This window comes from Rutilus rutilus (assembly GCF_951802725.1).
Source record: "Rutilus rutilus genome assembly, chromosome: 19".
NCBI lineage: Eukaryota > Metazoa > Chordata > Actinopteri > Cypriniformes > Leuciscidae > Rutilus > Rutilus rutilus.
This window is the reverse complement of record NC_140232.1, coordinates 28,100,237-28,366,317: the sequence shown is the minus strand read 5'-3', so window position 1 is coordinate 28,366,317 and position 266,081 is coordinate 28,100,237. Positions and strand designations below refer to the sequence as shown.

At 37.8% G+C, this 266,081-nt stretch overlaps 13 protein-coding genes and 2 long non-coding RNA genes across 27 annotated transcripts in view; 5 read left to right on the top strand and 10 right to left on the bottom strand.

Annotated features, from left to right (window-relative positions):
• The window catches only part of LOC311278303 (uncharacterized protein), an 18,036-nt gene extending 15,609 nt beyond the window's left edge, over positions 1-2,427 (bottom strand). For 2 of the 3 annotated variants that reach the window (XR_014625407.1, XR_014625408.1), the window contains exon 1: positions 2,278-2,419. The gene's annotated coding sequence lies outside the window, so the exon portion shown is untranslated. Of the gene's footprint in view, positions 1-2,277 lie in introns of all 3 variants that reach the window. The other variant, XM_084389049.1, reaches the window with a different exon arrangement.
• A 472-nt stretch (positions 2,428-2,899) lies between these two features.
• On the bottom strand, positions 2,900-19,608 carry LOC311278200 (occludin). The gene is made up of 8 exons (XM_084388856.1): positions 19,274-19,608; positions 15,502-16,269; positions 13,744-13,905; positions 8,256-8,407; positions 5,928-6,146; positions 4,375-4,546; positions 4,250-4,291; positions 2,900-4,134 (listed from the first exon to the last, which is right to left on the bottom strand). Exons 2-8 carry the CDS (start codon positions 16,243-16,245, stop codon positions 4,036-4,038), a joined length of 1,590 nt encoding a protein of 529 aa, XP_084244982.1. The 5' UTR covers positions 16,246-16,269; positions 19,274-19,608; the 3' UTR covers positions 2,900-4,035.
• A 4,816-nt stretch (positions 19,609-24,424) lies between these two features.
• Positions 24,425-62,651, bottom strand: kcnn1b (potassium intermediate/small conductance calcium-activated channel, subfamily N, member 1b; the record flags this gene model as incomplete). 2 transcript variants are annotated; one of them, XM_084390479.1, is made up of 9 exons in its annotated part: positions 24,425-25,638; positions 27,176-27,245; positions 35,193-35,320; positions 35,694-35,804; positions 36,795-36,936; positions 41,855-42,273; positions 43,026-43,121; positions 49,533-49,985; positions 61,893-62,651. In XM_084390479.1, 9 exons carry the CDS (start codon positions 62,649-62,651, stop codon positions 25,339-25,341), a joined length of 2,478 nt encoding a protein of 825 aa, XP_084246605.1. In that variant the 3' UTR covers positions 24,425-25,338. The 2 variants fall into 2 exon arrangements, with proteins under 2 accessions (XP_084246605.1, XP_084246606.1); XM_084390480.1 differs by lacking the exon at positions 61,893-62,651 and having other exon boundaries at positions 36,795-36,993; positions 49,533-49,979.
• Positions 62,652-76,334: 13,683 nt separating this feature from the next.
• Positions 76,335-85,465, bottom strand: ccdc124 (coiled-coil domain containing 124). The gene is made up of 5 exons (XM_084388767.1): positions 85,346-85,465; positions 84,002-84,173; positions 79,278-79,461; positions 78,258-78,363; positions 76,335-76,568 (listed from the first exon to the last, which is right to left on the bottom strand). Exons 2-5 carry the CDS (start codon positions 84,158-84,160, stop codon positions 76,367-76,369), a joined length of 651 nt encoding a protein of 216 aa, XP_084244893.1. The 5' UTR covers positions 84,161-84,173; positions 85,346-85,465; the 3' UTR covers positions 76,335-76,366.
• On the top strand, positions 84,761-92,736 carry slc5a5 (solute carrier family 5 member 5). 2 transcript variants are annotated; one of them, XM_084388765.1, is made up of 16 exons: positions 84,761-84,788; positions 86,901-87,321; positions 87,700-87,765; positions 88,013-88,064; positions 88,196-88,263; positions 88,582-88,736; positions 88,805-88,945; positions 89,124-89,253; positions 89,357-89,445; positions 89,521-89,633; positions 90,165-90,235; positions 90,335-90,421; positions 90,518-90,720; positions 90,854-90,948; positions 91,585-91,670; positions 91,772-92,736. In XM_084388765.1, exons 2-16 carry the CDS (start codon positions 86,968-86,970, stop codon positions 91,874-91,876), a joined length of 1,815 nt encoding a protein of 604 aa, XP_084244891.1. In that variant the 5' UTR covers positions 84,761-84,788; positions 86,901-86,967; the 3' UTR covers positions 91,877-92,736. The 2 variants fall into 2 exon arrangements, with proteins under 2 accessions (XP_084244891.1, XP_084244892.1); XM_084388766.1 differs by lacking the exon at positions 84,761-84,788 and adding an exon at positions 86,547-86,733.
• A 390-nt stretch (positions 92,737-93,126) lies between these two features.
• On the top strand, positions 93,127-126,277 carry jak3 (Janus kinase 3 (a protein tyrosine kinase, leukocyte)). 2 transcript variants are annotated; one of them, XM_084388764.1, is made up of 24 exons: positions 93,127-93,254; positions 97,647-97,856; positions 98,174-98,291; positions 101,852-101,969; positions 102,171-102,316; positions 102,454-102,754; positions 103,933-104,055; positions 104,267-104,424; positions 104,517-104,628; positions 105,515-105,695; positions 105,950-106,074; positions 106,735-106,866; positions 116,789-116,876; positions 117,102-117,226; positions 118,160-118,298; positions 118,941-119,089; positions 119,291-119,441; positions 120,950-121,083; positions 121,531-121,720; positions 121,808-121,932; positions 122,040-122,212; positions 123,670-123,787; positions 123,984-124,097; positions 125,275-126,277. In XM_084388764.1, the coding sequence occupies exons 2-24, from the start codon at positions 97,670-97,672 to the stop codon at positions 125,392-125,394; spliced, it is 3,327 nt and encodes a 1,108-aa protein (XP_084244890.1). In that variant the 5' UTR covers positions 93,127-93,254; positions 97,647-97,669; the 3' UTR covers positions 125,395-126,277. The 2 variants fall into 2 exon arrangements, with proteins under 2 accessions (XP_084244890.1, XP_084244889.1); XM_084388763.1 differs by having other exon boundaries at positions 104,517-104,691.
• A 3,880-nt stretch (positions 126,278-130,157) lies between these two features.
• On the bottom strand, positions 130,158-144,057 carry LOC311278840 (N-acetyllactosaminide beta-1,3-N-acetylglucosaminyltransferase 3-like). Of its 4 annotated transcripts, none has more exons than XM_084389929.1 (3): positions 143,653-144,057; positions 133,545-133,607; positions 130,158-133,454 (listed from the first exon to the last, which is right to left on the bottom strand). In XM_084389929.1, exon 3 carries the CDS (start codon positions 133,444-133,446, stop codon positions 132,292-132,294), a length of 1,155 nt encoding a protein of 384 aa, XP_084246055.1. In that variant the 5' UTR covers positions 133,447-133,454; positions 133,545-133,607; positions 143,653-144,057; the 3' UTR covers positions 130,158-132,291. The 4 variants fall into 4 exon arrangements, with proteins under 4 accessions (XP_084246055.1, XP_084246056.1, XP_084246054.1 ...); XM_084389930.1 differs by lacking the exon at positions 143,653-144,057 and adding an exon at positions 141,871-141,995; XM_084389928.1 differs by lacking the exon at positions 143,653-144,057 and adding an exon at positions 138,548-138,569 and having other exon boundaries at positions 132,120-133,454.
• An 18,764-nt stretch (positions 144,058-162,821) lies between these two features.
• On the bottom strand, positions 162,822-167,530 carry LOC311278839 (N-acetyllactosaminide beta-1,3-N-acetylglucosaminyltransferase 3-like). The gene is made up of 3 exons (XM_084389926.1): positions 166,883-167,530; positions 164,161-164,223; positions 162,822-164,068 (listed from the first exon to the last, which is right to left on the bottom strand). Exon 3 carries the CDS (start codon positions 164,058-164,060, stop codon positions 162,906-162,908), a length of 1,155 nt encoding a protein of 384 aa, XP_084246052.1. The 5' UTR covers positions 164,061-164,068; positions 164,161-164,223; positions 166,883-167,530; the 3' UTR covers positions 162,822-162,905.
• Positions 167,531-178,054: 10,524 nt separating this feature from the next.
• Positions 178,055-183,701, bottom strand: LOC311278872 (N-acetyllactosaminide beta-1,3-N-acetylglucosaminyltransferase 3-like). Its single transcript, XM_084389959.1, has 2 exons — positions 183,564-183,701; positions 178,055-179,366 (listed from the first exon to the last, which is right to left on the bottom strand). The coding sequence occupies exon 2, from the start codon at positions 179,356-179,358 to the stop codon at positions 178,204-178,206; it is 1,155 nt and encodes a 384-aa protein (XP_084246085.1). The 5' UTR covers positions 179,359-179,366; positions 183,564-183,701; the 3' UTR covers positions 178,055-178,203.
• Positions 183,702-197,686: 13,985 nt separating this feature from the next.
• On the top strand, positions 197,687-200,378 carry LOC311278198. Of its 3 annotated transcripts, XR_014625394.1 has the most exons (5): positions 197,687-197,853; positions 198,877-198,950; positions 199,017-199,144; positions 199,271-199,373; positions 200,196-200,378. It is a non-coding gene; the product is annotated as an uncharacterized lncRNA (long non-coding RNA). The 3 variants fall into 3 exon arrangements; XR_014625395.1 differs by lacking the exon at positions 197,687-197,853 and having other exon boundaries at positions 197,888-198,950; positions 200,196-200,377; XR_014625396.1 differs by lacking the exons at positions 197,687-197,853; positions 199,017-199,144 and having other exon boundaries at positions 197,894-198,950; positions 200,196-200,376.
• Positions 200,379-206,687: 6,309 nt separating this feature from the next.
• Positions 206,688-211,525, bottom strand: LOC311279015 (N-acetyllactosaminide beta-1,3-N-acetylglucosaminyltransferase 3-like). The gene is made up of 2 exons (XM_084390244.1): positions 211,385-211,525; positions 206,688-208,344 (listed from the first exon to the last, which is right to left on the bottom strand). The coding sequence occupies exon 2, from the start codon at positions 208,334-208,336 to the stop codon at positions 207,182-207,184; it is 1,155 nt and encodes a 384-aa protein (XP_084246370.1). The 5' UTR covers positions 208,337-208,344; positions 211,385-211,525; the 3' UTR covers positions 206,688-207,181.
• LOC311279016 lies at positions 211,422-217,720 on the top strand. Of its 2 annotated transcripts, none has more exons than XR_014625507.1 (3): positions 211,422-211,560; positions 212,865-213,057; positions 217,585-217,720. It is a non-coding gene; the product is annotated as an uncharacterized lncRNA (long non-coding RNA). The 2 variants fall into 2 exon arrangements; XR_014625508.1 differs by lacking the exon at positions 217,585-217,720 and adding an exon at positions 213,292-214,062.
• LOC311279013 (low-density lipoprotein receptor-related protein 8-like) lies at positions 215,525-232,556 on the bottom strand. The gene is made up of 13 exons (XM_084390239.1): positions 232,437-232,556; positions 230,158-230,508; positions 229,460-229,579; positions 228,945-229,070; positions 227,537-227,708; positions 227,227-227,442; positions 224,273-224,391; positions 222,590-222,729; positions 222,227-222,371; positions 220,419-220,529; positions 219,603-219,677; positions 217,565-217,719; positions 215,525-216,309 (listed from the first exon to the last, which is right to left on the bottom strand). Exons 1-13 carry the CDS (start codon positions 232,498-232,500, stop codon positions 216,283-216,285), a joined length of 1,821 nt encoding a protein of 606 aa, XP_084246365.1. The 5' UTR covers positions 232,501-232,556; the 3' UTR covers positions 215,525-216,282.
• Positions 232,557-233,958: 1,402 nt separating this feature from the next.
• lonrf1 (LON peptidase N-terminal domain and ring finger 1) lies at positions 233,959-244,762 on the top strand. Its single transcript, XM_084390236.1, has 12 exons — positions 233,959-234,733; positions 236,023-236,138; positions 237,101-237,223; positions 238,479-238,670; positions 238,774-238,999; positions 239,394-239,502; positions 240,296-240,410; positions 240,918-241,039; positions 241,443-241,601; positions 241,696-241,858; positions 242,033-242,185; positions 243,217-244,762. Exons 1-12 carry the CDS (start codon positions 234,109-234,111, stop codon positions 243,373-243,375), a joined length of 2,262 nt encoding a protein of 753 aa, XP_084246362.1. The 5' UTR covers positions 233,959-234,108; the 3' UTR covers positions 243,376-244,762.
• Positions 244,763-244,785: 23 nt separating this feature from the next.
• Positions 244,786-260,257, bottom strand: cabp4 (calcium binding protein 4). 2 transcript variants are annotated; one of them, XM_084390238.1, is made up of 8 exons: positions 260,118-260,257; positions 253,826-253,861; positions 253,553-253,748; positions 249,842-249,872; positions 247,524-247,667; positions 246,798-246,907; positions 246,492-246,639; positions 244,786-245,295 (listed from the first exon to the last, which is right to left on the bottom strand). In XM_084390238.1, exons 2-8 carry the CDS (start codon positions 253,858-253,860, stop codon positions 245,267-245,269), a joined length of 693 nt encoding a protein of 230 aa, XP_084246364.1. In that variant the 5' UTR covers position 253,861; positions 260,118-260,257; the 3' UTR covers positions 244,786-245,266. The 2 variants fall into 2 exon arrangements, with proteins under 2 accessions (XP_084246364.1, XP_084246363.1); XM_084390237.1 differs by lacking the exon at positions 260,118-260,257 and adding an exon at positions 257,359-257,388.
• Positions 260,258-266,081: the final 5,824 nt, after the last annotated feature.

The window sequence follows — 266,081 nt, the reverse complement described above, 5'->3', positions numbered from 1 at the left end:
AAATATTTCTTCATTGTATTGTGTCATAATATTTCTTTGTTTTAAAGTTGGCATGAAACAGAATTTGTGATAGTCTTTTCTTCCCTATTGTGACGTATATCAGCGTGAAACGACTTCTCAAACAATTGATTGGATGGTTGGATGTTTGTGGTTTGCTATTGGTTGCTCTCATGTGAGTGACAGGTTGATCCCGCCCTCATGCCACTAACCACGTCCGAGAAGAGAAGAGACGTCGCTGCAGGAGGGGAGGGGAAGGTATTTTAATTAAAGATTATGAGGCACATGAATAAATAAATAAATAAATTATGATTTACACAGATAAATCATTTAGAATAAATTATGGAAGCTTGTTCCCGCCACTAAATAAAACATTAAAAAGGTAAATGCGATTTTTATCTCACAATTGTGAGTTTAAATAACATTTTTTTTTTATTATTATTTATTGCTTCCATAATAAATAGTGCAATGTTCCATAAAAAAAAGAAAACGAAAAAAGAATTTTGATTTTATGGTGACTTTAAAATGTACCACTTACTGTTTATTTCCTGGTTTAAAATGTCAATGTTCAGACTTCTGGACATCACTGTAACATGCATTTTTCAGATTAACTGTATTTTAATTTTTTTGACAATAAGAATGAAGGAAGAATAAAACAGGTTTCCTATAAATTAAGAAGTTTGTACATTTACAAGATACACTGAGAAAAAAGCATGGACACTATTATGTTTCACGAATACAGTAACGTTTGTTGTTTTGGCACATTAAAGCAATGTCACACAGGAGAAACCACTTCAGCATACTCACATTTTTTTTATGATTAACTACCTGTCGAATTGACATGATAAATGGAGTTTAAAGTCTGTATATTTACATGGTGCACCGAGAAGCACTTACATCCTTAGGGAGCCAGTAACAACAACTCGGCCAGACTCTGATTCAATTTAATTAATGATCAGCTATACTCTGAACAATCATGTTCCTCTGGTGTGCAGTATGCACTTGTTTTATTTAGGCTCTAATTAACTTGCTTTCATTCATTTATGATAAATTATAACTGCTGACTAAGGCGAATGAACATGATTAATAAAGAAGCTGAACATTTACAGTACACGGTGCCCTAAAAAAATGCACTACATCAATCAGGGAACGTTCTCTGGAATTCACGCTCTGCTTCCGTAAACTGTAAACCCCGCCTACTTTGATTTGATTGGCCATCTCAATCATTTTGTCATTGACGAGCGCTGTTAGACTGCTGAAGCAGACCAGACTAAAAATTAACTTCTGAAACCTATTTGTCATTCTAACAACATACAGGGTGGTCCAATTTGGCCATTTCTAATTATTTAATTATTACAACAACAACTCAGAACACTCAAGAAACCACGTAGCAACACCCTAGTAACCACCTATAACACTCAAGAAACTGCCTGGCAACATTCTAACAACCACTTATGCACTTGTTTTTATCCTGGCAAAGAGTTGGCAGTGTCACACCACGTGTCAGGTCGGGAATAGCCAGATTAGAGGTCTTGACAGATTCGGACACACAAACCACGTGAACGAACACAAGGAGCCACACCACTGATCCTTTAAGCGAATTAAACCAGGAACCCTGCGTGTAATGTGAGTGTGAGAGTGTGGTGTTGGATGAAGGTTAAAAAGCTGCTGAAGGCAGACACTTTCATTGTCATTAAAAGGGAAATATCACTTATTTGCATTTTATTAATACAAATAAGTGTTCTTTTATATAATAATTATTATAATAATGTAGGTTACATTTTCTTTTAAGGTGTCGTAGTTACACTGTACTTACTTACTATTAATTAACTACGTGCACTTACTATAGAGTTAAGGTTAGGGTTAGTTACTTGTAATTATGCATGATTTACTGTTACTGCAATAAGTAGCCTACATGTAACTGTCACCTTACAATAACGTGTTACCATAATTTATTATAATTTTGTATTATTATAACCATTTTGGCATCTCATTCATCAACACGACCATGTATTTTTTTTCTAATCAGAGCATTTAGAAAACTAAATAATATAAAAACTAATTCTTTTCTTATGTTTACGCAGAATGTAGGTAGGCTAATCCTTAAAAAAAAAAAGAAAAAAAAAGCATAAAATAAATGAAGACGTCATAATTCTCTTCAAACTCAGAGAAGCGCAATGCAGATGCAGTCATAATTTTACGCAGGTTCTCGCATATAAAAATGCATTAAGAAGCACCGCTGCTAATGACAGAAGTTTTACTGAGATGAAAGTCACGTACCTTTCTGTGTAACCTTTCGAAATATCCTCAGAAAGTTTTTCTACACAAGCTCATTTCATGTTTGAGCATCCCGAATGGCCTCGCCTCAGCAGTCAGGATTGGAGTGTGTCGTGTCTCGTGGTGACCAATTGGCGCTCGCGTCTTTTTGGTACTTTAGCAAAAGCCTTTTGTCGCGGAGTGTTCATCGATCGTGTATTTCCGTAAAGTTTCCGAACGAACCCGAAGGACTCCTCGTATATTTTCGTAACATTACCGAACTAGGGCCTTGCTATTTAAAAGACATCCAGCAGAGGGCGCGGTTGTCTAGCATTTCTTATCCCATTTGCTCTTACACATTCGACGCATGTCCTAAATTGAAAAATGTACTTTATTTAATAAATACATACATAATCTTATGTGTGACATTGATATTCAATTAATCTTACACTTTTTAAATTACGTAAATAATTATTATATATTATAGTACCTTAAAAATGTAACCTCTACTACATTTCTACTTTGCTATTTATGTTATTTATTGCATATTTTCATATTGTTCTGCATTAATAAATGAAAACAAAACTTTACACTGTAAATAACCTGGCTGTAGCTTTAGTTATACTTTCAAAAACAGATCAAACTTAAAATTCAACATTTTATTGAAAATAGAAAGGACAACAAATATGTAGATAAACATAAATGCTGTTATGCACATGAGAAAAACAAAAAAAGCATTATCTCATTAACAGCTGAAAATGAATGCCCTATAAAGGTCACTTTTAAATCTTTTCAGTTTTCATACAAAAGGGTAAAAAAACAACATCGGAACAAAACTTATTTGATGTCTATAACAACATAAAATAAATGGAACTTCAATATTTGATCTTGCATAGATAGTTGATTAGTTAGAAATAAGCAGTTATTAATCGTTTCAAAAATAGTGTGAAAATCACAATAGCCCCAAATGAATCAAATGCATCATAAACATCTAAAGCTACATGAACAGAATTCTTGCATATTTGTACAAATTTGCATAGTGTACCACTGGCACTGTTTTTACTATCACTACTGAATTAAAAATTCCAGTTTCGCTTTGTGATTTAAAATTCCAAATATTATCTTCTTTCACAGAGGCAGTCAGTTGTTTAAAAAAAAAAAAAAGGAAAAGAGAATATTTTTAATGGTGTGCAAGTTTAAATATCTGCCACACCTCGGAAACGAGAACTTTCATGGTTTCTGACTTGAAAACAAGCAGTGACCCACAGTTACACATTGACAATTACAAGCATTCACAATAAAGCACACTTAACTCACCTACAGTCATACACAAGGAAACCGACTGCATTGATGTCAATGCAGGTGCAAATTACTCAGTCGGAAAGGATTGTCCAAAGTACATTTCTTTTGCAACAAACTCATGCACCGCTGTAATCAGCTGACCTTGAGGTTAGAACTCGCAACCACACCCAAATCACACACAAACAACAGAATGACAATATCTGAATGCTTTATGGCATTTTACAGGCTATATGAAATCAAGCAGATGTTTCCAGTGAAAGAACATGTTCCAGGAAATGGAAAGACTTTGAAAGGTCCTCGTTTCCAAGGCAACCATCTTTAGGACTCAGGTTAATCATAAGCACCGGGTGAAGCCAATGTTACAGCAGTTTAGGATTCGGGCAGCTTTGGTCACACAGTCATTTAAAGGCTTCGTCATGGCCGCCCATGATTAGTTAAATGCAAGAGGAGGAAAAAGGAGAGCATTGGTACTGTAGCTTATTACTGACCGCGGTCGTAGATCTTAACTATTCGTTTGATATGGAAAAGCTTGTGGCGCAGTTTGCGACATTGGTGCTTCTTGTTTTGATAATCTGGCATCTAAGCAGAGAGAATAAGGGAAAGAGCTCATATTAACATCAAAAAGCAGAGCATCTATTACTATGAATGCAAGTCACATGTTTAGTCATTCTTTAATTTTATGATCAAGACTCACCCGTTTTAGGTCTTTCAGACGATTATATTCCTCTGCTACAGCCTATAACGCGAGATAAAAAGGAAAGTCATGTATTTGAACAACAGGGAGTTGAACTTTTAATCTAAAATGTTTCAGTCACTCACTTCGTACTTGGACGTTCCCTCATCAAGTGTGTCCAGCTCTCTGCTGAGCTTGTTTAGCTGATCGCTGACGTCATCCATTTCGGCACACAGTTCCTTATAGGTCCTGAGGTCCGAGTCAAACTCTTTCTTATACTCGTGTCGCTGGGCATCAGACGTGATCTCTGGATACAGACTGATTGGGAATGAAACAGAAGGCAGTTAACATGGAAGTACACAGGAACATGGATGTTGTGATGTTACTTGCTGCCACTTATGGAGCATGTATATTCAGCTTTAATGCAAAAATGATAAAGGGGGTCAGTAGTTATTTAATGAACATTTGTCCAAAGAAATGGATAAACAAATACACTTTTTTTTTTTTAACAACAATCCCTTTGGAGCGACCTAGAGTTAAGCATTTTGATCAAGGCAACAATGATGGTATTTAATGGATTAACTGCTGTGGAGTTTGAGCTGACAGCCTTTTATTTGCCACAACGCAGAAAAACACCCACCATTAACAGAGTAAAGGCACACACATTTACCCTTGCTCAGAGAAATTGTGCCATTTTGCTAATGTATCACCATTCGCCAAAATTTCACTAATGTAAAATACTACCATTCACCAAAATTTGGCTAATGTGGAATACGACCATTCACTGAAATGTTGCTTTTGTACAATTCTACTATTTGACAAGATTTTGCTAAAGTGAAATATCAACGTTCAAAGAAATAATACCATTCGCTGAAATTTCGCTTTTGTAAAATTCCACCAATCACAGACATTTTGCCAATGTAAAATCTCACCATTTGCCAAATTCGCTACTCTGAAATTCTGCTTTCGCCAAAATTTCCCTTTTATAAAATCCCACTATTTGCCGTAATTTAGCTAATGCGACATATTTCGCAGAAATTTAGCTAAAGTGAAATACCACCATTGGCAGAAATGTTGCAAATATGAAATATCAGTATTTGCTGAAATTGCGCAAATTTACTCTCTGAGTAATGTGGCCACCTAAACTTTCAACTCAATATTCTTCATTTGTGAAAAAAAAAGAAAAAAAGAAGCAAGCTATTGAGAAAATATGGCTAAAATTAGCCATAATGCAGTGAATACAAAAGTATTTTATATTGGGTAACACTTATTTATTAACATGAACTAACAATGAAAATAGTTTCTACTTCTACATTTAGTAATCTTAGTTCTTGTTAATCTCAACATTCACCAATACATTTTTTTAAGATTAAAAGTTGCATCTGTTAACATCAGTGAACTAAAATGAACATTAAACTTACATTAACAAATGTCAATAAATGCTGTTCAATGTAAAATGCTAAGAGATTTTCCTTTCATAGTCCAACATGGTCTGTTTTTTTTTTTTTAACTCATCAGAGCAAACCAAACAACACATGTAAACATGCACAAGTTTGCAACAGCCTTTGACCCTAAAACCCTAAATTAGTCTATTATGTTAGCATGTGGACACGCGTGGCAGAGTTGATTCTCTCCTAAAAACTTCATTGCGGTGTCCAGGGAATGCATTACTAAAACTGAGCCTACAACAACTCCTCACCGTGCCCATAGATCCTCATCAAAATCGTTGGCCGTCTCTCCTCCCGTCGTGTACTCAGTCTCGTACTGGGACTCGTCCAGCTCAGGGTTCCTCCTGCGTCTCTTGCCCCTGGAGGCGGGCGGTTTGCGGATGGTGTCGGTCTGGTCGGAGGGGCTGGAGCTCACTTCTCCTGACGGGGATGTAGAGTGAGATGGGTGGCTGAAAGAGCGCTCAGGGTAACTGTGGGAGGAAAAAAACAACGTTACTACTGTATCCGAACAGAGAATCAAGGCAAGAATCAAAATATTCTTCAGAATACTGTATGACAATCTGAAAAAAGGGGGTTTAAAACTGTGTAGTTATGAGGAAATAATTGAACTGAATGAGGAAAAACATATCAGAAACAAGATTAATGAGAAAGATTCATAAACAAAATATAGGCTATACACATATTTAGGCTATTATACCCTGTTTTTAAATTGAGCATTAACAGAAACCTGTTGGCAATATTGTAGTAAAATATTATTTGCTCAATTTATAAGTATTTAAAATATTGAGGAATTCTTTAAATGGCCTCATAAATTGGTGTTCGTGAGGACATTTTAGAAAATATGGCCCTCACAAGTATAGCCAAACCAGGATTTAGCGAAAAAGCTTTTATTATTGTACCTCAATGTGATTTTTTTTTGCTTGTTTTCCAATAAATGTTGACTATTTAAAGAGCCAATCATCTTTTACAGAGACATTGTCTGTTTGTTAAATCTTAACAGGGACTGTCTATAGAAAAAGGATATGAATTCATTCATTTATATTGAATCAATACCATCAAAGCTCATAGAGCCACGCAGAGAAAGACAGAGGCACACATGGAGGGAGAGACTTAATTTAAAAACAAATTATAATGAAAGAACATCTGATTAAAAAAATGCAGCTAGTTTGATCTCAGGCCAAGACACGTCAAATCTGGTGTAATCTAACCTGACTTCATGAAACTAATGGCCCAGACCATTAGCCAGACTAATGGAGCAGATAACTAATTTAAAAGCACAATAGCACTGCTGACCTAACTTCATCTAGCAAAGGTCACAAAAAAAGTCAAAAAAAAAAAATACCACAGCACAGGCTAGTTTTAATCGGTAGTAACTGTACACTATCGTTCCAAAGTTTGGGCTCTTGAGCAGCAAATCAGCATATTAGAATGATTTCTGAAGGATCACGTGACACTGAAGACTGGAGTAATGATGCTGAAAATTCAGCTAAATTCTAATAACATTATCTTATCTAATAAATTGAGCCCCGGTGACCATGAGACTTGTTTAAAAAAAAATATATATTTTTTTTTAAAACCCACACATTTGATCAGTAGTGTATGAAAAACTGGGATGCAATTTCAAATGACTTTAACCTTTAAACAGGCAAGAGTGGAAAATGATCAGCAAATATATCATTTCATGTCACTTTTTCATATCATCTGGACTTTTTGAAATGTTTGACATAGTTTGGATTTTATGAGATGTATCTCCCAGGATATCTTGCCCTATTAGGGTATAAAAAAGTAAAAATCTATGATTTATTTGATGCAAAAAAATATGTAATATGCTAAATATACTGCATGTATGACATGTCTAAGAATCCTAAAATTACGGTATACACATTTCTTGTATGTTTAGTATATAATGTAATTGATGACGCAACATATAATTTTCGAAGTAATCCTGAAGACATCATCTACCATGTCCGAGAGAAAAGAAGATAGAAAAGAGGAGAGCAGTCAAGAGGAAAGACAGCTTGTAGGATAAGTGTGCCGAGTAAAGTGTGAGTGCCAAGCAGCATGCAGGTGTTGCCTTGAGAACCAGACCAAAAAAAGTTATGTGCACCCCTGGCAATAATACAATTACCTGTACAGGGGGCCGAGTTTATCATGAGACACCACTCATTGTCAATACTGTGGATAATTCACAATTAATATTAGCAGTTGTTTTGCATTTTTTGCTTAAGAAAGATTAATATATGCCTATTTTCTACAAAGTCAGAATGTCCAGAACTATGGGCGAGCGTGTTGGCTTAAGGTCAAATTGATAAAACGAGAAATGATATGAAGCAATTCATGTGAGCCACATGCTCCAAACAAACTATAAAAATTATAACAGGACTGGATGAAAGATTCTTTCTCATGCCTCCTCCAAGAGAATAAATAGTATGTATCCTGTGGTACACATTGCCTGTTTAAGGGTTAAGCAATAAAGTTAGCGGCACAATTTCCTTAGCAAGGTCATGCAATATTGCCTGTTTACATGGAGCTCAGCATTAAATTCTCCAGCTAGGCCAGGGCCGGCCCGGATCACTCACCCGATAATATTGTGGGTCTCAGAGCTAAAGACGCTGCCAGTCTTTAGGGGGATGGAGCCGACACTGGGGGCAGAAACCAGAACAGGAGCCATCTTCTCTGAAAACACAATGGACGCCTCCTGCACGCTCTGTCCATCCTGTACACGGTTGACCTGAAAAAGGAACAAACTTCCTGTTTAGTACAAAGTCTACAAACTTAGATACATTTATGAACAGAGAGTCTGACGTGCGTAAAACCAGGAAGCGACATTTTTTTCAGATAATGACAGGGAAAAGGTCAGTGTTTTTCAACATTAAGATTGTTAAGATTAACATGACTATTTCTACATAAAAGGTCATTTAGCAGATGCTCTTATCCAAAGTGGCTAAATAAAATAAATAAAGATCAGTTTTAGGAGATGAATTCAGAAGTATTCAGTGTCACATGATCCTTCAGAAATCATTCTAATATGCTGATTTCGTATTATTATCAATGTTGAAAACAGGTGTGCTGCTTAATATTTTTGTGGAAAACGATGCATTTTTTTTTTTTTGATTCTTTGATGTATAAAGTTCAAAAGAAAAGCATTTGAAATAGAAATCTTTTGTAACAATGTCTTTACTGTCACTTTTGATCAATTTAATGCGTCTTTTCTGTTAAAAATCTGTATGGAAAAGTTACTTAAAATAAATAAATAAAGATCAGTTTTATTTGTATAAGCGTATGCCTACCTATAATGATGTTATGTATATTGCTATAGTGTAAAACTCAATTATTAAATCATAAATCTGTCTTGAATGCAGTTTTTTAAAACTGATTCCTGTGCAAAACATTATACAAACACAGAAACCATTTTGGTCGGATCCATTGTTTAGACTTTATTTTCCTTCTGCTAACGTACAGGAAAGTCCGCAGCGAATAAGAAGCAAAAGTGCTTCCTGTTTAAGTTTGATTTCAGAGGATGTTCTCGACATGTGCGTTTTGTGACAAACACACAATGCCAATAGGTATGACTTCTGGTACAATATGAGTGTCAAAAAAAAGTCCTTATTTATAATATTTGCTTCTAAAATACAAAGGCGTAAAAAGGAGTGAATATAAGGAAAAACTTTTCAGAGCAGTACACTGCTATAACAATGAAAGCAGGTGTATGTGTCGGAGGGATTGTTTGTCTTGTTCTGGAGAGGTTGTATGTGAATGTATGTTTGTGTGTGTTCGGAGGGAGGACACAGCAGGAAAGAGGGTGGAGGAGCGTTTCCTTGCAGCTGGGGAGAATGGGAAAAGCCACTGTATAGAAGAGCCCAAGTCATCCAGGAATTCCAACAATGCTTTCCCTGCATGAGCTGCTGCAACCACTGATCCGTGATCACGCTACATAAGCAGGGAAAGAATGCTTGAGAAAAAAAGAGGGTCGTTTCATGCTCGTGACCTCCTTTCGCACCAGAAAAAAAGTGAAGGAGAGATAGAAAGGCAAGGAGAGAAAGGTATTCAAAGGGAGTGTGTGGAACGCTGTCAGATCTGATAGATCTACTGAAAGCACCAGGGCAGAGAGAGAGGGAGACCAGTCTCATGATGGTAGTAATTATGTTTCCAATGGACTTGGAACGGAGCCTCTGCTAGCAGGTACAGGTTCATTAACAACCTGCAGACTGGACGAAAGATTTATTGCTTAGAAGTTGCTCATTTATAGCTCAGGAGGATTTTCAGTTATAGCGCGTAGCAACTTTGTCTTAGACATTTCTCCTAAAATTCAAACAATAATAAGAAAAATAGAAACAAATGAGGCCATTTTAGCCTGCGTTAAGAGTATAGAGCTTTAGAATTATGGATGGTTTTGGAAATGTAATGAGAAAAGTTTAAATTCATACTGAGATCTCAGACTTTTTATTGCAGACTTTGGTATCTTGGTAAATCTGAGCAGTGAGCACAGTGTGATCTCTTCTGAAATGCTAAAGGAGGCACATTTTTCTAGGGTCTCGAGAGACAATCTGAGGAGCCATTAGCTCTCCATTTAATCTGTCAAGGAAAAACAATTAAAGATGCCACATTACGCCCTTTTGGGGTCTCCTAGAAAAGGTTTTCATGCTTAAAGGGATACTCCACTTTTTTTTGGAAATAGACTCATTTTACAACTCCCCCAGAGTTAAACAGTTGAGTTTTACCGTTTTCGAATCCATTCAGCCGATCTCCGGGTCTGGCAGTACCACTTTTAGCATAGCTTAGCATAGATCATTGAATCGGACAGGACCATTAGCATCTCTCTCAAAAAAATTACCAAAGAGTTTCGATATTTTTCCTATTTAAAACTTGACTCTTCTGTGTACTAAGACCGGCGGAAAATGTAAAGTTGCGATTTTCTAGGCTGATATGGCTAGGAACTATACTCTCATTCTTGCGTAATAATCAGGAAACGTTGCTGCCGTACCATGAGTGCAGTAGGCGTAATGATATGACGCAGCACCTGAAAATAGGTCTAATAGGTTAGACACACTTAGTCCCGGTCACGTTGGAAGTTACAGAGCTGGGGACTATTTTCAGGCGCTGCGTCATATCATTACGCCTGCTGCACTCATGGTACGGCAGCAACGTTTCTTGATTATTACGCAGGAATGAGAGTATAGTTCCTAGCCATATCAGCCTAGAAAATCGCAACTTTTCATTTTCCGTCGGTCTTAGTACACGATGTAACTACAGAAGAGTCAAGTTTTAAATAGGAAAAATATCTAAACTCTTTGGTCATTTTTTTGAGAGAGATGCTAATGGTCTTGTCCGATTCAATGATCTATGCTAAGCTATGCTATAAGTGGTACTGCCAGACCCGGAGTTCGGCTGAATGGATTCGAAAACTGCAAAACTCAACTGTTTAACTCTGGGGGAGTTGTAAAATGAGCCTATTTCCAAAAAAAGTGAGTATCCCTTTAAATGTTATATTTGACGTTGCTTCATCTGGGCTGTGTTTGTCAAAAGCATCATGAGCCAAGTTGATCGAAGGGTGACAAAGATTCTACTATCTACTTAGGGTATGTTTACACAACAACGATGTACTAAAAGCGAAGAGTTTTTTTTTTTTCGTTTTCAGCAAAGGATGACAAGGTTGTCAAAACAATCCCTTTTCACACAAATCAGCGAAAACGACTAAATCCCCTGTATTATTCATGCCAGGCCAGTAGTTGGCGATGTCACTTTGTAAAGAAACACTACACACCTATAGACTGAACACGTGATGCGCATGACGTCACCGCTTTCATACATTTGCGTTTTACACGAAGACAATAACGATCGGAATCGTTATCAAAAACTTGCACTTTGAATGTCGTTTTCAAAATTGTGCATTTTCAGGCCCCCAAAACGCTGTTGTTGTGAACGCCCATAATGCATTAAAAGTTTTCCGTTTTTAGTTGAAAACAGTGTTGTGTAAATGTACCCTTAAGCTTACAATGCTTTTGGGTAATGCATCCCTGTTTATTTCCTGTCTCTATGAAAACCTGACTTTCGGAAAGCACATTGTGCTCTGATTGGTCGGCTGGACCAGTGTGTTGTGATTGGTCAACCGCTTCGAATGTTTTTCTGAAATGTTCCGCCCCTTGGCCCTTGCCATAACTGTGAGTTTCGGCACACCACTATCGCAACTCAACCTGTGCATGCCTTAGATGGGAATTATTTAATTGAGGAATATTGTGATGTGTACGTTCCCGGAAGAAAACTCAAGACTGCAATCGAGGTGTTTCAGGGAGTTCAGACACAGTGCTTACTGATGTAGAGAATAACTCCCTTAGGAGTGACATTGTGCTTTGTAACGTTGCAGACATTCTTCAAACAGCAACATTATACACTAAAGAAAGATGAAAATGTAAGAAAGCATAATAGGTCCTTTTTAAGATCTCATTTGTTATTTTTCTTCGCTATGATGATATTTAATTTGATAACAATTAAATTAAAGTAAAATAACCTTATTTAATAACCTTTATTGCTTGAATTGCTCCTCTTTTTCAAGAGTCACAATGAGTAATGCAATGCTAACGTGTGATGCACACATAACAAAACATGACTCATGTTATTTTACACAACACAAAATGTACTGTATCACTGAAACACTGTTCTGTAACACAAATAAAATCGTAGATACAAAGCAAACATACGTTACTATTGTCACGTGTCAATTCATGTTTGGGAGTTTCAGTTTGTGTTTTGACTGGTTCCTGTTTTCCTTTGTCCTTTTCCCACCTTTGTTTCTACGGTTACTTTCATTATGAGTTAATTTGTCCCAGCTGTGTATGATTAGTTATCTCGTTTCTGCTTGCTATTTAATATGCACCCCTTCTTTCAGTCTTTGTCCGATCTCCGTTGCGTGTATGTGTGTTTCCCCTGCCTGTCAGCTTGCTCCAGATCACTATTATTAAAGTTTGAGTTTGTATCTATAATCAGAGTCTTCAGTCTGTTACTGAGGAAACCACAGTGTGACAACTATATTCTGGCTAGTATGATATATTTTGCTATTTTTAAAATAATCAGCATTAGATGATAACAAGTCTCGCATAGCTGAATAACAGTTTTGTTAGTTACAGGACTTACAATGTAAACGAGTATTCATCCAATTTCAGAAATCTTTGACAGAAAAAAATGGCAAAAATATGTACATGAATAAATCTGTTTTTGTTAAGTTTTAGCTACTTTACATCTATGATTTTTTATCCATTTTAAATATTACAAATATGTTTGCAATCTAGATAGATTGCATTTACCCAAAATGTATTTTAAGATTGTAAATGTATGTTCCTGCTACTCCTTGAAGTATATTTTGGAATGTATTTTGGAATTTCAAGGTTTAAACGAAATATATTTTTAATTTGAAACGGCCACACTCTTTAAATATCTCAAACAATATTGGCCATTAAAAATACTTCTAATAAATATGTGTATACTTCAACATTTCATTTATTCAATGAATTGCAAACAAATATGCTAATTCAAGTATGCTTCCAAACCGTCTGGGTATTACAACTTTTTAACAGTTCACAGTCCCAAGAAGTTAAAAGCTACTCGACTCTTTCAGTTTGGTTAATGATCAATCACAGCGAAACTAGGCTGGCCGTTAACAAACAGACCGTATCAGCGATTCATTCAACCTCGTGACTGAATTATCACCAGTGTCGCACAGGCCACTGAAACTATTAAAGGTGTTTTGAAGCCTTTAAACCACTCCCATACCTAAACAAAAGGTCTTGATTGACTATCACAAACAATTTAGCAGAATTAAACCGCTTGTCCTATGTATGGTCACAGGGATGCTGGAGCCTTTAACTTGCATATTGAAATGTATTGGATACTGTTTGCTTTAAGTTTAGAGACTAGCAATAAGCCTGACACTAGCCTTTCATTTTCATCAGCTTAGGCAAGACACTTCATGCCACTTTGATCTGGGTGTGCCATTTAATTAGTGACCATGTGATTCTTCGTTCATGCAGCACGTCTCAGCCTAGAAGACTAAGTGGTAATATGGAAACTCACCCAATCCTCCACATCTCTGCCCTCGGTTCCTCCCATCAGTGGTCGGTCCCAGTAGATGTTTGGCTTCCCGTAGTGCCAGATTTTACTTCTGGTTCTATAGGAGAAGAAGGCTGCCACAGCCAGTGCCACCACAACCATGAACCCACAAACCATTGCAACTGCCTGAGAAAGATGAAATTGTATCGTTAAGTCCAATGCATACAGAAATGTTTTTTATCATACTAAGCTAAAATAATGGTAACACTTTACAATAATGTTTCATTTGTTAACATAAGTCAATGCATTAACTAACATGAACTAACCATGAGCAATACATTTGTTACTGAATTTGTTCATCTTTGTTAACGTTAGTTAATAAAAATACAGTTGATCATTGTTTGTTCATGTTAGTTCACAGTGCATTAGCTAATGTTAAAATACAACTTTTGATTTTAATAATGTTATTAGTAAATGTTGAAATTAACTTTAACAAAGATTAATACATTCTGTAGAAGTGCTGTTCATTATTAGTTCATGTTAACTAATGTTAACTAATGAAACCTTATTGTAAAGTGTTATCATAATAATTTAGTATACTACAAGTATTATCTTTATAATCATCTCCCTCTTATAATTAAATATTCTATATTAAAATAATAGTTCTGGGTTATTAACAACTACATATTATACACAATTATTGAATAAATTGAATATCGCTGAATAAATTAGTTTCTTAGCTTGCAAAAATGAACAGAAATAGTGTTTACAGTAATGCACTCACAATAGAAGCCCAATTAATATTTTTAAAGCATTTGGATTTTCCATTAAAATGTACATTTTATTTATTTGAGGTATCAAAATAGTTGTTTTGAGGAAAGACTACTTTTATTTATGGTTATATACTTGCAAAATACACTGAAAAAATTTGCTTAAATTAAACAACAAAATGAATTGAATCTATTTACTCTATATAAATCTATTTATTTATTTAATTAATTCTATCTATTCCATTTTGTATCATTAAAGGATAGTTCACAAAAAAAAAAAAAAAATGTCATCAATTACTCACCAATGTCATTCCAAATCCATTATACTTTCATTTCGCAAACAATTAAGCAAGTTTGATCTTCCATTTACCATATTTGATGTGCTCTATGTATGTGCGTTGATCAATGTTTATATGTGAATAAAAGCCTAAATTAACTTCTCATCATATAAAGTGATCGTATCTCTTGGATTAACTTGGATTAAAGTGCTCGAAATATGGATTTCTTTCGTCAGAGACAGATTTGTTCACATGGACTTTCAAATCTGGCAGGTTTCATTAAAAATATCTTCATTTCTGTTTTGAAGATGAACGAAAGGCTTATGGGTTTGGAACGACATGAGGGTGAGTGAATGATAACAGATATACTATTTAACATCACTAAATCAACCTAAATAGACTGAGAAAAAAAAAAAAAACGTAGATGCACTTTTCACAAATTGCAAGGAAATTTCACAATTAATTACAAAGAATCGGCAAGTAGCATTGAAGTAGAAAGACTGAAACTTCGAAGTGTGAAAAAGATTTTTTTTTTTAGTGTACTACAGATTGCACTTCAAAATGCAATGTTAGGGTTTGATCAGGCTTCCATTGTAGGTGTACATGCACTTCCTGTCAGATTTTACACAATAAGAGACAAGTTATGGTCTTTTGTAATCCTTTGAATGTAGACTATAAAGAAAACACAACTTAAATAAAGACATTTCCAAACATCCTGTAACTGTAAATGGTACCTCCTGAGGGTCCACGTAGCAGTAGTGGTACAAGTACTGGTTATAGACAGGAAAGCCGGCCCCCATTCCTGTCACACTGCTTCCGTAGAGGTTCTGACACATCATAATCATGGGGTTGTAGTACGAGCTGGTGGAGCTTTGGGCCATTGGGTTCACTCCTACAATGTACACAATGTTTATAATGCCCTGAATCACTGCCATTATGGAACTGACAATAAGAACCACCAGATAGAACTTCCTGCTGCGGAACGTGTTCGTTTTGGAGAAGCTGGCTGCAAAGAATCCCAAAGCGATGATGAAGTTTATGGCAGCGACGGCGATCATGCTGGTCTTTGCCGAGTAAGGGGTCGGGTAAGAATTGTAGCTTCCGTAACCATATCCACCACTTCCATATCCACCACTTCCATATCCGTAGCTTCCGTATCCGTACCCACCTCCATATCCAGAATATCCAGATCCGTAACCTAATCCGTACTGCATGTCCCAAACCAGAGTCGAGGCCACGCAGGCGAAGATTCCTAGACAGAGGATTATAACCGTCCCTATCATAATCTTTACAATTCCCGGAGGAGAGAACCACTTGTAGAAATGCTGTGGTACCTCCTCGCCAATATAGTAGGATCCTGGGGGTGGAGGGTAGGGATCAAATTCACTCCGTGGGTCATGGAAGCTACCCGGTGGTCCAAAGCCATTGGAAGGAGGAGTGTACATCGGGGGACTATCGTAGGGTTGTTTCTCAAACATCTCTCAATGATGACCAATGACTTGCTAAAAGAAGCAATTGAATGTGTCAATATGAATAGCATCACTCAGGTATTGCAAGCAAACAGATTTTCAGATTTTCTGTTTGCTTGCAGAAATCATTGATTAAATTAATATTAGGTTATTCATTTACTGTTTAAGACAATAAAGAAGACAAAAAAACACCATAAAAGGCCCAATTCAAACAATACACTATATTCCAGTCTAAGGCATACAATAGCTTTGTGTAAAGAACAGATTGAAATTTAAGTAATTATTAACTGAAAAGAATCCATGGAAACTCCTTAAAAATGTAATAGAAAAAAAAAAAAAAAAAAAAAAAAAAAAATTATTATATCTGACAACTTTATAAATTATATGAAGTTACATTACACAAGAATGTATTAAAGTTTGGGGCCAGTATAATTTAAAAAATTTTTTTTTTTTTTTTTTTTTAATGCTCACCAAGGCTGCATTTATTTGACCAATAATACAGTAAAAATTGCAATATTATTAAATGTTATTACAATTTAAAATAACTGTTTTATATTTAAATATATATTAAAATGTAATTTATTCCTGTGATGCAAAGCTGAATTTTCAGCATCATTACTTCAGGGTCACATGATCCTTCAGAAATCATTCTGATATGCTGATTTGCTCAAGAAACATTTCTTGTTAAAACATTTGTGCTGTTCAGAAGTTCAAAAGAACAATTTATTTGACAAATGTTTTATAACATTGATCAAATTAATGCTGAATATAATTCTTATTATTTTTTGACAGAAATGACAGACATGGTCACTCTGGACAGTAATTATCCTATTGTGTACTCTGGAAAAAATGACAAATAACCGCATACAGGTTTGAAACAAAACGAGCGTGAGTAAACAATGACAGAATTATCATTTATAGGTGACCTGTCCCTTTAAATGTCTTTGGTCAGCACGTCGTCAGTGACATCAATTAATGGACAGGCCAAAATGACGTTACCCAAAACCACAAGCCGTGAAATCACTGTGCTGAAATAACTGTGCTGTTTATCAGTGTGAGGTAACAACAGAGAGTAGAGTGGAGACATCGGCACCAGGGATCAGAGTCTGTCCACACAAAGCCACTGTTTACAGGCCCGACCGTGGGAGATCAACTCAATCTCAACCATTGTCCAGCACTGACTTTGAAATGCACAGATTTCAATTCCTGCCAAATATCCCGTTTGTTTCATTTCAGATCATATGGTCTAGGGATGAGGTCACAAACGGGGCAAAACTAGACAAAACAGGACTTACAATATGTCTAATTCGGAGGTTATATTAGGCTACATTATGGTCAAATGTTAGTTGTAGTTTCATGTTACCATAGATAGATACATGTTTCTAATTAAATACAGCGCAATCTACTGTGAGATATTTTGCGTTCGAAAAAATACTCTTACTCAAATACTCAAGGTTTAATATAACAACAAATTCTTGCTATAGCCTACCTTTTGTTTTATTTGTAGATGTGATATGAAAGTCCTTGTATTGTTTTCTAAATGTATAATGCCTTATGTTATAAATTGTAATGTCATGATTTTACTGACTTCAATATAATATATTTATAATTTATTTAAATGGTTAGTTCACCCAAAATTGAAAGTTCTGTTGTTAATTACTCACCCTCATGTCGTTCCAAACCCGTAAGACTTTCGTTCATCTTCATCTTCGAAACACAAATGAAGATCTTTTTAATGAAATCTGAGGGATTTCTGTCCCTCCATTGACAGCTACGCAACTGACACGTTATAAAGTTCATAAAGAGGTTGTTAAACCATATGAATTGAGTGGTTTAGTCCACAATTTCTCAAGAGACTCGATCACTTTATAACATGAGCAGATTTTATATTTTTTTTAGAACATTTTGAAGCTTTGAAGTGTCAGTTGTGTAGCTGTCAATGAAGGGACAGAAATCTCTCAGATTTCATCAAAAAGATCTTCATTTGTGTTTCGAAGATGAACGAAAGTCTTACGGGTTTGGAACAACATGAGGGTGAGCAATTAATAACAGAACTTTCATTTTTGGGTAAACTACTCCTTTAAAAGTCTTCTGTCTTAGTATCTACTGTAGTGTGGAAAACAACAGAAGAATGCAAACAACACTTTCAGAACTTGGCAAAGGCCTAGATAAGCCATTTTGTTTGCCTGGTTACTATGTGTTCACCTACTACCCAGCCTCCCCCAACTTCTCTCCTTTGTTATAGCAAAAAGTCAAGGCTGCACTCTGTCTGCGCATGGTTACCATGGTAATAAAGGCCTGAGGTAAAAAAAGAGAGGTTTGGAAAGAAAAACACAAGAGCTTCAGTGTCTGAGAGGGGGTGCCTACGCAGGCACATACAGTTGTAAGGATCAGGTGTCCTCAAGAGAATCCTTTCTTATTTACCATCCCGGCACAGGTTTGATTTAATGATTCATTAATGGATCTTTTGAATGACCAACAACAGGTGAGAGGGTCAAAAAAAAAGTTTTTTTTTTTTAGGCTGAAACTGCGGTCTTAGCCTACATAAAAACTATAACAGTGCCATGGTAAAGTGATTGTATATATAACATAGTAAGTACATGGTAGTACAAGTTTTTTTTTTAAATACTACCACATGACATGGCCAAAAAACATGGTATTACTGTAGAATGATACTATGGTATAAAAGTGAAAAAACAACATGATACATGGGTAAAAAAAAGTATGGTATTACCATAATTTAATGCTCAAACGTAATAGTACCATAGTAACGTTATTTTTGAAGCAGATAATGATGTATGAACTCCAGACACACAAAAAGTGAGCAAAAATCACAAAACCTCTTATTGCTTCTCGTCGTGAAACTGCTGCATGTCTATAACACCCTACAATTAGTTTCATTTAATTGAGACAACAACAGTTTTATAATTGTATAAGAAGCTTTTATAAATAGCTAAATATTTATATTATATTTTAAAATCTAAACCATAAAGATAATTTATAAAATCTAAAATAAACAAAGAAAAACATTGTTTACCTTTTTGAATCTGTCTTCTGATGAAAATATATTTGTATTATTATCCCAGATTATTCTTCTTCGTCTTCAAATTCAGTTCTTAGCTGCTGTTGACGTCTATAATATAAAAAAAGGTTCAGCAGGTGAAAGGCAAGGTGTTGGTCGAGAGTTCTCCTCTCTCTCTCTCTCTCGGTTAAATCTCTCTGGTCCACCTGCGCCCGCATGCAGTGAAGCACATCTTTATTTGTCTCTCTGTGTCAGAGGTCTGATTGTTTGGACTCACCAGTCCTGAGCCCCCTGAAAAAGATGTGGGTGGAAATGCATGAACGGCTGTGAAAATAAACTTCCTTGAGAACAAGAAGTTTACTCGATATAATCTAGGGACGTGACAGTTAGCCAGTCCAGGTTTAATCCCATTGGACAAAAACCGCGAGGGCGGGTCATTCCTGTCATGAAGTATTTCAACATTTCCTCCTTATGGATTAAAACAACAACGACAACAACAATAAAAACACCCAGTTTATTTTTTAATTTCGAAATTATCTTAGTTTTATATTATCACAATTAAGTGAACAAAGTTTTTTTCTTCTTAGATAATTTCAATGTTCGAGCAGGTGTTGTATTTTCCCCCCACGTAGAAAAACTAACGCGAAAATTATAATTTTTTAAACAAATATTCCATTAGTTTGTTTCTTTCTTTCTTTTTATTTATTTTTGTATGTTTGTTCCACTACCTTCCGAGAAGTGATATCATTTGTTGAGCGAAAGCAAGTGCAAAACATCACAAAGAAAAAAAAAAAAACATCAATAAGTAGGCCTATGATTTAATAAAAGAATCATGTACACATTATGTCACGTCTGATAAAATTATAGAAACTGGTATGATATTATCAACAATTCAAAAGTTAACTATAAAAATGTACTTCAAACTGACAGTCCAATGGCTAAGATAATTCACTGCTGTTTATTTCCATCCCGTTCGACGCCATTCTGTTAATTTTCTTTGACATTATGTAAATAATCAGGTTATATATAAGTTAACTATTAAAGCTCCAAGTGTTGGTGGTTGATGTTGAGAAGTATGTTTACATGAGCGTATAGTTTAGTTTTCAAGTAGCCAACATTTTTAAAGAGCAACATTTCCTTGCACAGAGCACTTTAATAGCGCCCTCTTGCGCAGAATCGAAGGATGGCATGAGAATAAAGCGAGGTGAGAAGAAGTGAACATGGAGTAGGCCTATTCTAAATACTTGTGCAAACAACCTATGAAATAAAGTGCAACATATTATAATGTCTTATTGGTTGAGGTTATTTACATTATTTATTACAATGAATGACTAATATAGCCTATAGGCTAATAAAATATGACAAACACTATATAGGTACCCTGTTCAATAATCTGTTGCACATTATTGTAAGGCTACATGTCAAAATGTAAAGGCTGTACATATGCAAATGTATATTTAAAAATAAACTAACAACTGCAAACAATGTTAAGGAATTTAAGCCTGGTAAACTTACATTTGATACAAAACAATTGTTATATTTGTCCAGACTTGTGATATAATTTTAAAACAAATAGATAGGTTTGTATTACGCAAAATGATTCTCCATGGCATGGCCATCTGTGAACAAAAGAACATTTGACTCTTAGTTTAGGCCTTATTTTCATAGTTATTTAGTTCAATTTCAGAATGACATCAGTTCTCTTTAACCTGCACTTATTACTTTCACATCTGTAAAAGAATAAAAGCCAGGCAATCATATAATAACATTCATGCACCAGATTCTGTTCTCATATAACTGTTAAAATGATTTTAAATTACATTAAGGGATCCCGATAGCCTCTTTTATTGTTGTGACTCATCGAGAGAGTAGAACGAGCATGACCAAAAATAGCTTGTTTTACCCTTTATGAACAAAAAAGCAAACTTACCACTCCACTATTAAAAAAAAAAATGATGTAAATAATTGATAAATCCGTTACTTCACATTATTTCTGTGCCCTTGGCTGTACTGAGAGTGTCCCCTTTTAAACAAACCTGCATGAAAACTGTGCCAGGTTTATTTGTTTTGCTTCTGAAATATTAATAAATACTCACTGAGCGAAGCTTTCCCTGGGAAGAGTATTGAGTATAGAGACACGCTTGGGGAAAACACAGAAAGTGCTTCTTTTTTTAAATATTAATGCAGATGGCATTTCCCCAAACCAGAGCACTTGGGGTAAAACAACTTTGTCACAGAAGAATTCTAGTGTAAAACAGCTTTTTGGCTGTGAAAGTTTCATGCAAGTTTCGTTTTTACAGAAAGTGGAGGATGAACCACAAACAACATTCCCATGTTATATCATCTCACTTATTTATCAGCTTGAAGGTCTAACTAACCTGTAATGTGATGTTTACAAGTTTCCCTATAGTTTTCTCCAAATCATCCAGACATTACTGGAACTCATGTGGAAAGGAAATAATTACATTTTTGGACATAATCCCCTCACAGATAAAAAAGATTGCCTCTTTATGAAAATGCTTTCAAATTCTTATGGTGTTTGGCTGCCTATAGAAACAAGGGGTCATCTTACCTTGTGGCTCATTTTACCCCAGTTTTCCCTATGTTGTTGAGAGAGAGAGAGAAAAAAAAGAGTTAATATGAATGAGAGGAAAAATGCAGGGAAAAATAATTTTCCAAATTCTTCACAACTTTCGGTGTCTGAGCAATTATTATTATTTTTATATCAAAAGGCAATGATTTCTGAGGAAAGTAAACCTATTTTGCAGTTCATTTTTAAATGTAGGCTATACTCATAGTGATATGCCACTAGGGCACAGTCTGTATGATTGTACAACCATTTGAGAAAGTGATCTTCATTCTGAGTAGCTATTCATTTGCATTTAACTGTATTTTGATCTCATGTTTATGCGTGCCGTGTGTGTCACTGAAGCGCTTTGTAGCGCTGAAGTCAATTACTAAAACAAGACATAATACAAGAAAGAATATTAATGAGGGCGAGATGAGACAGGTTTGTCCAGATCACAGCACCCACTCCTTTGTACCAACTGAATATATCAACTTTCACAACTGCATATTATGTAAGAGATCATGTATTTTGCCGGCCAATACCACAAAATCACTGTATCTTGCGATAATCGGTGTTCGACCCCATGTAAATGGCTATGTCTCTTATTACACGGCAACTGGCATAATAAATAAATGTGTGGGCATAAAGTAGCCTACTGTTTAGGCTATAGGCCTAGGTCACATTAAAGCCTATATATGACATTAAAGCTTCCCCTGTGAAAAAAAACACCACTACAGTGTATTAAACAACGAACACTGCCATAGCATTACAGTAATTACACTTAAGTGCTCTGATGACATTTTTACAACAATTTAGGAAATACAAGCTGTCAGCCAATTGGCTTGATCGACCAATCAGAATCAAGTCAGAGCCAGAATTGCAATTTGAAAAATTAAAAATTAAAAAAAAAAAAACCCATTAAAATAGATAATAAAACATACCGTCACAATATTAAAAGAAGGTTGCAATCCTTGCCTTCAAATAGACTAATCAAACTTAATTTTGAGCCAAGTCAGAGTTAGGAAAAGATGGATGAAGAATGAGAGGAAAAAAAAAAGCACTTGAGTGCCTCGTTCAGAGTGACCTAAAATGCTGTCCATTTTCTTCAGCACAAAAGTTCTTTATGGTTAAATGGGAGTAGTAGGAATGGCTATTTATAGGTTGTGTCCCACATCCTGCGTCATTACTGCTGCTTACGCTGTTGTCCTAAAATGGACCAAAGGGTTAATGTAAAGACAACATGTCCAACGAAGACAAAGTAGATAAAAACGCACTGACTAGGTAGTGGATTTGTTCATTTATTTCTTTATGTTGGAGCCCAGCATTAAGTAAATCCGCTACAGCTTGGTCAACAAGGCCAAAGACACACAGTAAAGGCAGTTTGCTGTTTTTCAAACCCGTAATGACAATCACATCTTGACATTTTCGTTCTAAACCTAGAACTGGGGACCGAATCGGTAAATTCATGTAAGTGGTAATGATATCCAAGTGTCGGATTCATCTCCCGTTGTCCGTTTCTACATTTTGTTTAGGTACATTTTTGAAGTCTTTGGACACGGTCAAGGAATGCATGTTATCAACTATGTTGCCACTCTGCGGAAACATTTTGTATATCCTCTACAAGCTATAAAAATCTAGGTAAATAATAAAAAAGGAATCTCTGTTAAAAAATGAGAAAGGAAAAGAAAGGAAAAATGAAGAGAAAACCATCCTGTCTTCATCATCATTTGCATTGAAACATGCAAGGGGGGTTCCGGGTGTACAGTTTTCCCTTCACATCACATCCCCAGGCTGTCTTGAAGATTGCTTGAGCTAAAAGAGCTAGAAGGACCCTTGGAAGCTCAGCCTGAATCTTGTTTAGTGCCGACTGGACATCTATTATTATGTGGCAGGCTCCTGTAAAACACAAAAGAGTCTGTCACAGCTGTTGCTGGAAAAAGGGCTCTGAATCCCTATAGCACTGTATTGTTTATTACTATAAAGAGAGCACTTGAATGGCAACAATAGAAAGTGTTTGGTGAGTGTCATGAAAACATTTATCCAATGAATTAGACTGGTTTGAAGTGTTTAGTATGCAAAATATGCATTTGAATATAATTTGTAATCTTCATCACTAATATTCGGTTACATTTTAATATCTAGTAATGATTAATCAACCTGATCACTGGTCTTCCAAAGGCCCTTCCTCACCTCCTGTGAGCTCGACAATTCTATGAGATTCTAGTCAACGGAATAGAATACCAGCTTAGTACTTACTGAATACTCCGCAGAATATACTGTATTATTTTTTTTAAAGTTCCATTGAATTTGCATTATTCGGAGTAGCATCCAGTTATCATTTTGGATCCTCTGGTATTTCTCACTTCGACTTCCCTTCACACTTGTGATTCTCGGAAGTCAAATCAGACCGTTTTTTTTATTAAATGAATGTACTATGTTTTGTTTAAATAATATTAATTCTTTAATATTTTGTATTTTGAAGGAATGGACTATATTCACCTTAATTATTCATATTTATTTTTATATAAAATAATATTAGAAAGAATATTTTATATTATTTTCAGTTAATAGTGTATATATATATATATATATATATATATATGCCCCCCAAAATATGCTCTGTATTTTCAGTTTTTATATTTCCAATTAATTTCCTATGGCTCATTTTTTGACTGCGACGATCACAAGTGTGACTATTTTTTTTTAAGACCATTTAGCCTTTTTTAGCCATGCCCACATTTTATGTATTAATCTAGTAAGTGCAACAAAATTGACCAAGTTTCATACCATTCCGTTGAAAAATTTAGAAAAAATTAAAAACGTAAAATGATTCGGTCTAAAGTGCCCGAACACCACCAGAGGGTTCATTAAATCTTTAGTACAAATGTCTTATTTTGGAGTTCTAGAAATACATGTTTACGCTGAAAATAGAAGGTCATTGTAGTCTGGGATACGGTATCAATGCAGTGCACTCTGGCAAATGTAGTAGGGTATTTTATGCACACAGAAAATTTGCATACTGTACACTGTATATAAATATATACTGCAGCAACAGTAAGTAGTATGCTAGTATGCTAATGTGAACGTAGCCTACATCTTCAAAAACCGCCATGGACAGGAAGTCTCTCCAGTGACTTCCTCTCTCTCACATTTTTCCTTCCTTCTCAGTCCTCTTTATTTTCAAGGGTTTAGTTCCATTTAATGCTCTGTTTCCAAACTATATCTCTCTCTATATAAATCCATTCCACCCCCTGCAGTCTGAATCCAGTCCATACTATACAAGGGCTTTACAAAAAAGCTAACTTTAAACAGCCATACAATGGCTAAACATAAACCATATCTCTACCATGATGTGTTATTCATTACATTTTATTCCAGAGTGTTGAAGTTGTCATTCTTGTTAACGTTTTAGTACTAAAAGTATATTTAGCAGTGTTAGTTGATGACAGAGGTGTGTAGGAGTGTGTGTGTAGGTTTAGAGTATGGTTTTGAGTGTGTGTGTGGGAGCGTGCTAGCCGCTATCCGAGGACGTGTGTGGTGCGGTGGAAGGTGATCTCCGTCGGTGCACGGATGACGCCCAGGAGCGTTCGGAGGTCTGCGAGGAGGGTCTGGTGAAGGTGAATCCGCGCTGGGTCAGCCCGTCCAGCAGGTGTTGCTGTTGCTGCTGTATGGCTTGTGAGAGCAGGCCAGGCAGAGCCTGCAGACTGGTGTTTATGGAGTCCAGTTTTGCCTCTAGATTACCGATCCGCTTTTCCAGCTCCTCGCTGCGCTCTTGCAGCTCTGAGACCAGGTCGTACATCACATTCTGCGTCTGAGGAAGTGATAATCACAATAAGTACACATAAAAAGACATGAATAAATAAGGCCCACCCATACAAATGATGTCCACTGGCATGGAAAAAACCTGCACATAGTATAAGCAAATTTCCTGACAAAAAAAAGGAAACATTCAGACTTTAAAAACTAAATATTTAAAAATATTTAAAACATAACATGACATAAAATGCAGTTCTTTTTCCAACACTCATAATAAATCAGAATATTAGAATGATTTCTAAAGGATCATGTGATAGACTGGAGTAATGATCCTGAAAATTCAGCTTTGCATCACAGAAATAAATGATAATTTAAAGTATAATAAATTGAAAACCAATTATTTTAAATTGTAATAATATATCACAATATTACATATTTTTTTCTGTATTTTTGATCAAATAAATGCAGGCTTGATGAGCAGAAGAAACTTCTTTCAAAAACATTAAAAATAGTAATGTTTCCAAACTTTTGGCCTGTACTGTATATATATATATATATATATATATATATAAAAAATCTAAACATAACTGTTTCAGTCTAAAGTGATAAAAGACCACAAGAAGATTAATTACATTTGTTGAGAAAAAATGTCTAGGAGTTTGATCTAGAAATAGATGGTAAAAAGTCCCCGTGAACCGGAAGATGCAATTAACATTTCTCCAGTGTTGTGGTGCATTTCCAAGTAAAACGGAATATTGAATAAAGGGCAGGTTTTACTTTAGTGCACCTCCTCTCTATCCCTCGCTCATGGAAAACTGACGTCTACGGGAGTAGTTAAGGATATTCAACCCCAAGCTGTCAAACTGACGTCATCAGAGAAGGAACGCCATTCCAGAGCGGAAGCAAATGTTCAGGTTTTGATTAAAGATTACCACGACAAACTATTTTGTTTTCTGTGTATTAACTTGCGCGGATTAATTGTTCACCACAAGACTAGTAATGTGCGCTAACAAAGTAAATAGGGTAAATTTTTATTTCATGACGACTTTCAGGCAATTTTCATGACAAAAATATTGAGGACGAGTGCATTGCATTGTGGGATACGGTATTCAACACAGTGCGCTCTGGCAAATATAGGGTATTTTATGCATTCAGAATTTATTTTTAAACACAAAATTAAGACAATTACACAAAACCATTATGTAAACTTAAACATTTTTATATTATATTTTTTATAAAAACAGTTTATATTGGTTTAGACACCAATGTTGAATATATATATTTTCAGTATTCTTTGATGAATAGAAAGTTTGATGAATAGAAAGTAGAAAGAACAGCATTTATTTCAAATGAATCTTTTCTGAATAAAAGTTAATTTCTTTTGAAAAAATCTTACTGACTACACACTTTTGCATGGTAGTGTAGATAATATAGCCTGTCTTGCTGAAATTATAATCTACTAAAACATACAAAATCTAATAGTCTAATACACACACAGCCACACAATCCTTACAGTACAAGACCATGCTAAACAACTAGTATGCAATTACTGTAAATCTACTAATAAGATGAACAAGCAATACAGTACACACCTTTGCTAAGTCCACCAGCGTGTTTGCTTGGTCATTCAGCTTCCTTTGCTCCATCTTCACACTTCGCAGTCTGGGAAAAAAAGAAGCCAGGGAGCAGGTGGACAGACAGAGAAAACAAGATGGGCCGCAAGGAAAGAAGACACACAGATATACAAGGGAGGCAGGAGTTTATAGAGGAAGGAGTGCAAAAGGAAGTGCAGGAGGTTATGATGGGGTGTCAATGAAAAGAGCAGGGAAAAGAGGAAGAAACAGAGTTTGATAATTAGGCTGAAATCTAGAAGGTCTAAAGTGTCGCATTATGAATGTTTCCCCTGTTACATGATATGCCCACATGCAAACATTTACATTCCAGTTTTGTCCAGTCAGACATGCAAACTTATTCAGCCACAGGAGGTAAAATGAAAAAGAAAGGATTGAAAAGAACAACAATTGAGGCATCGTCCAAAACTCCATAAGCATATGGATATGGATTCTGTAGTACTACCTCAAAGTCAAGAAACTGTGCTGCAGAACTTTTTAGATGGTGATCTGATGCAGATAGAAACTTTCAGCAAAGTGGAATGGACAGTAATGAAATGCAGTTAGACAATTATGAATTAATAAAGGCATGAAATACATTTAGAATGTTTTAAAACCATGAAGTTGCTTTAAAGTCAACTGTTCTTTCAACAAGAGATTTTTGTTTGAGATTGACACTAAATTTGTGTGTATATACAGACCCTTTCCAAAAAATTAGAATATCATGGAAAAGTTTATTTATTTCCATAATTCCATTCAAAACGTTAAACTTCCATAGATTATAGATTCAGGGCCCACAACTTAAACGATTTCAAGTATTTAGTTGTTTATTTTGTACATAATTTGGGCTTCCAGCTCATAAAACCCACGAAAACTGGATTTAATTTTTTTTGAATATTACATGAAATCACACAGTAATTACACAGTGATACCATGGTCATTGAACCAGGTTTTGGTTCTTTTGGCAGTGTGGGCAGGTACAAATCCTGCTGGAAAATGAAGGAAGCATGAAGTGCTCTGAAAATGTCCTGGTAGACGGCTGCGTTGACTCTGGATTTAATAAAGCACAGTGGACCAAAGTCCTCTTTTCTGATGAGAGCAAATTTTGCATCTCATTTGGAAACCAAGGTCCCAGAGTCTGGAGGAAGAATGGAGAGGCACACAATCCAAGATGCTTGAAGTCCAGTGTGAAGTTTCCACAGTCTGTGTTGGTTTGGGGAGCCATGTCATCGGCTGGTGTTGGTCCACTGTGCTGTCCACCAAGGTTATTTTCGTAAACGAAAACTGAAACTAAGACTAAAACTATTGGTCAAAAAACATTTTCGTAAACTGAAATAAAATTAGAAATTTATAATAAATGAAAAACTAAAACTAAACGAAACTAACAACAGTTACTGAAAAACTAACTGAAATAAAATAATAATTAGCAAAAATAAATAATCGTTTTCGTATTTAATAAGCTCTTTACTTTGGTGGAAAGTCTGACCTGTGGCTGTTTAGGGAAATGCCTGTAATGGCGCTTCACACACGTGAAGTTGCTGAGGCGATTAACCGCTGTCCTGTGACGCGCTCAATGAAGGACCAGCGAACACATCACTGGTCTTAAGCGGCTGTTCATAAAGGATGCGTCCGTGGCAGTGGAATGGGAAATAATAACTCAAGGTAATGAGACGCAAGTTGAACTTCTTTTAACTTGAGCAAAGCGTTTTTAGAATGTCCTTTCATTTGCGTGCGAGACGCGGGTGCAACAGCAAAACAAGTCCGTCAAGCACAAAAATACCTTTAATGTTGTGATGTCATGCTTTCATGAAGGTTGACAGGCTGAAAGGTGCTGTTATCTTTGTTTTTACAAAAGATTTTCAGCTAATAATATTGTTATCCATGTGGAGACATGTCCACTCACACACACTCTCTCTCTCTCTCTCTCTCTCTCTCTCTCTCACTATCTTTGTTGGGATTCTCCATAGATGTAATGGTTGTTATATTGTACAAACTGTATATTCTGTCTCCTTACACTAAACCAACCCCTAAACATACCCATCACACACACACACACACACACACACACACACTAACCCGACCCATCACACACACACACACACACACACACACACACACACACACACTAACCCGACCTCTAAACCGACCAATCACACACACACACACACACACACACACACACGCGCACACACACACACTAACCTGACCCATCACACACACACACACACACACACACACACACTAACCCGACCCCTAAACTGACCCATCACACACACACACACACACACACACACTAACCCGACCCATCACACACACACACACACACACACACACACACACACACACACACACACACACTAACCCGACCCCTAAACCGACCTATCACACACACACACACACACACACACACACACACACACACACACACACACTAACCCGACCCCTAAACCGACCCATCACACACACACACACACACACACACACACTAACCCGACCCATCACACACACACACACACACACACACTAAACCGACCCATCACACACACGCGCACACACACACACACACACACACTAACCCGACCCATCACACACACACACACACTAACCCGACCCCTAAACCGACCCATCACACACACACACACACACACACACACACACTAACCCGACCCCTAAACCGACCTAACACACACACACACACTAACCCGACCCCTAAACCGACCCATCACACACACACACACACACACACACACACTAACCCGACCCATCACACACACACACACACACACACACTAAACCGACCCATCACACACACGCGCACACACACACACACACACACACTAACCCGACCCATCACACACACACACACTAACCCGACCCCTAAACCGACCCATCACACACACACACACACACACACTAACCCGACCCATCACACATACACACACGCGCACACACTAACCCGACCCATCACACACACACACACACACACACACACACACACACACTAACCCGACCCCTAAACCGACCCATCACACACACACACACACTAACCCGACCCATCACACACACGCACACACTAACCCGACCTCTAAACCGACCCATCACACACACACACACGCACACACACACACACTAAACCGACCCATCACACACACGCGCACACACACACACTAACCCGACCCATCACACACACACACACACACACACACACACACACACACACACACACACACACACACACACTAACCCGACCCCTAAACCGACCCATCACACACACACACACACTAACCCGACCCCTAAACCGACCCATCACACACACACACACACACTAACCCGACCCATCACACACACACACACACGCACACACACACTAACCCGACCTCTAAACCGACCCATCACACACACACACATGCACACACACTAAACCAACCCATCACACACACGCGCACACACACACACTAACCCGACCCATCACACACACACACTAACCCGACCCCTAAACCGACCCATCACACACACACACACACACTAACCCGACCCCTAAACTGACCCATCACACACACACACACACACACACACACACACACACACACACACACACACACACACACACACTAACCCGACCCATCACACACATTTTCAAAAAAACTCATTCTGTGTGATTTAATTTAGGCTCACAGTGACACAAGTCCCCATGAGTGTTTGTGCATTCAGGTGTAAGTCCCCACCACGTTAGAAAAACATGTACACACTCACACACTGCATAGATACTTCATTATTTAATCACACTGGCTTCACAGCAGGTTGTCAGATTAATTTAGCTGTTTTTTTGTTGTATGTACCAGTGTCACTCTGAAAAAAGCGTCACTCTGCGTCTCGCTTTGGAAGTGTTCTGTTTGCTCTGCTAAACTATAATTACTAAAACTAAAACTGAAACTAAATAAAATAAAAACTAAATAGAAATGTGTTTGCAAAATAAAAACTAAACTTAAACTAACAAAACCATTAATGAAACTAACTGAAACTAAACTTAAATTTAAAGCAAAATTGAAAACGATATTAAAATAAAAACTAATTTAAAAAAGCAAAACTATAATAACCTTGCTGTCCACTCAACGCAGCCGTCTACGGTCTACCAGGACATTTTCAGAGCACTTCATGCTTCCTTCAGCAGACAAGCTTTATGGAGATGCTGACTTCATTTTCCAGCAGGATTTGCACCTGCCCACACTGCCAAAAGAACCAAAACCTGGTTCAATGACCATGGTATCACTGTGTAATTACTGTGTTTTCGTGGGTTTTATGAGCTGGAAGCCCAAATTATGTACAAATAAACAACTAAATACTTGAAATCGTTTAAGTTGTGGGCCCTGAATCTATAATCTATGGAAGTTTAACGTTTTGAATGGAATTATGGAAATAAATAAACTTTTCCATGATATTCAAATTTTTTGGAAAGGGTCTGTATATATATATAAAATCACAAGTAACTCACATACTTGTGGGCAGAATTCACATTTAAGTTATGGCTGTGTGTAATTTATATTGTCAAACCTGAAATTCAAGTAGGGTAATGTTAACCAGACTTGTGATCGTAAATCATAAACCATACACTATAATTTGAGAGCTGGTAGGCAGGCCTACAACTTGACGTCAAGACTGAACAGCTCTACTGTAACAAGAACGGTGTAAAATGTGTGAAAACACACCTCGAACACCACCTTTGTAAAGTCAGCACTGAGACTGCAGACAATAAAACTCAATGAGATGTAGCTGAAAACATTCATTATATCATGTCAGAATGGAGCCAGTGTAACATGTGCAAACAGATGAACTGAATGTGCTGGACACATGGTCTGTGGTCCATGGTAATGGCAGATGCGCTAGTAGTGATGAATTAGCATTAACCTAATTTCAGTGCCAATGAATTCAGAAAGCTGACACCAGAAACTCTCTAGCTGGGCTTTCCTCTAGGAAAGCATGGACAAAACCCGGAAGGGACAGGGAAGACGGCGAGGAGAGTTTTGTAAGAGTAGAATGAGGAACTTTTTGTCAGATCTTAAGAAAATGTCTTGAGAAAAATGCTTGTCAACGATACTCGCATGCAGAATATAAACATAACATGATGGCTTCTTCAAAAATACCATAAATGTCTTCTACAGAGTTAAAGCCACCTAAACCAATCCCCAACCATCCATTTAATTCAAACTCTCCCTCCCAACGAAAAATAAAAAAACAAGTGTGAAAAACTCAAGTGTGCAAGCTTTATGGAAAATAAAAGGTGGACACTTTGTACTTTTCCACATGTGCTTGTACTGTTTTAAAGATGAACTCTCAATTTTGGGAGGGCCAAAATTGGTCTGTATTTTTTCTGTACCCAGACCTCCATAGTTCCCTGCACTCCAGATGAAATCGTTACCTTCTCCGCAGTTCGAGAAACACAGGCCGATTTGAGTTTACGAAGCATTTCATGTGCAGATATTTATAGAATTTTATGATTGTATGCATTAGGCAAGGGAATGTTTATGTGGTCTCGTAAAAGTAAAGGCCAAATACATTATAAATGAATTGTTGTGCTCAGCAGTCGCGCTTTCACTTTGACTGCGTGCCAAACAAAAGCAGGACTGGCGATTCACATCAGAGAACCTATAACACGGCCAGAAAATGTTACTGCACTTAAAGGATTAGTTCAGCCAAAAAATTTAATTCTGTTCATCATTTAATCAACCTTATGTTGTTCCAAACTTGTATGGCTTTCTTAGACAAATTTCGCATAATGCACCGGTCACTCTTTTTTTGTGTGAATACGATGCATAAGGACCAGATCATTCATTCATAATTCATTCACAAATCAGTATGACATACACATTTGGAACAACACGAGGGTGAGTAAATAATGACAGAATTCAGATTTTTTGGGTGAACGGTCCCTTTTAAAAGTGATTCAACCAAGTGAAAGGAAACGAGTACCAAATGCTGACTTGTGTCTAAACGTCTCATGCAGTCTCTCGACATTCACATTTGGCATTTCTCTAAACGCATCTCGATAACAATTATTTGCAATAGATTTGTGTTTGCAAGAAAACACTGCAGACCACCAGACTAGCAGATTGTACATGGTGGTACGACTAAAAGGATCAAAGTGCAGTGTTCTTTGGAAATCTGGTACAGGCTAGATGAATGAATTTCGGACATTGTGGCATCTGGTAAATTTGAAGCTGAGAAGATGCGAAGAACCTTTCCTTTCAAGTACCTTAACAGGTTGGTAAACCGTTCAAATCTCATTTGGCTAAACATCCTTAATGGATATCAAGTCTAAACAAAAATGATGCCCAGCTTCAAATGTTTTTGAATGTTCAAATGTTCATCATGTTGGTTGATATTGCTGAATAAGACTTGTAAAAATGAAAAGAGGTTCCAATGGTAAGGAAAGAGAGAAGACATGACTTACTTCTGAGCTCTGCAGTGATTTAAGGCAAAACAAATGGAACACAGAATACATTTTTTAAAAACCTCAAGTTGCACACCACACCAAAAGTAAAAAAAAAAAAAAAAAAAAAAAGTCATTTGATTTGCATCGCCAGACCATTTAGCAACATTTTTGTCTCCCTTCAATTTTTCATGGTATTTCCATAAATAGTGAAAAATGCTTCATTGCTTTTGCATGAGCTGAAGGTAAACACTATTCTGTCCAGCACATATTCTGGGTGAGCTGAGAGCGAGTCATGTATCCAGGTTACTGTCTACAACACCAGTGATATTTCATTATGCTCTACACCAGTTTCAGACTAAAATCGAATATTCTGTTGGACATTCTTTTATATAAGAAGTTAAAGATTAATATAAACAAATTAAATTAAAGCAATGGCAAGTAGCCTTCAAATATATCTCAATTACTGTTGCTTCAAGTTCTTCCAAGGAATTATTCCAGTAAACAGTCAGTTATAAAGAACAAAGCAATAATTAATAGCAGCGAGTGAGTTTTGTTTTTTCTTGCCAGTATTATTGTTTGATTAATAACATCATAATAGACAGAGGCAGCTGGAAGTTCCAATGCACTGGTCCGATATTGAGACAAATCTTTTTTGACAACCCAACTGTTTTTACATTAACATCTCGCCAAGACAAAGGTGCATTTGGTCATTTATGCACACAATTATGTAGCTTGTCCAATAAACTAACCCTAATCCTCACTTCTTTTATTTTCAACATCATCTTGGTACTGAAGTACTGTAAAAAGACTAGTCTAAGCCATTCTCAAGATTTCAGCCCATGATCTGACAGGTAAAACTCACAAAAAATTAGGGATGTGCCTGAAGGCACGGAAAATGAATAACGCATTCTACGGAGATCCTAAAGGGACATGGTTAGGCTTACTGTGGTCGTCGGTTACACTACAGTACATCAGAGATGACTGACAGGGCGATGGAGGAGGATTTAGTGCGCATCAGATCCAGACAGAGCGTCATTGACAAATATCTTATCTTGTAAAATATGCGGTCAGTACCGATGCTCCCAATACACATTGGAAATTGGGAAAGTGAAAGTAAAAAGCGAGCATTCAAAAGCCTGCATATTGATAGCGGCTTCCTGATACCCCAAAATTATATACAATATTATTACCCAACTATATAATTGTGAGAGAACGCAAAATCTCCTTCAATCTCATATATTTTTTGTCCCTTTAGGGGCTCCGTAGTACACATAATTTCCTTTCTGAACATGATATTCAGCTTCGGGCACATCCCTACAAAAAAATGCTGTAAATAATTATAATACATTAGGAAGGAAATATGAGGTTCAGTCTATTCAGTCTAAAAGATTCAATTCAGTTTCCATTTTTGTTATGTGAATAGATACCCTAAATTGGAAAGAGTAAACTTGAACTAAATCCAGTTTTAAATTACCATAAATTTTAGATTAATCTTTCATCTCACATAAAAAAAAAAAGGTGGACAGCAAACGTAGCAATACAAAGATTAAATGTTGCGTATATACGTACTGGTGAATGGCCTGTAAAAACTTGCGCTGATGTTTTCGGACCTTGGCATGGTCAACCTTCTTCACAAGCTTTGTGTGTTTGTAGATTAGCCATGTTTCCCTGAGTACATTAGCAGCCGTGTTTTTCACCTGTCAGCAAATGAAGTCCAGTTAAGAAGATGATATTAAATATTCATTTTAAAACATCAGTACAGCTAGACAGAAAGAGGTACAGGTACAGTATGTTTGGGCACTTACAGCAACATTACAAATTTAAAGTGAATACTCCTGAAATACAGTGTTAAGTGCTAGTTGTAGACACTGCATGTTCTGGTGAATTAGAGATATGGGTGAGATATTCTTGGCAGTTTTTGTCTAGAAAATTATATCATCAAGTGAATGTTGGCTAGTTTCCACAGCTTATGCACCGTCAACATTTGGCATTAAGTGCTTTTTGCAGTGAGTTTGACTGCTCCATTTAACACTTTATGTCAGTTAATTCTGTATATTAAAACATGCTCACTCTTTTGCAGAGTTGAGTGTCCATCATAAAGTTATGGACATGCTTTTCAGCCTTGGTGAGCTCTAGCTTCCGGGCCACGACAGCCACCACTAGGGCAGTGCAGCCGGCCCCCTGAAAAAAACACACAGACCACAACAAAATTCTTAGGCCCTGTCTACACAAGATGTGTTTGGTCGATCGGATCACAAGTAGACGAGGGAGACACATCCTTGTTTACACCTGGAGTTTTAATATGTCTCTTTTGTCCACTTTCAACCACTTTCTTCGAGGGGAGGGTCTATGGACGGTAAATGTATGGTTTAATTCAGATCTTATGATTTAATGTACAAAGTAAGCTTATGCAATTTACATATGAACGAGCACGGAGATGACGAAGAAACAGGGAGCAGCAGCTTTAGTTTCTGCTCTGATAGCCGCAAGACCACGCTGAACGCGGTGAGTGCGTGTTAGAAATCAGAAATGGTGCTTGGTATGTTTTTCATCTTTTTTTCTCTCATAATGTTTATGCATTAGGTCAGTAGGCGGACAGTAGCCGGTCTTTTTTGGCTGTTTGAAAGCATTCGAACACATGAGCAATTGAGCATCTACACTACGAAAGCAATCTGGTCGAATCTATTTTCAACGACCTCTGGAAGTGGTCGAAAGTTGACAAGCTCAAAACGTTTTAGACCCCGTTTACACCTGTATTTAGCGTCGTCCACTTGTGATCCGATCGACCAAAACGCATCTTAATACCAGGTGTAAACAGGGCCATAGAGAGATAATTCAGAAAGCTTTTTATATATACAGTTCCTCTATGAAATGGCTTCACAGCTTGACTACGTTATGGCTGAGTGGATATTAATTACTGTAAAAAAATATGCAGATAAACCCACAAGGATGTAAATGTCTCAAAAACAGAATTTAATGCAAGACTTGAGATGCATTTTTTTATAAACAATTCCTCCACAAAATGGCTTTATGGCCTAATGACGTTATGGCTGAGTGGACACTAATAACTGTAAAATATATGCAGATAAACTCACAAGGACATAAATGTCTCAAAAATAGAATTTAAATGTAAGACTTGAATATAATTAGTAGGGTAAAAGAGTGACGCACCATGATTCCAGTAAGGAGACACACTCCCTTCCCACAGTACGTGTTAGGCACCGTGTCACCATAACCAATAGACAGGAAGGTTATGGAGATTAACCACATGGCTCCCAAGAAGTTACTGGTGACTTCCAGTTTATCATGGTATCTGATGAGATAAAATAACAAGAAAAGAAAAAAAGCTGGGATTAATTCAAAAGAGTGACTAATTAATACCTCATAGAATCAATCTCAAATGAGAAAAAGTTAAAGGTGACCCCACTATGAGTTTATAAAAAAAAAAAATCGAATTCATTAAAAATATAGAAATTTTAAATACATTTAAATTGATACAAATTATTAAATAAAATACTAGCTACATTTATGCTGACAAACAAAATAACCTTGAAAAAAAATTGTGTTTTATTTAAAATTGAAATAAATAAAAATGTAAAAACATTGAAATAAATGAATAAATACAATTGTAGCTACATTTATGTTGACAAACAAAAAGAACCAAAAAATAATAATAATTCTCATAGCTCATTCCAGGTTTTCGGACCCCTACTTGATACGCTGTGCTGCTGCAATCATATTTTCATAGATTTGTCCTGTACTAAATTATATATTTACAAAAGCTATTTACAAATATTCCCCTGAAATTTGAACAGCACTGCACATGGACACTGTTGCACGGCTCAAGCATAAAGAATGACCTGTCCGAATCAGCGGCCAGGTACACTTCACATTAGGGGTCTTTGAGAAGCCCAATTACATTTGAAGGGTAATCTTAAAAATGACCTAAAGTGGAATATCAATAAGTATTGAATGCAGCAGCATATATCAATATTCAGGCCAGACCGCACTGGATAAAAGGCGGACAGCTCAAATATAAATCAAGGTGCCTTTGTGTACATATTTTCAAAGCAGTGGTGTCCATATTATGCTCGTATGAACGAGAGGGCAGCCAGGGTCCATTAGATGGCTTGCTCTTCTTCCCCCAGTGTTCTAGCTCGGTCTTGTGTGGAGAATGCGTCTGTGTAAAACTATTGTGGAAGTCACAGTCCATTACACAAGCATAAAGAGGGTATATGGAAAAACATGCTGGCAGTGTAACCAAATCCAAAGCTGCCATGAACTCAGATAATGCACTGCTCTGACAGTATGGAGCACATAAGAGCATTCAGGCAGTTGATTTCAACAAAGGCACTTAAGCATTATCTCAAATCAGAGAACACTTGTTCCGAGAGCTTCATTTGTACACATCAAAGAATCTTAAACATAGATTCAACCCTTACAGAATTTTACCACGGTAACCACAATTCCCGCCACTTACTAAAGTAACTGCTACTGGAATAATAAAACTGTGTTCATTTGATATTCGCCGCCGCCATTATCATCAAAAGTAAACAGAAACGTTCCAAAAGCTTCTTATAGTGTTTGTACAGCTAGTTACAGTAACTATAGTATTTTGGTGATACTGTGGTTAGTTACCATGGTAATTTTCTGTTAAGGGAACCTATGTTGATTCTTTCAGATAAAAACATTCATAACAAAACAGTCTCCTCAGTTCAAGAAACACTCGCCCCAAACACCCTTAGACAAACATAAAGGATAAAATAATTAAAAAGTGATGAGGATGATGATGTCAAAGTTTCAAAACGAGGACTTCCTTGGCCTCAAATCCATCTTCCAACAGCATGAACAGTCCATGTGCTGACTACGGGGTAACTCTACATTTATGTTCAAATGAATCAATCAGTGATTTTCCAGCTTCTATGTCCATGAATTTAACTGAGGACTCATTAGCTTGAGTGCTATTAAATGAGGCCTGTCGACTAGCCTGCCGACAAATGATTTAAAGCGAGGAGGTAACTGAGGCCATTTAGAGGCGAAGCGAAGGGAAATACAGTCTCTCAGAGGGTTCCAAAGGTGCTGATAAAGCACCTCTCCATTCCTCTGACAGATACATCCACTGTAACTCTAACACAGGACATGACAATACTGAAAAATAACAAGCTAGCATGACAACTGACTAGCACATTAGCTTAGTTGGTGTCCTCAGCACTTTTTCTCAACCTCAGTGGAAAAAATTATTTTCTAAATCTGTATTTTTGTCTTGCTTTCCAGTAACGATATGTAGGCATGCTTAAAACAAGATAAATTTATCTGAGAAGCAAAACTGTATAATGAGAGACCAGTATCATGATTTTTTTTTTTCATTGTTTTAAGTATAAACACCACACATTTTTTTCAGATTTATTCTCAAAACAAGAAAAAAAATCAATGAGGTAGGGGAAAAAATCTACTTCATTGGAGATATGAGTGTTTCACAACTATGGGCGCTTTTCATTGTTGTAAATGGTGAGACTTTTGACTGCACTTTTATTTTGTTAACCTTGTTCCAGATCAAGTTTTTTAGACATAAAATACGCACAACCATCATAAATATAGTATTTTAAAATATATAATAACATTTTTATACACTTTAATACTTTTATTTATGTTAAAAAATACACCAGTCCTTAGTTGCATCATGACCAACTGATTACTATGTAAAAAAACACACAACCATGCTGTAATATTGAGTGGGGAAAAAAGTGTGAGAAGTGAAAGTGTGAAAAAAAATACTTAAAGGAGAGATTCTGAAGAGTTTAGGTAAAAAATAAATAAATAAATTAGTTGGATCATTTAAACAATTATTTTCAGTCATAAAATATGAAAAACCATCATAAACCATTTAAATCTATAATAATCAAACAAACATTTTAACATTTCAGATTTTTAATTGACAACACAACCATATTGTAATTATGTGTGGAAAACATTTTTTTGAAAATGTATTTGTACTTAGGATGCACAAAACTTATCCACAGAATGCTATTAAATAATAAGACTTTGTGGAAATGGTGGAAAAAAAATTCTCCTGGCTGTGATGCATTTATGTGAGCTGTTAGACACTGTTAGTGAATAGTGTGTCTATATTCTAGAAGTGAAAAGTGCCCATAGTTGAAGAAAACCCATATATACTCAATGGACTATTGTTGTGGTGCAGTGCAGTGAAGAAATATCAGATGATGTAGCACATATAGTCTAATGGGTAAGAAGTGGGCGCAGAACCTGGCTAAAGGGCTCAGGATGACCTGATTAGCATAGCTGTGCTGCTCTCTCTATGTTTATGGGTCATGGCAACATACTGGATCTTTACTCTCCCCCACGGTCTAGGTCAAGATGGTATCTTGGTAAGAATAGCACTTTAGAGCACCAGAAAAGGTCAAATATCTGACAGCGCTTTAGGAAAAGAACAGGCTGCCATGAACATGATGACCACCATGTTGACACATGGTGTCAGCTGCGTGAAAATCCCAAAATCCAAAGAATGACTCAAAAATGTAATTACCTAACAGACCCCTCTACAACAAAGGCTATAAGATGCCCGACCATTTATAGGAAAAAACAAATGAATCTGAATTTGGAAAAGAAAAGAATTTGGGATTTCCAGGATGCCAGCAAATTGCCGTTTTGCCAGTATAGCTCATCAAGAGAGATGAGCAGAAGCTAAGAGCCAAGTAATAGTTTTTCCTTGCAGATCACAGACTCACTTTGGACCCCTATCCAGCAGCAGCCATGTGGGAGAAACATAGAACAAAACACGCGTGAACAATGAAACACGCACACATTCGCTTGCCACTGACATCACATCACATTTTATAAAGGCAACAACATAGGGTCTTGACCAACTGCATTTGATGGGGGAAAAAAACAACAACACATAAATAGTTTAAGAAATCATTCACTCAAAAATAAAAATTCTGTCATTATTTACTCGCCTTCATGTTATTTCAAACCCATAACTGACTTTCTTTTGAGGAAGCATATCCTAGTGAACGGGGACTTAAAAAGGGTTTTCTTTAAAGGGATAGTTCACCCCAAAATGAAAATTCCCCCATCATTTACTCACCCTCATGTTGTTCCAAAACCATAAGACTATCTTTAAAACACAGATGAAGATCATTTTGATGAAATCTGAGAGCTTTCTCTCCCTTCATTGACAGCTACGCAACTGACATCTTGACGCTTCAAAAAGTTCATAAAGAGATCGTAAAACGTATCCATATGAATTGAGTGATTTAGTCCAAATTGAGACACGATCACTTTATATGACGAACAGATTTAATTTAGACTTTTATTCACATAATATTCATCAACGCACACATCAGTTATGGTTCGCTTGACGTGCGAAAACCAATGAGGTTCATTCGTGTGTTATGCAGCACATTTGAGCTTCTGTTTTCATTTGCTGATCAGTGTTTTGATGTGAATAAAAGCCTATATTCAATCTGTTCATCATATAAAGCGATCGAGTCTCTTCAGAAAATTTGGACTATGGATTAGCCTAGTTTTATCTCTTTATGAACTTTTTGAAGCATCAAAGTGGTAGTTGCGTAGCTGTCAATCGAGGAACAGAAATCGCTCAGATTCCATTAAAAATATCTTCATTTGTGTTCCGAAGATGAACGAAAGTCTTACGGGTTTAGACCGACATGAGGGTGAGTTTTTTTGTGTGTGTGAACTAACCCTTTAAAATGACAAACAAACCAACATAAAATACCATTCAAGTAATCAATATGACTTATGTGCCAAATTTCAATACTTCTGAAGCCATTTGATAGCTTTGAGTGAAGAAAAGACTGAAATGTAAGACGTTATTCCCCTACTTCAACTAAACTCTGAAATGGACAACAAAAGCCGTACGGACAACAAAAACAGTATATTAGCATCGTTGGCTCTAAGTTATAATTTCGATCTGTTCATCGCACAAATTATTTTATGACTCCAAAAGACAAGGAGTCAAATAGACAACTTTTATGGTGCTTGTTTTGTCATTTTGATGCTTGACAGCCCCAGTCCCCATTCACTTATGTTATATGGAAATCAGAAAAAAGAGCAGCCAGGATTTTTATTTTATTAAATTGACAAAAGAAAATTATACAGGTTTGGAACAACATGAGGGCTGCGTGAGGGAATATTCCTTTAATACTCCAGGTACAAACAGTGTTTCTTAAGAAATCAAAGGTTTATCTCACCTCTCACAGACATGAACTGTCCAGGCAGCAATGATCCATGATGATATGCTGAAAACCAGCAGGACTGTGCCTGGGCAGATAGTCATCAAAGTCTTCATGACAAAGCGTGTGTTAAAGTTGATCTTATTGAGGGCTCCGATACTGCGTGACGAGGCGTCCGTAAAGAGCTTACTGTGCAGGAGCATGACTCGGCCAATCAGATACAGCCGCAAGAACATGGGGATGGAGAGGATGATGTCCACGTCTGCATCCGCCACAGACGGTAGGTAGGAGTAGGCCAGGCGGGCGGTCCATGTGAAGACGTACTGACCTGGAATAGGGTGGATGGCACACACCAGCAGCTCCAAAACGATAAAGAAGATACGCTCGTACGTCATGGCTATCCGCCAGTCATCTGCTCCATTGTCCACCATGAAGAGCTAGACGTTAGACAGGGAAATGTTTTTAAGGAATGAACAGATTCTCTGAACAGGACTAAGATCTTCATTGCAAAAAATATTACATTTTTGCCTTATTTTCCATTAAAATATGCCAACATTTTTAAAACAAGACAGATTTACCTGAGAGTATTGTCTGTGTGTGTGTTCGTTCAGTAATTAACAAATGTTTAGATATTATTTAATAGATTAAAATTATATTGTATAAATGTACCATAATCTATTTTAGTCTAACATAATAATACATAAATGAAATAAAAACATTATTTGTGGAATTAGTATTTGTATAGTTTATTTATGACCAATAGTTTATTTATGACTATGATATGGATTTTTCTTCTCTTTTGTTTCAATCAGGAATAAAGGTTTTCAATTGTTCATCCATTCTGTAATTTGACCATCATCTGATGTTCCAAGTCATTAAATAATGCCCACAAACCAACTGATTGGCAGGCCTGTATTGAATTACATCTCCTATTAGCCATAAGCCCCACTTGTAATACCATCATTAATCAAAATCAGTGTCTTCTGTATAAAGACCTTTTAATGGATAGGTAAAATGGCACAGACACTGAATGCAGATATCATGAATTACAAAAGCCAGGGCAAGTTTTCATTCTGCTGCTACTATAAGTCATTAGGAATTGGCATAAGTGTTTCCTCTGCAATCTTTTAGGCTCCTGTTTCAGTCTCTACTCTAGTTTATGGCTTCCAAGGCTGAGTCGGCTACTTACCTGAATCTCTCGTGCGTGGTACATAATGATCAGACAGAGCAGAATTACAGTGGAGAGGCTAATAAGGCATTTCAGTGCAAATGAATATGAGGATTCCTGCAGAGAAAGTGGAAAAAAAACAACATTAGTTAAAAAATTTTATGTTCACATTGCTGATCTTTGCGTGTGTGTGTGTGTGTGCGTGTGTGTGTGTGTGTGTGTGTGTGTGTGTGTGTGAGAGAGAGAGAGAGAGAGAGTGTATGCTAGAAATGCCAATAATGACAGTTTGATTCCCAGGGAACACGCATACTGAGAAAACGTATGCCTTTAAATGCACTTTATGTTTTACTTTAATGTTGCCCACAAGAGCAACTGTATTCACGAGGGATAGACAAACACAATTTCTTGACAGCAACAGTATAGTGTGCACAAGTCTTGAACATGTGCTATATGCAGAATTAGCATTTTTGAGTAATAGAATCCTTTGAGAATTAAATTTTTAGAATACCACTACTTACAATAATTGAAGAGTACATTAAGTACTTCTGTTGTTCAAACAGAAATTACACACAGTCCCACTTTAAAAGTAAATGTCAAACAGTTTTTCCCCCAATGTTGCTAAGAAGTTGTCACATAAAGACTACAACAGTTTTGCTGATTTGTCCAGCAAGTAAACTCAGATGCTTGTGGAAGCTGTAGTTTATGTATACAATACAACTTATGCTTTGAAAGTATTTTTACTCATAAATCGAAAACTGCTATTCTAAGAAATTCCCCAATGGAACCAATATGGCAAATTAGCATTCGAGGTTCAGCCCATAAATTCACATCATAACTGAATATTTTAATATACATAAACCAGAGAACAGAATAGGTTGGAGGACCAGCTTAGAATGCAGACTGGTTTTAGATGTTCTTTCAGCCTGGTTGGGAGATTTTAGTATATAATACTGTTCAAAGGTTTGGGGTCTGTAATATTTTTTAAAATGTTTTTAAAAATAAAATCTTCCAAACAGGCTGAAAACATTATAAACCAGCCTGCATTCTAAGCTAGTCTTCCAACCTGGTCTGTTGTCTGGTTATAGACTGATTTAGGTAGTTTTAAGTTGGTCAATCTAGGAGCTTCAGGCCAAGTAGACCATCTAAAACCAGCTTGTTGATTTTTTTTTCCCAGCAGAGAAATATAGGCTAGCATGTGTTCATATAATTCCAACAGATGTAGCCAACACTGATTTTACTGCACAAAGCACACCCATTAGTTCAATATTGAGTTTTTTTTTCCCCACACAATCGTGACTAGAAAGGAACATACCAACAATCATCTCTTTCTGTCCCTCAATCTAAGCTCTTGTTCTTTCTCTCTGGGTGACAATCCTCATTATGAGATCAGTGCAATTGGAGCTCATTAAACCTTTCTGACTCTGCTGATACACTGGAACATGCTGTGCTGGCTAAGGGGAAGGTAAAAAAAAAAGAAAAAAGAAAGCTCCCCCCAGGGATTGTCTAACTAACTACAGAGACAGCCATTCACTTAGGGCTAAATAATCTGCAAACAGATTTACCATAGCACCATATGAGAATGACACACCTTGTAGGTGACTATTTTAATGGTCCGGCTTGGAAACGAGCTAAAGAGAGACTATGAACCAACCCAAAATCCTTTGGATTGACAAGATGGCCTACTGTGCTTAAAGAGTTAGTTTACCAAAAATACTATAAAAAAAAAAACTATAATCACTGGTTTACAGTAAACGCGAGTTGAGTTCCAGCAGAAGAATGACCTCTGATAGTTAGCCTATAGTTTATAGTTTATAAAGTTAAAGCCTTCACCATACCTAGAGATTGGCATGGAGTACTTTCCATAAGATCATCTCTCAATGCAAATCAAACCAGCTATTAGGTTAACTGAAATAAAACCATGCCAATCTCTAGGTATGGTGAAGGCTATGTGATGATGTGGGGCTATTTTAATTCCAAAGGCCAAGGGAACTTTATCAGGATGCATAGTATCCTGGATCCATGAAGTAACTGGCCTTTAAAAAAAAAAAATCTGCCTGCCTCTATGGGAATTTAACATAGGGGTGTCCAGACTTATGCACCCTGTATTTTAAGGAAGAACATTTATTTATTTACGATACATTATTCATTAACAAAGAAAATTGGTGTCCTTAAAGGTTGGATTTTTCCTAATTTGTTTAATTAAGGCATTAAGTTCAATTTCCAAAAGATGATTTTTTATTCCTCTTTTTAGTCAACTTTAGCATGGGTGTCTAAACTTATGCATAGCACTGTATATGGATATTTTTCTTACAAAAACGCATCACTTCACTTCAGAAGGCCTTTGTTAACCCCCTGGAGCTGTGTGGAGTACTTTTATGATGGATGGATGAATGGATGGATGAATGGATGGATGGATGGATGGATGGATGGATGGATGAGCTTTTTGGAGCTTCAACAACTCAGGCTCTATTCACTCCCATTATAAAGCTCGGAAGAGGCAGGATATATTTTAATATAACTCAGATTTTGTTTGACTGAAAGAAGAAAGTCATATACACCTAGGATGGCTTGAGGGTGAGTAAATTATGGGATAATTTTCATTTTTGGGTGAACTAACCCTTTAAATGTCTTCAATGATAATATACAATCATCTCCTTTTCTTTCAAAAATAGCATTTTTGAATTTCTGAGGAGAAAAGATCTCTTGCTCTTACTATAGCTGAGCCCATTAAGCTCCCTTAAATAATTAAGTAAGGATATAATTAAGGCCAATTAGCTCATTCAGGCCCTTTTGTATATAAGCTAAACCTTGGAGTGAAAGTGTGCAAATGCTTAAATGAACAATTACACGATGTAATGGTCAAGAATACTCTTTGTTATAAAGATTTCATTGATTGATTGATGCTCTTTGATGCCTCTAACCATTAAACAAGTGCACACAAAGTAGCAGATGTCAACGATGAATGCATCCTTTAGTGTTTTTAAATGATCATAAATAGATTGAATTACATGATATGAATCAAAGTAGTAAGGATGAAATAAGTTGTATAAAGCTGATCTTGCAGAGATCAACATGCAATAATATATCACTGCCCTCCTAAAAAAGTCCATCTTACACAAGCATGAATTTTAATGGTGGTTCAGGTTTACGCTGTTGAGCGCTGGTCTAACTTGTGGATTAGCCATTCTCTTTACAAGAAAAAAATGCTGATTAACCAGAATGGTTTTACTGGTGAAGCAGGTTGAACAGGAAAGTCATGCTAATCAAGTTACTGTATTTAAGATGTTTTCAAACCAACATCCACATCCAAAGGCATGCAAACTGCCAATAGCCTGCAGCTACATATAGCCTCAGCACCCTCAAATATTATTTCTGCACTTGGAACACACACACCAAAAAAAATTTATACAAATGTATTTGAATTAAGTAACAAAATATCAAGTGTAGTTTATTTGAAAGAAATACACATTGAACATTTTTAAGCAAATAATTTCATAAAAGATATTTGTTAGGTTTCATACACTGTTATCATAGTGTTATTTATAGTATTTATTAATATTTTGAATTAGCTCTCTCTCTCTCTTTCTCTCTCTCTATATATATTTTATTTTATTTCAGTTTTAGTTCTAGTAATTTTAGTACCCCCCACTTATTTGTGTCAATTAGTTGCCAAGGCAACATTTCACATTTTTTTAAGTTAACTTTTTCATCTAATATTTATTTTAGCTTTATTTCAATTACTGAAGCCAGCATACTAGTTTACTAGTTATTATTACATGGCTCTGTGGAATACTTGATTCTGATTGGTCAATCACGCCACCCAGCGATATGTTCCCCAGGTAACAACCGCTCAAAACAGATAACGCAGGCTCATCCGGGTTACTGAAGTCAGCAGCGCTATACCAGAGAATGTCTAATAAGGCGAGAAGTTTCACTCTCAGTACACTTCCGGCTTCTGAACTGGTTGCAGTTCCACTCTGATTCCATATGAGGGCGCTCACAGGACGAGTGCAGAATGAATGGAGGTCTATGGCGCTATACCAACCAAAATCCCCACTTTTCTCAGGATATAATTTTTTGTCTAGTAATTTGAATGTTGTATTTGAAAGGAGATGCAAAGAAATTACACATTGCTGGGTGTTCGATTTTTTTGAGTCACTTATTTGCTTAAAAAAATGTTTTAAAGTGTCAATGACGTCATACACATCGTACGACCAGAGATACTGCTTTACGGCAATCCTTCAGTCACTTTGGTGCTTTCGCGCTCTGCACTTTGTTTTCTCTCGAGGCATCGACAACACAGCTGACACAGGTAAACACACGTGCTAGACGAGTTTTTGTTTTGTTTGTTTCTGGTCCCGCTTCGGATGCCACGATGCCATCAAGCGGTATCTCTGGTCGTAATCAGTCCTTCACTGACCAATCAGCGTTCATTAGCAGAATGCTAGCGTGTTATGGGCAACAACAACTCAACCTGTAAGAAATTGAAAGGACATAAGTACTCGTTCATTCAACTTTCGACCTATAAAACCTACACTCAAATCTGAGATTTCTCAACGGCAATCGGGTGAAAGAGACACATTTAGCCGTCTAGCCCCATAGACTCCCATTCATTTTGCACTCATGGCGATCGCCCCCAGTGGAACTCTGGTGGAACTACAACCAAAATTCGGTACAATAGGACTTAATAGGGAGTGGGCAGGCTCTCCGTAGACGGGCTCTGGCTATACATTGCTAGGAACGTTTCTTTTCTTCGTGGAAGTTTTGCATTTGGTGAGCTAATAAATTATTAATTTATTAAAATATTTTGTGTAGTTATTTAATTATGCCATCTAGTATCGCGGACTCGCTCTCTCGTTTCGTACAAACACAGCTGCTGCCATTTTGTGACTATTGTTTTGTAAACTGTTGGATTATAAGATACAAACAGGTACGATTTTAAAACAGTTTAATCGGAAACCAATATCTCTTATCTCCATAATTACTGTATTTATGGGGTGAAATGCTGTGTAATAAGTATACCGTATCTCTTAAATGTCCGTCTAGTTTGAACTTGCCGCGCTGCAACTGGTTTCTGGTTGTTGAATGTTAGTGGTTACATTATAACAGTTAATGTGATGAACTACACCTGTGGTCACCCTGCTGAAGAAACCATCTATTACCAGCCGGTGGATGGTCTGTTGGCTAGTTTTAGGTTTTGGGGGATTTTTTTTTTACTTTTTTGCTAGTCAGACAGGAAAGAACGATTGGTTGCCCATCTAAACCGCCTTGGCCAGGCAGAGAAACCAGCTTAAACCAGCTAACCAGCTTACGAACCAGTTGGCTAAAGGTTAGTCCGAGAACATCTTTAGCATAATTTGCTTGCAAATGGTTACTTGCCACTTGGTTTGATCATACATTCATCTAATTCATTGAATGTAATGAAATTAAGACAATTTCATTGACTTAAAGGGTTAGCTCACCCTAAAATGAAAATGAAGTCATCATTTACTCACCCTGCAGTTGTTCAAATGCCATATGCACTTCTTTCTTTTTCAGACCACAAAAGGAGAATTTAAAAAAATGTCCATAGCCTATAATGGCAGTGAATAGCCGTCCTTTTTTAAAAGACGCAAAAGTGTCACAGAATGATCCCACGCGACACGTGCTGTATATTCCAGGTGTCCTGGGGGTATATGATAGGGTTTGGTGAAAAACAAATTAAAATTGTAAGTATTATTTAACGCAATTGCCGTTGGGCTTCTCTGAAACTCCACGCAATTCACTCCCAGAAAAAGCACTCAAGTTAGAAATCAAGAGAAATCAAGATTAACAAAAACACGACAACCCATGTAGGCCTACCTTCTTCTCTGAAGTGAATATATCCGTTGTGTCGAAACAAGAAGTTATCGCGTTCGCATCTGTCAACTGTCTGTCATAAGATAAACAGAGTTCCAGTACGGCAATATTTCACTATTTGAATATTATGTGTGAATAAAGTACACGGATACTTTTTTAGGGATTTCTAGGTGTTATGTTGTGTTTTTGTCAATCTTGATTTCTCACAACTTGTGTGATTTTTCTGGGCGAGTTGGAGTGAACTGCAGTGCTAATAGAGTCTCATGAACGTGCACTGCACGTCGTGCAGCCATGCACAAAAGACCAACGGCCAAGGTCAAGGATTTTGTTAAATAATACATACAATTATTTATTTTCACCAAACACTATCGTATACTCCCAGAACACATTCGGAATATAAGGCATGTGTCATCTGGGATCATTCTGTGATACTTTTGTGACTTTAAAAAAAAAAAGCTTTAAAAGGCTATTCAACTGCCGTTATATGGACGAGCACAAGCGTGAATTTTTTACTTTTTTTATTCTCCTTTACTTTCATAAAAGAAAGAAGGGCAAACAGCATTGAAGAGACAGCAGGGTGAGCAATTTATGACTTAATTTTTATTTTAGGGTGAGCTATCCCTTTAAGTGTACAAAAACTCTTTGAGGCAACTCAAAACTTCAGAATATCCATGTCTGAGGAACTTTTACCTTTGTATAAACTCCCCAAGAGAGTTCAGTCTCCGTCACCATGACAACAATCCCAAACATTCCAAAAATCAGGGCGTAGTCGCTAAGGCGCTTGCGTTTCTCGAACAGCACCCTCCGGTGGCCGAGTTTATAGCCAATGTCCTTGTTCTTCTTATGCGGAGTGCTGCAGGGTCTTTGCCTCACAAGGTTCTCGCTGGACTGCTTACTAGGGTCTTCCCCGTTCCCTTTGGAGACCACCACCTCCAGGCCGGAAGAGTGCAGGGTCTGCAAAGGCTGTGTCTCAGAGTCCAGCTCTGCCAGGTTCCTCCGGGATGCCCCCAGACTGCCGAGTGGTCTGACTATGCCCCCATTGTACTTGCAGCTGTTCATGGCTATCTGAGGATACTGTGGGCCGCCGTGGGACAGGGAAGGCCCCGATCCAGCATGGCTCAGCCTGCTGGCATCCGCATTCACCTGCCAGAAACAAGAACATGTTTTATAGATTTTTATCATTGTCTTTTGTGTCCAGGATCTTGTGTACTGGCTGAGAGAGAGAGCACTGCCAATTCACAATCATGCCTGATTTAATGGATATTTCTTTAGAAAATTACCAGCATCTACAGGGTTCACAGTGCATGCGGGAGGAGGGTCGTCTACTGACCGTGACTACTGAAAAACCTTTCGGTCAGGTCATTTACTTAAAAATATACATAACAGGTTAATTGGTATGAAAAGCATCACAGGGTTAAATAAAGAAAAGCTGAAACTTGTACAGTAAAAACACACTGAAATGTTCAACAACAAAAACAGCTGATGGCCAATACTACTGGTCAAAAGTTTGGTGTCAGTATTTAGTAAGAAAGCAATACTGTTATTCCACAAGGAATGCATTAAATTGATCAATTAATAGATTTCTATTTAACACAGTGTATCACAGTTTCCACAAAAATATTAAGGAGCAAAACTGTTTTCAACATTGATAATAATAAGAAATGTTTCTTGAGCACCAAATCTGCATATTAGAATGATTTCTGAAGGATCATGTGACACTGAAGACTAGGGTAATGAGTCCACACCACAGCTATACTGATAACAGCACAGAGAAACCATATTGTTGGAATCACTTTCAGAGCGATTTTATCCAGCTTATGAACAATAAAAAAAAACATAGTTATCGTTCTTTGTGTGAACGAGCCTTAAGGGTTAAAATTTGTCAAGAAAATTGTTTGGTGTTTTGGTATTCAACATCAGCAGAGTATAACAGACCAGGGCTGCACGAAATTGAGAAAAACTGACATTGTGATATTTTGATTTCCTGCAATATATATTGCGATATGAAAACAATTTCACCAGATGATTTGAATAGCTCTATTATATTAACATTGGTGACAAACAGCTGAGGGTATATTAGGCTGCTGTCACTTTAAGACCGAATGCACAGATCCAATATAATGATACGCATCCGTTTTCTTTCTCAATAGTTTACAACACATAACCGATCGTGTTTACGTGGATACTTGCTGAGACGGGCATTTTGACTTAATTTTGCGTGTCTATTCAAGCTCAAAAATAAGAGACAGGGAACTGAATTCGGTGTTCATGTGCCAGTCTTCTTGCCCTTGATGTTCAAACTGACAGGACTTAAAAACAGATGCAAATGATAAACTTTCACTCTATGATGGTTAAACTTTGCAATTAATTTTCGAATAACATGCATTTCAATACGGAGGAGCTCTGGCCCGTACGTATCTTGGATCAACTACGATCCCTATACTTCACATCGCACATCCTGCGATGTGACTATCACAGATAAGTCAAGTCAAGCCAAGTCAAGTATATTTGTATAGCGCTTTTCACAATACAGATTGTATCAAAGCAGCTTCACAGTATTAAATTAAAATAATACAACAAGGTTTGTTTCTAGTGGAATTTATTGATTGATAAAATCAAATTAAATATCCCCAGAATATCCCCAACTGAGCAAGCCAAAGGCAACAGTGGCAAGGAACTGAAAAACTCCATCAAGTGACCTAATGGTGTCCTAAAACTCCATCAGGTGACCCAATGGAGAAAAAAAAAACCTTGGGAGAACCCAGGCTCAGTCGGGGGCCAGTTCTCCTCTGGCGTTTATGAACTAGAGGCCGGATTGTAATTTGAACTGTAAGATTAAAAATATTATATGAATGCCTGGCTGAAGAGATGCGACTTTAATCTAGTTTTAAACTGGGAGAGTGAGTCTGAGCAACGAACACTATCAGGAAGGCTATTCCAGAGTTTTGGAGCTAAATGTGAAAATGCTCTCCCTCCTTTGGTGGATCTGGATATCCTAGGTATGACCAAAAGCCTTGAATTTAGTGATCTTAAAGTGCGCGATGGATTATAGTGCGATAGAAGATCCATGCATCGATATTGAGATAAGCACATCGCAATATCGATGCTAAAACTATATATTATGCAGCCCTAAAACAGACCAGGTTTAGCTTACTAGTTTGGTACAAGAAAAATCAACATTATCAGAGCACCTCAGGGAAACGCTGAACATTAAACGATGTAACGCTGGAACATTAAAAGCAAGGGATCATGGAAGAAAATGGGACCATGCAAATAGTTATTTTAATTGTTCAGAAATTAATTATACTAGACCAATAAATGTGGCAAAATACTTGCGATAATGCCTATGAAGATCATAAAAAAAAAAAAGCTTGTTCACAATAATCTCACATTATTAAATTATTTCTGAATTAAATTTTTATTCTACTGTTCTAAATTTCGTGGCAATAAGGATCAGTTTCTGTTATCTAGCTACTGCTGCTGGGCTGACACAATGCCAACTCATTTGCAGAGACCTACTTCTGTAATGTCATTTTCTGATAGGCAGCTCACAACGTAGACCCACATTCGAACCGAATAGAGAGACGCCAATGGATTACAAATTGGTAAAAACCTGACCAAACCTGGTTTTGCTGGTTTACCTGAACCTTCTTAAAGATCACATTGAGTCCACGACCACTGCTTGAACCTCCATTCTCCTCAGCATAACTGACAGTTTCGCTGTTTTTACTTGAAAAAATATGTTACTGCACTAGGCTGTCTATATGCAGGAATTAGCACTGCTACTACTGATGATAAGCTGAGCTTAGAAATAATACAATTCAGGACTAGAAAAACTAGCATTTAGGACCCCCAAAAGTACATTTCCATGAAGGCCCCTCATGTGAGACAGTTCTCATGCAGTCTTTCACAAGGCTTTCTGCTCACATGGCAACAGAGAATATCTATTTTGTACAGTTTTTTGTTTGTCTCACTTTTTATGTTTGTCTTTAAAAAAAAAAGTGGGAAGTTCTCCAAAAGTACAGTCTTCCTTAAACATAGCCACTATGTTAAGACTGTGTCGTAAGAAATATTTTGACCAACCATCAGTTAGGACTAGTCTTGAAAAAAAATTCAATGTTACACTTGCTGTTTCTTTGTATCAATGTACTAGCCATTTCTGAGTGAAATTTATTTCTACAAGATTTTTTTGTAATATATGACCTATAAAAAACATAAAAATAACATACAATCTAAACTTAAATTTAACAAAAACTAACCCCAAAACCAAAATATCATTGTAATAGGAAATAGTTACAGAACTGTAATAGTTTTCATACGATCAAAATCATAACTTTATCATTTAATGTCAAGGCGTACAAATTTTACGCATTTGTAATGAGAGTGTGATGGAAAAACAAGCTAGCAGAAGTATGAAACTCTAAGGACAGAAAGGATACTTACTGTAGGAACACACACACGCACACAATTATATTTGGAGAACTTCTCCTTCAACAGATGTCTCTGAAATACTGTAGGCTATAGAGAAAAATATAGCCTATCTTGTCCTTGTGAACCTATAGTACCGTGGCCCAGTAGTACACAACACATGAAATTTAAAAAGCAAACTAAGCAAAATAAGCCACAGCACACCGGAAAATGTACAACACAACGGAAATAAGCCACAACACAATGGAAATAAGCCACAACACAATGGAAATAAGCCACAACACAACGAAATAAAGCCGCAACACAACGGAAATGCTCCCGACCACTAGAGGGCTCTCGGAGCGAGGTAAAGTTAGTTTTTCATGCCACTGTTCTGAATCGGCAGAATATATAAAAAATATATATATAAAAAATATATCAACACCACGATTAGTTTTAACAGTATGTAGCCAACCATTGTATATCGAGTCGACATTCATTAATTCAAAATCACCTACGTGCATTATAGCTGCAAATTTATACTCTAGAATGCTTTGACGCGCTACCACGGCGCATGATCCGGAACGTCTGCCAATTCCACCAAGTGGTTAAAACTTACAATTTGTATGAATTAAAATGACTTTTAACATTCAAAAACAGACATGTTTAAAATTCAAAGCTTGATTGTATTGGACTTACTACAAGTGACTTTTTTCCAATACCTACCTTCATGTTACAGTAAACAATTATTTTTAGAAAATAAAATTTTTCTAAATTAAAGTTTTTTTTTTTTTTTTTTTTTATGTTTTAAAGGTTGTAGTACATTCCTAGTAACCAGACTGACTTACTACAGGTGATTACTGGTTTAATTTTTAATTATCAAATTATATTATAATAAATTATATGTTTTAACCACTTGGTGGAATTGCCAGACGGAGCTCCCTTAGGGATCATGCACTGTGGAAGCGGGTCAAAGCATTCTCGAGTATAAATATGAAGCTATAATTAATGTAGGGGATTTTGTGTCGATATACAATGGTTACATACTGTTAAAACTAATCCTGGTATTGATATCTTAAGACTGCCGACTCTATAGAACAGTGGCAAGGAAAACTAACTTTACCGCGCTAAGAGAGCCCTCTGGTGGTCGGGAGCATTTCTGTTGTGTTGTGGCTTTATTTCGTTGTGTTGTGGCTTATTTCCGTTGTGCTGTGGCTTATTTCCGTTGTGTTGTGGCTTATTTCCGTTGTGTTGTGGCTTTATTTCGTTGTGTTGTGGCTTATTTCCGTTGTGTTGTGGCTTATTTCCGTTGTGCTGTGGCTTATTTCCGTTGTGCTGTGGCTTATTTCCATTGTGTTGTGGCTTATTTCCGTTGTGTTGTGGCTTTATTTCGTTGTGTTGTGGCTTATTTCTTGTGTTGTGGCTTATTTCCGTTGTGTTGTGGCTTTATTTCGTTGTGTTGTGGCTTATTTCCGTTGTGTTGTGGCTTATTTCCGTTGTGCTGTGGCTTATTTCCATTGTGTTGTGGCTTATTTCCATTGTGTTGTGGCTTATTTCCGTTGTGTTGTGGCTTTATTTCGTTGTGTTGTGGCTTATTTCCGTTGTGTTGTGGCTTATTTCCGTTGTGCTGTGGCTTATTTCCGTTGTGCTGTGGCTTATTTCCATTGTGTTGTGGCTTATTTCCGTTGTGTTGTGGCTTTATTTCGTTGTGTTGTGGCTTATTTCCGTTGTGTTGTGGCTTTATTTCGTTGTGTTGTGGCTTATTTCCGTTGTGTTGTGGCTTTATTTCGTTGTGTTGTGGCTTATTTCCGTTGTGTTGTGGCTTTATTTCGTTGTGTTGTGGATTATTTCCGTTGTGTTGTGGCTTTATTTCGTTGTGTTGTGGCTTATTTCCGTTGTGTTGTGGCTTTATTTCGTTGTGTTGTGGCTTATTTCCGTTGTGTTGTGGCTTATTTCCGTTGTGTTGTGGCTTATTTCCGTTGTGCTGTGGCTTATTTCCGTTGTGCTGTGGCTTATTTCCATTGTGTTGTGGCTTATTTCCGTTGTGTTGTGGCTTTATTTCGTTGTGTTGTGGCTTATTTCCGTTGTGTTGTGGCTTTATTTCGTTGTGTTGTGGCTTATTTCCGTTGTGTTGTGGCTTTATTTCGTTGTGTTGTTGATTATTTCCGTTGTGTTGTGGCTTTATTTCGTTGTGTTGTGGCTTATTTCCGTTGTGTTGTGGCTTATTTCCGTTGTGCTGTACATTTTCCTTTCTGTTGTGGATTAATTTCATTCTGTTGTAGCTCAATTTCGTTGTGTTGTGGCTTAATTTCGTTGTGTTGTGAACTTATGACTGCTTTTTAAATGTCGTTGTGTTGTGCACTACTGTGCCACCGTGCTATAGTACTTCAAATACAATGGAGGAGAAATAGACACAATAAAACAGACCCAGAACTGATTTCCAACAAGCAGTGACTATCTCTCTGATGAAAAGGCTCCAGGGATCAATTGCAATACATAGCAAAGCTTCTGTCAAAACTTTCACTCTTTCCAAGGCCAACATGGTCTGCCACTTGCCAAATGAGCGCTTTTTTTCTATCAATGTCCACAGAGAGCCAGCAGTCATTTGTGTTATTAGTCTTTCTTCCTGTAAATGTTAAAAGGTACAATAAACTAAAATTTGTTCCAGAAAGATCAAGTCGAACATTAACATTATCCTGAGGTTTAAAATAATCCAATCTCAGAGCAGTTTAAATACTCAGAGGATCTTAGTTATGGTTAAATTGAATATAACCTTTGTCTCGGATCCTTGAGACTATTGCTGACGTACAGTAAGAGTATAAAGCTAGAAAGTGAATGCAATTTATATACTGTTCAATGGTTTGGGGTCAGTAAGATTATGTTTTCTTTGAAAGAAGACACTTATTTGATCAAAAACAAATGTTATTAAAATGTATTCCTGTGATGGAAAAGCTGAATTTTCAGCATCATTACTCCAGTCTTCAGTGTCACGTGATCCTTCAGAAATCATTCTAATATGCTGATTTGCTGCTCAAGAAACATTTCTTATTATTATCAATGTTAAAAACAGTTGTGCTGCTTCAAAGTTTTGTGGAAAACAGTGATATTTCCCCCCCAGTATTAACTGATGAATAGAAAAGTTAAAAGGAAAAACTTTTCTTTTCTTTTTTTTGGAACAATGAATAAAAGATAGCCTAACATTTTAGTTTAGGGTCCAATTCTCACTATTAACTAGTTGCTTATTAACATGCATATTACTAGGATATTGGCTGTTCATTAGTACTTTTAAAGCACATATTAATGCCTTATTCTGCATGACCATAATATTCTACATCCCTTAATCCTGCCCCATATCTAAACTTAACCTTACTAGGAGTTTGTTGAGGCAAAGCTAGTCGTAGTGAGAACTGGACCCTAATCTAAAGTGTGACCAGATTTCATGCATTCTTGCTAAATAAAAGTACTTTTTTTGAATTGTACTGTAGGCTATACTGTGTATTTTGTACATGCTATACATATTTCTTATCCAATTTCCAAATGAGCTGTTCAATTCACATTTTTAAATACCATACATAGAGAAATCCCTGACTTTTCATTGCAGACTTAAATCTCAGCGCAGTTAGTGACATTGATCTCTTCTGAAGCTCAGAGGAGGCACATTGATTCCTGCATTTTTTAAGCAAAAGTCTCCATTTGCTCTCCATTTAATCACATTGCTGTCAAGAGAAACAATTGGGATATTGCAGAGATCTCATTTGTGATTTTTCTTTCCAGTGAGAAGCACCACAAAGTAAATTCCTACACAAATGACAGCACAGCTGCTGTAACGACATGACACACAAAAGCTAGAAATTCTTCGCGTGACCTTGGAAGAGTCAATAAAAACACACAGCTGCACACTCTGGGTACAATTTTATGCTGATTTGGGATACGTCTACAAAACTGATCATGTATCAGTCACAAAAAACAACATCTGCACCATCTCCATTTACTACATTTTGATGCAACAGGCTAAGCATTTACCACATTGCAATGGCGTTTTCATTGTCTCAGCCTCCCAATTTCACAGATTTTCCATATTAACCAATATTCTCTTCTGTGCGTGACAAAACTGAAGGGCCCTTAGACTTCACCCTCCCCTGCTCCTTCATTCTCCTCTCTGCAAGCTTTGGTCCGTACAAATCCAATTTAGCAAATCTATTTTGACATTGAATTTGCACTCATTCAGATGTGGCATCAGACTCTCTGTTCCTCAGGTCTCTTTCTGTAATGAAATGTCTGCAGCAGACCTGAGAGCTGATTACAGATCCCACTATTCAAGAATATCTTTTCTAACTGCTCACCACTATCAAAATGTGATCTTTACAACCAGACATCTTCCCACGTCTCGTGTTGCAAAAATGTGCACCTCAGGGCCCGTACGATGTAGGAGACAAAATAAGAAAAACATTTACAACATACAGTATGTGATTTGTTTCAGCAATTGTGATTTTTATGTAGACTGAATCATGCAAGCTATCAGTTAGCATCTCAATGCCAGTTGTCTGGCTCACTCAGGACCCTCGGTCGGAAAAACGCAATAAGAAATCCGCCATCTTTGCTCATGGGAAGCACAGAACTTTTTGAGTCAAGCAAATGAACCGTAAAGACCATGTGACTTAATCACACTAGAGCTGCTAGATGCTGATGGCATCACAAGAACACAGCATCCCAAACACTTCTTCACTAGCAGCTACCCAGAGATGTAATAGGAAAAATAGTGAAATTCATTTCACTATTATTATTATTAAAGGCACAATATGCAAGATTTTGGGATTAAAATATCCAAAAACTATGTAATATATTTTGTTGACTTGTATACTTACATTATCCCAAATATTTCTACCAATGTTTAAATGCTGTGAAGTCAGTTATTGTAACCAGTGTTACATCCCGTGTCATTGCGTCACCTGTGAATGATGTCATATCCGCATTACCCTTGATTTCCCGTTTTACATCCATAGAAACACCAAAGATGCTTTAACGTATTATGTGTTATATTAGACAGGTGAGCAACTGTTTGGATACCTTTATCGACAGAAAATTAAATCAATGTTATATAGTTCAACACGCTTAGTTTTAACTTTTATTTATTTATTTTTATTTACTGCGAGTAACATGTTTGTATAATGCGTCAAAAACAACACTATTTAGTCACGGACTAATATAGCATAATCAGAAAGAGCATTATTAGTAGTAACAATAATAAAGCATTTTCTCCACCATACAATGTTTTAAAATGAATTGCATTCATCCAGCTTTTACTAATATGATATTCTAATATTGATCTAGCTTACTGCAGTGTGCAACGTGTCATACCAGCCACCAAGCGAACGCACATTATAAAATAACACACTCATGTATTTTTTATATTATTTTTCTGACCAAGTAAAACAGCGCTGCGTTACCCCACAATTTGAATTTGTCAAATAAAGTGACCTGTCTGAGTAGTAATTGAGTAGGCTGTTTCTTTAGTATGAAATAAAATAATGTGAATTTAAGTTATCAAATGTAACTGTAAAAAAATGCAAGTTCAGGGAAGGAGGCGAATTTTAAATATAACTTTAATCATAAAATATACATAAACAGCAAAAACGAAAGGAGCAGCAGCGGCATACAAGGATAATAACAAATTTCCCACGCTCTCGGCCCCACCCTGCTTCATTAGCTCATCCATGAACACGGTTTCGGTCCGAGTCCCGTCGGATTGCTTTCCATCAGCTGTGGAGGTGAAGACGACAACTCCCATGATTCCACGGCATGCTCATTCACAGCGCCATCAAGCTAGGCTACGCCTTTGTTATTGTTTTGCGACCTCACATATTGTGCCTTTAATTAGATATTATTATTATTATTCCAAACCTTTAGCGCACTCTTAAGGCCAATTCACACTTCACCGACGGACAATTTGTCAGGTTTTTGTTGGACTGCGTCTGTTGGCATCCATCTGAGCTTTTTTCGCCGATTGAACATGTTAAATCTGCGCTTGTCTGGTCGTGGAATGTACGAGAAGTGACGTACTGTAATCTGGTGGTTGTCCTTGTTGGTGTGAATTGGCCTTAAAAAATAAAGGTTCCAAAAGGGGGGTTTTCACAGTAATTCCATAAAAGAACCATTCTTTGTTCCTTACAGAACCTTTCAGTGAACACTTCTTACAAGATTTTTTTTTTTCTTCAGGCCAATTCACACTGCACAGACAAACGCAACCAGGTTTTGTCAGTTCAGTGTGTTCCCCCCTGTCAGCGTCTGTTGTTGTTGGTCGGCTCTTGTTTTCGCTTGTTTGTTGAGTCGTGGAATGTCTGAGAAGTGACGGACTGGGCATAGTCCGCATTGGTCAGCGTCTGTCAGTACAGTGTGAATTTGGCCTTTAGTTTGAGAACATCTGAAACATCTAAACAACCTTTTTCCACAATAATCTTTTGTGCAATGGAAAGGTTCCATGGATGTTAAAGGTTCCTCATGGAACCATTGATGCCAATAAAGAACCTTTATTTTTAAGAGTGTGTGCAACTCATCCTGCTACAGTGATACAGATATGAATATGAACGACACCATAAAATCATGCCTATTGCCTAATTACATTTCTAAGGTAACGGACATGTCTTTTGCATCATGGCGGGTGATAAAATCTGAGAGCAAAACAAATCTTTAGATTTACATTTAAAAGGTACTTGGCAACAACTTAGAGACCACATAGCAATAACCTAGCAATGCCATCGAAACAAGGAATACTGGGAAAGCTTTCCAGCCAACTCCATTATCATGGAAAGTAGTAAAATATTGATTTTATAATGTTTCACTTGCAAATCAGTTTAGGGTAAAAAAGACAGCATTTACATCCTCAAGCAACTGACTTCATAACATCACTTCCATCCTTTTCCCAACTGATATTTAGTGCACTGCACTATCACACAAATAACTGCAGAGACTCTCATGGGCTAGAAAACAACAAGAACAAAAACTGCAGAATCAAGAACATTGTTTCAAATCAAAGGTTTTTTTTGTTGTTGTTGTCCATAGATGACAGAAAACAGGAGAATGATCAGGTATTTAAAAATGGATGGATGGATGAATATTCCAAAATAGTAGTGTTTTAACTGGTAGTATCAATAATTCAAACCGATGCCCAAGTATGCCATTAGAACATAGCCTATTCTTTTATAAACAATCTATACTATCCCGGCAATAGGACTTAAAACAGTTTGACATAGTAGACAGACATACACACACTGTAGGTATTACAGAGAGAGCCTTTGGCTAGTTTCAGTTCGAATACACACAGAGACAAGAGAGCTCAGCCAATTATACTCTCCACAAATTACCCTTGATTAAGCAGCAGAACACCAGCTGCAGAGCAACAACACCCAGAGATTCTCCCTTCTGCCTGCTCGCTCATACTGAACCAGTCATTCCCTCAACATCCACGGCACATCCCAGTGCTTCCACTCAAGAAGAAGCCTTACTGTAAACTCTGCGTAAATATTTACATAATTACAACCCCTCCGCAGAGAGAATTCAGCATGGTTTTCCTAAAAGAGTGATTTGTACAAACAGCTAAAGCTCCAAGGGTTATTTTACTTCCTACCAATGCTGTTTCTGAACCGTGCATTAAAACAATTCATTCAATTACAAATTAATCAAATGGCACAGGCTGAACAATCACTTTTTTTTATTTTTTTAGAACAAGCACAATGCAGTCAAACACAAGAACCAGTCAAGCGGAGAAAGAAACAGCCTGACGCAAACAACGGGAAAGACTTATGGGAGATTTCATGAGAAGAGATCGGTGATGGCTTTTACCTCAATCTGCTGTGCATTGTGAACTAAACTAATACTAATGTCTCTTCGCTCTGGCAGTGATGTCTAACCCATCATGAATAATACAGGCCTGAAGTACATGTTAGTGCCACTCAGGGGGGCTTTCCCTTGGCTTGCACAGGCAGAAAATGGAACAGTGAGGCAGAAACAGGGTCAGCTCTCCCACAAGGAATGAATGACACTGATTTGCCTTTCTGCCTTGCTTTTCTGTCCCTGGTCCTTTCAGGCAACGGATGCATTGATATAAGGATGGATGGATAGATAGATAGATAGATGGATAGATGGATAGATAGATAGATAGATAGATAGATAGATGGATGCATTTAAAACATAATTCTAAGCTGTGGCTCACATAATGAGGTAGGCTAAAAATATTCAGGGCTAGACTAAATATGAATGATGCAAGTGTAGGAATAAACGAATGCTTCATAATGTTTACTTACTATTAAACGCCATCATGGGAATCATGGACAGCCTGTTGCAAGCACCCCCGCCTTTTTCTTTCTTTCCATGCTTTCGAGGTTAGCACGAATACCAACACCTAGCAACTACAAACCAGCCTTCTGCATCTATACGGCCGAAATCTGGTGTTAAAAATGGGAAGCGATATCAAGCATGACCTCCCAGAGTCGAGCTGAAGCCTGCGTAATCGGGTGCATTGATAAAACTGGCCACCTGTTAAGCATAAACTTCACAGAGTGCACGCATAAACGATGCGTATTTCATGCGGTCTGTGCGCAACAGCAACAACAACAACAAAAAATGAGTTGGTATATGCAGGTTTACCTTATATCCTTCGTGTCTATGTTTATTCTCCTCGAGGCACACGCGACTGTCAGAAGACAGCGGGCTGCTTTTACTCCGCGGAGAAACGGAGTTCCTGGCTCCCTGGCATCTATCAGGCGTGCATGCACGGGCGTGATGAGCTGGATTCCGCTGCTCGCCTGATCTCAGGCTGTCGTTTTCACGGTGCTGCAGCAGAGACGGCTGCTGGCTTCTCAGCTCCCCGGATCCTCGAGCACAGCAGTTGGGCAGGCTACTCCTCAGCACCCGCTGCTGCTGAACCTGTAGCTGGAGGGAAGGTTGAGGGTTGTGACGCTGGCTTGGATGCTGCTGTTGCTGCAACAGATGTTGATGTTCATGCAATCCGCAGCTGCACGAACAATGATCTGGTTGGCAATTCGCAGTTTTGGCAGCCCCTCCAACACTCTGCTGCCGACTTAGGGAGGGTTTGGAACAGTCTGTGAGACTTAGGTTGCTTCCTTGGCTTTTGACTGATGCTTCCTGGCCGAAAGGGCTAGGCAGGTTCTCTTGGCTCTGTTTTGGCAAGGGGTGTGCGGTCTGTCTAAGGCCACCCCTGTGCTCCGCGTGTTGGTGGTGGTGCTGCTGATGGACGGCTCCCGAGTAGCGATGCTGCATCCCCGCCTCACCTGCGGCGGAGTGCCGCTTTGCGTTGCAATGATCCGGCACCCTTTCGCTGCGCGCAGCCCCGGTGGAGTCAAGAAGGCCCGTTTCATTGGTAGGTTTAACCAAGACCAGCCTCATCACGTCACTATGGAGTTATAGGGAGCCCCACCTACATGTGACAGTCGAAGTGTTTATATGAATGAGTAGCCTATACTAAGGGAAGTGCACAGTACGAGGGTGCGAATTATGGGGAGGTTGGCGAAACCATAGTCCCCGAATTAAGACTCGACTCCCTAAAGGAAATCAAAACAAAAGGTTGGGTGGAAGTCTTAGTTTAAATTTGTATACATAGGTTTAACGAACAAACGCTAACGAATAAAAGTTGTATCCGCCTGATAGTGCAACCATAGCAACAGGAGGCCGCTGGAGCAATTCATGGACCTTTGTCACAGACTGTGAAGACGCGTCATCAGCATCGTAAATCCTGCAGCTTTTCATATATCTTCATTTAAAACATTTTTTTTTAATTATCATTTGTATTATATTACCTTTGCATCAAATTACAAAAAGACTAGTTAACGTTGCCGTGAGGGTGTTTCAGCGGCTGTGGAAGTGACGGTAAAAATGACATTTCTCTCTTCCGACAGCCGTTTATCAATCTCTCTCTATTTTTCCCCCTCTTTTGAAAGTTCTGAAAACACTATTGTGGGATTTTCTTTTGCTATTTGAGCAAATGGGAACACAAAAAAATATATTTAATGTGGTCATTCACCAGTTTACCCAACTATGACGACTTCCGAAACCCAGAAATGTTAAAAGGGTCTGTTGTGGTCAGATTCTGGTGATATGTCCATAAAGCGTGAGAAGTATTGTCATTATTCCAATCACTTTCAGATTTATATATCACAAAACCATTGGTGTTTGAAAATAACTTTAGGACGTCAATTACGTTTAGCTAACTTTCGACAGATTACAATTTTCGCTGCGCGAGATGAACCACAGCATGCCAAAATTGCTAAAATGTAGCTAGAAGTCATTTAAAATTATCATCCATGGTGCTCGTCTAAAAATTCTTATACTTAGGAGGTGGTGATGGCTAAGTAGTGGTGGTGAAGGTTCTAGGTTGCTAACACAAATCCTGCTGGTTCGTTCCCCTGTAGAGGTGATTCAGGAACTGGAGGAATACTAAAATCACAGTCCTGATCTGGCACCATTGTACTCATGATGTTTATATGAAGTTGGCCGAGGGCAATTGTCCATGTAGTAAGTGTCCTTTTGTGAGATTTATCAGCTTAATGGCAACTTAAGCTTGGCCATTTTAATAAAATAAAACTTTAAACTCAAAATAATTGCATAAAAAAAATGTGATCAGCTAGTTTTTTTGTGAGTTGATCACATATCTAATCTTAATGCGATGTGATGCTGGGTCAATCTGGTGGGTCAGGCAGTCATGAAACTCCTAGTAACCTGCAAAAATATCAGAGAATAAAATGCACATCAGTTCCATTGAAACCTGTTCTCAAACAATAAAGTATACTTGTATTACATTTTATTAAATTGGTCAGCAGCACATGCACCTTAACCATTATCAAAAAAGCCTTGAAATTCAAGAGTAAAGTTGTTTAGATTTCAGGATAGTAGTTTCGGTTTTCACAGGATTGAGTGCTGATGTCAATGAAGGTGATGCCAAAGTTTGGAGTTGAACTCCGGAGTGGATCTGGGGCGCAGATGAAGGAAGCTGGTAATTTGATCTTTTTCATTAAGTAATTAGTCCTGGAGACCTGTATGGGTTCCTGGGCAGAATGAAGTATCATTTGCTTGCTGGTTTTGGAGGCAATGTTGCTTACAACCACATGAATTATTAATTTCCCTTTCCCACTCCATGTTCAGTGACATATGTGAATGGGATTGCCTGTTGAAATGACCCCAGTGTGTGTGGCACTTACAAACAGCATTTAATTTAGGCTAAACAAAATCTTCTCAGTTGTCAATGCTATTTAGATGTTGTTTTGTGGGGTTACAGACTGAAAATTTAAACCAAAAGGGTATTAGTTGAAGTAAATAGGGAAATGTTGACCATTAAACTAATACATTATACATCTACTCATTTTCAATAATAAATAAATGATAATACTTAAAACAAAACTTGAGATTTACCTTAAGTAATAAGTATCATGAACTGACAATGACAAATACTGGTAACACTTTAAAATAAGGTCCCATTCATCGACTTTAGTTAATACATTAGTTAACATAAACAATGAGCACTATTTGTTAATGTAATAAAAGTACAATTCATCATTGTTCATGTAAGTTCACAGTGCATTAACTAATGTTAACAGGTACAACTTTTGATTTTAAAAATGTATTAGAAAATTCTGAAATTAGACTAACAAATGCTGTAAATATTGTTCATTCATGTTTACTTGAACTAATGTGAACAAATGCAAGTGATCAAAACACTTTTATAGCATTTATTAATTGATCTTGGTTAATGTTAATTTCTGCACATACACATTTGTAATGTTATACGAGTTAACAGTTAATGCATTACGAATTAACAGTAATTCACAATGAATTATAGAATATTAATAAATCAACATTAATCTTGATTAATAACTGCTGTTAAAAATGTTGTTTATTGTTAGTTTGTGATACTTAATTCATTAACTAATGTAAACAGTTTGAACCTGAATGTAAAGTGTTAACCGAATAGTATGTCATTTTTAGGAGACAAAAGTTGTAGAACCATTTACAGCAAGTTTTTTTGTTGTTGTTGTTAAAGTAAATGAAATCTCAACACATTTCTGTAGTCTGACATCAGAATCAAACCCTCCCATAGCGACCAGACTGTAATTTGTAAAACCACTTAGGGCCTAGAAACAGCACACCGTACAAACGGAGCAATTTTATGGGCTATCAGGTATTTAATATCCAGGTATCACTTTTACAACAGAAGGGCCATCTGTTTTCTATTTTAACCTGTACAAGAGAGTGAACATAAGTAATTCTTTTAGCAATCAAACTGACAGCTCTTATATAAAGGCCTCTCAGTGTGCATTATTTATATATCTCCTCCTGCCGTTCCACCTGTTCATTAAACTGCATTCGAACTTCTCGCCCACAGCTACGAGGAAGTAACACACATCCTAAATATAGATTTTTACCTTTAATTGCCTTTCTGCTGATCTTGGATCATTTTCCTTGGAAAAATCCAGGCTTGAAGAAAAGCAACACTGCCTCCAGATCAGCACAAATCAATAGCCATAAATGCACTAGAGCGGTTTGTGTTAATGCAGATTCATTTGCATAAAGCAAATGTCTGTAGATAGAAATTAATTGTTATATTCAGTTTCAGGGATGCCAGAATAACAGTTTACAGTTAAATGAAATTGATATGGAGTCAATTTGAACACTTAAAACGTGTTAATTTCAAGTAAGCATATAAAACTGATTAGTAATGCCGTGAGAACGGCTCAGGAAAACATTGCAAAATGGTTGCTCCTGTGTTTATTTTCTGTTTGTGCTAAGCTAACTGTTGCTATTACAGATGCTCTTTTGTATGAAGAAGCGCATGTTCCTGTCTAACAGCGAGAGAGAGATGGAGAGGCCCTGTCACAAGCAGATGAGTGTTCATTACTTTATCCTTGAGAGGGGGTGGGGTGTGTGTGTGTGGGGGGGGGGGGGGGGTAATATGAGTATATGGGGGGATTTGGGCAGCAGGAAAGAGATTTCACACTAATTTGTGGGATGACACCTTAACCATTTACAATATATATTAAACAAACTGACCGTAAAACCCTTAATTTAATATCTCCCCATATACCATGAAACAGATCAAAATTGGTAGATGTTAAAACAAACTTAAAAGGATGAATAGCATGTCTGTCATAAATATAAAGGACATTTCTCCAATGCGTCATGTACAATAAATTACAGATGTCTAAAAATACAACCTGATGATCTGATTTGAGCAAACAGGTTGTTTAAACAGTAACACTTTACAATCAGGTTTTATTTTTATTCTAACATTAACTAACGATAAGCAATACTTCTAGAGCATTTACTAATACATATTTAAAATCAAAAGTTTGAATCTGTTAACATTGGTTAATGTGAACTGACATGAACAATTGTATTTTTATGAACTAACATCAACAAAGGTTAATAAATGCTCTAAAAAGATATTGCACATAGTTCATGTTAACTAATGCTAACACATGAGGCATTATTGTAAAAAATAAGAATAAAATCTACCATGTTAAGCCATAATGCCAAAAATATATGTAAAACATTGCACAGTAACTACTCAAAATAAAAATGTCATTTGCTCAGGAATGACAGCTGTTTATTAGAACTGTAATTGCTGAATTAAGTTCCCAAAAAGCCCACTCTCTGCATACACGATTTAGCATTAAGGGGTCTGACATATAGATAAAACAAAACTTTCATAAAGCATTAATAATTGTAAACTGAGACATCCTTACCTTAAAGCAGCGTCCTTCTTTCCTTCGGCAAGCACGTTAGACTCGGGTCCCCAGACATACATGAGGTGTGAGTGATGGGCGCTTTTTCGAGAAAACAGGATTTAGTCATCAGACATGCAGCTTTTTCCTTAGACGCTTGTCAGATGTAGGAGGCCGGCCGGTCTCTCTTTGAGACGCATAATTAGGATGCAGGCTGAAGAAAGGACAGCCCAGCTTGATAAGGGTTGGCATGCAAATGGATAAGGAGACAAAGAAGCACAGCGAGAGAGAGAGGGAGAGCAAAACACTATATGTCGCACACAACACTTTCTGCTTTAAGCGTCGGGTATCATTATTGCGTCCACTGCTCAGGTTGGCTGTGGTAGTCGAATACATTGAGGTCCGCAGATGAGGAAATCGAGGAGAGAAATCTGCGATTGATGCTCAGCAGTTCAAAGGCCTTCCCAAACCCTCTTATCTTTCCCGCCACAGAGGCAGCTCAGATAAAAGACGAACACACATCACACTAAGCGTTGGACGGAAACATGGATGTTAGAGATGTACATGTACACAAACAGCAGTGCTCAGTGCATTAAAGAGTGTGTATGGTCCTCTATTTATGGGGAAACCAAAAGTTTGAAATCAAAATGTACTTCTTTGTTGGAATATTGCAGTATTTATTATAAATTATAGATTTTTTTAAAAATTCATGTGCCCTTGTAATCTTTACTCAAAATAACTTCCCCTCCCTCTTGCAGGGACATCTCTTCTCTGATGACGTGTTTAATGCCGTTAGGGCGGGACAACCTGTCATTCACATTACATCACAGCAACAGCAAATCACCACCATACAATCAATTCCCGATGGACAAGTCCCCCCCAACATTTTTTTTTTTATGTTCAACAAGCCGTTTCAATCGGATATACCATATACGTCACAATAGGGAAGAAAAGTCTATAGCAAATTCAGTTTCATGCCGTGAAGAGGCAAATTTTTGGATTGAAATATTGTAATTTTTGTTTAATGTTTGTCATTAAATAATTTAGAGAGGGACGTGCTAGGAAAAAACAGTGGGGCCCAAAAGTCTACTAGAAAAGGGAACAATTGAGTAAGCTTGTTTTGCATTTTTAATTAAAAAAAATTGATAAAAATTAACAATAATTTAAAAAAATAATGTTTAACATTTTTCGAATAAAATATTTTTTCATTTTTAAATGTAAAAAAAAAAAAAAAAGTATTGTTATTTTTGATTAATGGTTTTCACTAAGTAATTTAGCAATGTTAGAAAAACGCTGTATAAAATACCATGTTTACCAATTTACAACAAAAGGCCACTAATGATAATGCGTGTTTGGCATTTTTCTTTCTTTCTTTTTTTAATTAAATGCTGTTTGCATTTTTCTAACTTAAGAATTTTTTTAAATGTAAAAAATAAATTAAAAAAATCATTGTTATTTTATTGCTTGTCACTAAATAATTTAGCAATGCTAAAAGGGCATGGTACAAAATGTGGAAAAATACAGTGGGAAAAATATTTGTTTTGCCCAATTACATTTTTAATTAAGAATAAAATAATTACAAACAATATATGCTTAGCATTTTTCTAAGCAAAGTATCATTGTTTTGTTTTTAAATAACATTACAAATGATTCAACACATTTTGAGTGGAAAGTTAAACTGAAAAATGTATACGAATTTCCTAGTGTTTCTCCAGTCCCCTTAAGTGTCAATGACAGCAGCATTCAAGACTTAAGCAAACCCTGATAATGTTCTCCAGCATGATTTGAGATGTTCCACAGAGCATCTTGGGCTGTAATGGAAGCAAAAACATCCGAGGTAACATTTTCAGTGTCACAGATTTGATCAAAATCGGTGCAAAATCACTTATAATTGAAGTTCTTCAAATGCCTCCAACTAGAAAGAATAATGAGACTTTGCATCTTGCCTTAGACATATGTGGACCGTCATCAATCTTTGATGCTCTGAGACTCAGCAGATAAGGGAACTCCGTGCTATTTTGGGCCTGATGCTCTCTAAGACAGCAGGGTCTCTCTAATGGCTGGCTCGCCCCACACTTACCAGATTTTCAAAATGTGAGAGACCACAAACATGATGCAAAAAAAAAAGAAATCACAGATTTAACAGAACTGTTCCTATAGAATGTGGAGTGCCGAGATGTGAAAATCAGCACACCACACACTAAAGCCGAGTGCACACTGTATGATTTATTATAGTCCTTTACGGCTGTTGCTTGTAAGACTGTACAAGCATTATCCCCGCTGTAAGCCATGTCACACTGTGGGATGTCAGTTGTCATTAATGTCAGACTGTCCAGCAGTCAAGACGCGTTAAAAACGGGCACACGCAAGAAGACTTGTCCAGAGTTTTACATCATCAATCCGTGACACATTCAGTGATGTGAGCTGCATTTACATCCGGGGATAGAAATTGTGGCTAGGAAACAAAAACAATCACTAGCATGAATTTGATCATGGCTTCTCTTGAAATAAAATGAAGACGATGTGTGTGGAAGTGGTGGTTTGTTGTTGTCTCACTAATTGCGTCATCAGGTTCAGAGCTCATATTGGTTTTTGATTTGATGTTTGTCGTAGAAGAAGTTACACTACAGGACTGTGCGTCAAATCTTCGGACACTGCCAGAGTTTATTCTGAGGTACAACTTGATCGCAATGGTCGTTAATCGGCTGTCGGTGAACGATCAAAGACTTCAGACTTTGGCCTAGGATCCGAGGAAATGTTTAGGATTCACAAATTTGTCTCAGACGACCAAATCGCAGCCAAAATCATATAGTGTGAAACCCGGCTTAACTGATTCAATTTACAAACAACCAGAATCCCGACTGTGAACACGGGAAATCTTGCAAAATGTCTCCCAGTCAAACGTGACTTGGAGTAAATGAAGATGGCGGACGATGGGCTAGAAGAAATGGCGATAACAGTGTTTGGACTGCTTTTTACAGAAAATTTGCAGGAAAAAAAGGAAAAGGTTTGGATGACGGCGTGAACATGGACTTTACGTTTTCGTTCCACGTGACAATCGACAGAGTGCTTGCACTTTTGTTTCAATTTCTGATCACAAATTTTCAACATGTTGGATAGTCACGATTTGAGATCGGTGCGGCTCCGTACGGTGTACATGAGGACATCTCAGTCATGTGACAAAAAGGCATCATGCCTCAGATTGAAAGGCTTCAGTCATTGGACGAAACTGCATCACGCCTCAAACCAGTGTTGCCAAATCTGGGGTTTTACTGTGGAATTGGGCTACTTTTACACAGTTGTTATTTTTAGTCAGCGGGTTGAGGCGGTTGAATGAAAATGCAGATCCACTCTCTGACAGTAGGTGGCACTTATAGAACAGCAGAAATGCCTTGATGTCTGACGCCTTGATGTCTGACGCCTCATGCCCAATTGTATGAGACCTCACCTGACGTTGTTTTTTCTGAGACCTGAAGCCTTTCAGTCTGAGGTGCAAAAGTTTCGTCCAATGGCTGAAGCCTTTTAGTTTGAGGCATGACGCCTTTTTGTCATATGACTGAGGTCTGAGGATGTCCTAAATGTACACCGTAGTCCCGACATTCTTCTAAGCAGATTCAGTTACTCTTAACACACCCAACACCACAGGAAAATCTGATTCGGGAGGGGAGAATTGGTCCCAAAATCGGCCTGATTATCTTGTAGTGTGTGGGTGCCTTTAGATTCATCTTCTCATGCTCCGCAGATTATCAGCTATTTTATTTTTGAGTTTGATCCTACGACAAAACCACTCATTCAGCAAAGAATTTTGCTCTTAAGAAACCTGGTCTCCAAAACGATCCTGATAAAATGATCACGACGAACCAGCGCTGCTAATAAAGATTAGCCAAATATAGTCATTGCCCTTGAGTGCAGGAAGGGGATGTTTTTTAATTAACACTCTCAGTGGGTCACAACTAATAATGTGCAAATAGGTTTAAAAATAAAACGACATACTTACGCTGGTAATATCTTTGCTATTAAACACCCCTGTTCAGAGATTTTTAGGTTGATTAAGAACAGCTATTGTTTCACAGTTGTACTTGAGGTCTTCATATGTTGTCATTATGATTGTTTTATAGGCAGTTATGTCGAAGTTATGAAAAGGACACATTCATTAAACCATTGTGCATGGGAGAGATGTTTAATAGAAGGTGAGTAAACGGGAGAGGTTATCGTATGGCATAATCTCTAGATGACCAACAGTTCTTCCACTGTGACGCTGCTTGATGACACATTATGGCCATAAATTACTTTAAGTGTGAAAGAGTGTTCTTGCCAAGGATAAAGGTGGCTACTGGGAATTATCCAGCCTGCAGGCTAATTTCCTTTCCTTCCGGAACGTCCCGTAGGGGTCAGTGACCGTTTATGTCCATCGATTGTGCACCTGCAGAGACGTTATTAAAAGCAAATCTACCTTCAGTATGTCTGAAGTATCACATTAGCAGCAAACGTGGTTGAACGAGGGAAAATGTCATCATAGCAGGGCACTTTCCATACACAGTATAAGACCAGAAACTCTTTAAAAAACATTTTTTTTAACAAATGTTCAGTCAATCCAAGGGGTCAAACTAATTATTCCATGTGCTGTTTTGTTTTTGGCTTTTTTTGCAACACTGTCAACCAAATGTCAGTATTATATGTGCATGATGTTTGTCATTTTCTAGCAATAATTTTAACCATTAGATAAAAATTAAGTGACTTATTTTGTATGATTAAATATTTGTAATAAAAATTAAATCATACATTTCATTATAAATTAAATTTATAAAATTAAATTTTAAACATTTAATTATTATAAATAATAAAAAATAATATATATATATATATACATACAGTGAGGAAAATAAGTATTTGAACTATTTAAAGAGAACTATTTTGCAAGTTCTCCCACTTGGAAATCATGGAGGGGTCTGAAATTGTCATCGTAGGTGCATGTCCACTGTGAGAGACATAATCAAAAAAAAAAAAAAAACAGAAATCACAATATATGATTTTTAAACTATTTATTTGTATGATACAGCTGCAAATAAGTATTGGAACACCTGTCTATCAGCTAGAATTCTGACCCTCAAAGACCTGTTAGTCTGCCTTTAAAATGTCCACCTCCACTCCATTTATTATCCTAAATTAGATGCACCTGTTTGAGGTCGTTAGCTGCATAAAGACACCTGTCCACCCCATACAATCAATAAGAATCCAACTACTAACATGGCCAAGACCAAAGAGCTGTCCAAAGACACTAGAGACAAAATTGTACACCTCCACAAGGCTGGAAAGGGCTACAGGGAAATTGCCAAGCAGCTTGGTGAAAAAAGGTCCACTGTTGGAGCAATCATTAGAAAATGGAAGAAGCTAAACATGACTGTCAATCTCCCTCGGACTGGGGCTCCATGCAAGATCTCACCTCGTGGGGTCTCAATGATCCTAAGAAAGGTGAGAAATCAGCCCAGAACTACATGGGAGGAGCTGGTCAATGACCTGAAAAGAGCTGGGACCACCGTTTCCAAGGTTACTGTTGGTAATACACTAAGACGTCATGGTTTGAAATCATGCATGGCACGGAAGGTTCCCCTGCTTAAACCAGCACATGTCAAGGCCCGTCTTAAGTTTGCCAATGACCATTTGGATGATCCAGAGGAGTCATGGGAGAAAGTCATGTGGTCAGATGAGACCAAAATAGAACTTTTTGGTCATAATTCCACTAAACGTGTTTGGAGGAAGAAGAATGATGAGTACCATCCCAAGAACACCATCCCTACTGTGAAGCATGGGGGTGGTAGCATCATGCTTTGGGGGTGTTTTTCTGCACATGGGACAGGGCGACTGCACTGTATTAAGGAGAGGAGGACCGGGGCCATGTATTGCGAGATTTTGGGGAACAACCTCCTTCCCTCAGTTAGAGCATTGAAGATGGGTCGAGGCTGGGTCTTCCAACATGACAATGACCCGAAGCACACAGCCAGGATAACCAAGGAGTGGCTCTGTAAGAAGCATATCAAGGTTCTGGCGTGGCCTAGCCAGTCTCCAGACCTAAACCCAATAGAGAATCTTTGGAGGGAGCTCAAACTCCGTGTTTCTCAGCGACAGCCCAGAAACCTGACTGATCTAGAGAAGATCTGTGTGGAGGAGTGGGCCAAAATCCCTCCTGCAGTGTGTGCAAACCTGGTGAAAAACTATAGGAAACGTTTGACCTCTGTAATTGCAAACAAAGGCTACTGTACCAAATATTAACATTGATTTTCTCAGGTGTTCAAATACTTATTTGCAGCTGTATCATACAAATAAATAGTTAAAATATCATACATTGTGATTTCTGGATTTTTTTTTTTAGATTATGTCTCTCACAGTGGACATGCACCTACGATTAGGGATGGCCCGATACCGATACTGGCATCGGGGATCGGGCCGATACTGTCCTCATATACTCGTACTCGTACTCATAAAAATTCACCGATACCACGTACATTTTGCGAAACGAAACTGGCCGCCGCGAGTGCTTTGTCGAGGTGAACTGAGTCATAGACGCACGAGCTGGTCGAGCACATCCCTTTAAACCAGGAGTGTCCAAACTCGGTCCTGGAGGGCCACTGTCCTGCAGAGTTTAGCTCCAACCCCAATTAAAAACACCTGAACCAGATAATCAAGATCTTACTAGGACTTGATTATCTGGTTCAGGTGTGTTTAATTGGGGTTGGAGCTAAACTCTGCAGGACAGTGGCCCTCCAGGACCGAGTTTGGACACCCCTGCTTTAAACAGACAACAGTGGAAAGTTTGTTCAGTTTGATGTCAATGGCAACGAAATTAAACGAGGCATGTAGATTTAGCTTATTATATTAACGTTAACTGACGAGAGAGAGAGAGGCAGAGAGAGAGACAGAGAGCGAGAAGCGCACTTCTGTTGAATGCTCTTGATTGCTGATCGTTCACTCAGCACATGTTATTTGGATGAAAACTAAATCGTATATGTAAGTAAAGTAAAACATGAACTGTTACCTGACTGAAGTATAACGAGTGGTTCCCTACATTATTACAGGACGTGTGCACTGTGCAGGTCAAGAAGTTTCATGAATGCAAACATCCGAAGCGCGCGCCCCTCAAACCAGCGTCTCAGCGCGCGAATACTTAATTAAATTGTCTTTCACGTCTTGCGCTTGTACGGACGAATTCACACACAACTATGTAATAACGCCCGTCTTGGTGAGTATCCTATAGTAAACAAAGTCGGTTATATCTCAAATGAACGTAGCATGTTCAAATGCGGTCCGTGCGCTCGGTCTTAAAGGGGCAGCAGTCTGATAAACCTGCTTCTATGTTTTAATGTTAATCAAACAAAGGACAAAGAAATTACTCACTGCTCTTGACTAAATAGGCTACCCTTTTCAACTTTAGAAAAATATCCATCTATATATAATTCATACAGTAATGAATATGCTTTTTTTCACATTTGATTACTTTATTTCTGTACCTGTTAGATCTACCCGAAAAACTCTAAAAACACTGTTTATTTCATTTGTAGCCTTTCTTTGTTCTATTGTATATATTTGTCCTATTTGTAATTCAATTGTTTGTTTTTATTTTGTTACTGACTGCTTACTTGTTTTAAATTCACATTAATTAGGCTGCTAGTTTTTGTTGTAGTATCAAAATTGGATTAAATAATTGATATTTCACTGGTTTTGACAAACATTTGAACCGCTGACCCGATCCTCAGCACTGAGCCCTGCTGAAGCAGCTCTAAATATGTGCTGTGCTATTAAATGAAAGATAAAATATGATAGAGCAATAGAATGAACAGTGACAGTAGGCTTACAGAAGCTCATATGCATTTTAGCAGGCTTAATTAAGCATGAAAATAACTGAAAGAAATAGATATATTTGATGAACAAATTAAGCCAACTAATATGATTTATAATCTTTTGGTTTATCTACTAATACATTTAAAAATGACAAATGCAGTGAAAATTCAGGTATCGGTTACGGTATCGGTATCGGCGAGTACCAAAAATTACAGTATCGGTATCGGACTCGTTCTGCAAAAAGTGGTATCGGGACATCCCTACCTACGATGACAATTTCAGACCCCTCCATGATTTCCAAGTGGGAGAACTTGCAAAATAGCAGGGTGTTCAAATACTTATTTTCCTCACTGTATATATATATATATAGAGAGAGCGAGAGAGAGTTAAATAATTTAATATATAAAATGCTTATCTATATAACAAGGGTTGCAAGTAAGGGTTGTAATGTTAACCTTGTAAAGCTAGCCTAAATTAAGCTGCAACAAGTTAGCTAGTTTAGGACCAAGGTTGGTTTGTGGTTCTGTTTCCCTTAAATTTAGAAGTAAAAATAAAAGTATTTGTTTGATCTATTTTTCTTACCATAACTTCGGTATGAGGATTAAATGATTCAGCTTGACAAATGCAGTCAACAATCCAATATTTGTAAAAGTTAAATGAACTAGGGTTAGTCAAAACAGACAACAACATTTTTCTGAAAAATAAATGAAATGGGAGACCAAAAAACTAGAACTAAACAGCTTTCCATCACATATGAGGCCATTTCTTTTAAAGGAAATTAGAAAAAAAAGTTTCTTTCTTCCTTCTTTATTTTTTTTTTCCAAGAACCACCGAGAGTGTTTGTCCTCCTCCAGATGCGGAGGAAAGCATAGAGTGTGTTAACACTACTTGACACGCGTGTATGGGAATCCAACGGTTATTAGTCCACTCGCTTTTGGAATGTGGAGACATCGTTCCAGGGTCCAAAGTGCAGTTTCAAAACAAGGAGTCATGTAAGATCAATCAATCGAAAAAAATCCCTACCATCATCTTAACTAAGGGCAATTATCAGATCACCTTTCTCTTCTCCGTACATTTCAAACCAGAAGCTGAACCCTAAAGATCTTCACACAGACTAAATAAAAAAATAAAAAAATTGCCTCAGGTTAACCACACTCCAGCTCATGTGCAGCATATCAGATGGAGACATTAATAAATGGGCTTGACACTGCTGCAGTAAAACATGTTATGAGGAAGAAACATGTGCTAGCTGAGAAGAATCCACTCTGCATTCACTCCAAACCAAAACTAAAAACTTCCCAGCAGCTCTTGATATGCTGTGGTCTAGCAGATAAGCAAATTAGGTTGTATGCTGTTCATACATCATGAGATATTTATTGAATAATTAATTAAATAATCCAAGTTTGTCTATGAGTTCATGTAAGAGGCGAGGGGTGTGAATAAATCACCAGTGCATGTGTTAATTTTGTGTGTCCTAATTAATCATGGTGCCTTTTTTGTATTCATTAGGATCTGCGTCGAGGGTCAGTCTTTAAGTGCCATTGTGTTGGTTTACTTAGAGTTGTAGGAGGCCACGCGTTGGTTGAGGGGGTTTTCCGGAGACTTCGTCCACTCCTTCTTGAGCTGCTGTTTTAGCTGGGAAAGTCGCATATTGGGGTTCTCCATTTTAAGGCGTGCCATATTTTCTTCTTCAAATGCAGCGTAGGCGGCTTTCATACGGCGCTCAGGGTGTCGATCCAGGTCTTCCTTAGTGCTGAAAAACAGAAAAAACAGAGGCATGAACCAAAGTAGAATGGAATCTAGCTTTAAAGAAAGGCAATGCACAGATTATTGTGTTCATACTGGTAAAATATATATCCTGAATGTGTTAAATTATGTTTAAAAGTCTTTCCTTCCTGTGACAGGGCGGCCCAGAGAGAAGCCACGATAGCTTACGTTAAAGTAAATGCCAGATATAGTTTATTGTGCAACCAAAATCAGAACAATAACCAGAAAAATTGTATGTATAATGTGGGACTTTTAATTATAAACAAGCCTGAAATATACTGTGACTCTTATTTTGAAATGTATATGCTTCCCTACTTCCAGCTGCTTATTCAAAAAGTTGAGGGAGATACAATACGCATTCTTACAACCATCTACAAACCATAAAGTAACAACTGTTATAAATCATCAACATTAAATCATATGCATTCCCTTATAAATGTGCGGCATTAATTGATCGCGAACTGCTCTGAAACCACAAGCCTGTAGAACGCGCAACAGTGCCGCATTTTGAACTTTGAACTCAGTTATTAATTAAATCATACCTTCTGAAGTTTAATCACATTAGGCTGTGTCATGATTCCTAATCTCCATCCTCAAATTCAAGAGCTCTTAAAATGATAATTAAGCCTTTTGTTGTACATTTAAAGGCAGGGTAGGCGATTTGTTCCAGAATAATTTTTTTGTAATGCTGGTTGAAAGTCTCTTCACATCCTGATAGCAATCACTAAGTTAAATGGTCTAAATGTATTAATATTTATATATCGTCTGTGGAAGGTGTAGGACCATAAAATGTTCTGAAATGTACGAACGTGCAAGGTTATGCAGAGTTAGGCATACGAGCAACAGCAGCCACCTTATACTGTTCCTCCTGAACCAAAACAATGAGCTTTTGCTGTGTTTATGCTATAACTACTGTAATTTGGAAGAGATGGAAACTCGTAACATTATACTCGGAGCGGTTTGTGACTCGAATTTGTGCGTTTCAAAAGCAACACTATCAACGGCAAAATGAATCTGCAGCAGTCAGGTGGTACAGGTCACCTTTATGTTATGTGCTTTGACGCATGAGGTAATTTAAGAGACACCGTCTCTTGTGACGCTTTGCAGACTCTGCCTGTGTGCGACTGTGCGTTGTTACGTTCATGTGTTTTAAAAGAGGCATGGCTTTGGGATCTTATGCTTTCAAAGCTAGCTTGCTATTGCTAGCCGCTCTGAAAATTGCCTACCCTAGTGAAAAATAAATATACTAAAATATATTTGAAATACATTTATTTTATGCTAAGTATACTACAAATACATTTACATATTACGTACTTAATATAAAAACCCTGCAATTGAACTTTTGGTATACTTAAAGTCTGCAAAATTGGAACAACTAATTTTGTACTTAATGTACTAAAGTATATCTTTAGTTGAACCTCAACACTATTTCTGGATAACTAAAGTACATTTTGGTATAGGTTTTTTCACTAGGGCACTTTTAATATATTTAAAACTTTTTAACTGAATTTAAGACATTTTAAGACTTTTTAAGAACCCACAGGGACCCTGTGACAACAGCAAAAAATATGGGAATTGTGACTCTAACAAATGTTTATTTTTTTATACATATTTGCATTATGTTTGTAGAATAAGAGAGAACTCTAAAAATGTATTTCTCCAGAGAGCATGATACCTGAGAACTGCGATGGCATCCTCTATGGTTCGGGCCTCCACCGTGCCTTCTTCTGGAATTATCCGATTGATGTTCTCCTCAAGTGGCATCTCCAAGTGGCTTTTCTCTGTAGATTTGAAAGGACACATTAGACTAAACGATCTGAAAATGTCAATTCCAACAATTAAACAATATAGACACACAAAAATAAGTGCAACACGTGGCTGTCGATTAGGTGTGCACACTTTGCTCAGAGGCCTGTGCACTCGATGTGAACAGTCCGGGTAAGAATTTTGACAAGCAATCCAGTTTATTTTGTAGTGTGAATATAAATAGGGCTAATGTCAGCATAAAATGATAATACACCCTATTTATTTTACCAATGTAATGTTATTGATCTTAATGTGAACAATTCACCAGGTCAAATTACTCTTTTTGCTTTTCTGGTAAAAGCGAAAGGCTGTTGATGCATGTCGGACTTCTCCAATCATTTACTGTAGTCCGCTTAAACCCCGCCCCTTTCTACAAGCAAGCTCATATTCAGATCTGCCTCCATCCAATCATCAACCACTGGGTCCCTGCTCTACTTTTTTCTTTCCTTTCCATAATCCGCTTCACTCTGATTCATGACACGATACAGAAGAAAAGATCTGTTGCAACTTCAGTTTCATAGTGACTTTAACTTGTCAGGGTTTCCTTCATGGATGATTGGAATAATATAGTGTGACAAAAAACATTAAAACAATAACCCATGGTATTAAATGTATGTAAAAAATAAATAATGATATTTTACCTAATTTGTGTTTTTTTATGTTTATTAGAATGTCATGGTTTTGGTTCATCAACATTCAAATGTAAAACTCCACTGAAGTCAATGTGTGTCAAATCTCCCATACAATATAGCGGGCCTTTTGTGTGACACACGCTATGTACAGCACTGGAAATCAGTCACTTATGAGGTTTCATGATGTTTAGGATGTTGCCTACATAGGAAGCACAGTACGTTTTGGAGCAGAGTTATTGGATTGGATTTGGCCTTACCTTTTTCCTTGGTTTCCTTAACATTTTGGCCTTTTTGTAGGGTCTCCTCGATCTGAGCTCGAGTCACTTTACTGGGGGCTTCTTTTGTCTGTTTACCCTTTATCTTGGCATCTTCTTCCTCAAGGAGCCTTTGCTTTTCTCTCTTCCTCTCCAGAGCCTCCAAACGCTTCTTCTCCTTATCATCCTATACACACACACGCACACACACACTCTTTTAAATTACAACAGGACCGATGTTATCAAGGCAGCCTGACGGTCATTAAGCAAATGTAAGTGTAAACTGCAGAGCAGAGTAAAGAAATTAGAGATGCCTCCTGCCCGCTCAGAGTCACTCTGTGTCAGCGCGGCTGTAAGTAATGGTTACTAGGTTCCGACATGGTCTTAACTGTCCACATCCTAACCACCAGCCACCTTCTTGTTGATAACATCCCCAGAAATGGTGACACAACAGTAAGGAGATACGCATAATGAGATGACACCTTCAGATGCCGAACAGAGGCTGAAATGTCATTCGCATGACACAGATAAGACGCACGGCAGGCCGCGCTTAAGAACAAACCAAGATACGTTCCTCTCTCTTGACATTCTCACATATCTACTGGTGATAAATTATAGTCACCAAACCCGGCTGATCTTTAGAATATGTAAAGGATAAATCAGTGTGTTTCCAGTGCAGGTGAGCTTTCCCGAACACACAAAGCGGTCCCAGTGACATGGGGTATAATTAGCAGAATGGCTGCAGTGGGATAACAGCAGCGTGGGTCTGATAGGACGCCGGGGATCAGATGGCAGAGATGGGAGGAAACAGGAGGAAAGGAACAGGGTGTGAGGAGCTCCTAACCAGAGTGCCTTACCAAGTAGACTGGCACATCATGCCAGTATTGCTGACTCTCACTACATATGCCAACACTGGCTAAATAATGTATGAAATAGAGGCAGGAGAGAGCCGGGAAGGGAGAAAAGGCACCGAAGGCCAGCAAAGGCTGCTTTTCAAATATTTAGACTACCGAAATATCTTCTAATAATTAAAATACTTCATCTATATCAGCCCAAAAAACATATCAAAATAGGTAAACAGGATTTAAATTTATATGGCACTTTGCTATAAGCTTGTTTCCAAAAATATTTAACAAATTAATTTGAGAACTGCGTCAATCCGATGCAATGCAGCTTGCGAATGTGTTAAAGGGATAGTTCACCCAAAAATGAAATTATTCTGGCATTATTTACTCAATTTTATGCCATTCCAAACCTGTATGGCTTTCTTTCTTTCTGCAGAACAGATATTCTTGAAGATATTTAAACTGTTTGTTTCCATATAATGAAAATCAATGGGGTCCAAAACAACATTGGAGAAAAAACTAAGGCATTTTTCTAAATATCACCTTTTGTATTCCACAGAAAAAGAGAAAAACATACAGGTGAGTAAATGGTGACTGAACATTTTCTTTTTTGGGTGAACTATCCCTTTAACACATTTGCAAGCTGCATTGCATAGTACTGACCTAATTTTTTTGGGTGAAATACTGATTTAAGATTATGCATGTGTTACAACAGCCTTTCAACCCTAATTAAATTCACCTGATCCAGCTAATCAAGTCCTTCAGGCTCATTTGAAAACTACAGGTATGTGTGTTGGAGCAGGGTTGGAACTTGTGCTGCGTTCATGCCATGTTGTAAATACTGTAATTTCATGACGACAACACATGACGTTCTACTTGAAGCTGTTTGCGTCCGTGGACTGGGAATTATGTGTTTCTATGGCAACACTATCAATGCTAAATAAATCTGAAGCGGTCAGGTGGTACAGTGGTCACGTGGTCACAAGTAGGAGCTCTCAGAAAATTTGTAATTACGAGTTCTACGAGGACGTGAACGCTTAACACACTTTAAACTCTTTAGGCTGTGACCCTCAAAGAACCGAGTTTTACACCCCTGCTATAAACATGTTACATGTGTTGACGTGGATCACTTGCAATCTGGTTTGCTGACACTTAACATGGCATAAAAAATTGCTTTGGAGACATAATAACCAAACAATCACTGCATATCAGTCACAACATCCGCGCATAGACCTCACCCAGGCCTCAAAATCATGCTCAATTACTGATAACAAACACTCATCAATATGCGGCATAATTGATAGAGGATATCAGAGCTTCTGTGATGGTGTAACTTTAACCCAGTAGGCTTCGTCTTTCATTTTATTCGTGGGGACCTCATTTCCTGAGCAACCCTAAACCTGACTTGCAATGTATTAATCTATTGTGTGCTACTCAGACTCATATGTCTGCAGCTTTAGCGAGGAAGACAGCTGTGTCATTTAGATACAAGATTAGCAGCCAATGACGGGAATGTTAGACAACATAACATGGAAAACATGGGCACGGTGGGAATCAATTTTCTGTGCATTCAGTACAGAACTCAAAAAACATTTCAATATCATAAAGACAATTAGGACAAAAGGGGCCAACGTTTTGGTGGTTAGCATGGGTAGTTAGCTCCAGCTGGTAGTTGCTATAACTATACTGGACCATTAAAAGCATCTTGAAGGTGTAGGGTTTTTTTTCATACACCACCTATCAAAATTTTTCGTCATTTTTGTTGTTGAATTAATATTTTTATTCAGCAAGGATGCAATAACTTGATCAAAAGTGACGGTAATGACATTTATAATGTAAAAAATATATATATATTTTCTATTCTTAGAATCTTGAATTTTTTTTTATCATGGTTTCTACAAAAATATTAAGTAGCACCACAACTGAAATGTTTCTTAAGCACCAAATCATCATATTAAAATGATTTCTGAAGGATCATGTGAAACTGAAGACTGGAGTAATTATGCTAAATATTCAGCTTTGCAATCACAGGATTTTTTTATTTTTTTTATGTTTTAAATTGTAATAATATTTCAAAATATTACAGTTTTCACTGTATTTAAATCAAAATGCAGCCTGAGCATAAGAGTCTTTTATTTAAAACATTTAAAAATCTCATCGACCTCAAACTTTTGTATGGTAGTGTATAAATGGCAAATAATAAATATTTTCACAGTGACTATTTTCATTCTGAAGAATTCAAAAGTGTGAAATGGACTAATATTTTTCACAGTTTAAGATGTTCGTAATTGTGTGGTGCCATCAGCCAACTATCGTCGTGACATCATTTTCCTGTGGCTTCTAATGGATAGCAATCTCTATCCAGGTACTACTGACTGCATTGATTAAGACAAACTATTTCACTGTCGAACAATTTAAAGGGTTAGTTCACACAAAAATGAAAATTCTGTCATTAATTACGCACCCTCATGTTATTCCAAACCCATAAGACTTTTGTTCATCTTCAGAACACAAATTCATCATTCATCTTTTTGATGAAATCTGAGAGATTTCTGTCCCTCCGTTGACAGCAAAGCAACTACCACTTTGACTCTTCAAAAAGTTAATAAAGATATCGTAAAACTAATCCATATGAATCCAGCAGTTTAGTCCAAATTTTCTGAAGAGGAGACTCGATCGCTTTATATGATGAACAACAGATTGAATTTAGGCTTTTATTCACATATAAACATTCATCAACGCACACATCATTTGTGGTAAACGGAAGCTTAAGCATGTTTGCTTGACGTGCGAGAACCAATGAGGTTCATTCTCATGTTGAGCAGCACGTTTGAGCTTCCGCAAGAAGCTTCTGTTTATATTCGCTGATCATCAATGTTTAAATGTGAATAAAAGTCTAATTGAAATCTGTTCATCATTATAAAGCGATCGAGCCTCGAGAAAATTTTGACTAAACCGCTCAATTTATATGGATAGTTTTACAATCTCTTTATGAACTTTTTGAAGCGTCAAAGTGGTAGTTGCATAGCTGGAGGGACAGAAATAGCTCCGATTTCATCAACAAGATCTTCATTTGTGTTCCAAAGATGAACTAAAGTCTTACGGGTTTGGAACGACATGAGGGTGAGTAATAACAGAATTTAGAATTCTTGGGTGAACTATCCCTTTAAGTGGATTGGAGGAACAGTAAACAATCTTTACTGCCACCTTGTGTTTATTCTACACTCTGTCTGTATGCACGCATTTCATAGAATGTCCTTCCAATTAGGTGTGGATGTGACAAAAATCTAATCACAGTAATGGTAGATTTCAAACAATACCAAAGCAGATCACATTTCCAGGGTTCCCACACCTTGGTTAACTTCAAATTCAAAGACCTTTCAAGGACTTTCCAGGTCCAATACCCTTAAATTCAAGGACTTAATGTGGGGAGTGGGGACACATTTCAAGTGAGAGCAAGGTTACATAGTGTTACCTTGAAAGATACATTGTTACAGTTTTGCGCACGTGAACATCATGGCAACGTACAACACAAAGAACCTCACGCGGGAAACACTCAACATAACGCGTAAATGCGCGTAACTAACGTAAATAAAGCAAGCTAGTATGCATAGGCCACCAAGTGTTGGCGAAATAACACATTAGCGGACCAGAGGGAATATGGAATTTTTTTCCAGAAAACTTCTTGCACAAAATAAATGGTCAAGGACCTATATCTAGGCATGATTTTTTTTTTTTTTTTTTTACTTTCCAGGGCTCTGACACTTTTTTTTTTTTCAGATTCACAAACTTTCAAGGATTTCAAGGACCCGTGGGGAGCCTGCATCTCCTGATTTGGAGGACATAAGTTGTTAAACCAAAAAAAAAAAAAATCAGTCCTACCTTCCTCTGCTCTTTCTTCATGACATGTTTGTCGTTATCTTGCCAGAGCGCATCCTCCAGATCCTTCTGTTTCTGTGCATCAGCGACGGCTTTGGCCTCGGCCTTCCTGGCTCTCGCTGTGGCCGATTTGGAATTCTCACCCTGGAATTTCTTCGGCATTCCTGGGACTTCCCTGCGGAGATAAGGTAGAGATGATGACCAGTTAAAAAAGGTAGAGATGATGACCAGTTAAAAGTGGTAGAATACTGTATGTGCTGAGATCACAAAGGGCATTAATGTGTAGTGTATAAACATACTAATGAGAGAAAGACTGAAAACTAAACACATGGCAATCATGACCTGAGGCTGAATCGATAGTATTTATTTAGGACCAGTTGTTATTGGGCTCTCTATTCGGTTTTGTGCATCTGTTCTGTGCATCTCATACATTTCACAGTAAAGCACAGACCTCAATAAAATAAAATAAAATAAGGGATTTTTGAAGGCCCTTTTTGGTAACCACAGTTGCCGGTAGCTATTGACTTCTATAGTATTTATTTGTTCCTACTATGTAAGTCAATGGCTACCATCAACTGTCTGGTTACCAAAATTCGTCAATCTTTTTTTTGTGTTCAACATAACAAAGAAACTCATACAGATTTGGAACAACTTGAGGGTAAGTTAAGTAAATGATTACACAATTTAAATTTTTGGGTGAACCCTTTAACATAATCTGGTATTAACTAGGCAGTGTTAAACTCCAAATATTTTGTTTACAGCACTTCCAAAAGAGAAGGAGATTAACAAGGTAGACGGTAAAATATGCATCCACTTTTTCTTAATTACCTTATAGGCTAGACTTTATTCTAATGTTATTTGCGATATATATATTATAATTATTATGATAGATATTATGATTTATTTGATATATATTATGATATACATTTAGCAGCACTGTGTGTGTATGTATGTATATATATATATATATAACGTTAATTAACTTTATCATAAATCTTACACCTGCTCGGTTTTTTTATGTTCTGACAGCACACGTATCATCTGACATGTCTCGTGGCTAGAGGATTTAATTCTCTAATTTCCTAAAATAGAGTGTCGCAAAGGGAAAATTCTGGAACTTTAGGAACATTTGAATTGTACTTTTTTTCTTTTCAGAAACCTTCTCGTTAGCATCTTTGCTAATCACTCTGGTTTCAGAGAGTGATAGTATTCATGTACAAGCTTGTATCAGACACTGTCCGCTGAACAATGAAAGCAGATCTAGACGGGGACGTTTAAAACATCTCATTTTATTAATCGGATTCATTTTCAGGCACCGAATCTAATATATAATGTAACAGCACCAACCTTTTCCTACACCGGGATGATGTTCGCTCTTCTTCTCAAGCCGCTGCGCTACAGTTGAAGCGGTTCATTTAGCGCCCTCTGGAGGCTCGACGGTCAGTCCGCTAACTGTTACACGCTTACGGTAAACAGCGAACGCTAAGCTTGTTGTGGTCCGTTTTAGTCAACAGGTACAGAAAAATCGAAATACGTGTGCTACTACACGACTACATCCAGAGTCACTCTGTTAGTAGTCTAATTGCTCCTTAACCAGTAAACAGTGGGGTCCAAAACAAAGTCATGAGAAAGTCTTCGATTTTATGGATATCAAATTATTGCTTTGCGCAGGCTAGCTGTTATTCTCATTGTACTTTCCATTCTTATCTAATTTGATATGAATTCATTTATATATATATATATTATTAACAATACAATTGCTTTTTAACATATTTTACTTTTAAAACATTTTATAGAAATAAATCCTAGTTATAATGAGCAGGGCCTATAACAAGCTTTATTTGAATTTCAGGATTTTTGTATTTCATTCAGGACTTGTTATTCAGCATGATTTGAAAATAAAACAGCGTCTTGTGCTTCAGTGGAATCAAGAAAATGTACAAAAGAGTTTACATGGTCAGTTTTACATATTTATTTGATTAGTGACCAGTCCAAAATCTAAAATATTTCTATACCTATTTCATGTTGGGTTTTTATATACAACTTTCTGTTTATTTTCCAAGGGAAAATACCTGATTTTCAATGTGATCTTAGACTTATATAAAAAATAAAAACAAGAAAGGAAAAGAACTCATTCAGAATAGATGTTTTTAAATCCTGCTAAACACTGTGCATCCTTATAAACAATACCACATCATGGTACTTTGCTTAACATGTTTAATATTCCCATTCATAATTGTATTTACATGGTATAGTATGACAAAGAATGTGATGGAATCACATGTCCATGTCCAAAAAAGCAATAGGTACATTTTGTTTCTTTTTGTTCAGTGCTTATTAAATCTGTCAGATTAATCAAAATCTTAAATCATGACTTTCATAGCAAAGAATTTTTTTTAAGATTCAAACAAAAATTAAGGAAAGAATCGGTGGTGTCAAATGACTCTGCTGTCAATCACAACATACTCCTCCCTCCACATATTACCGGTACATTAATTCCTAATTCCCCTCCCATCAGACTGCCCTCGATTATCCAAATTATCAGGCCAGACAAATAAATCCACCTCTATTTGAAAGAATGCTCATTCACTTTCCACACTGGTCAGTGATAGTGAACATATCTTTAAACCAATACTTTTTTCTATCCTGTATGAGTTGATTACTGTACATGCTGGCCTGTGGAATTTGGTCTTTTCATACACTCATAAACTCATTTTGCATGGTTTTGGTCAAAGGTAAGTTGTTTTTGAAATATTTAAATAGTGTGTAAAAAATAAAAACTCAAGCAGCTTTTACCTTAAATGACACTTTGCACTGCGTGAGCCCTAACCTCTGAAAGTCAAAAGAACATAACAGGGAGTCGATTAAGAATGCATTGTGATTTCTGAGTTTGTTGTTACAGCTGACAGTCTCTTGAAGAGAAGGACTCTACTCATTTAGGCTCTGGCAGAGTCTAAACAGAGAGCACTATGGCTTCGGACTCAGACAACTTGGGCTTCTGTTTGGTGGACTATGTAGTATTTGCTGCTATGCTGGGGGTTTCGGTGGCCATCGGGCTATTCCAGTCTCTGAGAGACAGCCAGGGTCGCTCGAATGTGGACAACTTCTTCACAGGGGGCAGGGGTTTCTCTGCTGTGCCGGTTGGACTGTCGCTCTGTGCCAGCTTTATGTCAGCTGTCCAGGTGCTCGGCGTGCCATCTGAGGCATATTTATATGGCTTTAAGTTCCTCTATATGTGCCTGGGACAAGCCCTCAACTCCCTCATTACTGCAGTTGTGTTCGTTCCTGTGTTTTATCGTCTCAAAATCACCAGCGCACATCAGGTTTGGTTTTTGTCCATTTATTTCTTTAGTAGTTTTGCAATATGCTCTCTCTCTCTCTCTCTCTCTCTCTCTATATATATATATGAATTGCATATGAGTCACATTGAATTCCATGGATTTCACAAAGAATGTGAGGATGAGTAATTTCTCTGTAGTATGTGATAAAAAGACACATGTACTAAACAGTGGAGTCTAAAGATTTGAGGCCACTAGTGAAATTCCTTATATTTAGCTTTTTTTTCTAATTAAAAGGCATTTTCCCAAGTTTTGATGCTTTTAATTTTCTATATTTAGTATGTTCCCCTAACAAGCATGTACATACTTTTGGACTGCAGTGTTTTTTCATGTGTGTGTGTGTGTGTGAAATGTACTTGTCAGTATTTAGGAATGAGGTTTGGGAGAGGGATGCAGCTCTTGGGAAGTTTGCAGTTCATTGTAGCCACAGTAAGATGAATTCATATAATCATAAAAAATTATATATAATACTATTTTTAATACTATTAAAGCAGTACCCTGAAATTAAAATGTAGAATGCTGATCGATAAAGCCTTGAATCGTATATGTATACTTTTAATTCCAATATTTAGTTTGCACAAAATATGTATTAAAAATAATAATAATAATGTGTTTATTTTAGTTTTAGGTTTGTGTCTAAAGGATACATAATGCTGATATTGTGTTCTTCCTGTAGCTTCTCTACACTGGAATAGTGATCTTTGCTCCTGCAGTCATCTTGAATCAGGGTAAGAGAAATAAACTGATTTCTTAGCTTCATGTGTCCATTGTATGTGTGAGTCATTGCAAATCCATCAGTGGATCCCATATATGATTTCGCCCTTATTCTTATCAACCTTTTCTTCTTTTCTGAATCAAGCCACAGGCCTAAATATGTGGGCGTCTCTTTTCTCAACTGGACTCATCTGCACATTTTACACAACAGTGGTAGGCCAGTGTTGTGAAATCTTGCCTGATTTGAATAATACAAATACTGATGTCCAGTCTTTATTGCTTTATTTGTGGACTATTTTGACTCTTTTAATGTGACCAAATATTTCTCATAAATTGTGTATACTGTAGTCGCCAAAAGTGATGTCCGGAGGGGATATTTGTTTTAAAGGGTGAAGATGTCAATTTTCCTAGTCTGGATATCACTTTTGGCCTGTATATTTGTATATGATTAATTAGTAAAAATTAGTAAAACAGTTGCATGAGTGTGTACATGTTTGTTTGTGAACGTAACGTGTTTCCGTTTTCCTGCAGGGTGGTATAAAGGCTGTAATCTGGACAGATGTTTTTCAGATTGTAGTCATGCTCTCTGGGTTCATTGCAGTCTTCGTTCAGGGCACTTTATTGGCAGGAGGGCCTGCCAGAGTTTTAGAGATTGCCAACAATGGATCCCGCATCAATTTTAATGAGTATGAACAGTAAATGTTTTGAAATGTTTATTTAGTGTTGAATTGCTCATTCCCTCTCTGTGTTACAGTTTTGCCATAGACCCTCAGAGGCGGTACTCGTTCTGGAGTTTCACAGTGGGCGGCACAATGGTCTGGTTATCCATGTATGGAGCCAATCAGGCCCAAGTACAGCGTTACATATCATGCAGGACTGAGAAACAAGCCCAACTGTGAGAGAATAAATGAGTCAAATCTGTCTAAAATAACCTCTTCAGTTCAGTTTACTAAATTTAGTTTTGTTTGGCATTCAATTTCTCCTAATAATGATTGTTGAGTAACTCACATACAGTATTTTCTGCTACTGCTCACTGAGATAGAGATCCACTGAGTGTCAGTCTTGTTCTGCAGGGCGCTGCTGGTAAATCAGGTGGGTCTGTGTCTGATTGTGAGCAGTGCAGCCACCTGTGGGATTGTGATGTTTGCTTTATACTCCAACTGTGACCCGCTGAAGACTGGCAGAATATCTGCACCTGACCAGGTAAGTGAATACATGCATGAACAGAATTAACTGTACCCACTGTATCCTACTAATCACTATTCAATTTTAAACCAAAAATCTGTCTTTATCTTTATTTTCACAGTACATGCCGTACTTGGTTTTGGACATTTTCCGTAATCATCCAGGCTTCCCGGGTCTTTTTCTAGCCTGTGCCTACAGTGGAACTTTAAGGTGGTTGAAACTATCTTCAGTGAGGTGTTGATTACTGATACCAACGGAATAAACCACCTGCTTCTTTTTCCACAGTACTGTCTCTACCAGCATTAACGCAATGGCAGCTGTTACTATGGAGGATGTAATGAAGCCGTGGCTAATCACTGTTTCACAGAGAAAACAACTCTTGCTCTCCAAGTCATTATGTAGGGTCAAAAGCCACTTCTTATTCTTTCCTGTGGTGCAAGTAAACATAGAGTCATACATATATATATATATATAGTGTAATGTTATATAACATTATATATATCATTTGTATTTGTATTATATAATTTGAATTTGTTTGCTGCCTATAATATATGCTGATATGTATTTATTTGAAATGAAGGGAAAAAAAAAAGATTATTTGAATATATTTTATAATGTTATATTATATTTACATAATTCTAATATTATATTTATTTAATGTTATATTATATCAATTATTATAAAATGAATTAACTATATAATGTTTGTATTTATTTGCTGCCTTTAATAGTATATATCTTAATTGTCATAAAAATACATTTACATTTAATTCCATCTTAATTCAAATTTAATGTTGGTGATTATTGGTGAGATTTTTATACAGCACTTATTTAACTAAGAAAGCATGACGGTATCAACATGATAATGTTTAGAAATATAACTATAGTGTCAACTAATGTTATTATTGTTTGTTTGCATGTGTAAAACAGCTCTGTTGTACGGCCTTGGCTGCATTACAATGGCTGCGCTTTCCTCCCTGCTGGACTGGGGAGTCCTTCAGGTGTGAACTGCTGGAATAACTGTGATTTTAATCAGGCTGTATTTCAGTCTATGTGTCTGTGCTCTAACCAGCGTTCTTTTTTAACTCTAATAACCTCAGGGTTCGTTCACAGTCATGGGTGTAGTGAATGGTCCACTTCTGGGAGCGTTTGTGCTGGGCATGTTTGTTCCAGCCACAAATAAACCGGTAAGGCTCCATAAACATCACTGTTGTGTACACCATATATTATTCTAGCCCTCCACTCGATGAATAGCCATGTCATATTTATTTCTCACACTATAGGGGGTTTTCTCAGGTGTGGCTGTGGGTTTTTGTCTTTCTCTATGGCTTGCTGTTGGAAGCACAATTTATCCTCCTACACCACAAATAATGGGTGTTTTACCCACTAGTGCTGATCACTGTCTAGCAACTAATGCAACACTCAACAGCACCACAGCAGTCACTAAATCATCTATCTTGTTATCATCAGTCCCCCGGGATTATGGGTAAGATTCTAGAATTTTATATCACATTTTATATTAACCATAATTGCATTGTATTTCACTGCTCTGTGACTTGAATTACTTGTGAGAAATAGCACAAGAGCTAAGTTTTCTTTTTCCAACTAAATTCATGCAGCTTTCAAAATATCTATTCAATATCATACCTGTACTTCGGAGCCCTGTCAACTAGTGCAGTCATGCTAGTAGGTGTGGTGGTTAGCTACATTACAGGTGAGAGAAATTCACAGTATTGTTAAAGGGTTAGTTCACCCAAAAATGAAAATTCTGTCATTAATTACTCAGCCCCGTCTTGTTCCAAACCCGTAAGACTTTCGTTCATCTTTGGAACACAAATCTTTTTAATGAAATCTGAGCGATTGCAACGCAACTGACACTTCAAAAAGTTAATAAAGAGATTGTAAAACGAATCCATATGAACAAAATGGTTTGTTCTCACGCATCAAGCATTATGGTTGAGCTTCTGTTTATGTTCGCTGATCAATGTTTAGATGTGAATAAAAGACTAAATTCAATCAAGCGATTGAGTCTCTTCAGAACATTTGGACTAAACCGCTCAATTCATATGGATTAGTTTTACGATCTCTTTATGAACTTTTTGAAGCGATCAACATAGTAGTTGAGTGGCTGTCAATGGAGGGACAGAAATCGCTCAGTAAAAAAAAACATCTTCATTTGCGTTTTGAAGATGAAAGAAAGCCTTAAGGGTCTGGAACGACATGAGGGTGAGGCCTAAATGATGACAGAATTTTCATTTCTGGGTGACCTAACGCTTTAATAATTAAAACAAATGAAAATATCAACAGATGTTATTTTACCTTCAAATGAATATGTGCTGAATTACTGCAGGACCCACCAAGAAGGATTCTATCAGTCCTGGTTTATTACGGTGGAACTTGGAACAAAAAACCTGCGATGTGTCCTGTCATAACTTGGTAAGTTAGATGGTTTTCATTTTATTTCTGCTAACGAAAACAATTTGTAATAGTTTTAGTTAACAATACCAACACTGCTGAAATTATTCTTGTCTCTACAGAATGAAACTACAGCACACAATCCCAACGAAATCCTTCTCAGTTCAAAAGAACTATTTGCCACAGCTGATAAACAAGTTGTTTTACTGAACAAAGATGAAGTTTAGACAGGTGCAGGACCCGCTTTAAAAGTCAGGTTTCAAGCTTTACTATTTAACATCATGCTAGGTACACTCTGTACAGTCTTGCATATCAAATATGTCAAAGCCATACTGATTTGGTTATCTTCCTTTTTGATTGGCATTACTGAATACCTGACCGTCACCACCTGATTCAAAGGATGATTCTTTGATCTGTATAACAATAGTGCTTTCTTTCATAGTACAAAATCACGCACAATACGTTTCTGTTCATCACACACCTGCATCGCACCTGTTTGTCAGTTCACTTTCATTCCTAGCCAAGTTTAGAAGAAAAGAGAGCATAAGCATGCACACAAAAGTCATTTGAAATTTGTTTAATTTGTTCAACAGAATGCTTTTAAATGAGATATATCACTATGATCCAATAACTATCTGAAAAGTATGAATGATTATTAGTGTGAATTAATTAAAAGAATATGTAGCCTAAGTTGTTACGCACTATAAAGATCCATTTTATTGACCATGCTACTATAGATTTTAACTACACCATACTACCTACAATGAGAATAATGCATTTCATTTGTTTTTTGGCAGATAGGAATATTATTTGTCTGTCTAAACCTATAAAACAAGGCTCATTAATGGGATATTAGTTCCTCAGCATTTCTAAGATCAGGGTCCTAGACCTAGAAAAGTATATAGAAGTCCTAAAAAGCCCTAAGTCACCAGAATCAAGATGAAACTGTTTCAGTGTTTATGTATTGAATGATGTTGGTTATATAATTCATGCATATTTTGAATATGTATTATTTGTTAGTAGTCTAGTATCACAGAGATGAGCTGTAGAATAATGCACATTCACAATAAATTGAAATGTCAACACTACTATCAGGTGCACGTACTTTCTGATCAAAATAGTTTAAATTAAAGTTTCATAAGCCACTGGGTTGTATCAGGCCAAAAGGAAGAAAACCTACAGTTTTTCTCTGCAGGCGGAAATAACAAACCCGCGGCTCACTAGCAGAGAAAGAGGAAACCACAGTTTCAGTCTTCCCACGCAAAGAAAGCAACAACCCCATCAGCTCCAGCAAACACCCTCATAAATACACTTTTTTTTAACTTCATAATTTGCAGGGGGGGGGAACTGTTGTCAATTTATAGCCTGATCACAGGTCTAGAAACCGAGATGTCAGATGAGGCCGACCAGTAAAGAAACACCAAGTGGTGTCGATCTTGCTAAAGCAGTCAGGAAATGAGGTGCGTTTGCGGTTTGTCTCTTGCCGGAAACGAGTCTCTCATTTGATCCCTCCCACCAGAGACTCACAACAGCGAAGGCCGAGTTATATTTACGCAGCTCATCACATCAACATGAATAAATCATCAATGTTTCTTCTTAAATAAGGTAACACCTCTTAGTTGTCTTTATTAGAATCGTAATATGGAAAAACAACTTGTAACTTTACCATTTCAAAGAGTATGCCAGTGGAAGTCATGTGACTACCAATGAAATATATGTTTTTTTGAGTGTGGCGTTGTATCATGTTTGCTTGTATGTTTTATTGTTATTGTGTTATTGGACAATGAATAGATGTATTTTTGTATAAGGATGTATAACTATAATATTTAACAGCAAATAACATTATCAAAACCAAACCAAACTTGTTTTACCTAACCTTAACTTAAAATCCTTAATATATATCAAATCCTTTTACTGTTTGTGGCTTAATATGGTAAAACTCTTGGAAAACACCCATGAATTAGTTTGTTACGGAAAGTACAGATCGTCAACTTGAGAAACGATGAGCTCACTTCTAACATGGGTATGACCACCATGGTTCCAAGAACTGGTGTTAACAATAATCCACTGCTTTACAGTACAATGTCAACGTCAACTTTATAGGCCTCAAGTTCTCTTAAAATGGGCTTAATTGTATTTATGTTTGGGATCTTGAAGACCCTAATGATTTGTGTCTAAAAATAATAATAATAATTGCAAATCTGGCCTTTCAAATTCACCTTTTAATATGGTAATATTTAATATGATAATAAAGGTATTGCTAAATGCCAAAAGGTTAGGCCACTTCTCTAAAACGTCAGGGTTAGGGTTACCGTTATCAAAAATAGCAACATTGCTTCAGTTTGGGGTAACAAAAAAATAAATATATATATATATATAGCTGAGGCCTAAGAGTAGTTCAGTATCAGTATTCATATAGCAAAAGTCAACTTTAAAGTGCCCCTATTATCCTTTACATGCATCCAAGGTCAAAAAACAATTTTCTCATCACATTGCACATCACCTCTTTTGACAAAAAATCTGTCTCTCTAACCCCTCCTTTCCACAAGCCCACTCTGCTCTGATTGGTCAGACGGCCCAGTCTGTTGTGATTGGCCCACTCTGCTCTGATTGGTCAGATGATCCAGTCTGTTGTGATTGGCCCACTCTGCTCTGATTGGCAGACGGCCCAGTCTGTTGTGATTGGCCTACTCTGTTTGATTGGTCAGACGGCCCAGTCTGTTGTGATTGGCCTACTTTGTTTGATTGGTCAGACGGCCCAGTCTGTTGTGATTGGCCCACTCTGCTCTGATTGGCAGACGGCCCAGTCTGTTGTGATTGGCCTCCTCTGCTCTGATTGGCAGACGGCCCAGTCTGTTGTGATTGGCCTACTCTGTTTGATTGGTCAGACGGCCCAGTCTGTTGTGATTGGCCTACTCTGTTTGATTGGTCAGACGGCCCAGTCTGTTGTGATTGGCCTACTCTGTTTGATTGGTCAGACGGCCCAGTCTGTTGTGATTGGTCTACTCGGCTCTGATTGGTAAGATGGCCCAGTCTGTTGTGATTAGTCTCCTCTGCTCTGATTGGTCAGATGACCCAGTCAGGGCTGCGTTCAGCCCCGGCAAAACGTTAGACAACGTTTTTTAAACAGAAACGGTGATGCGTTGAACACACTGTTCTGATGACGCAAGAGTTGCAACTATGGCAGCTGAGAAGGCCATTCTTTGTAAATAATTTTCTGAGCCTGATGAAGTCGGTATAAATATGTGTTTAATACTACAAAATATGCCCGATGTTACAGTTACTGCACTTGCCGCCCAGAACAAAAGAGAACATCCCAATCGAGTGAAGGGATTGCTGAAACTGAAATGGAAGCACACATCTTACCTAATTCAGACTAAAACACATCTATTTAGCCTCACATACTGACTTTATTTGTAGTTCATACTGTTTTAATACCCTGTATTTTCTTTCTCATTTTTAGGAAAAGCACTTAATTACCATTGTTTATTTCTATACCAAATGTCATACACTTGCAATGAAGCTAAAAATATAAACAACTACATCATTATGTATGTTGATATCCTATATTTTTACAATAAAACTTACGACAAACAATCAGACGGCCCAGTCTGTTGTGATTGGTCTACTCGGCTCTGATTGGTAAGATGGCCCAGTCTGTTGTGATTAGTCTCCTCTGCTCTGATTGGTCAGATGACCCAGTCTGTTGTGATTGGCCTCCTCTGCTCTGATTGGTCAGACGGCCCAGTCTGTTGTGATTGGCCTACTCTGTTTGATTGGTCAGACGGCCCAGTCTGTTGTGATTGGCCTCCTCTGCTCTGATTGGTCAGATGACCCAGTCTGTAGTGATTGATCTACTCTGTTTTATGAGCACTTAACCTCATAATAAAAAATAAAACAAATATTTCTTTCCTTTTCCTTTAATCCTCCCTTATTGGGCTTGTGTTACTCTGAACAATGCCTGAACTTCGTATTTTGAGCACTTCTTGCGTTGTTTTTGCCTCTTCATGATGACTCGCTTAATTTAGTCCAAAATTGTAAGTCGCTTTGGACAAAAGTAATGTTGTCAAAAGACCCGGTACTTCGGTACCAAATCGGTACTAAAAATTAAACCGGTACGTTACCAGCTTTTCTTAAGTACCGGTGGTACCGAAGTACAGGTGTTGTGCCGAATTTCGACCCCCTGCCAAATTATTACCCCCCTCATTGAAGTCAGTACCTGATTGCCTAATCCTAACCCCACCCCTAATCCTAACCCTTCCCCCACAACTAATCCTAAACCTACCAATACTAGGGGGGTAATAATTTGGCGGAGGTTGAAATTGGGCACAACACCTGATTAATCCGGTTCTTTGTGCGCTGTCCAAAAGGTGCACAGTTGTGTCCTCTTCATAAAAACACTGAGACATGGCGACCGGCGGCGCTACTAATGCGATGGCTCTGAATCCATTTGTTGGCAAGAAAGGAAATATTTTGGATTAGGCTAATATGTCACGTTGCTATAAGGGGCCGTTCACATAGCGCATTTTTTGCGCGTGCAAATTCGTTATTTCAAATGTAGGCGATCGGCATGCGCGCTCGTTTTGGTTGAACAAAAGATTTAAAAAATAAAGATTTTTATGAAAGATAAAAATCTTATTTTGTAAAAATCTTATTATTTTGAAATAAATCTTTGAAATAAAGATTTTGCACGCGCAAAAAATGCGATATGTGAACGGACCCTAAAGTGGTATCGGGTGCGGTTGAATCGGGGTAGCCTAGTTTTACGAGCACAGTATCGGACCGACACCCGAGTACTGGTATCAGTATCGGTGCATCCCTATTTATGTCGTCAATATCAGTCTGTCAGAAAAGCAGTTCTAGGCTTATTCTTGGCTGGATAACTCTTATCAGGTTTAAAAATTAAATATGAACGCAGTTTTGGATTAAATAAAAAGTACAGTCAAGTCAAATAAAACACGATATACATTTTATTATATGTCCATTTAATCTAAATTAAGCTTTGGTACCGAAATTGGTACCGAGAACCGTGGATTTACACTGGTATTGGTACCGAATACTGAAATTTTGGTACCGTGACAAAGACAAAAGCGTCTGCTAAATGACTAAATGTAAATGTAGTCAAAGGGCACAGTCTGTTGTGATTGGTCAAAGGGCCCAGTCTGTTGTGATTGGCCTCCTCTGCTCTGATTGGTCAGACAGCCCAGTCTGTTGTAATTGGTCTACCGCTTACAATGTGTGTCTGAAACGAAACATCTATTTACAATATAAATTTCAGTTCTGGAGGCTTCCTTAGCACTTGATACACAGAGATACAAACAATGGCGACAGATTTTTTTTTTTATCAATTTGAGCGTGAGCCATCCTTTGGAAGTACATGACGTGAATTCGCATCACTAAAAACAGCCTCTTCATGTTGACAACAAACCAAACTCTTCCAGGCTACTGTACAACTACAGTGTTTGAGGGCGGGTCAAAGACGTTGTTCGCGGGCAGTCAATGAAGACCATAGGCTGGAATTATGCAAATGTGTTACATTGCTGCTATGTATGTAAAAAAAAGTGAGACTGAAATTGCTGATGACTCATTACAGGCAGTTCAGAATTGATTCTTTCTTTTAGGAGACAATAACTTTATTTGTTGTGTACTTCGATCTTTAAAACCATTCACAAACAGCTATATTACACTGGGTGAAAGGTAATATTTGACAAAGCATAAAAGGGGCACTTTAATACCTTAACAATGTTATTCTTGTAAAAGTTGAAAAAGCTTCAAAAAGCCCCAAACAGAACATGAGGGTTTATTTATCTTATTTTATCACTTTTTTTTAATGCTTCTAACATCAGAATAATTAACTTTATGTCAGAAATAACCATTAGTCTTATTTTAATAACATTCTAATTTGAGTTACATGCACTGTTTTGGAAAGAAAGAACAGTCAATAAACATCTGCATCTGTTGAGAAAAAAAATATTCTAGTTCTTTTCGTCCAATCAGGAGATTGCTTTGGTGAGAACACCATGAGTGAAGGGGAGGAGGTGCCCTTGATGAAGAGCGAAAGGGCCGGCAGTCAGAAGTCCAGCTGTGACTCTGCCCTGCAGGTCCATCTGTACTACAGCCCCTGCTTAAATTCAGAGACCACTTTTACTATCCCCACCATACACATCACAGCTGAAAGTGTGTGTATGCTCGCTGCAAAAGCCAGCGGTGAGACGTTTAACATGTTTAAGATGATTAATAATGATGCCTGTTTTTTAAAGGTCAAAAGCTTCTGTTTTTAGGTACTTTTTTCACTTTTTTATCTGCTTCCCTTATAACATCTACAAAGCTTTAAAAAAAAATGTTGCAGAGGTGTTGCTGATGATAACCTTTATAAGGTTTATTTTTTAGACGATTCAGTATGACTAAAGCATAAGTTAAACTTTAAGCAATAATCTTCTCATGTGTAATCTTAGAATTCAATTTTAAAATAGTTGTGCACCAACAATATTACAATAACCTGAATTGAATATTTATATTTTTAGGAATTCTTCCTGTGTTCCACAACCTGTTTGCTCTGGCATCAGAAGATCTTTCGTACTGGTATCCACCAACTCATGTATTCAAGAGTGAAGAGACCATCAAACTTCACTACAGAGTGAGGTATAGAAACTGCTGCAATAATCATATATTTTATTTATACGTAAATAGCTTACTCTTACTGAATATTTGGCTGTTTCCTTATTTAACTAGCCTATTCACGCCATTCATTTAAATTTAATTTGCAAATGCCTGTTATGAAAATATTATATTATTTTAATATAATCTGGTATTTCTCCCTGACCCAGATTTTAATGTAGGATATACAGTTGTCATAAAAATACAAAAAAATGAAAGAATAATAATCATAAAAAAAACTACACCAAAATGTCAATATTTATGGTTTGAAAATTATTTATGCCAATGTTCACACATCCTTATTTGTGGTGTCATTTCCATCACAAACAACAATGTTTGGTTACAAAGAAGACAATAGTGTCTGTGAAGAGCATACTTTAAGTTACTGGGTTAGGTCTCCCAAAATGTTTTAAAGGGGACATATCATGCCAAATGCACTTTTTTAGCCCTTAAAGGGATACTCCACTTTTTTCGGAAATATGCTCATTTTACATCTCCCCCAGAGTTAAACAGTTGAGTTTTACCGTTTTAGAATCCATTCAGCCGAACTCCGGGTCTGACGGTACCACTTTTAGCATAGCTTAGCACAGATCATTGATTCTGATTAGTCCAGTAGCATTTCTTTCAAAATGACCAAAGAGTTTCAATATTTTTCCTATTTAAAACTTGACTCTTCTGTAGTTAAACCGTGTACTAAGATCGACGGAAAATGAAAAGTTGCGATTTTCTAAGCCTATATGACTAGGAACTACTCTCATTCCGGCGTAATAATCAAGGAACTGTGCGGCTGTACCATAAGTGCAGCAGGCGTAGTGATATGACGCAGCGCCTGAAAATAGGTCTAATAGGTTAGACAAACTTAGTCCCGGTCACGTTGGAAGAAGTTACCGAGCTGGGGACTATTTTCAGGCGCTGCGTCATATCATTACGCCTGCTGCACCCATGGTACAGACACACAGTTCCTTGATTATTACGCTGGAATGAGAGTAGTTCCTAGCCATATCAGCCTAGAAAATCGCAACTTTTCATTTTCCGTCGATCTTAGTACACGGTTTAACTACAGAAGAGTCAAGTTTTAAATAGGAAAAATATTGAAACTTTTTGGTCATTTTGAAAGAAATGCTACTGGACTAATCAGAATCAATGATCTGTGCTAAGCTATGCTAAAAGTGGTACCGTCAGAACCGGAGTTCGGCTGAATGGATTCTAAAACGGTAAAACTCAACTGTTTAACTCTGGGGGAGATGTAAAATGAGCTTATTTCCGAAAAAAGTGGAGTATCCCTTTAAATGCATTTTGTTGTATATTTGGAGTGTTTAGAAGTACAGAAAATATGAAATTATTCTCTTCAGGTTCTTTCGTTGATATCTTTATATTCTGTTTTGGTCATATTTTTCAACCTGTTCCGATTTTTCTGTTATCTATGACGTTTTTTGAACTATTACGTCACAGTATTTGCAGCAGAACTGCCAAATAAGGACATTGACTTCCGGCCCAACACTTCGAGCAATCTGCCATTTTTATTTCTCGCTGCAATTTTGTAGTCCAAGCTAAAGGATGCAGAAGTTACGAGAGGGTAAGTTAAAATGTTCGGTTGTTGGATGTAGTAACCCACACGCTTCATTACACCGTCTAATGTAGATAAACTGGCGCGCTTGTGACAAGGGCGCATGTTTAACTGAAAGAACGAGCAGAGAGAGAGACCCGGTCGCGCGCGCGCTCTCTCTCTCTCTTCAGAGTCAGGCGAAAGTGTAAACAAGACATCACCGTCTCCAAACTAGACGCTGTCTTGCTCTCTCTCCCTCGCACATATTAATCGAAATAAATCGACACGGTGGTAAAAGGTCGGAAGACCAAAGTTTCATGTGTAAATACAGTACACACCAGTGCGATACATCCATATGAAGACGTTGTTCTACAGGTTCGTCGTCTTCATTTTCATCCCGCTCCGGCTCCGACTCTGGCTCGAACATGTAAGGCTGGCTGGACAAGTCTTCCGTTGTTGACATTTTGATAATAACGTGTGAATAAAAAGTTTCTGTGCCGCTAGATAATCGTATCTCTGCTATCAAACTACAAAAATGGCCGAACGGGGTGGAGTTGAACCTCTGCAACCTGGAGAGGGGGCGGGGTATGAAGTGTCTCAATTGTATTTAAAGAGACCGCACCAAAACGAGTTGCTCTCAGACGCACATCAGAAAAGGGGTAGAAAAGGGGCCTGTGGAGCTATAATAATGAAGAATTCAGACCCAAGCATTGCAGTTCCGCTTTATATAGACTACAAATGTATGATTTATATGTAAAAAGGAACAATTTAAAAGCATGATATGTCTCCTTTAATTCTATCATCATTTACGTCATGTAAGGGCCCTTTCACAATTCACACCTACCTTGTTTGGTCCGGACTTTCGGACTTTTCAGTTTGGTCCGAATCAAAATTACAGGTGTGAAACCTCCCCCGGACCACGGTCCGGACCAAACAGACGAAATTTGGTCCGACGAAAAGAGGTGGTCTCGGTCCGGATCAAACTGTTCAAAGGTTTGGTTCGTTTCTAGTGTGAAAGCATTTTCTGTATGGTTCGGACTTTCGGACCATTTACAGGAAGTTCCGGTGGTTCCCGCGTAGCATAAACAACTGAAGGAGAATATTTATGTGCAGATCTGTCAGTCCTGCCCACAGCGTTTCTTCCAGCTGATTCGCGCGCGCGCGCGCACACACACACGCACACATTTGTCCTGCGTCCTACCGGCGATGATTTGTTTGCACAACGAGGACGTTCATTTGGCGAATTTGAACTAGCGTCGAGTATAGTTGGTGCTGGAGGGAGTAATGCCGTAATAATAACAGCATAGTGGCAACGATAATATGCGTCTGTTCATTCATTCTTGTCAAAGTTACCCGCCGAATTGACAACACGCTGACGTCAGACGCACGTCCGTTTACAAACCAATATGCAGCCATGTAGATGATGACGACAGGACGCAAGTACGTCATGAAAAGTTCTTTAGTGCGCTCGCATAATTGCAATGTGAAACCAAACCAAAACTAACCAAATGTATACAATGTATCAAAACATGAACTTTGGTTCGGACCTTGGTGCGGACTTTCAGGTGTGAACTTTTCACTTTTGAACTTCAGAACACAAATGAGAATATTTTTAATGAAATCTGAGAGATTTCTGTTTCTCCATCGACAGTCTACGTAAAAAATGACAAAATTCTTCTGTGATGCACTGAAATGCATTGTTGGCCATTGCTTGCAGTGTTGTTATGGTACTAAAACTAAAACTAACTAATCAAAATAGCTGAAATAAAGTAAAAATATCAGATGAAAAACTTTAAACAACTTAATAAAAGTACTGCAATAAAATGACTAAAATAAAACTGACAAATAAACAATAAAATTATAAAAACTTAAACACTAGCAATCAGTGTTATTATTTATATGGTTTCCCTTTTAATTTTAAATAAATTAAACAGTGAGAGTTAACAGTTAAGAGATAATCTGTTTGTGTGATTGTAAAGCTTTTCTCTGTGTGTTAAAGATTTTTCTTCTCAAACTGGTTCGGTCAAGGGTCCAGAGCATCGTACCGCTTTAGTCTCAGCAAAGGACGAATCTGTGCTGCGCTGGACTACTGCGTCATTGATTATCTTTTTGCTCAGGTATACAGTATAGCACAATCATTTTTCATTGCCTTCTCAAAAGGCAATTGAATGTTGTTTTAAAAACCATATGTGAATGTGAAATGTACATTATGTGCCTGTATCCTGATGATGTATTGATATGATTCAAATAATAATAAAAAAGCTGGCATTAAAATGCTGACTCAACTCCCCTCTGACTCTACTGTCTCTCTGTTTCAGTCCCGCAGTGATTTTGTGTCTGGGTGTGGCGGGATTTCTCCTGCTTTGAGTTTGCAGCAGGAATGTTTGGGTATGGCAGTACTAGATCTGTGGCGTATGGCCAAAGAGAGGAACCAGAGCCTTGGTGAGATCTGCAACACAACAAGGTATGTTACAACATGAGAAATGGAGAAAGTCTCCAATAAATTGATGGATAGACCTATGCAGATATTTTCCTCTTCATTCAACATGATTTAAGTGTTTAAGCTGCATTAACCATGGTAAAAAAACAATCGTATTCCAGCTACAAGTCCTGCCTCCCAGAGACTCACAGACAAGATATACAGAGCATGAGTCGCCTAGCAAGGTATCAGATCCGCAAAACCCTGAAGCGCTTCCTAAAGAAGCTGGGCAGATGCTCGGCTGGAGAACGCAACCTGAAGCTCAAGTATCTGATGGAGCTGAGTGTGTTGGAGCCGGCGTATGGTTCAGAAAGCTTCACTCTACATCACTCTGGATGGTTAGAGCAGAGCGAGCAGCAGAGGGTCAGAGCCGTTCAGGTGTCTGGAGAGGGAGGGATTCAGATACAGACCACGGAGAGCCAGGTAGGCTAGAAGAGTATAGCCGTGGTGATATTTAGATAGTACATCTGCCGGTGTGATGATGTTTTAATACAAAAGCTCAATAAACAAGAGGTTCATTTTGAGTAACTTACATTTTAGATAAAATATTGCCAGTTACTTTGTCTATTTTTGCTCCACCAAAGAAAATAGTTCCTAACAAAGCCACAGTTGAATGGACAAAACACAGTAGGGTCGAATCAGTGTTTTTGAACGAAACTGCTGAGTGAATGATTCATTGAGTCACTCATAAACGCAGCCTTTTGAATACATTTTGAATAAATCGGTTCAGTGAATGATTCAATGACTCCCCCATAAAGCCAATAGATTAGTTCCTGAATGTACTCATGAATGCAGTCTCTTGTCGCCACCTATACCAGAGTTAACCGGTTGTAAAAATATGAATAATTACGTAAATATCAAAAGTGTTTAATTGGAAAAATTACCTTCATTAAAAAGAAATGAGAATCTTAATTAATTAAACATGCGATCTTGCTTATTTAAACTAATTGTCACGCTTTCAAAAATGTACATTCCACTAGTCAGTGAAGTACAAGAGACTGTTAACTCTTCATAAATCTATATCTGTAAAACTACATTATTTGTTTGATTTTATTTCATTCATTTTAATTAATTTTATTTAATTTTATACTTTTATTCAATGTGGATGCATTAAATTGATCAAAAGTGGAGAAGAGTTACAGACATTTATAATGTTACAAAAGAATAAAAACTTTGTATTAATCAAAGAAAAATGTAACAGTTAGTTTCTACAAAAATATTAAGTAGCACAATTGTTTTCAACATTTATAATAATCAGAAATGTTTCTTGAGCAGCAAATAATCATATTCGAATGATTTCTGAAGGATCATGTGACACAGAAGACTGGAGTAATGATGCTGAAAATTCAGCTTTGCATCACAGGAATAAATCACACTTTACAATATATATATATATTAAAATAGAAAACATTTATTTTAAATTGTAATAATATTTCACAATATCACAATTTTTACTGTATTTCTCATCAAATAAATGTAGCCTTGGTGAGCATAAGACACTTCTTTCAAAATCTTACTGGCTCCAAACATTTAAGCGGTATGTACAGTACATTAGACTTGCGCTCTGTTATTTACTGAGCTACCTCTGGTATCATTCACAGGAATGGCAGACGTTCTGTGATTTCCCCCAGATCACAGACATTAGTATTAAGCGTCTTTGTCAAGAGCAGATGCCCCTGGAAGGAAGGGTGGTCACCCTCACACGCCAGGATGACCAGTGCATGGTAGTGGCATTGCATTCATTTATTAAATTCTTCTTTTTTTTTTTTAAGTATTACAAATTCTGTCAGTGATTCATCTACCATTTTGATTAACCAAGGTTTATGAAAGTATAATAAACTGTAACTTGTGATTGTTACAAAGTTCTTTATGTTGAAATCTACATTACATAGCCATTCATATATATATATATTTTTTTTCTCTTTCCACCAATAGGAGGCTGAGTTTCACACGCTAACTGAGGCTCTTTCCTTTGTATCTCTGGTTGATGGATATTTTAGACTGACTACAGATTCGACTCACTATTTTTGCGCAGAGGTGGCCCCGCCAAGCTTACTGGAGGACATACAGAATTGCTGCCACGGCCCGATCACGTACTACACAATTTCATATATGCCCATTTGGTCAAATTAGAAAGGAAATGACTAAATAATAAGCAGAATTTTTGTTTTTTTGTTTTCTAAAGGTCCGAATTTGCAGTGCACAAGCTTAAGAAAGCTGGAGCCAAAAATGGGATGTTCCTGTTACGTCACAGTCCCAAGGACTTTGACAAGTACTTCCTCACTGTTTGCATACAGGTACCAGATTTGCTGGACTCATACAAACATTATAAAGCTCCAAGCATTGGGGTTTCACTAACAGTAAGTAACTAAAACAGCACATGACTCATAACTCCAAGCTTCACATGAGTATGTATCAGATTCATGAAGAACCACATTTTATTTATCACTCCTTAGCAGTGTTGGGGTAACATGCATTACTTTTTTTTTATGTAATGAGCAAAGTAATGCAATACTTAATAAATGTACACATTACTATTTGAGTTGCTTTTATTTAAGTAATGCACATTACTTTTCATTTTAATCAATTTGCTGAAACATTTTTTAAACCACTGAATTAAAATTCTCTCTTCTCTATAAAGTAGTCACTTTATACACTCATGTGTGCGCAGGAACAGGCAAAAAGTACAAAACAAATAAAAGAAAAGAAAATAATTCAATAAAAAGAGTTATTACAATAGGCATTATAATCCATAATGTGAAGATATATTTTGTATGGCATACATAGCTCTAGGGATTAGGAAATATTCTAAGTGGGCAGAATATAATAATATTCTAAATGTGTTTTAAAAGAAAACGATGGTGTGTTATCTAAGATATGTTGTTGAATGCATTGCTGCATTAAAGTAAAACAATACAAATAAAATAAAAAACTTAGAGAAAGAGCAAGCCTCAACCAGGTGAGAAAAAGTAATGTAGCACATTACTTTCCATAAAAAAGTAACTAAATTATGTAATTAATTACCTTTTAAAAGTAACTTTCCCCAATAGTGCTCCTTAGTATTATTATAATGTGCATTTTGAAACAACTCCAGCATGACCTTTTTTTAGTTCTACAAATTAGCTGCACTGTTAATGACTAAAATCCAGTGATATATTTCTTAACTTCTGGATGTTCCACCAGACTCCTCTGGGAATGGATTACAAGGACTGCCTGATAGAGAAAAATGAGAAGTTCAGCCTGGCTGGGATCCACAGCTCATTCTGCAGTCTAAGACAGCTCACAGACTTCTATCAGCACAGTACACTTCTCATGTCAGACATCCCCGTCACCCTGGGCAAGTGCTGCCCACCCAGACCTAAAGGTAGAACATTTCTGTGAAATATTTGCTTTTGTGCTTATCTTTTCTAAAAGTTAGAAAGCATGAGTTATTTGGAATTTAAATGGAATTTAATTAGTTTTTTCTTTTTTATTATAATAAATTAACTTCACCAGAATTTAAAATAATAAATTAACTTCACCAGAATATTGATATTTTATATATATATATATTTATTTATTTATTTTTAAAGGGTTTTTAATTTATTTTTTATGTGCTATTTCTTGTCTTCTCTGCAGAACTTACCAACATGATCATTGTTCGTAACAGCAGTATGGCTGAGATGCCCAGTTCCCCCATGTTACAGAGACAAAACCCGAGCCACATGCAGTTCCACATGATTAAACACGAGGACCTCATCTGGGTACATTTTTTAAATTTATATTTTCATGAATGTTTTTTAAAGGCATCACCACTCGTTTTAGGGCATAAAAATGTATTATTATTATTATTATTTATTTTTTTAAGTGTCCTTATTATGCTATTTTAAAGGTTCCTAATTTTGTTTTGGAGGTCTCCTACAATAGGTTTACATGCATCCAAGGTCAAAAAACACTTTAAAATGGTTTGTTCAGAGATTCAGTCTCACTAAGCCCCTCCTTTCCTCAAGCCCACTCTCCTCTGATTGGTCAGACGGCTCAGTCTGTTGTGATTGGTCTATCGCTTACAGCGTGTGTCGGAGGCCATTACTTCATAATTTCAGCTTCAGAGGCTTACTTGGCACTTGATACAGTGATACAAACACTATATGGCATAGTTATTTCCGTATCAATTCCAGCGTGAGTCCTCATCCTTTTGAAATGCATGAAAAGTGAATTTGCAGTGCTGCAAACAGCATCTTCTCGACATGTCGACAAACCAAACTTTTCCAGGCCTCACTGTGTGAAAGGTTATGTTTGAAAAAGCATAATAGGGGCAGTTTAAATTCATTTTTTATTTTAGGGAGGTCAAAAGATGAATTTTAACAGCAAAATGTCTAACCTCAAAACAACTCAAGTCAAGCTCCTTCCTTTTCTTTTAACAGAGTGAAAGCTTAGGCCAAGGTTCCTTCACGCATATCTTTAGAGGCAGTAAGACAGACCAGCGGGACGGAATGACGCACTCCACGGAGGTGCTTCTGAAGGTCCTGGATGCAAATCATAAAAACTGCTGGGAGGTGTGTTTTCATTCCTGGAACATATGCTGAACATGGTTGTTTGCAATTAAAAGACAATTTCCTATTAAACTCTTACTCGAATATGCTCTTTGCCATTGAGAATATTGCATTTTCCATTAATTGACAATCCATGACGATGTTTTGTGTGTGTACCATACACTGTAAAAAATTTACCGTAAAATTTACAGTAACTTACTGGCAACAATTAGCCAGTAAGTTACTGTGAATACTTTTTACAGTAAGGGTGCTGTACTTCCATTTACAGTATTTTATGTATACACTGTGAAATCAAAAACAATTAAATACTGTGATTTTAGTTGTATTTACAGTAAGTTACTGGCTAATTGTTGCCAGTAAGTTACTGTGAATATGTTTTACAGTAAGGGTACTGTACTTCCATTTACAGTATTTTGTGTATTCACTGTAAAATAAAAAACAATTAAAAACTGTGATTTTAGTTGTATTTACAGTAACTTACTGGCTAATTGTTGCCAGAAAAAAATAAATACTGTGATTTCAATTGCATTTACATACAAAAAACAATTGAGCACTGTTTTTTATGTATTGTATGCAATACAGTACTATAAACAGTAGATAACAGTTAATCACTGTAAATTCAGTTTCTCACTGTACAATTTAAATACTGTATCACTGATTTAATATTAGCCATCATTAAAAGAATCACCCATATTCTAAAACATTGCAATCAGCTGCAGACAATAAGAAAATTGTTAATAGTTATTTATTTAAAAACATTTGGTGAACAGGAATGACAAAACAGGTACAACATAAAGGGATAATGGACATTGGACAACATGCCATTATACCATCCAAGTTAACGCACATTCTATGTTTGTAATGCGGCCACAACGCCCAGCGGAGTGTGTTAACTTTGGATAGTCTAATGGCGTGAAGTCTATTATCCCGCTTATTACACTGTTGCTAAATTTAATTTACGACTGAAGAAGATTTTACAAAACGAGGCTGTTTCATTACAAGTTTTGTAAAGTTACAGAGCAAACTGTTACTAGTTCATTCACTAGTTCCGCATGACTGGTTGCTATGACGGAACAATAATGCAAATTGATACAATACGGTCAAAAAATTTAACTACTTTAAATCCATGCAAATAACTGATTATTACCACATTCTAAAGAGCAATAAATAACACTATGGCAGTATTGAAATAAAATAAAACATTGAACATTAAAAAATAAAATATTTAACATTTGCATGAACATTTAAAACAGAAAGGAAAATAAACTTTCCCTGCCACTTGACAAAGGTCTATGACCTCTTGCATGCCCTGACCTTGGAGACCTAGAATCCTAGTTGGAGCCCTGAAATTAAAGAAGAAAACACATTAGATCAGCTGAATGGTTTTGAAAACGGTAAAACTCAACTGTTTAACTCTTGAGGAGTTGTAAAATGAGCCTATTTCCAAAAAAAGTGGAATGTTCTTTTAACAAATACAACTTTTTATTTAAATAATGTAGGCTACTAGTACATGGTGAAATTAACATTTAGAAAGATTAATAAATGCTGTAGAAGTGCAGTTTATTAATAGTTAATGTTAACTAATGTAGTTAACTAGAGTTTAATAAATGGAACCATCTTGTAAAGTGTTACCAATTTGTTATACACCGATTCAGACGTCTCGTGAGTTCAGTGTTGGACAGGTCAGTTGTTTTAACCATTCATTAAATGTAATCGGTTCAAAGGAGTCATTAGTTCGAGAATCGGATGTGTCATTAGCGGACTATGGCACACGTTTTATTATCCCGGGAGTTTAGGACATTGCACAAGATTTTTGTCAACACAGGAAACATTTCATCACTGGATAGTTTTGTTTGTTTATTGAAAGTGTTTTTATTTCAGCTGATGCGTAACAATTTTCAGAGTACATAAGGCAACGTTTTTTTTACAAGGTTTCTGCAGGTTTCAGTAAGTCAAATTTAAGACCTTTTTAAGACATTTTAAGACCATAAAGATTGAAATTTAACACCTACACGACGCATTATCCAAGTTAGATAGTTACCTCGGGATCATTAGAGTATCTATAGGGCCCTGTAAAATCCGTTTTATTTTTTCCCAAATTCCGTTTTATTTTTTCCCAAATTCCGTTTTTTCCGTTTTCATTTTTGCAAATTCCGTTTTTTCCGTTTTAATTTTTGGGAATTCAGTTTTTTTTTACCCTTTACTGTTATTTTAGTCGTAAAAAGAGTGTTTTTAATGTTAATGATTTAAATGTACACAAATAAAATAGGAATGACCCTAAATTTATTGAGGTAACAAACAAAATTCTCATTTTAAGAGGTGTTAAATGTAGTTTGGTTTGTTTACATTAGTGAATGTATTAGGCTACCTAACATGAACCACGAGCAATACATCTGTTACTGTATTTATTAATCTTTGTTAATCTTAGTTAACCCTAACCCTGTATTTTTATTATGTTACTTCACACAGTGCATTAAGCTAACTAATGTTAACAACTTTTCATTTAAATAATGTAGGCTACTAAATGGTGAAAATAACATTAATAAAGATTAATAAATGCTGCAGAAGTGCAGTTTATTAATAGTTAATGTTAACTGATCTAGTTAACTAGAGTTTAATAAATGGAACCTTATTGTAAAGTGTTACCGATTTTGTTATACACCGAACCGATTCAGTGTTGGACAGATCAGTTGTTTTAACCATTCATTAAAGTGAATCGATTCAAAGGAGTCATTAGCTCGTGAATCGGACGTATCATTAGCAGACTTGTACGCGTTGTGTGATTATCCCGGCAGTTAGGACATCGCACAAGATTTGTCAACACAGAAAACATTTCATCATTGGATAGGTTTTGTTTAGTTTATTGAAAGTGTTTTTTATGTCAGCTGAATGGGCGGAACGCTTTTCAGAGAAGAAGGCAAGGTAAAAAAGTTTTTTTTGCACAATTCACACCCAGCGGTAGCCTAATTCAGGAAAAAAATATGCGAATGCTCCATGTGAAACTTCGTTCTTCCGATCTTTTACCATTGTGTCAATTCTCAATTGATTTAGATTAATAAGCGCGAGGGAGTGAGAGAGAGCAAGACAGTTTGAAGACGCGCGCGCGACCGGGCCTATCTCTCTGCTCGTTCTTTCAGTAATATGCGATTTTCCTCAGACATACGTTTTTCTCCCACACAAAAACAGAATTGTATTCCAAATATGTAAAATTCCACGAAATTCCACGTTGACACTAGATTCCGCGTTAATTTGCCAATTCCGCGATTCCGTGATCGCGGAAATTATAGGGCCCTATATCTATCTTTCTATCTATCTAGGACTATCTGATTGTGTGTGTGAGAGAGAGGGAGAGGTAGATATTTTTTTAATAGAAAATTGTACTTTTGCATATTATACTGTAAAAACACAATTATTGTTGATTTTAGTTGATCATAGTTGATCATAACTAGAGAGGAAATGATGAGATGATTAAAGTGACCAAAATTATCACGGTTATCACAGAATCCTTTTCAAAAAGTACTAATACTACAGAATGAAGTCAATTCAACAAGTTGTATGTTGAAAAACAGCAAAGAACAAATTGATTAGCATCAATTAGGGCTGCACAATATGAGGAAAAGCTGCGATGTGCGATAACATTGTTTAATATTGCGATGACGATATGATTTGCGATAAATATTCAAATGTGTATGTTAGCTATACTGTTCCCATGTCTTAGTGCTTTAATAGGTTCTTTGCGTGATAGGTCAAACGTTTATTACCTGCCTGGTTCAGATTACACGATTTTAGCGCGATCCGTTTGATGTAGGGTGTTGTGGGGATTCGTAAAAACAACGGGAGTCGGGACGCAAGATTCGATCGTTTCATCCCGTATACTGTGTCATAGTGGACGACAACCGACGCCAAGTCTGCGATGCTTCACGACATCACGACTAGCATGTTTAATTTTTTAACGGTCCTCCACGACGGGTTCCGTCAAGAGTGAGTGAGTATGAGCGAGAGTGTGTGTGCGCCAGTGAGCGAGACGAGTGTGTGTGTGTGTGTGCGAGTGCGTGCATGTGTGTGTGTGTGTGTGCGAGTGAGCATGTGTGCGCGAGTGAGTGAGTGAGTGAGCGAGGACAGTGAGTGTGTGTGTGTGCGAGTGAGCGTGTGTGTGTGCGAGCGAGTGAGTGAGGGTCAGTGAGTGAGTGTGTGTGTGTGTGTGTGCGCGAGTGAATGTGTGCGTGCGAGTGAATGTGTGCATGTGACGGCACGCGATGACTGGTCGGAAAGCAACGTGTAGTCTGACATGTTTCTTGTCCACGACACGACAAGATTTTAGGAGTCAAAATCGTGTAATCTGACACCGTGACTATCGTAACAGACACAAAAATCTTGTAATCTGAACCAGGCATTATTCATCGTGTCAGGCTGTCTGTTGCGATGTGTTCATCGCGCGAGTTCATATCGCGATGACGATGAAAATTCGATGTATCGTTCAGCCCTAGCATCAATATGCACTTTTTGTTTACGTAAACATTAAAATCATTTGCACATGAAACCGAAAATTTGCTCATCTCTTTGCGGTGTGTTTCGGAGCGCGCGCGCCACCTTGGGAACAGCATCTCATGAGCATATTTTTGTGCTATTAATAGCTCTTTTTATTATTAAACGTGTCCCGCAATTAAGCAACAGTAGCTAGCCTGCATTTTACAACAATCACTGAATGCTGAATCTGATTCTGTCGTTACGTTTGAGTTTTAGGGAAAAATGAGAGCGTAGCCTACTGCTGTGAAGGGAATGCAGCTATAGTTTTTAATGGTTTTACCTCAATATATTATTATTATAATCTTATATTATATTATAAAATATATTATTATTATAATCTTTGGAAGCCAAAATCTAAAATAAAATCAGACTAATCACAAATCTGAAGTGTAACCAGGCTACGTTTGAATGTTTAGTTCTGTCCTCCGTCATCACTCATTAGGGCTGTCATGTTGTGCGCGCTGTGGAGCTCTCTCTCTCTCTTGGACTGCGAATAGCAAAAATGCATCACAGACAAATGGTTTAATATTATGGTAGCCTATATAGAAATGGCTGGCGAGATAAAACGTCTTTATCCACCTTATTCTGCTCTAAACAATGCGCGCTGCCATAACGACGACTCCGGTTGCCTACTTCCGGTTCGTAGCGCTTGACCTGTACTAGCAGCGAGAGAATGAGTTCAAGCTCCTGATGTGCTGTTGTTTGTTGTTTTAACAATTCAAAGAAGATTTCAAACTTGAGTGTTTCGAGCATAAGATAAGAAGGAGATAATGCCCATGTCCGGTTCCGTATCAGATACATCCAATAAAGTAAACGTTTAGAGTGGTTAGCGTTAAAACTGAAGCATAAGAAAAAAAGTCGGAAAACTTTGCCAATTAATTAGATGTGCAAGGCAAGCAGGCAAGTTTTCGGGTTGTTATGGACAATTAAAAATGTGAGATGTGATGTGAAGTAAACATTTCGGCTCGTTTGACTCAGCTTACTGAAAAGAGCCGGTTCTTTTGACTCACAGCTCTTTAAAAAATTAATTCTTATCTCCTTCTTATCTTATGCTCGAAACACTGTTTCTAAAAAGTTTGAAATCTTATTTGAATTGTTAAAACAAACAACAACAGCACATGAGGAGCTTGAACTCATTCTCTCGCTGCTAGTACAGGTCAAGCGCTACGAACCGGAAGTAGGCAACCAGAGTCGTCGTCATGGCAGCGCGCATTGTTTAGACTGAGCAGAATAAGGTGGATAGCAATAATAACATTACGTGTATTTTTCCAAGTACTGACAGCAGAACCGATTTTCATGATCATTTAATACCGGCTTTCGGTACCCATCCCTACCCAGCCCTATATGTTAATGGAATATTTTTATGAATGAAGGCGTGTATCACTGATATTAGTAATATAGCTACTGATGTCTCTATGAAAATGTTTAAGAATCGATATCAGTTTTGTAAGAATGAGAATCGATTCAAATCAAAAAATCTATATTTTTTTACCCAGCCCTAATAAATAACAGTTTATGTTTTACTTGCATATATGATTTAGTCAATCAAGAGCAATCAACAAGTCTCTCTCTCTCTCTCAGTTAACGTTGATAAGCTACATTATGTCTTGTTTGACTTTCTTTGCCATTTACATCACACTGAACTACAAACTTTCCAATGACGTCTGGTTAAAGGGATGCGCTCGACCAGCTCACGCGTTTTCTAAACACAAACACTGTTTACACGCCTGGTATCGGTTGTTGGTATCGGAGTACAAAAATCATTTTTACGAGTACATTGAGCTCAGTATCGGCCCGATATCGATACCGGTATCGGTGCATCCCTATATTATTATTATCAAATTATTATTAATTATATTATACCCACATATACCTATATTATTAATTATATTATAATTATTATTAAAGCTATTATCAGAACCTCACCTGTATCTAGTCAGTTAGCAAATAGAACTCCGTGAAGTCCCTGATGAAGGATATTACATAGGGGTTCATGTATGAAGTCTTCCGCTTCACCACTCTCCCTGTCGTCTTGCTCATCTGCTCCGGCTTGGCAGTGCACTTGTTGGAGTCAGGATTGATCCTGACTAAAAACCTATGAACATGAGTATAGGAGTTAGGGGATGGGACAATATGTACACATTAATGAATAACTGTAAGTGCAGTGAGCAATGTAGAATCATACATAAAGGCCAGCAGACAGAGGCATTTCACATCCCAACAGGAGTTAGTCAAGGCTGTCTACTTTCTCGATTAACGTTACCATTCCTCTTCGAAGGCCGACTAGATCATGCGGCCGACTAAGTTAACGTTAGATCATGCGGCAAGCCACTGACAACAGGCGCAATGGGATCCAATGGACCCCATTTACACAACTGGACGACCTAGACTTTGTAGATTATATACATATATAGTACGTCAGTGATGGTAAATTTACTTACTGATTTTCTGGAAGTCCCGATAAGCAGTTGGTGAAGGATCCGCGATTCCAAGATGGAAACTCCAGCAGAGGCCACGGGTGGGAAAAATACATAACGTTAAAGGCTGTGAAAACGTCTCCGTCGGAGCTCTCACGGAAACGTTTTCGTTGAATTCCTCTCACGCAAAAAGTGAAAGATATCAACACAAAGACGAAAACAAAATAAATACAACCACAAGACAAAGCCGTGTATAAAGAAACGTAAATTTGAGTAGTCTGTAACGGCTGTGAAAACGTCTCCGTCGGTCGGGGAGCTCTCACGGAAACGTTTTCGCTGAATTCCTCTCAGGCAAAAAGTGAAAGAAATCAACACAAAGACGAAAACAAAATAAATACAGCCACAAGACAAAGCCGTGTGTAAATAAACGTACATTTGAGAATTAACGGAGCTTTTCTGTCACTGACGACGAGTCAGAAATTCAAGTGCTGCTTCTTTCGCGCTTTTTTCCCACAGATTCTAGAACTTTCTAGACTGGGTAAACCCCGCCCACTCTGCCGGCGCCTTATTTCGCCCTGCAGCTCAGAAACAGCTCTGCATGTTTATCTCTCCTGCTTCCGAAGAAAAAAATATATAACACTGATTTTTGTAAAATAAAAATCCCATGGGACGTATTTATGAGTTAACCAGACAGCCCCAATTTTTGCCTACCCAAAATAAAAGTCATTCTGAGACACATAACCTTAGAAAGCTTGAGAGTTTTGGCTCAAGTTTAAAACTCAAAATTAATCAGATGTTTTTAATATTGAGATATATAAGCTCAAAAATAAAAACAACAAATATTAAGAATATATTTATTAAATGTATAAAAAACATGAATATTTTAATATTAATAACATAATTATTTGAATATACTATTGCAACTTATAACCAATGGTCATGCTTCATTTCAAATCTGAGGATGATATCTCAAAAAATTATGCGTTTATGAAGCCTATATTGTTAGACCATGTCAAGGGAGACTTTGGGTATGACTTTGGGGAGACTAACGCTTATCAAATATTTTATTTCCCTGTTAACACCCATTTACACCCAAACACCCATTTACAGTCACAAAACAAACAAACAAAAAATATTCTTGGAATCTTATGTGAATTCTTAAAAAAAAGATATTGTATGGAATAGAAAGCTCCTGCAGCAGGTGCAGAGTACAAGTTACATGACATATTTTAATTTATTAAAACACTTTTACTTAAAGCTCACCATCGAGTATTTATATCATATTCCGGTAATGAATTCTGAACAACAATAATCTGGGGCCGTCCATGTGAAAGGGGTACAAAGAAAGATATGATAAAAAAAGGAAAATACAGTAGCTTACTTTAATATTTACAGTACTATAGTGGCTAAATTGTGTTTTTTTTACAGTAATGATTTGACTACTGTGATTTCAACTGTAATGTTTGGACTACTGTGATTTTTACGGTCTTACTGTAAACTTTACAATATTCTACTGTAAAATATTATACAGTACTGTTACTGTGAAATCTACAGTAAATAACTGTAGATTTCACAGCCATTTTTTACAGTGTAGTTTCAACTTGTCTTGGAAATAAGCTTCAGATTTTTGAATGAACTTTGAAAGGTTGGCCATATGCAGTCCAAAATGTTAAAAAGTGACATGTAATAAAGAGCTTGTGTAAATACGGGGTTCCTACGCAGTTTGGAAAAGTATGGAATTTTGATTTGGGTAATTCCCTGGGGTGCGTTTCCCGTACAACTATATAGCTCGCTGCTTAACTACCATAGTACGATGCATCGTTGGAGAAATCAACTAGATAGTCACGACTGTTTCCCGAAACCGTATGTCGCAAAGTATCGTTCAACCACGGTGGTTTATGACGTCTCGCACGTGGTGGACTAATAACTTATTTTAATTCATCTGTTTGAGATCGAATTAACGCTAGATTTTGTCATATAAGCTACAGACATGGCATCTGAAGACCATTTCTAATTTTTCTCAGTTATTTTGCTTTATTACCACTCAATATTTGGCTCGTTCGTTCTTACATAGTAGAGCACGTTCGCACATGCGCAGTCTTCAAAAACGGTGCTTTAAATCTCTTGACAAACTAAAAGACGTAAATTACATTTGTATGTATTCTAAATAAATAACACGGGTTGTACTGAATGTCAGCTTGCTTGTTTTGCTAAAGATAAGGATTTATTCAGTCTACATCTACTGCTAGAAACTATGCTTCTAACCACAGCTCGAGAGCTGTCGTTTCAACCACACAAGTTTGCGATGCTGTTTGCGAACGTTCGTTGGAACGATGGTTTCGTTTCGGTAAACACCAAATCGTTGAACTATGCTGATAACGACGGAACTTGCGACCATAGTTGGCTAACGATGCTTTCGGGAAACGCACCCCAGGTCTGGAGAAGTGTGGAAAAAAGAAAGAGTATGATCAAAAATTGTGTTTACAGATTATTGCCCCTATTCAGTTTTCTAAAATATAACATTAAGAATTTTTTTTAAATAAGTGTATCATACAAGCAGGGTGTTTTCATGGCAAAAGTTTAGTGATCATTTAATGATTGTCAAACACAACATTTTCATTACGCAAAATTTGTCTTTACCATGAGTGAGTCTCTTTTGAACTTCACTCAGACTGCACTTTCCTGTTTGGTAATTGTGCAAAATCAAACCACATTTGCAGTATCAAACTGATGAGTATATGCAGGTTATAAAGTGCTTTAGGTTTCTTCTCATCATTTATAAATGCATGTTGTTACTTTGAGAAAACCAATGAAACCCTGAGAAAATAATATTTACAGATGACTACTATATACCAAATATACTGCTAAAAATTATGCTGTAAGAACCATTTATGTTAATTATGGTCTGGAAATGTGAACATTTTGAGATAGCAATTTTGTATTTTCAGCCATTTAATTATGCCTTTTTTTCTGTTTTAAAGTCTTTTTTTGAGGCGGCCAGTTTGATGAGTCAAATTTCCCACAAGCACCTTCTCCTGGTATATGGCATCAGCGTGCACAAATCCAAAAGTAAGTCACGTAAAAGCACTCTTACAAGTCACTCTTTTATCAAAGTCTAAACAAAAGAGGACAAACCCTATAAAAGCAATTAAAAGTCTGTGTAATGACCTCAGCTCTTTAACTCTTCTTGAGCTCTTGAGTGGGTCTGGAGTGTCGTTGGTGATGCTGGTTGCCTGTCAAAGTACCTGTGAATGCAACCATGTGACTAAAGTGTGTCCTCCCTGTCCCCCGCAGACATCATGGTGCAGGAGTTTGTGAAGCACGGGGCACTGGACCTGTACCTGAAGAGGAGCACGTCTGTCTCAGTCAGCTGGAAACTAGACGTGGCCAAACAACTGGCCTGTGCTCTCAACTTCCTGGTGAGACATATCCATCCATGCATGTTAAACTGACTACTAATGACAAAATACAGAACTACAGTTTATTCAGGACCATATCAGTTATCAGTTTTAATTTATTGGTATTGGTTGATTTATCAGTCAATACTGAATATTACATTTTAAAACATTGAAAACTATTATTTTTTGGTTAAATAATCTGTAAGGAGATTTTGAATATTGGCCATTTATCAGCCATAACATAAAAATAATGTATTTTTGGTTTCAGCTAGACATTTAATATTGGTACATATGAGAACAAGCCCCTATAATCTAAGATACAATATACTCTACCATTCAAAAATTTGGGCTCAATAAGATTTTTTCATGTTTTTGAAAGAAGTATCTTATGATTACTTACCAAAGCTGTATTTATCTGATCAAAAATATAGTCAAACATTTAAATGTAATGTAATTAAAATGTAATTTATTCCTGTGATGGCAAAGCTAAATGTTTAGCATCATTACCCCAGTCTTCAGTGTCACATGATCCTTCTGAAATCATTCTAATATGCTGATTTGCTGCTCAAGAAATATTTATTATTATTATCAATAATAAGGGTGGATGTATAGAAAGATTTCTTTGATGAATAGAAAGTTCTTTGTAATAATGTAAAAGTATTTACTGTCACTTTTGGTCAGTTTAATGCATCCTTGCTGAATAAACTTATTAATTTCTTTCACAAAAAAAAAAAAAAAAAATAGAAAAGTGTATTTCTGGTATGTATATTCTGGAAAGAATGTAACAAAATATTCAGAATTGAGAAGAACCAAATGTAAAAGTTGCGGAGTCAAGAATCCTTCATTGAAAAACTCATATTGATTGACTTCTGTTCTCAGTATTCGAGGGGATGCATCCCAGCCCTGATTTCGGCCGTGGTTAAAAAACATTTTTCTTTTGTCTATCATATGCAGGAGGAGAAGAATATTGCACATGGGAATGTTTGTGCGAGGAATCTGCTGTTGGCCAGAGAGGGTGACTCTTCCTCTGATAACTCACCCTTCATTAAACTGAGTGACCCTGGTATCAGCATGGCAATGCTGGGAAAAGAGGGTAATTATATTGAACAACTAGATGAATATCAAACCAATGAAGATGAACAAAATCAATTTAATTTACTCTTCTAGACCTCTAGAATAATTTGTATTTTAAATGAATACTAGAGAGAATAATAATAGATTCTTTATTTAGCTCTCATTAGGAATTAATTACACCGTGCATGGCTCGAAAATTCCCTTTTGGTGAGAACATGCAATAAATAATGTGCATAATGTATGTTATAATGCATTATATCTTTTCATAAATAAGTGTAACCAAAGTTAAAAGGCATTATAATATTTTAAGATTTCTTGTTACATCTGAAATTGGTTGTTTGTCATGTGTTTTAATGCATAAAGTATTATAATGCATTATGATCGTGGTTACAATTACTTATATAATACTTATATAATGCATTATAACGTATATATGAATACCTTTATAATGTATTATACATAAAGGCTTTAAGTAAATTGTTACCAGTTAGTTTTTTATTTATGGAGCTGTGTTGTGCCAACTTTTTACTTTTTGTATTTTTCTCAATCATTGAGCTTTTTGCCCACTGGATTTGTGTTTTTTTTGTCTAATTCTTGCTGAATATTATATTACAACATGATTGTATATAAAAGAATAAAATGCACATTTCTGTGAATCCAGTGGTGTTGGACAGAATCCCATGGGTGGCCCCAGAGGTTCTGGATACACTTGAGATCGAACTGGAGTGTGACAAGTGGAGCTTTGGAACAACGCTGTGGGAGATTTTCAATGGTGGAGAAGCTCCATTGCAGGGCCTGGACCTCATACAAGTACATACACCTCACAATTAAAATAGAATCATAAATTAAATACAACATCATAAATTAAATGCAAATTTTCTATATGATGTTACACATTCTGGATAAAGATCACCACAACCTTTAAAAATTTGAGAGCTACGCATATACTCAGGCAGTGTGACTCCATCATTGTACTGTGGCTGAACAGCTGCTGTCCTTCTTTGTATCCAGAAGCAAGAGTTTTATGAGCACTTCTCAAACCTGCCCGCGCTGGAGTGGACTGAGCTGGCCGACCTGATCGCTCAGTGTATGCAGTACCAGCCTGAGCTCAGACCGTCCTGCCGGAGCATCATCCGACAACTAAACAGCCTCATCACTTCAGGTAACACACAGATGCACACCAGCTCCCTTCTCACAATGACACTGATGTTTGTGATCTGGACGATCACTTTCTTTTTCACATATGAAACTGTTATTATCGCATTTATAAAATGAATGTAAGCAATAAATCTCTAGTATGTAAATGTAATTAACGAAAGTATTGAATAATATGTATATATTTAATATATTTAAAAAATAATATTATCATTTTATCATTAATTAGATTAGATTAGATTAGATTCAACTTTATTGTCATTACACAAGTACAGGTACAAGGCAACGAAATGCAGTTTAGGTCTAACCAGAAGTGCAATAGCAGCAAGTGCAGGATATACAGTGGTTCCATAAGTGCAGAACATGGATATGTACTGAATAAATATAGAGTTGAATACTATTATAAACAAAAATTTACAGATAGATTGTCCTATGAATATAATATACAGATAACTATTACTGTGAACAGAGTTTACAGCTAGATATGTACTGAATATAATAATATACAGATGGCTATTACTATAAACAGAATGTTTACAGATAGATATGTACTGAATATAATATACAGATGGCTGTTACTATAAACAGAATTTTACAGCTAGATATGTACTGAATATAATAATATACAGATGGCTATTACTATAAACAGAATGTTTACAGATAGATATGTACTGAATATAATATACAGATGGCTGTTACTATAAACAGAATGTTTACAGATAGATATGTACTGAATATAATATACAGATGGCTGTTACTATAAACAGAATTTTACAGATAGATATGTACTATGAATATATATACAGATGGCTGTTACTATAAACAGAATGTGAGCATAATATACAGATGGCTATTACTATAAACAGAATTTAACAAATAGATATATGTATAAGTTAGGCTAATGAGCAGTATAACAATGGATTTAAAGTAGTGCAAATAAAGTTTGGACAGAAGCTATCCGAGTGAAAGTGCAGTGGAAAGTAATTGCATATTACAGTTAAGGTACGATATTGCAATGTATATATAAACAGTCGGTACTGTAAATAAACAGTCGGCAGTGCAAATTGAGCATATTCCATAAATACATGCTTTACATTTATTATCATTTTCCACTTATTTATTAATTAAATAATATATAGGCCTACATCTGTTATATAATAAATATGAAATGTCTAACTAATACAAAAGTAATTGAATAAAATATAATATTTAATACATAATGATTTTATTAGTCCATGTTTGACATTTAAGGGGTATATTAAAATATTAAATGCAATCAATTAACTTTATTAAATACATCCATTATCATTATTGTGTTATGTTGATATTACTTTAATAATAATTATTTCCATGAATTTTAATTGAAAGATTTCATTGTTACTCTGAAGATTAGCTTTTTATTGGGGGCCAAAACTGTTTATAAAAAATTACTCCTACATCTGGGTTAGATTTGTCCTAAAACATGTGGGAACATTATGATCAGCCATCATGACCGTTCTAATCGTCATTCTGTAGATTATGAGATCCTTCATGCGACTGGCACACTCCCCAAGAGCGATGGCTTCTGGAGAAGACCGAACATCTTCAAAAAGCAACAACAGGATGTTTTTGAGGAGAGATACCTGCGATTCATCTCTATTCTGGGCAAGGTACAATGTGGAGAAAAATTAGACACCCATAGAGGGCGCTGTTGTACATGTAATAACACAGCTCTGTAATAACACAGCCGGTTGCAACAAGAATACCCTTAGTGATAATAAACGAAGTGTTTTTAATGTACGTAATGATCTGACAATCTAACAAGTTAGTCATTTAGAAAAGACTGTCATAACTTTTTTAAAGCAGTTACATAAAAAGGTAGATTGATCTAATTTGAATCCAAAAAGTAAGACCCATTGATTACCCCTTGGTTAGATTAGTTCTTAAAACACAGTCTTAACATAGTGGCTATGTTTATGAAACTGGCTGATATACGTTGCTATTTCATACATTACAGCTCGCATGTAACTAAACGTGATGATTATGACTTGGTTTTCTGAGCAAAAAAAGAAAAAGAAGACTGATGGGTTTTTAACTGTGTGCGTGTGTGTGTTTAGGGTAACTTTGGCAGCGTCGAACTTTGTCGATATGATCCGTTGGGTGATAACACTGGAGATCTGGTTGCTGTCAAGGAACTTCAGGCTAACAAACAAGCCAACATGGCAGACTTTCAGAGAGAGATCCAGACCACCAGCTCCCTGCACTGTGACTATATTGTCAAATACATGGGCATCTGCTACAGTGCAGGTCAGACTACATTTAATAATTACCAACCAATTACCAATCTGTACAGCCTGCCCATTTCACCATACCTTATTTTTTAACTCGTCACAGGTCGACTTAGCACAAAACTGGTGATGGAATATCTTCCGTACGGCAGTCTGATCGGATATATGGAGAAACACAGACAGAATGTGTGCACCCGCAAACTGTTGCTCTTTGCCTCACAAATCTGTAAGGTACAAACAGACTTTTTAAAATCAGATAACAGGTCAGATTAGCTCTTTTGAATTGGTTTGTGGAACTTTACACATCTAACCAGAAATGTAACTCTTTGCTTTTGTAGGGAATGGAGTACTTGCAAAGCATGCGCTATGTTCACCGTGATCTAGCTGCTCGCAATGTCCTAGTCGCCAGCGACACACTGGTGAAAATCGCTGACTTTGGGCTTACGAAGATCATCCCAGTGGATAAAGAGTACTACCGTGTCACGCAGCCAGGAGAAAGCCCTATTTTCTGGTGACAATTACATCAAGCTCTTGGAAGTTCAGACAGACAACATGATAACTGATTAGGGTAACACTACAATACAGGTGCACTAATATGCATGAATTCTAATGCATATTAGACTAATGTTCCGATAATCTTGAGTTAATGTATGACTCGTATGATTCTTGTATGCTGATTTTTGTGTGCAGCCCAACTTACCCATCCTTCAAAACACATTCTCTGACAATACATTCACTGTACAACTGTCCCACAAATCTCAAACGTTAATGTGGATGTCAAAACCCATAACCATTACTTAATAATAAGTTAATAGTCATGTGTCTCAGCAAGTAATCATAACATGATATTTTTGCAAATCATCAGCTAATGATGTATTTAAACAGACGGCTGGAAGTTGAAAAACATGGCTTTGACGCATTGTGGTAATTAAAGGGAAAGTTCACTTAAAAAATAAAATTCTGTCATTTATTCACCCTCAAGTTGTTTCAAACCTGTGTGAATGTCTTCTGCTGAACACAAAAGAAGATATTTTGAAGAATGCCGGTAACCAAACAGTTGCTGACTTCCATAGTATTTTTTTTCCTACTATGGAAGTCAATGGGGTCCATCAACTGTCTGGTTACCGACGTTCTTCAAAATATCTTCTTTTGTGTTCAGCAGAAGAAAGAAATTCATACAGGTTTGAAACAACTTGAGGGTATGTAAATTTATATGGGGTGAATTACTCCTTTAACACATTAATTTATACTATAAGTTCATACTAGATATTTATAGGGAATTAATCCATGATGACACATTGAATTAATAACAATTCATATATGACTTAATCTATTAATCGGATAGACTCTTTAACAGGTGCTGATGTGGCAATCATGTCCTAGGTTTTTAATGAGTTATAGGCTTCTGTACGTTAACTCATTATCTGGGCATTAGTTAAGCATGAAATCATGCATATTAGTGCACCCGTATTGTAAAGTGTTACCTTGATTTGTGTGCATTTAACAGTGAACATAGCACTGAATGTTAATGTTCTAATTGTGCAAATACTGTGTATATTTTTTTACAAACAAGTACACATAAAGGCCAATTCACACTGTGCCCGACAGAGAGCATCCGGGTCATTCCGTGTCACCCGAGGTCCCCGGCAATTTTTTTTATTTTGATTTAAAAAAAATTCTGGTGAAAGAAATACATAAAGAAGAAAGCCAACATGTTAAATATCATGGATGTATATTTACTGCATAATCCATTATTTTGTAGAGGGGGGTCAAAATGACTATTTTCACCTGAGATTTGGAGCCAATACAGGGGTATACAAATTACTTAAGAAAGATGGCAGCATCATTATTTCATTTTTGCACAGAGATTGATTGGTCTATTAGTTAAATCTGTTTACTTTAGCAAACTTTGTTATACGTTGCATTTCATTCCTTTTTTGTTTTTTCCATGTCCTGTTTCCTGTTCAGGTATGCACCTGAATCCATTTCAGAACTGAAATTCTCCCACAAGTCAGACGTATGGAGTTTCGGCATTGTTCTACATGAGCTCTTATCTTACTGTGACATCAGTCGAAACCCCAAACGGGTGAGTAAATTAAACTCCATGTAATGGTATTACTGTATGAGGAGTGGATGAACGATTGTCACCGTGAGCTTCAATGATAACTTTTTAATAATAATAAAAAATAAAAAAATGTCATCATTGTCTCACTGGATGTTGCCCCAAATCTTTTAATGTATTAACTTTATAAACCTGCTTTATTGTAAATCATTTCATGCAGTTGTGTATCCAGAAGATTGGAAGTTATGTCCAGAGTTCATCCATGGCCATCCATGTTCTTAATCTTCTCAAGAATAACTGGAGGTTACCGGCGCCACCACAGTGTCCACCAAAGGTACAAATAAAAACAGATTTGAATGCAATTGTATCGGTCACGTTGAGCAATCGAATTTTGATACATTGTACGTAGACAGCAAGTCAATGCAACAAACATATACAACCCCATTTCCGTAAAAGTTTGTAAATCAAGAATCTTCTGATTTGTTAATTTTCTTGAACCTTTAACTGACAAAAGTACAAAGAAAAGATTTCCAATGTTTCCACTGACCAAATTAATAGAATTTTGATGGCACTGCATGATATGTATGAGAAACCATCATAATATGGTCTTAAATACAGCCACATGGGCTCGGGAGTTCTTTGGAAAACCGTTTTCACTTAACAGTCTGCCGCTGCATCAAGAAATGCCACTTGAGTCTCTGTTACGCAAGGAGAAAGCTATACATCTGTTAAATGCAGAGATCCTGCCGAGTTCTCTGGGCGCGAGCTCATCTCAGATGATCCATAAGACAGTGGAAATGTGGACTGTGCTCAGATGAGTCCACATTTCTGCTTGTTTTTTGGAAAAACTGACTTCGAGTTCTTAGTCCCTCCCTATAAGACCAAAAGGACCATCCAGATTTTTCTCAGCAACAGGTGCAAAAGCAAACATCTGTCATGGTATAGGGGTGCATCAGTGCAAACGGAATGGGCGACTTGCATATGTGTGAAGGTACCATTGACGTGGAGGCGTATATTGGGATTGTACAGAGACATATACTGCCATCAAGATTTTTCCTAGGAAGTAAGACATCCAGTATGGATGTCAACCACAGAATTTTGAGCTGATTTGTATCAGGCGAGATTAGGCAAAAATTCAACTTGCAAAAATGCAACAATTAGTATCCTCAATTCTCGAAAATTTTAAAAGTGTAATTAAAAGAAAAGGTGATGTGACATAGTTGGAAACATGCCCGTGTCCCAGCTTTTTTGTAGTATGTTGCAGCCATCAAAACATATATATATATATATATATATATATATATATATATATATATATAGTGAAACTAACCAGGGAGGAATCAGTATCTAAGGAAACAGGAACTAAACTGCAAGGAAACACAAGAAACATTGGCACATGAACGAAAACTAAACTAAGTTTAAAGACTAAACATGCCCCTGACACTAATGTAGTCAACTAATGTTAACAAATGAAACTTTATTGTAAAGGTTTTTTTTTAATTTTTTTTTAGGTACACAGTATTATGATGCAGTGTTGGGAGTTCAACAGCGAGGACAGACCGAGCTTCTCCACTCTACAGGACCTGATTGAGAATATCCTGTTAGATGAGAGAGAGGGATGTAAGGGGTAAAGTCAGAGTTACCCTAAACAGACCACTGTATGTATATTTGAAATTGAGTAATTTTAGGACATTCTTACAGTAGTATTTTACTGTTTAGTACGTTGAACTTCAGACCATTGAACAGTTTGTATATTAGCAGTTTCCAGTACACTTACAGAGCTGGCACTACCCCTTCAATCATATTCCATCATAAAATGCTTTGGATTTCCTCTGTAATCACAAAGAAATAGTCATAGTTAAGGCATCACTTTTTCTTGTTGTGGTTTTATTTTACAATGATGGTATTAAGTGCAGTAAAAGGCAAACCAGTTTTTCCTGTATCTTTTAATGGCACTCCCATAAAAAGACTATTCAAAACTGAAATAACATGTCAGCCCACATCATATATGGTCTTCACTCTTTAAAGACAGGACAGGTTTTCCCCACTTCAGGAAGCCACACCAAATTAAGTCAGCAAGTCATTTGCCTAGCATCACAGAGAGTGAACTCAGAGCATGCAGCATGGACAACACTTCATTCATGCAGTCAGAATGTGTCTGAGAGTCACTGTCAAGCTACTTGCATCACCTGAAATGAGTTATATTTTTCCCATAATTATGTGCATTATAACAGAGTTAATATGTTACAAACTTACTCAAGAGACTATTACAGTAATAAAGAGTTATGATTTGTTCAGGTTTCACTTTCTTAGTTAGTTTGTTGTCATGGATGTTTATTTGATTTGTCATTCTGTTCAGATGTGTTTGATTAATTACCTTGTTTGACTGTTGTATTTAAGTTCCTGTGTTTCTGTTCTTAGTTGTCTGGTCTCGTCTATGTTACGATTATGTTTTGTTTGCCTGCCTCGCTTTGATTATATTCACTTTAGATTATTAAAGACTTTTGAACTTGATTCCCTTATCTTCATGCGTTTGTATACAGCCAAGCTGTGACGTATGCATTGCCTGCTATACTGTGCAACTAAGTGCAAATAGCCTACTTTGCGAGTCTTGCACTAAATAGCATCCCTTACAAAAAAAAGAAGTATACTTAAAGTTCATTGCCTTCAGAGCAGGCAACAAAGCAGCACTAAGAACAGCAAGTGCCAAACTGCCCTGGGCCATCAAAGAGGCAATGCAGTGACACACGTCGTATGTGGCAGGGCATGCAAGCCATCACCAACTATAGGCCAACACCACCTGCATGTGACAGTGATACCTCCCTCCCAGATGTGCCGAACGTCTACACGTTTTGAGGCACAGAATGACACCATGGCGAGGAAGATCAACCCCTCCTCCCGAATCTGACGACCAAGTAATGTACTGTGTACCACAGAAGGCTGCAGGATCAGACAACATTTCTGGCAAAGTGCTCAGAGGATGTGCAGAACAGCTGGCAGATGTTTTCACTGACATTTTTAATGTCAGTTGTTACGTCCAAAGGGATGTAGGGGTTTATTTTTTGTTAGTTTGTATATGATAGCTGCGGTAAGGGCAGGATTTTTCCCTTCCATTTAATCAATATTGACTACAGATATTCTCATATTAATATCAGTAATATGATATTATGTATTGCATTGTTACCTTAAATATGCTATACACAAATCAAGTGGAAGAGAAAGACACGATCGCTACTGAGCAGAAGAAAAAAAAATCTAAACTGATATTATTGGCATAGGAATGATGTCAGGGTATAATCTAATCATCAGCAGCATTTAGAAGATAGACCCATAGATATGAGATCCTTTATTTGAAACATTTAAAAATGTTGTAGTGTGTTGGCTTTTTAACTTTGAATACAAACGTCTTGTCTTTAACTTTTGTAGCTTTGTTACTAGTCAGCTCCCGACGCGATGTTATTCATTGTACGCGCAAATTCAAAGCGTCGCGTCTGGGCACTAATGACGCTCGCGCTCTTTTAAACTCGTAATAAAGCGGTGAATGATTTTTCCAAAAATAAACGCTGATCTACACTACAAGTTTATATTTAGAATACATTGCAATTACTCCAGAATAGATGACAACTCACACACCTGCATTACGAGCTGTGCTTCTTTGCGTGCCTATTTAGGCTTTTGCCTCGCAGCACCTGATGGATGCGTTCGTTACACACACTTTCAGAAGCCGGCACCCGATTTGAAATGGAAACATTAATTGGTTTAACTGCAGATGAGTGACAATTCAACAATATCCAATGAACAATGAGGCTAGTATTTCTGCCCATCTTGACTGGTGGACTATATAGGCTATATGTAGGGGATGTTACGGTTATGGAGGCCCCTCCTCAAAGCCCGAGGCCCTAGGCAATCGCCTGCTCTGCCTAGAGCTATAGCGCCGGCCCTGTGTGGGGCTTGTTTCTGTGTGCTTTGTGTTTTTGACATGATCATGAGTGTCACCTATTTCCTGACTTGTGTAAGACAAAAATAACCTGAGATACTTTGATCTCCTGAGATATTGACACCACAAACACATAATGCCATTTGTCTCCACACCCCACAGAGTGAAGTTGTTGGAAAGCTTCTTTCCTACCTGTCCTCCCTTAACATATTAGTTTGGTTTTCCACTGTGTAAAAGTTGTACCTGTACCTGCTTCCAGGTACTTTTTTTCGTACCACCTCCGGCGAGGTTCTATAAGCGGGCTGAGGCGAGCTGAGGCGATACTAAAATGTGACGTGAGATCATGGCAGACTGCTGATTGGTCAGAGACAATCGTCACTATTCACTGCGTCATCATTGCACGCGCCAGACGCAGTATCCTGAATAAAAAACAGCAAAAACAAAAACAAAAACATCCAAAAACAGCATGCACTCGATTTCATCCATTGTCCTGTGTGTGTAGGTAGCGGGTGTGTTTTGCGTGTCTCGCGTAAAAGATTAAGTCACGGCAGTTTCCTGCGGCGTCGCTATGACGACCAGGTACTATTGTGGAGGTACTATCTGCAATGGAAAACGGAGCGAAAAGCGAGCCGAGCCGAGCTGAGTCGAGCTGGTACTGGTAATGGAAAAGCGCCATTAGAAAGATTATATAAAATTATAATGTTCTGTGTCAATATAAGTGAACTAACAGAAATGTTTGGTATCATTTAAAATGTCTCAGTGCGACTGGTACAATGGTCTCATCTCCACAGAAGTAAACCAAATGGTAATAAGGGTTTAGATATACTTTGCTTATTGGGTGTGGACTTTTTCCCAGGGTCCTTCCTCCAAACTACCTACAGTTCCTCGTCAAGGTGTGAACTCCCTGTGTCTATAATAACTCTAGTCAATGCAAATTCCTATTGTAAGTTTATTCCCCAAATTGGAGGATGTTTGTCTTGGTCTTAGTATAAAGAAATTGTCACAGGTGGAATAATGGTGAAACGGGGATTCAAGTGCAGGAAATGAAGGATCTTTAAGTAGTAAAATAAAACAAAAACAAAACTACCCCGAGGGTGACAACAAGACAGGCATCTCAAAACTTGACTTTGGCAAGAAAACCAGAAACACGAGGATACATAAAGTGACGAACCAGCACAGGCTTGCAAACACACAGAGACTAAATAGGGAAGCAAACAAAAGAGGGTAACGAGGAAAGCAGGTGGGGCAAATTAATCAATAATCAGGTAACAAGATGGGAGCCGGGGCTAGACGATCGACAGGAGAGCACATGGCACAAGGTTACACATGACAAGCCATGTGCTCACAACAGACAGGACTAGATAGCCTATAAACTAGACAGAAGTGACAGAACCCTGACAGAAATGTCTTCAGAGGCTCTGGGTAACTTAGTCCAAACCTGCTAAATTAATAAAAACCTAATAAATTGTTACATTTGGATTCATTCCGACTTACTCTGAAATGATTGATTCTAGTAGATTACGTTAAGTCCATAACACCATAAGTCTATAGGCCAGGGCCGTTTCTAGTCTTTTTGGCACCCAAGGCGAGATTCATATTGAGCTATCCTATTGATCTAGGATTAGTCAATCTCCTCTGTTAATGACCAACCAAGACTGACGAGCTTATGTTCAAGAGATTGTAGCCTATACCCGGCTGGTGCGACACTCAAAACGTTATACATCCAGATGAACGAATGTTATTTCAATGAAGAGTTAAATAGAATAATCAAACATTCACCTAAATTTAATGATTAACAAACATTAAACCTTTTTCATTTTTGGAGTCAGATGAAACAAAGAGGTAATTAAATTACTTTGCCACACTGAAAAGACAGTAGGCTAATGTGCAGAAACCTTCACCTGATTATCGGAAACTGTCGTTGGACCGGCTGGGTGGAGTACAAACGACCGCAGAAAATTCCAAACCAAACGGTCTTTCGTCATCTTCCAGTTCCCCGACTTATTATTTTCATTATGTTGGGTAACTTGTGGTGAAGTGAAGTGAACACAAACTAAAGTGTTTAGTTACCAGTTGAGTGTGTTAATGGCATCCCTTTGTTGTTGTATCTGCGTAGGGCTGGCCTGCAATAAAGTAATAATAATAATTCAGAACAATGAAATGAACAGAATAATAAAAAGAACATTAGGCTAAATCACTGACAGCCTTCATTTGCCTTTGCAGCAATCATTTAATGCTTTGTGTGCATGTGAATGCCACTTCATCATATTGCACTTAATATACTCTACTGATGAAATTAGATTTAAAAGCGCAAGATATAGATATTTCTATCTCCATATCTTGAGAAGCACTGTCTGATTATTTAAAAACAAGCATGAAGACTACAACTACTATTGCTGAGAAAGGAATCAACCACCCTTTTATTTATTTATTTATTTATTTATTTGTTGTTTATTTGAATAGGGACAGATACAAAATAAACATAGATTATTACATAAAGAACAATCCAATGCATGTATCACAGTGTTTATAGCCATGGCTAATTCGCAACACCTGTCCCTAGAAGGGCTTTTAACAGTTAAGAAAATGAAGAGATAAATAAAAAAATTACAGTGAATACAATAAAATGTCCAGAAACAGTTTTCATTTCAGTTAGTGCAATACACCACATCATTTTCAAAAGGCAATCATTTTACAAAACTACACTGTGTTTAAGCACTTGAGTTTAATTTCATTAATTAAAGTGCCCTATTATGCTATTTTAAAATGTCCTAATGTTGTTTTGGAGAACCCTACGACAGGTTTGCATGCATCAAAGGTAAACAAAACCGCCCATTGGCATAACAATGTCAGCTGTCCTGAGGCTTAATTCCTACACAGTAAACTAAACAGTCAGTAACAAACAATGAATTGTACTATTAATCCGAGCGCGAGTCCGATGATGAAACATTGGAAGAATTCATTCAACCCGAACCTCTATCGCAAGGACGACTCGAGCAGGACGTTTCTCAGTTATACACTACTCGGTTTGAGGTACATATGAGATGTTGCAACTGTAATTCCTCACCATCAGCATTAAGTGCATGTCCATCAACAAACCGATTATTTTACTTATAGGCCTACTTATTTATTTACCGAGTATTTTTCTAATTTATTGCGGTGGTGAACGTGGAAACTGTATCAATAACAGTGCATACATTAGCTGAGCTCTAGCGTGAATGACTGATGTAACATAAACGTGGGTAAAACAAATCTTGCTCCATGCTTAATCTTTACTCAAAGTAATGAGAACGACAGATGATCTGCATTAATAGACAGTTTTAGGTAATAGTGGCCCACAACTGATCAGCAGAAGTATTTCAGTAAGACAGTTATAACGTGAGTTAGCCAGTTAGCAGGAGACTTACTCATATAAAACTCAAAACTAAATATTTTGAACACCATCTTTCAAGAGCAAGCGGTTTGCGAATCCTACACTGAACTCCGAGATTTGAGAAGCAGTCGTCAGTGAAATAAAGGGAACACAGCAAAAGTTTAGGATTATACGGCTGTGGTATCGTGGTAAAGATGAATTTTAACCACTGATTCTTCACATACTCATCCTTGGGCAGTGAAAAAAAAAAACTGTCTTAACCTTCACATTGTAGAGAACAGCATCTTCTCAACATGATGCTATCCAGTATCCACAGCAATCAGCTGCAGGTTTGAGGTTCAAGTTTTCGCTGGTGTCTGCGCGTGCAATAAGTGGGTGGGCAATATGCTAATATTTCGTCTTGACGTCACAACGAAACGGCTTATGTCTCTTTTGAAAAACGATTCATTTCATTGACTCAGAGTCGACTCTTACTTTTGAAAGACAATAACTTTATATACGGTGCACTTTCAGATTTAAAACTTTGCAGGATGTTTTCATTCACTTAGAGCTATGTTACACCCTACATGAAAGGCCATTTAAAAAAAAAAGACATAATAGGGGCCCTTTAACTATTTTAATCATATGGATTGCACCAAGCTATTATATTTCCCTTTAAAATTAATCACACACTCTTTTCTTTTGTTTATGGGCTTCCCTGAAGAGAGGAATTTGTCTTTCCACATTGATTCAGATTTGTGATTTATGAAATGAATAATTCAGATGAACCATCTGAATTTGCGAACCGCTTTGATTCAAAAGAACTGAAATGATGGAAATTATTTACTTTTTTTGCAAATTACAAATTACTTAATTTGCTTTTGCAGCAATCATTTAATGCATAGACTGTGTGCAAGTGAATGCCACTTCATATTACACTTAATTAACTATCCTGATACAATTAGATTTAAAAAAGGAAAGATATAGATTATAGATCTCCATAAGCACTCTCTAATTCTTTAAAAGAAAGAATAAAAACCATAAAGACGACAACTTCTTTTGCTGAGAGAGGAATCAACCACCCTTTTCATTTCCGTTAAAGTGCAATACAATACGCCAAATAATTTTCTTGAGAAGTGACATGGTAAAACATGGTGTAGAAAAAAAGTTAATTCTTTGATTAAAAACAAAATTGATTACATCAATTCTAGCAAGCTATTTTGCTTCCCTTTCTTTTGTTTACGGGCTTCCCTGAAGAGAAGAATTTGTCATTCCACATTGCAAATGTGGGTTTTGTATTTCATCCCACATCACAAAAATCATGTGCGGCAGAAATCTGTGGACTAAAAGGATTTCTCTGTAATAGCAAGGGTGAAATTGGTCAACGTTCTCAGCTGGGAGATGCATACCAAATGTCCTTACACCAAAGTGAGATGTAGGTTTGAGGCCAGCCTTTTCCAAACACATTCCCATGTAAGCATCATCAATGGGCATTAGAATTATAGAGTGAGACATGTTGTAGATTATTCTGGCCGTGAAGCCTGAGAGAAGAAAGCCTCCTCCACCACAGTAAGGAGGATAGCTCTCAGACTCTAGAACCTGCACCGGGACAAAGTATTTACTTGAAGAGTATCTAGCAGGCTTTTCGTTCTGGATGAGGTTCCCGGTAAAGAGATATTTACTTCCATCATTGTCCTCTTGACCTTGAAGATACTCAACCATGTTAAACGTATTGGCAAAGATGTCATCGTCCCCGTTTAAGAGAAATCTAGCCTGTGGGCACCATCTTTCCAGCCACTCTAAGAAAAGGATCTGCTTCAGCGTGAGGTTAAAGAATGTATCATTGAAGTCCCACTGTAAAATGTCCTTGTTCTCATTGTTCTCCAGCTTCAATAACTTATTCAACCTGCGCTTCTCAAAGCCAGTTTTAGTTGTTCCGATTATGAAGACTCTACGGATCCACACACCTTTGTGCAGTCGTTCCTTAGCCCATGTTTTCCGCAGGACTTCTCGCCGCTCGTAGTTTTCTGGAGAACTCTTGATGACCAGCAGAAGGAAGACATCTGCAGAGTTCAGGGGTCCGCCACACTTATTAGGCAGGTCGAGCAGCATGGGAAAATTCCTACAGTGTCGGTAAAGAAGGAAATCTTGGATATGACCTGGCAGAGTAGAAAATCCAGTCACAGTATAAGCCGACATATTCTGCTGACAACGTGAAGACAAAGGCTGGGGAGTTTTGGATCTGGGCAAATGGATTTGATGACGGAACATCTCATATGTGTCTTTGCTATTTGATGTCACTTCGTCTTCAATGTCATTTTTGTTCATGATAATGAAGAGACACACAACACCTGTGAGAATAAATGTTATTGTCTCCATGTATTTCATTTTCATCTTTGCACCTGTACAAGAACAGAGACACAATTTACAGTATGAACACAAAAGTTCTCTCAACAAGGATTTTCATGTATGTATATATATGTATACTATACCTTTATTTCAGACCAAGTCACAAAATCTTAATTTGAGGTTGTCCGGGAAACTTCTTTTGTGATCTGCAGAAGTCATACAGATTTGAAAATCAACATGAGAATTATCAGAATTTGCATGTACTAGTGCAAAGTGCCCGTGCAAAATCAGTTTTTGTGTGTGTTTTTAGTAATTGTTGGTTCGGTGTGTTTGAGTGCTCGTTACAATTACACAGCAAAAGTTCAGTGACATTTTTAATTGTGCATGATAGAAAGCAAATACTGATACTGACATAATAACATACAATAAATATGGAAAACTGAACAACACGATTGAGGGAGCAGGCTACACAGTGAACCCAGAGAAAACGCTATGCTTGAGCAAACAGTTTGTGTATAGGCTACTACAAATGATGGCCATGAAAGAGACTGAACGCATTGAATAGGATATGTTTAGTTGGTGAATAGGCTACTATTACACAGTAGCGATAACGTTAAGCGCACCAGAATAAAATAAAATATTCAGAAACAAACAGCGTAGATGACTTACAGATTCAGTTAACATCCTCAAATGAATGAGTGCAACGATTCAGGGAGCAGGCTACACAGTGAACTCTGAAAAAACACTACGCTTGAGCAAACAGTTTGTGAATAGGCTACTACAAATGATGGCCGTGAATAAAATATAATATTCAGAAGTAAACAGTGTAGCTGACTTAATGTTTAGCTGATAAAGTGTTTATGTCAGACTATTTATTTTTTAACCACAGCCCTCTAATGTCAGAAGGACATTACGTCTATCATTTTGACTTATCATTGGCCTATCATTTTCAGAAGTATATAACTTACACAGCATTTATAACTCGCATAATAATGTTTTTGTAATTTGGTGTTGTAGGAAATTTTTTCTTCTTCAAAGCAGAGACCAGGAGACGTTGGGATCGCGTTCAAACAGAAGTTATTCTTTTATTGAGAACTCTCTGTGCGTAGCTGCAGGTCGTCCAACAGTCTAATCTCAAACAGTATATATTGTAGTTTATATACCTTCCAAGGGGGAGGGGCTTTTGGAGGTGGAGACAAATCCAAACAAAGCATGCAAATGTAGGGATGATTTAATTCTACCAAAAAGACTCAGGAGAGAATTATTGAATGCAATAGATTTATTTGTGAAAGATTACAGACGGAATAAAATTGATGCTCGACAAGCTCCGTCTCGGTTCTTTGGCGTGGGCTCTGTCCTCCGTCTGGGTCGGTGAGTTAGCCGGTAGGTCCTGCCTGATGGTCTGGACAGGGGCGGAGCCTAAACCCCCTGACGGTTGGACAGGAGCCTATACCTGGTGGTGGTGGTGGGGAGGATGGGGGAAAACTTTTCTACAACACCTACAGCAACGAAAAGGGGGAGGTAAGGTCAGTCTTTATATCTGATGTTGAACTGTGATTGGTGGTGCGAAATTACATATTAGTGACGTGGCAATAGAGTCTTTCTGGTAGAACTTACGCTGACGCTTCCATTTCTATCAAGCGAAAACCGGTTAGGCAGGTTATCTGGCTTGCTCAAGAGAAACAGACCCAATCAGCATAACTATTCACACGCATAGATCCTAACTACACTGTAAAAAAAAACAAAAAAACATCCCCAAGTCAAAATTTTCTAGTGACTGGTCACATCTAAATTTTTCAATTAGTCTGACATATTATTTCTCATTGAGCCAATCTTAACAGACTATTGCAACAAGAATTGCACTTGGGCCAATTTAAAAATTTAGATGTGACCAGTCACTAGAAAATTTGGTAACACTTTACAATAATAGTACATGAATTATCATGTACTAATACCTGAATTAATAATTACTTTACTATGAACTAATGATGAGTTAAGACATGTACTAATGAGGAACTAACCTTAACTACGACATGAGTCATATGAATTCCTGCATGAATATACCATCTTAACTACACGTTAGTACATGCTTGTTAATTAATGTATTAATTAACATTTCGGGGTAAACTAAATCAAACTTTCTCTAGAAAATGGACACATTTAGTGTCCCAAAAGAAGAGCAAGAACCCTAACTGACTAACATCCGACTGCATTATGATATAAAGACAGTAAACCAATCCATAAAATAACCACATAAATAACCATCATCTGTGCTAACACTGATTTTAATTTTGAAAATTGCATCTGCATGTTAGTGTAGGTATTTCACTCTTGATGGCAGCAGTGGAATCACTTAAAACAGAATGAGATTAAATCGTTTTTAATGATGAATGCATCATTGTGTGTTCAATGAGTAAGGTTAAATGTAAACATTGCAAGACATCTAGTGTCATTCACTGATGTTTGTGACAGTTGCTGGTGTCAAATTTATGAACAATTTTACATTGTGCCCTTTTAGTACATCTTTCTTCTGATCTGGAACATGTTTGATTTAGTTTAAACCCGAAATGTTAATTAATACATTAATTAACAAGCATGTACTAACGTGTAGTTAAGATGGTATATTCATGCAGGAATTCATATGACTCATGTCGTAGGTAAGGTTAGTTCCTCATTAGTACATGTCTTAACTCATCATAAGTTCATAGTAAAGTAATTATTAATTCAGGTATTAGTACATGATTATTCATGTACTATTATTGTAAAGTGTTACCGAAAATTTTGACTTGGAGAGGTTAGAATTTTTTTCCAGTGTATTCAACGTCTGGGGATGGGGCTCCAAGAGCCATTAAAGACAAAAGGTTAGAGTCTCTGTGATCTGACTCATTTAACTTACAATGGAAAAACAGGTCTGGCAGGAATCTCTTGCTGGAAACTCAATAATCATCTAAAATCAGTCAAATGATAAAATCAGTATTCTTCACCGTGATGTTTATGTAAGGAAGCATATCTGAAATAGATTCTTAAATTTGTTATTCCAGTGTTCAACCCAAACCATTTTATTATATTTTTTTGTCAGAGCTGTTGTGTAAAGCTGTTGTCCCATTATATACAGCAGGTTAAACTATGTCCACAGAACAAGAGTAAAGTGACTGTTTTATTGGTAAAAGCCAATAGCCAACTGGATAGAAACAAACTTCTTAAAATGAATTTTCACTTTGTGAATCACAAGTGGTGATAAATGTTTTTAAAGTCTAAAACTGTAACTATTTTAAACACAAATGGAGACATGAGTTCTGCTATGACCCTATCGTTTGTTTGTGCTGTTCTATCTCTGTGTTGTTTGCAGTCAACATCGTCATGGATACTGCAGTTTGATGAGTGCTATAATGAAATTAGTACATTATATTTAAAATATGTTTTGATAAATTACAGACTCGACATATACGCTTGTCCGGGACAAGTGGATTTTTTTGAAGGGGCAACTTGGCAAGTGAAAGAGAATTTTACTTGCCCGAGCGGACAAATAGCTTGATTAAAACGTCAATAACAAAAAAATAACTATCCTGCATTTATTTAGTGTAAGTGGCGACTGACAGCAAATATAATAGCCTAATGTAATATAATGTACTGACAATAACAAAGGTTGTGTGCACCTAATTTGGAAACAAATGAGCACATCAGCTCACACAAAGAAACTCAGTTAACATGATTCTGCGGTAAACATTCAAAATGTGGAGTTTTTATATTTATAACATATGATACTAAGAAACATCACACGACCAAAAGCGCTGAGTACCATCACGATTCAAAATGTGACACTGATTTCATATTACAGGTCAATGAACAAGTAATAATATTAAGTCACTTGCATTTTAGACACACTTGGCCTTTTTTGTTCTATTTCAGCAGCGAAAATAGTTCCAAAAAAAGATCACAAAAGAACCACAGCGCATCTTAAAGGAAAACTCAACCGTGTGTCATTACCGAATGATTCAGTGTTTTGAACCAATCAGTTGAGTCAAAGATTCAATGAACTCCTATTCATTTACAACCATAGATATCATATAAATGTAGCCTGTGGATTTGGGGTGCTCTCTTTTCCCTCTCTTCTCCCTCTTTCTCCGCCTCTCGCTCACTTTCACTCTTTCCCGTATTGCTACGTCACCTAATGTGGGTGGGAGAGGTCGGCAATTAAGCGCAGGCAGGTGTATAGGCACCTGGGGTCCTCATGCCGGTAGCCATTCATTGTAGCTAGCTACTGACGCGTTGGAGTGCAGCAGTGTTCCTGGGTGCTGTTTGTTGTGCAAGGTGTTACCGAGCGATTGCCAACGGCGCTACTGTTTTGTGTGTGTGCATGCGTTTCCAAAATACGTTGGGAATGCCTAGAGTGACAAGCGTAGAGAAGCGTCCAGTGACCCTGGTGAATGCGTGAAGCACGGAACACTGTCTACTCACCCAATCGCTAGCTTGCAAAAAGAGGCTACAGCAATCAGATTGTCGGCTGCTGTTCTCTTGAATGTGTTTGAATGTGTATGTATGTGCAGGTGCTGCTTCTTAGACACTTGTCCGTTTGGTTTATTGATTTATTGTATTTTTCTTTTTTTTCTTTTCTTTTACCACTAGCCGGCGGGCTGTAAGAGATGTGTGTTAGTGAACTGATGGTGGCCACCGGCTAGCGGTTTCTTCTCTTTGTTTGTCTCCCCTTCCCTTCCCTATTAATAGCCTAATGTGGATTGGGCTTATAGGAGCGATTAGCCTACCGGGCTCTAGTCTGGTTTCCTTAGAGTGTTTCACCCATTTGGAACTGATGTGTGCAGTGTAATGCTGTGAAGTGTGCATCTGTTGTAATAGCTCAACCAGCAACGTTGCTGTGGTGTGTAAGCTGAGTTTGTAGTGTTTGTTCTACTCTAAAGTGGTGTGCCTTAGCTCACGTGTGGTATCGAAACCTAGGCCTGTTTAAGCTTACATTCTGGTGGCTCACTCTACTATGGCTTATCCCTGTTAAATGATGAATTTGTGTGTTATTTATTGACTATCTAAAGCGACTCATTTTTTTACTAAGATAAAATAAACATTGTATCTTTTTACTTTGCTAAACCAAGCCTGTGCGTGCTCCTTTATAAAGGGGTCCCCTTGCCCTTACCAGTCTTGTCCAAGGGGTGGCGTAGTCAGCACTGCCATCGCCCCACTAGGGGGCAACATAAAGGCTAGATGTCTTAAGGCGGAGTCACTTCCGGCATCACCGGCGGCCATCTTAGGACAGGGCTCTGTGAATTAAGGTGAGTGAGCAGCACGCACACAAATCCTCTTATCTCGCTGAAATCTGGACGGATTTACAAACGGTTTGGTTTCTTACAAACGTTATTAACGTGGCTATAATTCTGAATGCTTAAACGTTTTGAACATAATTATTCATATGTATGCAGTATAATAGCTACATCTCTGACGTTTATAACAAACCAAACCGTTTGAAAATCGGTAGAAAATTGAGCAAGTTATGGTTATTTAAAGTCCAACTGAAATCAAAATGGACCCTATTTACTTTGTTAGCGCATATTACTAGTCTTGTGGTGAACAATTAATCCGTGCAAGTTAAAACACGGAAAAAAATTTTTTGGCTTCGTAATCTTTAATCAAAATCTGAAAATGCCCCTCCTCTCTGCATTGGAGGACCTTCCCTGATGACGTATGCTTGACGGCTTGGGTTGAGAAACGCTTAACCACTCCCCTCAAATCGTTAGTCTGTAATGAGCGAGAGATGGAGAGGAGGAGCACTAGAGTAAAACCCTGCCCTCTGTTCAATATTCCTTTTCACTGGGAAATACGTCACAGCACTGGAGAAAAGTCGTTTGCAACTTCCGGTTCACGCGGACTTTAAAAGTACATGCACCATGTTATGAGTGAGCGAGCACCCTGTCTTAAGATGGCCGCCGTGCGGATGTCGAGCTCCATACGCTGATTTCACGCAGCCGTTATTTTGAAATCGAAAGCAAGGCTCCGGTGGGAAGAAAACCGGAAGTGTCGCCTTTAATCATAGGAGAGTCGTGAATGCGATGGCGTATTGTTGTGTTTAATGATGTTGTGTCAATTCTAAAACTGTACATACATTTCTTTCATACTTTAGTATACAGTGAAATTTATTTATAAATAAAATAATTTTTTTATATATAATTCAGAGAGTAAAAAACGAAGCAGGAATGAACTATATACATATCCTATATTAGAAATTATCTTCCAATAGTGTAAATCGCGGCAGCAGCTTCAGGTTGGTAGTCCAAGGCATTGTTGTTTATCTGTACTTCCGGGGTTCTTCCCACCGGAGCCTCACTTTCAAGTTCAAAATGGCGGCTGCGTGAAATCAGCGTATTGGCCAGCAGTGCGGACGAGACATCTAGCCTTTATCTATGTTTACAACTGCCTCATTCCTGAATGAATCAGCCGTTTGAATTAATCGTTTGAATAAATGACTCAATAACTCACTCATTAAGACGGTCACCTGTCTGTCACCTAATTCTCGCCAAAACGCAACCTAGGGTATTTTTGTTAATCTACCTGAGGCGAACTTTCGTTTAAAAACATAATTAGAATGGAAACTCCACTTTTAAGTTTGACTGTATTTTCGTTTTCAGTCAAATTGCCTTTTGAATGGGAGTAGGCTACCCTTCCTATTCGGACGGGACAGTTTTCCAAACGACGTTTGAGTTACAATTCTTATCAACCTACGTCTGTGTTTTCATGTACGGATTCGGACGGGACTAACATCTCCGTGTTTATTACCGAGGTAGGAGTGTCTGTAGGTGTGTTCGACATCGGCTGCGGCTGGATGTATCCGATCGGCGAGAGTAGCCGCGTGCAGGCGGGGAGGAGCTGCAAACGGAGACGTGAAGTCGGACACTTTCTGGTTCCCGTAGTGACCGCTCACGTGGTGTTTGCATACTTTACCACAGCTGCAGTGAAATAAATGCAATATTTGCCCAATAATAGATGTTTCAGAGACATTTTTCATTCAATACTTTATGTACTGCTTCATACAGCGTCTGTTTGAACAAGAATAAAGTTCAACATAAGCTACTATCAATGGAGTCTACGTTTTTTAATCAGTTTTAATTTGATAAACATGACACAATATAACATCGCAACGACATGAAAAGAGTGTTTACTGTTATAAAAAACTGATTTGAGAGCTTTAGAGGAACTAAAGGTGTTCGAATAAACGCGAAACACACGTGATCGTTGTCATGCAGTGAATCCGGCCAATCGTGGAACAGCTGTGTCGTCATCAGCCCTCGTGCAGCCCAGTGCAGCCGCTCTTGAGAAGCTGCGCTGGCTGAGTTCTCCGGCTACTCTCGAATCGCTCTCGCGGTACTTTGATGGCATACGTCACAGTCACGTGGTGTCGGCGCTGTATCAAGTCGGACAAAATTTCTAACCGGCATGCACTGCTTTAAGTCAGCCGCCGATCGGTCTGCGCAGAGCTGCATGAAGTCGAACAAGCCTTGTGTTTTACATGTGGGCATTGCAGAAGATCACGTGTTCAGAATGCGTGGATTGCGTATGAAATATAAAGTAAAACGTCCTAACCTATTTAGTGTTTTGTAAACATTTTATAAAAATTGTAGTATAAAAAAACTAAACATACATTTATCATCATGATTTTATAGAACTGGGTTCTTATAATAAACCCACTGGAATAAAAAGTTTTAACTTATATAATTTACACGTTATGTAATTAAGTGCAGAAATTAAAGTAATCTTACCTGAAACTGATATTACAGTAGCCAGTCTTAACAGTTTACGTGATTTGGCTCTTTTTGTTGATTTCATTTTTTTATTTCTTCGCAGTGTACCGAACACATCTACATCCATTATCGGTGCGCAAAAAGCAGAAACTTGAATACCGGCGCGATAGCGAGAGATTGTACGGTAGTTCACGTTGACCAAAACACACAAGAAAAAAGCGTTTGGAAAAAAACATTTTCGGCAATCACAGACATTCGCATTCGGACGGGATTAGATTTCTCTGAGGACCGCCGAGTTTGACGAAAAACAGTAGGTAATTTGCTCTGGAATTTTTACAGAGGTCGTGTGAGAAAAAGACAGACATGGCAGATTCGGACTGGAGGATTAAAATTTCAAAGTACATCTGTGAAACAGAAATCTGTCTAACGTCCCCCTGTGAAACTAGTCCCGTCCGGGCTTATGACGACCTTCAGCCGTGGCAGCCGTTCACAACACAACACAGCACAGGGTAGATCGCAACGTATTGCTTAAGAATCATCATAATGTCTATAAAAGAGCCTAGTAGGCTACACAGCACATCTTGTCGTCGCATTAGTTTCATTTTCTTAGAGCAACGGTCAAAACCCAAAATCATTTAAACGTATTTAAAATTAAAATATTGATATTTTTACCTATCTTTGAAAAAAATCTAAATAAAATTGTTTAGTTATTTTTTTTAAATCTTACCTGGCCGTTAATTCGCTTCTTCGGATGACGTCCAAAGTAGCCTAACATTTAAGTTTTTGTTCATGTCGAAATACTGTATGCTTTAACAACCATCCCTGTATTCACTGCTGAAACTCTTTCATCCTAATGATGAAATAAACTGTGGAGCCTCTAGCTATACTGCTGTCTCTATAGAGGAATGTAGTTTAGCCTATCGCCAAAGGCAGGGTCTCAAAACCTGATGTGCTGCCTTACCTAACAAAATGATATTTTTTCCTTTTCAGCCTGTCAATGTTAAAGGGTTAGTTCACCCAAAAATGAAAATTATGTCATTAATGACTCACCCTCATGTCGTTCCAAGCCCGTAAGACCTCCGTTCATCTTCGGAACACAGTTTAAGATATTTTAGATTTAGTCCGAGAGCTTTCTGTCCGTCCATTGAAAATGTATATGTACGGTATACTGTCCATGTCCAGAAAGGCAATAAAGACATCAAAGTAGTCCATGTGACTACAGTGGCTCAATCTTAAGTTTATCAAACGACGAGAATACTTTTTGTGTGCAAAAAGTAAACAAAAATAACGACTTTATTCCACTATTCATTTCCTTCTCTCAGGGCCTCGAGTGAGTTCACGTAGTGTTTTAGCGTAGCGCTTCTGTGTTGTGTGTCACACGCATCACACACATGACCAGCGTCGGCCAATAGTTAGCCTACGTGTGACGTACAACACAGAAGCGCAGAAATTTATGGTGAAATTATTGTCTTTCCACTTCCATATTATGGCCCCAAAAGTGCTCACTGGACCATTCAGAAGCTTAGAATGGCGCCTATAACCAATGCCATCATTATGTTTTGCAACAATTAGGTTGCGAAGGTCTTGAGACAGCTCTTTGCTTTTACCCATCATGAGATGTGTCTTGTGTGACACCTTGGCAATGAGACCTTTTTGTAGGCCATCATTTGGGACTGAACCAGCTGTTATTAATTTCCACTGACAGGGGGCTGGATTGCTTTTTAATTACTGTAAGTTTTCAGCAGTTGTCTTGATGGCTTTCCATGCCTTTTTGCGCCTCCCTTTCTTCATGTTTTTCCCTTCAATACTTTTTCCCTTCACATTATTACACATAACTTAATTTCTGAACTTATTTTTGTTTGTTTCTTTGTATGTATGGCTTACTTGGGTTGTTACCAACATCTGGTGAAAATTTCATGTCAATAGCACCTTTGGAAATATATTTACTGAGAAAAATGATGACGTGTTCAATACTTATTTCCCCCGCTGTACATTCCTACTCTCTCACACACACACATTCTCCTTTCACATACATACACTTCTACTTTCACACATACATTCTCCTTTCAGAGGAGATATTAGGCCTATATATATATATATATATATATATAGCCTATATTTTAGGGGTGGAAATAAATTACTTAAGCCTTGTATTTTTTAAATAAGTTTTATAAATAAAGTAAAGATATAGAACCAGTTTATTTGTAGTGCACTGACAATAGTTTTATATAATTAGTTTATTAATTAAATTAAAAATTAAATTAATAAAGACAAAAAGACCTTGAGATGTTTGTCATTGTACCTAAATGAATTGAAAATTAATTTGCAACATTTCAGATTAATATATTTGTTTTCCTTAATATTTTAATTACCAGTCACTTAAACACTTTGCAGTCTGAATGATGTCCTGTATAAACAAAAAGGACAGAGTATGTTTTTAGGTTTCCAGTGTTCAAATCGCGGAAGTGAACCGCTATTGATGACGTATAATGTGGTGCGTGCCGCTTACCTTGACGAAAAGCGGGATTGACGCACTGCAAGCAGAGAGAATAGGCTTGTTTGAGATGCGCCTTGCCTCGCCTGAAATGTATGCGAGAGTAGGCGGCTGCAGTGAGAGGAGGAGTGGAAAAAAGAGCAGGCAAGCCGGACAGTTCTCTCTTCACGCAGTGGATCTGACACCTGTGAGATCAAAGATGGATATCGCGGGATTCACGGGATTGACGCTCGTGCACACATTAGGCTTGTTTGAGATGAGCAAAATCTGCGCAGAATCGATCACCGGTGATCAGCGCGAGATGCATGCCGGTTAGAAATGTGTCCGAGTGCGGTCCGCCTTGCTCTGATGTCATGCTGACGTATGTCAAAAATCTCTCGCGAGCGCAAGGCGCACCTGTCGGATTCTGCAGTCGAGCGCAGTTGCTCTCCACCGACTGCGCTGATCAAAAGCATGATGGGAAACGACTTGCTGACGACACAGCTTAATGTTCATTGGTTTAAACAACCGTGATGTATTGTTCTCTTTTAAAATGTTTGATTTTAAAACTCTGATATCATGTTTTATGTATATGTGAATATTCCCAAACTATCTAACAGTGCGATCTCTATGGATTATGCAATGTATTTTTTATAAAAAATAAATAAAATAAAAAACATGTCTGTATTAGAGAAAAAAAGACTGATAAACATGTATTTGGAATGGAATTAAATAAGTAGGCTACTTTGGGTGTCTTGTTCATTATATTTATTTTCATATAAAAGCAACAGAACTTAAATTCCATCCAGTTTATTAGCAACACTGTGCACGAGCGTGAATCCCGCGAATCCCGCGATATCCATCTTTGATCTCACAGCTGTCAGATCCACTGCGAGAGAGAACTGTCCGGCTTGCCTGCGCTTTTTTCACTCCTCCCCTCACTGCAGCCGCCTACTCTCGCCTACATTTCAGGCGAGGCGAGGCGCATCTCAAACAAGCCTACAGTGTTGCCAATAAACTGGATGGAATTTAAGTTCTGTTGCTTCTATATGAAAATAAATAAAATGAACAAGACACCCAAAGTACTTGTTATTTAATTCCATTCCAAATACATGTTTATCAATATTTTTTTCTTTAATACAGATGTGTTTTTTTTTATTTTATTTTTATAAAAAAATAAATTGCATAACCCAAAGAGATCGCACTGTCAGATAGTTTGGGAATATTCACACATAACATAGGCTATAGCCTACACATAAAACATGATATTAGAGTTTTAAAATCAAACATTTTAAAAGACAACAATACATCACAGTTGTTTAAACCAATGAGCATTAAGCTCTGTCGTCAGTAAGTCGTTTCCCATCATGCTTTTGATCAGCGCAGTCGGTGGAGAGCAACTGCGCCCGACTGCAGAATCCGACACGTGCGCCTTGCGCTCGCGAGAGATTTTTGACGTACATCAGCATGACATCAGAGCAAGGCGGACCGCACTCGGACACATTTCTAACCAGCATGCATCTCGCGGTGATCACCGGTGATCGATTCTGCGCAGATTTTGCTCATCTCAAACAAGCCTATATTTCTGGCTGCCTCCGCAAAAATTGGAACGATTTTTCTTTGGAACGATTTTAGTACTTTGCGGCAGAGAGACACAAATGTGTTTCTCTTTCTGTATATTTTCTTTGAAAACAAAACCAAAGTTTAAAAAAAAGAAGAACAAATGTGAAGCTAGCAATTCTATCCATTTTGACGCCTTATAGCGGTTACCAAGCAACACGATTATGCACCAGCTGCAACTTGATGACGCAACCACGGCTCGGATATAAATAGGCTTGTTTGAGATGTGCCTTGCCTCGCCTGAAATGTAGCCGAGAGTAGGCAGCTGCAGTGAGAGGAGGAGTGAAAAAAGAGCAGGCAAGCCGGACAGTTCTCTCTTCACGCAGTGGATCTGACACCTGTGAGATCAAAGATGGATATCGCGGGATTCACGCTCGTGCACAGTGTTAGGCTTGTTTGAGATGAGCAAAATCTGCGCAGAATCGATCACCGGTGATCAGCGCGAGATGCATGCCGGTTAGAAATCCGCCTTGCTCTGATGTCATGCTGACGTATGTCAAAAATCTCTCGCGAGCGCTAGGCGGAGGTCTCGGATTCTGCAGTCGAGCGCAGTTGCTCTCCACCGACTGCGCTGATCAAAAGCATGATGGGAAACGACTTGCTGACGACACAGCTTAATGCTAATTGGTTTAAACAACTGTGATGTATTGTTCTCTTTTAAAATGTTTGATTTTAAAACTCTAATATCATGTTTTATGTGTATATGTTATGTGTGAATATTCCCAAACTATCTGACAGTGCGATCTCTTTGGGTTATGCAATTTAATTTTTATAAAAAAATTAAAATAATAACAAAAAAAAAAACACATATGTCTGTATTAAAGAAAAAATTATTGATAAACATGTATTTGGAATGGAATTAAATAACAAGTACTGTGGGTGTCTTGTTAATTTTATTTATTTTCATATAAAAGCAACAGAACTCGAATTACATCCAGTTTATTAGCAATAGGCTTATTTGAGATGCGCCTTGCCTCGCCTGAAATGTAGTCGAGAGTAGGCAGCTGCACTAATGACATGATATTGCTGATCACTACATGCTCACTAATGTTCAGAGACCAGAGCAGACCAGATGCATCATCATATGGGACAATGTTAGTTTCCATAGGGCTGCTTTGGTCCGCAACTGGTTTACAGATCACCCACTCTTCACTGTACTCAACCTCCCCATACTCTCCATTCTTGAATCCAATTGAAGAGTTCTTCTCTGCCTGGCGCTGGAAGGTCTATGACTGACATCCCCATCAACGCATAGCCCTTTTACAGGCAATGGAGGAGGCATGGGGGGATATTGACCAGGCATCATGTCAGGCCTGGATACGGCATTCCAGAAGATATTATCCCCGGTGCCTTGGACTAGAGGACATTGCATGTGATGTAGACGAAATTTTGTGGCAGGACCCAGAGAGATGACACAATGTAGACTTTTTCTTTTTCTTTTTTTTTTACAGTGAAATTACTATTTTGTGTTTTGTGTAAATAAACAACAATACTTGAAGTTTGGATCCCTGTATGTTTACAGAACTATGACCTCAAACTGACATAGCCAACCTTGTGCACAGAGAAAGCAAAAGCCAGATGTGTTATTTATTCATACCATCAGTGCGTAGTTGGCACATTGTGTGCTTATTAATGTAATGGCTTGTGTTGACTGTTTGATACGAAAATACCATTTTTACGAAGGTTTAAAGAGTTAAGCAAGGTTTATTAGCTTTTGCAAGAGAACTACAATGTTTTGCTTATTTGGTGAAAGGTTTTCTTATTTGTGTGTAGAGTTTTGCAAAAATAGCCAATAGTTACAAAAAATGTGCTTAAGCCATCAGAAAAAAACTGTAATTACCTCTTTAAGCAGGAAGTCACACTCAGACACGGAAATAACATATGCAAGACTTGCTCAGCTCTTCATCACAAATTTAGTTCAAAATAAAGCACAAAGTAAACAACACAAACAACCCCAAAATCATATTAAATAAAAGTATAGCATACTCAAACCAACACAAAGAAATCAATTCCACTACAAACTTAAGTCTCATGCAAATAAATAGTTCATGTGTTTTAAAGCATCTCGGCTGGCAACGAGGCTGGGAAGTGATATACAAACAAGTAAAAAGTAAAAAAAGAAAACACCCCGCTAGCCAGTACGATTCACAACATACACTCATTGCGCTGGCGGCATACAGTGCGCATATGCCTGTACTGGCTAAATGGGGAAATCAAAACAAAAACACAAGAGGTCTGTGCACCAACACACAAGGAAAGGCTACCAAACAGCACAATTCCACACAAATGATTGGACCTCCTCTATAGGCCTCCTTACAGGTGCCTGCTTAAAAACTCTCTACCTACCTGGCCACACCCTCTACTAATTGCCACCTCACCAGCTACAATACACATATTTTTTTCAGACATATATACATTTTCTTCTTACATACATTTATTATTTATAATATTAAATGCATACTTTGAATATATTTGCATAAGAGTTAACTGAATATACATGTGTGTAAGAGTAGAAATGTATGTATGTGTAAGGAGAATGTATGTGTGTGTGGTATGTGAAAGGTGAATGTATAGGGTTCACCTGTGAGGGTAGAAGAATGAATTTTGGCTTGTTTGGCTCTTCATGTGTATGAGGGGCTGTACAAGCCAAAATCCATTCTTCTCCTGTCACAAACATACATTCTCCTTTCACATACACACATTTCTACTCTCACACACATATATTCTTCTTTCACATACATACATTTCTACTCTCACATACACATATATTCTCCTTTCACACATACATTTCTACAGTCACACACATACATACTCATTTCACATACATTTCATATACGCACACACACATACATTTCTACTCTCACACACGCATACATTCTCCTTTCACATACATTTCTGCTCTCACACACACATACATTCTCCTTTCATATGTATATATATATATATATATATATATATATATATATATACATATGAAAGGAGAATATATATAGGCCTATATAATTTTTTTTGGTATCCATTACTTCCTCTTTAAGCAGGAAGTCACACTCAGACCAAATACACATGCAAGAATTGCTCAGCTCTTCATCACAACTTTACAATGATGGTATTCATCAAGTACAGTTTTTATTTTTTGGAGTAAGTAGCAATGAACATGAAATCAGGCATTTTTTTTAAATAATGTGCTAAAATGTATTGACCAAATGCAAAGAGAAACAGATTATTTGCATGATAGGCTGCACTGAGATCTCTGTGATCACATTCAACCCCTATGTGTTTTTTTATGTCAGTCTCAAGATTTGTTGAGAATTCAAGTCAAGAAATAGAGAAGCAGTAAATAGATTCCTTATATGGATGTCTAAATGTAGTGCGGACTGCTTATGAATCCAGACAAAGAATCAGGTCCGAACAGTTATGTCCTGTTGCACAAACAGAATATGCTGTTTTTCTGGTGGCACATATAATTCTTATATCTGTCACTGTACAATCTGCAAATTCAACAAAGACAACAATAAATTCTTTTTTGTTTCACAGTGTTGAAATAGCTGGCAGTGTGACCTTCATGTCAAAAAGTGAAACGCTCTTTCAATAAACTCACATTACACATTTATCTGATACTGTATGGTCACACAAAATGAAACTCAATAAAGCTCAATTAACATACACCAACTCTATACAAGCACTTAACATAGCTATTTAACTTTATAACTGTAAACTCTCTTTACAAAAAACATTGAGTGCACTGAAAATGAATCTCTTTTAAACATTGTCAAATCGCGATCCACACGACAGTCCACAGCGCGGCCGCAGATGAAAGGTTCTCTCGCTGCTGTTCCTGAATTTACCGTAATCATAGTAATAGGCGCACACCCATTCTTTTGGCGGCTGGCTTGCCCGTGTATTTTCAAACTGCGGCTGGCTTGACCCCGATCGCGCCAGACCTGCCTTCCGTTTCCACTATACTCTCTCTCTCTCTCACTTATACATACATTATTCTCTTCATATTTTTTTCAGACATATACATACATTTTCTTCTTACATACATTTATTATTTATAATATTAAATGCATACTTTGAATACATTTGCATAAGAGTAAAATGTATATATGTGAAAGGAGAATGTGTGTAAGAGTAGAAATGTATGAAAGGAGAATGTATGTGACGTGAGAGTAGAAATGTATCTTTCAAAGGAGAATGTATGTGTGTAAGAGTAGAAATGTATGTATGTGAAAGGAGAATGTATAAGTGTGAGAGTAGAAATGTATCTATTTCAAAGGAGAATGTATGTGTGTGAGAGTAGAAGAATTAATTTTGACTTGTTTGGCTCTTCATATGTGAACAAATCACTAGCTTGTGAACTGGATCAAGCTATTATTTGAAAAGATCTGCCTCAAAAGAACAATCCATTTGCAAATCCCAAGTTCACAACTTCCCTAATCTGTCAAAAGTACACATTTTACAGCCTACTCTTATACAATACCTGCTATAGATATATAACTGATTTCGATAGGATGGAGTGAGATGAAGATTTGTGCTTTTCATTTATCATCAGAACTATTATTGTAATAAAACAATAAACCTGATGTTTTTTATGAACTAAATTGTTCACTGAAAACAAAGAGTTTCTCTTTTTTCCTGTAACTTAAACTTGGGGGAGGAATTCATGCTGATGTGAAGTAGTTAAATGCTTGACTTGGTTTTCTAAAAGCCTATTCATGGTCAAGTGTTAACAAAAAGCCTGCAAAAAGTTCTGACATTATTTTAATTAAAAGTCTATAGTCTAAACTAGTTCTAACCTTTTTTAACCCTAAGATTTTGCAGGCTGTACACCTTTGCCAAAATGAAACACCCAGAGTATTTAGGGGTCAAGCTCTGAATGGGCTGTAGCCCCTATTGGAATTGTTTTCTTTATTATTATTTCTCTCGAATGGGAGTCTATGGCATCCCTATGAACCCTATAGGAAAATTATGAAAATTTGTCCACTTGTAGTGATGGTAATGAATAGTAATCTGACCAAATTTGGGGTCTCTAGGACCAACTCTATAGTGCCACCACCAGTTCAACATTCATAATTGAAACAGTTATAACTTTTGAACTCTTTGTTCTAAAAAAATTAAACTTATACACCTGATTCCTCTCATCATGCTGATCACATTCAACATCTTACATAAGACTCCACCCATAGTTGACAGTTTGAAAAATACAGTATTCAGTTTTTTTGCTATAATCCTTCAAATTTTGTCAAATCCTAACATAAATTGGCTCAGATGAGCTTTGGACCGAGCTGACTTTACAGAAATCTTGTATTCATATTTTTTCTAATGTTAAAATGTTGTGAACTTAGGGAACACTAAGTGGTGCTAAGTTCAAACTTCTCAGGTACCTTCAGGACATGTTGTTGAGAATGATCCCTGTCTAGTTTTGTGCCGATATGTCAAATCGTTTAAAAGATATTGCAATTTATGACAAATCAAATGACAGCCCAATGGTTCATCCGATCCTGGCAAAATTGATTGATCAAAGTTCTGCCAGGATCGGATGAACCATTGGTCTGTCATTTAATTTGTCATAAATTTCAATATCTTATCCTCCACCCAAGAAAGAACAAAATGTAACATTGTGTTGCACAAAACAAAAATCCTCATATTTTATAATCTCTGATGGTTCTTCCGTGTTGCATAATGTATCCAACCTTCATAAAAAAATAAAGAAACATTGATGGAGTCTGACTTAAGTTTGGCTCAAATAAGTAAAGAAAAATATAACTAATTGATACTAAATCAATATGAAAAGTACAAGTAATTAGATAAATAACAGCACAGCTGATTATGACAATGGTGAGGTGCTGCTGAAGTCTATGTAAGAGTAAACTCAAGGGAACTGCTCTGAATGATTCAGTGAGTGAGTGAGTCCTACTTCAGTGGATCTCTGGCGCATAAGACAACAAAGCAAAGAGAATAAAGATACATCTACTCACTTAAAAATGTTGGGTTAAACAAATAACCCAACGTTTTTTATTGTGTACACAACATGAAAAAATGCAAATGATACAGCATTTTATAACTATTTGACCTTTGAAGTTGGTATTTGCCTTTTATTAATACAAGCATTTCTAGAGAACAGGAGAGTTGTCAAATTAACAAACTTTATCACAAGTCAAAACGTAGCCTATCAAAATAATTTATGTCCTATTCATAATTTGAAAACACACATTAAAGCTTACTTGAACAGACACTTCTCTTTAAAAAGACTTGCTTGTGGTCCAGTGAATCTTGCGATTCAGATTCGTGATTCACGAAATGAATAATTCAGATGAACCATCTGAATTTGCGAACCGCTTTGATTAAAAATAACTGAAATGATGGAAAGATTCTATCCTGCTCTACTTTGTTACAGTACAGCATTGTACTTCTTAAAACATTCAGAGGTGTAAAAACCTTAATTTGCTTTTGCAGCAATCATTTAATGCATAGACTGTGCAAGTCAATACATCAATTCCAGAAAGCTATTATGTTTCCCTTTATAATAATAATAATAATAATAATAATAATACATTTTATTTATGATGCACTTTACATTTCAACGAAATCTCAAAGTGCTACAATAACAGGGGGTTAAAAACAGTCCAAGTATCACAAAAGCAATAAATAGCAATAAAACCCCATGAAGTTAAAAATTAAAAGGCCTTTTGAAATAAAAATGTCTTTAGACCCTTCTTGAAAACCTCCACGGTTTGTGGAGCCCTTAGGGTCTCTGGGAGGGCATTCCAGAGCCGTGGAGCGACTGCCTGAAAGGCCCTGTCTCCCATGGAGGAGAGTTTAGTCCTTGGTTGGTACAGGCAGTAGGTAGAGGTAGAAGTAGAGGAGCGGAGGTTTCGTGTGGCGGTGTGTGGAATGAGGAGTTCACTGAGGTAGGCAGGGGCAGTTCCATGTATGCACTGATGGGTGAGGAGACAGATTTTGTACTGAATTCTGTGTTGAATGGGCAGCCAGTGTAGTAATTTCAGGACAGGTGTGATATGATCGTATTTGCACCTCCTCGTCAGGACCCGGGCAGCGCAGTTCTGAATATGCTGTAGCCTTTGCAGGCCTCTGCCAGGAATCCCGACGAGGAGGGCATTACAGTAGTCCAACCTAGAGGAGACAAAGGCATGGATCAATCTCTCAGCATCCAGCTGGGAGAGGGAAGGGTGGAGTTTGGCAATGTTTTTAAGGTGGAAAAAGGAGACTTTACAGAGGTAACGGATGTGGGTGTCCAATGTGAGATTTGAGTCAAGTCTGACTCCAAGGTTTGTAATAGAGGTAGACAGAGCGATGTGATGGCCAAAAATAGATATACTACTGAGGGAGGGAGGACTGGGTTTGGTGAGGGGTGCCGATCAGGATGGCTTCGATTTTGCTGCTATTTAATTGAAGAAAATTGTCAGACATCCATGCCCCTATCTCCTCCAAGCAAACCTGAAGTGCAGACGGCAGCGCTGAGGGGAGTGAAGAGTCCATTTTTATGTATAATTGTGTATCGTCTGCGTAACAATGGAATGAAACTTTATGTTTATGGATGATGTGACCAAGGGGTAGTAAGTAGATGGTGAAAAGGGTCGGACCAAGGACGGACCCTTGTGGCACTCCACAGCTGACCGTGTGGGGTGATGATTGGGACTGTCCTAAAGCCACATACTCCAGCCTGCCTGCGAGGTATGACTGGAACAAGTTTAATGTGGTCCCCGAGAGTCCAACCACAGAATGGAGACGATGGAGCAAGATGTTGTGATCCACGGTGTCAAAGGCGGCCGACAGGTCCAGTAGGAGAAGGAGAGATGGTGAGCCCTGGTCTGCAGTGATAAGTAGGTCATTCATGACGCGTACCAGAGCTGTCTCCGTACTGTGTGCTGCTCGAAAACCAGACTGACATTTTTCATATATGTTATGGATGTGAAGGTGATTGTGAAGTTGGGCTGCAACAACTTTTTCCAGGACTTTAGACAAAAACGGCAGGTTTGAAACGGGTCTGTAATGAGCCAGGATTTCCGGGTCAAGTGACGGCTTTTTCAGATGTGGACGGATAACTGCAGTTTTGAGAGCTGGAGGAACCTGACCGGATTTGAGTGACTGGTTGATGATTACTGTGATCAGTGGACTGATGGCTGTAATGTTGGATTTTAATAATGGTGTGGGGAGAGGGTCCAGTGAGCATGTGGAGGTTCTCATGCATGTTATGATCCTCTACACCTCTGTCTGAGAAATGCATAAGAAGAAAGAAAATGGGTTAAATGGATTTGCGAGACTGATTTTGGAGGAAAGTGAACCTGTAGCAGAGAAGTTGGACCGAATTGAAGTCACCTTGTTGGTGAAAAAGTCCATAAACTTATTGCACTGGTCTGTACTGGTGTCAGCATGTGCATATGTGGGAGGTTTGAGAAGAGAATTTATTGATGCGAACAACTGTCTTGAATTTCCAGTGCAGTTTGAGATTTTTGGTGAGAAATATTGAGACCTGGCGATGGTAAGTTCTTTGGAGTATGATTTTTGGTGTTCCCGGTAGGCCTGTTTGTATACATGTAAGCCACTGGAGGTAAATTTCCGCTCCAGGGCACGGCCAGCCGTTTTCATCCTCCGGAGCTCTGTTGTATACCAAGGGGCTGACCTGGAAAAGGTAACTATTTTTGTTTTGATTGGTGCATGTAACTCAAGGATATTATAAAGGCTGGAATTATAATGGTCAACAGAGCCATTAACAGATGCGAACTGTGTGACTAGTGAAGCTTGCTGTATATCTTGATTGAAGAGGGTTGTGTCTATTGCTTTTAAATTTCTGAACCGGATTTGACGTTTTGTTTTATGATAGGGACTTGCAAGAGGCAATTCCAAAGAGATAACCTTATGATAAGACACGCCCAAGTCATAGACTTTCATGTTGGTAATGGGGGCAGTGTCTGTTATGACTAGATCCAGAGTGTGGCCTTTTCTGTGTGTAGGTACTGTGACATGTTGTGTAAGATGTAAACAGTCCAAGAGTTCAAGGAACTCTGCAGCAGGGCGGTTTGTGGGGGAGTCAACATGAAGGTTGAAATCTCCCATAATGAGTATATTATTGGTTATTGCACAGAGTGATGTGAGTAGATCTTGTAGCTCATTGATAAATCCAGGGTGTAGTTTTGGGGGGCGATAGATAAGGAGTATTGTTATTATTTCTTTATGAGATCTGCATTTGAATAGAAGACACTCAAATGTAGTCAGCTCTGGCAGTGGGAGAGAGGTGGCAATCAGGTCTTTGCGATGAATAACAGCAAGACCTCCGCCACGACCGGTGTTTCTAGCGTAATCTGACGTAATTGCCAGTGACGCTTTTGGTGAGCGCCACGGAGATACAGCCGATGAGGGTAAGGTCCAGGTGGAGACGAGCCGACGGAAACCCCAGGTCCGTCAAACATGGGCAGTCTGCATGTGCGTTGGGGTCGACGATGGTGGGGCCATCCCAAGCACATGTGCTGCTCCCGGGCTCCAATGGCTCCGTCGCGTTGACCGCCTCGTCTGTCCGGTTCATCCAGCTGCTGACGAGCTGCTGGACTGAGATCAGAACCAGAAATCATGACACCACCACCACCAGCCTGCACAGTGGTAACAAGGCATGATGGATCCATGTTCTCATTCTGTTTAAGCCAAATTCTGACTCTACCATCTGAATGTCTCAAAAGAAATCGAGACTCATCAGACCAGGCAACATTTTTCCAGTCTTCAACTGTCCAATTTTGGTGAGCTTGTGCAAATTGTAGCCTCTTTTTCCTATTTGTAGTGGAGATGAGTGGTACCCGGTGGGGTCTTCTGCTGTTGTAGCCCATCCGCCTCAAGGTTGTGCGTGTTGTGCATCAACAAGGCATTTTCGCCCACAGGACTGCCGCATACTGGATGTTTTTCCCTTTTCACACCATTCTTTGTAAAATCCCAGTAACTGAGCAGATTGTGAAATACTCAGACCGGCCCGTCTGGCACCAACAACCATGCCACGCTCAAAATTACTTAAATCACCTTTCTTTCCCATTCTGACATTCAGTTTGGAATTCAGGAGATTGTCTTGACCAGGACCACACCCCTAAATGCATTGAAGCAACTGCCATGTGATTGGTTGATTAGATAATTGCATTAATGAGAAATTGAACAGGTGATCCTAATAATCCTTTAGGTGAGTGTATATGTATGTATACATATACATATATATATATATATACATATACACTTACCTAAAGGATTATTAGGAACACCTGTTCAATTTCTCATTAATGCAATTATCTAGCGTGATATATATATATATATATATATATATATATATATATATATATATATATATACAGTGGGTACGGAAAGTATTCAGACCCCCTTAAATTTTTCACTCTTTGTTATATTGCAGCCATTTGCTAAAATCATTTAAGTTCATTTTTTTCCTCATTATTGTACACACAGCACCCCACATTGACAGAAAACCACAGAATTGTTGACATTTTTGCACATTTATTAAAAAAGAAAATCTGAAATATCACATGGTCCTAAGTATTCAGACCCTTTGCTGTGACACTCATATATTTAACTCAGGTGCTGTCCATTTCTTCTGATCATCCTTGAGATGGTTCTACACCTTCATTTGAGTCAGGCTGTGTTTGATTATACTGATTGGACTTGATTAGGAAAGCCACACACCTGTCTATATAAGACCTTACAGCTCACAGTGCATGTCAGAGCAAATGAGAATCATGAGGTCAAAGGATCTGCCTGAAGAGCTCAGAGACAGAATTGTGGCAAGGCACAGATCTGGCCAAGGTTACAAAAAAAATTCTGCTGCACTTAAGGTTCCTAAGAGCACAGTGGCCTCCATAATCCTTAAATGGAAGACATTTGGGACGACCAGAACCCTTCCTAGAGCTGGCCGTCCGGCCAAACTGAGCTACCGGGGGAGAAGAGCCTTGGTGAGAGAGGTAAAGAAGAACCCAAAGATCACTGTGGGTGAGCTCCAGAGATGCAGTCAGGAGATGGGAGAAAGTTGTAGTAAGTCAATCATCACTGCAGCCATCCACCAGTCAGGGCTTTATGGCAGAGTGGCCCGACGGAAGCCTCTCCTCAGTGCAAGACACATGAAAGCACACCTGAAGGACTCCAAGATGGTGATAAATAAGATTCTCTGGTCTGATGAGACCAAGATAGAACTTTTGGGCCTTAATTCTAAGCGGTATGTGTGGAGAAAACCAGGCACTGCTCATCACCTGTCCAATACAGTCTCAACAGTGAAGCATGGTGGTGGCAGCATCATGCTGTGGGGGTGTTTTTCAGCTGCAGGGACAGGACGACTGGTTGCAATCGAGGGAAAGATGAATGCGGCCAAGTACAGGGATATCCTGGACGAAAACCTTCTCCAGAGTGCTCTGGACCTCAGACTGGGCCGAAGGTTCACCTTCCAACAAGACAATGACCCTAAGCACACAGCTAAAATAACGAAGGAGTGACTTCACAACAACTCCGTGACTGTTCTTGAATGGCCCAGCCAGAGCCCCGTGGTGAGGAGCAGAGTTCGCTCAGAATTGGAGTGAATCACTCCGCAGAAGTAGCAGTGCTTCGTCTTCTGAGAATATAGTTCCCAGTATGTATACGGTTAGAAGATGGTTGTGTCTCATGTCACCTTGTTATATAAATAGGAAAATGTTGGTGTTATTTTGTCACTTATTGGGAGCAGTATGCTAGCTGGAGCCGTTTACCTCCAGTCTTTTTGCTAAGCTAGGCTAGCGGTGGGTGCGTCAGACAGAGTTACAGCACGCACGGAGATGAAAAAGGTATGTATGGACTTATCTAACTCTGGGGGATACGGTGAGCTAAAGTCCCAAAAAGTCGGCGTGTTCCTTTAAAATAAGTATACTAATAGCATACTTGAATAAACTTCTTTTTCGTAAGGGACCACCACTTCCTGTTATCACATGACCCAAGTTCACATTTAGGCCATCTAATGATACCTTAACCACTTCCATTCATGGAAAGGCCCTGCAAAATCACAAGTGTGGGTTTGCCATGGGCTAGTGAGTGGACCTATACATTTAGATTATTCTGTGACAATACTGATCCCTAAGGTCAGTGAACTTCCATACTGAAATATATAATCACCATGTTTGACAGATGAGGTGGTCTTTCAAGGGTCATTATTTCTCCAACAAACTGCTTTATAAAGTTACTGCAATGTACTTTTTGATTAAACATCCTCCACAATACATTGTCAGCGGATGCTTGTAGGAACACTGTTAATGTAATCTCTTATACTCATACAATGTTTGTTAACTGACTGTTACTGGCCATATTGCCACAAAGGCTAGAAAATGTAGATGGTTAAAGAGGCATGTATTCATCTCACACATTAAGTATCAAGGGAGATGAAGCATGATAATTTATTAATGTGAATATTAAAAGCACTGTATACATTGTCATGGTAGCAATGTTATCAAGTAATTCCTATAAATGTGAATGTAACGTGCAAATATTCTGTTGCAATAATAAAACTTATTTCAAACAGATGTTAATGTTCAAGAATCTTTAGTTAAGTTTTAGTTTATTTATTGTAATGAATTTGTATGAAAATTGATATAGTGGTATGTGTTGTTTTGCAGGCCAAGTTTTTACAATATATTAATGTACTGCCCTCAAAGAACTCCTTGACATTGCTAGCCTAATTTCTATTTAATTGTCTTCTATTTCAGTAATTTAAACGTAGAAATAAACAAGTAACTTATTAAATGGACATTGTAAGTACTGGCTGCATAAATGTGTACAAAATAATGAGCTAAAATAAATCAAACAAAGACCATGCTGGTAGACCAGCATCATTAATGAGACCTTGCTGGTTGACCAGCATCACCAGCAAGACCACCAGCCCCAAACCAGCATAGACCAGCATAAACCAGCATGGAAATTATGCTGGTCTATGCTGGTTTTTCCAGCAGGGTATAGACCAACTTCCCTCATGGTCATTCCTGCACAAGAACATGGTCAACTAGTGCTTTGTATTTCATCAGGAACAAATGTCCTTTGACCCCATCCCCTTCATTCTTCCTTTCCTCTCCTCTTCGTCTCCCACCACTAGGATTCATTTTCCAAAGCACATAATCCCACATGGCCTTATTTATATTATCCTCAGATTCTGATTGGTGTGTCATCAGTTTTGCTACTTATACACATGGATAAATGTGTGCTATTTGAGTTCACAGTGTGAAACTTGAGTTAAATATATTGTGTACTTGTGTACTTGTGTTTTCTGAATGAGAACATGGTTAAACCTGTGCAAAATTAGAGTATTTTGTGTAGAGTTTTGCAGAAAACATTGAGAAAATTGGAATGAAAACAGGAGAAATGTTTTAAACGATTTGAGAAACATATCTTTGTTTCTAGAACTGAAAGAATGGTTTGGAAAATTGGGCCAACTGAATCAGTTATAGTGTGTTAGCAATCAAGAAAAACTGCAAAAGGCATGGATGTAAGGTAAGAAATAAAGTAAAAATAAGTTGTTTCAAAATAATAATTCAGAACAATGAAATTAACAGAATAATAAAAAGTATTTACATTAGGCTAAATCACTGACAGCCCCCCCCCCCCCCCTCCCCCTTCTTTTTGGGTGAATAAATTAGGGTTATGAGGGAAAAGGAGGAAACCTCAAAGCTCATTATTAGCCCACAAGAATTTATACTTTATTACAGCCCTGTACTGTACTTTCACTTCATCATATTACACTTAATATACTCTACTGATAAAATTAGATTTAAAAGCGCAAGATATAGATATTTCTATCTCCATATCTTGAGAAGCACTGTCTGATTATTTAAAAACAAGCATGAAGACTACAACTACTATTGCTGAGAAAGGAATCAACCACCCTTTTCATTTCAGTTAGTGCAATACACCACATAACTTTCAAAAGGCAATCATTTTACAAAACTACACCGTGTTTTAGCACTTGAGTTTAATTTCAGTAATTAAAGTGCCCCTATTATGCTATTTTAAAGTTTCCTAATGTTGTTTTGGAGAATCCTACAACAGGTTTGCATGCATCAAAGGTAAAAAATCTTTTAATTTTCTAATAATATACATTTGCACATCACCACATTTTCAATGATTCAACGACTCGCCAGATGAATTAGTCTCTCTAAATCCCTCCTTTCCGCGAGCTACTCTGCTCTGATTGGCCAGACAGCGCAGTCTGTTGTGATTGGTTTACCGCATACAGCGCGTGTCGAAAACAAAACTGCCCATTGCCATAACAATGTCAGCTCTGCTTGTCCTGAGCAAGCAGGGGGGCAGGGTTTCATAAAATATTGAAGCTTCCCCGGGCGCCGCCATTGATTAGCAGACCATCACCAGCTGTTAGCATTCCATTGACTTCCATTCATTTAGGCGTCACTTTGACAGCGAATAACTTTACATCTGAGGCGTTTAAAGACTCCATTTGTCCATTATTTATTTCTGAAGAAACACAAAAATGTATAAAAGGCTCCATTACCTTGTATCTTACGTTATGGCCCCGTAGATGTAGTTTTTGTAAAAATAGGCTAACGATTGCGTCATAACCACGCGACTCTCTGTCGCACAGCTCGCGTGCAATCGGGGGGACGTGGAGGCAAAATGACAAAGTAATTAATCAGAATACTTAGCAAAAGTTGCTCCTGCTCCTAGCTCATGGACACATCCTACTCACACTCTCCGTCTCTGCAAGTTTCGGAAGGGAATGATTCAGATTTCTCTTGGCACAGCTACTAGAAGACAGACAGTTTGCTCACGTGACATCTACGTCGTCAAGCTCAGTTTGAGTCTGCGCAGTATGCTCGACCATCAGGAAGTGAGAGCTTCTAATTGACTTCACTTTTCTCCATTGAAACCTATGGGGTCGCTGTGTCCAGTTTATATACTGTCTATGTGAGCAAGCGGCAACCTCCCTGTCTCTCTCTTGAAACCAACACGGAAGTGAATTCAACGGCAATTCATCAACTGGCCACTTGAGGCTGGATGCAGAAGTGAGTCAAATCTGTATCTCCCCCATGTTAAAATGCCCAACTTTACAGCAGAAAAAAACATGTTTACAGTCTGGTGCAAAAAGTGGCTTTGGTCTATATAGCTTATTTTTCCCTTCATGACAACTGTGAGGGGGGGGGGGGGGGGGGGGGGGGTTATAACTCATCCGTTTAAATTATATTAAGCCTTAGGGCCCTATTTTAACGATCTGAAACGCAAGTGTCAAAGCGCAAAGCGCAAGTAACTTTGTGGGCGGGTCTCGGCGCTGTTGCTATTTTCCCGGCGGGATAAATGACTCTTGCGCCCGACGCAAATCTAAAAGGGGTTGGTCGGAAGTAGCTTCATTATTCATAGGTGTGGTTTGGGCGTAACGTGAAATAAACCAATCAGAGCGACATCTCACATTCCCTTTAAGAGCAGGCGCGCTTTTTCTAAGCGGATTCCTATTATAACGGCGGATTTGCCAGGCGCACGCCAGGAGCGGTTCACAGCCGAGGAGACCGACGTCCTCGTCACGGCCGTAAAACACAGAGAAGTAACATTGGGGATGGAGAAACAAACACACCCAAATTAGCTTCGGTTAAACAGGCGTATGATAATTTGGGCGTATGATTAAATGTGTAAGCTAGATTTATGCCTATTTTATTTCCGTGTATTAATATGAATAAATGAATGAAATCTTTATTTCGAACAATTAAAAAATAAATTAAACCAAAGACAGCAACACATTAAATATCCATCAATAAAAATAAAACAAAATCAAGAAAAACAAAACCTTTTTTTTTTTTTTTGCATAATAATCACACTGTTCGTAAAGGGATACGTAGAAGCCCTAGGCTTATCAAGACCTACAAGACCTAATATTTTTCCTAGTAATAATGTATGATTTGCAAAAATGAAAACGGCTGCTTCTGTGTAGATGAGAGCATCAAATTGTAATGCGCGTTGTGCACACGCTACATTGATTATGGCCATGCGCCCTTAAAATAGCATGAATAACATGCCCAACGCGCCACTGACTTTAGACTAGGTTTTTCCTGGTCACTGGCGGAATTGTTTTCTAAACCTGCAAAATAGCATGAGGGAAAGTTTGCGCCGGAACACGCCTCCTCTTTGCGCTGAACCGCCCCGGGGAGCGCAAGTGTATTTGCTAGTTAACCGACGTGCTTCTGTGGAGGGAAAAGTCCGCTTTGCGCGGGTGCAAAATAGGAATGATACATGCGTCAGTGTACAAAGTCAATTGCGCTGGGTGCAAGATAGGGCCCTTAAAGTTTCTGCATAATTAAGGGTGTCCACTTTAGAGTGATGGGTGGATTCCTGCTGCTGTGGTCATTAGTCATTATTAGCCGTTTGTCTGCTGTCTGTTAGCCGTCACGTTACCTCAGTTCATTGTCTGACTGTAAAAATAAATAAATTCGGGAGTGACGCGCTGCCAAGATGGCGACGGTCGGCCACGCCCACTTTAGGCTTCAAAAACGGTCTTCAGAAACCTACGGGTGACGTCACGGACACTACGTCCATATTTTTTTACAGTCTATGGTCCTGAGGCTTCCTACACCGTAAACTGTGTGGTCTGCCTTGCAAGGACGACTCGAGCAGTGCGTTTCTCAGTGATACACTACTCAGTTTGAGGTACATTATGAGATGTTGCAACTGTAATTCCTCACCATCAGCATTAACAAGTGCATGTCCATCAACAAACCGATTATTTTACTTATAGGCCTACTTATTTTTTTACCGAGTATTTTTCTAATTTATTGCGGTGGTGAACATGTGGAAACTGTATCAATAACAGTGCATACATTAGCCGAGCTCTAGCGTGAATGACTGATGTAACATAAACGTGGGTAAAACAAATCTTGCTCCATGCTTAATCTTTACTCAAAGTAATGAGAACGACAGATGATCTGCATTAATAGACAGTTTTAGGTAATAGTGGCCCACAATAATCATCACAGAAATAATGTGAGTTAGCCAGAAGCAGGAGACCTACTCAATATAAAACTCAAAACAAAGTATTTTGAACACCATCTTTCAAGAGCAAGCGGTTTGCGAATCCTACACTGAACTCCGAGATTTCAGAAGCAGTCGTCAGTGAAATAAAGGGAACACAGCAAAAGTTAAGGATTATACGGCTGTGGTATCGTGGTAAAGATGAATTTTAACCACTGATTCTTCACATACTCATCCTTGGGCAGTGAAAAAAACGGGCTTAACCTTCACATTGTAGAGCACAGCATCTTCTCAACATGATGCTTACCAGTATCCACAGCAATCAGCTGCAGGTTTGAGGTTCAAGTTTTCGCTGGTGTCTGCGTGTGCAATAAGTGGGCGGGCAATATGCTAATGTTTCGTCTTGACGTCACAACAAAACGGCTTATGACTCTTTTAAAAAACGATTCATTTCATTGACTCAGAGTCGACTCTTACTTTTGAAAGACAATAACTATATACGGTGCACTTTCAGATTTAAAACTTTGCAGGTTGTTTTCATTCACTTAGAGCTATGTTACACACTACATGAAAGGCCATTTAAAAAAAAACATAATAGGGGCCCTTTAAAAACTATTTTAATCATATCGATTGCACCAAGCTATTATATTTCCCTTTAAAATGAATCACACACACTTTTCTTTTGTTTATGGGCTTCCCTGAAGAGAGGAATTTGTCTTTCCACATTGCAAATGTGGGTTTTGTATTTCATCCCACATCACAAAAATCATGTGCGGCAGAAATCTGTGGACTAAAAGGATTTCTCTGTAATAGCAAGGGTGAAATTGGTCAACGTTCTCAGCTGGGACATGCATACCAATTGTCCTTACACCAAAGTGGGATGTAGGTTTGAGGCCAGCCTTTTCCAAACACATTCCCATGTAAACATCATCAATGGGCATTAGAATTATAGAGTGAGACATGTTGTAGATTATTCTGGCCGTGAAGCCTGAGAGAAGAAAGCCTCCTCCACCACAGTAAGGAGGATAGCTCTCAGACTCCTGAACCTGCACCGGGACAAAGTATTTACTTGAAGAGCGTCTAACAGGCTTTTCGGTCTGGAGGAGGTGCCCGGTAAAGAGATATTTACTTCCATCATTGTCTTCTTGACCTTGAAGATACTCAATCATGTTAAACGTATTGGCAAAGATGTCATCGTCCCCGTTTAAGAGAAATCTAGCCTGTGGGCACCATCTTTCCATCCACTCTAAGAAAAGGATCTGCTTCAGTGTGAGGTTAAAGAATGAATCATTGAAGTCCCACTGTAAAATGTCCTTGTTCTCATTGTTCTCCAGCTTCAATAACTTATTCAACCTGCGCTTCTCAAAGCCAGTTTTAGTTGTTCCGATTATGAAGACTCTACGGATCCACACACCTTTGTGCAGTCGTTCCTTAGCCCATGTTTTCCGCAGGACTTCTCGCCGCTCGTAGTTTTCTGGAGAACTCTTGATGACCAGCAGAAGGAAGACATCTGCAGAGTTCAGGGGTCCGCCACACTTATTAGGCAGGTCGAGCAGCATGGGAAAATTCCTACAGTGTCGGTAAAGCAGGAAATCTTGGATATGACCTGGCAGAGTAGAAAATCCAGTCACAGTATAAGCCGACATATTCTGCTGACAACGTGAAGACAAAGGCTGGGGAGTTTTGGATCTGGGCAAATGGATTTGATGATGGAGCATCTCATATGTGTCTTTGCTATTTGATGTCACTTCGTCTTCAATGTCATTTTTGTTCATGATAATGAAGAGACACACAACACCTGTGAGAATAAATGTTATCGTCTCCATGTATTTCATTTTCATGTTTGCACCTATTCAAGAACAGAGACACAATTTACAGTATGAACACAAAAGTTATCTCAACAAGGATTTTCATGTATGTATATATATATGTATACTATACCTTTATTTCAGTCCAAGTCACAAAATCTTAATTTGAGGTTGTCCGGGAAACTTCTTTTGTGATCTGCAGAAGTCATACAGATTTGAAAATCAACATGAGAATTATCAGAATTTGCATTTACTAGTGCAAAGTGCCCGTGCAAAATCAGTTTTTGTGTGTGTTTTTAGTAATTGCTGGTTCGGTGTGTTTGAGTGCTCGTTACAATTACACAGCAAAAGTTCAGTGACATTTTTAATTGTGCATGGTAGAAAGCAAATACTGATACTGACATAATGACATACAATAAATATGGAAAATTTAACTACACGATTGAGGGAGCAGGCTACACAGTGAACTCGGAGAAAACGCTACTTAAGCTCCGCTGCTTTCTTCTACCCTCTCTGGCGGCGTTCCAGTCCAAAATTGTCATGCCCTTCACTTGCTAACTTCACTCCGTCTCGTTCACTCGGATGTATGTCATTGCGTGTGCCCACTACTGGCGGAAACTGCAATGGGCTGAATTGGAACGTCCTAAGCCCTTGATCACTTGGAATCAGCTATGTAGTTGATTTATTATTTACATTTGTTTTCCCTTTAAGAATTTGTTTAATGCAGCATCCAAATGTATATATGGTGTTTGGGTTGTTTTCAATTAAAAAAATTTGAATTAATTTATTATAGAGTTGTTTGTTGTGGTGGTGATTAGACGAGATCTGTGGTGACGTCACAATCGTACTGCATTGTGGGACATATAGGTGCCTGAAGTGTACATATGAAGTAGACTCGCTCCCTCGGTCAAAATCGAGGGAACGAGGGTCTGTCCATCTAAACTTCCCTCGTCCACTTCATGAAGTGGAACGCACTTCAAAATGGCGGCGGGGATTCCCCCGAGGGGAAGTGCTTAGGGAAGTTTGCAAGTGCGTGCCTAAAAGTGGACTGGAACGCAGCATCTAGGCTTGTTCAACTTCATGCAGCTCTGCGCAGACCGATCGACCCACCCGAAATTAATCAGAATGTTATTTTTATTAGCCTACTACTTGACCCACCCGATCCGCGGATTATCCGCAGATCCGCGCATCACTAGCCTATTATAATTTTGTCTGCTTCTGCATCCATTGCATATCGAGCTGTTTTACTTCATTTTCCGGGTCAGAACATCTACATTTGGGTGTTTTGGCAGTGTATAGTGTAAATGCAAATATCGGATATGGGTCACTTTTAAAAGATGATGTAAGCGGGTCGTCAAAAAAATCGGAAGTGGGCATCAAGACCTGCTGTGTGCAGACAGCGTGATGGACGATTTCGAAACACGCTTCATGAAGCTTCAAAATCTTTACAAATCTTTTGCTTTGGATCAGTGGTTCAGAGCATATCAAACTGTCAAAGTAACGTGATTTCAGTTAACGAGGCTTTTACGTTATTAATGTTTCGAAACGTTAAACAAATTTCAGCAGTTCGCTGCTGGGAGGTGATGTGTGTAAACCCATAGATCTGTATAGCCTGCGTAGAAACCACATTCGACCGCTCCAGACACGTACGTAGGCACGAGAATCAACGGTCAGAGTGTCGTCACTTACAATAAGAAAACTCAATATTACATGTTTTTACTTTAGTACTTTTAATGTTTTTCACTTGTAGCCTACTATGGTAACTTTTCAATGTCGTGTTTGCTTACGCCTTCGTCTTGTTGTATTGTGTTAGTTTAGCAAAATCATCTGCTGGTGTCTATTTCATTGATAGATATCCATACATGCGTTTAACTACGGTGGCAGACACACAGTCAACTTGCTCTTGAATGTTCACAGACCACTTCAATATGGCGGATTGCTTACGGATAGCGGCCCATTGAAACAACCGCTAATGAGGCATCTATGTAGTTCTATGTGTGAACATGCGGATTCACTCAGATCGCCCCCAGCAACCACTGAACAAGTGTCAGGGTTTTTCCCATCATACACACTCGCCACTAGAGCATACTTTTTTTAGCTGTCGTTAATAAATTACTAATTCAAATATACCTACACAAGAGAGAATGTGTTTTCGACTTGTTTCAGTCCCTTTCATTATAAAAACAGACATTTAATAATAGGCTATATTTATGTCTGTGTATAAAAGTCTTTGCTACTGACTCACTGATAAAGACAGTAGCCAATTTATAACTTCCCCGATGTCGAAAGTCACACACACTAAAATATAATTTACTGAACAATAATATTTAAACTTACAATAATAGCCATTATAAAAGTATAACAATTTGTGTATAAGGAAATATCACATAGCCTACTGTGTTTAAAAAAAAAATATGACACACCATATGAGAACGTTTCCAATACTGTTGTTTTTATTTGAGCTCAATAAGATGGGACATTCTGTTGCTGTTCATGTGTTTCCAGCGGAAAGTCATTTAGTGATTTTACTTTATCAAAGTAGTATTGAAATATGTCTTTGGCTTTAATGATTGTATTGAGTGGTAACCATTTTATAAAAGTGTGCCTATGACGACCTTCAGCCGTGAGAGCCGTTCACAACACAACACACTGCGTAGATCGCAACGTATTGCTTAAGAATCATCATAATGTCTATAAAAGAGCCTAGTAGGCTACGCAGCACATCTAGTCGTCGCATTAGTTTCATTTTCTAAGAGCAACGGTCAAAACCCAAAATCATTTAAACGCATTTAGAATTAAAACATTGATATTTTACCTATCTTTGAGTTGTTTAGTTATAAAAAAAAGCATCTTACCTGGCCGTTAATTAGCTTCTTCGGATGACGTCAAAAGTAGCCTAACATTTGAGTTTTTGTTCATGTCGAAATACTGTAGGCTTTAACAACCATCCCTGTATTCACTGCTGAAACTTCATCCTAATGAGGAAATAAACTGTGGAGCCTATATGCTGTCTCTAGAGGAATGTGGTTTAAAGATAAGGCAGGGTCTCAAAACCTGATGTGCTGCCTACCTAACAAAATGATATTTTTTCCTTTTTAGCCTGTCAATGTTAATCGTTTAGTATTTTATCAAATCCATTTCACTGATCAGGACATTTGACTTTTGTAGGCTACTATATTCAAGTGTGTTTTGCCATAAAATATAAAATCTGGGTCCTTAAGCAAAACCAGGTCAGAACTGAGAACCCTAGTCTAAAACAAACTATAACAAAGCTGATATAGTTTGTGGACCTTTCACTTTTTTTAAAAAAACATCATGTTTGACATAGCACGTGCTTAGCTACCTAACAAAAGAGCAAAATAAACAAGATGGTCTAAATTGTACCTCAACCAGTAACTAAGAACCAGGGGTTAAAGCAAAAAAATATATCTTTTGACTGAAAGATTTTCCTCAGCCAAACCAGAGCATAGACATCATATATAGCTAGACGCCCTATTGGCCGCTGGGCGCAAGAAATGCGGCCGCCATCTTAAACCGGTCATACTCCTATTTGCGTTGCATAGCAGCAGTAGACGCCAGAGCACTGTGCAGCATATTCCTGCTCAAATCGGCGGACCATCGCTCGGGGATTACTTTTCACAAGTTAGATTTAACATTTAACATTACCGTACTATTGGTTGTATTTTGTGAATAAAATATGCAATGTGTCCTGTATCATAGCTACATGTATGACCTTTGCAGCAAAAAAACCCGCGTGAAAATCGGTTCGGTATTCAGTGAGATATGATTAATTAAATGTGCTGACACCTGCCAAACAGATTACACTGAGCGGAGCGGTTGACCGGTTTAAGATGGCGGCCCCACGGCTCGTCCGTGCCAATAGGCAGTAGCGGTCGATAGGGCGTCTACCTATATGATGTCTATGAACCAGAGCCCGTCTACGGAGAGCCTGTCCACTCCCTATTAAGCCCTATTGTACCGAATTGTGGTTGTAGTACCACCAGAGTTCCACTGGGGGGCGCTCGCCATGAGTGCAAAATGAATGGGAGTCAATGGGGCTAGACGGCTAAATTTGTCTCTTTCACCCGATTGCCGTTGAGAAATCTCAGATTTGATTGTAGGTTTTGCAAGTTCAACATGGGTTTTAGGTCGAAAGTTGAATGAACGAGTACTTATGTCGTTTTGATTTCTTACAGGTTGAGTTGTTGTTGCCCATAACACGCTAGCATTCTGCTAATGACGTCAGCATTCTGACGTCATTGACATTTTGAAAGACTTTTTTAAAGCAAATAAGTGACTCTAAAAAATCTAACACCCAGCAATGTGTCATTTCTTTGCATCTCCTTTCGAATACAACATTCAAATTACTAGACAAAAAATTATATCCTGAGAAAAGTGGATTTTGAGGGGTATACCGCCATTGACCTCCATTCATTCTGCACTCGTCCTGTGAGCGCCCTCATATGGAATCAGAGTGGAACTGCAACCAGTTCAGAAGCCGGAAGTGTAGTGAGAGTGAAACTTCTCGCCATATTAGACATTCTCTGGCCAAACCCCATTCCACAGCCTGTCACACATCCAGTTTAAAGGGATAGTTCACCCAAAAATGAAAATTCTATCATTGTTTACTCACCCTTAAGTTGTTCCAAACCTGTATGAGTTTCTTTGTTCTGCTGAACACAAAGGAAGATATTTGGAAGAATGTTTGTAATCAAACAGATCTCGGTCCCCATTAACTACCATAGTATATACTATGGAAGTCAATGGGGACCGAGATCTGTTGATTACAAACATTCTTCCAAATATCTTCCTTTATGTTCAGCAGAACAAAGAAACTCATACAGGTTTGGAACAACTTGAGGGTGAGTAAATGATGACATAATTTTCATTTTTGGGCGAACTATCCCTTTAAGAGCAGTTTTTCTTCTTGTAATTAGGAGTATAGTGAGTACATGCTTTACCTTCACAAATGAAATATTCAAAGAACATTTGCATTTAAAGAAAGGCCATTTTCAACTGCGTTTCTATTATTTACACGTCAATGTTTTCAATCTAATGGCTAAAATCAATCTTGACTCTTTGTGATGTAGTCATACAAATAATTAACCATTTGCATAACTTTAACACAAGTTTTTATTTCTCAAATAATAAAAGCCAACAGAGCTTTTGCCGAAAAGTGAGCTAATATCAAAAACTATAGCCTACATAATATAATATCTGTTTTTTAACCTAGCCATTATAAATAAATAATATAATGTTATTTTTTAATTTTATCTATGTTGATTATATGAAAAGTGAACAGCATGAGTAAGATAGCGCAATATATATCGGGAGACATATGGAGTGGGTCAGACATGATTTTGACCACTTCATTAAGTTTTGTTTTGTATAAAACCTTTCTTTAAAGTGAATTTCGTTTTGTAGAAATTACATGTAAAAAAGCATGTAAAAGTCCTGGCAGAAAGCCAGTAGGCTATATCCAACTTTTTTTTTTTTTTTTTGGAGTGTTGTCAACTTAGTGTTAACTAATAATTGTTGCAAACTGGTTCTACCAACAAAATATTAGTGGATTCCTGGAACTGGGCGTCGTTACACTACATCCTTATGCATCGCTTTCTGCCAGGACTTTTACGTGCTTTTCCCTAATCACTGAAGTGACCTCGACGTGCGGGTTAGCGGTAGCATTAGCCATCAGGCAAGTGTTATTTAAATAAACTCCTGATGTTGGCTACTTACAAACTTTCCAATGCCTCGTTTTATGAGTACAGAACCTATTTGTGCTGTAGAAGTTTGGGTAACACTTTAAAATACGGATCCTTCGTTAATGAATAACTACACAGGAACAAATGAGTAACACAATATTAACAATCTAGTAACTACAATTAACTAACAAGTAACTCTGATTAACGAATTAGTAAGTAACAGCACACAGATTTAAGTGGTAGTTCACTATTAACTAATCAATAACTACTATTTTTTAATACTTCACAGAGAACTACTGATTTTTTTTACAGATTTAAGTGGTAGTTCACTAATAACTAATCAATAACTACTATTTTTCAATACTTCCCAGAGAAATAATGAAAAAAATTCACAATTCATGCAAAACTAATTAATAACTAATGCAGGACAAATTACTAGCACTAGATTAACATTACTGCTAGATACTGTACACTAATTATCAATATGTAATAGCGTAGCAGACTTATGATTTGGGAAAGCTGTCAATAATTAGCCTATGCACTGCTGTCTTTTAGAGAACTATTCATAAACTAACAAATAACATAAACTGGTATTTGGATGGCTGATGACTCAGTATGTTCCAGTACTCACCATGATGAGTCTAGTTATTCAAAGCCAGTCCAGAGGAATGCCGGAAAATCGGCCACAGGGTAAGTGTTCCAGACAAGTGCATTTATAAAAACAATTCTTAAAAATTATTTGGTTTATGAATGGTTCTCTAAAAGACAGCAGTGCATAGGCTAATTATTGACAGCTTTCCCAAATCATAAGTCTGCTACACTGTAAAAAGTTTAACTATTATTTACTCAATTTTATTGGTGAAACATTTTTACACTCAAAAAAATTGAGTAAATTTTAAAGCTGTGAAATCAATGAAATATACTGTATGAATTGAGTAAATGCAAGTACAAAAAATAAGTAAATCTGAGTAACTGCATCTGGTACATTAACAAATAAAATTGAGTAGAAATAATTTAACATTTAAACATTTAAAAAACAATATTTATGAGTAATATTAACTGTTTTTCAAAAAAATCAAGTATATTCGGCACTCCTGCTTCAGTTCCCTTTTTCGCTCTTTTGGTGTGACACATTTTACACAAAAATGGCCAAATGAAATTATTTTCAGTCAATATTACCTTTAAAACTATATTGTCATATTGTAGTTAGCATGGTTTTAGCATGTTAGCATAAAAGCACACACACACACACACACACACACACACACACACACACACACACACACACACACACACACACACACACACACACACACACACACATATATATATATATGGTATCCATTATCCATATCCATTAATTACCTCTTTAAGCAGGAAGTCACACTCAGACCCAGAAATACATGCGCAAGACTTGCTCAGCTCTTCATCACAACTTTACAATGATGCATTGTAACAATGACTTTACAAAGTAATCCTGTTTTCTTTTCAAGTACAGTTTTTACTTTTTGGAGTAAGTAGCAATGAACATGAAATCAGACCATTTTTAATAATGTGCTGGAATGTATTGACCAAATGCAAAGAGAAACAGATTATTTTGTGCAGGCTGCATTGAGATCTCTGTGATGATCACATTCAAACCCTATGTGGATTTCTGTCAGTCTCAAGATTTGTTGAGGATTCAAGTCAAAATAGAGCAGTAAATACACTGGACTGGAGTCCTTATATGGATGTCTAAATTTAGTGCGGACTGCTTATGAATCCAGACAAAGAATCAGGTCTGAGAACAGTTATGTCGCACACACAGAAGAGGCTGTTTTTCTGATGGCACATTTAATTTTTATGTCTGTCACTGTACAATCTGCAAATTCAACAAAGACAACAATAAATTAGTTTTTGTTTCACAGTGTTGAATAGCTGGCAGTGTGACTTCATGTCAATAAGTGAAACGCTCTTTCAATAAACTCACATTACACATTTATCTGATAGGCTACTGTCACAGAAAATGAAACAGTGTATTCCACCAAATAAAACAATAGGCCTACTGACATTAACATTTCAGTAATCAGATAGGCCTAAAGCTCAATTAACATACACCAACTCTATACAAGCACGTAACATAGCTATTTAACGTTATAACTGTTAAACTCTCTTTACAAAAACATTGAGTGCACTGAAAATTAATCTCTTTTAAACATTGTCAAGTCGCGATCTCCCGCACGACAGTCGACAGCGCGGCCGCAGATGAAAAAAGTTAGGCTTGTTTGAGATGCGCCTCGCCTCGCCTGAAATGTAGGCGAGAGTAGGCGGCTGCAGTGAGAGGAGGAGTGAAAAAAGCGCAGGCAAGCCGGACAGATCTCTGTTCTCGCAGTGGATCTTACACCTGTGAGATCAAAGATGGATATCGCGGGATTCACGCTCGTGCACAGTGTTGCTAATAAACTGGATGGAATTTAAGTTCTGTTGCTTTTATATGAAAATAAATATAATGAACAAGACACTTGAGATCGCACTGTTAGATAGTTTGGGAATATTCACAACATATACATAAAACATGATATCAGAGTTTTAAAATCAAACATTTTAAAAGAGAACAATACATCACGGTTGTTTAAACCAATGAACATTAAGCTGTGTCGTCAGCAAGTCGTTTCCCATCATGCTTTTGATCAGCGCAGTCAGTGGAGAGCAACTGCGCTCGACTGCAGAATCCGACAGGTGCGCCTTGCGCTCGCGAGAGATTTTTGACATACGTCAGCATGACATCAGAGCAAGGCGGACAGCACTCGGACACATTTCTAACCGGCATGCATCTCGCGCTGATCACCGGTGATCGGTTCTGCGCAGATTTTGCTCATCTCAAACAAGCCTGTTCTCTCGCTGCTGTTCCTGAATTTACCATAATCATAGTAATAGGCGCACACCCATTTTTTTGGCGGCTGGCTTGCCCGTGTATTTTCAAACTGCGGCTGGCTTGACCGCAGTCCGGTGACCCCGATCGCGCCAGCTGCCTTCCATTTCCACTCTCTCTCACTCATACATAGGCTACATTTTCTTCTTACATACATTTATTATTTATATATATTTATACATTCGCTCACATTTAATGATGCACAGATATCAACCTTTTCATTTATGGAGTCAGATGAAATAACGAGACAAAATAATCAAATGTATTGCATTTAATCAAAAAATACTTTGCCACGAGAAAAGACAGTAGGCCCTAACACTTAAAGACCTGGTCGGATGCCGGATTTGGGCCGATCTTATTTATTATTATTTTCTCTCGAATGTGAGTCAATGGCATCCCTATGAACCCTAAGTAGGAAAATTATGAAAATGTGTCCACTTGTAGTGATGGTAATTAATAGTAATCTGACCAAATTTGGGGTCTCTGGGACCAACTCTATAGTGCCACCACCAGTTCAAAATTCATAATTGAAACAGTTACAACTTTTGAACTCTTTTGGCGCTTTTCCACTGCATGGTACGGTAGGCTACGGCTCGGTTCGGTAAGGCACGCTGGTAAAAACTAAAACTTACTAAAACTTATATACACCTGATTCCTCTCATCATGCTGATCACATTCAACATCTTACATAAGACTCCACCCATTATAGTAGTTGCCAGTTTGGTACGGCTCGGTTCGGCTCGGTACGGTTCGACTCGGCGCGGAACGGAACGGTTCGGCTCGCTTCGCTTTTCCACTGCGTGGTACGACTCGACTCGGTACGGCACGGTTCAGTTCGCTTTAGCTCGGTTGATTTTCCATTGCAGTTAGTACCGCTTCAAACTGGGTGGGACTGATCGTTATAGTTGCCGCCTCTACTGCCATGACATCATCGTAAACGCGCCACATTTCAAACGCACAACACAGGGGATGGTGCTCTTGATTCTCGGCATGTGGATGTTTTTAAATTAAATTAAACGTTCTTATAATGGTTTACTATATGGAAGGAAAATTCTTAACGTGTAATTAAACGTTGCGTTCATATTCTGGGCTCATCTGATTTTTTGTACATAGCATAGCCTACTTTGTTATGATTTTAGTATCATAATGATTAATAAATGCACGCACAATTATCCGTGAACTTGATTTGAACAAATGCCTTTCAACTTGTGTGTGCAAAATTCAGAATTAAATGAATGTGCAGCAATCTTTACAAATAGAGAGTATAGGCCTAATGTACTGTTTTAAACTATAGCCTACTGCCATTAAAAAAGCGCATTTAGTTAATGTTATGTTATTTTTTTCCATCTGCCTATGTTGATTATGAAAAGTGAACAGCACGAGTAGAGAGACATGGAGCGAGTCAGACATAATTTTGACCACTTCATTAAGTTTTGTTTTGTAGAAAGCCTTTCTTTAAAGTGAATTTCGTTTTGTATAAATTGTATCTTAATTTTAATAATTTTTTCATCAAACAATTGCCTGGATTGAATAAATAAGATGCAAAATAGACAATTTAACCATTGAGGCGCCCGAGCGGTCACTTGCATTGTACGTTAACTGGAGCGCATCTCATCCTCAAATACACAAAGCTTGAAATGTCTTTAAACGAAATAATTCAAAACAAAAAGAAATAAGCTACTCACTTATGTAATCCATTATGTGCATTTCTCTCTATAGGCGCGTTTACTACGAATATGGCGATCGTCAACTTCATCTTTGCCATGCACAGACACTGACAGAAAACACTATTTTATAAATAAAAATCAGTGCACGCGTTTTAATAAAATTAAAACTTTAATTGTGATCATTAAAATAATTGAATATTAAATATTTTGTGGCCAAGTTTTGCTCATTTATTAATAGTATATATATAGGCTATATATAGGCCTAATTTTATTAAATTGAACAAGCGCAAAATTCAGCATTCAATCAAATATTCAAAAAGACTTAATAATAATGTTATTTCAACATAATATCTCGTTATTTCGACATAATGTGTGCGTGCAACAAGCAAGATGTGCGTTTGTAAATCCGGGGACGCGTGCACTGATTTTTATTTATAAAATAGTGTTTTCTGTCAGTGTCTGGCAAAGATGAAGTTGACGATCGCCATATTCGTAGTAAACGCGCCTATAGAGAGAAATAACATTATTATTAAGTCTTTTTGAATATTTGATTGAATGCTGAATTTTGCGCTTGTTCAATTTAATTAAATTAAAACTTTAATTGTGATCATTAAAATAATTGAATATTAAATATTTTGTGGCCAAGTTTTGCTCATTTATTAATAATATATATATATATATATATATATATATATATATATATATATATATATATATATATATATATATATATATATATATATATATACACACACACACACATATGTGTGTGTGTGCCCTCAGCACATGCGTTAAAAATTATCCGGCGCCGCCCCTGACTGCAAGAAACAGTTTGCAAGAAACTTTTTAACTGCAAGACACTACAGCGTTGGCTGTTGTCTACTGGCTATTTAAATCTAGCGGGTTTGTCTCGTGCATGGTCTCGTGTCGCAAATACAATAGGCTTGTTTGAGATGCGCCTTGCCTCGCCTGAAATGTAGTCGAGAGTAGGCGGCTGCAGTGAGAGGAGGAGTGAAAAAAGCGCAGGCAAGCCGGACAGATCTCTCTTCTCGTAGTGGATCTGACACCTGCGAGATCAAAGATGGATATCGTGGGATTCACGCTCGTGCACAGTGTTGCTAATAAACTGGATGTAATTCAATTTATGTTGCTTTTATATGAAAATAAATAAAATGAACAAGACACCCAAAGTACTTGTTATTTAATTCCATTCCAAATACATGTTTATCAATATTTTTTTCTTTAATACAGACATAGCCTATGTGTTTTTATTTATTTATTTTTTATAAAAATTAAATTGCATAACCCATAGAGATCGCACTGTTAGATAGTTTGGGAATATTCACACATAACGTATACACATACAACATGATATCAGAGTTTTAAAATCAAACATTTTAAAAGAGAACAATACATCACGGTTGTTTAAACCAATGAACATTAAGCTGTGTCGTCAGCAAGTCGTTTCCCATCATGCTTCTGATCAGCGCAGTCAGTGGAGAGCAACTGCGCTCGACTGCAGAATCCGACAGGTGTGCCTTGCGCTCGCGAGAGATTTTTGACATACGTCAGCATGACATCAGAGCAAGGCGGACCGCACTCGGACACATTTCTAACCGGCATGCATCTCGCGCTGATCACCGGTGATCGATTCTGCGCAGATTTTGCTCATCTCAAACAAGCCTATTGACACTGGTAGTGACGATTCTGTCTGACCAATCAGTGATCTTCAGTGTTTCACGTCACATTTTAGTATCGGTACGGTACGCTTGGAACCTCAACAGAGGTGGTACCATTTAAAGCGAGCCGAAGCGAGCCGTACCGTACCGTACCATGCAGTGGAAATGCGCCATAAGTGAGCCGAGCCGTACCGTACCATGCAGTGGAAAAGCGCCAAAGCGTGCCGTACCGAACCGAGCCGTACCGTACCATGCAGTGGAAAAGCGCCAAAAGCGTGCCGTGCCGTACCGAACCGAGCCGTACCGTACCATGCAGTGGAAAAGCGCCATAATTAATTACTAATTTTGCCTAATCCTTACAAAAATGTGCTCAGATGATCTTTGGAACGAGCTGACTTAACAGAAATTGTGTATTCATATTTTTTAGGGAACACTAAGTGGCGCTAAGTTCAAACTTCTCAAGTACCTTCTGGACATGTTGAGAATGATCCCTGTCTAATTTTGTGCCGATATGTCAAATCGTTTAAAAGAGATTGCAATTTATGACAAATGAAATTACAGTCCAATGGTTCTGGCAAAATTGATTGATCAAAGTTCTGCCAAGATCGGATGAACCATTGGTCTGTCATTTAATTTGTCATAAATTGCAATATCTTATCCTCCACCCAAGAAAGAACAAAATGTAACATTGTGTTGCACAAAACAAAAATCCTCATATTTTATAATCTCTGATGGTTCTTCCGTGTTGCATAATGTATTCAACCTTCATAGATATAAAAATAAATATACATTGATGGAGTCTGACTTAAGTTTGGCTCAAATAGCCTAAGTAAAGAAAAATAAGTAAGTATTAACTAATTGATACTAAATCAATATGAAAAGTACAAGTAATTTGATAAATAACAGCACAGCTGGTTATGACAATGGTGAGGTGCTGCTAAAGTCTGTGTTAGAGTAAACTCAAGGGAACTGCTCTGAATGATTCAGTGAGTGAGTGAGTCCTACATCAGTGGATCTCTGGTGCATAAGACAACAAAGCAAACTAAGAGAATAAAGATACATTTATTTATTTATTTGATAGGGACAATGCACATTAATTAACATATGCATTGAAACAACAAAAACAGACGTAAACATGCCAGATTATAGCCACAGGGCTAATTTACATCCGTAGTCCCTAGACAAATTACAGAAATAGAAAGATTATAACATACAAAAAAAAAAAAGAATACATACAAGCAAAATAAAAGAAGAGTCACTTAATGATCACAAGACTGGTTTGCTTTAAGCCACACTTTGAGTTTGGTTTTAAATGTAGAAAATGTAGGACATTCCCTGACAGTGATGGGGATACTGTTCCATAACTTACAGGCCTTCACAGACAGAGCATTTTGTCCAAAGGCTGTTCTTCTAAAAGGCACCTCACAGTCACCTCTAACGGAGGCCCGTGTCCTGGTACCACTGTGAGTCTTTGGTTTAAAGAAGTCCGACATGTCCGACATCTACACAACACCATGAAAAAATGCAAATGATACAGCATTTTATAACTATTTGACCTTTGAAGTTGGTATTCGCCTTTTATTAATACAAACATTTCTAGAGAACAGGAGAGTTGTCAAATTAACAAACTTTATCACGTCAAAACGTAGCCTATGTAAATAATGTATGTCCTATTTATAATTTGAAAACACACATTAAAGCTTACTTGAACAGACATTTCGTGCGCGTGGTCCAGTGAATTTTGCGATTCAGATTTGTGATTGACGAAATGAATAATTTCGATGAACCATCTGAATTTGCGAACCACTTCAAAAGAACTGAAATTATGGAAATTATTTACTTTTTTTGCAAATTACTTAATTTGCTTTTGCAGCAATCATTTAATGCATAGACTGTGTGCAAGTGAATGCCATTTTCATATTACACTTAACTATCCTGATACAATTAGATTTAAAAAAGGAAAGATATAGATTATAGATCTCCATAAGCACTCTCTAATTATTTAAAATAAATAATAAAAACCATAAAGACTACAACTTATTTTGCTGAGAAAGGAATCAACCACCCTTTTCATTTCCGTTAAAGTGCAATACAATACGCCAAATAATTTTCTTGAGAAGTGACATGGTAAAACATGTGTAGAAAAAAAGTTAATTCTTTGATTAAAAACAAAATTAATTACATCAATTCTAGCAATTATGCTTCCCTTTCTTTTGTTTATGGGCTTCCCTGAAGAGAGGAATTTGTCTTTCCACATTGCAAATGTGGGTTTTGTATTTCATCCCACATCACAAAAATCATGTGCGGCAGAAATCTGTGGACTAAAAGGATTTCTCTGTAATAGCAAGGGTGAAATTTGTCAACGTTCTCAGCTGGGACATGCAGACCAGCGGTTCTTACACCAAAGTGGGATGTAGGTTTGAGGCCAGCCTTTTCCAAACACATTCCCATGTAAACATCATCAATGGGCAGTATAATTATAGAGTGAGACATGTTGTAGATTGTTCTGGCAGTGAAGCCTGAGAGAAGAAAGCCTCCTCCACCACAGTAAGGAGGATAGCTCTCAGACTCCTGAACCTGCACCGGGACAAAGTATTTACTTGAAGAGCGTCTAATAGGCCCTACGTTCTGGATGAGGTGCCCGGTAAAGAGATGTTTACTTCCATCATTGTCCTCTTGACCTTGAAGATACTGAACCATGTTAAATGTATTGGCAAAGATGTCATCGTCCCCGTTTAAGAGAAATCTAGCCTGTGGGCACCATCTTTCCATCCACTCTAAGAAAAGGATCTGCTTCAGTGTGAGGTTAAAGAATGTATCATTGAAGTCCCACTGTAAAATGTCCTTGTTCTCATTGTTCTCCAGCTTCAATAACTTATTCAACCTGCGCTTCTCAAAGCCAGTTTTAGTTGTTCCGATTATGAAGACTCTACGGATCCACACACCTTTGTGCAGTCGTTCCTTAGCCCATGTTTTCCGCAGGACTTCTCGCCGCTCGTAGTTTTCTGGAGAACTCTTGATGACCAGCAGAAGGAAGACATCTGCAGAGTTCAGGGGTCCGCCACACTTATTAGGCAGGTCGAGCAGCATGGGAAAATTCCTACAGTGTCGGTAAAGCAGGAAATCTTGGATATGACCTGGCAGAGTAGAAAATCCAGTCACAGTATAAGCCGACATATTCTGCTGACAACGTGAAGACAAAGGCTGGAAAATTTTGGATCTGGGCAAATGGATTTGATGACGGAGCATCTCATATGTGTCTTTGCTATTTGATATCACGTCGTCTTCAATGTCATTTTTGTTCATTATAATGAAAAGACACACAACACCTGTGAGAATTAATGCTATTGTCTCTGCGTTTTCCTTTCTCATCTTCACACCTGTTTAGGAAAAGAGACACAATTCACAATATGAACACAAAAATTCTCTCAACAAGGATTTTTCAGACCTAATTACAAAATATTGATTCAAGGCTGTCCATGAAACTGAATTAATGAAAGAGATATTCAGCTAAAAATGTAAATTCTGCTCTCTGTTGTTAAACTATTACAGTGAATCATGTGTAGAAGTTGTATCAGTGCTCTGTGCCCTGTGTGGATGTAGTTTTCATGTTCTGTTGCAGTGAAGTCCTGACAAAAAATCAGCCTCAATGTGTCGAAGATAATGACTTTAAATGAACTAATTTGCGGAAAGAACAGAATACCATGGTCAGATACAATTTTCTGTACTGTTAACCTAATCGAAACATGTGGGAAAGGCATCAAGTGATTATCCATAAGACTATACTATGTTTCTCTATCCTAAGCCTGAGTTCGTTTATTGATTATGACTGATGTTATTTGATATGCACAACAGGGACCAATGGGACAGATGCACGTACTGTAGGAAGGGTTCGTATTGATGAGCCGCTAACAAAGTAATCTATTCACATAATGTTCTCTCTCTTAAAATGTAAGCGAGTGCAAATGTCAGCATTATAATATATATCTAAAGAATTGAAGTCTGTCAGGTAAAAGAAGAGCTTATTGATGCAGTTCAGTCTGTCTGATATTTTATTTCAACCGTTAGCCTACTCCTGATCAGAGGCTTCTGTAAATATTTAGTTTGTATATAGAGTTACTTACGTTTCAACTAAGTTTAATGATGCAACGCAAAAATATTTAGTTCTGCGTAAGTTGTATCTTAGTGCCCATTTACGTCAAAACTAGGCTAAGTTGTAACTTACGCACAGCTGGTGCAACCGGCCCCTGGGTGTCTATTTCATATATAGATATTCATACATGCGTCTAACTACAGTTGCAGACACACAGTCAACTTGCTCTCGAATGTTCACGGACCACTCCAATATGGCGGATGGCTTACGGATTGCGGCCCATTGAAACAACCGCTAATGAGGCATCTATGTACAGTTCTATGTGTGAACCCATGAATCCGGGGCGGTTCAGCGCAAAGAGGAGGCGTGTTCCGGCGCAAACGTTCCCTCATGCTATTTTACAGGTTTAGAAAACAATTGCGCCACTGACCGAAAAAAAACTGTTTAAAGTCAGTGGCGCGTTGCGCATGTTATTCATATGCTATTTGATAGATAGATAGATAGATAGATAGATAGATAGATAGATAGATAGATAGATAGATAGATAGATAGATAGATAGATAGATAGATAGATAGATAGATAGACATTTTATTATAAAAGCATACATCTAGCTTACACATTTACCCAAATTATCATACGCCTGTTTAACCGAAGTTAATTTGGGTGTGTTTCTCCATCCCCAACGTCCCTGACGAGAACGTCGGTCTCCTCAGCCTTGAACCGCTCCTCGCGTGCGCCTGGCAAATCCGCCGTTATAATAGGAATCCGCTTTAGAACAAGCGCGCCTGCTCTTAAAGGGAATGTGAGATGTCGCTCTGATTGGTTTATTTCACGTTACGCCCAAACCACACCTATGAATAATGAAGCTACTTCAGACCAACCCCTTTTAGATTTGCGCCAGGCGCAAGAGTCATTTATCCCGCCGGGAAAATAGCAACAGCGCCAAGACCCGCCCACAAAGTTACTTGCGCTTTGCGCTTTGACACTTGCGTTTCAGATCTTTAAAATAGGGCCCCATGTCTTTTGTTAGTGTACTTTTTACTCTTGAACTGTTTGGTACTCACAGTCTCTTTCACTCGAGCACATTCGTCACTTTTGGGCCAACAGGAAAAACATTCAGCTTTGTACGCATTTTGCGATGATGAAGAAGTTCAGAAGGTGAAACGGCCGTAGTACTGTGTGGGGTAGCGCTGTAGCTTTGCAAGAACTCAGTCACTGCATGTTTCTCTATTGAACATTGTTTTATTTAAAGCATTATTTATTTTATAAAGGTATTTGTAAAGGTAAAAATGCACTGGAAAAAATCGATTTAAGGGGGCAAATATTGTCCCTTACTGAAAAAGGTGTGACTGAGCGTATACGCAGAAGGATGTTAAAAACCTCATGGGGTACAGCTCTAAAAAGTTTGAGAACCACTGGGACTGGCTTAAGGAATAGAACAAAATAAACATCAACATCAAAGCACAATACACATACCAAGGGCAGAAAGTAGGCCTAATTCAAACAAATAGCATATCAATAACCATGTAGATTTTACAGACTGTGAGCTGAAGAGTAATATTCAGATAAAAAAAAATGTTTTTGAAGGAGAGAAGGGTGGATGTTTGATGGATGTCTTGAGGAAGAGCATTCCACAACCTCGAAGCCAATAGGCTAAAAGACTCCCAGACTACCAGACTATTGAAACCGACTGAAAATGACACAGCCCCACCTAAGATATTTTTCATCAGCCGCCACTGGATACAGCACGACTTGTTTCAGTCCCTTTCATTATAAAACCATAGACATTTAATAATAGGCTATATTTATGTCTGTGTATAAAAGTCTTTGTTACTGACTCACTGATAAAGACAGTAGGCTATTTGTAACTTCTCCGATGTCGGAAGTCACACACACTAAACTAAAATATTATTTACTGAACAATAATATTTAAACTTACAATAATAGCCATTATAAAACTATGATAATTTGTGTATAAGGAAATATCACATAGGGGTAGAGTGGGGGAAAACGCCCCCCTGGGGTAAAACGCCCCCCACCTGTTTTTCCCAAAATAACCACTAAAAGTAGTCAAGATACATTTGTACTGTTGCTATGCACTACGTTGATAACGGGGATATACAAATCTCTATGGAGAAGCTGACACCAGCGACACATTTGAAGAGAAGAGGATTACAGGGTCAATGCTATAATTTTCAGATATTATAAATAAGTGTTTAAGAGAATATTGTTCTGCAGGATATCGCAGTGATGTATGATAGATGAATAGTGAAGTCTGTAGTTTGAGATCATATATTATTTATAAGGAATAATAAAAAATTTTTTTTATAAAAAATAAATTAAAAAAACTCATAGCTTGTGGGGTAAAACGCCCCCTACGCTGAGGGGTAAAACGCCCCCCCTGGGGGCATAGTTTTTCTCTATCATAATTACTATAACAAAATATTTCTGTCAATCAAATCCTTTGTTTTACACTTAATGCAGTATAACTAGGTGGTAAAATCTAAATATTTGAACAAAACATGAAAAAATTACCTCAAGTGAGCATTAACTAGCTAGCTTGCTAGCAAAGTTAGCTCACTGATGGAAGGTAGTTAATTTTGCCTATTTTGAACATTGCTGAAATAAATACTAATATATATGCATGTTGATACATTACTTGCCTTTTACCTTTAGAGATTAAAAACTATTGTCTGTTAATTTTGCTGTTGATCTATGAAGCAAACTGGTTGGTAAGAAAGGGGGCATTTTACCCCACCTTGGGGGGCGTTTTACCCCACCGGTGGGGCAAAACGCCCCCTTTGTACAAAAATATTTTCAGTGAAAATACTAATCAATAATGAAGGCTGAGCAATTTTAATATTTGGTGAATAACTCCTGCCATAGTCACTCAAAAACCGGGATGGCAATTCTAGTCACATTTATGTTTTGTTTCACTGTATGTCACATTTTCCTTAAGGGGGGCGTTTTCCCCCACTCTACCCTATTGTGTTTTAAAAAAAATCATGACACTGCGAGAAAGTTTCCAATAGCCTACTGTTGTTGTTGTTTTTTTTTTTTTAGCTCAATAAGATCGATGGGACATTCTGTTGCTGTGCATGGGTTTCCAGCGGAAAGTCATTTAATGATGTTACTTTATCAAAGTAGTACTGAAATATGTTTTTGGCTTTAATGATTGTATTGAGTGAGAACCATTTTATAAAAGTGTGCCTATGACGACAGCCGTTCACAACACAACAGAGCACAGCGTAGATCGCAACGTATTGCTTAAGAATCATCATGTCTATAAAAGAGCCTATAGGCTACGCAGCACATCTTGTCGTCGCATTAGTTTAATTTTCTTAGAGCAACGGTCAAAACCAAAAATCATTTAAACGCATTTAAAATTAAAATTTTGATATTTTTCCTATCTTTGAAAAAAAAAAGAAAAAAAAAAGATTAATTTAAAACTAAAATGTTTAGTTATCTTTTTTTTTATCTTACCTGGCCGTTAATTAGCTTCTTCAGATGACGTCAAAAGTAGCCTAACATTTGAGTTTTTGTTCATGTCGAAATACTGTAGGTTACGCTTTAACAAACATTCCTGTATTCACTGCTGGAACTCGATCATCCTAATGAGGAAATAAACTGTGGAGCATCTATACTGATGTCTCTAGAGGAATGTGGTTTCAAAACAGTGTCAAGGAAGTGTCTCAAAACCTGATCTGCTGCCTACCTAACAAAATGATCTTTTTTCCTTTTTAGCCTGTCAATGTTAATCGTTTAGTTTTTTATCAAATCCATTTCACTGATCAGTTTTGGACATTTTTGTTTACTTTTGTATAGGTTACTATATTCAATTGTGTTTTGCAAACCAGGTCAAAACCAGTAGTCTAAAACAAACCCAGCAAGCAATTTCGCGTCTAATAGCCGTCTAAACACAGCCCAGACGTCTAAGCTAAATCGAGGCTAATTTTGGGCTGTCAGTAAAAATCTAATAGACGTCTAAACATAGCCCAAGAATAGACAGCTATTGAATGACTACATATATACCTCTAATAGACGTCTAACCATAGCCCAAGAATAGACAATCAGACAGCTATTGAACGACTATATTTATACGTCCAACGTCTAACCATAGCCCAAGAATAGACTAGTCATCAATTAGAACGCTATTAAACGACTACATATATACGTCTAATAGACAGGCAATATGGGTCTAGGCTAAAACAAGGCTGATTTTGGGCTGTCAGTGAAAATCTAATAGACGTCTAACCATAGCCCGACTAGTCATCAATTACACTACATATACATGTAATAGACAACAAAATGAGGCATAAGGATTCTTTTCACCCAAATATAACAGGTTCTCATAAATGAAAATCCATCCAAACTAATTGAATATAAAGGGATTTATTTTGAACAATTATATAGACAACAACAACTTAGACAACATTCAAACATAAAAATGAACAAATAAAACATTGGAAAAATATGTAAAACAAATTAAGATATTAAAATTTAAGAATTAACTGTTTACTTTTGATCCATAACCCCCACCCCCTGCCCTCCCTGGTGCTTGTTTGAAATTATTAGAAATTGCATTTTTTATTTCACATTCCGTAGCTGATGGAAAGCTGGTCATCACTGCGTCTGCCAAATGAGAAAAAGGAAATTATTATTGCTAAAGAAAAGCATTGTTGACAGTCATTTAACTAATTACAGTCAATCACTTTTGCTAGGATGCACACTAGAGCTGGCCAATATAGAGTTAACAGAATATAGATTGAGACTATATAATTTATATCAATATAGACAATAATTTATATCAATATTATAAATAAATTTATATCAATAATTGAACATTTTTGCTCGCATAATGGTGATGCAATACAGGGTGTAACGATACGCATATTAAATTTTGGTATGTTTTAGCTTACCTTAAGGACGTCCAAGATGTAGGTGTCTTTGTTTCCGCAGTAGTTTCAACTTTGATTTTTTAGGTCAAACTGTTCTTGTCTGTCAGTCATATAATGCAGGTCTATGGTCACCACCTAAAAAGGCCATGCACAGAGAAGTCCAAATTAAACAATTCCCCATCGTAAGTAGGCCTACACATTAATGGCCTAAGACACGAAACGAGCAGTCTGTGTGAGAAAATGAACAGTATTTATATCGTTTTTACCTCTTGTACACAGCCACGTCCAAGTGATATGAGGGCTCGCGTGCTTCCAGGTGTGTGACGCGTCCGTGTTCTGGCTTAGTTTGCGCAAGCGGTGCACTTAGACTAAGCCAGAACGCGCACACACCGAAGCACGCGCGCCCTCAGATCACTTAGACGTGGCTGTGTATAAGAGGTAAAAACGATACAAATACTGTTCGTTTTCTGACACAAACCGCTCGTTTTGTGTCTTAGGCCATCAGTGTGTACTTATGGTGGGGAATTGTTTAATTTGGACTTCTCTGTGCATGCTCTTTCAGGTGGTGACCATATAGACCTGCATTATATGACTGACAGACAAGAACAGTTTGACCTAAAAATATAAAAATTGAAACTACTGCGGAAACAAAGACACCTACATCTTGGATGCCCATAAGGTAAGCTAAAACATATCAAAATTTTATTTCAAAGTGAACTATCACTATAAGTCATTCTTTATCACTTACTCATATAACTCTAATAAACATAAAAAGATACTTATAGGCGTAGTTCACTTAAAAAAAAAAAAAAAAAAAAAAAAAAAACCATGTAATCATTTACTCACTTTCACTTGGTTCCAAACCTGTATGGCTTTCTTCTGTTGAACACACACACAAAAAAATATTTTGATGAATGTTGGTAACAAGACATTTAATGGTAGTCATTGACAAGTGTTCTGTATATTCAATTGTTGTACTTTGACTGATTGCTGGATAATTTGCAATAAACTGTCTTTAAATCAAATAAAGTGGATTACATCACTCCAGTTCTGAGGTTTTTACACTGGCTATCTGTCTGTCAAAAAATTCATATCAAAAACCTACAGTTGGTTATTAAATTAACATTTTAAGGCCAAAGTAAATTTCTAATCTGATGCACTATGAACCATCCAGAGCAGACCACTCAGGTCATCTGGGACAGTAGCCAGCTACTTTTATATCTCCAAAGTCAAAACAAAACATGGAGAAGCAGCATTCAGTTTTATATCTGAAACAAATTCACTGAAAACTGAATGTATGCTGGATATTGTAATTATTTAAAAACAAGTTTAAAGACTTTATGTTTGCCACTACCTTTTATTAAAACGAATCAAAAACTATTATTTATTACTCTAATTTAAAAACAATATACTGGTATCTTTATAATAATAAAAATAGTAATGATAAGTTTCATAGTTTCATGCTTACCACATTCATTGAATTTAGATACATTTGCAATAACACGTGCAGGTAACGTTAACTTTTTGGGAAAAAAAAATAGTACTCTGCAATGTTAATGTTAAAATGTCACGGTTTCTACACATTATAACAACTAACTAATTTAAACAATGAACATATCAAAAATAACACGCATACTTACAAGATCAAAGTAGAAATGTGAAGGTTTTCACTCAGACTGTTGCTCGCCCGTTGCTCTCCGACAGCTGCCTCGTGTAAAATAAAATGGGGGAAATGTTTATCGCGAAATTTGGCTAAAGTGATCTAGTCGCGCAATGCCAGCAGTAGTCCCAGTAGACATGTCTCAGTAGTGTTTCGATTGTGCCATCTAGCGGTTGGGAAATGCAATTGCATTTGATTTGATTTTTTTATCGTCTATGAATGTTATGTTTCTCTTACGAGAGGTCTCTCGTACTGCGTAAGATATCTTACGCTAGGGGAAAATCCTTTTTCCGCGAGATATTGAAGCCAAAAATTATCCTTAATTTTGTAATAATGCAAAACGCGTTGCGGCAGCATGCAGACATAGGCGAGACAGCTCGCGCGCCTATTGGCTGCTCTGCGGCAACTGCAGCAGCCTATCGAGCGAGGCCTGGCGTGACGCCAGACCCAATCAGGGCACTTCGCGCCCGCTGCGTCACGTCCCGCCGAAATGGGCGTGGTCTAGGCCTATAAATACCGCTCGCAGGCAGCTATTATCTGATTTTTCATCCTTCAAGCGAAGCACACGCATCGCTGGAGCCGGAGAAGAAGCCGCGCCGTCTGAGAGAGAGCACCTTCAGCGGGACGAGTCACTGAAGTCGCTGGCCGCGCCGCCTTCCTGCCTTCCTGCTGCGCTTTCCGGCGCTTATATCCTTTTATTACTCTGTACTTTTGTGTGTGTGTGTCGCCGCCGCGACACACATTCTAAAAGAGCTAGCGTCTTTTTAAAGATGCCTTCCTGCGGCTCGTGCAGAGCCACACTCAGCGACGGGGACCGCCACGTGATTTGCGTTTCCTGCCTGGGTGAGGAACATGCAGCTCTCGCGCTCACTGACGGCGGCTGCCCTCACTGCGAGCTGATGGCAATGGCGACTCTGAGGACTCGCCTAGCCTTCTTCACCGAGACTGCTCCCCCGCCCGCCGCGGCGTCGCGCCGTAAAAAGCGCCGTGCCCAGCGGGCCCCGGAACCCTCCCTCAGCCGCCAAAGCTCGCCGGTTCGCCCGCTTGTTTCCCCGGCTTCGTCAGCCTCGCTTCCTGACGGACAGCGGCCGCCGTCTGCCGCCGCTTCCGTTGACATCGTGGATGAGGAAGCCCTGCTGGGAGAGGATGATTCCTGCTCTATCCTGGCGTCAGGCAGTGAGGATTGGGTGGGCTCTGAGGACCCCGCGCCCCCTGCCCGCATGTCTTCAGGCAAGAGAGCGTCCATTGAGACGGAGCTCACGCGAGTACTCGCACAGGCCTCGGCCTCGAGTGGTCTTCGCCTGAGCAGCCCGCTCACAACCGGCTGGATGGATTTTTCCTGCCTGGGGAGCGCGCTTCGCCTGCGTCCAGACCGGCGCTTTTTCCGGGCAAGCTGCGTCAGCGCTGCACACCATGGCAACGCTTCAGATCTTCCAGGCCGATCTCCTCCGTAAGCTGGATAAGGAAGGGCCTGACGCGATCTGCGTGCCGGACTTAAGGAGTGCCACGGACCTCGCTCTCCGTGCTACTAAGTCTGCAGCGCAAGCCATTGGACGGAATATGGCCTCTCTCACCGTGACTGAGAGACATCTTTGGCTGACGCTCTCGGAAATGGCCGAGTCTGAGCGCACCGCGTTCCTCGACGCCCCGCTTTCCGCCACAGGCCTCTTTGGATCCTCCGTCAAGGATTTCGCGGAGAGATTCGCAGAGGTACAGAAAGCGTCACAGGCTATGAAGCACTTCCTCCCGAAGCGCTCCAGCTCTGCAGCAGGCCGTGCGAAACCGTCTGCTCAGAGCTCACAGCCACAGCCACCGTCCACTGCCTCCACTTCACAGCGCCGCCAGGCCCGAAGCGCGAGACCGCGCTCCCGCTCATCCGGTCGCCACCCCGCTGTACGTGGCCCGCGACCTAGGATCACGGTGAAGCCCGAGGCCCCGAAGTTGTCCTAGCACAGCTAGGAAAACGACGGTGTTTAAGTCCCGCTGCGGCCAGACTCACACCAAAGCTATTCGCTCGTCCAGTTCCAGCAAATGTGACTGTTCCAGTGTTTTCTGCAGCCAACAAGTCGGTTCTGTCACCCGCTTGCCTGCACACAAATGCCGTTTTCACGGCTACCCAGATAAATTCCCAAAAGAGTGTATTTTCTGGTGTCCCGGCCACGGCCGATGGTGTTTCATGTGTAGTAAGAATGCCCACTGCCCAGTGCCCATCCCTACACACAAGCACAGCCTGTCACACAGGGCTCGCGCACGTAAAACCGACTCAGATCGGTTGCGCTTCAAACATGGTGAAAGTGCCCACTACCCAGTGCCCACTAACACCGCGTTGTGCATGTCTCATGGTTTCTGTAAAAACGAAACCAACGTGCACTCGCTTCACGCAAGCGAACGATGTTTTCGGTGTGATAGATGTGCCCGCTGTCCCGCGCCCACATCCACACATAGACATGACAGTTCCCACGGGAACCGCCCAGCCCTCCCCCTCGCGGCTGACCACCGCAGAGGAGTCGAGCGCGGGCAATCTGCCCGCTGTTATCAGCGCGCCCCATGCCTCAAATGTCACGAGCGCGATGCTTGTGTTGCAGCACGCCGAAGCCTCTCCATCGCTGAGCGAGCGGAGCGCGCTTCGTATTCAACCCCTAGCTATCCATGCAGACGCATGGGCAAAGCTGCCCGGGGTTTCGAAGTGGGTGCTGAACATTATAAAAAGAGGCTATTCGCTGCAGTTTCGCCGACGCCCTCGCCGCTATGTGGCGCGCGTCGAGACCACGGTAAAAACAGAAGTAGCACATTTACTTCGAGCCGAAGTGACGAAACTATTGAGCAAAGGGGCCATAGAGCCTCTCTCTCAAGTTCAGAGCGAAGGAGGGCTATACAGCAGATACTTCCTGGTACCGAAAAAAGACGGGGGTCTCAGACCCATACTAGATCTAAGGCAACTGAACAAAGTGCTTGTGAAGCGACAGTTCAGGATGCTCACGACCAGACAAATCCTTGTGCAGATTCGCCAAGGAGATTGGTTTGTGTCAATAGATCTGAAAGACGCGTATTTTCAAATACAGATAGCGTCACGTCACAGGCGATATTTGAGATTCGCCTTCGAGGGCCAGGCATATCAGTACACAGTCCTGCCATTCGGTTTGTCCCTGGCACCCCGTACATTTACGAAGTGCATGGACGCGGCGCTCGCACCCCTCAGAATGAGAGGCATACGAGTGCTGAACTATTTGGACGATTGGCTGATTCTTGCGCAATCTCGCGTAGTGCTCATAGAACACACGACCATTTTACTCGATCACCTCGAGGATTTGGGTCTCAGTGTCAATTGGGCGAAGAGCTCTCTGTTACCCAGTCAGAAGATATCTTTCCTGGGCACAGAATTGGACTCGCTGTCCATGATAGCGCGACTATCACCACAGCGCGCGGTAGACATTCAGCGCACAGCGAACGCGTTTCGCTGCGGCGCGTCTGTCCCGCTCAAGAAATTTCAGAAGATGCTAGGTCTCATGGCCTCAGCATCGTCAGTGCTCCAGCTGGGCCTGCTCCGCATGCGCCCGCTGCAGTTTTGGCTGAAAGCGCGAGTCCCACGCAGAGCGTGGGCATCCGGTTCGCTTCGCCTCAGGGTCAATCAGAAGTGCGTCACAGCTCTGAAACCTTGGAGAGCGAACGACTGGTACCAATTAGGTGTAAGCCTGGGGACTTCCTCGAGGGTGAAAGTGGTGTCCACGGACGCGTCCACCTCGGGATGGGGAGCGCTGCTCGAGGGCAGACCGTTCTTCGGCCAGTGGTCGGAACGGGAGAAGCTCCTGCACATAAACTGCCTCGAAATGCTGGCAGTAGACAACGCGCTGACGCGTTTTTGTCCCCAGATAAAAGGACGCCACGTCTTGGTCCGTTCGGACAACATGTCTGTGGTGTCCTACATAAATCGCCAGGGCGGCCTCAGGTCCAAGAACCTGTACAGGCTGGCAGAACGCCTCCTGGTATGGGCTCAGTGCAACCTGCGCTCGCTCAGAGCAGCGCACGTGCCAGGGCTCCTGAACATAGGACCGGACAGACTGTCCAGGAACAATGTTCCGGCAGGCGAGTGGTCTCTACACCCACAGACAGTCCAACTGCTGTGGAAGAAATTCGGCAGAGCGGAAGTAGACCTGTTTGCTTCTCAAGAAAACGCTCACTGTCAGGAATTTTTCTCAAAGAGCAGGAGCGCGCTGGCCCATGTGTGGCCCCGCCGCCCGCTCTATGCTTTTCCCCCCGTCTCTCTCCTGCCTCAGGTGATAGAACGGATCAGGGAAGAAGGATGCTCAGTACTGCTGGTGGCACCGTTCTGGAAAAACAAACCTTGGTTCCCAGTCGTGATGCAGTTAGCAAGTACTGCCCCGTGGCCAGTACCAGTGAGGAGAGACCTCCTCTCACAGGCCCACGGTTCGATCTGGCATCCTCACCCGGAACTGTGGTCCCTTCATGTCTGGGCCATCAACGGGTACATGTTGGACTCCCTGAAGGAGTATTAAACACGATCACGCAGGCTAGAGCTCCGTCTACGAGACGACTCTATTCCTCGAAATGGTCAGTGTTTTCGGGCTGGTGCACAGCCCGTGGTGTGTCACCCACAGACTGTGGTGTGGCGGAGGTGCTTTCCTTCCTACAAGAGCTGTTGGATGGGGGCAGGGCCCCCTCCACGCTCAAAGTTTATGTGGCGGCTATAGCAGCGTTCTCAGAAACAACGCTTGGTCAGTCAATAGGAAGGAACGATTTAGTCATCCGCTTCCTTAGAGGGGCTAAGAGACTGAATCCTCCCAGACCTCCCTCAGTCCCCGTATGGGACCTTTCTACGGTTCTGGAAGCCATGAAAGGTGCGCCATTTGAGCCTTTACAGTCAATCGATTTGAAACACCTGTCTTTCAAGACGGTGTTTTTGCTGGCTCTCGCTTCGGTGAAGCGCATAGGGGATCTATAGGCAAACTGTGTAAGACCCACATTCCCCCATCAGTTCAGGCCGTACCCCGCCCTGTCTGTATGATGAAATTCGCGTCTCAGCGACGCTACCATATGTGGAAGAGTGCGGCTTCGCCCCTCCCTCTTCCTGGACTCCCTGTGAGTTCCCTGAGTGATTGTGCACTATATGTACCCCGGGCTTTCGCCCTTGGGTCTTTGGTGTCAGATCTCAGCATGCACGGCGTTTTGCATTGGGTCCCCTAGCGTAAGATATCTTACGCAGTACGAGAGACCTCTCGTAAGAGAACGTACTCGGTTACTAACGTAACCTCGGTTCTCTCTAGAAGAGGGAACGAGTACTGCGTATCTTGCCGTGCATGCACACGCTCTGGTTGCTTCGATGATGAAAAACCAGATAATAGCTGCCTGCGAGCGGTATTTATAGGCCTAGACCACGCCCATTTCGGCGGGACGTGACGCAGCGGGCGCGAAGTGCCCTGATTGGGTCTGGCGTCACGCCAGGCCTCGCTCGATAGGCTGCTGCAGTTGCCGCAGAGCAGCCAATAGGCGCGCGAGCTGTCTCGCCTATGTCTGCATGCTGCCGCAACGCGTTTTGCATTATTACAAAATTAAGGATCATTTTTGGCTTCAATATCTCGCGGAAAAAGGATTTTCCCCTAGCGTAAGATATCTTACGCAGTACTCGTTCCCTCTTCTAGAGAGAACCGAGGTTACGTTAGTAACCGAGTACGTTATGTGTGACAGAAAACATAATTGGCCGGTTTCACAGACGAGGCTTAAGCCTAGTCCCAGACTAAAATGCATGTTTGTGCTGAAAGTAACTTGCACTGACATATCTTAAAATATGTCAGTGCCATTGTTTTGTCACAAGATGCACACCATTAATGTTTTTTTTGTTTGTTTTTTTCTAAGACACGTTTATAAAAGCTACTTAAATGTCCTAATTGAACTAAGGCTCAATCCTGGCTTAATCTAAGCCCTGTCTGTGAAACCAGGCCATTAAGCTGTGTGAGCGAAAACATTTCAAAGACTAATATTCTTATACTATATCGCTGGTCTGAATCTGGGCTATAGCCAAGCCGTATGTAGACCAGATTGCCTTGATTTCGCCAGGTGGGCTAAAGCAGACCGCATATAGCCCATCCAATTCGGAGCTAAATCGTGACTACAGATCGACCATGTCTTGAAATGACATATTGAACCTTGTAGATATCATACCAATGCGAACATGATGGAATATTAACCATTTCATGCACTGCCTGGCAAAAAACAACAATTAATCAGTTTTGACTAAAAGTGGGCTACAATAGCCGGGTCTGAATACGAGCTAAATCGTGGCTACGCACAGCCTACACATATAACATGTAAAATAAAGTAAACCAAACAACTTGTAATCACAGTAGACTTGGCTTACATGATGGAATATAACACATCTCACAAGTTATTTTGGAAAAAAAATACATTTATCCAGATTAAATGTTATTTGGGCTAAAAGTGGGTTACACATAGCCGGACTATATCGGGTCTATATTTAACCCAGACGTTGAAATGACGGCTATTGCTTGCTGGGAAACTATAAAAAGCTGATGTAGTTTGTGGACCTTTCACTTTAAGCTAACAATGAAACGTGTTGCATGACATGACATGTTACAGGACAGGCTTAGCAACAAATTTACTACAAAAGTATGTTACCAGTTGAGTAACTGCAAACAAAATAAACGTACTCGGTTACCTAACGTAACCTCGGTTCTCTCTAGAAGAGGGAACGAGTATTGCGTAAGTTGCTTACGCTACGGGAAAGTTGTCTTTTTTCGAGATCTGAAGCCAAAAAATTATCCTTAATTTTGTATTTATTGTCAACGCAGTGCGGCAGCCAGCAGACCATAGCAGGCTGTATAAGCGTGCTCATTGGCTGTCCTGCGGCAACTGCAGCAGCCTATCGGTGAGCCCTGCGTGACGTCACGCCCAATGAGCCACGCGCCTCAGCCCACCAGAATGGGTGTGGCTAGCGTGTATAAAAGCTCACAGGCTGAAACTCTGATTTTCATGTCTTCAGCGAAGCTCTACGCATCGCTGGACTCTGAGAGAAGCTGCCACTGTTGAAACAAGCGACCAGCAAGCTTAGGACAGCGTCTGAGGAAGCTGGTCATCTTTGCTGCCTTCAGCCATCCGTGCCTGCTACGCTATCCGGCGTCATATATCCTTTTTCTGCTGTGTGTGTTCGCCGCTGCGACACACACTCTTCTAAAAGAGAAATTTCCATACGAGGCGTGGTTTCAAATGCCTCGCACCTCTCACTTTCCGCTCTCTCTCTCCCTCTGCTCGAGCCGCGCAAACTGCGCCGTTCGCAAGGGATGTCAGAAGCGGATGGTCACGGGGCTAGCTTCTTTACTTTACAAGAAAGCTACCCCGCCCTCGCGCGTCACTCACCGGCGAAAAGAGAGTGTTTTAGTCCCAACGAGGCCGGACCAACCTCCATTTCTCACACATTTCTCAGTACCCTCTTAAGTTCAGGCGACTGGAAATATATATATTGCAGTAAACAAGCCTGTTATAATACATGCACGCCTGCAAACAAACGCCGACGCAAAACTTGATGACGCTCTCTCTTCCCGCTCTCTCTCCCTCTGCTCGAGCCGCGCAAACTGCGCCGTTCGCAAGGGATGTCAGAAGCGGACGATCACGGGGCTAGCTTTCTTTACAAGAAAGCTACCCCCCCCCCCTCGCGCATCGCTGGAAATATCAATATTGCAGTAAACGAGCCTGTTATATTACATCAGAGGTCTTCATTCCTGCTCCTGGAGAGCCACTGTCCTGCAGAGTTTAGTTCCAACCCTAATTAAACACACCTGAATCAGCTCATCAAGCTCTTCAGAATCACTTGAGTATTCAAAGGCAGGTGTGCTGAAGCAGGTTGGAACTAAACTCTGCAGGACAGTGGCTCTCCAGGAGCAGGAATGAAGACCTCTGTATTACATGCACGCCTGCATACAAACGCCGAAGCAAACATGATGACCCCGTTCGCGTGCGTCACTCACCGGCGAAGGAGGAAAGAGAGTGTTAGTCCCGCCGAGGCCGGACCAACCTACATTTCTCACACATTTCTCAGTCCCCTCTCAAGTTCAGGCAACTGGAAATATCAATACTGCAGTAAACGAGCCTGTTATAATACATGTCATGCACGCCTGCAAACAAACACCGACACAGAACATGACGCTCTCTTATGCTTGCGCTAACTGAAAGCTTATGTGTTTTCCCCCTGTGGCTCAGTGGTGAAATCTTAAGCTTTCGGGCCAGAGACCCGTATTCAAATCCTGGCTCTGGCGGCAGATCAAAATTATGCTGTTTGCTTCACCGAGCTCGCGGCCAGCTTCTTACATACAGAAAGCGAACCCGCCTATCGCACCCTCCCGCTCTCAGGATGGTGTTCGAGTATTTATGAGTGTCTAAACCAGGCCTATTCAAATAGCAGCCCGCAGGCAAATTTGGCCCGATTGAAATTTATTCTGGCCCGCGGCAGATAAAAAATAAATTAAATTAAATTAAAAAAAAGTCAAAAAATAAAAAATCATGCCGCGGCGCACAGACAAGAGTACAGGCAAAGATTCTAGAGCGGAGCAGGTCGTCTCCATTGTGACAAACACTCATTCTCGCTGATTCGATGTTCTCACCCTGCCTATGAACATGCATCTAACATGGCATTGTCCAAGCCAAACCGCAAAGTTGACAGAGAAAATCGTAAGTTTCAGAGTGAATGGACGGAGAAGTACTTATTTACTGTGCCAACTACGGCAAGAGGGACCGATAGACCTGTGTGTTTACTGTGCAACGAATCAGTGGCCGTGGCCAAAGAATATAATGTGAAGAGACATTTTACTACAAAACATTCATCTTTTTCTGCGCAATACCAAGAGGGCTCAGTGGAGTCCTCGACAGTTTTCAGCATCCCTCCACCACCCCATCTCCTCACACTTACCTGGTTATCTTTCTAACCAAGAGATACGGGGGGAGTACTCTGGGTTCGGGCCCAATTTCCAAGCTCGGAGCCCTCCCCCCGGACAGCACGCCAAATACGCATAACTATTTATTCTCTGATCATTTGTAAGTGTGAACTCGTGAATTAAAGACTGCATGCTGGCGGTTGTTGACGAAATGATTGTTGACCAAAAAATGAAAGACCACGTGTCCTCATCTATTAAAAAAGTACCACTGTCAGACACTTCGTAGAGTGGATTTACTAGCAAAGGATGTATTTAATAAACTACTGGAAAACATCCAAAAAACGGAGCTGATGTCCACTGCTATTGACGAATCGACAGATACAACTGATGTGGCCCGCGTTTATGTGAGATTTTACGATGGAGTTCGCTTTCGTGAGGAGCTTCTGGGACTCATTCCACTGGAGGGACAGGTGAAGTGCTGTTTCAAAATGTTGTTGCGTTTTTCAGTGAGCATAAACTGGATTTACAAAAGGTTTGCTTGCTAGTAACGGATGGAGCACCAGCTATGCTCGGAAGAGTGCAAGGACTAACAGCCAGACTGTCAGCTGTGGCACCTCAAATGCAGTTTTTACACTGCATTATTCACGAGTCTGTCTTGTGCGCGAAGCTCAGCGGTGAATTAAAAAACACTATGGACAAGGTCACAAGCATTGTCAACTTCATCCGCTCAACTTCAAGCCTTCAGCATCGTCTTTTTCGTCTGTTGCTTGATGAGACTTCTGAGCACGCTGACTTACTGGCTCATTGCGATGTCAGGTGGCTCAGTAAAGGAAACGTTTTGGATCGTTTTTGTGATCTCCGCGGTGAGATTATTTCTTTCCTTCGCACAAAACGAGCGGCTCATTTCTTGGAGCACATGCTTGATGAACAGTTCATGACACACGTTAATTTCCTCTGTGACATTTTTGGACACTTAAACTCACTAAATTCAGAGTTACAGGGGCGAGAGAAATGAATTGCGGATTTGGTTGAGAGATTGTGTGCTTTCAAAACAAAGCTGAATGTATTTGTGTCTGACCTAACCACAAACAAGTTGATGCACTTTACACCCCTTCCTACATTTTTGAGCAGTACGCCAGGGGCAAAAGTCATGCCAACTGAATTCATGACAAAGCTGACTGAAAACTTCAGTGACAGATTTCAGGGCTTTAGTCTCCCAATGGAGGTTATGCAGTTTACTCGCGATCCATTCTCAATAAACCATGACTCAAACTTCATTGCAAAAGTTAAAGAGCTCATGCCTAACATTGATGACAGTGCTCTTCAGCTAGAAATGATTGATATCCAGTCTTCACTTGCTTTGAAACTGCACTTGCAGTCTGAAGGTCCAATCAACTTTTAGTGTAACCATATTAGCCAGGCTAAATACCCCACAATTAAGAAAGTGTCTGTGCTGATACTGACAATGTTTGGATCCACCTACACATGCGAGTCTTGCTTTTCTCATATGAATGCAATCAAAACAAAGGCACGTTGCTGCCTGAGCAAGTTATCCCAGTGCCTGAGAATTGCATTATGTTAAAATGGCAAAAGCAAATCGTTGTCACTTCTCCCACTGAGTCACATACTCTCACTGATAAATAAGGTCAACTAAATGAGTAAAAAAATATTCTTGTTATAGTTAGTTTTCATCAAGAGTATGTTTACAGCACATAGTTAGCAGATTTGTACTTACTGTACACTTGAAATGTTTTTTTTTTCTAGGTTTAAAATGTGTAGGCTACTCACTGTCTGAAAGATAGCCTACTTCAGGGATATTTGAATGTTGTTATTTCCCAAATAAGATTTAATACTTGAAACTGCAATTTTAGTTTTGCACTTATGACAGCTTTATTTTGATATATATATATATATATATATATATATATAAAATATATATATATATAATATATATATATATATATAATATATATATATATATATATATATATATATATATATAATATATATATAAGCTATTACACTGTAAAAAATCCAACTTGCAAATTGTTAACTCAGTTTAAAATTTTAAGTTGATTGGGCAAATTTTTTACTGCAATGTTGAGTTTACTTATAAAAACTATTTAACTGCAAGTGCTCTACTATTTTGTCCAATGAACACAAACAATTAAGTTGAGAAAACTTAATATTTTGATTTCATAGTTCGAACGTTTAACTTCCCGTCATCGCGCATGCGCAGTCTGTCTCGCTGTACGTTACTTGGGGTTTCCTCCTCCAACCACGCTATCGAAGGGACTGGATTTCATCTGATTGCGGTAAGTTTTCTTTAAGCCTTATGAATGAAAATAGGCTATAAATTGCACACATATGTTGATAAAATATAGTATTATGTTAAAAGATATATTTCGTGGTGACGATAAGTTTCTATTGTTAGAGATTATCCACGTAGCACATTGCTACTTAACGTGCTAACGTTACCCAGACTAACGTTAGAGTGAGGAAACATGCTTGAAAAAGAAGGACAAGGACGTGCATGGTGTTTAAAAGATGTTAACAATGTTAAGCTCAGTAAGTCGTGAATAAAGACTTAAATGCGGTGCTTGCGCTGATTGAGAGACAGAAAGCCGCTTCTCTCGGACTCGGACAGAATCTGAGTGCGAATTCAGCTATCTTTCGTGGCGTATTGCGATTTAATAATGACATACACATACAATTATGTCAATAACAAAAAACAAAACAAAAAAAGTATTCAAGTAAACACAGTCGGCAATGTCTTAAGTGAACATAACCAATTTGGTGAAACCTAGATGTTTCAGTATTAGATCCATGAGCTCTTAAAGTGACCGCAGTCCGTTCAATTTAATTTCAAGTTTATTTGTCACGTATACAAATTTCAGTTACAATTTGTACATGCTTAGGTTGAGGCTCAGTCATTCTACAGTAGTGCAATATAATTAAATACAATACAATTTAGAGGAAAAATTTAATAATAGAAGCCTATGCAAAACTAATGTGTTATGTTAAAAATATGTATGTTAGCTTTGCATATCAAATAATAGAATGGGTAGTATGTGTGCGGTATGTTTTAAAGTGAATAGGATAAAAATATTGTGTATCCTTAAATATTAGGCTAAATCCTTAATGTTAATCAATTAACAAAAGACAAAATCGCTGTAAATACAGTGAAACCTATGCATTGATTCTTTTTCACATTTGATTATTCATTTTCTGTATTATTTTTGCTACATGTTAAATTAACCTACTGTAACTGATTTTTTTGTTGTTGTTTTGTTTAATAAAATTATGTATCTTTGTTCTGTTGTATTTGTCCTTTTTAGACTAAAGAACATCAGTACAGTGACAAGATCCTTGGATGTGCTAAAACAGTGGCCTTTATTTTTTAAAAGATCAGGTGAGTTGAACTGAATTTACTTACTGTTTCTTACTGTTTCAACAATGTTTTTTTGTTTTTTTTCAGGGTCTCTGCTGAGTATTACAGTATCACACAAACTGATCCGAAGAGCACCTTTTTCTCTTAGTTAAATGAATACACATCTAGTTGTACAGAGCAAGTGGTGGAGATGAAGATCCTCACTTGATCATCAAGTAATTATTTTGCATGTGATCATATCTCTCTGGTTAAAGGCTGAATGGTGCCATCTCTTTTTCAAGGTAATTCCCATGCTTCACTTTGTATATAACTTGTTCCGTATTTGTTTTTCTGTCTTTCAGACACAGAAACTCCAATGTGCTTCCTCAAAGAAAGTCTACAACTCTTAAAGGTCTGCCTTTGTTTATGAGGGAAAAGTCTGGAAACATCCTGAAGACTTGCCTGGTAAGAAGATCATCAGCATATACACTCACACCTGATATATTTCACCTATTTACCAGATGCTGTTAAGAGATAGGTTTTGTGTGATATACAAAACTTATCATCAACAGACAAAGTCATGGTAAAAATTACTTTATTAAATAATTGTAGTTGAAACTTTCTCAGTGATCAGTTTGACTTCATCTGATAGCACAAATTCAACAAGCTGTTATTTTACCAAAGCAAAGACAGTGGAAAATTACTGCTTCACAACACTGTCCGGAGACATTCCCTCTGATATCTAACCTGTTAAAACAATACAGTGCACAATCATAAGGTTAAACAGTAATGTAGCAATAGCAGAGTAAATAAAATTAATATAATATGAAAGAATATGAATATAGGAGATATAAACAAGAAAAGGCAGCATGAAAGTAATCCATGTGACTCTAGTGATTTAAACCAATCTTCACTGATGCAATATGACCAGTCTTGGGTGATGAACAGAATGTGTGCCTTAATACATGTACGATTTTGGGTGACCTAAAATAACTAAACTAAAACTAAAAAAAGCATTAAATCAGAATGGCCGTGGATTCTGCTGTGGACGAATGCCACAGGCAATCACATCAATGCTGATATGGCATTGTTTGGAGTTGGGAAAATGTTTTCCGTTTATCAGTTTTAGCTCTATGGCTGAATTTGAACATGCTTAAAAAACATGACCACCTTTACTTTTCAAGTGAAGTTACATGAGCAGACCTTTAGGTACACTCTGTGGTCTAACATAATTCAATACAATAAAAAAATGACCCTAATTTTATGCTGATTTATTTTCTACTGCAGGACACAGAGCCAGAAGACATTCACAAGGGGAGAAGATGAGGACCTTAACTATCGTTGAAGATGATGTTGCCACTGTCCACTCAAACCCAAATATAAGGTGCCTCTCTGTAGTACTATAAGAGCAGTTTGGGCCAGATAATGTGCAAGACCTTTGCCACAGTTGTTACCGGTACTCTCCTCTTTGGCTTGATTTATGGCCCCAATGTTAACTATTCTAAAGCATTAAAATACACCAGTAGTAACTGGTTTAGAAAAAAAAACGTTTATTTATCTTGACCTAAAGTGCTCCGCAAGGCTGAGTTTTTTTTTTTTTTTGCATAGTCCTTCAAAAGATTGTCCAAGTAGCTGCAATCCATATGGATAATTGTAAGGTTGAGCATTTATTTATTCCAGTTTGTACTCTAATTTTGTGCTTAGTGTTTTTTTTTTTAAAAATAAATCTTGAAGAGTGGAATAGAACTTCATCACCTTAAAATATGTGTACCTAATGCAAATAGAAAATGTGTTGTTTTGCAGAATATTTGTCAATAAATAAGTTCTGTAATGATAGCAATGTCTTTTGTATTGTGTTGTATTTACAGTATGGTTTACTCCCTGCATTTGGATTCTTAATGTGAAGGCTGTACAAGTATCTGGGTGAGATATTTGAAAAAGTTGAATCAACTTAAAAAAGTAAAAAAGTTGAATCAACTTAAAAAAGTTAAAAATTGAATCAACTTAAAAAAGTGAAGCAACCAGCTGCAAAGCTTTTTTGAGTTTACTGAACTTCAGGACCTCTGTAGTTGTGCTTACTCGTTTCTTTGAGTTGGACTGGTAGTTGGATGAACTTCGACCACTGAAGTTGAGTAAACTCAAAAATGCTTTGCAGCTGGTTGCTTCACTTTTTTAAGTTTACTCAACTTTTTATTTTTTACAGTGTACTGAAGTTTACTGTTTTAAGGGTAAAAGCTATGTAGCCTATATGTCTCAGTATTTGCAGTTTTGCACTTTGTAGGCCTAATCAATACAAGTTGAATGTGCTGAAATAATAAAGGAAACCAAAAGAATAATGTACTTTATTTTATTTCATATATTATGTACCTTAGTATATAATATATTTTAATTTCCTTTAGCTGATATCAATTTGTCCGTCCGGCCCTCACAAATTTTGGAATTTCCTAGTTTGGCCCCCCTGCAAATGTATTTGAATAGCCCTGGTCTAAACATATGAGCCTTCAAGCATTTCGCTCTGTCAGTCCGAATGAAACGGAAGTTGAGATTGTCATTTTTTCCTTGTTGTGACGTATATCCGAGTGAAACGGCTTCTGAAATTAGAAAAAAAAATACAGGGCGGGGGTTGATTTCGTCCTTCGGGAATTGATTGGATCATTGGAGGTTGGGCGTTGCAAACAAAATGTAGGCAGATTTGAATGCCAGTTTACATTCAGTTGTGGAGGATTTCTCGGACTCCCCACCGTTACCCTCCCATGAAGGATTTTTTATTGAGGAGCCCGGCAACGAGAACGAGGAGCTAAATTTTCAGGCAGGAATCAGCCCATATTTATATGAGCCTCCCGCGAACCAAGATAATTCAAGTCAAGTTATCAGTCAAGTTCACCCTCGAGAGCATCTCGACATGTCCGAATGGTAGGCTGCTATCTATCTTAAACACCGATAGCCGCACCCTCATCGGCACTGGCCGCACCCTCATCGGCTCTGGCCGCACCCTTTCGCCATGGCACGTACGTGACCAAAAGAGAAGAGAGGTCGTTTCGAGGGGGGAGGGAAGGGTAATGTATTTGATTAAAGATTATAAGGGTACATGAATTTAAAAAAAAATAATGAAGTGCACAGATAAATCATTTATAATAAATACTACAATATTACATAAAAAGAAGATTCGTCAAATTTGATTTCATGCCGACTTTAAGAAGGCGACTGCAGATGTGTATTTTGCAGCCAACGAGCGCGTTGTACAACCCGCTCGCCTGCACCCAAACACCGTTTCTACGGCAACCCAGAGAAATCTCATTAGAGTACAATTCTGGTTATCTGGTTACGCGTAAAAAAATCCTGCGGCGCGAATTGAGCGTCTGGCGCGTTAAGTGCGTAAAGCCTTTATACTTTCGCCTGGCTCCGCAGCGCGAGTCTCCGCAGACTGCGAATTTGCGTCAAACGCGTGAATGCACAAAAAGCACTAATAAAATCATTCGCGCGTAAAATAAAGCCTCGACGCGTCCGCATGACAATTTTTGTAACAACGCGCGCGGCGCCGCATCCGAAGATGAACGACTTCGAGCCGAATCTTGCCGAGCTCGAACTTCTCACCACACCGGCACCCAGTTTGCACGTTAAATGAGTTACTTACATTTAAAAAACGAGCATACAATAGCATAAAAAAGTATTTTTAATGAACATTAAAGGTCCATGTTTAATAAAAATGTTCACGAAACTTAATGAAATTTTTAGTGAAATTAGAAAATATAAGAGATTGTTAATTTATTTATACACATTCGCATATCCATATATTTAGTTTTACTGTCACTAGAAATAATCTCAGCCTCAGGGTTTAATGGGTTTTACATGATTCTTTTTGTGGTGGCGGTGTGTACTAAGATAAACATTGTCACGTGTGTATAGCTTCTTCTTCTAACCGCTGATTCCTGATGGTTTAGAGGATAATTACTCGAGTCGCCCCCTATCGTTTCAAAGAATAGTACAACGGCGAGCGCGTCGAGTATAAACGCCTCGTCCGTTTGGGGAGATGCGCGCGCAGTCTGGGGAGACTCGCGCTGCGGAGCCAGGCGAAAGTATAAACAAGGCTTTTTTTTACGCGCGAATGATTTTATTAGTGCTTTTTGTGCATTCACGCGATTCACGCGTTTGACGCGAATTCGCGTCTGCCGCCCAAGTTGAAAAATCTTAACTTCTGCGTCAATTCGCGCCGCGTTAACCAATCAGGAGCCTGCTTGCTGCTGTCACGTGGTGAAGTGAGAGTTTATAATGTTATTTTATGTTTGGCCTCAATAAATTATTTTGTAATATGACTAAAATGTACAACAAAGCAAATCTTTCACTTAAAAACTCAATTTCAATATATGAGAGATACTCATTTTGTATTGAATGCAATTTATTCCATATTTATTCTAGATTATGAAACATTATTAATCTAATGTAAACACAATTTAGTGTATACAAACTAAAAACAAAATCACAGGACAGGTTTCACTTTTGGAGGCTGGCTCCATTTATTATCAAAACAAAAATAAATGACAGATTAGGTGGGTGCGGGCGAGGGTGAACCTCGCGCCGGGTTGTACAGCGCGGGCTCGTCAGGCAGCGACCACTCGAGGCCGAGGCCTTATACGGCCTACGCTGTCCTCGTCAGCGTCCTCACCATTAGATCCACCAAACCTAGCTCCTGGAGCAAATTGTGAAACTCCTGAAACCCTCCGGAGGGTCTGGTGGACTTGAGTACAGCGACAATGTCCCCTACGCAGCTGTTTCTGTTTCTGCTCGATAAACATCTAAAAAAGATGGCCGCCAACTGCCGCCAAGCTCCTCCTGTGTAGATCTGGGCTGATTTCTCACCTTTCTTAGGATCATTGAGACCCCACGAGGTGAGATCTTGCATGGAGCCCCAGTCCGAAGGAGATTGACAGTCATGTTTAGCTTCTTCCATTTTCTAATGATTGCTCCAACAGTGGACCTTTTTTCACCAAGCTGCTTGGCAATTTCCCCGTAGCCCTTTTCAGCCTTGTGGAGGTGTACAATTTTGTCTCTAGTGTCTTTGGACAGCTCTTTGGTCTTGGCCATGTTAGTAGTTGGATTCTTACTGATTGTATGGGGTGGACAGGTGTCTTTATGCAGCTAACGACCTCAAACAGGTGCATCTAATTTAGGATAATAAATGGAGTGGAGGTGGACATTTTAAAGGCAGACTAACAGGTCTTTGAGGGTCAGAATTCTAGCTGATAGACAGGTGTTCAAATACTTATTTGCAGCTGTATCATACAAATAAATAGTTAAAAAATCATATATTGTGATTTCTGGATTTTCTTTTTTTAGATTATGTCTCTCACAGTGGACATGCACCTACGATGACAATTTCAGACCCCTCCATGAATTCCAAGTGGGAGAACTTGCAAAATAGCAGGGTGTTCAAATACTTATTTTCCTCACTGTACATACATTTCATATACGCACACACACATACATTTCTACTCTCACACACGCATACATTCTCCTTTCATATATATATACATATGAAAGGAGAATATATATATATATATATATATATATATATATATATATATATATATATATATATTTTGGTATCCATTACTTCCTCTTTAAGCAGGAAGTCACACCCAGACCCAATACACATGCAAGAATTGCTCAGCTCTTCATCACAACTTTACAATGATGGTATTCGTCAAGTACAGTTTTTATTTTTTGGAGTAAGTAGCAATGAACATGAAATCAGGCATTTTTTAAATAATGTGCTAAAATGTATTGACCAAATGCAAAGAGAAACATGATTATTTGCATGATAGGCTGCACTGAGATCTCTGTGATCACATACAACCCCTATGTGTTTTTTGTTGTCAGTCTCAAGATTTGTTGAGAATTCAAGTCAAGAAATAGAGCAGCAGTAAATACACTGGAGTCCTTATATGGATGTCTAAATGTAGTGCGGACTGCTTATGAATCCAGACAAAGAATCAGGTCTGAGAACAGTTATGTCCTGTTGCACACACAGAAGAGGCTGTTTTTCTGTCGGCACATATAATTTGTATTTCTGTCACTGACAGTGAGAGTAGAAGAATTCATTTTGACTTGTTTGGCTCTTCATATGTGAACAAATCACTAGCTTGTGAACTGGATCAAGCTATTATTTGAAAAGATCTGCCTCAAAAGAACAATCCATTTGCAAATCCCAAGTTCACAACTTCCCTAATCTGTCAAAAGTACACATTTTACAGCCTACTCTTATACAATACCTGCTATAGATTTACATAAGAGCTTTATATAACTGATTTCGATAGGATGGAGTGAGATGAAGATTTGTGCTTTTCATTTATCATCAGAACTATTATTGTAATAAAACAATAAACCTGATGTTTTTTATGAACTAAATTGTTCACTGAAAACAAAGATTTTCTCTTTTTTCCTGTAACTTAAACTTGTGGGAGGAATTCATGATGTGAAGAAGTTAAATGCATGACTTGGTTTTCTAAAAGCCTATTCATGGTCAAGTGTTAACAAAAAGCCTGCAAAAAGTTCTGAAATTATTTTAATTAAAAGTCTATAGTCTAAACTAGTTATAACCTTTTTTAACCCTAAGATTTTGCAGGCTGTACACCTTTGCCAAAATGAAACACCCAGAGTATTTAGGGGCCAAGCTCTGAATGGGCTGTAGCCCCTATTGGAATTGTTTTCTTTATTATTATTTCTCTCGAATGGGAGTCTATGGCATCCCTATGAACCGTAAGTAGGAAAATTATGAAAATTTGTCCACTTGTAGTGATGGTAATGAATAGTAATCTGACCAAATTTGGGGTCTCTAGGACCAACTCTATAGTGCCACCACCAGTTCAACATTCATAATTGAAACAGTTATAACTTTTGAACTCTTTGTTCTAAAAAAATTAAACTTATACACCTGATTCCTCTCATCATGCTGATCACATTCAACATCTTACATAAGACTCCACCCATAGTTGACAGTTTGAAAAATACAGTATTCGTTTTTTTTGCTATAATCCTTCAAATTTTGTCTAATCCTAACATAAATTGGCTCAGATGATCTTTGGACCGAGCTGACTTTACAGAAATCTTGTATTCATATTTTTTCTAATGTTAAAATGTTGTGAACTTAGCGAACACTAAGTGGTGCTAAGTTCAAACTTCTCAGGTACCTTCAGGACATGTTGTTGAGAATGATCCCTGTCTAGTTTTGTGCCGATATGTCAAATCGTTTAAAAGATATTGCAATTTATGACAAATCAAATTACAGTCCAATGGTTCATCCGATCCTGGCAAAATTGATTGATCAAAGTTCTGCCAGGATCGGATGAACCATTGGTCTGTCATTTAATTTGTCATAAATTTCAATATCTTATCCTCCACCCAAGAAAGAACAAAATGTAACATTGTGTTGCACAAAACAAAAATCATCATATTTTATAATCTCTGATGGTTCTTCCGTGTTGCATAATGTATCCAACCTTCATAAAAAAATAAAGAAACATTGATGGAGTCTGACTTAAGTTTGGCTCAAATAAGTAAAGAAAAATATAACTAATTGATACTAAATCAATATGAAAAGTACAAGTAATTAGATAAATAACAGCACAGCTGGTTATGACAATGGTGAGGTGCTGCTGAAGTCTATATGTAAGAGTAAACTCAAGGGAACTGCTCTGAATGATTCAGTGAGTGAGTGAGTCCTACTTCAGTGGATCTCTGGTGCATAAGACAACAAAGCAAAGAGAATAAAGATACATCTACTCACTTAAAAATGTTGGGTTAAACAAATAACCCAACGTTTTTTACTGTGTACACACCATGAAAAAATGCAAATGATACAGCATTTTATAACTATTATACCTATAAAGTTGGTATTTGCCTTTTATTAATACAAACATTTCTAGAGAACAGGAGAGTTGTCAAATGGACAAACTTTATCACAAGTCAAAATGTAGCCTATCAAAATAATTTATGTCCTATTTATAATTTGAAAACACACATTAAAGCTTACTTGAACAGACACTTCTCTTTAAAAAGACTTGCGTGTGGTCCAGTGAATCTTGCGAAAATAACTGAAATGATGGAAAGATTCTATCCTGCTCTACTTTGTTACAGTACAGCATTGTACTTCTTACAAATTTCAGAGGTGTAAAAACCTTAATTTGCTTTTGCAGCAATCATTTAATGCATAGACTGTGCAAGTCAATACATCAATTCCAGCAAGCTATTATGTTTCCCTTTATGAAACATTTTGTTTATGGGCTTCCCTGAAAAGAGGAATTTGTCTTTCCACATTGCAAATGTGGGTTTTGTATTTCATCCCACATCACAAAAATCATGTACGGCAGAAATCTGTGGACTAAAAGGATTTCTCTGTAATAGCAAGGGTGAAATTTGTCAATGTTCTCAGCTGGGACATGCAAACCAGCGGTTTTTACACCAAAGTGAGATGTAGGTTTGAGGCCAGCCTTTTCCAAACACATTCCCATGTAAACATCATCAATGGGCAGTATAATTATAGAGTGAGACATGTTGTAGATTATTCTGGCCGTGAAGCCTGAGAGAAGAAAGCCTCCTCCACCACAGTAAGGAGGATAGCTCTCAGACTCCTGAACCTGCACCGGGACAAAGTATTTACTTGAAGAGCGTCTAATAGGCCCTACGTTCTGGATGAGGTGCCCGGTAAAGAGATGTTTACTTCCATCATTGTCCTCTTGACCTTGAAGATACTCAACCACGTTAAACGTATTGGCAAAGATGTCATCGTCCCCGTTTAAGAGAAATCTAGCCTGTGGGCACCATCTTTCCATCCACTCTAAGAAAAGGATCTGCTTCAGTGTGAGGTTAAAGAATGTATCATTGAAGTCCCACTGTAAAATGTCCTTGTTCTCATTGTTCTCCAGCTTCAATAACTTATTCAACCTGCGCTTCTCAAAGCCAGTTTTAGTTGTTCCGATTATGAAGACTCTACGGATCCACACACCTTTGTGCAGTCGTTCCTTAGCCCATGTTTTCCGCAGGACTTCTCGCCGCTCGTAGTTTTCTGGAGAACTCTTGATGACCAGCAGAAGGAAGACATCTGCAGAGTTCAGGGGTCCGCCACACTTATTAGGCAGGTCGAGCAGCATGGGAAAATTCCTACAGTGTCGGTAAAGCAGGAAATCTTGGATATGACCTGGCAGAGTAGAAAATCCAGTCACAGTATAAGCCGACATATTCTGCTGACAACGTGAAGACAAAGGCTGGGGAGTTTTGGATCTGGGCGAATAGATTTGATGACGGAGCATCTCATATGTGTCTTTGCTATTTAATATCACGTCGTCTTCAGTGTCGTTTTTGTTCATAATAATGAAGAGACACACAACACCTGTGAGAATTAATGCTATTTTTTCTGTGTTTTTCTTTCTCATCTTCGCACCTGTTTAGGAAAAGAGACACAATTCACAGTATGAACACAAAAGTTCTCTCAACAAGGATTTTTCAGACCTAATTACAAAATATTAATTCAAGGCTGTCCATGAAACTGAATTAATGAAAGGGATAGTTCAGCAAAAAAATGTAATTCTGTAATTTACTCAGAAGATATTTTATTGGGGGGTTGGATATATATACATGTATGTATGTATATATATATAAAATCATTATTACTATGATTATATAATGTCTAATTTTTTTTGGCTGTTGTTTGGAATAATATATCGTGTTCTACTGAAGGGGGTTGGATTACCATTCCCACTTTTATTATATCATGAATTGAAAATCATTACAGTTACAAGTTATATTCTGTAGAAAGAGATTTTTCATTTTGAACTTTATTCTTATTCATTTTATTCTGCTCTTCTCATGACAGCTGTATGAGACATGTAGAAGACAACTGTCTCTAATGTCAACAATGCATATGCATAATTAATGTGTGTGTTTTTGTTGTTGTTATTTTTGGTATTTGTAGCACAATTTGTCACAGTGTAGAAGTTGTATCAGTGCTCTGTGCCCTGTGTGGATGTAGTTTTCATGTTCTGTTGCAGTGAAGTCCTGACAAAAAATCAGCCTCAATGTGTCAAAGATAATGACTTTAAATGAACTAATTTGCGGAAAGAACAGAATACCATGGTCAGATACAATTTTCTGTACTGTTAACCTATTCAAAACCTGTGGGAAAGGCATCAACTGATTATCCAGTAAAATTCAGTAAACTCTCTATCAACTGATCAACTTTGACTCTAACTGTAATTCGAGTTCAAGTCAGGTTTGAAACAATGAGGGTTTTATATATATATATATATATATATCAACTCGCAGAACCTCTTAGTTGACTGATTCTGGAGATGACCGACCGCCCGGAAGCAAAGTGAACATGTGGGGGACTTGCTAACATTGCTGTGATAACTTTGAACACTACACATACACACAGAGACACACACACCCATGAGACTGCATACTAACACATTAGCTTTTAGTATTGGATATAAATTTCGGTTTCCAGATTAAACGCAATCTTAATTTGAATGATTCTTTATCAATTAAATTAATTAACAGTTAAATATTAATTTATTTAAATTTAATTGCAAAACGGTTTCTTTCCATTTAACATTTAGGCTATATACAGAAATACAGACACACACACACACACACACCTCTTACTCATTTTTCTAGGCCTATATGGAAGTGTTGAGAACTTTGTTTTCAGTAAACTCTCTGTCAACTATTTGAACTTCAACTTTGACTCTAACTGTAATTCGAGTTCAAGTCAGGTTTGAAACAACATTAGGGTTTTCAGAATTTCAGAACACACATCAATGTCCTTAAATTCTTTGCAACAAAATTGCTGGAGTTGATCATCTGTCTCATATTCAATTGCATGCAGACCTTTGGTTTGAGGAATGTTGAAACTCAACAATAAAAATGCACTGCACTACACAAGGAAACAATAGCACACAGGAGAGCTTTAGCATTTCCAATTTACAACATTAAAAGTTTATATTAAAAGATAACTTCATAAAACTCGTGCTTTATTCAGCGTGTTCTTCGATCCGCATGCAGCAGCATCAGAAGCAAAGGACAACGTGTGTGGTGTGCATTTATTGATAGATTGTCGACATCTACATCTGTGTAGTTCTTTGTTATAAATGCAGTTTACAAAATATCATGCGGGAGCAATTCAAGATGGTTTCCTATCCATTGTAAAATCTGGGCTTATTTATTTATTTATTTGTTTTATGAAACTTTTATCTATATGGCCTGAGACTTTGTGACTTTTTCTACTCTTGCTATACTTTATACTTCAGTGCAATAAATTTGCACAAATATGTTATAATAGTAATTTTATAATAAATCCAAAAGCAAAACACGCGAAAAGAACTATAAAAGGGAGTGGATATGGCAAATGAGCTAATGAGTGGTCCTTTGCAGTCGTCTACTGGTTATAGTGGTAATTTCATGCCATGTTCATGTTAAAAGTGTTTATTTTCTACAGAAATCCTCCACTAAAGCATGGCAGATTTTCCATGTTATCTTAATGAATGAAAATAATAAATGTAGATCTTCTTTAAAGTTGATTTTAGTGCAGAAATGTAGTTAAAAAAAAATATTAGCGTTTAAAACTATTTTTAAATATTTAAAAAATATGTAATATAAATATAAAAAATAAATATTTACCCACATATTACCAATCTAGATAATTACAATAATATAAAGTTTGTAAATTCTTAATGAATATTAGATAGTTATTTAAAATGATTAGAAATTAATTAAATATTCAGGGATTGACTTGATGTGTACTTAGTGTAGAACCTACTGTATTGTTCATGCCTATAGTATACAAACAATAACTATTAAATTTGTATTTTATTTTTATAATAAGTATAATAAGTGGTTTAAAAAATAATCCACCATTCTCCTTCTGTTTAACTGTAACACTATTTTGGCGAAAAGGCTACATTTAAATAACATCTTCATTTTTTAGGTATTTGAATTAGGCTTACGTACTTAATCAATCATTTGCACGGAAATGCATTTTTAAAGTAAACTCCCATCTTCCAGCTAACTGTAAATAATGATTAAAGAATGCTTTCCTCTAGAATTTTCATTTTAGGGTAGACAAATTATTTACCTGTAGGCTATACAACACATTAAAACAGCATTAATGTAGAGTAGTTTGAGAAGCAATGGATTGCAGAGGTAAAATCGTAAAGGAGGAAGTTTAAAAAAACAAAAAGTTGTTGCACTTCAGTGTCCAGATTCTATCAAAGCGTTATTAGTATTATTTTTTGGTCTATTAATGTCAATATAAAGGGAACCGTTGTTTCGTTCAATTAGATTCACAATAGCCTACATAAGAGAATCATACCATAAAATTAAGAATAGCCAACATACATTTTCTAACGGCAACGATCCAAACAAAGGGGGAGTAAATAGTTTAGTCACGTAAACGAAGCAGATAGAAACCATATTTATCTTACCTGATCGTCAACTTCTTCGGAATCCGTCTAAACAAGTAAGCCTATTTGTTCATGTAAAAAAACATTACCACCCTGTATTCACTGCTCAAACTCTCTCCTCCTAACGAGGAAATAACAGGAGCCCCTGTGGTCCGGCTGTCTCTAGAGGAAAGTGACCAACACCATCAACACCACATGTATGTATATTTAAATTTAATTGCAAAACGGTTTCTTTCCATTTAACATTTAGTCTACATGCAAGAATCATAATATACCATAATACCATAATATAAACAGTTGTGTTATTAAATTTTTATATATATATTTTTTTACAAATTATTTGATTTCTTCTGACACTAACAAAGCAGCACACATTTCGGACTGTTTTTGCAAATATATTATTTATATTATTATTATAGGCCGATATAATATAAACAACTATGTTGTTATTCCAAGAAACACAGACATAAACACACGCGCGCGCACACACACACACACACACACACACACACACACACACACACACACACACACACACACTTTTTTCATTTCTGTGCATCGTGTACTAACGTGTAATAAAATACTTTGAAAACGTATAATAAAATATGCATTAGCTCAAGGACAGTAAAACAAACTCCAAGTGATTTCAGTAAATTCAGCATGTAATATTGGTCCTGGGACAACAATCCTGTTGATTCAGGAACATGTGAAACTTGGGAAAATCTGATTATTTTAAACTGAATGCAAGTTAAATTACACAAAGAGGATGTGTAACAGGATGTGCACTTGAGCAATAGACCCCTCCCTTAAAGGGCCCCAAAAGTGAGACAGTAAATAGAAAATCAAATAGGAGATGCTTCAGTAGACTTGATGAGCTGCCTTTATATGGGAACAGCTCATTACGTAATAAATTGCCTGCCTGTCTGCTAATCTTTAACATGTTTGCATCACATACTCATTTTGGAGTGGCTATAGACTATGTAAACTGTGAACATGACAGACTTCTCTCTGATGACGTACGCTAGATTTCTCCAATCATTTGGTCCAATTAAACCCCACCCCTGCAAACTTGCATTCATCTGCCTTTATTTGTGAGTGCAACTCCCACATCTTAAAATTCAATACACAACCGATGCAGAGCCAAATCCCCACCCCACATTTTTTTCTTTTTTGATAATCTGTTAAACTCATATTCATGTCACAATACGGAAGAAAATATCTCTCTCTCTACTTTGATTTCATCGTGACTTTACAGTGATTCAGAGCACATTCCACAATGTTCAGACTGATAACAAAATTTAAATAGCATGTATATATGCCATACTGGCATTTTCCCTACTGCATTCAAGCAGGCTCGGGTAACTCCACTGCTTAGAAAAACAACATTAAGCACATCACTTGTAGAGAATTACAGACCTGTCTCTCTACTACCATTCATTGCAAAACATTTGAATGAGTTGCTTTCAATCAAGTAACACCCTTCTTGTCTCTGAACAACCAGCTGAATGTCAGACAATCTGGCTTCAAGAAAGGGACTTCAACCGAGACTGCATTACTGTCGGTCACAGAAGCCCTACGGACCGCAAAAGCTCCTTCCAAATCTTCAGCTCTCGTTCTCCTGGATCTGTCTGCTGCCTTCGACACTGTGAATCATCAGATCCTTGTGTCCACCCTCTCATCTCTGGGCATCACAGGTACTCCTCCCCACTGGTTTGAGTCCTATCTCACAGGTAGATCCTTCAAGGTTGCATGGAGAGGCGAGGTATCCAAAGCACATCAACTGACCACAGGGGTTCCTCAGGGTTCAGTTCTTGGACCCCTTCTCTTCTCCATTTACACCACATCACTGGGACACATCATACAGGCACATGGTTTCTCTTACCATTGCTATGCTGATGACACACAGCTCTTCCTCTCATTTCAACCAGATGATCGCACAGTAGCTGCATGAATCTCAAGCTGTCTGGCGGACATCTCAGCGTGGATGAAGGAACATAACCTGCAGCTCAACCTGGCAAAGACTGAGCTTCTCGTCCTCCCTGCCAATCCGTCTCTACAACACGACTTCACCATCCAGCTAGATTCATCAATCACCCTATCAAGGTCGGTCTGAAGTCTTGGAGTAATAAAAGATGACCAGCTGACCTTCACAGATCTCATTTCAAAGACAACTCGATCATGCTGGTTTGCACTGCACAACATCAGGAAGATCAGGCCTTTCCTAACTGAGCATGCAACACAACTTTTGGTCCAGGCCCTGGTCATTTCTAGGCTTGACTACTGCAATGCTCTTCTGGCTGGACTTCCATCATGAGCAACTAAACCTCTACAAATGATTCAGAACGCAGCTACTCGTCTCGTCTTCAACGAGCCCAAAAGGGCCCACGTCACTCCTCTGTTCATCTCTCTGCACTGGCTACCACTCGCTGCTCGCATCAAGTTCAAGGCATTGACGCTTGCTTACAGATCCATCACAGGCTCAGCTCCCTCCTACTTTCACTCGCTCCTACGAGTCTACATTCCTACCAGAAGCCTACGATCAGTCAACGAGCGACGTCTTGTGGTACCATCACAGAGAGCCAAAATATCTCTCTCCAGAACATTCTCATTCACGGTTCCATGCTGGTGGAATGATCTCCCCACCCTCATCCGGAATGCCGAATCCCTGACAACATTCAAAAGACAACTTAAAACTCCTCAAAAAAACTCAAAAAAAAAATCCTTTCCTTTAATCCTCCCTTGTCTGACTTATGCTACTACTCTGAGCAATGCCTGCACTTTGTATTTTGAGCACTTCTTGCATTGTTTTTGCTTCTTCACGATGACTCGCTTATTTTAGTCCTAATTTGAAAGTCGCTTTGGATAAAAGCGTCTGCTAAATGACTAACTGTAAATTATATAGCCTATGTCAATTTTAGAAAACGTTTATTTAAAAAAAAACGTTTTTATGTTAACTTTTCTGGCTTTACCGTTCACAACTACTTCGTATAATAATAATAATTTGTTACATTTATATAGCGCTTTTTCTGAGACCTCAAAGCGCTTTACATATGGAAGGGGGGAATCTCCTCAACCACCACCAATGTGCAGCATCCACTTGGATGATGCGACGGCAGCCATATTGTGCCAGAACGCTCACCACACACCAGCTTACTGGTGGAGAGGAGACAGTGCTGAAGCCAATCAGTATATGGGGATGATTAGGAGGCCATGATGGACAGAGGCCAAGGGGCAAATTTGGCCAGGATGCCAGGGTTAAACCCCTACTCTTTTTCGAAGGACATCCTGGGATTTTTAATGACCACAGAGAGTCAGGACCTCGGTTTAACGTCTCATCTGAAGGACGGTGCTCTTTTGGCAGTATGGTGTCCCCGTCACTATACTGGGGCATTAGGACCCACACAGACCACAGGGTGAGCACCCCCTGCTGGCCTCACTAACACCTCTTCCAGCAGCAACCTGGTTTTCTCAGGAGGTCTCCCATCCAGGTACTAACCAGGCTCAGCCCTGCTTAGCTTCAGTGGGCAACCAGTCTTGGGCTACAGGGTGATATGGCTGCTGATCCCGCTATGCCTCTGTGTATGCGTGTCTATTTTACATTCTTGCTTCTTACATGACTTTGACATAGTCTTTTCATTTACCGGCTTTAAATCATATTGCCCGTCATGCACAGTTGCCCTAAACTAAAGCCACTGGGGGTGGCTTGATCACAGTCTCCAACTGAGCAAAGATTGTGACAACAAATCTGGCAAATATTACCTCTTTAATTCAAACTTATTTCAACCATCTCTGTATGGTCTCTTTATGCAATGTCAGGTAAAAACAAACCTGAAAACGTAACAAATGTTTTGTTTAAATTAAGTAACTGCTCATGGACTGGACCCCCAGGAACACATGACCATAAAAAGCTTAACAACCTTATTAAAGGGCGTGTTAAGGGATTCAACAGCTCATCTTTCCACAGTCACCCTGTATTTCTGCATGAATTGCCATTTGAAATTTGCCCTCGATGATGGCAAATCTATTTGAATGATTTACGAAGATCCAGGTTGACCGCTTTCTCCAATACACAGCTGAGATTACAGCCATCTCATTTAAAAAAGAATCACTAACTGCACACACACACAAAAGAAAATAATAGGTTAAAAAAATTTGCAAAAGTACAATTTCCAACCCATATAATTTATTTCACCAAGCCCAACATATGACGATACCATGGGTCATTAAAAGCATTCAAACCACTTTTTTTCAAACTCAAGACTTTACTATATATATATAATCAGAAGAACTAAACCTCTTTTTAACACTAACTTAGAGAAAACAGTAAGTGATCCAAAACAAAAAAATAAATAGCATTTCTTTTTTTCTCCTCGCATAATAAATATAACACAACTATAATCTAGGCATTTCCAGCATCAATGAATTTTAAAATAAAATCTTTTCTTAACTGATTTTGAGAGGCAAGACAGAGATTGTCGACTTAAATGGTGAATGGAGATTATTCCCTTCACAAACCACAGCAGTATACACTAAACAGAACATCTTAAAACAAGTTCAAAACTACTTAACATCATGTGATAACTCACAGATCTGTTGTGTCACTACATGATCAGTTAATTATTGACATGGAGCTCCGAAAACTCTCACAGTCATATTTGGGGTGATACACACAATTAAGTTAAAGGATTAAAAAGTCTGATACAGTGAAGATAGTGTATTTGTATACATTACACTGAGCTCAAATTCAGTTTGACTGGTGTTCTATATGATTATCAATCACAACTAGACATATGGAAAAAATGTAAGAGCATTTTTGGGGTCACCAAGCAGAATGTTCTCATGGAATCCATCTTCCTGCCTGGGCGCTGTGATATCTACCACAGGAAGTGTGCAGTTTCCATTACAGGAAAATACTGTCATCATGTTGAACCATTCTGTGTGCCACCCTGAACACACAAGCAACATATTATCTATGCAGAGAAGCAAAATTTGAACAGGAAATATGCAAAACAGTGCATACATCATTTAGCAGCTGCTATTTGAAATAATCATGTTATAAAGAACACAACAGAAACAAAATAACTGAACCATTGGGAGACAATAGACATCAAAATTAAATAACTTGTTTCCTTAATGCATTCACTGATGAAGTATTATAATTAGGGTTGGGCGATATGGCCAAAAATATCACAATATTTTTTCCATATCATACATTTACCATTACCATTGTGTTTTATGATTTAATACAAATTTATATAAAATTTTACAATTTAATCAAGCTTTTAAAATGTTATCAAATGAAAATATAACAATTTACAAAACACTGCATTTTTATTTTTTGTCAACAGAATTGTATAAATTAAAAACATGGATGAAAAAAATATGATATTCCTTATATTACTATGAGAAGTACATTTTAGTATACAGTAGTGATATATTTCCGTCATCATTTCTTAAAGTTAAACCAAACTATTAATTTGATAATAATAATTCGTTACATTTATATAGCGCTTTTTCTGAGACCTCAAAGTGCTTTAAATGCTTTGATGGTTGTTGTTTTAGTTTCAGTTTCAGAGTGTATTTGACAGTGGTATTTCTCAAATGAAAGGGCGAAAAGCTTGCGAAGTGACTCGCAAAGCACCTCAGGAAAAGAAGTTCATCTGTTCATATCCTCTGAGTGAGTGTCACGTGTGTGAGCTTGGAGTGGCAGCTCACTGCAGAGCAAATGGGTGGAGCTTAAGTCTAGCTAGACTTCCAGTGAGGAGGAGCGAATGTAATTCGGGCCTAATGGGTGGAACTGCAATATCCAACTACACCCTAACCCTACACAACTCTATCCCTCAACAGAGAGGTGGAGCTGGACGTAATTTGACTCAGTGAGTGTGCAGTGAGCACCACTTGTGAGTTTGTGTATCAGACGAAACCGTGTGCCGTTCATTCACGGATAGACACGCACGCAGAAATCACTTATTAGCAACATGCACTGGCTAGCTGTTGGCGCGTTTATTTCTGCTATGTGATAGGTTGTCAGATTATTAATCCATATTGAAAAAAAATATCATCGTTATCGACGTAAATTTTATTGCGATGTCAATATGATATTGTTTATCGCCCGGCCCTTTAATTGCAATACATTCATTTCAATTCATGGTCATTCCATTTTGAATGAATTATTTTTTTGTTTTTAATTGTGGCTCTTACTTTATGCTCGTGTACCACAGGTAGCTTGGATAACAGAAGAGGATCCTGGGATTCTTTAAGAGTCACATCTCCAAGAAGAGAAAGAGAACGAGAGGCACAGAATTCAGACCGCTGCCACCATAGCACCACCCCCACCAACAGCAAACTGATGATGACTAACAAACAAAGAACAAATAAAGGTTATCAAGGGAACATCAGTCCAGACATTTCTCCAAAAAAATCATGAATGCATTAAAGGGGTCCTATTATGCTTTTTCACTTTTTTAGTTAGTGTGTAATGTTGCTGTTTGAGCATAAAAATGATCTGTACGGTTACAAGGCTCAAAGTCCACTTCAAAAGGAAGACATTTTATTTAACAGAATCCACTTTCCAAGAACTACAATGCGGTTTTTCCAGGCTTTATAAAGTCACAATGTTACTTATTTAAATAATCCCCGCCCATGGAATAAGCAAAAAAAAAAAGGGGACGAGGCCTGGTTGAGCTGCTGCTATGTCAAAGAGATGCTTTTTTCCCACCCCATTTGTTTGTCCTTTTCTAAAGCTGACGAAATGGTTGTGGTTAATTTATTTTAAACACTGTTCCTGGACATTATTATCCCGTTTATCACATTTTACGGAGAACAGCTTCCAGAACCCAAGAGAGTACAATGCAGGCTACGCATAAAAGCTTCTCCTGAAATGGAGCAGTTTTCATTTTATCAGGACAATCTGTCTGGATCACTTGTAAGTATGTCTTATTATTTGTACACTGAAAAAAAAATGATTCGTTGAATTTAATAAAACATTTTATCGTAAGTGGTTGCACACAATTGATTTTAGCTACATTTAAACAAATGCATTAAGTTGAACTTAATCAATTTTAGTTCAACTTAATGCATTTGTTTAAATGTAGCTAAATCAATTGTGTGCAACCACTTATGCTAAAAAAGAAGAAGATTAAATTCAACGAATCACTGCATTTTCTATTAACAATTACAATTATAAGTTTTAAGTTGTTTCTACGATGTAAACAAAGGGCAAAGCTGTTTGGCTCTGCTCGCCTGCTAGCCAACATTAGTGCTGATATAGTGTTAACCGTAGCTTTTGTAAGCTTTCACTTTTATAAGGCTGTTCACCACCCCTTAGAAAAATTAACCATGGTTTTGTGATCGATTACTGTTTGTATTACCATAATTTTCCAACAAATATCATGATTAAATGGTGTATAACATTGTATCTAAAATGTATAAAAAAAATAATAAAAAACCACAAAAAAAAACCACACCACTCTGAAACGTCCTGTGAAATCCGTGCTTGCAAAGTCTGTGCATGAAATCCGTTCTGCATGATCCTCTTGTTTGTTAACATTCTTATGTCTGAATCAGGCTTGAATTGGTTTGAAATTGACACCATCCTTAAAGAAACGGTTCACTTCAAAATGAAAATTCCTTTATCATTTACTCACCCTCAAGTTGTTTCAAACCTGTATGAATTTCTTCTGCTGAACACAAAAGAAGATATTTTTGAAGAATGTCGGTAACCAGACAGTGATGTGCCCCATTAACTTCCTTAAAAGAAATACAATGGGGTCCATCAACTGTTTGGTTACCGACATTCTTCAAAAATATCTTCATTTGTGTTCAGCAGAAGAAATTCATTCAGGTTTGAAACAACTTGACACCCTCAGTAAATGATTTCATATTGAAGTGAACTATTCCTTTAATATTTAAACCTGAGCTGAGCAGATGAAAGTCAGTTATGGTAAGGGGCGTTACATTTCCCGAACACGCACTAAGCAGTACCAAACACAACACACTGAGCCAGCTAACCAATCACAGCACATTTCATATTTCAGCTTCATCGAAACAGGAACTATATGGAGCGTTCGAGACAGACTGGGGAGAGAGGCGCTGTAATGTAAAATATGTAAAAAAATCATGTGTTTTTTGGACAATCACGCGTGAAAGCCTATTCTTGTACACCCCAAAAACAAAATCAAGACTTCATAAAAAGCATGATAGGGCCCCTTTAAGGCTGCAACAGAGAAGTTGAACCAACCAGTCAAAGACAGAATCCATGAAAATGCTGAATCAGGAAGTGGGGTTCCTGTTCCCGACCGCAATAGATCCTTGTCTGAAAATGGAAGGAAGAAACACTTTATATTTTTGTTCTTGAACCTGAAGGCTTCTGCTACATAAAACCATTTAGAAAAAATAAACAATTAGTCTCAGTCATCCTGCTTCTGATCTCAAGTTTTGCTTTTGTATGAGACCCTTTTCCAGTAATTGTTTAGGTGAGTACACAACTAACAGAAGTCAAAGGATGGTATCCTGTTTATGTATTGATAAGAATATCCTCCATTTTCCAACTGAGAATCAACTGAGTATCTAGTCATCTGGTCTCTGTCCCTCTAGGTTCTCCCAGTGCACTGTAGTGCTTCACGAGATCTGGAGGGCATTTAAAGTCAGTTTTTAAAATCACAGGTTAGAACCAGTAGTTTAAAGCATAACAAATAAACAAGGCTTCTACAAAATTAAATGCACACAAGACACGGTTGAAAAAAAAAAAAGAAAGAAGAAAGAAAGTGGTTTTCACAGCAAAGGTGTGATGACAAATTAAATGCAGCATTTCGGAAAGTACATGTCACTTTACGGTTAGGGTTAGCCTAACATGTGGGTTAAGCAAATTTAAGCTTAACAGCATTAAATGTTACCAGAACATTGTGTTTGACATAGCAGGTGCTTGCCTAACAAAAGAGCAAAATAAGCAAGATATGGTCTACTAAACAGTAAATTGTACCTCAGTCAGTAACTAAGAAGAACCTGGGATTATGAAGTTTACCACTAATGTACACAGACACAAATACTCACGTACCAAAGTTAGTCTGTTGTGGGTCAGAGCAAATGAATTGAGGTTTTTTAGAGAAGAGATCCGTGACGCAGACTGACAAACAAACCTCTCCAGAAATACCGCATACAGCATGACCTGAAGTTGCATGGGCAAACACACAGGTACAAACACATCAACACATTGAAAAATATTGAATTTCTATGTATTAGAGATGTCAGTAAATTCAAACCATGGTTTGGTTTTGTAGCTAATGCGATTAACCACAAATTCGTTTGAATTTGTTGTAATAAACTCATTTTGTTTTATTACTATTTGTCACATTTCAGAATGAAAGTCATCAAAAGTAAATGGACGTAAGAATTCTTTAGTGACCAAAAAAAATCGTACACAAATCTGCATACTCTATATGCGTTCTCTATGAAACTAAAGTTGTAAATTGCATCCTGGGATGCTTTTTTTAAACACTACTGAATAAGTTCATGTGTCATTTGAGGTTGACATTTATTTTAAAAAAAAAGTCACACTTATAACCAGCAGAGTAACACTTTATAATAAAGGACTCATTTGTTAACATGAACTAAAAATGAGCAATATATTTTTACAGCATTTGTTAACCCATCCTGTTCATGTTTGTTCACAGTGCATCAAAGAGTTAGTCACCCAAAGATTTTAATTCTTTCACCATATATGTCAACTGTTTACTATTTACATTAAGATTTATAAAGGATGTACAAGTATTGTTCATTGTTATTTCATGTTATTACATGGCTTGGTTGAATTCCACTGCAGAATGCGGTCTGTTATTTCTTGATAACAGACCGCTGCTAAGTATAACACACCGTTGACATGCTATGGACGCAGGATTCTAACCGTAGAGACGGAACAGACTATTTTCTTTAGCGGAAGCAATACAATCGTTTTTAAATCAATAAACTCCTTTTTAAATCAATATTTTGTGTCAAATTATTGATTTATTTGGTGGGTACATGTAATACGCGGGATAATGTAGAGTGAGGCGGTTGTAATAGCGAATACAACCCCTTCAGGCTGATTCAAGACCAGCCTGTCGGGGATGTATTCGCTATAACAACCGCCTCGCTCTACATTATCCCTTACTCAACAAATGAAATCTTATTGGAAACTGTTACCACTAGTAGTGCATGCTTGTATGTACGTGTTGTAACGTGTATGTAACACTAGATTAAGGTATTTTATTTATCTAAAAATATTTTTTTTGTCAAAAAAGGCGAACTACAGCTACAAAAAGCATACATTTACCACTACAGCATAATCAGTAATTAACTCTTCCATCATTCCGAATCCGATCTGGATGTAGTCTGACAAAAATGGGATTGTTAAAAAAAGAATACATGAAGACAGAATAAAACTGCTTTTAAACACTTTTTTTGTTTAAAAGCAGAGGGTCTCTTCTTTCTTTTGATATATTGCATGTTAAGATATACACACAACAAAGTATTCTGGGAAATTTGAATTTGAAATTTGAAATCTGAAAATGATCAAAAACACTGGCGTTGACTGGCAACTTTTTAATATGTAAAAGTTAATATTTCGTTGGTTCTCTAATCTTCGCATGCATTCATAATTTCTTTATTTGACAGTCTGGCCAAAAACTATATCCGTACAAGTTGGCATGTTTCATTGCATTATCACATATAAAACAATTGACCCCAAGCACAACTATGCAATATACTTACAAAATCTTAAAAACATTTTTAATGTTATCTAAACATAGGGTGAAGAATCTGAAGATATACATTTTTCTAGGCCAGACATCACTTTTGGCCACTAACAGTGTAAAGATTTGTGTCTACCTGCAGGCTGTAACAGTGGCTGAAGGATGACCAGCCCAGCAGGTGTGACGGATCCGAGTCTCTGAGTCACCTGGAGCATATTGCCGTTGTGCTTGTCTGCACTGCAGATGGATTTGGTAAATTGGTCACTCCAGTACACTCGACTCTGCATGACATATACATCAGAAATTCAGTACTACTCCATTATCAATGCCATTATACATTTTATAATATTAATATTTCAATAAAAATCAAAACACATATGTGAATATGGATAATATAAAACATTATAGAGTGTCACAGGTGTGTTTTCGTTTTGTTGCCGTTATAAAATCAGCTGTGGTCATTTGTAGTGAAATGAATTGCATGCAATGTGTTATGTACCTCAAATACGGCCAGTCCAAACGGTTGATCCAGATAACCATTAGACTCCACAACCATCTTTCTATGTTGTCCATCAAATGCAACCCTTGATATTGTGCGCAGACCTGAGTCCGCCCAGTACAGCAGACCACGAGGGATATCTTAATGAGGAAAGAAAAGTTATATCTATCAGCTTATTTATTAACTTTAACTTGACCAAAATAGATGACAATAAATCTTTTATCAAACTCCTATCTTGTCTTATCTTGTTTTCTAACTCTTATCTAGTTGTTTTTGTTTGATTAATGGATTAGTTTAAAGGGGTCATAAAATGAGAAAACAGATTTTCCTTGATCTTTTGACATATAAGAGGTCATTCTACTATATAAAAAAAAAATACTTTAAGTTTCAAAACTCAAAACTTCCATGTTAGTCCAAAAATGGCTTTTATTGAAACCAAGCTCCGAAAACTACTCGTTTAGGATTTTGTCACATTATTACGTCATTGTGTGATGAAAGACTGCCTCTGCAGAAGAAGATCAATGCCTACTTCTACATCATTGCCTTGTCCTTGTTGTGTTTTTACCGTGCCACTATTGCTGTGTCTGTTACAGATCGTTTGATAGGTACGGAGTATTTATACTAGCATCGCAGTCAAACTGAACTGTCAAACTGACAGTTGCGATTTGCTGTTCTTTCCTTTGCTTCGGTATTTATGGGGTTAATGCATTGGATTAGCCCATTAGAACGAAAACACGTATCCAAACCATTCGCTGTAATACTGAATAAAAGCGTCAGTGAGCGACATCTTCTGTTTAGTCATCAGTAAGACATTACAGTGAGTTTCACTTTATTGAAACACGACACTGCAAACGACAATTAATTATTTTTTTACTTTATCGAAAATTATGAACTATGAATAACCTATAAGAACGACAAACAATGGTACATTCATTCATAATTCAGTTTGTCAATTATAACTGTGGTAACTTCAAGTGGGTAACAAATTTATTTTGTATATATATTTTATTTGCCACAACCAAGACATAGGCTATGAGCATAATGTAATATGTTGTTTCAAATTGTTGGCAAATGTTCAACTATCCAATCATAGCAGTGGGTGTTTACTTCCAAGTCTTGAATATGACGCACACATCAAAACAAGAGTGTTTGAAAGAGAGGGTCAAAAACAGAATAGAAAATATCTTATTAGCCTACTTCTAAATTACAATGTTTTTTTATGTAATCTTGATAACATTATAAGTGGACCTCAGAGACCATTATAAAAAAAAAATGCCGTTCATGACCTCTTTAAGGATGAGTTTGGTTTCATTTATATAAAATAAAAATCTTGGTACAAAAAGTGATTAAGTAAAATGAGCAGGCTGGATCTCACAACTAAATTGCTCATGAGAACACTTTACAATAATATATAATTAGCCTAATAATAATAAATAAAATAATTCTGAATCATTTAAACATTTACTAATATATTATTAAAATCAAAAGTTGTATCAATTAACATTATTTAATGGACATGGGTTGAAATGAACCAACAACGAACAGTTGTATTTATATTAAGAAACAAACAAAGATTAATAATAACTAACAAATGTACTTCTCACTGTTGGTTAATTTAAGTTAATGCATTAACACACATTAATCAATGGGACCTTTTTGTAAAGTGTTACAGAGAAGTCTAACCTAGAGAGATTGCGACAGGGGAACGTATGGATGAATTTATCAATGATATTCTGCCTGTCCCATCCAAACTGGCTCGCTCAATTCTGGGAGACGCCCCACTCTCTGCCCAGAACAGATACCTAGTGGAAGAAAAACAGGTTTAGAACACATACAAATTCAAACAAACTTAGGAACACAAACAAAGATGTGTAGAAAACTAATAGGCCTACATTTCTGCGAGTCAATATAATGGAAGTGGATGGGCCGCTCAAAGCTGACGCTTCAAAAACCACGCAAAATGAACACAACGATAATTCATAACACCTTAGTTGAGGAATCAGTAGCCGCGTTTCCATTACAGATTTGCGCAAAACTTTTGCGATATTTTCTATATGTCGTTAAAAAAAACTACCGATGTTATGCGACTAAAACGTCTTTTTTTTTTTTTTTCGTGTGAGAAGTCATTCCAAAAATCATGGCAACAGATGTTGATAGGTTTACGTATATTGAAGCCACCGCACTAGCCATTATTTTTAATCGAAGGAGAGTAGGCGTGTTATCCAAGCATTAATGGCAAGAAAAGCCCCTTATAGGCTACTTGTGAGCAGCACTATGAGGTGTTTCTGTGTGTTCCTTTCTCCTATCTGCTTCAAGGTCTTGATAAATTGTGCCATTCCTTTGTTGTTTAGAATCCAGTATTTCCGAAATTCTTTTGTCTTTTATGAGTTTAATAAAAAAAACTCTGTCTCATTTTCTGTCCAAACATAGGCCTACTGCATTATCTTTAAAGAATGATCGACTTTTACGTAGGACGCCAGGTGACCCGTCAAGACAGTTTTGCAAAATACTCCTTTTTCGTAGGCCCTATTGGTTGAAAAACCACCTCATGCGAGCATAAAAACTTTTTTGCAAAATTAACGCGTTTCTATTGGGCTTCATTTCACTTTGCGAAATTTGAAGGGTAATGGAAACGCGGCTATAATGTCTTCTTAAGTGAAAGATAGGTGTGTGTGAGAAAAATACTAATATTTTATATAAACCATTGCTTCCAGGCAACTGTCAAATGTGGATTCATGAGTTCATAATGGATGTAAATGTCAGCGCATTGTGAAACTCGCACTAGAAGTGATGGCCTATTTTTGTAATGTCATGAAAACTCTATGCAGGTGGAAATAGCGCTCTGATTTTTACATAGGATGAGGTGTCAGATAAAGTTGCCCAAATCTCTATTTTTCTTATTGTTGATTCAGGCAATTAAAATAGGAGGACATTGAAGAGAGAGGAGCTTTGAGTTCAGTCAGCAATTAATTGAAACTGATATCCAGTTCCTCAGGTCTTTCCCTTTCCCAATTACAAAAGTTTAAACTGCATTGAATAACTGCCATGTTAAAGATTCGTGAGAAGGAAGATCCTACTTATTTAGGTATGGCTATTTCCTTGTTCCTCCTCTAGCACTATAGAGATGAAAAGAGGTAATTGTGGGAGGTTTCTAAATTTATTCCCAAGTTTTTTTCTTAAAATTTCTGCAAAATGAGACAAGGTGTCTGTTAAAGAGAAGAACAATCAACAGAACAGGTCAACACGGCAACATAGACCCTCACCAGCCAAGATTTCCACATTTATAAATGAAAAAAACTGTTGTGTAGTTTTCCTTTACTGTATGAACATATCATATTTGGTTTCTTACATTATGATAGAATGAGGCATATACATTATTAATAATGTTTAAGTGCTTAAGGAATTAGAGAATTAGTTCCTATTATGGAGAGTACAAACAAATAAAGCTATTAAACCTGTTATTATTTAATGCATTTAAGATTTTTGAAATAGCAAGGCCATTCATTTTTTCTTTCTTTTTTATTCATCTGTGTAGATTGTATTTACAGTATATGTAAATTCATGGCAGTTTTGTAAAAAAAATTTAAGTGACAGTCAACTTCTGCATTACTTCTTGCGCCAATTTCTTCACAATGTGTGTCCAAAAACATAGTCCTCCTAACCTTATCTCAACCCATAACTTCTACCTAAAATCAGAGGGAAACAAAAGGTGAACAAGAATGTTGTAGTTGTCACATTCATTTGTTGTCTGGTCTTGCGGATGTTAACCTCAATGACGATTGTTAGATTTGTGATTCTCAGAGTGCTAACTGCTTTGTTCTTTGTTTTGGCCAGTGTTTTATTCCCCTGTGTTCTCTAGTTACATCTTGTTTAAATAAACACTTCTCTGCTTCTTCCTGGTTATTTGGTCACATTGTTTGTGTAAGAGCTAAGACAACCAGGAAGAACAAAATGTACTAAATCTAGCGTGACGTGAGGGTGAGTAAACGATGAGAGAATTTTCAATATTTGGTGGAGTACACCTTTAAAGACAACATGATCAATATTGACCATATCTTTCATGAACAAATGTTATTGTGCACAATTCATCACAATGACATTATTCTAAAAGAAAAAAAGTTTTCTTTATTCTTATTATAAATCAAAATATTAGCACTTGTCTTTATAATATAAAATATATTACACCGTATGTGTAGGTACATCGTAATATTTTGAGGAGTTGCTAATATTAATAGCAAAAGAATATTGACCTATAATATCCATCCACCATATTACTCAAATTCCTATGATTTGAATAAAGTCCTGTCCTACATTCTTTTCCAGCAGATTTGTTTTTTCTTTCTGGTTCACATTTATGCAACTTTTGCCCGGTTTCACAGACAAGGCTTAAGCCTAGTCCCAGACTAAAATGCATGTTTGAGCTATTTTAACCTAAACAACTTGCACTGACAAAATAAATCAGTGGCATTGTTTTGTCTCAAGATGCACACCAGAAATATATATTTTTTCTAAGGCACGTTTATAAAAGCTACTTAAATGTCCTATAACTCAACTAAGACCTGCTCTTGGCTTAATCTAAGCCCTGTCTGTTAAACCGGGGATAAGTGATTTATATAGAGAAGAAGACAGTATTTTACCCTAGCAGTGGCTGGACAGCAACTGCAGTAGGTCTGGAGAGTCCAGACACAAGCTGCCTTTGTTTGGAGTCATTCAGAGAGGCCACGTGTAAAGCATGAGTACTGGTGCTGACCCAGTACAAAAGCTCATGGATCCAGTCTACCGCCAATCCCTGAACACCTATGGAGGCGTTTAACAACACAGCTGGTCTATGGTCACTGGCGTCTAAAGACATTCTGAAATAGACAGAAACTGGCTTAAATTGTGTGATGAGTGATAAAATGTATGAATAGCATATTCATTTTCTATTTAATCAATATGGTGCTGCACCTGTAGATGACGTCATTCTCTGGACTGGTCCAGTATAGCATGTTATTTGCATTAAGTGCTGTAACAGGTCCTTGCGAGACACTTTTATACGTGATGTTTCTTTGCTCAGAGCCGCTGAGGTCCATCCACATAACACCCTCATGAGTGCTGACCACCACATGACCAACAGCACCTGTACAAGACCAATCGCTCACCAGAATCAATGTTGTTACTGTTAATTAAAACTATTTAAAAAAATTATTAACTGAAATAAAATACAAATATTTGATTACTAGATTTTAAAATAAAAACAAAAAACAAAAAAAAAGACAGTTAAATAGATATATAAAAATTATAAAAATGACAAACGCACAAACCAAAATTACAGATCCCTTAAACTGGAATGGAGATGGAGGAAAAGTTATTTGGCAATGCTTTTGTGTTCCCCTGAGAAACTGAGTTCGCTCACAAAGTTTTTCAGGGGAACACAAAACATTTGCGAGAGAACGCAAAAGCATTGACTTATTATTTTTCCTCCCATCTCATATTTTTTTCCGCCACCACCATAACCCTTTAGGGGCTCCGTACAAAATTACTAAAACTTAAGATAAAAATAAAATGAAAACAGAAAACATATAAGCCAATTCAAAATATTAAGAAATAATATACACAACACAACCATTCAAAAGTTTGGGGTTGGTAAGATTTTTTTTATGTTTTTGAAAGAAGTCTCTTATGGTTACAAAAGCTGCAATTATTTGTTTAAAATTACAGTAAAAACTGAAATATTGTGAAATATCATTACAATTTTAAAATAACTCTTTTATTTTTCAATATATTTCAAAATGTATGGTAGTTGAATTTTCAGCATCATTATTCCAGTCTTTAGTGTCACATGATCATTCAGAAATCATTCTAATATGCTGATTTGTTGCTCAAGAAACATTTCTGATTATTATCAATATTGAAATCATGTGCTGAACTGCTGATGATAAACTGTGATACATTTTTTGAACGGCATTTATTTGAAATACAAATCTTTTAGAATTTGTACTGTCACTTTTGATTAATTTAATGCATCCTTGCTGAATAAAAGTATTACATTTCTTTAAAAGAAATCTTTCTTTTGAATGGTAGTGTAATCGTATATAAATAAGGTAACGTTTTATTTTATAGTGTCCTCATTACACATTAATGTAATTGCTACTGTAAAAAAAGCATCTGACCCTAATCCAAACGCTATAGTAAGTGCATGTTGTGAATTAATATTACTCAGTACTTAACTGTATATAACAAGGACACTATAAAGGAAAAAAATATCAAATTATCATAAATAATATCAAATTATCACTGATTCACATACAAAATATTAGAGATCTGCAATTTTGACTGTCTTTACAGGACAATTACATTTAAATAATCCTCTCACCTGTAGCTTTGCACTGTCCAGTCCCGGCGGTCAGTTCATACCCATCCTGACATTCACACGCAGGAGATCCATCGAAACTGCCGCAAATTTGATCACACACATCTGAATCAAGACAGTGGTCCACATCTAAAAGTGAAAAGTTAGTATTTGAGAGAAAAGTAAAACCTATTAATACTAAAACGTCAACCATGATTATTGGCATAACCAAAGAGAGAAGGATTACTAGCTTAGCTAATTTTATAGGTTTGGTTAAAAGTGTAATTAGTAAGTTTCCCTGCATTAAAACTGCAAAAAAAATAATTAATTTGACATGGAGGAGTGGGTCACCTCACAGAGGGGGGAAATGTTTAGATCATATAAGCTGTTGAATACTACTTGTTTTAGCTCGGTAACCACCCTGTTATTGCTCCGACAGTAAATAAAGCATTTCTACAATGACGTTTCTAGAGTAACATGGCATGCACTGGATCACATGAAGTCATTTCTCCAGTTAACCTGTGTGAATCATTTCTCACCCTCACAGTGTGTGTCCGTGACCAGCCTCATTCCACTGGGGCAGTCACACATAAAGCCAAATGGCAGATCAATACACATGTGGGAACATCCGCCGTTATCGATCTCACATTCGTTTTGATCTACACAAAGACAGAAATAGAGAGTGAAAGAAAGTGAATTATGAAACATTCATTAATAAAAAAAAAAAAAAGAAGCTTCTTTCATAAAGCACTTTTCGTACTGGTCTACATTACATATCATAGTCTATTTTTAAAGAAATGAACACTTTTATTCAGCAAAGAGCAGTGTTATTTTAGTTTTGTATCATCTACAGTCGCCACAGTGGTCCACACCATCACAGTGCTGATTCACAGGCACACATCTGCCATTATTACACACAAACTTTGGAAATCAGCATATTAGAATGATTTCTGAAGGATCATGTGACACTGAAGTCTGGAGCAATGATGCTGAAAATTCAGCTTTCAAAATATATTAACATGGAAAACAGTTATTTTAAATTGTAATAAATTATAGTATTTCACAATTTTTGTGTTTTTAATTTATCAAATAAATGCAAAAGACTTCTTTGAAAAACTCAATATAAAATATTATAAACACCAACATTTTAATCAGTGGTGGAATACTATTTTTATTAATATATACAATAAAAATAACAAAGCTGTATATAAACGGCCAAAATAAAAAAGCAACGCACCGCAGTTCTCTTCATCGCTGCGATCTTCACAGTCAGGGGAGTGGTCACACCTCCATGAACTGGGCACACAGTGTCCATTAGCACATCTGAACTCTGATCTGGTGCATGTCTGTGGTTTAGATAGCGGTGCGCATGCGTATAACTGTTCATCTGCTCCATCTGAGCAGTCCAGCTTTCCATCACAAACGCTGCGGGCAGAAACGCATTGCGCTGCTGCCACACAGTGGAAGGAGCCACTAGTGCAATTCAAACAGGAGACCTCATCGCTTCCATCGCCACAGTGGTCCACACCATCACAGCGCTGATTCACAGGCACACATCTGCCATTATTACACACAAACTTTGGAAAACCTGCGAAAATAAAAACAGTTCTGAAAGATGAAAGAAGACAGTTTGAGACGATCACAGAAATGTGACTAGACAACATTTAGTAAAATTGTGCAAGTAGGTGAATTAGGATAATCTGGGACATTTCTTGCACTTTTGGCAATTTACTGTATTGTCAGTTACCACACTGCAACATTTGACATGGCAATAATATATATATATATATATATATATATATATATATATATATATATATATATATATATATATATATATATATATATAAAAACAGGGCAAGCTATTTTATGCTAATTTTTATCCCATCCTAATTGATAAAAAAAAAAAATCTGAAATGTCATTTTACATTTCAATCCCTATTTTATTGCATGTATATAACGCAAACATCTTCCGAGAAAAATCTAAAAGTTTTCTTTATGACTTGTGATTTAGGTTCTTGTTTTATAAACTTACACAAAACTTATGCCCAGTTGCAACGAACTGCTTACGCTACGAAAGCCATTGGTTAAAGGGGTTTTTGACCTTAAAAGGTTTGTTGCAGCCAGTTGTGACCCTTGGATTATTTCTTTTATGAGAGTTTCCCATACCTTATGATAATACAAAACACAATAGAAATTTTAATTCAGTTCTGTTTTCTCCCATAAAAGCTTTTTAATTTATGAATATCTTGACATTATTTTTTTATTGATTGAATGAATGTTTGAACTATTTATAATAATAAATTACTTTTTGCACACTTGTTAGACCTTTCAGTAATTTCCCACCTGGTAAAAGAAAATAAGTAATGAATAACTGTAAATGTCATAGAAGTGGCATAACAAATGAACAGATGTTTTATTTGAATTTGAAACAGCCAATATCCATGTTGTTTACGTTTGGTAAACTATATATCTATATATATCTCAGAATAAATTAGTACACCCCCTCTGAAAGTTAACAAATTCAGCACCTACTCTTTACGTAGAAGACATATTAAGTCTGCTTGATCATTAACCAAAGAAGCATGTCAATATTAATCAGGAAGATAATATTTTGTTATCAAAGTGGATAAATGTTGTGTTGCAAAAATGAGTATACCGTCCTCATGAAAGTTACAAAATATTTTCTGGTGCAAGTTGGGGTACTTGTGCTTAATCAATGCTGTAATGAATTCACACATCATTATGTGACGTAATACAAAATCTTGAAACAGAAGATGCTACCTTCTCCTTATTCCCTGCGTTGTTGGATACTTTCTCAACATGACAATGACTGAAAATTGTTCAGTGTACAATTATTTCACCTGACCTTAACTCTATTGGGCACTTGTAGAGGATTTTGAAGAAATCCAGCCAAATTGAGGAACACTGCCCATCAAACACGAAGGCGCTCATCATCCAGGAGTTAAACAGTAAAAATAGATGTAAATATTTGTCCTGAACTTGGTTAGAGCAGTATATACTTCAAGTTATGGAGGACAAATGACATACTAGAATATTACATATTTGTTGAATTAAATTGTGTACTTATATATGTATAGTAATCATGTGTGTGAAAAACATAATATGTTAATGTGAAAAACAATCCAGAGTCAAACCATTATATTATATTATATTATATTATGTAATTAACTTTGACACAATACCAAGAACAGGCTGTACGATGCTTTACAACATTCAAAATTAAATACAGTTATAGTATATTTATTTTGGTATATTTAAAAGTGCACGTGCTTGACAGTAATGTAGTAATTAAATATATCTTTATATTTCGCGAGGAAACTCGGAACATCAGTTTGACGGAGCATGAGGCGTTCGATCCAATCAGATGGCGTGACAGCGCCGCGTGCAACGTGAGGTCCAATAGGAAAGTGTGAACACTAGCGATGCATTCAGACATATTAGCACATGCATTTATAATCCTCTGTCCACACATATTTACAAACTATCCCTTACCTTCCGTTAAAGGAAAACGTGACACACAAGTCAACAGAAGTAGTAGTGCACCAAGGTGTTCCATGCCTTGCTCAGCGTCCTCTAAAGTGCGCTCTTGTCGCGAGGCAATTGCGTCATTTCCGCACTACAGATTATGTAGTCACCCCAAAAGTTAAGTTCACCTCCAAAAAGTTTTAGCATACTAATGAGTGCCATTGCATTAGATAACAGAATATCAAACCAAATATTTTAAAAACACATAGAAAAAGCTCACGTTTAAGTGCAACATTTAAAAATAAGACATAAGTTTGATTTTAAATTATAAAACAATAGATACACAGTTAAAAATGAAGACAAAAGATTTGTGAAAACGTGATGATGAACTGCAGCTTTGGATACTCTGATAGGAAACCTTAATTCTCATTATTCTCTCATGTACAAATCTTTCCACTCGTGTAATGCACCCTTCATTATTTATAGGCTACACATTCGTATAAGCTACGTATGCAGATGCACCTTTTCAATTCGCACAACAGTATTTATTTCTGTCCTCTCTCTCTCGTATATATAGCCTAGTATTTTGTGTGTTTTTGTATTTATTACAATTTCAGTTCTGTTTCTATTCCAGTTTATGTTTATTGTAGTGACGCCTCAGTTTTCCCCAGAGATTAAAATAGCATTCGGAGAACTGAGTTTATATATAGCCTACATCCATTAAATCAACGTTATCAGGTGGTTAAAAGTAATTTAAAAAGCAAAAAAGTCTAAATCTGCGATGATATATATATATATAGATAGATAGATGATAGATTTTTGCGATGAATGCTGATATTTTCAGAATATATGTACGTATGTGTGTATATATACACACATACATATATTCTGAAATATATAATAAACAAAAATGGCAAATATAGGCTTACTAGTTTTAAATCACAAGCTAGATTTTTTTTAATCTCTTTATTTATTGAATAGCGAGCATTGAAGCATGCTTCTTTATTTTATAAAGTGATGAGGGACAAAATCATTTCCCCAGCCTAAATGACCCCTATGATATGCTACTGATGCTTTGCAAAGGGATCATGCTATCAGACCTCTCTTGTGGAATTACGTATGTGCGTCGTTGACCTATATATTACATGAACCGACATTCTTGCAGTCTTAACACCGTTGAGTAACATAGACCCAGACATTAACCTACATTCTAGACCCCCAGTCAACACACAAAAAAACCCCAGTTTACATTTGACAGGAAATTATTCATATCCTTTCTCGTATCAGTGAAACAACAGAATCACAATTCCTGATGTTATCACAAGGGAAAATCATGAAAGTTTAATTTTCTTCACTAAGACGCGCAGCATACAAGTAAATAACACATGACAAGCTGATGATAACTGATGACACACTGACATTTTTTAATTAAAATCCACGCATTCTTTCATATTAGCCCTTTCTCGCTTTAGACCCAATCGCACGTTACAAAACTCAGAGATTCGTGTTTTGTAATGCGCCTCAGCGGCCAATAGGCGAGCTCGCTAATGCTCACGTGATGATATTTTTACGTAACACTCGGACAAAACGACTGTATGTTGAGGAGCGCGAGTCACTACGTTCTCTTGTACTGTGAACTGTAAGAATGCTTTGACCATTTTTACTTATTATTTTTGTCAAATTAGTGGCGTATCTGTGAATGTCGCTCGCAAGCATGTCGTTGCGAAGACTAGACCAAGAATATGCTTTGGAGGAAAGGGGAAGGTTTTTTATATCATCTGAAACAGAAGGCGACTGGGACGAGGATAGTCATGTTGATCACCGTCAACTTGTTTTATTCAAAGCCGATGCTTTAGCTTCGGAAAATCGTCTCAAAGAGGCTGTCGATATGTTTTCCATGGCTCTCCGATATGGCCCTGTCCGGCCAGACCAGCTGAGCAGTTTAGTTGGATGCGTTCTGCGCAACTTCAAGAAGAAATCAGAAGAGTCGACTGCAAAAAGTGAGCCGAACTGGACACAGGATTGTGAATTTGACTGTCCTGGTTGTCATAGTTTCATAGCCGATCCCGTGACGGTGCCATGTGGACATACGTACTGCAGGAGATGTTTACAACATAGCACTTTTTCTAAATGTAAACTGTGCTGTGAAGACATTGGGAGGAGGCCCGGGGAACCCCGATTGAATGTGATCTTATGTGGACTTTTAGAGAAGTGGTTCCCAGAAGACGTCAAAAGAATTAAATGTATAGGGGAAGCTGAAAGCCTATTGAAGAGTAAACAGTACGACGATGCTATTGCACTAACGAGTCAGTTATTAGAAGCTGGTAAGTTCAGATCCTTCCTTGTTTCTAAATAGATTTACTAATGCCAGGGGCAAGGTTACTAGATCACAACACCGTCGCCACATCTTATATTATTTTATTAAAAGGGTGCGAGGTTAAAAGAGTTCAACTGATCAACATTTGGATTGACATCCGTAACTTATTTGCCCCGCCTTCCACGATCATGTAACTGGTGAGTGTCTGTATTACAAAACGTTGCTGGCATGCGCATGCGCACTCGGCACGCGTTGTGTAAGGCAGGTCGTGACACAGTGTTTTGTAATCTGACGCAAACTGAGTTTTATAATACCAACTAGATCAGTATGTAATATACACAATGTTTTAGGTGTTTATTTAAGAGGGGGATGCCAATGGGTTGTCTAATGTCTTGTCTTGTAGCCTAAATGCAAAAAAAGGGTAAGCAACGGCTGCATTATCTATCTATCTATCTATCTATCTATCTATCTATCTATCTATCTATCTTTGTCATAATAGGGATAAATAGTCATTTATATCGAATTTATTTTATTCAAAAATTTCAATAAGACCCAATGGAAACTTGCATACAATAAAGTATTGCATTTAAGTCTCAGTGTCCCATCCAGACTTCCTATTCCATCTGACCACTACAGGTCAGTCTGTGGTCATTTTATTACTTTAGGGTTATTACAGTGTGTTTACTAGCCTATATTTGCAGCGGTGGGTGTCACTCATGGGGCCACTAAAACTGGCGGCCCCCGATATATAAAACACAGTCCCAAATCAGTGGGAAAGGATTGAATCTTAAGTATGACACATTTATAATGTGTTTTTTATTTGCATTGTTGAATCCTGAAAATCTACCACCATATCATCTTTGTTTATTGACAGACAGGAAATATCTGATAATGTTGGTTACATAATGGGTACACAACATTCCAGTCGTTCTGCACAAAAATGACGACACTTCTTCTTTGATAATCCTTTGCCACATTGTGTTAGGGATACGTATCTTGATAAAAGTGTTGGTTCCAGATCCGTAACGTCACTGTACATGTTACAGAGACAGCGTAATCAGAGTGCGGCAGTCGCATCTCTTCTGTCACGTCCTCATTTGCCCTTGTGAAAAAATGGCAGTGCTGCAGTGTCACATCCTCTCTCCTGTTCTTCTTGTGGCATTTCAATGCACTCCTTTTTATCTATGAAATCAGGAGTATTATGATTATTGTCAATAATGCCTGTTTGACTGACTTAAAGCTTGGCTTTTGAGATTTGTCATGGTCTCTGATTCTTTCTCTTTCTCTTTCTCTCAGACTCTAGTAATGTGTGGGTACAGGTGTGCCATGCCGAGGCTCAAAGAGGAATGAAGCAGTACCGTAAAGCTTTGGAAAACTGGGAGTCCTGCCTGATTGCTTCCCCATCCCCAGAGGTACGTTTGTGGATTTTCCTAATGCGTACTGCCTGCAACTGCTACAGATGGCTAATTCATTTCAAAGTACATCAGGATGCTTTTACAAATGTTATAGTAGCTGGATTGTTGCTTTAAAAACAGCTGGCAAACTCGAGTTTACAATTTACCAAGTATCAATATACAGCCATAATTCAAAGGATCAGTGCATTATGTTCAAGGCTCAAGTTTGCTTTCAAAGCTTTATTTTACTTTGAGGCTTTTGTTTTAGAAAAAATTGTCAGTTGCAATAATGGCTTGAAGCTATAATGCTAATGTTATAATGTAACTCTATAACACATTCATTCATATTTACACTTTTGCTAGAAAACAGTGACATTAAAATGCAAAACTGACTTGTTTATAATATTTATACCATTTTAACCAATGCTTTCAAGACTATAAGTTATTCTCACATTTCAACAAAGACTCATCAAGCTATATTACCCAGATAGAGAATTTTACCATGTTGACATATTTAATTAGCAGATTTCACAACAAAACAACAATTCTAATTATGTCACAGAGAAGGACCATCCTTCTTGACCATAAAGGAGTTTGAATGTTTTACATTGCTATTCATTTGAATTTCAGCACCGCCGCATATGACCTACATCAGTTTCTACTACAATTATTGTGGTGTTGTGTTGATATTGGAAAACCCTGTGAGGGGATGTAGTTGTGTTAAGCACAGGATTAAGGTATACAGGATGTTTGCCAAGCTGACAAGTGAGATAAGGAGATACAGACGGGTAGGGATAAGGCAGAGATGTGGGCCACTCGAGTGTGTATTTATATTGTTGTGAGTCACAGAGTGTCTAGCTGTGTTATTAGCGTTCATTCATAACATGACAAGACTCTCAGCCCCATTCTAGTCAGATTAACCCAAACAGCATCTGCACTACTGGAAGCTGAACTCACTCTGACCTGTCCCTCTCTTGCAGGGATATTTCCGGAAAGCAAAACTTCTCCAAGAGATGGGTCATGTGGATGAATCCCTGCAAGTCTTCCTTCAGTGTTTGGCATTGGATGAAAACTTCCATCAGGCCAAACAAGAGGTGGAAATGGTGAGATTAATTTATCTGTTTTTGTACATAGTTGGAATTATAATAAAAATTGGGCTTCAGTTTGTTACCAACCTGTATTTCAGTATCGATACTAAATTGATATTTTTTTGCCAACAAATAAACATCCTCAAGTGACTGATTAAACAAATAAATAAAAGTATAACAGAGCAAACCCCAGGTATATTATAAATAATAATAATATAGTAATATTAGTATATCATAATATAACTATACTAATTATATAATTATACAAATAATTATATTGTATTATGTTGCGTATATATAATATACCATTATATTTGATTATATTTAGATCATATTATTATATGTTTGCTTGTCTGATGGAAGTTACAGAATGGCTAACATTGCTTACAGCATCATTAAGCAGTCTGTATAACATGTTTTGCTACTTTGCTGTGGTCAAGGCCATCTAATATGGGAGCATGTTGGTTTATCAGCTTAACAGTGACTCTGCATTTTATATAAAGCCATTTTTTGGCACATTAAAAATGGTCTCATGATAGCAGTGATTCAGATTGATTCACTGGAAATGTTTTGTGTTCAAGATACAGTTCTAGTTATTTGTGTCCTGAAAGCTCAATTTATTGTAATGTGCTGTGGCCAAACTGATGTTTCATATCAGTGCTGGACCATAATTAAATTATGTAAGTCTCTCTTAAAAAGTTTTTAATAATTATTACTATTAATTGAAGCTATGTGACTTTCTGCCTAAGCAAACAGAAAGACGAGGAAAGTGCGCTCTGAGTGTTGCATAATCTGTGTATCTTTCAGAGTATGTGTGTGTGTGTGTACAGAAGGGCTTAAAACACATTCTCTTATGCAATTAAGTGCTTTTCCTTTGGCCTAAATTAGGACTGAGAACAATCGTAAAGGGAAAATCATGATCTCTAAATTACATTTACTAAGATTAGTGTCTTAAATAACAGTTCTGAGGCATAAACATCGCATCTTATTCTTGTGATACATTTTTTCTGAATTTGTTAGCAAGATTATTTCAAACTCATATGAAAGAGAACACTGCAAGATTAGTTGTGTACAGCACGCACTACTGTTCAAAAGATTTGTGTTGGTAGGATTTCTAAAATGTTTTTGAAAGAAGTCTCTCATGTTATTCAAGGTGGTATTTATTCAAAAATACAGTAAAAACAGTAATGTGAAATATATAAATATAAATAGCTGCATTGTTGTTAAAATACCCTTTTGTTCTAAATTGATCTTTCTTCTTCATCTTCAGATCTTGCATGACCTGTTGGCTCCGGCCTGTGATAATGTCAAGGTTGGATTGAGAGAGACAACCCACAGCTCTTCCTTTCACTTGCGCAGTAAAACCCTGGTGTCTGATGACCAAAATCTAGACCAGTTGCAAGCCCAGCACCAGTCAGACACTCAGGCAGCATCTGCCCACCTTCCCTCTAAAACCTCAGAGGTATGCTGGTCACCTTTGCACCATGTACTTTAGAAACAAATCTCAGTTTGACAGCGACATTAGCAGCTCTTAATACTTTAACACCTAATTTCCTTGTCTGCAGAAACCAGGTCGATCTGAAAGTCTGGAACGCTCCGGCCTGAGCAGAGCTCACTCCCTTCGTGCTCACGGGATAAGGGGAGGTGTAGAGGAGGGGCTTAAAAGAGTTAGCTCCGCCCCCCAGTTGGGTGACCCAGAAAAAGGCACGCTGCTAAAGAGGAAGCTGTCTGTGTCTGAAGCAGGGCCTAGTGTGGCTTACAGCCATGGCAGTAAATATAAAAAGCAAGTTGGTAAGTCGTGATGCCAACACAAGGACATGTAAAACTGCACGTTGAAACATTTTCACACATGTTGAAAAGCCATGCAAGTACTGTATTGACTGTACATCTGATCATTTTTATGACAGGCAAAAGCTAAATTGTAGCTGGTGGTTTTCCAATGACCTCAGTAAATCCAAAACCAGCCTAATTATACAGGGCTTCCCTAGAATGATTAGTCGACTTAATTCAGGCAACCCACTGATTAGTTGATCTTTAAAAGATGTCGGTTTTCGAGTTTGCCTTATTTCCACTGGCACTGTGATCAGTATGCATTACTATTGTCGCTTGAAAATGTCTGCAGTTTGAGTTTGTCCTAAATAAAGCGGTGTCCTCATCTCTCTGCTCTTCAACCTTTCTCCTTCAGTGACTGCCAGTGCAGCTACTCCTGTGGTTACTGAGGAAACCAAGTCCTATCAAACCCTGCCAAAAGACCTGCTGGACCCAAATGATTTTGAGTGCTCTCTCTGTATGAGGTGAGGGAAGAGCGTGTTTTCAGAGTCAAGTCGACTAAAAGTCCAATGAAAAAGAAAAGGAGAAACTGAAAATAATCAGCAGACTGTTTCTCCCATATATACATTATAATGAATAATAAATGAAAAATATATATATTTTTTTTTTCTTTCTTAAAAAATTTACATTTCTTGCAGATTCTCAATATATTTTTAATGTATTTGATTTTTTTTATTTTAATTAAATTTTTTACACATTAATATTTCAATAAGCAAATTTGTTTCTGAAAAATATATATATATTTCACGTATTGCTTGCAGAATTCCCAATTATTTAAAATTTGATTCTTTAAAAAAAAAAAATATATATATATATATTATATGATGTTAAAATTTTACTTAAGGAATTTCTGCTAATTGGTTGCGAAAATCCCCAAATGTCACTGTTATTGGTATTGACTACTGCTAATTTGCTATTGTGATGACTGTGGTGCTGTCCATTGGTGATCGGACCTGAAATGAAGTGTAAACAGTGTCTTAGAAAAGCTTCTCTTGAATTACTTGAAAGAGTGCATGTAAAGAAGGCAAATTAATGTAGCCTGTATTGTTTCCCTGAGAAAACAAAAAAGCCTCAGAAGTCAGACATCTGTTCAACATCATAATGTTAGTGAGTTTCATTATGTGCCAATGAAAGTGTGCTTGCTTTCACCCTGTGTGAAATTATTATTATTATTATTTTTTTTTTGCACCTCACTAAAATTGAAAGTGTGAGTTACTGTTTAATATAACTCAACATCATCTCTTATCTCTTTTCTAGATTATTTTATCAACCCGTCACAACACCCTGTGGTCACACGTTCTGCAAAAACTGTCTGGAGCGCTGCCTAGACCACAATTCCCAGTGCCCTCTCTGCAAAGAAAGTCTGAAAGAGGTTTGTATCAACATCATAGACTGTGCATTTGGACAGCAAGCTACATTCAAGTCATTAAAATAGTGTTCAAGGGCTCAACAATAAGAATTTTTTTTTTTTTTAAACAAGATAAATTTTATTATAAAAATAAATTGTATTAATTAATAAAATAGTATTTCATTTAATTTATTTCAATGTATTTACGTTTTAGCAGCATAGTTTTATAAGTATGAAAAAAGTATTTACATTTTTCATAATACATATTGTCCAAATATTACTGATTTATTTATAATGTTAATTCTTACTTGACCTCAGCCTATTTGGTCGTCCTTATTGTTGTGCACTGACATAGTATTTTTTTAAGTAAACAACATCAAACTTTTTTTCTTTTACATATTATACACTGTTTCATATATTCAATTACATTTTAAACTATTTGGGTGTTAGTAATTGCTCCTAGTTTTTCTGTATTGCTCTTCCTCATCTCTCTCTTGCTGTTCTCTTCTTCCTCTTTTGTTTTTCATACAGTATCTTGCCTTTAGAAAGTACACAATCACACAAGTGCTGGATGACATTATTAAGCAGTATCTATCCAAGGAACATTCAGAGAGACTGAAACTGCATGCAGAGGAAACAAAAGAGCTCTCAGAGTAAGTTTGCACAGTTGCTTCATTTGTGGCTCATTCAATCAGATTCATCGTTTTGAGTGTTTTGTTTTGAAGCGTTACATAAATGTGAAGATGCTTTTCCACTGATGCCAGACACTAATTTATTATGCATAATCTTTTTTTGTTTGAATCCATCAAGTTGTAATTACAAAGAGAAAAATAATTAAATGAGATGAAGTACCTTTCAATTGTAAAGTTTTTAATTCGCCAAATTATATCAGATTGTGATTTGTATTGTTACCCTGGTATAAAATTACCCTATTAAACTTAATTTTCAATCAACAAATGTTTGTCAAACACAGTCTTACACACAGTCTTATCTAATCTAATATTATCTAATCTTCAAATCACACTCAATCTCTTCTCTGTTATTTGTCTTCCCTAGTTTAACAAAGAATGTGCCCATCTTCGTTTGTACCATGGCCTACCCCACTGTGCCTTGCCCTCTTCATGTGTTTGAGCCACGGTACCGTCTCATGATCCGACGCTGCATGGAAACTGGGACACGTCAGTTCGGCATGTGCATCAGTGACCCCCAGAAAGGGTAAGCGTGTGCTTATATGTGCTTGTATGTATTGGACTGTGAGGATTAAGTCTGTTGGATTACGTTGCTGATTTTTGTATTATGATATGTCAAGGTTTGTGGACTTCGGCTGCATGCTTCAAATCCGCAGCGTGCATTTCCTCCCAGACGGGCGCTCTGTAGTGGATACAATCGGAGGAAAGAGGTTTCGCGTCCTCTCACGCGGAATGAAAGATGGATACTGTATTGCCAACATTAAGTATCTGGAGGATATGAAGGTAGGCACTTCTGTGGATTTTTAGATGACTGTAATGTACAGGAATGCAGGATAAGACTTGTTTTATTTGGAAACTTTATTTCCATATCCAGTTAGCCAAAAGTTAAACTAAGCTTTAATCAAAGATATAGTGTTAAAGAAAGATTGTGAATTTATCAATTTTGTGTGTTGGCAGGTAAATGATGAGGAAGAATTGGAAAAGCTACAAGTGTTACATGATCATGTGTACGACCAGGCCCGTAAATGGTTCCAGAACCTGGAGAACCGCTTTCGGAACCAGATCCTGCAGCATTTTGGGCCAATGCCTGAGAGAGAGGCTGACATCCAGGTATTTCCCGCTTGCTTAATCTCTGCTACTGAAATAAGTCCTGCCCCCCTTCCTTTCTTTGCCCTACAGCAGGCTGGGCGGGAGGAAGTAGGTCAAAGTGCATTCAGGGTTTCGATTGCATAAGTGCATTTACATCATAAATGTGTCAGAAAGAACGGAAGTGAATTTGGCAGCTTTCGCAAACACAATGTTTTCAGAAGAGTAATGGCATGCTCTGAATAATAATGGCTTCATGAACATAGCCAGTCCTTATATGTCCTGTCCTTTGATATCTAAATAAAAATGAGATCTTTACAGATACTTAAGGGACTTTTATCAGCATTTAGTTTAGCTGGCCTTTCTCTTTTACAAAAGAAAGCATTATATTTATGGGGCACGAGTCAAATTGTCCTTGATCTTTTTTTAAATTAAAAAAGCTATGTACTATTTTCTATGTACTACAATTTTATCTAAAAATCATACTGACATTAAAAGTGCACCTCAGGAAGCATTATAAAATAATTATTGCAGTAAAAAAATAAAATTGCAGACTAAAACAAGCTATTAAAAATAGTTTTCGTTAATTGAAATAAAATAAAATTAAATACAATATAAATATTACATGAGAATCTTAACACAATGGAAATTAGAAATACTAGTTTAGGAAAATAAGTTGAAGTACTAAAATGACAAAAAAAAACAAAAAAAAAAATGAAATAGAAATAGAAATGTATCTAAAAAAAAAACTAATTAAAATGACACAAGTACATAAAATAAAACCTAAACTAGAAAAAAAAAATGAATTCAAAATATTAATAACTACAATAATAGTATACACAATTTGATGTAAAAAAAAAGAGGAAATGAGCATGTATAACTAGATATGCAATAACGGGTGATACATTTCCATTATCAACAGATAAAGATAAATGTAAATCGGCAAAGAACCGACATGGTAGGGATGTTGTACATCCATAGGACATGACCCCCTTATTGGACTTAAATCAGCAGCCTGATCTTAAGACACTAAACACACTTTCTTTGTATTCCAGGCCACACCTAATGGTCCAGCGTGCTGTTGGTGGCTGCTAGCTGTTCTTCCTGTTGATCCACGCTACCAGCTGTCTGTCCTCTCCATGACAACACTAAAAGAACGACTAGTTAAGATCCAACACATCCTCACCTACCTGCAGAACCTTCCCAGGGACTAGAGCTTCCACACAAACACACACAGAACTCCCTGTCACTCTGCTGGCCAACATGCAAACACTCAATGGTGCTGACTGACGAAGAACTAATGAGATTTCAAGGAGAGTCCACTGAAAACCGAGCACAGATTTACATTTGTGTGCTTAGATGTAATTCATGCAGAGAGTTAAAAGAACAAAGTGTTTATTGTTGTTTCATACCGATCTGTTAATCACCATCGATTTTCTTTGTGTTCAAGATGAGTGTTAGACGACATCCCATCCTGTAGTATTTATTGTTCAGCAGCCTGTCCGATTTCGTTTAGGAGAAACAATCTACTTAAAATTCTGTTTATGTCAGGTGCCCGTAGCCTCCATACAGTGCTTTCGGGGCAGAAATTTTGCTGGAGAGCATTCCAACATTTTCAACATGATCATGCTTTGTGTGTTGAGGTGGACAGGGAGCATCTGCAAAAAAAGGTGGACACCAAGATAGAAGGCAATTTTGAATATCTTTTCTTCACTTAAAACTCTGGAGAAACAAAAGCAGAAATACTGCTTCTGAGCATCCATCCGAGCTTTCTTTCTTGACCTGTTAAGCACGCACAAGAGGTTGTTGTCGCACAACTACGGAGTTGCCTAAGACAGAGAAAACTCTGAAGATGCACTTGTATTTATTTGTTATTTGCAGTACTGGGCGTTAATGAAGCTTGCACAGTCCCGTCCTGTCTCAAACTTTCAGCTCAGAGATGGGCACGATACTGTTAAGCGTAGGTTTATTTCATACTGAGGAAATAGTTAAGACTTCCAAATGTCTCAATAGTTTAGTTTCAGACGTATCATTCATTTTTGATGTGGGTTTGCTTTCAAAACAGCATGCCTCCATATTGCAAGTGTCTCTTTTGGGTACAAGCCGCACTCTGTCCGATGCTTTAAAGGTCATTTTTGAGAATGAGGTTGAGATATTTATACACAAACAAATCACAAAGGGAAACTTGCAATATTTTGACAGGTGAAAACAAACTTTATCATTATCTGCAACCAGCACCATACTGAAAGGAGACCCAGCAAGCATTCTGCATATTGACACTGATGAATGCTGACTCACTAGCTCATACCTGTGTGGTGCTTGTTGTGTGCAGACTAAACTAACTTTTGCCTTATAATACCTTGTTGCATTCTGCTACTATGGTATAATGCGTCCGCTTGGGTTTTTGCACTCCTGTTGCCGGAGAACTAATTCTGTGGTTTAATTTACTTCATTCGCCTCTTGGTCCTTTCAGTGTGTAAAATATGTCAAATAATGGCTGTTATATGTAAATCATTTTGTTTTAAAAAAATATTTTTTTTACAGCTATGCTCAAATATTTAAGTTGTCAATTTTCAAATAAAATGCACATCTTTTTCATTGTATCTTTGTTAGTTTCTTTATTTACATTATCCATCCATCTATTTTACAAACCGCTTTTCATATAGAGTCATGGGATGTTGGAGCCTATGTAGGTCCACAAGGATTATTATTATTATCTATCCATTTTCCAAACAACATGTCCTATGGATACTGGAGCCTAATTTATTTTTATTCATATTATCATCATTATTCTTGTCAGATAATAAGTATTATTATCGTTACCTATATCCTCCACTAGGTTGCAGCAACGTCACTGGTTGCGCAACAACAGCTGTTTCATAACTCCCAGATTTGTTGTCCCGTACACTACTTACTATTTAGATAATCCACCATCCTCAATCGAACAAACAAGAACATTTTTACAGAGTTTCGAACCTTTATTGAATACAAATACTCTGTACAGTTCTACATAAATCTCAGCAGTTCATGCTCACCGAATTTAACAACTTGACTGACAGGTTTGATGATTTCATGATTGAGCTCTTTATATGGAAATCCATTCAGCTATCGGAGAGACAGCATCATGACAAACTCTGAAAGAAAACAGAGACAAAACTAGTTAATGTAAAATCTTGGTTCTGTTCTACGAGGCACACGATAAGAGGCCTTTTCCCTGAAATGTCACTTGGGGGGATCCGTACTAATCAACGGAATTCGTGTGGAAAAAGAAGCGAGCCTTTTTCAGAAGTTCGTATCTATCCAATTCTTGAAAGTGGTAAACTTTTCCCCCACTCGAGCTCTAAGTTACCTCCCTGTGCTCCTTTATCATAGTTAGTTTATATAATAGAGGTTACACACATGGAGGTGGCGGGAATTGTCTCCTGAGTGAGGTAAGTTAAGTGGTTGACAAGTCAACATGAACAAGTTATTTCGTTTATAACTCCATTTTAAAATCAAATCAAGTAAATATAAAGTTCACGAATTAACCCTTACTTATAATTTGATATTGTATGCATATTTCCCCTGCTGTCCGAGGGGAAGGGCCCCAAGCTCGGAATCGGGTCCGACTCCGAAGGTCCGAACCCAGAAATTAACTGTGCTGGATTGTTGCTGGAAAACTGTCGTGGGATAGAGGTAGGTTGGCTGTACCTCCTCCCGAACATTTTATTTTTATTTTTTATTTTTAATAAACGTCATGTCGAGAGGGGTGTCTGTTGCTCCACAGTTGTGTAGGAATTATAGACCTTATTCAGAGCAGCGCCATGACAGGAAAGCAAAGCCGTGACGGATAGACTTGTCGTGTTTTAATCATAGATTTCATTGGCATCTGCTGTAAAAAGATGTATGAAGCTCCTAGATCACATAATTTCCTCAGCTCATGTTGTCTGGAGTTGTCTACTGACATTTTTTGGAAAGATATTTTTGCAGAGGTAGAACAATCCAAAAACACAGAAAAGCAGATCTCAGCAAGAGCCACATTTACTTCAAGGGAAAAGAGGGCTGCTGCTGTTTCATCTGCTGGCCACTAGATGGCGCTCTAGAGTCTTGCTATTGTTTTTAGTGACTTAACGTTGGTTATTACGTTTATATTAGTGAATTAAGTTAAATTGGTTATCGTTTTGCATGTTTGTTACGTTACACGTTCCTTTCTTTTGCTTGTTCACTGCTCAGTGAATGGCTTGAGCTTTGATCTACTCTGCTCAATAGTCCAGAGAAAGTCTTCTCACCTGTAAACTCGTGCATCAGTTCCCAGAGTAGTACATATTCAAAAGCATTCTGCCTTCCTTACCATCAAAGTCCACATTCCCATCTCCGTTGAGGTCGATGTCTGTCAGAATTTCTTCCAGTTCTCCTTTCTTCAGTTTCTCACCGAGCAACGTCTTTGTGGACTCTTTCAGCTCCTCAAAGGTGATGCGTCCATCACCGTCACAGTCAAACTAAGAGAGATATTCAGTTTCATGAAGATATAGTATTATTTATAGGTTGGGAAAGATGCAATATATCACGATTTGATGTTTGTGGGGTTTTGTTCTCTATTTAATGTACACTTCAAAGTGAGCTTCCTTTTGAAGGCAACTTTAGAGTGTGCACTCACCTGTTTGAATGCACAGTGCATCTCCCTTAGACCGACCATATGAGCAGTCTCAGCCAACATCCTGGGCCCCATTAATTCACAGAAATCATCAAAGTCCACATGACCACCCCCTACAAACACACACATACCACATTAACACACTTATCTTTACAACTACCTTTAGAGTTGGTAAGATCTAAAGTCTCTAATGCTCACCAAGGCTGCATTTATTCAATCAAAAAATACAGTGAAAACAGTAATATTGTGACATATTATTACAATTTAAAATAACTGTTCTATTTTAAAATATATATATATATATATTCCTGTGATGGCCAAGCTGAATTTTCAGCATCTTTACTCCAGTCTTCAGTGTCACATGATCCATCAGAAATCATTCTAATATGCTGATTTGAACATTTTGATTTTGAAAACATTTCTTATTATAATTTTGAAGACAGTTGTGCAGCTCAGTATTATTGTGGAAGCCGCGATACTTAATTTTTCAGGATTCTTTGACAAATAAAAAGTTTAAAAGAACAGCATTTATTTGAAATAGACATAGTATAAATGTCTTTACTGTCACTTTTGAAAAATGTGTCCTTGGTAAATAAAAGTATTTCTTTCAAAACAAACAAACAAAAAACCGCAGTGACCTCAAACTTTTGAACGAGTAGAGCTTAGGCAGTGTATAAATAGACACACACATGCCATCATCTGAAACTGTTTTCAAGCCTACACACTCACATTTCATTTTTATCTGCTGAATGATCTCAATCAGTTCCATCTCTGTTGGCATGTATCCCATGGTTCTCATGCAGTCTGCAACATCTTTGTAGTGTAAATATCCATCCTGGTCATAGTCAAACTCTTTGAATGCTACATGGAGCTCTAAAGGGTAAAGAAATGTAATCACATTTAATCACATCGTCATCTTTTCTTCAGCTTACTGGATATAGTAGTCTGCTATTTGTAATGGGCTACATTTTATGAAACATTAATATTACAATTAGTTTTTACAAATCCACTGTTTTATTGTAAGAAATATTAGATGTGTTCTCATAATAATAAAACATATCCTAGCATAAGAGATAGCTAGTTTAAAACACATTTATCTTTTTCCCCTCTTAAAATTGTACTTTTGTAGCCTGACGTCGTCATACTCAATTCTAGTCAGAATGTGAGTCTGATACTTTTCCATAGAGATTTGATTATGGGGCGTGTCTCAACCAAACCAGGAAAAAAAAAAACTCTGCACTCAATTGGATAGACCTACAACCAATCAGAGCAACGGAGTAAATGACGCATGTTCTTCATTCATATTTTCAACCAACAAAATGTCGCGGCTCTCTGTTCCTCTTTTAAAATGAATGCGCTGTCGATATAACAGACGCGATGGCGGAATCTACACATGATGTTTCATAAACAAAGTTCGGGAGGAGCACGTACAAATAATCAATCCAATATAAACTTGTCATCAAACAATACCATGTCTAACGTTACCCTATATCAGCACGAGGAAGCATATTCACTCTGTCAACTTACCTAACACTCCTTGACAGTTTTTCAGCATCCCTCCACCACCCCGAATCCTCACTCTTGTCTTGTTCTCTCACAACCAGGAATACGGGGGAGCATGGCTACCGAGCCCACAGCCCTCTCCTCGGACAGCACGTCATATACGCATTTATTCTATCGACTTATTTGTGTGAAATCTTATAAACGCATTTATTCTATCTGACTTATTTGTAAATGTGAACTCGTGAAATCTCAATTCTCCAGCAGCAGTCGTCTTTGTTGTAAACTAATTCAAATCAAGCGCTCTTTGGTGACGTGGACGATTACGTTGCATTGCTCATCTGTCCATCATCGTATAAAGCCCGCCCTGACAATTTGATTGGTCCGAACAATTTTTGTTCGGGCATAATAGCTCCTCAACGGAGCGAGTCCAGACCGAACTTCCCGACCAAAAAATATTGTGGGCGGGGTTCGGGCTGGCACCCAGGCTAGTACTTTTGGCCTGTCCCATATTAGCGTTCTTGGTATCCTTAACTGTATCCAAATTGTATTTATTATTTTAGTAGCTAAAATTAATTATTTTATCAGAATTTGTCATTAATTAAAATGTGCTACTAATGTTTAATTTATACAGTTATTGAATGTTTATTAAAAATCTGAGTTTTATACTGAGTTTAGACCGGGTTTTGCAAACTGCATTGTAACAGGGTTGCTAACATTACAAATCTCATATACAGTAAAATTAATAGAAAATTCAACATCTGAAGGTTTTCCTGTCGCTGACCATTTTTGAAGAAAAAAAAAACGATGAAAGGATATATGATATAAGGGCTGCCTGATATTGAAGAAAAATACTTCATAATAATGCGATATTCAATATGTGATACATACTTTTAGTGTGTAAAATCAACTTAAATCATATTTCAATATTTAAAAAAACAGAACATGATATAACCAATATGTTTCACATTCTTTCTGGGAAAAGAGAGCATCACTACAACTTCTGAAAGTGAACAGCAATGTTTTAGCATTACATAAAAAATGATGTCACAAATTTGACTGTCATTTCAATGTAAAAAAAAACAAATCTTTGCTCAACTTGGTAATATATAGTTATATAAACCTGAAACCTTAACACGAACATCCAGTAAAAAACAAAACAAACAAAAAAACACCTGAAACTAGGGGTGCACAATTATTTTAGTCATTATTAGTTATATATATTATTGAACTTTGCATTAGTATAGGCTACATACTGCACCAGTTATATAGGCTAATCTATGTGACTGTGCAGCTTAACCGTAGAACCATCAGCACAGGCTGACTCACTGCTCTGGTATTATTAATGCTGCTTACTTCTCTATCCACTGTATGCCATTCACCATTCATGACAATACCAATTCATTTTTAATCAAATTTATTTGTGTCAGATGTTATTGAATATTGTCAGTTGTTTATCTTATGCTGAGTGTGCGCAGCATTTGTATTGTGTTCGTCTATGTGCTGTGCAATGGCTCGGATATTAAATATGCATGTTTTGTACGTACCGTCTAGTTCCTCTGGCAGTAAATCTCTGTCCTGGTGAAGGTAAATGTGTGAGAGAAAGAGAGAGAGAGAGAGAGAGAGCGATAGAAAGTTAGAAGGACAGAGAGATGAGAGAGAGCAAAATGACAGGAAAAAAATTGTGACACAAAAAACAGCTAAATATGGAAATTATTACAGCATGAGAGCTGAACATCCTTAGAGACATCGCCCATTTTTAATCACTAATAACTGAGAATGACGCATGGAGTGTGTGTGTGTGTGTGGGGGGGGGGGGGGTATAATTGGATTACACCATAACATGCCCTACCATGCCTCACGTCAACGCTTATACAAACAAAGAACGGGGAGAGATGCGGGGAAAAATGTAATCATTTTGCAAAAATAAAATGGGGGGCGGGGGATAGGAGAGAAATGGTTTATAAATGATTGCAAATTATTATTATTATAAAATGTTATTGCTGTATTTGATGAATTGATATCATCACATGCAGTTTTATTCAGGTTCGTGGACACATGCATGCTTTAATATGATTAAATCTTACAAATACACATAAATGCAATACAAATATACATATCTGCTAGCACTTTCAGAAATGGATACACATGAATGTATGCACATTTATTACTTTCATGAAGTTGCATGTTGTTATTTTTTAAATGAAATGCAGTTCATTAGAATTTCTTCTGCCATGAAGCTTATGGCTTGACAGATTTTGCACTGTAGACTTTGAAGTACAATGATTAATGGTAAAGCGTGCAATTTTTGAGCCGCTATAGTTTCATGAAATGAAATTGCAAAAATTATGTTTTCAAACAGGTTTCCTGTCTTCCATTGGTCATTAAACAGATAGTCCCACCCCAAACTCATGCTATTGGTTGAGCCAGTGTTTCTATGTCGGGTCATATTTTTAAAGCACCACAGAGAATCTTTAAATTGCTTACTTATTTTTTTATTTCTGCATATAAAGTATTTTAACATCGAATAACTGTTACGTTCCCAATTAGTTTTCTAGGGGCAGGGAGATTTTACCTCCATACATTTTTCTGCAGCAGTTTATTTCTGCTAAAAAAGAAGCGAATTTGCCATCTATAGGGCATTGAAGGTACTATAAGCTTAATGCGGTACTATGCGTTTTGCCCTTACTCACCCAAACTTGTCAACAAGGCTACTTTACACGAATGCGAGTGCATTAGAAGGAAGTAGCTGAATCCCAGCTGTTTCATATTCGAGATGAGGATATCTGTGATGAGGCCAATGAAGTCTATTGCAAGTAGGCTTTGACTTAATTTTACTTAACTTTATTTTAATTATTCGTTATATTGAAGAGACCTTTTGGAAGGATATTTGGTTACTTATGCTCTTTTTGAGCACTTAAGCTTAACTGAGACTTCAGTGTTTGTAGATGTTTAAGAGGCTGTTTTGTTGATCTCGATTTATTACAATATATCATTCCCATTGTTTTGTCTCAAGATGCACACCATGTTTTATTTTTTCTAAAGCATGTTTATAAAAGGTCCTACTTAAATGTCCTAATTTAACTAAGACCTAATCCTGGCTTAATCCAAGCCCTGTTTGTGAAACCAGGCCTATTTTACTCTAGTCGTTTTGGAACTGGTGACTTGTAACTCGTAATGAAGTCTTTTTCACTGTAAGGTATATGGTTTTCAGGTATTTTTTTACACCTCTGCTCTACAGCTCGTGCTGTATATGGAGCAAAGCAGATGCTTTGTAGCGTCCATTGTCCAACTGAACTAAATGGTTTTTATTTCTAAAAAAAAAAAAACAGTGGAGGCGGTGCTGCTGTGGCCAAGTGATGTAATCGGTGTACAGCTGAACTCCATAACAACAGTAACCGACTACCACAGCAAGCCTAATGGGTATATGTATATTACAACTTTTATAAGGCCTAATTGATTTGTAAGGCTTTGCTAACTGAGAAATAGTTGGTGCCCAAGGGCATGGCCCACTTTGAAATGTTTCATTCAGTGCATTTATTTGACTTTTGGACCAAATTCCCTAAAACACGCAGGCCTATTTATTATTAAAAATAATGCATTACTCAGACGTCTCTGGAAGAGGGAGCAGTTATGCAACTTGTGAGTTGCTTCAGGCTATTTACCCATAGATATATGCTAATAGGGCCCCTTGTCTATCTGTTTTTATTTCATTCATCCCTCCAATCTGCCAAGCAGAAGCCATGGAGCTTTAGGCTGTGTACTGTGCATACATTGGTATATTTTCCAATTTGTGTCGGAGCACCTTTGTCTTGTTTGTATCTTAGACTCCATCCATTATCTCTCTCTCTACTGTTCTTCAGTCTCTCTGTTTTCTGCCTGTTTCTTGCTCGCTGGCTCTCTGATCTCCAGACGTACTCTTGAAAATATAATCAAGCATCTCTGAGTTTAAATGGCTATGATTCAGTGATTCGTGACAGATTCATAGCATCGGTTTTAACAGCAGGAACAAGATGCTTGCTTAGGTCTGGGCTTCAGTGTACCAAAATAACTTGACTTGGCACTTGTTATTGACCTGATTGAGGAGGAAGGTGGTGCGTTGACAGGCGGCAATATTTTCTCAGCAGATATATCACAGATTATGAACCTGACCTTGTGCTAAATAAAGACGCATCGGTCCTGGATATATGTGTCCACCTGTCTAAAACCATCTAGAATCTAAACTAGTTTGCTGGTCTTATTTGGTCTCTCAGGGTGGTTTTAGAGTGGTTTTATGCGCTTTTCAACTGGTCAGACTAGCTAAACCATGCAGCTTAACACCAGCTTGGCCAGAATAGGAGACCATCTTAAGCCAGCTCAGACCTGCTTAGGATGGTTTAATTGTTTTTCCCAGTACCATGGTACAGCGATTGTATCAGATGGTAATACCATGATTGCTGAATCAGTGTTGATATTGTAAACTAAAACTATTAAAAATCGTTTTCGATAATTGAAGTAAAGCTGAAATAAAAAAATATTAGATGAAAGCTTTAACTTAATTAACTTTAACTGGAAAGTAGAGATGATAGCTACTAAGTACTAAAATTGCTAAAATTAAAACTGAAATTAAATTAAAGTTTAAAAAAAAAAAAAAATGAAAGCTAAGCCAAATAGAAAATTAAATTTTTATATTAAAATCTAATAAAAATGACAAAACAACAAAATTGACAACTTAAATTAAAATTAAAACTAAATATTATTAAAGCAGATTCAAATGTCACTTATTCAAAACAATAACAAAGACATAGCTTGATGATGCTGTCAGTGAGCGTGGAATAATGGGAGTTGTCGTCTTCCCCTCCAGAGCCAATGGAAAGCAATCCGACGGGATTCAGGCAGTAATCTCTTTCATGGGTGAGCAAATGTATTAAAGTTTTATTAACGTTAGAATGAAGCTGGTTGGGGCCAAGAGCCTGGGATAGTACTGCTCCTTTCATTTTGATGTTGTTGTTTTTTTGCGATTAAAGTTACATTTAACGTCCGCCTCCTTCCCTGAACTTTGTTAGTTAAGTTTAAGCACTTAAATTCACATTATTTTATTCCACTGAAGTACCTTTGAGTAGCATTTACTGTAAATACCATGTTACATGAATATGGTAATCATTAAAAATACCATGATATATATAAAAGTAGCATTAGGTACCTTTTTTGTTATCCTAAACATTTAAGACATTTACTAGACAAAACTAGCAAGGATAAATCTAAAGATGTAGATTTACCTGTCCAAAGAGAGCATTAAGATACTGCGTATATGCCGCAGCAATAGCTGAATTCTGGCTCGAAGTTCTACTGCTGCGGCGTTCTTGGCTGTCAGATGAGTCCCTGTGACCTGAGTTTTTCGAGTCCTTGGAGGAGTTACGAAGAGCAGAGCGTGGAGGATGAGCATCTGATGAGGATGAAGGACCAGAGGAGCTGCTAAAGGGAGAGAATATAGGTAGTGACCACACTGCACATCACCTCAACCAATGCAGTGGTTTAGAGCCATCTCGTACCTTTCTTTTGAAGACGTTTTACTCCTCTGAGACATGCTAGTAGATAACAAGGAGAGAGGGGAAATTTTAGATATTCAGAAGTTTATGTACCATTGTTCTTTCCCATTTCGTTTGCGAATTCGTCCACTTTGAAATTGTTGTAACAATTATTGCAACCATGCCCAGTCCATTGACATTAACATGTATAAAACATGGTAGCAGCTTTCCTGCCAAGTTACTGCTGTTTTACCCTAGAGTTCAGTGGTTGGGCAGAGGCCTGATTCCTGTTAAAAATGCCCGTTGGGTTGCTTCCTGACATTATAATAGTTAGAAAGGTCATAGGCTGGAATTACAATGACTGTTCCAAATGGCAACAGTTTGATGCTATTGTTTTCCATTAGATTGGCTTCTTTTTGAAGAGAAGGACACACGGCATAATCAAACGCATGCTAGCGGCAGATCCAAGAGGACGGGCCGTTCCTCCGAGCGCTGAATTGGATTACAATGGAGGCCGACAGGCACACTAGACAGCCTATAAATTATAATCAACAGTTTAATATGCCGAAGCAAAGCAGCAAACCTCTGTCTGTCCTCTGCCCATCAAACAAGTCATTAAACCGAAATTGTCAATGGCTCCTTACAAGCAACAAGGATCAATTCAAAATGAGCAAATTGTTCACACAAAACCATTTATTTCTTAATGCCCTGGCGTTTTGATTCTTTAAAAATCAGTTGTTCTCCATTAAACATTTGGAAAAGAAATGGTCAATTAGAAAGGGAAATACCAATGTCTTAAAGGGGTCATATAATGGTACATGCACTTTTACAAGTTGATTGTACTGAAATGTGTGTTGCCAGTGCCTGTACACAACCACCATAAAATGATAAAAATCCATCCAGTGTTTTTTTTTTTTAATCTTCTTATATGTTTTCCCCCATCTCAAATCAAGCCGTTCGATTTTGTGACGACACAAAATCGACGCCCCTCCCACGATTGTTGATTGACAGTAGCGTTTCAACACAGACCCGCCCTCGCTCGTGAGCGAGCTGTCAATCATAGTTCGCGCGGACCGGTGCGGTCATTGTTGATATACTGGTGCACTGTCAATGAGCAGAATGGCGTCTAAGCGATTGTGGTGTTCTGTTCTTGGCTGTAATAAGGAACACAGCAGTCATTTTGATGTTCCTAAATCCGAACCGCTGAAGACGCAGTGGCTGAGTTTGTTTTTGAAGGGAATATTCCCCACGATCAACGTCAATGCTTTCATGTTTGCGCAAATCATTTCACTCACCAGACTGCTTTACAAACGAGGTCAATATAAAGCTGGTTTTGCTAAGAAGCTGCTCCTGAAAAAAGGATCGGTACCAACTAGTTGTGTTCCTGCTGCATCTCCAGAAGAACTGAAGTGAGTGTAACATTTTATTAACCTTTATGTTAACATTTATATTAATCTTTGCAAATTGCTTCCTGCATGCTTCATGATGAATGCAGCTGTTTACACTCAGGGAACATTAAGGCATGTTTTCTATGTACGACGTTCTCAATATAATTCATAATCCCACGTTTATAATGAACAACGCGTTATGGTTATTGTGTTACGCACAGAACAGAGGGGTGGGGTGAGCAAAGCTCATTATCATTTAAAGACACATGCACTTAAACGGCGTGCTGAAAACAGAGCTGTTTTTGAAGAGGTAAAATGAGTGTTTTCTTACAATACTAATGAGAATTTTTAATTAAAGTATATTACAAACGTTTAATTTAGACCCTAAAGAATCATATTAGCTTGTACAAAAATGGCATTATATGGCCCCTTTAATTGTTTCTCTTAGACCATATGATCTTACTTGAAGAGCAAAGTGTGACTGATCAGATTTTTATCCTTAAAAAAGATCTAAGAAATATCTCAAATTAGTCCAAGACCAAATAATGCTAGACAGTGTTATCCACATACAGTATATAGAGTGGAATAGACGGGTTCCAGAAATCCCTTTCTTTTTTTCCATAGGGGAATTGAATTTTAAAGATAACTTAAGGCAATATACCCCAGGTGAATAGGGTAAAAAAATTAACTAGATATCACCATACTTCCCTATTTAATTGATTACATTAAAGGGGATTACATGTTAATCTTGAGTACCTATATATCCGAAGAGTCTTTAGTTTTATTAGATTTATAAAAGACAGATACGCTGTTCACCGCTTTTGCTGTCGCTCTGGTTGATGTGTGCGCACACTCTTCCTGGAGAAGTGCCCATACAAGCAATTCCCACCTTTATCACTTATACAAATCTGGAAGGAGGGTATTTGGCACAGAAATATTCTGTCATATGTCCAACTTGTTTTTTATGAAATGTTGGCCATGTTTAACATGAGAATCCAACTCTTTAACAGTGTAAATAAGTCAGAAGGCATGAAATAGCATTAGACATCCCCTTTAAGAACTGCAAAAACATGTTGTATTACATGTTTTGGTAATATTTAAATGTGTACTAATTTGCATACATTTCCAGAACAGAAATCTGAACACTGGATAAAGCCAGGTAAATGTTTTTCTTTTGACATATAATTTTTTTTTTAGGAATAAAATCAGGTAAATTGTATATGAACAGATCCCTCTGTAAAAACCTTCAGAATATGGATAGAATTAAACTGTAAAGTTTGGTGCATGTAAGTGCTGCTGAAGTTGAGATTTCAGAAAAAAATCATTTTGAGAAACGGCCTTTAAATAAATGTATTGTAATGAAATCTACACATACGCAAATGGATAAAATGCAATAAAAGCACCAATTAAAAGTGTATTTTGGATGTTTTCTTAAAAACAACACTTCATGGAAAGCAAAATAGCCCAAAATCTCAAAATTGACAGATGCATGAAAAAAACATTTTTGCCTTTAGATAAACCTACTGTGAGCCACAAGGTTATTAATTGATGGTATATGGTTTTGTTGAAGCCATCTTTTTTAATATTCATGTTCAACAGCGGAATTGCTCGTGAAAAAACAACATTACCTGTGATTCTGCAATCAGAGAATTGCTACAAGCAAATCATGTCAAAAGAAGTATTTAGTGCCCATCCACTTCCATGAAACAACCTCTTTAAATAAATATTTTTTATTTCTCCATCATTTTAAATTTAATTTTCAAACACAATGCTTCATGGGATTGCAGTTTTTTCTATCATTACGTTATACAGTCTTGTACTTTTCACTTTTTTTCTTCAAATTAAAGTTTGTAATTTTGTAATTTACCTCTTAGCTAGTTGGTTGGCTTTGTGGCTTATAACTCTAACAAATACTTTTTAAAAAACTTGCGGGAAAATTAAATATATATATATATATATATATATATATATATATATATATATATATATATATATATATATATATATATATATAAATATATAAACTTCAGGAACCAAGGCCAAAGAAAAGGTGGGCAGCACTGTTGCATCCTATACAGTCGCTGTTGTCCATGGCAATGTATATCAGTCCTAGCATCCACATAACTGAAACGCTACTTTCACGTTTCTCATATCACACCATATACTCACACTTTCATTTCATACAAACGCAAGTTACGCCATCTTGCTGCTGTTGATTGTAGTAAAAATGACCTCAGAGACCTTTAGTATTAATATCACTGTAATATTGTCACGTTGTTCGTCATGTTGCTATGCTGACTGTTTTGTACATTATGGACTTTTGTCTTAGAGGGAGCTTTAAATTAATATAGGTTACAGGTTTCCATTTAAATTGATATATCATGTCCGCATATTTATTTATTTACTTGCTTATTATATCTCTTAAATTAGATAACTGAGTCAAAAGCAAGGCTTTGACAAATCAATATGTTGGCTCAATAAATTACATCTGAAGAACCTAGTTAAATAAAAGCTTACTTTAGGAAATGTCTAATTAGTTTTTAGTCTTCACAGCCCAGTCACAGCAAACAAATTATTCATATTTGAATAGATGAGATGAACTAAAAGACGTGAGATCCTCCTGCTCTTGGTAATTTGGTGAATCTATTTCAGTGCATTAGTGACACTCACCAATTGGAAAAACCTGCCTGGCTAATCTACAAGAGTTATTAAACTAAGTGACCAATTGCTGTCAATCAGCACATTGACACGAGCAATTTCAGCTCCTAATTCTTTTTAATTGGAATAATTTAACAGAGGAGTGGTGGGGTAATTATGGAACTGATAGAATGGTCCAAGAGAGCCAAAGCTGTGCTGGGGCAAATTACGCTAAGATACCGATCCTTTTTGATGCGAGTTGTGATACACCGAATGTAATTATTTCTAAAATTACATATGAGATGATTGGTTTGTGGAATGCTGCAAACTGTGACATCCTTGCACCTTTTTTTTTTTTTTTTTTTTGTAAAGTTCACGAAATGACAGTTTTTTTTTTTTTTTTTTATGGCAGCCACCTTTCAGAGCTGGCCTTCCAAAAATGACTGCATCTGACAGATGCAGATTAGATCAAACATGGACCTTCAGAGATATAAATCTTTCGCACCCTGAAAGACTCAATCACATTGAGATATCTGTTCTAGCCAAGGACATCAGATACAGGCTTTCAAATGGCTTTGTCTTACTGTTTGACAGGTGAATGCTAGAATGTTAGAACTTTGATTTACTTTTGTAATGTCAAATAATATTAATTTATATTGATTTAAAGCAACCAATTGCAAGGAAATCGCCCCGAGAAGTTAAAATGGATGGGAAGAAACCTTAGGAGGAACCAAAACTCACCTAGGAAAGTCTTATCTAATTTCTACATTTTGATTTCAGTCGTTTGTTTGTCTTTATATATAATATCTATATGGAAGCCCATTTTTGATTTTTAAAAAATTAAATAAAAAAATGATTAAAAGTAAGTAAATGTTTATATTTGATCATGGTTATTTTATTTCTCCCAATTGTGACTTTATTATCTTGCAATGTGAATTTATCTAATAATTGCAACTTTATATCTCACAGCTCGATTTTATATCTTGCAGTTGTAACTTTATTTCTGTTAATTGCAACTTTATTTCTCATGATTTCAACTTCATATCTTGCATTTGACTTTATATCTTACAATTTCATTTTTGTTTCTCATAATTGCAACTGTATTTCTCATGTTTACAACTTCATATCTCACAATTATGGCTTTTTTAATCTTGCATAGCAACTTTGTATCACAATTTCTCTTTATTTCTCATTTTAAACTTTATATTACAATTTTTTTTATATACTTTACTTTATATTAATATTTTTTAATTTTTACTCTGGGGTGGTTCTATAGATATGGGGACCAAATGTCCAACATGGATAGTAAAACCTTAAGGAAAATGGCTTAACGACATTTAATATGTTTATTATGAATATGTAAAAAAATATATTTTTTTATTCCTGTGATGACTAAGCTGAAATTCTCTTGTCTTCAGTGACGCATGATCCTTCAGAAATCATTCTAATATGCTGATTTGGTGCTCAAGAAACATTTCTTATTATTAATGTTGAATGAAAACAGTTGTGCTGCTTAATATTTTTGTGGAAACCATGCTAAAAAATTTTTTTCGGTATTCTTTGATGAATAGAAATTGTTTTAAAGCAGTTAATTGAAATAGAATCTTTTGCATGTGTGCTAAGGATGCACATTATAAAGCCCCTTGTTCACTATATCTGCATGTTTTGTGATCTTCTCCTCGTATGATCCAAAACAAGGCCTTTGGCTCTAGATCAATCACAGATTGCAAGAACTTTCCTGGGTTACATCTGAAAACAAGCCACAGAACAATACCCATGGAATGTTCAGACTGGCGCGATCGATCCCCATTACCGATTTTGTGTCATGGTGCTGAAATGAGGCCGCCCCCTCCTTTGTCATTACGACCACGCATCGATGGGATTTATCTTGCTCGGCCTGGCAGCCCGTGACAATCCACTATCAGTTGCTGTGTTTAGGGTAGCTGCTGTTTACACCAAAACACAACTTTACATCTGACTGACTGCATTCAATGCCTCATCACTTCTCTTTGGCTGCCTGTCATGTCCTCAACATTACTGTAATTATTCAGTAATTATGGTCTGACAGCTTCTCTTCCTGTCAGTTTCTGTACTAATACAGCAAAGCTTTTGTAAAAGATTGCCGCTATAGCTGTCACCATGTGCTTGATATGTTACTGTTGAATATACTATGTTGTCTGTGGCGTTTTTAAGTCATTTAGGCCCTTTAGCAACTGTGAAAAGAAAAAATCTGCAAGAAAGAGATTATGCAAGCAACTCTAAAATCTTAATACATTATATTTTCAGCTTACCTTCAGGATGAGAAGAGCAAAATGTACAGTCCAGAACCACTTGAGTCAATCTTTTAAAATCAATTCCTACTCCTCTGAGAGAAGGTGTGGATTGCCTGTAGAAAGTGACCCATCACCCTCCTTTGATAATCCAGGTAGGTGATAATCTGTCTAAATATGTTTGGATTAGCATGTGAGATGAGCATGCTGATGATGTGTTTGGATTAATCTGTACAAGTGTTCTGTGAATGTGACTGTCTGAATCAGACATATTGCTCAACATTTGTCTGTGATTGCATGTATGCATATAACAGAGATCAGCATGGTTATAAAGCTTCTGGGGCTAGTTGTCATGCAAGGCTGTCTCAGAAACTTTTTGTCAAAAGTCCAAAAACATAAATGTGTCATATGATATACAGTAGTCAACATTTGAAGTGCATCAAAACCTTTCATCAAACTTAAAATGTTGGCTATTGTATACACACACACACACACACACACACACACACACACACACACACACACACACACATATATACATTTTATTTATATATATATATATGTATATATGTGTGTGTGTGGTATGTAATGTAGGGGTATGAATACTTTAGCAAGGCACTGTGTGTGTGTGTGTGTGTGTGTGTGTGTGTGTGTGTGTGTGTGTGTGTGTGTGTGTGTGTGTGTGTGTGTATATAAGTTTTCTTTCACATTTCATGTTGCTGCCTTATGTTAAACTATTTTAAATACTTTTTTTCACATCAATCTACACTCCATGCACCATAATGACAAAGCAAAAAACAGATTTGTGTTGCAAAAACAACTTTGCAAATTTATTAAAAAGGAAAAACTTAAATAAGTACACCGGTGTTCACAATCACACATTAGACAATCACCTGCGAATAACACACAGACACACACAAAAAGAAAAAAAATCACACAAGTAACAACCGACAGGGACTGATCAGGGACTGAAATGATCAATAGCATTTTTTGTAGCCAAGACTCTAATGTATGTGTCTATATAAAAATTGATCTTGACTAAAAAAGTATTGACACCTAGCCCTGGTCTCGCCTACACACTGTTTCTGTGTACTGTTGATACAGATACAGCAGTTGACCACATCAGCCAGAGGTCCATCAGCCGAGTTTATCTGAGAGATTGATTCCAACTTTGTTCATGAAGTGTGAATGAACACTTAACACGGCTGTGACAGCTTGCAAGGCTCATGAATGTAATTACAGCTCCAAATCGTGACATAAATAAGCTCAGGCTACTGCATATAATAAGGTCGTAATGAAAGGCTGTCATGAAGGCACAAATTTGGATCATGTATTTAGGAACAGTTTGGATACATCATTGCATGGACTTTTAATTAAGCCACAGAACTTAACCCTAGGGCAGAGGCTCATCTTGTTGTCTCGAAGATAATCATTAAAAAATTTAATTAAGATAAAAAATGGATAGTAATACAGTCGGGGTATGAATTTAAAGTTCATAATAAAGCTTTATAATGAAAAGTTGCATAATTAAATCTCTAATTTGTGCTCACAGCAAAATATATAGCTGGCCAAGAAACACAAACCCCTCTTCGGTGCTGTTTCTGTAGCTCTAAGGCTAGGAAAATGTCACAAAAAAAAACTTGCGGGATAACATACAGAGTAATGTACTGTAGCCTACTGTACATTATGCTTAATTTCCATAATGATGGTTTTTCATGACTCTTAGAAAGGTCATGGGTTCACATTATTTCAAGATTATATTATACATGCTTACACAATGCCAACCATTTTCAGCATCTTATTTACTTAGGTTTACAGTATGTCATGCGTTATATTTATCATAAGAAAGCAACTCACTGTGTGTCTAAGTAAATTAGTTTTCTTAGACATTGACTGCAAATATGTCAAAACACTGTCCATCAAATTTTAGGCCTGAGACAAGAGAGCAAGAGTCATTATTTATGTTTTCTTGGCCTATTGGCCTCGGTGAGATGTATGAATTTTAGAATTTATGAATATATGAATGGGGGGGGGGGGATGCCGGGAGAGATGCTGTTACAGTCTATTATGCTCGATTATGCTTACTGTGCTCTAAAAAGGCCTGATTTTGCGTTGCACATTTCCCTCGCAACTTTTTTTTTTTTGCAAAAGGCAAGTCAAGCAATAATGTTTTTCTAGTGTGAGCTCCCAATAGGTGTGGGCCATTTAAAACCGAGCAACAAAACCGGAGTCAGCGAATTGAACTCACACTGCTGATACATAAACTCCTGAGAAAATGACAGATTCTCAGAAAATCCATGGATTCATTCTTCATAAATCCAGTGAATGCAAGAAAGTTGTCATTGCACGCATCGCATTGCACGTTGTCACTGCATGCATCGCAGCGCGTGATAATGTTTACATTTTTGTGGGTAGCAGTGTGTTTATCCATGCAGGCTGACGGTGAACATGGTCTGTTATTAGGGTTCAGGTGTGATGGTGCGGAATGTTAGAGGTAACTAATGATGGTGCATGAACACATAGTGGCAGCATTCAGCTTCATTAAACGTGGCTTTAAAAATCGCTAGACACACCAAAAAATAAGATGTCTCAAGCTGGCATGTGCATCTATTGGTCTCGCACACGGTGAGATGTATGAATAGGTCCAACACTCAAAAACAGACCATTGTCATACACACGGTTTCTTTTTTTGGATTTTTCTCCACCTGTTCCTTACAAATGCATACTGGGCCAATACAATTGTGCGAAGATCAGTAATAAATACTATCATAATAAATGAGTGCCATTTTTACATACCATGGTATTTACGTAGGGATTCACTACACTATATTGCCAAAAGTATTGGGACACCCCTCCAAATCATTGAATTCAGGTGTTTCAATCACTTCCATGGCCACAGTTGTATGAAATCAAGCACCTAGACATGTAGACTGCTTCTATAAACATTTGTGAAAGAATGGGTCGCTCTTAGGAGCTCAGTAAATTCAAGCGTGGTACCGTGATAGGTTGCCACCTGTGCAATAAGTCCATTTGTGAAATTTCCTCACTACTAAATATTCCACGGTCAACTGTTAGTGGTATTATAACAAAGTGTAAGCAATTGGGAACAACAGCAACTCAGCCACGAAGTGGTAGGTCACGTAAAATCACAGAGCGGAGTCAGCACATGCTGAGGCGTACAGTGCGCAGGAGTCGCCAACTTTCTGCAGAGTCAATAGCTACAGATCTCTAAACTTCGCGTGGCCTTCAGATTAGCTCAAGAACAGTGCATAGAGAGCTTCATGGAATGGGTTTCCATGGCCGAGCAGCTGCATCCAAGCCTTACATCACCAAGTGCAATGCAAAGTGTCGGATGCAGTGAAGACGTGTTCTCTGGAGTGACGAATCACGCTTCTCTGTCTGGCAATCCGATGGATGAGTCTGGGTTTGGCGGTTTCCAGGAGAACGATACTTGCCTGACTGCCAAGTGTAAAGTTTGGTGGAGGGAGGGTTATGGTGTGGGGTTGTTTTTCTGGGGTTGGGCTTGGCACTTTAGTTCCAGTGAAAGGAACTCTTAATGCTTCAGCATACAAAGACATTTTGGACAATTTCATGCTCCCAACTTTGTTGAAACAATTTGGAGATGGCCCTTTCTTGTTCCAACATGACTGCGTACCAGTGCACAAAGCAAGGTCCATAAAGACATGGATGAGCGAGTTTGGTATGGGGGAACTTGACTGGCCTGCACAACCCGATAGAACACCTTTGGGATGAATTAGAGGGGAGACTGTGAGCCAGGCTTTCTCGTCCAACATCAGTGTTTGACCTCACAAATGCGCTTCTTGAAGAATGGTCAAAAATTCCCATAAACACACTCCTAAACCTTGTGAAAGCCTTCCCAGAAGAGTTGAAGCTGTTATAGCTGCAAAGAGTGGGCCAACTCCATATTAAACCCTATGGATTATTATCATAATAAAGTCATTAAAGTTCATGTGCATGTAAAGGCAGACATCCCAAAACTTTTGGCAATATGGTGTGTGTTGGTACAATAATCTATAATTGTCTGATATTAGATTTTTTTTTTTGATTGATGATTGATTGATGAATCTTTGTTTTAAGTGTTTTTTTTTTTTTATTAGGCAAAATATATAAGCTGTTTATCAATTCTCTGAATAACATGAAAATAATTATAAGCTTATCAGTATTAGCTAGAATTTTAATACCAGTACATTCCTAATTTAAATAGTGCTTCGAGATACTGTTTAAAATTTTTTTTTTTTTTAAGTGGTTTTCTTACCGGCTGACTGAAATTCGCTCTATTGTATATCACTCTTAAAATATCACTCTTATTTTTTTTGGCGTCTATGGTTCCATGAAGAACCTTTAACATTGATTGAACCTTTCCATTGCACAAAAGGGTATTTGTAGTTTGAAAAGGTTCTTCAGAATCAGAATCAGATTTTTAAAATGTTTTTCACACTAATAATTTTTTTTTTCTTTTAAGAACTGTTTACTGACAGGTTCTTTTGGGAACCCAAAAATGGTTCTTCTGTGACAATGCTGTGAAGGCCTCCTTTTGGAACATTATTTTTAAGATAGTTGGCGTTTGTCTCTTTCAATTAGAATCAAACAAACAAGAGGATCGTTCGGATTTCATGCACAGACTTTGCAAGCACGGATTTCACAGAACATTTCAGAGTGGTATGTTGTTGTTTTTTTGTAATTTTCTTATACATTTTAGATACAAAGTTATACACCATTTAATCTTGATACTTGTCGGAAAACGTCTCGGGTTACGACTGTAACTCTTGTTCCCTGAGAAGGGAACGAGACGCTGCGTCGATACGACACTTTGGGGAATGCCCCCAGCGTAGCGCGTCTAAAGCATGAATCAAACTATTTCAATCCTGATTGGCGTTGCGTCATGACGTAACATGTGACGGCATACACAGAAGCTACAAAGGGACGCCAGCACACAACAGAGTAAGCTTTTGCGATGAAGCAAGTCGCTCCCAGGCAGGGGAAGGCGTGGCAAAGGGACGCAGTGTCTCGTTCCCTTCTCAGGGAACAAGGGTTACAGTCGTAACCCGAGACGTTCCCATTCGAGGGAACGAGACACTGCGTCAATACGACACTTTGGGGAACGAGAACCCAACCCACTATGCCACAACAAGCCCTGCCTGTCCCTGTGTGAAGTTGCGCACAGGCACACTTAGGACGAGAGCACTAGAGTGCCTGGCGTAGAAGGAATCTCCAGGCTATAGAATCTGATAAAAGTATGAGGGGTGGCCCATCCTGCTGCATCGCACACTTCTTGGATCGGGGCCTCTGAAAGGAGGGCTCTAGAGGACGCCATGCCTCTGGTTAAATGAGCCCTCACGGCCAAAGATGAAGGCAAGCTGCGCACCTGATAGGCCATAGAGATAGCCTGAACGATCCAGTTACTGATGGTCTGTTTGGATGCGGGAAGCCCCTTCTTGGGCGACCCGAAGCACACCAGCAACTGGTCTGACTTCCGCCATGAAGAAGACCTCTGGACATAAATCTTGAGAGCTCTGACAGGGCAGAGCAAATAAAGTCTTTCAAATGAAGAGGGGATGAGTCCGTCACGTGAGGTAGGGGATGAAAAGTCTGCAGTAACCGTAGGCCGTGCCACTTTAGATGGCACTTTAGGCACATCTGCCTGCCTGGGATGCAAGATAGCCTTAACATCGCCTGGAGCAAATTCCAGGCACCCGTAAGATATAGAAAAGGTCTGAAGATCTCCTACTCTCCTCAGAGAATTAATGGCTAATAAAAAAGCTACCTTGAGGGAAAGGTTCTTGGCCTCAGCCGACTCTGGAGGTCCGAAGGCTAATGAATGCGATGGAAACTAAACAATGAAATTACACTTCAAATGAATTTTTTCCAAAGATGTTTTCTGTCATTTTAGGTCGTTTTTTTTCTTCATGCTGATGTAAATTTAAGTGTTCATTTTTTTTAAATAAGTTTGGTCTTTAGTTAGTT

What these genes read in the sequence shown, in the direction of transcription:
- jak3 (XM_084388763.1), top strand. Translation starts at nt 97,670, where the DNA reads ATGAGTGAAGGGGAGGAGGTGCCCTTGATGAAGAGCGAAAGGGCCGGC. An exon ending in GCATTGGGGTTTCACTAACA is followed by an intron (nt 104,692 to 105,514) that starts GTAAGTAACTAA and finishes ATGTTCCACCAG; the next exon opens with ACTCCTCTGGGAATGGATTA. An exon ending in AACACGAGGACCTCATCTGG is followed by an intron (nt 106,075 to 106,734) that starts GTACATTTTTTA and finishes TTCTTTTAACAG; the next exon opens with AGTGAAAGCTTAGGCCAAGG.
- LOC311278840 (XM_084389929.1), bottom strand. Translation starts at nt 133,446, where the DNA reads ATGAAAATGAAATACATGGAGACAATAACATTTATTCTCACAGGTGTT.
- slc5a5 (XM_084388765.1), top strand. Translation starts at nt 86,968, where the DNA reads ATGGCTTCGGACTCAGACAACTTGGGCTTCTGTTTGGTGGACTATGTA. An exon ending in TTCCAGCCACAAATAAACCG is followed by an intron (nt 90,422 to 90,517) that starts GTAAGGCTCCAT and finishes CTCACACTATAG; the next exon opens with GGGGTTTTCTCAGGTGTGGC. An exon ending in GGTGGTTAGCTACATTACAG is followed by an intron (nt 90,949 to 91,584) that starts GTGAGAGAAATT and finishes GAATTACTGCAG; the next exon opens with GACCCACCAAGAAGGATTCT.
- LOC311278872 (XM_084389959.1), bottom strand. Translation starts at nt 179,358, where the DNA reads ATGAGAAAGGAAAACGCAGAGACAATAGCATTAATTCTCACAGGTGTT.
- lonrf1 (XM_084390236.1), top strand. Translation starts at nt 234,109, where the DNA reads ATGTCGCTCGCAAGCATGTCGTTGCGAAGACTAGACCAAGAATATGCT. An exon ending in CCAAACAAGAGGTGGAAATG is followed by an intron (nt 237,224 to 238,478) that starts GTGAGATTAATT and finishes CTTCATCTTCAG; the next exon opens with ATCTTGCATGACCTGTTGGC. An exon ending in AGTATCTGGAGGATATGAAG is followed by an intron (nt 241,859 to 242,032) that starts GTAGGCACTTCT and finishes GTGTGTTGGCAG; the next exon opens with GTAAATGATGAGGAAGAATT.
- LOC311278839 (XM_084389926.1), bottom strand. Translation starts at nt 164,060, where the DNA reads ATGAAAATGAAATACATGGAGACGATAACATTTATTCTCACAGGTGTT.
- LOC311278200 (XM_084388856.1), bottom strand. Translation starts at nt 16,245, where the DNA reads ATGTTTGAGAAACAACCCTACGATAGTCCCCCGATGTACACTCCTCCT. An exon ending in GCTACGTGGACCCTCAGGAG is followed by an intron (nt 13,906 to 15,501) that starts GTACCATTTACA and finishes CATCTTTCTCAG; the next exon opens with GCAGTTGCAATGGTTTGTGG. An exon ending in GAGACCCACAATATTATCGG is followed by an intron (nt 6,147 to 8,255) that starts GTGAGTGATCCG and finishes TTCCTCCCACAG; the next exon opens with TTACCCTGAGCGCTCTTTCA.
- LOC311279015 (XM_084390244.1), bottom strand. Translation starts at nt 208,336, where the DNA reads ATGAGAAAGAAAAACACAGAAAAAATAGCATTAATTCTCACAGGTGTT.
- cabp4 (XM_084390237.1), bottom strand. An exon ending in TTAATGCTCTCTTTGGACAG is followed by an intron (nt 249,873 to 253,552) that starts GTAAATCTACAT and finishes TACCTTCACCAG; the next exon opens with GACAGAGATTTACTGCCAGA. An exon ending in TCAGCAGATAAAAATGAAAT is followed by an intron (nt 246,908 to 247,523) that starts GTGAGTGTGTAG and finishes GTGTGTTTGTAG; the next exon opens with GGGGTGGTCATGTGGACTTT.
- ccdc124 (XM_084388767.1), bottom strand. Translation starts at nt 84,160, where the DNA reads ATGCCGAAGAAATTCCAGGGTGAGAATTCCAAATCGGCCACAGCGAGA. An exon ending in TGAAGAAAGAGCAGAGGAAG is followed by an intron (nt 79,462 to 84,001) that starts GTAGGACTGATT and finishes GTGTGTGTATAG; the next exon opens with GATGATAAGGAGAAGAAGCG. An exon ending in TAAGGAAACCAAGGAAAAAG is followed by an intron (nt 78,364 to 79,277) that starts GTAAGGCCAAAT and finishes TCAAATCTACAG; the next exon opens with AGAAAAGCCACTTGGAGATG.
- LOC311279013 (XM_084390239.1), bottom strand. Translation starts at nt 232,500, where the DNA reads ATGGAACACCTTGGTGCACTACTACTTCTGTTGACTTGTGTGTCACGT. An exon ending in CAGCGATGAAGAGAACTGCG is followed by an intron (nt 229,580 to 230,157) that starts GTGCGTTGCTTT and finishes GTCTTTGTGTAG; the next exon opens with ATCAAAACGAATGTGAGATC. An exon ending in CACGGACACACACTGTGAGG is followed by an intron (nt 229,071 to 229,459) that starts GTGAGAAATGAT and finishes TTTCACTTTTAG; the next exon opens with ATGTGGACCACTGTCTTGAT.